Source organism: Pteronotus mesoamericanus, unplaced genomic scaffold, assembly GCF_021234165.1.
Source record: "Pteronotus mesoamericanus isolate MK-2021 breed Mesoamerican mustached bat unplaced genomic scaffold, CSHL_Meso_final contig_220, whole genome shotgun sequence".
NCBI lineage: Eukaryota > Metazoa > Chordata > Mammalia > Chiroptera > Mormoopidae > Pteronotus > Pteronotus mesoamericanus.
In genome coordinates this window covers 7967666-8231168 of record NW_026555091.1, presented here as the reverse complement: position 1 = coordinate 8231168, position 263503 = coordinate 7967666, and the positions used below count along the sequence as shown (strand labels likewise).

The window sequence follows — 263503 nt, the reverse complement described above, 5'->3', positions numbered from 1 at the left end:
GTAGATGATAGTTATAGGTAGATGTAGATAGAAGATAGATGATAGATAGATACAGATAGATGGATGGATAGACGGACACATAGATGGGCGGACAGATGGATCCTGGACAGACAGACGCATGGACACACAGGTAGATGGAAAGGCCTGTGTGGCCCGCAGGGCTGGGGGTCCCCAGGGGTTACTGCTTCCTCCGGGAGCCTCGGTCCTTAACTAGAGCCTACGCTGACTGGATGAGCCCCCCAGGTCACCAGGACAGCCTCCTTCGGATAAAGTCAACCGATTGCGTACGTTAATCCCACTCACGAAAGACCTTCTTCGCAAGGACACGCAGGGTAACGTTTGATTGCCTGGCGGGGAACCAGAACTCGGCAGGCCACCGCGTGGAGCTGGCCATCACCTCTGGGGCAGCAGGAAGTCCTCCGGGTCCTAGAACGGTGACGTCCGTGCCCCCGGCCGCCCGCTCGCCTCCGTCCGTCCAAATCCCTGTCTCTTGGGTTGTTTACTCTTCCTAGGTCCTCAACCGTGAAGGGCAAGCCGACAGCAAACCCTGCGGCATCCTCGGAGACTATCGCTCATGCCGTCCTTGCTCCAACCCCCCGCCCCCACACTGGCCAGCCTCACAGCCCCTCAAATGGCCACACCCCACGCCATCGATTTCTCCTACAGGGCGTCTCTGCCCTAGCCTAGTTAATTGTGCACCAAAGAGCAACACAATGACCCCTCTGGGTCAGAAAAGCCACTCCGCCGTGTTCCTCCCCTGGCGCCTTCCCCTCCGGCATTGCTCCCCTGATGCCCCACGGCCGGGTCTGGCCCCCACGCCGCTCACAAGCGCGCCCGCCAGGCTCGTCCTCAGCGCTCCGTCGGCCGCCCTGCGGGCTCTCGCAGCGGCTCCCTGTGAGGCCCCACCGGTGTGGCTGCAACGCTTATCTGTGTCCTGCACTGGGTGCCAAGGAGTGAGCGGTGGCACGGACACCTCACGGCGAAGTCCAGGCGCCGGTGTGGCTCAGGTGGACCGACAGCCCGCGGAGTGTCTGATGGGACGTGGGGAGGGACGATGGAGAGCGTTCTGTTAGAGAAGGACGGCCGGACCTCAGCGCCTTCACGCAGTGTTGATGAGTTTGGAGGAGCTCCGTGCGGGGGAGGGGAGGGTGTCCCCACTCGCCGGTCCCTTCCCTGAGGCTGGGCCCGGTGGCTCCCTGGGACAGTGGACATGGACCCAGCGACGCGTGTGGTGCAGTTGCCAGCCAGGTGGCAGGTGCAGGGCTCCAAGCAGAGGGCGTGGGTGCAGGGGCCAGGCGGACAAGTGCCCCCGGGGCCTGGCGCTGGGGGAGCGAAGCGGGCAACGTGGGAAATAGAAAAGCGCAATACACAAGGGGACTTGACCGTGTTCCCTTTTTCGGGGGGGGGTTGGTTAGATTATTTTACCTACTTGCTTACTTAGGCACTCACTGCTATCAATAACAATATGCAATGAATAGCCTATTAGCTACATTTTCGTTCATATTTATGGTTATTTCTCTAAGGTGAAAGCCTAGGAATGGAATGACTTGTTCCACCTGTATGAAACGTGGTGTGGACTTCGGTGGGCGCTGCCCAGGGCCCGGCGGAGTGGCCGGGGACATTGGATTCCCACTGGCCGCTCACGAGAGAATCTTGGTTCTCCACCTGTTGACAACAGCCGTAGAATTTTGTGATGAGCCAATCACAGTTGTTACTCTTCAAATGTTGCCTTAGTCACCAACGTTGCCATTTATTTAGAACCTCGGTATTTCCTTTGCAATTTTATTTTTGATGACAAAGGCAACTTATTGAAGAACATGTGATTTCATTGTTATACTTCTGGAGCTCCAGATCTGACCAGATTCAGAAAACCAGCTTGCCACTGCAGGTAAGCGGAGACTGGATTCCTACTTAACGTTGATGCCTGGCGACTTGCCAAGGTCTAGGTGTTTTCCCATCTCTTTACGTGTTTGATTTTATTGGGCAGAAAACTCGTCAGGAAGTTAGAGTTCACCAGGTAAGGTGCTTATACATTCCCCTGCTTTACACAGTCTTACCATGTCATTTAGCCGGTGTTAAAATTGCATCAACTCACACACGCAGAGGGCGGGGAAAGGAGGGAGGTGGAGCAGAGAGACCGCGCGGTCCCACGGTGTAGCGTTTCCTCTTGCACAGGACGTCAGGCTGGGCGAGGCCGTGGGGCAGGCTCGCGGAGCGGTGTCCGGCTGCCCAGGCTGCCGGCGCCGGGCCAGATGGATATTCCCGTTCCCGTGGATCCCACCCCTCGGCACTGGCTTTGAATGTACATCAAATAGGTCTGTCGCGGCCCGGATACGAAAGCTAAAGTACAAGAGAGATAATTGAGCACCATTTGCTCAAAGTGATTTTTTCCCTCTCTAGGGACGTGGGTATGTGAATTCTAACTCTCTAAAGGAATATTCTATCTGTTGATCCAAAGTTACAACCCTGAATATTGACCCGGCGACCTGGGGGAAGAGCAAATAGACTTGAAGGTATCTGGGTGAATCTTTTGCCAAATTATCAAAACATTTGCATAATAATCATCCAATTTCAAGGCTTTTCTCAAAAGAAATAATGGATTTATTCTGTGATGTTAGGCAAGAATAGACTACGAAAATCCTTACTGGGGGAATCAGTAAGAGCCAATGACATATATATCATATCATATCATATCATATCTAGCTAGCTATCATTTATATCTACTTTTCCTAGCTCTGTCCACTTAGGGACGAAAGCAGTGGCACTAAGCAGCAGTGAGCACACCTCACATCAAGATCTTGATTTCTAAATAAATTTTCTGCTAAAAAAAAGAAAAAAAAGAAAAAGAAGTCTCCTTGATAAATTAGTTAATTCCAGAACCGGGACTGGGAAAACACAAGGTGGGTCCAGAACATCTTAGTGTTGGGGGGAGTCAGGAACGGCTCGGAGAGCGAGGAAGACATTTCCGAGGGACCCACAGGCAGCTGCGAGGGCCCTGCCGGAAAGGCCTAGAACAGCTGGCGAATCAAGGTCCACGTGAGCGACAGGTTAGACTCCATCGGGGAGAACAAGAGCCATTCTTATTCCCATAAGAGTAAGAGAAGAGCCCGTCTCAGTAGGAACGAATGAATGCGTGGGAGGATGTAAAATATGTCTGACTCGCAGAAGAACACTGACTGTGAAATGTAGAAGGAATGACCCCGTCTGCAAGGAGCAGCTCGGTTAGTCCTTCGGAAACCACCCTGGGCCGCCATCGTCAAAATAACTCACAAAGGCAACACTCACGGTGGGTAAAGCCGTTTTGAGAACCCAAATGTTTGCACGGTCTCAAAGCACCTCCCCACAGAACAGGGATTAATTAGAAAGGGTAGCGAAATGTCCACACACTCCTTGGTTAGCGTGACCCGAGCCGGCCTCCGCCGGCCGGGGCGGCCTGCCCCCGTGTGCCCCCTGACATGACGCGGAGAGAAGCACAGGCCGCCGCCCCCGTGGGCGCTGCCCGGAGCGGGCGATGTGGGGCCGAGCGCACGGAGATGCCAGGTGAAGCCACTGAGGGGTGTCCTGCCAGGCGGGTTTTAATTTGTTTAAGAACCGAAAGCAAGATTAAGGGAAATTAACAACACTGATATTTCATACGAGAGATGATTGGGGATTGGAACTTGGACCAGAAACAGGTTTTTCTCTCGCTTGTAGGAACGAAAATATTGGTGAAACTTGAATACGATGGGCAGATAATAATGTGGATTCCATGGAAATTTTCTGATTTTTACGATTGTGCTGTAGTTGCATAAGACAATGTCTTTGTTTTAAAGAAATAGGTAGGGACAAACTAAGTGCTTATTCCCAAATGCTTCATAAAAGAAAGAGAAAATGATAGAAAACTGTTAAAATATCCACATTTGTGTAATCTAGGTAAAGAGCATATGAGGATTCTTTGGACCTTTCTATGAATCTGAAATGATTTCAAATTTTCGAATTTTTATAAATAACCAAAAAATGATGTTAAAACAACTCTGGGAAGAGATCATTATAATGCACAAAGCTGACAAAGGGCTTGTTTCCAGAAAGTGTAGAGAAGGCTCCCTTTCAAATCAACAAGACAAAGAGAAACAATGTAACAGAGAAGTAGACAAGAAACTGTGAGGCATTTCAAAGAAGAAGGTATGCAAATGAGCAACAAATACACATAGAAGGACTCAACCATGATAGGAAGGACAGAAATGCAAACAGAAACCTTCCCCCGCCCCCGCCCCTCCCGGCGCTGCTGGCCGGGCAGGCGGAGCACGGGGCCTCGGACATCGCTGGGGGGAACGGGCACTGGGAAGTCCACCGGTGAGAAACCGACACTGTCTCCGAAAGCCGAACAACGTCTGCGAACCTGAGGACCCAGAAATTCTATCTCTAGTCACACGCCCTGTAGAAATGCATGAACCTGTCCCACCCAAAATGTGTCCCGTTCACCGAAAGGAAACCGGCTACTTTATAAGGTAGTCACACAACGTAGTGCTACAGAGCAATACAAACGCACAGTGGACGCGGTGACTCCTACGCGTAGTGTTGAGTGAAGAGAGTCTTGGTAGAAGAGCCTGTAGCGCGGAATTGCACACATGCCCAAGCCCCAAAACAAGCGGAACCCCCGTGCGGGGAGAGCAGCGAGCTTCGCAACGCTCTGGGGGGTGCAGAGGCTGTGCAGCCGTTCCTCGGGTGCAGAAGATGTTCTATTTATTTCCAGGACTGGCAGGGGTCCTGCGGCTGCCCTTCCTGCGTGGAAACTAGTTGAGTTGAGCTTTTTATGTTGCACCCCCCTTGTCTGTGGGCGTGACATTCAGTAAGAAACAGGGAAACACCGATGAGACACAACGGCAGAAACAGCAAAAATAATTTTCAGAAAGTGATTCAGCCGCAGGGGTGGGAGAGCGAAGAATGTGCAGGTAAAAGGCCGAGAGACGTGCGTTTCTAATACAACATTCGTTCCTCCGTTCAAGCTGCAGACACGCTAACCATGAAGTCCACCAGCCGGTTTTCTGTCTGATGTCTAAAGGCTTCCGTTGGTTTAGGGGACAATTTAAGAATCAAAGAGAAACATCACATTGACGATGGCGTTTCCCTGGGGTGGGTACAGGGCAGCCCCAAGGGATTACACGGAGACCCCGCACCGAGGCGGACCCGCAGCCCAGGAACCGCCCGAATCCCGCGCTGTTTGCAAGGGGCTTGGTGCCAAAATGGCAGTTCTGCCTGTGATTTCCCTTGCATTCCGTGGCGTGGGTCAGCATCGATTTTTCCAGAGTCTAACAGTATTCGGAATGACGCTGGTGGCCTCCTCCGGAGCAGGCGAGGCACCCTCCACCCCATTGGTTACAGAAACGTCTATTTGAAAACATAGGACGGTTATTTTTCACAGTCGGGGGCTAATTAAATGGAGTGACCTATCTCTAGGCCCTGTCTTGTCTTTGGAGTTTCCTTTTCCTGCAGAACATTCTTAATTTGTTCTTTTAGTGACTGGTCATTGGGACACTCTCTTCGTCTTTGAAAACTCGGAAAATATCTTTTATTTTGCACTCTCCTTAGAAGAATGATCGTGTTCAGAGTTGGGAGGTGACTGTGGTTTCTCCTTGGCGCTTGGAAGATGACGCTTCGTTGCTGCCCATCAGGGGCCGGCGGCAGCGTTGCGGGGGCCGCCTTCTCGCGTGCCGCTTGACCTGCGTTCTGCGGCCGGGAGGGGCCGCCGCGCACCCATCCGCGTGGATGCGTTGAGTGCTCCTGCCCCGAGCGCTCAGAAATGGTCAAAAAGGTAAGTGAAAGGTCACATGTGTTTTACCGCAACAAAACTGAAAAACGCGTTGGATGTAATTGTGGCGTGACCACAGAATGCTGGACAGTGTTACACAGGAAAGTCACGGGGCTTGCGTGAGCACAGTGACATGGTCGCGTTAAAAATGCCTGTAAACCCGAAACCACGCCTACTGCGCGTGCCGGGGTGGGAATCATCACAACGATGTTCTCACACGTGTGACGGGCACACCGGGAGACGCGGCGGCGCGGACCTGGGGGCTTCCCCTCGTGTATACCTTGGCCAGCGTTCACCCCGCATGCACCTGTCTGCGGGGCTGCCCCCGCCGCCCCTCCCAGGCGTGTCTGTGGAGATGTGAGGACCTGCCCCAGCGTCTCCCGGAACCCGGGGGCACACGCCCGCCTCCCAGCTCGGGGGCTGCACCCGGCAGGCGGCCCTGTGGTCGGCCTGGTCCCGCTCGGGGAACCTCCGAGGGCTGATGCTGCCGCATTCACTGTGTCCAGGTGTGCGCAGCCAGCATTTACCACATGTCCCCGAGCGTGGGCAGGGGACAGCCCCAGCTTCGAGAATTTCTAGGGTTCTGAGTGCATACGCTGCCTTGGTGAGAGGAATTTTGTAATCTTGGAAGGATGCCCTTTAAAGACTCCAGCCAAGGTTTGGAGGCCCCTTTGACTTCCCTTGTGTGTGTATGTTTGAAAATTTGTCTTCCCAAACGGTCTGCACACAGCACGTCGCCTTATGTCCCCAGTTCCTAGACCGTACCCGTGGACTCAGGGGCCTTCTGTCCTGCCATCTGTCAGCACCCTGGGCCACGCGACGTGCCCGCTTTTCTTCTGTTATCTGCTGCCCTGATTCAGCTCCTCAAATGCATGCTGTTTCTGCCCACTTCAAAGATCTGAGGGCTTGACTGAGAAGCTGGGTGCAGAAGAGACAGAACAACTTTTTTCTGTCTTTTACTACCTCCTCAAGCTCAGACCATCAACCTGCCACCCCTTCCATTTTCCTCGTCTTCAGCGTGACTGAAAACAATCCCCCACCTGTGACTGCGCCAAGTATGTGCGTGAGCGTCAGTCAGTGCATGTTTGGCTTTAGATTCCAGGTGACACCTGCCCACCCGAACAGCCATGTGGCTCCTAGACTCAGCTCTGCCCCTCACTTGTCGTGCATCTGAAAATCCCTCGTTGCTGTTGGTCCCCCAGGCCCCTCCTCTGTGACATCACAGTCGTGCCGGCCATCGGGCGGGTCAACACCACAAATGTTAACGTGACCTTTGAAAGCCATGGAGCATTACAAGATTGTTCCACGTTACTTGCAGAAACGACTGATCGTTATTTAAGTTTTGTAACTGGGACATCGGCCCTCACGGCAGCCTGTCACATCGACAAATGCGTCTCACTCTCATTAGAAGCTGACGCTCCGCTGTGAGACCCGGGAGCCGGTTTCTCCATCCGCACTCCTGCCGCCGCCTGGAGAGCCGGGCTTCGTGGGGGACGATCGCAAGACACAACCGCGTGGGAATGGCACTGAGTCAGCGGAAAATGTGACGCGGGGAAAAAGAGGCAAAAACGTGTCCCGGTATCATTTCCTCCATTTTTGTCTCTCTGACAAAGTGAGTCAGAAATTAGTAAATATCAAGTTCATTTTCAGGCCACGGGATTTATTTTGAAACAGCATCTACTGAATAACCTCATAAGCCCCTTGGGCGTGGCACGTAAAAGCCTCTGTTGTTTCCCCTTCCAAGGCGGACGCCTTCACGCAGCCCGGTCAGGCGCGTGGCATTCCCGGGTAAGAGCAGGCCGCGCCCCCAGCCCCCTACCTGAACTGGGACGAGACAGCGAAGCCAGCGTTTCTCTGTTTTCCTTTCATCTCTCGGCGAGTGACGTGCCCAGCGGCTTCCGCCAGTTCTTTTGGTTTGTTGATCTGTGTGGCCCACAACAGCATCCTGGTCGAAGCACCTCCGCAGGCCGCCAACGGGTACAGTCCGTCCAGTAATCCCTGCGTGTGTGAGCGGCTCAGCCCCGGCCCCAGAGCTGTGGCTTCTGTTTGCTTCTGCGTGTGACAGTCTGTCATCGACGGTGAACACCTGGTGGGGACAGGACTTGCAGCCGACGTGCTTAAAAATCAGAGAACAAAGCGCGCGTCCGCGAGTAAGAGTTACATCCGCGATAGAGGCCGAACGTTGAAAGGATGGCAGAGGCTACGTCCCAGCTTAAACGAGGAACCGTTCCGTCGCTAACTCACCGCAATGCTAAACCCCGTCCCAGGCATTTCAGAGAAACGGGGGCCTCTGTGTTTCCTCAGACGCAGATACCATGCGCCGCAAGGGGCATTCTTACCGACGTGCGTGGTCGCCGCCAAACACCCGACGTCTCCCCGGCGCTGTGGTCCGAATCACCGCGCCCAGGGCTGGGCTGCCTGATGTGGGAGTGCCTGTGAGCGCGCTCTAACACTCTGAGCGCCGCGGCGAGGCAGGCCCGTCCCAAGGGCCATCTCCGAGAGGTGCCAGCGCGTTGTCCCAGCAGCCCCTCCTGCCACCTGCGCTCCCCTCGATGGGGGCTCACGGAGCCTTGGTGTCCTCACGGGGAAGGGGAGGGGGCAGCAGGCCCCGTCTGGGCCGCAGTGGGGGCTGACCAAACAGCGGGCGGGCAGGGGCGGCAGGGCCTGGCCGGCCTGCGGGGACCGCCAGTGTTCTCCCTGAGCAGAGGCGTCTCGCCTCGGTTCTCTTGGGGACAATTCAGTGGAAAAGCAGATGTTCCCAGCGTCTTGTGCAACCACCCAGCCGCCCTCCTGTGCTAGGAGAATGAAGGGCAACCCAAGAGTGGCACCTCCGCGCCCGTTTCCTGGGGCTCTTTCTAAAGCCTGCTGCCCAGCACCCTGTTCTTTCTCTAATCCCTCTTGTCACCGTGGCGCTGAAACTCTTGTGCTTCTGAAGTCACAGGGAAATAGGTGCCTGTGCACTGGCACTTCTTAGGTAGAGGATTTGATGTTAGTATTTATTTTTCCTGTCCGAGAAAACAGTAGGAGTCTCCCAGCTGTGTGTAACAGAAACCCGTAATTCAACTCATTTCAACGAGAGACGGTCTGACTAGAGATATGGGGGAAAGAGGGCCCCGCTCAGGGACCCAAGGACGTGGTCAAAGCTGCGCTTCCCGATGCGGTTCCTCTCCTCCCAGGAAGTGGCCTGCACTGCCTGCGCCGGCTCTGACTCCACCCCCGGGGGGCCTTCCTTTCCGCACGCCTGTCTCCGGCCCCCGAGTGCGCGTCTGTGCCTCAGCCGCGACATACCTGCAGGGTCCAACGGCTCTTGCTGTTGCTTCTGCGGCCGTCTTTCCAAGGCCCGGATTCCTGCTTCGTTCACGTGCAGAGTCACGAGAGCCTCACACGGCCCCACATGCAGACCGACCGAGGGCCCCCGAGGTCCTTGGTGTGGGAGGGAAGACCGCTAAGGCACGAGGACACCTTCGGGGAGGCCCCCCAGGCAGGTTTCAAGGACACGGCCACGGCGACTTTCACCCGAAGGCTCCCGACGTGGTGCTGGTACAGTCCGGCGCGGCCGTGGACGCGCAGCCGCGCCGCGGGAGGGGCGAGGATGAGTTACAGGGCGTCGGGGCACCATCTGACGTGCAGGGTTTTTTTTCTGTTATGAATAATGAAGGAAGCTAACGCTGGGTCAGCGTCCTCGGGTGGGTCCCATTAAATCCCGAAGGCTGTGGTTTTTAAAAGCTGCCGCTGCCTCCCGTCTGCTGGGATTTCGCGGTGACCGGAATGCGAGAGGGATGCGCTTCAGGCTGCTCGCCCCCTCCCGCCCCGGCCCGCCCTCCAGCCTCCTCGGGCCGCCCGCCACGCAGGCCGCGCCGCAGGCCTCCAGCGCTGCTGCCCAGCAGAGCGCGAGGCGCGGGGGTGGCTTTGGTCCGTAAGGAGCTTCGTCCCGGGGGTAGGGACAGAGGAGAGAGTTGGCCTCATACAATGGGGTCGGTGGCAGATTCGGCTCAGGAGGCCACAGTGCAGGCGGCACCTAACCCTGCAGGGAGGGTGCGCGAGGCCTCCTGGGACCCGCCCAAGGTGGCGGGGGGTCCAGGCTGCCTGTCCTGGGTTGTGCCCGCCCGGCCGGGAGGCACTGCCCCGCCCCGCCTCTGCCATCGCGGGAGGACGACAGGCCCGCGCTGGTCATCCGGGACCCCCGAGACTGAAATCGAAGCCCGCAGCCGGGGAGCCGAGTGCTGTGCGTCTCCTGTCTGTCTGTCTGTCCCCACGTCCACGGAGGGGAGGAGCTGGCTTCCCACGGAGAAAGGCAATGGCCCATGGAGTTTGCATTGCGTATTTGAGGATAAACCCACAAATCGTTGTCTTGGTAGATGAGGTTCTGAATAAAGAAGCCCTCCTTAGAGCCTCGCCGTGGATAAAAACGAGCCCCTTTGGGGGCCCTGGCCGCCCCAGCGGGACCTCCGCGTCTGTGGCGTCAGCCCAGGGCCCGGCGCGGCCGGCGGGTCCCGTCCAGGGACAGGTGCAGCTCGGACCCTGTCGCTTGGCAGGCTCGTCCGTTCAGGTTCTAAGAACGAGGCGTTTCAAGGCGTTAGTGGCTCGCGTGCATTTGCACAGGTGGACAGGGAGCGGCCGGGCCGCCGCCCTGGACACGGCTTCTCCTTCGGTCACTGGGCACGGCGATAGGACAGGTAAATGAGAGGATGCGCGCGTGCAGACTCCTGCCCAGCGCCGGGCCGGCGAAGGTGCTGGCTGTGGGCCCGTGGACGTTACTTGTTCAGCAAGTGCTGAGTGTTCGCTCCGTGTCGGGTACTGGGAGCACAGAGACAGACAGACAGGTTGTGGCTCTCGCGGAGGAAGGCAGGCAGCAGGCACATGGGCCGGTGCCAAACGTTTAGAGGATGGGCTGGGGGTGCGGCCCCCAGGCGGCGGGGCAGCTCCCTCTGCACCAGCGGCTGCCCCACAGGAGGAGGCAGCCCAAGTCCGGCGGACGTCACAGCCCCTTCCTGGGGCCCAGGGACCCCGGACGCCCCACTCGACTTCCTCTGGCGGCCCCTGGGTGTTGCTCTACATTTACGTCCGCTCACCTGACCGTCCCCACCCGAGAATTCGGTGCGTCCCTCAGGTTTGACTGAACACTGAGGGCAGCGTAAGAAGAAGGTCGGACAGGATTCAGGAGAGGTGCCTGCTATGAGTCCTTTGTGAAGGAAGTTACTGAAGACATGGGGGGGAAATGCCACCACCCGAGACTTCCGGGGGGGCGTGGTCATGTGACGGAAGGCCCGCAGTGCGGGGGCTCCCGTGGGGCCATGGAGGGCGGGGCACAGAGGCCTGGAGCAGTTAGGACCCTGTGTCTGGCAGAGCCCGGAGCCGAGCCTTGCTCTCCATCCTCGTAAACACCTGCTGGCATCGAAGTCTCGGCTCCGAGCGGCGGGAGCTGCGTTGGTTTTGACATTTTGGCTACGCACATTGTGGACGGATAAAAACTACCAAAACTTAATCTTAAGGAAAATAAGACATTTTCCAGGGGGAACGGAAGGGCGTGTTCAGGTTCTCATTTTGCTTGCGGGGCAGAGTTAAAAAGCAAATATTCTTGACTCTCGGTGTTGACCACAAAGTATAGTTTCAAGTAGGTTTTTAAAACATGTTACGCGGGGGCACAAAACAAGAGGAAGACTCACAGGTTTGGTTGGAAAACACTCCAATGACACCCTCTTAATAAAACAAATACCCAAATTAAATTACGCAGACGGGTTGAGACGGGGAGGAGCAAAGAAAGAAGAAAGGGCGGCCACAGGAATTAAGCCCAGATTGTTCTTGGTCTCTGTGGCTTGATACCTGACCCAGCCCTGCCAGGGGCTCCCCACCTGCGGGTAGCCCCGCCCCCTGAGAAGCCGCCAGCTGAACAAAGCCCCCCGCCCCCCGCTTCCTACTGTTTGTACTTTGATAGTCCCAAAAGCCCACGCAGACTTCCGCTCTTTACAAAGTGCCCTGTTGAGCAGGAAGAAGTCACGTGTGTGCAGAGAGGGCCGGCTGCGGGGGTTGGCGCGGGCCGTGCCGGCGGAGATGCCGAGGTACCTGCCGGGCCCTGGGACCGGGCCTGGCACCTGCGCCTGGTGGCGGAATTCGCACGGCTCTTTCCCAAGGGTTCCGGGCATTCCCTGCGATGGGCACCATCCCATTTTAATTACCGCTAAGCTTGTTTGGCAGCACATCCTCTCCTGGCAGCGCATGGGATAAAACACAATTGCAAACTGGAAGGCAGGTGGGTGGTTGGCTGCTTGTAAGAGCAGCTCTCCGGTGCCGGGGGAAGGGGTGCGGGGGTTCCCACAGAGCAAGCACGTGGTGCTGAGGGGGACAGGCACCCGCCAAGGGCCTGGGAGAGTCCAGGCGCCGGGGAACACAGCGTGCTCTTCCGGCAGGAGTGGGAGCTCACAGAGAGAGCAGCCTGAGGTCAGATCCTTGGCATGCCAGGGCCCCGAGAAGACCCCGCTCGGCGCGCTCGGCTGTCGGCTGGCCAGCTGGCAGCGGGCAGGTTGCTCTGGCCCGGCTGCGGCCTCCGCGCACTGCCTGGGGCTGTCTGGACGACCAGAGTGTGACAGCTTTGTCACGTGCCCTGTCCGGAAAACAGGAACCAGCGCTGTCCAAGGCAGACAGACACTGGGGCGAGACTTTGGAAAATTCGGTCCAAGGCGTCCCTGGGAGTCCCGTATCACTAGAGGCAGGCAATCAGGGTGCATGGGCGAAACGGGTTCAGGAGTGCGGGCGGGCAGGTGAGCAGAGGGCGGCCTGGCCTGGCCTGGCCCAGGGGAGGACGGCCACAGGCCACTGCCACCGCACAGAGAGTGGGTCCTGCGGGGGGGCACTCCGTGCTTCCCTGCTCTGTTCTCTGTGTTCCTGAGTGACGCGGGGACAGCAGAGTGGCCGCTGGGCACGTTTCCGTGATACCCGGGGCGTGCGAAGGCCACCCCACAGACGCGTGGGAGAGCCCGGCTTCTCCGAGGGCCGGGGCAGACGATGTGGCGAAAGTCACGAATGCACTCTGGCTCCTGCCCGCGTCCCAGGGGTCGGAGGCGGGGCTCAGCATAGGGGTTGTGAGGGTTCCAGTCACCACGTGCCACGAAGTTAGAATTGATGGCCAGAAAGTGGGAGGAGTGGCTCTTATGGCCAGGAGACCGGGTTCGGAGGGTCTTGTCCTGGGACTTGGGGGTGACGGAGGTGGCCACACACAGAGGGAGCTTGCCCAGCCCCTTGCCCAAGGCAGGGCTGCGCCCGGCAGTGAAACCCAGGCTGCCAGGCACGGCATCTCCTCGGCATTTCCTGTCCCCAAAACACAGACAGCAGCTCCCGATGGCAAAGGACACTCTTCCCTGACGCTTTGGGGGGGAACATTTATATTGGGGTTAAAGGAGAATATCTGAGTCATCTCTTGGAGGAGCCATTCCCCTGTGTTTTATTTTGACGTCAGGGAGGAAGCATCTCTTGCTCTTCTCATGGAAAGAAACGGGCAAATGAGGGAAGGACATTTAACTCTCTAAACCTCAGAAGCGCCCTTCAGAGTCCTGAGGGCCCGCGTGGGCCTGCTTTGGGGGCAACACAGGCCGCCTGCGGGGGTCCCTAGGGATGGACGCGGTGGAGCACACCAGGCCCCGGGGACAGCCCCGCCGCGGCTGGGTCCAGCTCCCCGCACCGGCCGAGCTGCCTGGGGCTGGCACGAGGAGCTGTGAGCGGCTGGAAGTGTGCCTGGTCTCAGGGCTGGCCGCCGCCCACGTCCCTCCGGAGTATCAGTCACATCAGCCGTACTGGGGTCTCCTGCTGCACTAACCCCCCAACTCTGAGCAGATGCTGGCCTGGGCCCTGCTGGGGGGTGTCTGTTCAGCAACAACAGGAGGCGCAGGTCTGGCCCAGGGCTGGGAAAGTTGTATCGGGGAAAGACTTCAGGTCCCAGACGTGTCCAGGTCGCCAGCTCTGGGGAAGCAGGGACTTGGGAGCCTGTCCCCCTGCGAGGCCTCCTGAGGAGGCCAGTGACCTGGGTACGCAGGGCTCTGTCTGGTGAGCCCGCTGGACTGAGGCCAGGGAGAGCGCAGGCCCGGCCACCCTGGCCTGCGGCGGCTACTCTAAATAGGAGGGCGGGGCCTGTGCCCGCTGCTCTGTGGTGTCCCCCAGGGCCTGCAGGGGCGGGGCCAGGGGGGATGAGGCCCATGGGCTGAGCCTGGGTGGGCGTCTTACCCGAGGGTGGAGGCGGGGCAAGAGGGAAGGAGGCAGGAGGCACGAGGGCGCCCCACGCCCCACTCCGCAGGGAGCAGGGACCTGCCTGAAGAGGGAGGCTGCAGAGGATCTGGGGCTGGAGAGAGAAAAACCAAGAGTCACTGCGCTCAGTTAACCCAGGACACGCAGAACAGGACCAGCCACAGGGGGTTCGGCTTCCCCACCCGCGCCCGGGGGACGGGTCAACGTTTCACATGTCAAGGGCGGGGCGGGGGGGGGAGGAAGGGCAGGAGGCCACGGCGCCTCCCACGGCGCTGTCACCACACCCGGCGCAGGCCTTGGGGGGCGGGCGGGCGTGTGCGCTGGAAGTGGTGTTAGGCTGTTTTGCAACAAGTGACATTACAATGAGTATTCCCGGCTCTGGGCGCTGCAAATAAAGAGGCAGAGACACTGCATGCGTCTGGGATCCCAGGGTAAGAACCTCTCCCTCCCTGTTCTCCCGATTCTGGGAAGTTTTTTTCTCTTGAAAGGAGCAAAAAAACTGGGAACACCGTATAATTGCACATTTCCAATCATGCTGAACACACCTGCAACATCTTTACCAGGTGATGGGCAACTTCTCATGTCTCTTCCCGGCTTCTGGGATATTTTCTCTCTGGCTCTTATCAGTGTCCCTGCGATCTGTCTACAGGTGGACGTCATCGGTTTCCTGCCGGAGGTCTTCTGGGCTCCTGAAGGGAGTGGATTAAAATCCAGGCTGAGCACCGTCGTGAGTCCCCAAATTCACACCCGCCTGGAGCTTCAGGCTGTGACCCTATTTGAAACCAGGGCCTAGGCAGATGTAACCAGTTCAGACGGGGTCCCACGGCTTCACGGGAAGAACTTGTCAGAGGTGAACGTGGGTCTTGAGCCGAGATTTCCAGCAAAGTGTCGAAGGCCTGGCCTCGTCCTCCTGGAGGCAAACACGAGAGGAGAATGGTAACTCAGCAACGGATCGGCCGAAAGGCACATCGGGGGACGCCAGGGTCCCCAGGAGGCGGGAGGTGGCAGGGGCAGGCAGGGCCCTCCTGGGGCCCTCAGAGCCGTGAGGCCTGCTGATTCCAGAAGTGGGAGAGGATGCGTTTCTGGGTTTGAATCCACCCAATTTGGGATCATTTGCACGGCCGTCCTGGCAAACTACCGCCGTGAATGTCTCTGCGATTCAGGGAAAGGCTCGGCGGCTGTCTCCTTAATTATTAACTCGGCCCCGTTGTCTCTCTCCTTCGCCACGGGGCCTCTGGTCGGATGTGCGCTGGCTCCTGAGGCTGCAGCGTCCCTTGCTCTCGCCTTGTGCGCCGTTGGTCCCCTTGAGCTGCTCCACGTGACTTCTCTCTCCGGATTAAATATTCTATCTTCAGCGGCGTCTAATCTGTGGTGAGAGCTGTCCACGGAGGTGTTAATTTTGGCTGTTGTGCTTTTTATTTTTAGGGTTCTGGGTTTTCCCCCACATCTGCCGTGACCCTTGACACGCCCCTTTCCTGCACACGTGGTCGAGGTTGCCTCACGGCTCTCAGTGAGCGGGAGCAGGAGGCTTGGCCACCTCCGTCCCGCCACTCCAGTACCGCACGTCCCTGCGGATGCAGGTCCGCTGACACTTGTTCTGACTTGTCCCCGCTCCTGCAGGCCGGCTTCCAGGTCTGCTGGGTTATCTCTGGGCTTGTCTGTGTATTTTCACGGTCACCTGCGGAAAGTGTGGGAGATGCAGAACGAAAGCAGCTCCCTCTGGGAGGGTTGGGTGCTGGGGACACTACGGACCTCAGGCCATGCTGCCCCAGGTTCAAATATTTAAATGAACGGCATCTGCCCAGTGACAAGGCCTGGGCTCGGCTGTCCCTGGGCCTGTCGCCTGTGGCCCATCGCCACTCTCAGGGGTGCTGTTAGGAGCACCACCTCATTGTGGGGATCCCTGGTGAACCCCCCAGCAGGTATGAGCCTGGACCCTGACTTCTGTCCTGGCCCCATGAGACCCAGAGCCACCCCGGGCGCCGGTGGCCCCATGCATCCGCTTTCTCGTCTCTGGAGACCGGCTGCTCCTGGCCGCCTGCCAGCTCTGCTGCATCTCGGTGGCCGATACAGCTCACCAGGCTTTTTATGGTTCTGAGCTGGAGCGGTGACCGAATCCACAGGAGACAGATTCTCGGGGGAAAGGGACCAACTTCATGACATGTGTACACACGGGGCTTGCGTGTGCGCACGGGACCCAAGGACGCGCTTCGGGCTGCTGAGGATCGCGCGCTTTCCCAAGCTAAGGCGGGAGGGGTGTGGTTTGTGACCGGGAAGCGCAGGCAGGCAGTTCACACGGAGAGAGGAAAGCACATGTTTGGGAAAGAAGTGTTTGCCGGGGCGTCTCCCACAGTGGGGCACAGAGCCGACTTGGTTCGCAGGGACCTTGCTGGGCACCCCCCGCAACCCCGTCTGTCCCCCCGGGTTCATGCTCGACCTCCGTTACCCACGAGGACAGCGTCCTCCCTGGAGCTGGTCTCCTGTCTGAATTCTTTTAGGCAGTGACGGATAAGAGGAAGCTTTGTCCTGAGCTGTTTCTTAAAAATAACCCACTTCAGAGAGTTAGCACCCCAAAGAGGCGCATTTTGGGGTGTCAAACACCTGCTCCCTTTCGTGTCCTGGCGCTTTCCCCCGGGCCTTCTGGCGCACGCGGCCACGGGGCTCGGCTGGGCTCCGGAAACGCACAGGTGCGCGCTGGCCACGCCCTCGCCACGCCCTCGCCACGCCCCTGCCACGCCCGCGCAGAGTTGAGAACCGGCCACAGGGCAGGCTGCACGGCCCTGTCCTTGTGGCCGGTTCTCAACTCAGCGCGGGCGCTGCCTGCCCTTGTGCCCCTCGTGTTCCTCCGTCCAACCCCTTTTATTCACCACATCTTTGGGGCCTGATGCTCGCTCCCTTGGCGGGGACCTCTCGGTGACCTGGTCCCTGCTTTGCGCTTCGTACACTTCCCCGAACTCCCTGCGTGAGCCAGGGCTGGGGGCGCCCGGGAAAGCCCTCTTCGCCTCCCCCAGGCAAACTGCCGGTCGCCGCCCCTCCCCCACCTCCCGGCTGGTGCTCACCTGCTACCGGGCTTCACCTCCCCGACGCGCGCCGTGGAGCCGGCTGCCATTCTGCAGTCAGCGTGACCTCCCTGCACGGATCTTGTTACTTTCTCCTTAAAGACTCTTCCCCTCCCCCCCCACCCCGCCCGCCGAGGCTCACCTGCTGCTTCCCGGATGCAGACCACGCCTGTGGCCGCCAACATCCCATTGACTTCCTCTGAGGCCTGGTCTCGGGACTTCTTCCACCTCGCACACACTCTCTCTCTGCTGGAACCCCTGGCTGCCTCCTCAGTCCTCGGCTGTCAACTCGGACGTCACCTCTTCCGGGGAGGTTTCCTGCCACCCTGGCCTGGAGTTGGCACATCTGTTCAAGATCCCACAGCACTCTGCACGCCCGGTGACTCGCCCTACCTGTCTCCACGGGGCTGAGCTCCTGCTGGGGCGGGGCCGTGGCTGCGGCCTCCCTGGCCTGGGAGCCTGTCGCCCAGCCCCCAGCTGTGGCCTCCGAGGGGTTGAATTGAAGGAGAAGAAGGCTACTGCTCCGGCCAGGCCCGCCCGTGTCTGATTTTGCTCAAGACCTGTTCTCCCTCCGCCCCCCAGAATCCCCTAGAGTCCCCGAGTCTGTGATGAGGCTGCGCAGTTACTAACTGGATGCTGTTGTTGCCTCAGTTGCCCTGCCCGCAGCTTCCAGCCTGTCCCCTCTGGGTGCCTGGAAACCCCACATGGCTACCGGGTCCTGGCCCTGTGCAACCGGTCGGTGGCTCATCAATATTGTCCAATTTCTTTAGCTTTCTTCCCTTGGAGTTAGTTGCCTCATTTCAGGTGCTTCTGAGCTGCGAATAAAGTAGCTTATTAAATCACAATGATTAAATTATGAGACTTCTTATCCTCGCAGCCAGACAGGCGTATTAACGGCGAGGCAAACCGGGAGCAACTGCGGGCTTCTTTCTTGGCCGGGGGCGTTGTTTGCGAAGGTGACGCAGGGGACTGTGCTGCCTCTTGGGGCGAGCGGCGTGGAGGCCACTGCGAGGGGTGTGGGTGCTGGGGGCGACTCCAGCCTGCCCTCGGCTCCGCGGGGGGCCCTGCGCTGCTGGGGGGGCTACGCGTTACCGCTGAACCCGGGCACTTGCTGGTGGTCGGTCACCGCCCGCTTCCGCACGGCGCGGCTGTGTGGATGTGTTCTGAGGAGCTCCGGTGTCCTTCGCCACGGTAGGCACGGGAGCGGACGTTTCATTTGCCTTTCCGGGGCTCCCTCTCTCCCCTCCTCGCCTGCTGCCCCGGGCGGCTGAAGCCTATGGGTTGCATCCATGTCCCTCGCCCTTTTCTGTTCCTTTACTTATAACGTCCTTGCTATGCTTTTGCCCAGGTTGTAGATGAGGAAACTACGGGGCGACGTCACTGGCCCCATCAAGTGGCCTGGGGGGACGTGTGGCAGAGGCAGGCTCCACCGGCTCTCTGACCCCAGGGGCTGTTCCCACGGCCCTGTCGCGGGCCCCTCCCTGGGACCTGCCCTGTGGGCCGAGACCAGAGCCGTGCCTGAGGGCAGGAGCACGGGTCCCACTGTTCTCAGTCAGCAGATCCCTGAAGCTGACACAGCCGTGCCTATGGGATGGATCACGCCGGAAAGGTCACCCCTCTCGGGGAGGCACCCACAGGAACCCCACGGTGCTCTGGGGAGTCACTGGAGACGCCGGAGTGTCAGGAACCCGGCTGGAGTCGAGAGCCGGCTCTGACCATGGGAACCGGGGACACGGGAGCTGGGAGCAGGCGGACACCGTCCGACCAAGAGCCATGTCCCCTCCCGGGCAGGCGCGGAGTCACACACAGGGACTGCCCGTGCCTACTTTCTAAATGATCAAATTAGCACTCGCTTGATAAAGCCTGGTCAACACGAGGAAATGGGAGAAAGTGAGCCCTACCCGCTGGGGAAGGGGGCGCGCCCGCCCCAGGCCTGTAGCCGCGAAAGCTCTGCGGGGGCGGCGCCCTAAGTAGCGGCTCCCGGTCCTGCCGCCCGCTGGCCCTGGGCACCCGGGCGGGGCAGGGGAGGGCCCGAGGGCACGCCATGTTTCTCAGTGAGGGGAGCGTCATCCCTGTTTCCCAGGCCGTCTTCCTGCAGCTGCGTTGCCTGGGGGTGGGTGGTGGCGGCAGGTGCACGCCCAGGCGCCTGCCTGCCTGCCTCCCTCCCCGGGCTCCCGGCCCTCCTCCATGCAGAGGGGGCGTGGCTCCGGGTCACCACACTCAGGGAAGCCGAGCCCCCGCCCCGGTGGGACTGCGGAGCCCAGGAGCCCCTGGTGGTCACCTCCCGTGTCAGGTCCCTGCTGTGTCCCCTAAGGAGTTCCACACAAGCCCTCCTGGGCTTGTCCTGGGCCAGGACGTGCTCTGAGTGGGGCGCTCGCCAGCAAAGGGCACTGGTGAGCTCCGGTCTCTAAGTCCCGCTCTCCTGGCAGCAGGGCCCGTGGCTCGCCGGGCCGCCCTGAGAAGCGGGACAGGTGAGCCCGCCCACGGCGCACGGGCAGCCCTTGCTGGATGCCGACCTGATACCGGGTCACAGGAGGGGGCTGCGGTATGTCCTGGAGCCAGGTCCCCGCTCTGGAGTCCCCAGAGGCGAGCCCCGCGTCCCGGTCCCCAGGCCTGCCGACCTCCCGCCCCTAGGCACCGCGTGTGGGGAGACTTGCGACGTGTTGTGTCCCGGAACAAGGGATGGGCCCCTCCTGTCTATGATGACACTGGAAATGCTTCGCGCTGCTACGTCCTGAAATGGGGACACGCCCTTCTTGGCTCTACCGTCCGCTGGGAGCGAGGAGGGGGGAGCCAGATTTGGGGTTCACCCACGGAAGAGTGCACCCAACTTTGCCCCCCATGCTGTCCATGTTTATAGGCTGAATAAATGAATTCCTGCCATTTTTGGGGACAGGGTGTCCGAACACACTGAAGTCATGACATTCACACCGCAGCTACCATGGTAGTGTTTTATTTGTGGCACGAAAGGACACGTTTTGGAGACACTGTGGATTAGGAGCCGTTGGCCAGCGCTCCCACCGCCCAGGGAGGATGAGGGACGTTCGCCAGATACGGCGGAGCCCGGCGCCCGTGCTTCCGGAACCGCTCCGGCCCGTCCAGCACGCCTGCCACACGGGTGGCGTCGCGGGACGGAGGCTGCGTTCCGCCAACTGCTCTCCACCTCCCCTCGTCTCTCCGAGAGCTCTGTCTGGGGGAGACGTGAAAAACCGCTGCGGCTACACCCCATCACCGAGACGTGAGGGAGGGCCCGGCCCGGCGAGAGGCCGCCGCACTGTACAGGAGAGCGCTGACCTGCTGGGCAAACGTGCCAAGGCTTTTTTTCCCCAATCATGAAAAGGTAGCCCATTTGAGGCCCACTTTGGCGACACCCAGCACCCCTGCTCCTGGCCCCCGGGAGGGTGGTGGTGCGCAGGAGGGCAGGGTCTGGGGGCTCCAGGCTCAATCCTCCGGGGCGGGGGAGGACCATGCCGCTTCACAGCCGCCCGTGGGGACAGCTGTCCGGTGGGGCGCCGCCCGCCGGCTCCAGTGCCAGCGGGTCTCAGTGCCGGTGCCTTTGCAGAGCTCAGGCCACCCCCTCCCGCAGCCCCCTCACCTCGTGCGTGGGGGAGTTTTTCGGGGTGGTCGCCGTTGGCTTTTAAAACCTCAGCGGGTCAGACCCCCTTCGCTGGCCTGCCACCCTCGCGAGGCTCCCACCCCGATCGATCGTTCAGGAAGAAGCCGCCTCCGGACCCTGCGGAGTTGCCTCGGGGAGCACGCGCCCGCCCGGCCTCCCTCCCCCGCCCGGCGTGCTGCCTTCCGCTTGTCTCCATTCGTTCCTGTCTTCCCCCGCAGAACGGAACGCTTTTAAGGGGCGGGGCGGCCGCAGCCGTGGGCACACGGCGCGAGTCTCAGCGGCCGCGGCGGGTCCGAGGCCGGGCGGGCGCCTCGGCGCCCTTCACTGTCGCAAAGTGTCGTGCTGGGCTCCAGCCTCTGTACTCCCAGCGACCTGCCAACAAGAGTCGTTTATTGGCAACTTTAAATATTCGGAGGCAGAATAACACATTTCCTTGGCACACGAGCCACGCACGGGGCAGCGGCCGCCTCCCTCGGAACCGTGAACAGGACCGGAAGCCAGCATCGCGGGTTTTGGCCTGCGGGCAGGAAGCGCGCCTCGGGGCGTCCTTGCCCGGGGACGGTGGGCGTCTGGCGCGTGCGTTTCTGCCACGGTCCGGGCTTCCTGGTGGCTCACACGAGCAAGGGCACCTGCGGGGGAGAGACAGCCCAGTTAGTCGCCCGGGCTCCGCCGGGAAGCCGGGGGCGCCGACGTCGGGCGCCGAGGGGCACGCAGCCCGACCTGCCTACAGCCAACAGGCTGAGTCTTTTTTAATCCTCACCGGACGATAGGTTGTCATTGATTTTAGAGAGAGACACATTGATTTGAAAGAGGAACATTGATCAGTTGTCCTCTGCAGGTGCCCTGACCAGGGATCGGACGTGCAACCCAGGTACGCGCCCTGAACAGGAATCGAACCTGCAGCCTTTTGGTGCATGGGATGATGCTCCAGCCACTGAGCCACCGGCCAGGGCCAACACTGGCTCTTTGTGCCGGTCCCATCCTCCTCCTCGTAGGGCCAAGGGGGAAACTCAGAAACAAACCCCCTGCATGCTCTCGCGGCCCGGCTGTGGCACCAGCAGAGGAAGCAGGGGGCCCGGCAGTGCCGGGCCGGCGGGGCTCACCGGGGTAGAGCAGTGATCGGGGCGGGAGGGCCTGGCGTCCCGTGTCACACTCTGCTGCTCACCGGGTGGGTGTCCCAGCCCCGGGCGCCTTGTGAAGGGCTCAGGCGCCAGGACCTCGGGCGGGCGGCACCAGCCTTCGCCGCCCAGGCCTCCGCGCGCAGGATCGGGGAGGCAGGTCGCACACCCTGACGAATCCGAGGAGCAGGGAATGCACGGGCCTCTGAACGCCACGCGGAGCAGCCAGACACAAGCTGAGGCCAGGGGACCGGCGGCCAGGCCCGGGCCCCCGGCCACAACTGTACGGCCACCAGGGCCTCCCCTCTTGCCCAGGTGTCCTGCGCCCGCCTGGTGTCCGGACCCCCGCACCCCCTTCTGCGTCATCTGGCCCTTCTCTGGCCGCTGCCCTTGCATCTCTCTCCACTCTCTTTCTCAAAGACGAACAACGCTCTCTGCTCTTGTCCACAATCCCCCGCCGCGTTCCCCTCTTTCTGGAAGGCCCCGAGCGCACTCTCAGACCGGAGGCAGCCTGCGGCGGCGAGTCCCTCTGGTCGCCGGTGCCGGCTGTGCGGCCCGAGGCCAACCTCTGGCCCCTGGGTCCCGGGGGCCTGATGACCCCTGCCGGGGAGAGAGCACCTGCTTTAGAAAGATCAAAAGTCCCTCAACGGGGTGGCGTGTGTAAGCAAGGGGCACAGGGAGTGGGCGGTCACAGCCTTTATGTGACCACGTTCAGCGTCCTTCAAAGGCTACCCGAGGCTCCAGTGACAAACCCGAATGGGAAGTCGTTGGGTAAAGACTCAAAAATTGCAGGTTTGTGTTTGTGGGCTCAACTGCCCCCAAATCGGACTCCCGATGTAGAGGACCCATGGATTTCCCTTGGGAAACGGCGTTGAAGACACAGGAAAAGGTCCCCGGGGATCTGTGGACCGTCAGGTGACCACCCCCACGTGGCTCTGGACTCCGCGCATTTTTGTGGGGTCGGCACTTTCTGTGCGACTGGGCGCCCTGCTGGGCGGAGAGGTGGTCTCAGGATTGACCACTCAGGCCTGCCTCCTTCAGAAGTCACGGGCTCGATGTTCTAGGACCCCTATTTCATCATTCACCCCGATTTCTTCACTTTCTTTCCTTCTATGCGATATAACTACCTAAGTTCATCAATAGAAATTTTTAAAAAAACCATCAAAAAGCCCAGAAGGGCTCAGTAATGTGCAACTGCGCCCCCGCAAAGGGAGAGTGTTGGGTCTGCCGCCCCGCGCCATCCCGTTCAGGGCTCTTTCTGCTCCCAGGATCCTGACCCGGGGGTGGGCCGAGCTTCCAGGGACAACGGCCAGCACCCCCTCTATGTGATGTCTCGGGTCCTACCGAGGGCCAACGCAGCTGTGGACGCTCAACTGCCAGAGCAGACAAGCTCGGGGGCCCCAGAACTGCAACAGCGGCGCTGGGGGAGCCCTGGGCGAGGGCATTTGGGCTGTCCCCGCGCAGGGAGAGCCAGGGCACCCCCGCTTCGGCGAGGTCTGCCTGCAGGGACGGGGGCCTCCTCCCTCCCCTCTGTGGCCTCTGGCTCCCGAGTGGGGAGCGGGGGACTTTCTGGTGGGGCCTGTGGGACAGCGGCCTCCGTCCGGCGGGCTGCCCGCCCCCACAGAGAACACGGCAGAGTGACGACCTGCTTCCAGGTACTTTCTGTGCCCCCGACCCCTCTCAAGTCCTCATTCCTCCGAGCCTGCTCACTTTTATGGGAAGTGAGGGTGACATTCTCTGCAGCTACCCCTTCAGGGGCGTGTGACAGCAGACGCCTAGCATCTGGCAACAAGCAGAAAGTGGCGCCGACCGGCAGCCCTGTTACTAGTAGCCTCTGTCCCCGCAGCTGCTAGAAATGGGTGGGGAGGAGGGTCCGCGCAGGTAGAGGCTCATTCTGAGCTGGGACAGGTCTCAGCAGGCCCGCGCCCAGTGCCCTTATGATTTGGGGACCCCTTTGCCAGGGCCACACATTCCACCGCTTTCCCTCTGGGACCCGGTGGGCGAGCAGCCAGCGCCGGACCCCGTGGTGTGAGCGCTCGGCCCCGGGACGGGAGGCCAGCCGTTGGCGAGTGTTACGCTAGGAGAGGAAGGAACGGGAGAGACCACGCGGCGGCCTCCCGGCGGGCTGAGGGGCGCATCTTCGGTTCCTGTGCAGCCTGTCCCCGCCCCCGGGTGGTGGGCAGTGGACGGGCTTGGGCTCGGGGCATGGCGCGCCCTCCCGTGCCCCCAGGAGCTGGTCAGGCTGACTGCCCGCCGGGCGAGGGCGTGCTCGCCCCTCTGGCCGCTGTGGCGCAGCACGCGGTGTGGCCGCCCCTCCCGCCCTGCCCCGCTGCCGTCCCCGGGCCTGCGGCTCCGCCTGCAGGGGGTGGCTCTTCTCCACGCCCCTCACGCCCCGTAATGCCCATGGCCCCCTCACCTTTCTCAGCCTGGCGGCCCCCGTGCCGGAGCGGATGGCGTCCATCAAGGCCTGCCTGGCGTCCACGGGGTCGCGGAGAGGGCCGGAGCTGGAGCTGGACCTGGCGGCCGTCCTGGGTGCGGCGGGAGCCGGGGCGGCTGGTGGGGACGGGGGCGGCAGCGCGGGCGGGGGCTGGCTGGCGAGGGTGTCCAGCCCTGGGGCTTCCGACCGGTGCGCGGAGCTGGCGGCCTCACGGAAGCTCCGGAGCTCCTCAGAGGCACAGGATGCCACCTGGCAAAGAGACGGCTAAGTGACCACGTCCCGAGGGGCCTCTCTGAGGGCAGCACGTGGCCCTGCCCCGAGCCGGGGCCAGGAGGCGTGTCTGCTCCCTGCCCCAGTTCCCCGCACAGCGAGTGACCAAGGGCAGGCAGCAGGGTGGCGGTCCTGCCCCCTGGGACCGCCTGATCTGCTGTCTTGGCATGTGACGGGCCCGAGGCTGCACCCCGACCTGACCGACGGTGGGGGAGGACCCTCCCCGCCCCTCGGTGCGTAGGGCGCCCGCCACGCTCTTCCTGGGGCCCGGGCTGCTCACACCCTGACGCCACTCTGGGGCCCCTCCAGGAATGTGGAGAATGCTCAGGGCCGGGCAGGCAGGCGGGAGAGGGAGCGGGGCTTTCTGGGTGCTCCTGCTTCCCTCTGCTGCGCCAGTGTGGGCGGTGGCGGGTGGGCCAGCCGGCGACGGCGCCCCCTTGGCTGGGAAGACGCCGCGCTGCCCTGCCCGTGCGGCCGGCAGGCCTCTCCCCTCACCTTGCGCAGGCTGCAGGCGCCGCGGTGCCCCCGGATGGCCGCCAGCAGGGCCGAGTGCTCGCTCTCTGCCTCCACGTAGGACAGCTTCTTGGGCCCTCCCTCCGAGCCGGGCTCTGCTGTCTAGAACGTTAGCATCAACACACGTCACTCGGAAGACGGAGACACGCTCGCGGAGAGGCAGCGTGGAAGAGAGCCAGGGCCTAGCACTTGTGGCGGATGGGATCGGCTCTGCTGGCCCTGCCCGTCCGAAGGCGGGGTCTCCTCCCTGGCACCTGCCCGACCACGATGCAGTATTGATCTTGTACTAAATGACAGCTGCCACGCATTTGCCGTGACACCGGAGCCTGGCCTGTGACGGTGGGTCACTCCCGTGACTGGTCCTGGCTTTCCGGGGCTGACGTGTGTTTTAAGGCCTGCAGGCCAGGGCGGGGGTCCGGGGCCCCCACTACCTGGCAGCGTGGCCTCGTGCCCGGTCACCAGGCCTCGCCGTGACACAGGGGCCTCATCTAAACATGGAGGCAGTGGCTCCCCCAGCTCGTCCACCTCCAAGGTGCCTGCTGAGAGCGGCGCTCCTGACGTGACGCCTCACCTCTGGTTTTGGAGGGACCGTTACACGGTGCGGCAGTGAAACGTGCTCGAGGCTGACGCGGTGGAGGGACGCGGGGCCGCAGGGGCCCGGCCCGACTGCCCGTCTGCCCCCACTGCCCCGCCTCCCGCCCCCGGGGCTGTCCGTGGCGCCCTCTCCCCCGGGCAGGGGAGCCCTGGGGCAGCGTGCGCGCGCCCACGCCACCGGCGTCCTGCCGGCCCTGGCTCCGTGCAGCCGCTCCGTGTGCCGTGCAACAGAAGCTCGGTTCCCCCGAATCCTGCGCGCCCCCTCCTTCGGGTCCTCCCCACCCTCCCCCAGCACCCCTGGGTTGGCAGGTGCGGGCAGGGGCGCCCGTGGGCTCACCTTCCGCAGCCTGTCCTTGCCTCCCGCCGCATGGATGGCCTCCATCAGGGCGCTGTGCAGGCACGTGTCCTTGGGCGCGGGCCGCTGGACGACAGGGCGGAACTTCTTCTTTGGCCCAAAGATGCTGGGTGGCAGTGTGCTGTCAGGGTCTTGAATATCCGTGCATGGCACACCAGGCTTGTCCTCCTGCCAGAGGGCGGTGGGGCGGCTCGTGCCGGGCGCCCTCGGGGCATGAGGGGGCTCGCCGGGGTCGGGGACCCACCGGGAGCCATTAGCCAGGGACCCGCCAGGGGTGCGAGCATCTCCCGAGCCTCCGGGCGGGGCTGTGGAGCCGTCCGGCGTGCGCTCGGGGTCCGGCGCAGAGCTGGTCCTGTGGACACCAGGGCCCTGCTTTCCGACCGCACCGCAGCTCAGCGCCACGGAATCCCAGGCCCTCTGCGCGGCCATGGCGCGCGGGACGCAGGTGCCTCTGTGGGCCCCTGTGGGCGGGCCCTGCGGAGGCCGCTTCCCAGGGGGGCTGCCGGCTGGCCCCTGAGGCTGGGCTCCTCCTGCCGATGCCTCCCCACCGGCGTTGGGAAGGCGGCTGCAGGGCGCCTTCACCTCCTCTTCCCGTTCCTGTGTCTCCAGGCGTGGGCTGCGGGCGGCGGCATCTTCCGTGGCACGGGGCCGCCAGCTCCGCTCCCGCCCACCACCCTCCCAGGCCTTCTCCGCCTCGTCACGCTTCCTCGCCCCCTCAGCGTGGGCTCGCGGGGGCCCTATCCGCTTGGCGATGGCCGAGGCCACGTACTGACTGGACGTCCTTCTCTGAGGCTTGAGAAAAGGGACTTGGGTGGCGTGAGCTGCTGGCACTTTCACGGAACAGGCGGCCGCCGAGGTGGGTCGGCTGCGCCCCTCTTGCAGCTGCCGGCCGTCCCCCTGGGGGCCAGGCGGCTGCAGCGGCGATGTCGCCGTGGGGTCCGGGGAGCTGAGCTCTGCTCCACCTCTGCCGTCCTGATGGGGAGCCTTCACGGGAGCCGCGGGGGCGGGGGGCTCCCTGGCCGAGCTCCCCAGGGACCGGCCAGAGCGCTTCTCCAGGGGGCCGGACCCATGCCTCCGGAGCTCTCTGATGCCCCCCAGGGGCTGGGCGTCTTTTTCAAGAGCAGGTGGGGGCAGCGCCATGGTCCTGCCCCCGTTCACGTGGGGACTCACCAGGTTCCCCAGCTCGTCGATCTTGATGGCGCCCGTGGAGAGCGACACTCCTCTGTCGTAGCACCTCCTGTCGGACTTTGGAGGGACAATTTTATAGGTTGTGAGGCCGTACTTAAGTCCAAAGCTCCCCCCTGGGCTTTGGCCTCGCTGACACCATGACAGAGGAGGGGAGACCTCCTTCTCGTCGTCACTGTCCTTGTCCTTCCATGGCAGGGAGCTCAGGGCCTTGAGGGACGGTGCCCCATCCCTGCGAGCAGAGCTGTGCTCCCTGCCTCTCTCCTGCAGGCTCTGCTCCTGCCGCCGCAGCTCAGAAGCCAGCCTGGGCTCAGCTTTCAGGAGCCTCACGCCTTTGCAGGTGTCGGCCGAGGCCCATCGGGCATCCTTCCCAGCGTCGCGGGGAGGAGGGGCTGCGTCTGGCTCGTCCACCCTCTTCCTTCCACGCTGCGGGGGCCCCGCCGGGGCCGGCGGCGGGTGGGCCGACCTGCTGGCCACTCGCCCTCTGTCAAAAGACCCGGCGTTGTTGTTGCTGTTGGAAAACAAGCCCGGCTCCACGGGATCGTCTACTTCCCCGATGAACGTCACTGGGATGGCTTCAGGGTCCATGTCGGGGCCGCTGGCACCCTGCGTGCCTCGACCTGGCCCGCCGTCGACGGAACTGGTCAGAGAGCTGGCGTCGGTCTCGTAGCTGTCCTCCATGTCTGCAAGAAAGCACGCACAGTCACAGACGGCCGCTCTACCGCCTGCGGCCACCGCGCCAACGCTCGGCTTCCCTAGCTCCCTGCTGTCTCTGTGACATGCGTACATTTCCAAGTGTCCTCTCAGTTCCTCATCTACCTTTGCAGGGGCGGGGCAGAGTCCCAGCCTCCCTGCTCAACGGAGGGGCGGCCGGCTGGATTCTCGATGCTTCAAGAGGAGGCGTTTAGGTCCATCTTGCTGACAGCCTTCACTTAAAAACTGAGCTCCGAACTCATGCCTCCGGAAACGTCTGAACGCCGGGCTGGCCTTTGCCTTGCGCCTGTTCGCCCCGGGCCCCACCAAACACGCGGGCGCCGGCCCTGGCTTCACATCTCGCGGGTGAATGGCAGACCCTTCCTGAGCCCCCCGGAACGTGCCCTGAAGGACACGGGGCAAAGCTCGGGCCCCGAATGGCGGAGTCAGACGCGTCTCTGCCAGCCGTGTCCGAGGACAGAAAGCGGCAAGCGTGTTGGACAGAAAGGGCCTGTTCCCCCGCGTTCTGTATTAAGGTGAGGCCAACGCCTGGTTTATTTCCACCTGGTGCCTTTGCTTCAGAGATTTCCGAGCTGCCTACTGAGACTGTTTGCGTCTGCTTTGGCCTGGTGGCACCACCCCAGACACCTCCCCAGGACAGCGGTGACAGGAGCCGTTCTATTATTACTGAATAGATTTCTCAACAATGGAAGCTGTGCGTCTGGTTCCCCAGCGTCTCCCTAAGTCACCTGGGCCCCGGGAAACGGTTTCCCTTACCACGTGTGGAACACCTTTCAATGTGCAAACCCAGGGTTACTTCGCGCAGGCGTTAGGCTGCCGCTGGGCTACCCCGGGGGCGGGGCCGACGGGGAGAGGTACCCTCCCCCACGGGCTCCGCCCAGGCTTTGCCGTGGAGCCATCACAGCAGTGTGGCCGGGGGAACAGCCTCCGAGTCCCTGCCGCACGGGTCCTGTCCCCGCACGGGGGCACCACTTACCTTCCGGGTCCTCGTCCAGCTCGGCCGGGGTCTGCTCGAACCGCCGGGCAATGAACAGGTCCCTGTCATCGTCGGACGCTGCAGCAGTTTTTTCAATTCTAGGGAAGATCAAAGAGAAAGCAAGCCCTGCTGGTGTGGGTCAGGGGACTGAGCGCCGGCCTGCGAACCACAGGGTTGCTGGTTCGATTCCCAGTCAGGGCACCTGCCTGGGTTGGGGGCCAGGTCCCCAGTAGGGGGCGCACAAGAGGCAATCGCACAGGGATGTTTCCCTCTCTTTTTCTCCTTCCCTTCCCTCCTCTCTAGAAATAGATCATTAAAATATTTAAAAAATAAAAATAAAGAGAAAGCAAGAGCATTCCTGTCCCTATGACTCAGCTAATTCACATTTTTCTAGAAATAACCCAAGGGAGGTACAGCTTGTGTTCAGATTCATCCTGCTCTGCGCTCCCTGGGGTCCCCGGGGCTGCAGAGACTTGGGCGGCGCGTGGTGCACAGGGTATGTGGCATGTGGGGCGCGCGCGCGCGCATGAGCAGTGTGCACGTGTGTAGTGTGTGTACACGGAGCGCGTGTGCGTGCCCCCCAGGGTAAGCAGCTCCCACACCGTCCCGGCTCTGACGTCCAAGCGCCCAGGTGTGCCACCCGCCGCCGCACGGATGGGCTGCTGTGCCGACGGGACTTGCCTGTTCGTGGGCGCCGCCGGCGGGGCACCCAGTCCCGCCTGGGTCGGTGGTAACAGGGAGAGAGGCCGCCCGGAGGCCGGGCTCGCAGAGGCACGCGGCGGCCAGGGAGGGCCTCCTCACCGCGCGCCCTACGGCCGGCCCGTTCCTGAGCCCGAGCGGTGGCTCCCTCAGGTCCCGGAGCCCCTGGGGTGGAGGCTGCAGGCCAGAGGGTCGCCGGGTGCATGGGCTCCGTGGCGCTCCCCCCGGCAGGGTGACATGCGGCCCGCTGTGTCCCTCTCCGCACTTTTACTTTGGCTTAATTTGCACCCTGGGCCGGGGACAGAGGGGACAAGGGCTCAGAGGGCCAGAGTATGCCACCCACAAAGCCATGCTTCCCGGGTTCTTTAGCAGGAAACAAACATGGCCACCACGACGACGATGACAGCAAAACATCACAGAGCAGTGACAGTAGTAACCACCCCCTCCTGCCCCGCCACGGCCTCCCCGAGACCCGCAGGAGGCGGCGCCGACTGCGCGTCCTGGCGCACCCCCCGCCCCCCGCCCCTTTGCCGGGCTCCCCGCTGAGCTCTGGTGAGCCAGTTCTCTTGTTTTCCTTCTCGCCAGTAACTTGTAAGGCAGGCAGTCCCGTGGCTGCCTCTTCACAGACGGGACAGTGCCGAGAGGCTAGCAGACCTACCCAACGCCACAGGGGCTCCTGAGTCCGGGGGAGGACCCGCCCGGTCTGGCGCCCAGGCACAACGTGGACCCGGCCACCAGGGCACCTGGGAGGGCGTCACCCGCCGGCTCAGGGGAGCTGGCCTCACCTTGATTGCTCACTGGGGCATCCACGAGACAGCCTCTGCGAGAGCAATTAGAGGGTGGCCTTTGCAGGGACATGTGTCTCCAGGTTCCTGCTGCACGAAGAACGGAGACACACAGCAAATGTCAGTGTCCGGGGAAGCCGACGGCCTTCCCCGCTGGTCGTCAGAACGGAGGCCCGGGGTCCCGCACTGCGCAGCGGACCCAGAGAACGACGCGTGAAGGGCCTCACGCAGCAAAGTGTGTGTTCTGATCCATGAGTCTTTCTTCCTTGGCCACCGTGTCCTTTGGGAGCCAGGAAGTGGTTCCAGATCCCTCTCGGTTAATGTTTTCTGACAGGCCAGACAAAGGGGCTGGTGGGAGATGTGTGTGCAGGCGGACCAATTAATAAGGACCGTAGGAAGCCCAGGCCGTCCGTCCTGCGGCTTCGGCCTTGGACTTTAATTATTTCAATGCATTTTACTAAAGCCGTGCTTTTCTCTTTCATGGAACGGGACGGCTTCGGTAAGTTTAACTCAAACACTTAATAATGTCCATGGCCTGGGAAGAGGGGCAGCGCCGCATACGATGGCACTCGCCTGGGAAAACGGCACTTTCCACGCCGGCTCTTGGTTTACGGCGCGGAAAGCCCAGCCGGGCAAAATCATGTCCGTATTTTTACTCCAGAGTGTTTGGCTTTCCTTGGAACTATGCAAAACCACATCGCTCGCTGAGAACAGACGGATAGGAATAGAAATAAAAACGCGCTCCAGATAAAAATTCCGCGGATGGTGCTATCGTTTCATAAACGTTAGGCTGCAGAGGACAAATCATGGTGGGCCGAGGAAAGGAGGTGACTCAGACACCCACCGGTTGCTACCGGTTTAACCGGAAAGCGATGTGGAAATGTCCCTCAGAAACACAAGCATCAATTGCACTCTGTAAGAACTTCGGTTCATCAGTCTGTCTCTGTTTTGGCAATTTCCCTTCAGAAAATAACCCCGGAGGAGGGAATGCATGAACACGGCACCGTTCATCGTATTCACGGGAAGAACTCCGCACGGGCCACAGCTGGGAGCGAGCTGAACCGCCGAGCGCCGGCCTCACAGGGCGCGAGCCTCGGTCAGCATGGCGGTCACGACGTCCGCGTCGGAATGCCGACCGATGCTCCGTGAAGACATCACGACAGGCCTAGTTGGCCCTGCCCGGCACGGGTGTGAAGTGCGCAGGTCCACGTTTGCGCCCGCTTCTATCAGTACATATACAGCCGGCCCATCATGTTCCGAGACCTCCTACCTGCGGACCCAGCCAACCAGGGATGAAAGAAATCGATACTTCTGATTTGCAGGCGGGAGCCCGCAGACGCGGGGGGCTGCCTGGATGAACTGCTCTCCACCATTTTATGTCGGAAACGCCAGTGTCTTTGGATGGTGGCATCTGTCGGGGGAGGGGTCCATTCTGGGGCAGGTCCCCCGCAGACGCTGAGGGCCAGCTAAGTGTTCGGAGAGCCGAAGCCGAAAGCGCACTTGGATTTTCCCCTGCATGGGGCCGGCACCCGAGGGTCACCTGCGTGTCCATCTGATGGCTGTGGCGGAGTGAGAACAACACGCCTGTGGGCAGGGCGAGGGCGCCAGCCAGACGCCCGCCGGCCAGTGGGGTTTGGTGAAGTAGCGAATTACTGTGAATGGTCTTTTTTTTTTTTTTTTAAGAATTGTGTTCCCTTTGGTACAATGCAGCTTAAGTGATAAAACAATTTTTTTTAAATGGGAAACATTTTAAATAACCCTTTGGTCCTCTAATGAAAGATAATTCTTTTCTTGCCAAGGGGCAAGGGCCCCCGGGCTCGGAGCGGCGGGCAGGAGGGCCGGCCAGGGCTGGCGGTCCTCGGCGGCTGCTGAGCCCGTCAGTCTCTGGGCAGGGAGGTGCTGGGCTACTGCAGCTGGCGCTTCCTGAGGTCACGCCAGGCCGCGTGCCCAGGCCCTGGACTTCGGCATGAATGGATTATCTGGCAAATCCAAAGCCAGTGGCAAAGTCTCTGTTTTGCTTTGTGATATAAAATCCCAGAAGGGAGAGATTTAGCGACATTGGTTTCTCCTCCTCCCCCCCCCCCCCGCCCCAGCGTCATCAACTTCTCCCAAGGGTTCCTAACAGACTACAACTCTCTTTCTCTCTCTCAAAACCAGAGTGATGCGCGCTGTCCCCGGGGCAGAGGGCTGCACGCCCTGGACAGGCAGCCGGGCTGAGTTCAAGTCCCCAAGGAGCGCGCGGCTGGTGAGCGCGCCGGCGTCTCCTCTGCTGGGCGCGCCCCCACGGAGCACCTCTCCCAGGTACCGCTCCCTGGCCCGGCCCACACCCCGGTCCGCAGATACGGTTCCCAGCGACAGTTTGCTTTGGCTTAGGACCAAGAAAATAAAGACCAAACAGAGCCCAGACGTTTGGATTCCGGCTGCCCATGTTGAATAAACATCGCCAGCGGCCTTTTCTCACACGGGGTGTGACCCTGCAGAGAGCAGGGCGATGTCCGGGCCACTGCCGCGGCGAACGCAGGGGCGGAGGGTGACACGGCGGCCTCCAGCCGGAGTCTGCCCAGGCGGGGGCGCCGCCCGGGGGCCTGCTCCCCGCGGGGCAGGCGGCAGCGGGGCGGGTGGGGGCCCCGGGGCACCGGTCTGGAATGAGAACTAGGGGCCGCCGGGCCACTCAGCGCCGGGAAAAATAGGTGCTTTGTGGTTCGGGTTGGTTTCATTTTATATGAGAAAGGAAAAAAACAAAAAAGGAAGAAAGAGCCTGGGCTCACGCTGGCCCATTCGGGCGTTCTCCACTCTGATGTGGCCGGAAGAGTTTCCGTACATGATTTATCCAGCGGCAAATTCACAGGGAAGAAAAAGAGCTGGAGAGGAAAAGATGTCCCTTCCAAGTGGCAACACAACTCGCAAATGACACCCAAACCAACCCAGAAGGTTTCAAAACAATTGCTTGATAAACTAAAGGCAAGAAGCCTGGGAGAAGGCACAGCTGATCCCAGCCCCTTCCGCTTCGCCTGCCGTTCCGTCCGCAAACGTCCCGTGTTTGCAAAGCCCCGGAGTCCCCGGGCCGCCTGCCCCGGGCAGATGTGACAGGAGCCGCCCACTCAGTCTTAGGTCTCTCAGCGTCCCTCTGACAGAGGTGAAAGGGGAAGGCGATGTTGGCTTCAGTTAAATACCTTATTTAACCTTAATTAGTGTACTTTGTTTTACTCAATTTTAACCCAAATTATTTTCATCATTTCTACGTGTAATTACTATAAAATCACTCTTTTTTCCCAGGCCGAATTTGGAGCATGCGTTACGCTCACGGCACATCTTACTTTGGGCCCGCCGCTTGCCAAGTGGTCGCCGCCAGATGTGGCTACTGGCTATTGTCCTGAACAGCGTAGTTCTCCTGGGTCTTAAATGTTTGGGGTTTTTTTCCTTTTCTTTTTGGTAAACGTAGTTACACGGTTTGAGGGTCTTCAAAGGTGTTAGAATGTTTGTAAATGTCCCCATGGGCCCAAATCCCTAGTTACACAGCCCCAGGGCTCTGGAGGGTGTATCACGTTTCTGAACGTCCCCAGGGCGGAGCTCCTACGGGCACAAATGGCCAGGGCTCGGACTACGCCTGGGGACCCTGGCCCTGAAGGTGACAACAGCTTCTCGCGCGCTGCCATCGCGCCCACCGCTCCCCGACGGGCGGGGCCGAGAGGGAACTTCAGGGGTTTCCAGGTGGAGGGGGGCAGGGGGCAATTCAGGGAGGTGCCGCCGCCGGGAGAGGCCCTACCTGTGTCTTCCGCGGTGGCTCTGCACGATCTCAGTGGGACCAGCTGCTCAAGACGGAGCCCGAAGCCCACATACCCCTTTCCCCGCACCGCCCGGTGGCACCCCTGCAGCCACCGGTGGGGCAGCAGCCCCGAAGGAGGGAGCGCCCTCTACAGCTTGTGAGCGGGACAGCAGCCGGGCGCTCGGCCTGAGGCGAGGAAGGGCGCTTTCCGCTGAGCAGGGAGGGGCTCTGGAGGAGAGCCTACTGGCCTTCAACTTGTCACCCTGCCACCCCCGGCCGTCCTAGCCAAAGAAGTCCACACGCCTTTGCACCTGCAGGGTGCGGAGAAAGGAGAAACACCCCCCCCCCACACAGGCACTTTGCCGTGTAGACCTTCCAAACGTGGGTCTTCTCAGGCCACAGAGGGTCTTACTCTGTCCCCAGCAGTACTCAGTGAGGTGCCGAGGGCCAGCAAGGTGGCAAGAGGATCGGGCCCTCAGGCCCAGCCCACCAGGGACACTCCCTAGTTTACGGGGCCTGGCCGCACAGTGGAGTCCGCAGCTGCGGGGACTGAGACTGCTGGGGACAGCTCCGCCGCCGCTCAGAATCCCCGGAGAGGCCCGGCCTTGCCAGTCACGGCAGAGGGGGACTTCCGCTTCGCCCAAGCCTCTAAGGCCCGGCATCGGCCGAGGATGGAGAGGCGTCACGGTCACCGCCAGGCCCGGCATTGTCACCGCAGGAAGGACATGTCTTCTGGGGCGTGAATGGCTGTGTGAGGATTAGCTGAGGAAACCAGGTGGGAGGACCATGCAGGGCAGGCCAGGCGGCGGCAGAAGGGACCAGCGCCCGGCACTGGTACCGTGGTCTGTCCCCCGCGCGTGGCCGCATAGACGTGGTTTTGGTGGACCCGTTTCAGGGGTGCATGCAGAGCATCTCTGGGTGACGATGCTGCCAGACCGTGGCTCTCCCAGCCTGCCCTGCCCCGGGAGGGCAGGGCGTCGGCAAGCGTGTCCTTCGTGCGTGTCTCTCGGCCACCGCTGCTGCTCCCTGCAGGCGGGGCTCCCGGGCAGGGTCCCGACAGGGTCTTCTGTCCACGGGTCAGGGCCAAGGCCTCCCTCCGCGGGCAGGGCGGAGCGCTGTCCTCATGCTACGGCAGCTTGATTCCGGGCTGCCGGCCCCCAGCAGGGGACTGGCCCGCTGAGCGGCCTGGGCCCCCGGGGACGGCCTGCGGTGCTGAGGCTCACCTGAGCCTGGCAGGCGCGCGCCGCGGCCCAGCGCTGGACAGCTCCCCGGCCCAGCGCTGGACAGCTCCCGAGGCCCGCGCCGGGGGCTCTGGCCGGTGCTGAGCGGCTCCAGCCTCTCGGCTGCAGCGTCTGTAAGAGGCTTTACTGTTTCCCGAGAGGAAGATGCAGTGGCCTCCCAGGTTCACTCGTGAAGCGGTGTTTTCCAGAGCCGTGTCCCAGGGAATGCCCGCGCCACGGCGACGACACTGTAGCTGGAAAATACGGGGCCTGGTACCCTCTCGCGCCCCACAGGGCGCACGTGTGGGGCAGGACGCGTCTGGCACACAGGTGTGCTTCATTTGGACCCAAATGGTCGCGTGGCGGCCACAGTTACAGTTTAGGGAACCCCAGTCAACACCGAGGTTTCTGGCTTCTCTGGGTCTGGGGTCCCTCGGGGCCCCTATAACTGAGGAGGGGGGAGGGCGCGTGCACTGCGCAGCCGTCTCTGTGCCTCCCTCTGAGCTTGCACCCCGACTTCCCACTGTCGGCTCTGTCTTAAGGCATTCTGAGTGTCACTGAAAATCAGGCACGGGACGCACGTGCGTGACACGCCTTGGCGAAGCCTCCGAGTACCTCTGATTTGTCAGTGGAGAAACTCCTGTGAAAATACGCCACGGCCATTCCACGGGAAATCAGGGCAGAGAGTCGGTCCCTGCTCTGGGCAGAGAACGGAACAGCACAGACCAGCTGGGGGCTCAGAGGCCGCGACCCCGCCCCGGACAGCGGGGCTGGCCCCGAGGAGGAAAGTGACCTGCCTTAGATGTTCACTGTGCTCCCTTTCCTAACAGTAGTAACAGTGACAACGGAGCCCCATGCACAGCGGAGGGGCTCACGGGCTCCGCGCCCCTCGGACAGGTGGGCGGCGTATCTGCGCGCGCACAAGCCCCGCGCAAGGCTCGGCCGGTTGGGTGGGCTCACGGGGGCCCGATGAGGAGCCGGTGGTGGCGGCGGGATGCCACTGCGGGCGGCAGGGGAGGGTCCAGGGCCCCTCCGTGCGCCCGTGCACCTCACATTCAGGGGCACCTGCGACGAGGGCAGGACACCCCGCCCTGCCCCCCCGTCTGGTAAAGCAGCAGCTTCCGGGACTCCACTCTCGTCCCGGCGGAGGCCGCAGGTGGCGCGGACTCTCACACTGCGACAGAAATCAGCTGGGCTTTCCGAAAACCGCCACCCCCCACCCCCGGCACAGTGACAAACGTCTGCCTGGTTTCAGACGTGGAGCTTGGTGGGGGCAGCTCCATGCAAATGCACAGAAGGGACCCGAGATGGTGGCGAAAGTGGTAAGTGGACTATTAGAAGGAAACACCGTAATTTCTCTGCTCTCACAGAGGCAGACAGCACGGGCCGACCTCAGCTACACGCATCTTGGGGGACGGACAAGAAACAGACCCACTCTCGCCTCCTCATTCCCTGCCTAAGGGAATACGTTGCCCTTGGAATTGTCTTTAAGGCTGAAGAGCTGGACGTTAAAGTTATTAGAGTATGAAAGACACACAGTCAAAAACTGGGGACTTGCCTGGGATAAACCGTTAGGCAAAAGTGCATCAAAATACAATATTATTGATGCTACCATTACATTAACCAGGTGAACATTTGTGTTCAGATGGACAAAACTGGAGCAAAATATTGAAAGTACAACAGCACTGATTCACGCTGGCGAGCGACTTACGAATTACTTTTTACTGTTCTCTTTTATTTGGGCCAATGCTTTTATGTGATTGGTTCTTAAAATTACCTAAAAGGTTAAAAACCTTCATGGGCTACAGAAAATTAACCTGCTTTTTCTAAAAGGTTAAAAACAACTGTGACAGAGACGGCTGAGTAAGCTGGGGCTATGGGAAAGGACACGCGGGACAGACAGATGCGTATATGGAAGCTTGACCTGCGACCCAAGGGGGACGAGGAGTCAGGGGGAGGAAACAGATTTCGTTTTCCCTTTGCACCCCGAGGGAAACCCAGGTAGACCAGATGCCCACGCGTGAGCCGGCAACACTAAACACTTACAAGGAGACCAGACAGCTTTTAGTCTTTTAGGGTATGAGAAGGGCCTCTTACACACACAAAGGTCATGCACCGTCAGGAGAAAAAGGATGAATGTAACACGACACTAAAATGAAAGAGCAATTTTTATACAACAACCGAAAAGTTAAATTCAAGCCAGAGTCCCGGAGACGCTCTGTAATAACTGACAAAAGAGAAAATTAATGATTGTTTCTCAAGGAACACCACAATTTTTAAAGAAGGCCAAAGCCTCTGAAAAGGCCACTCCCAGGAGAGGAGAACTGAGCTGCTGCTACCCGTGTGACGAGCTGCCCGTCCGCACGAGCCAGGGAACGGGAACTAAGGCCAGGGGGAAGGCCCCTGACTGTCACCCCCGTGCCAGCGCAGATGCGGCGCGACCCGGCCCGGCGCGCAAACCGCACGGTCCTTCTGGACAGCACTCTGTCCACGGGCCACGTCATCCTCAAAGGCGAGCGCGCGTTTTCCTGCGAGGCTAGTAATTCCTCCTCCAGGAAGCTCCCTGTGTGTAAACAGGGACATGTGCACCACTCGCTTCCAGTGGTGGGAGCCCGGACCACCTATGTGCCCCTTCATTAAAAAACATAAAATAGACACACGCGCCGCAGTGCCGGGTGCCACGTGGAGAAGGCGCACACACACACGGCATTGCTCCCCGCTATCGGTCAATGCCCGCACACCGAGGAAGAGCCCACCGAGGAAGAGCACGCCCACGTCCCCATGGAGGGCCAACCCCCGCCCCGGAGGCCGGCGGGGGCCTCCCTTTCCCAGCTGTCCCGCAACTCACCTCGAATGCCAGCACCTCGAGCCGTTTCTCTCCCACGCCGGGCTCTTCAGGGGGCCCAGGTCGGGGGGTCCGGCCAGGTCCTGGTCGCTGCAGGCCTCCTGGTCGGCGGCCCATTTCTCCCTGGACTTGGTGCTGTCGTGCTGGGAGTCCAGGGAGACGATGTCCGAGGGGGAGCTCACCACGCCCGAGTCCTCCGTCGTGTCCTCTGAGGCAAAGCAGCTGCCGACGGACACCGTCTCCTCGGCCTCCGAGGGCGCCAGCGGGGCCCCGTCCGCGCTGCCGGGCCCGCCGGGCCCCAGGGGCGGGCTCACTGCACGGAACACGGCAAGGAGGCGTCAGCTGGCACCTGCGCGCCCGCGGCCCTGGCCCGCCCGGCTCACGGAAACTTGGGGGTTGGGGTGCTAGGAATGAAGGAATTCAAATACACAGCTTCCTCCAGAACTACTTCAGCTTGGGGGAGCCCTGGGCCTCTGTATGGCTGGGAGCAAGTAGCCCCTCAAAGATCACCGTGTTTGGAATCGGCCTTTGGTCCCGTCCGGGTGGTGGACACACACCTGACAGTTCAGACCATGGCCTGGGGAAGGGCTGGTTTCCAGGCTGACCCTTGGCTTCGCTGAAGCTGTTTTAAAATGAGTTCTTTTCTTTCAACAGTAGGGTTTTTAAAAAAATCTTAACAAATTTAGACATTAATAGTACTGTTTGGGAACCGTGTGACAAATATTCCACAGGGGCGTTCGAACTTTGGCCTGAAATAATAATGACACGGCCTTCGTCAGCATCTGGTTGTCCCTTCATGTTTTGATGCAAACCAGTACCTTCTGGTCTAAATAAGAGACAATCTTGGGAGGGACCCTCCACGTCCAGTTAAAAAAAAATCAGGACCACAGCGCCCTGGGCTGAGGCGGTGAGGCCCCGGGGGCGGAGGGAGTCCCCGCTGCGGGAGGGGCGATGTGCAGGGGCTGCAGCTCCTTGTCAAAGTCCCCTTCCCCCCGCGGGGACGCGCACCGACCAGGCCATCTGAAAACGCGTCCGGGAGAGCGAGGCTACTGTTCCCTTTCTTACCAAGCTTCCAGGTTTTGCAAAATCTACGTGTGGAGAGGAAACGCGTGCTGAGGCCGACGCTGGAACGACAGGTGCGCACAACCCGGAGCCGGCTCTGCACCCGAGCTGTTTGTTTTTAATGGGATGTAGAGACAGGTTTTAAATGAGGACACCTCGAGGCGTGTGATGTGCGCACGCACTGTTCTGGGTGGTCCAGGAACCAGGGCCTTGCTACGCTGTGGTTTCAGTGTGCGTGGCTGAAAAATCTCTCCTCCCCTCAAAGGAAGGAAGGCCTGCGATGACGCCAGGCCACGGCACGCCCGGTGCGCACCCCACGCTGTCGGGCGCTGAGAGTCCGGGGACACCGCTCCAGGGGCATCGACATCGCACTCAGTGTGGCCATCATTTTACCTGGACAGCGGGCGGGCCACACAGAATTAACAAAAAACAACAAAAAAAGGCACCGGGGAGAGCGTTCCTGCTGGGGCTGGTGTATTTGAGATCCCGAACAATGAAATAAAGGAAAGAGCAGACATTTCAAAGACAGACATTTCACAGAAGCTCCCAGGAAAGCCCGGCACACAAAGGAGGGCTGTTCTGAGAGGCCCGCGCGCACAAGGCGATGTGTCCCGGCGCCGTGACCGCCTCCCGCCAACGGCCTCTCTCTCCCAGCTTCCTTCCTGGCTTTTGTTGCGGGACCTTAATTAGAGGGCAGAGAGGAGAAGAAACACTGCCAGCGAGTGAATGCAGCCGGACTGTCCTGACAATGGTTTGCTGATAAGCTGTCACGCCTCAGAGGGTGGCCTGCCGCTCCGCCACGCAGCCTGGGGCTCAGCCCCTGGACGTCACCCTGTGGTCTCCACTCGGAGCTGCTCCCTGCCCCGCCCGCTGTCACCCGCTGCCCAGACAGCCACGCAGACCCTTGTCCCCTGCCCTCTGCCGTCACTGTCCCTGAACAAGTAGGTCAACTAAAGGAACGCTTTCTCCCATGTAGTGTGGACGAGCCTCAGGTCGCGGGGACCTGAGTCAGGAGCAGTGGACGGCTGTCCGGGGTCCATCTCAGCCTTGCCCAGGAGAGGGGGTGGCGGGGCCGGAACATGACTCCAAAGCACCGCGCAGCGGCCCTGGCCGCCCCCACTCCGGGTGGGCGCCCCCAGGGGAGGGCCCCGCGGCTGAACCTGGGGACACAGAGCTCCAATCGAGAGCCTCAGCTGTGTGGCGACTCGCAGTGTGTGAGGGGCAGACAGACATGCAAGGACGGACAGTCCCAGGCCTGTAGCGATGCCCCGCAGGGGTGTCTGCACAGGGAGAGCGGTGGCTGCTCAGAGGGAGGCGTGGCCTGGCCCCGCTCTGTACGGCCCCTCCAGCAGTTGTCACTCAGGAGTGAGGTAGGACTCTCAGTGGCCCCTCGGGGACATTAGGAACCTGTAGCCAGCTTTTCCGGACACACCTCCGGCCAACACTCGGGATGCATCTGCAGCTGCCGTGGGGGTTCCAGGCCCGCCCCGCCCTGTTTCCGACCACTCACAGCAACGAGAGTGCTCGTCCTCAGGGCTTGCTTCCTACTCCTGAGAAGTTCTGAGGCCACGGGAACAAACAAACGCCGGGCGAGGGCCGCAGCTCCGAACCGAGCCCTCGGCAAACCCACAGCCAGGGAGGCGGGAGGAGCCGATGTGCCGCGTGCACGCGCTAAACCGCTTTACACGTGCAATGAAGAGAGCGGAGGCCAGAGTCCCCCCTCACCCCGGTGAGGCCCGTTTCTCACGGGTAACCTTCCCGAGGGCCGGGGGGCGCCGCCCTTGAGCCCACTGGACAGCTGCTCCGCCGGGCCCCCCGGGTGCCTGGGCTGGGCGGAGCGCGCCTGAGAGGAGTGAGGCAGCCCCCAGGCACGAAAGGACACGTGCGCACACACCCCAGGGGGCAGGGAGCCGGTGCGGGGACAGCGGCCAAGGGCACCGGGTACACCCGGGGGGAGGGCGCGGAAGCCTGCGAGGGGCGGGGCAGCGCGTTCAGGGCTCAGGACCTGTGCGAGCAACGAACGTCCGGACTCGCCCGTGGGGCGGCCGACAAGGACGGCGGGCCCGGAGGCAGGAGCGAGACCCGGGCGGCGCCCAGCAGCCCCTGCGGTGAGCCTTTCTTTCTGCCCTCAGCTCTGGTCAGGCCCCGCCCCGTCCCCCCACCGTCCCCTCATTACCGTTCCTCCTTTGGGCTGGTCCCTGTTGTTAACCCCACGCGCGAGGACGTGTGTCGACAACTGCTGAGTGAGACGACGCTGCAGGGGCCTGGCCCTGCCTCTAGGCCCTCCTGTGCCCCAGTTCCCACCCTCCGCCCCAGGGGCGCCCTTGAAGCCAGTGGGGCCGGGACCCCCGCCCGGCCCCGCAGGGGACAGGCAAGAGTCCAGACCCCACGTTCTGGTCCGTGCCCTCCTCGGAACTGCGAACAGGACTTCCTTTTTTAGCAAAGCAAGCAAGGCGGTTCTGAGAGGCTCCAAACTCCCTTGTGGAGCTGGACTTCCACCGTCCTTTGAAATTCCCAGTCAACACGCAGGGCGTCCCCATTCTTGGGACCGTCGACTGGTGACTTGCTGTGACTCTGAAATGGAGCACAGCGCCACTTCTACCCTTCCTGCGATTTCTGTCGACCTTAAAAGTGGAAGGCATCACTTTTGAGCTAATTAATGTGTGGCCACGGTGGCTTCTCTCAAGGCGTGAGCAACCTTTTTGGACTAAAAAGTTACCATTGCATGCTTTTATTTGCAACTGTGAAAAACCACACTGAATTTGCCCTTCGCAGCAGCCTCATAGGAGCTCCTGGTGAAATTCTCTTCCAAGTGAAGAGCCACGGAGCCTGAGTCAGGAGCGTCAGCCGCGCCCCGCCCCCCACCCCACCCCTCCGCCCGAAGTACATCGCCCGTGGGTCAAACGCCACTGCACCCGTTACAGACGAGAACGCGGGAGAACGCCCCAGGTCAAACATGAAGGAGAACGTGCTAACTTGAGGCTACTAATTCCTCAAGCTGAGCTCACTCATTTTCAGTCCAGGACTATTTCCACGGAGTTTTTCTTTTACAAAGTCACTGAAGAACATCTCAAGCACTAAGGATAAATTTCTTCCACGTACTTTGCAATGGCTTCATTTATTTTTCTTTCATTTTATTAAACACAAAGGATGGGTCTGCTATCCTATGGCATCGCTTACTCACTGGTCATTACAAAAGATGACTTCCCAAAAGTCAGCTTGGGCCTGTGCATATGGCCCAGACGTGTCAAAGACAGAATTCTTCCTCGTCCCGCACGGACGCCTAGGGCGGCCACAGGCCATTCACAGCCAACGAGAAATGCTCGCAGTTGCCCTCAGCCTGCCTGGATTTACCTCCCTGCGTTCTGGGCCCCGGGAAACAGGGAGTGCCGAGGCAGCCGCAGGCCGGGCGCTCCACGCCGGGGAAGCAAACCTGCCGGAGGTGCGCCAACAGCGCTTACCCTACGCACCCCCGATGGCTTTGCGCAGCCACGCAGCCTCGTGTTTTTAACTGACACCTGCAAAGCCCCATCGTGAGTCCCCACGGTGGCAACAGGTGTAATGTCTACTGCATCGTAAGTGTTAACTTTTGAAGTGGTTCGTTGCTTTTAAAACGTGTCATGAAAGGAGTCCCACCACGCTAGCGCATTGATGCCGGGAACCCTGCGAGGGCCGGCGGCGCTGGGGGTGTCAGTGAGCGCCCACGCCCGCAGTGTCGGGAGCTGGGGGCTGGGGCAGGGCGAGCCTCCAGGAGCCCCGTTCCCAGCCCCATGCCGGCTCCGCCCTGACGGGGCGCCAAGCTCGGCTCCGTCTTCCCCGCTGGTTCCCCAAAGTGAAGCTCACGCTGTCCTGCTGTCGGGCACGAGGCCCCTCCTCAGGGGGGCACAGTTTAACCTTTGACATTAGCCTCCTTGTCCCAGAGGCCCGCAGCCTGGCCCCTCACGACCCTGTGGGGCCCCAGGCAGCCTGTTCAACGAAGAGCATTATCCTGGGTGTGCCCATGTAGAAATGTAATTTTTTTTCAGTAAGGCAGGATGATAAAGACTTTTAAAGAGCTTATGGATCTAAAATAGACCTGGATTTTCCTAAGAGCCAAGTATTGTACTCTTGGTATCAATCAACCGGTATTTCTCAAGAGCCTGGGCCATAGCTCGAACCCTTGAATCCTAATGTGCCAATTAGACAGTCTGGGCTGGGAAGCTCCGGTTTTCCATTGTCAAACAGGGCTGTGTCCCCGCCGCCGTTCTTTGAGAGGCGTACAGGGAACGGCTGCCACGCCGTCCGCCCCGCTCCCTCTGCCTCCGCTTTTGTGCTGAACGAATCCTTCCTTTGTGCAGCCAGCCCGATACTCAGCCTCCCGTCTGTAACGGGAGGAGTAGGTTCTTCCGCCCACGCCCATCGCTGTTTCCTTAGGGCAGAACACGGAGCCTTGCGGCGGGTCCGGCTGAGGACACATCCATGGGGCGGGGAGGGAGGCTGCCAGCTGCGGGGAGCTGCCTTTGGCCGGGGCGGCCGACTTCCCTCCGCAGCCACAACGCTGAACGTGGGCAATGGTCCTTGGACTCGGGTCCTCCATCGTGAACTTGAAGTGTGGTTATGTTTTCCTGTCCCTGCTCCAGCATGCCTCTGAGTGGGATCCCTCCTCTACACTGATGCCGTAGCTGTAAGGCTGGCCTCGGACATTAGACTATTGGCTGATTATTGTCAAACAGCTCAGTGCAACACACTGAGATCTGAAAACCACCCAAGGGGAGTTGGATCTGACACTTTGTAACGTTCGAATAGATAGCATCTACCCTGCTCCTTATTTAACCCAATGCCCCTGCCGGGTAAATATCATTATTTCTCTTTTGCAAATTATAAAAGCGGCCCCGGCCAGCCCATGATTCCTGAAGTTGTGTTGCAGGAATACGCTCTGCCAGGCTCCCAAACGGGGCAAGTCCACTCACGGCCACAGAAAATCACGTGTTGGACGTGAGTCAGGTGACCGTTCCTTCTCCAGGAAATGTCGAATGAATTACTGATGATAGTGACGTTGAAATTTTTCCGCCACAAGACCTTTCTTTCATGTTCTACGGAACAAATCTCAATTCTGTTTGTGCAAGGATTTCAATATATTCTAAACGTGTTTTGAGGAAAACAAATCCAGTCCTTTCTGACATAAACGTTTGTGGGGACGGGGCACTGAAGGGAACGGGAAGCGCGGGGAGCAGGAGAGATGAAGGTGCTCACATCGAAATAGACACGCGGCTTCCGGGCCGTCTGGCATATAAAGAGCGTGCCTTGTATTTGATCAGCAGCTCTGAAAACTCGGCATTCCGGGACTTGCCAAGCCTCCTGGGAGCCCAGCCTCCCGCTGACTAAGATTCAGCTCCCGCATGAGGTGAGGTGAGGGTGCGACACACGATCTAAGGAAAACGCTGTCCCCGTCTCCCCAGTTCTACGCGCTCTTACTAGGCCACCCGCGAAAAGGCGTGCACGTTCGTAGCTTTGGACGGCGCAGGGCTCGGCCACTGCTACTGCCCGGACGTGGACCTAAAAGTGACCAAAAGGAGATCGTCTTTGCATCGCATGCAGAGCCGCTGCTGGGGAGACAGTCTGTCACAGCCTCTGATGCCTTCTATACAAGGGCATTTTAACTCGTCCTGAAATTACAGCACATCCTGCTTTTTCCCTCTTTTAACGAATACGTGCTATTTGCCTGAGTGTCCTCCTCGCCTTCTGTCCTCTAGTACCCCCACGCTTTGGCCCGTGCCCTTCCGTCCCCCGCCTTTGGCTGTTCCAGAAAGCGGAGGTCAGCAGGTTCAGACAGAATCATCCCTGTTCTTCCGCAAGAAAATGTTTCAGTTGGTATTTTTATGAAAAGATAAAAAGGAAAAAGAACACTTTTTGCCTCTTTTTTCCCCTGTACTCTGTTCAATTATGAAGTTGCTTCTTGGTTAGTCTGTCCCTCCCTTTTCTTATTGGTGGTTTCTGAAGTTGGACCATCTATAAAGTCTATTCAATGCATAAACGTTTCTAGTTGATTTCTGTAAGAGCAACTCTCTGTCCCTTTTCCCCGCCTGGGAATAGGAGCGCTGTGACACCCGGACCAGGAACTTGTGCTGCGTGACTGACCGTGGTCATCAGAACCCGAGAGTGGGCCGTTGAACTGAGGCATGACGACACTTCCCGTCTTCTGACCGACTGGCCTAAGAGCGCAACTGCCTGGGTTGCTCCTTCGGCCTCGCCCCGTGCTCCTTTCTCCCCACCCCCTTTCTGTGGGGGTCCTGTGCCCTCTGACCTCGGGGTGGCCCCGGGGAACTGACCGACACCCTGTCTCCAGATGCCGGGCCTCTCAGTTCTTCCTCCCCCGTCTGGCTCGTTCCTCCTTGTTTTTAGGCCAATGCAATTACACTGACTTTCCTGCATGCTCAGCTGTACGTTGCAAACGACGTCCATCAGGCAAAATCCAGCATTTCATGACGCTGTGCAGCGGAAGGGATGTGCAGGGCTCGGGACCCACATGTTGCTGGGAACGCGTGGAACCTTAATTTAGAGGAGTTCCCTCGTGGCCCTTCTTGTCCCGGCTGTGGGAGAAGGGGGCCCACTTATTCAGGGTCGAGACCATTTCTCCCTTCAGGGCAGAGGGCTCGGGATGGGTGGAGGCAGCCAGGAAAGGGTCACAGGAGGGACACGAATAGGGAGCCCCTTGAGGCCAGAGGAGGGGGTTTCACTGAGACAAGTGGCTGCTCATCGATCGCAGGGGTGCAATGTTCATTTTCAATTTGATGCATTGGCTCCCTCCAATTCTGAGAAAGTGACCTTCTTTCTTTTTGAAAAGTTTTCCTCTTCCTTCCAGATCAGTCAAGCGCCGCCTCCTCTAGGAAGTCCTCCTGCCTGCAGGCCGAGCTCTATGCCTTTCTAGCCTCATGGGGCCTCCCGTACTGTTGCTGTGGTTCACAGGTAAGGCCCTGGGAATGGCAGAGGTTCAGTCCCTCGGGTGGCCCTATGTGTGCACGATAAGGTGACTGGGGACCCAGGGGTTGAGCAGGGCGGTCTGGGCTCGGTGACTCCTGTAGGCGCTAGGCCTCACCGACAGCTTGGCCATTGGCACCTGAGTCTCGGGGAGCAGAGGTTCTTGCAAGTGCCACGGCTGAGGGCAGCTGAGCGCGAGCTTCTTAGACCTTGCAAACCTTCCTGTCACCTCCAAGGCAGCAACGTCTCTAGTGGATGGCACAGCTTGGCCTACCACACTCACCCGGTCCCTGCTCCCGAGGGGCGGGCTCTCCTTCCCACCTGGACACTTCTCCGGTGCCCCCATCTCATGAGAAGTCAGCTGAGCACATCCTCAACACACTCACACGTGACATTTTCCTAAAGACGGTACAGTGGTAGTAATTGGTTATAGAAATAATACAGGACGCTCTACTAGAGTAGTTTCAGAAAGACAGAATGAAGGAAAGACTTACAAACATAGAACACGTCCCCAGTGGCTGTAAAATATGCCCCAAATGAGAAGAAAAGAAACAATGTTGCGAGGTGAGGTGGCACAGAACCTGGGGGAGGCAGATGTGCGGGGAAGAACAGGTGTGCGGGGAAGGACAGGTGTGCGGGGAAGGCAGGTGTGCGGGGAAGGACAGGTGTGCGGGGAGGGGCAGGTGTGCGGGGAGGGACAGGTGTGCGGGGAGGGGCAGGTGTGCGGGGAAGGCAGGTGTGCGGGGAAGGACAGGTGTGCGGGGAGGGGCAGGTGTGCGGGGAAGGGCAGGTGTGCGGGGAGGGGCAGGTGTGTGGGGAAGGCAGGTGTGCGGGGAAGGACAGGTGTGCGGGGAGGGGCAGGTGTGCGGGGAAGGGCAGGTGTGCGGGGAGGGGCAGGTGTGCGGGGAAGGGCAGGTGTGCGGGGAGGGGCAGGTGTGCGGGGAAGGACAGGTGTGCGGGGAGGGGCAGGTGTGCGGGGAAGGCAGGTGTGCGTGGCAGGTGCATCTGGAGTCCTCTTTTGAGACAGAAGCTTCCCATCAGCACACTGGGGAGAACATGGATCCAGAGACATGGGAGAACGTGGACACGAGGCCGCAGTGAGACCCAAGGTCACCTGTGTCAAAAAGGCTGTCACAGAGCAAGTGAGAGTCACCTTGAAAAACTGCACGGGAACAGAAAGCCCCCTTCCTCACAGAGTGAGAGCAGGAGCCTCGGGGCGGGCACCGCCGACGTCCGCGTCGCTCCGCCACCCCTGCGCTCACCGCAGCCTCCCGGCTTCGCTGGCCCATGGGGCCGTCCCTGCCGCCCTAACTCTGCGCCAGGCCTGGGTGTTCGGGACTCACGGACCAGCACGGACAGCGAAGGTGCCTTCTTCGAACAGTTATCTGGGACTGGATAAAAGCATAAAACGTATTTTTCATATTTTTGAAAAGATACTATACTAGATCTTTGTTCCAAAAAATTTTAGAAGTCACAGAATGTCACAAAATGCCATCACGAGTAGAAGGAAGCTAAGCGACTTACCATGAGGTTTGCATATTGTGTTCTGGTGAAACACACACACACACACACACACACACACACGGCAGAACCACCACCTAAGAGCCGCTCCCTCGGGTTCCAGAATGACCGGCACCAGCACAGTGCTGAGGCCCCGAGCGCCCCCGGCCTCCGTCCCGCCTGCCCGGGGACACGCGTCCGCTGGGGCCCGCAGCCAGATCCGCGACAGCGCCTGTCATTTCAGGGAACTTGCGCAGAATCGCCTCCAGCCTTGTCCAAAGCCCACAGGCTGCGCAGCCAGTAAATGCAGCGTTTCACACGAAAACCCCCGAACTCGCAGTTACGGTGATTTCTCGGCCAGAAAGCACTCACCTCAGCAAAACCCACCAGGACCCAAAGTGACCTTGCAGGCCGTGCTCGGGCGCTGGCCTGAGCCTCCAGCACGTCCTCAGGGCCTCAGTGCCATGCCACCCCCTTGGGGGTCAGCGCCCGCCTTGTCTTCCATCCCTAAAGGGCAGCCAGCCCCACCCCGCATCCGGCCTGGGTTCAGAGGAAACCGCGACCACGGCCCCATCCCACAGCCCTTCCGTGAAGAGTCCTGGAGATTTAAAATAAATGCTGTCCCCGCCCCCTGCTACGAAAGTCAGGAAACACAAGTGCAGAGCAAGAATCACGCATCCCACGGCGAGTCTCCCCTTGGCTGCTTTGCCTTCTAGTCTTTGTTTTTCAGTAGTTTTCAGGATAAATGTAAAATTCCTTAACTAAGTGAGGGAACCGGATGCCTCACCCTGCCACGTGCATGGGCTTCCTTCACGCTCATCTGGCCGGGCCCCGATTCTCTCCTACGCCTTTTGTATCAATGTCGACCACAGCGGTGCTGGTTCGCCCACGGCTGTGAGCAAATCTGTCCCTGCAGCCTTTCTCACTTGTGAAGAGAAAAGAATCAGAATCTGTCACTCAGGGAGCCGGGACGAGCCTGAGGCTGGCACGGGGCACCCACCGAGGGCGTGGCCTGGTCCGGCCGCTGCCGCTGCGAGGGGTGCGTTGTGACTCTGATCTGTCATCAGCCCACGGGCGGGTGCTGCTGCTGCCAGGCAGGGTCTCTCTCCAAACTGGGCCTCCTAGGAACAGACGCTAGGACGTGGGGTTTCACGACCCGCACCTAGAGGGCTTTGAAGCTGCGAATCTTATATTTTGTTTGCTGTTCTCTGCGGCCTTAGCCCCAAGCGCAGCCCAAACACCAGAAAGCTGCCCTACAGGGGAGCCACAGCGAGGCCAGGCTGCGCGTGCAGGGACCTTCCCGGCCCTGAGGTCGGGAACCCAAGCACAGGCACCCAGAGGCCCGAGGGGCACTGCGGTCAGCTTGTGCCACTTCTCACGGGAACGTGCGGCCCGGGGCCCAGGTGGCTGGGGGAAGGTGGTCTGCTCCTCGGTCGTGCTGGGTGAGGTGTCCGGATGGCCCGTGATGCCTCCTTTCGCGTCTGACCTTCGGACCAGCCGGCCTTAGGCATGGCCGGCCTTACGATGAGGGTGTCTCATTTTACAGACACCTCCGGCTGCTTCATTCTGGCGCGGTGGTGGCAGCGTGTGACGAAGCTGCAGGTCGTTTCAGTCCCAGGGAGCCATGAGGACAGAAAAGAGACTCGCTCCCAGGAGGCCTCCTCGAGGGCAATCCTACAGACGCTCCCCGCCTTCTTCAGCAGGCCCCGTTTTCTCCCCGGCTGCTGGGCAGGACCAGCGCTGTGCGTGTGCGGGGGGCTGTCCCCGTCACAGGCGCATGGAGCCTGCTCGCCCGCCAGGCCCAGGGGCAGGCGGGAGCCCACTATACACACCCCCCCACCCCGACTTCTCCTACTGAGGGTGACCCGACGGTCCGTCTGGGTACAAGGGTTTCCTTCTCCTGCAGGTAAGGCTCTGCAAAGACAAGCCACGGCCAAACGCTGGACGCCGAGCACCAAACTTGGTCAAGTGGTATTTTCTCCGCCTGTCTTCCCTTGTCTGCCTGATAAAGCAGGGCTGTGACTCGGTCACATCCCGAGTGAGGACGTGCCACTGTTTGCTCACGGGCCCCTCCGCTCTGCCCTTTCCCACGTATCCCGGGAGAGGGCGAGGTTCAAGAACAATGTGTAAATCTCCAGGTAGAACACGCCTGCGCACAACCAGAGTGCTTGTCTGCCATAATGCCTCCCCAGAATGCCCAACACAGGGAAGGCCGCGCTGGTGACCCGGGCAGCTCTGGTGGCTCAAGTTCACAAGGACACGAAGCTACGGTGACTCGCGGGCTGGCGTTCTAGCAGAACTGGGCTGTGACCCTACAGTAGGATATACCTTTGGGCCTGTCCCTGCCCTCATCTGTCCCCAGGCTCTCTGAGGACAGCATGACCGCAGACATCAGGCAGACCACGTTCGGGGCATTTTGGGGCGGACCCTCTCCGGGCGCGAGGACAGACTGGAGAGCTCCGCTCCTGTCCCTGTCCGGCTCGGGTTCTTCTGCCTGTCTTAGTGCTCTGTGCCGGTGGCCCTGTCCTGCCGGTGCCCAGCACCCACGGGTGATCAGTCCAAGTGTGTTCTGTTTTGAGCTGTTGTCTATACTCTGCTCAGAGAGATGCATTTGTCAGACCGACAAACAAGACAGACATTCTCACCGCCCCCACGTGTGCCGGCTGCCAGGGACCCAGAAGCCACGTAGAGCCAGGCTGGGAAGACCCGCGGAGTCGGAGTGCGCAGAAAGCATGAGGCACTGCAGGGCAGGGACTGCACCGTCCCAAGCGTTGAAGGGACTCATGTTAAGAAACCGCTTCAAAGGCCATTGAATACCCGAAGAAAAAGCAGGAGCTAGAAATGGCCCTGCATCCTTTGTGGGAGCACAAAAGCAGTAAATCAAATGCTTAAAGCTTATTTGACATCAGAACCTCATTTTCCTTATTTTTTAAAAACAAGGGCTTGAGTTCCTTGATCTCTCCAGTTTGATCAGAGCAGGGAACCCCAGCTGACAGGTCTGCGGGGGCTGGGGACTTTCGGGGGACACCTGTGACAGGCGGAGCGGGGCCACGTGCGGGGACAGGGCGCAGAGAAATGTCTGTGTCCGTCTGCATCAAACGCCGGCTGCCGCCGCATCCCCTGCTGTTTCATGAGACTGGTGTTGCCACATCTAACTGCACTGAAAAAGCAGAAGTCAAGATTTTGACGCGCAACTGCCCTGTATTTTAAACGTCGGTCTGTTTTGTATAGTTAGGATTTGCTGAGAGCTGGCCATTGCTCTAAATATTTCACAGGTACCTGAACAGGTAGGTCTCAATACCATCTTTACTGGCAACTCCAGCAGAGAGGTGGTGGCATCTGGGCGCTATGTACCCATGCGCACGCACACACGTCGGACATCAGCAGGCGTGGCTGGATTCCCTTGGCATCGGGGGTCCCCCGGAAATGGGCACCAACGGTCCAATCAAACGTGGCAACCTCGCTCTCCTCACTGGCATTGGTCTGTGCATTCGAGCTGCAGCCAATGGGTGCGTGGCGCTCCCCGGGCCACGGCGATGGTCTGGGAACCTCACGTGGTTTTGGGTTCGGAGCCTGTGCAACCTGCCAACTTGCAAGAACCCACAGGAATTTCCTTGTGGATCGAGCCTGCTATTGTTGCAGGCAGGGGCATCGCAACTGATTCCTCAGCAAGCGTCTTCGGGGTATTTATGAAAAATTGAAAGCCGGGCCTCAGAGAGGTGGCTGCAGTCAGGTTCGCAACAACGCCACACGCCACAGCAGCCCAGAGATGAAAGCAGCCTGCCTGCCGATCCGCAGAAGAGGGGATGCACAAAACTTGGTATGCCCGCGTCATGGAATGCTATTTGGCCTTAAAAAAAAAAAAGGGAATCTGGCCCCATGCTACAAAAAGGAATGAACCTGGAGGATATTATCATTGAAATCAGCCACTAGAAGACAAATACGATAGGGTTCTGCTTGCATGATGGTCCTAGAGGGGTGACGTTTGTAGCAGCAGAACCTAGAGTGGTGGGGGCTGGGGGCCGGGATGGGCAAGGGCAGTTCGCGTTCAGTGGGCATAACGTTTTGGATGGGTCCATCGACAAAGCTCTGGAGGCGGAGGCAATGGAGGGTGAGCGGCAGCGAGGCGGGCCCTGGGCTGAGAAATATCTCCTGGGAGCCCAGGAGTGTGTGTGGGCTGAACCGGAGGCGAGGCCGCCATCACGGGGTGCTGGCCTCCCTGCCTATGTCCAGTAGATTTAGAGGGAGAGGGAAGGCGAGAGGGAGGGGGACAGAGAGCGAGGTACAGGTAGAGGCAGGGAGATGCTCACACGCCAGTATAGTCACACACACTCACACGCACACATGGCAGGTCTCCCTTCCTGTCTAGGCCCCGGCCAGCATCACACCAGCCAGAGTGGACACAGAGTCGGCCCTCTGCGCCCAGGCTGTCCCGCTCCTCTCTGTCCCCTCTGTCCCCTCTTTGGAAAGAGCGGGGCTCACCCCTGAAACGCAGGCACAGAGCTGCGCTGTCACCAGCTGGACCTTTGTTGCCTTGCTCCAGTGGCCGCCCATGGGAGGGTCAGGGTTCCCCCCGGTGGACGACCGGAGCGGGGACGCCAGCAGCATCCGCCGGGCTCCGTCCCCTTCAGCCGCTGGCCGGGCCGGCCGGGCTGGGAGGCTAGTGGGAGCCAGGCGGGGCTGCCCGCGTGCTGGGCCGCGCCTCCCCGCCACGGGACAGTATTTCAAGGCAGGCCTTTCTTAACATGGGCAACTGGACTCCTCAAAGGAGACATGTTGTGGGGCGGCTACACCGGCCGTCCACTCTCACCTTTGGGTTAGAATTTGGGCTACGTAGGCAGTCTGCGTTGCCAGCCCTCTCACACGAAACAGAGTAGGAGACGTTTCCTCTGTCCCCCGAGTCCCTCGCGTGCCAGAGAATGTCTGAGCTGTGCTGGCCACTGCAGCCTGACGCAGAGCCCTTGCTCTCCGTCCCAAAACCAGCGGCGGACTCGTCACCCCAGAGGCGGTGTGGCCAGCCTCGGTGACCTCAAAAGCTCTCCTCTCTTTCTCGTTCCTTTTTTTCTTTCTTTACTGAAGGATTGGGGTAGATATAACCCTCTGGCTTTTACGTGGCTTCATCCATAGTTATAAAACTTTATTATTTTCTCAAGAAGAGAAAAGAAGGGTTATAGAGAGCAATTAAAGGCAGAATAAACAGAGCAGAAAGTGATAATCTCGTGGCTTCCAGGGAAGAAAGGGCTGGGTGGGACGGTGACCGGTGCTGTGTGGCTCCTGGTGATAGACCGAGCTGGGGAACTTGGGCACAGACAATGCCGAGCCGCATGCAGGTAAGACTTGGACCTTCACCCTCACTGAGGCCTTTGAAGTTTGCCTGTCGTCATCTCCATGGCGACGAATGGGGAGCAAACTCTTCTGAGCTCCCTCCTGCTCTGTGTGTGTTGGGCGTGAGCCACGAAGTAGCCGACACACACGCACACTGATAAACACAGGTGCAGCCCCACCTGCGGATGCACAGGTGTGCATGCCTGCAAACACACAGGAGCACACGTGCACACTGATACGCACAGGTGCAGCCCCATCTGCAGATGCATCGGTGTGTGCGCATGCAAACACAGGGGCACACATGCACACAACGCAGGTACATACACACAAACTCAGGTGTGCACACAGGTGCACACTCACAAACACATGCACACCGATGTGTGCACAAAATGCAAACCAGCGCGTGCATGTGCAAACACAGGAGCACACATGCACACACGTGTACAAACGCACACAGATGCAGGTGTTTGCACACAATCCTTCACACAGGTGGCAGGGGTACACAGGTGTGCACACCTGTGAACACACAGGAGCACAGGTGTGCGCACATGTGCACACATGTGCACACTCACAAACACATGCACACCAGCGTGTGCACAAAGTGAAAACAGGTGTGCATGCACATTTGTGAACACAGGGGCACACATGCACAGATGCGCACCAGCATGTGGGCACACATGCAGACACGGGAAATATGCGTACATGCACACAGGTGTGCGGACATGTTTAAGAACACAGGAGCACACATGCACACACCAGAACACATGTGCACACAGGTCTGCAAACGCATGTGTGCAGGCATACGCAGGAGCACGCACACCCACACCACTCCGAACGGAGAGAGGGAGAGAGGGCTCCGGGAGCGGTGGGTTCCTGGACAATGGCCACCGGCTGCGCCGCTCGAGCCACCGCCCCAGCACGTGTGTGGAGGGCCCTCCCCTCCTCACAGGATGCTCGGGGGATGCGCGCCCCACCCCCACCGCAGAGAACCTTGTTTGGCTATGAAAAGCGCTAGTCTGCAAATGGGCACATTTTGCATCAGATTACACGCGTTGCGAACATTGTGAGCAAGCGGTGTCCTAGCTTGGACCCAAATTACCATGGAAACGGAGCACGAGCAGTGGAGCAGTGCCGCAAACCCAGGCGCCACGTGCGATTGCTCCCGCGGATGCTCCCGCCACCCCAGCGAGCAGGCTGCCCTAAGGCTTCTCCCCATTGCGTCATCTCTAGAGCTGGGGGCCCCTATTCACAGCTCAATTGACTTCAGAGCCTTCACATGAGGTCAAGGGCATCTGATGCCAAACGGCAAACCTACTCCTCCAAACAGTATCACGGGGCAGATGCCACCCCTTGTCCCACAGTCCACCACCCGCAACCCTATGGTGAAAGGGGAGTCTTTTAAGCCAACTATGGGTGAAAAAAGATTCAGAGTTAATGTTTCTTTGACCCTGGCACTTGCTGTGAGCTCGCATGGGTACCGGCCGCCTTCGGTCGGCTCGGTTTGGGCCCCTGTTCAGAACCGTGAGCTCCTGTCAACCCGTGTTCCTTAAGCATAACTCCCGATGCGACGTTACAGAGAAAAAGGAACGGCAGTTCTCGTGGGGGCCCGCAAGGAGAATGGATGACTGGCACGGAGGGTTGGGTTCTGAGGTTGAGCCAGAAACGAAAACGTCTCTGAAATGCAAGGGCTGGGCTTGGAGGAAAAAAGCATCCCTGAATGAATCTGTCGGATTCCTCGGAGACGCTCATGCGTGGATCTCCAACACCTGCCCATAGGATTGCCCTGAATTTCACGCAGCTGCCTGTCAAGCCATCCCGGGGGCGGAGCGCCCTGAGGTTCTCTCCTGCATCCGCGATGGCGGCTGGTTCCACGACCCAGGAGGCTGGCCGCCGTGGCTGAACCCCTGTCCTCCTGGGAACTGGTTCAGCTCTGCTGGGCCGGCCCCCACCCTCCACGTCTGTGCCCTCTAGTTTCACCAGATTTGGAGGCGTCTTTCGCTTTACATTTTGTGTCTCCTTAACCAACAATTCTAAGAGCAATTTGGCTTTTCCCTGCCCTTCTCCGAACCGTTCACCCGCAGACTCCGTCCTGCCTGCCTTCCCCTCCCTCAGCCGAACAGCGGCTTCTGGCGCACACGCTTATTGCTGTAATTACATACAATCTCGTGCCGTCTTTAAAGTCTGGGTCATAAACCCCGGTGCTTTCCCCAACATTTAGGCAAACAGTACCTTTTCTTGTTTAGACTTTCCCCACTTAATGATTTGAGGGCAAATGACGGCTACTTATCAGACAAAAGTTCTTTATTTTAATGCAAAAGAAAAAAAGGCACTTTCTAACTTGTTTCTTTGTGAGTAATTTCTATAACTTTCCAGGTTTTTTCTTTTCACCAACACATGGCACTAGATTGGTTATATGTAGTTCTAGCTATGCATTTCTATACATTCTAGCTTATATTTCTTTTTTATTAATATCAACATTGGCTGAGACAACTCCTACATTAAGTCGTTACTACCATTTTCAATGTAACCCACCAGACAACAGTCATACAAGTAAAAAACACTGATTCCTTTTCTTACTTTGAGCAATAACATTAAAAAAAATCTTTTGGAGAAAAACATGACAAGCTTCTCCCGTTAAATGTCTCTTTGCACAATAACCAAAGTTAAGCTAAACAAGCGGGTCCGTTTTCCTGAAACCCCGACCCCCGCCAAGGCCATCTTCCCTGCCGGCCGGCTCAGAACGGCTGAGGCGCCGAGTTCTCGGGAATGGGAGGGGCTTTCCCAGGAAGGGAAGGGGATCCTGCACTTCGGAAAGAGCCGGCCACTCCCCTCCGGGGACACGGCGGTCACACCCTGGGGCATCGCTACTCCACGGACGACCCTCCAGACTAGCATTTGGCAAACGGAGCTGCCGTGACTTCCTTGGGTTTGGGGCCCGGTAAGCAAACTCCGTGTGGCGACCGGCTGCTTGCTCTCACGGCCCCGAGGCGGGCGCGAAGCCAGCACCACACGCTTCTCGGTGCTGGGTAGGAAGTGGGTGAAGGGCTGAATGTGTTGTGGATGGAAGTGGGGGAGGCGCTCCTCGCTCGCTGTTCTGTTTGCAAACTGTCTAAACGTTGGAGATCACAGCAATAGGAAACCCTGAAAAACACAGAAACGTTGGGTCCTGCACGTCCCTGAGCACAGATACAGGCCATGGGCTGGGAGTTCCTACAGGTACTTCCGGTGCATGCGTTTGGGCACCTGGTTTTCCCAGGTAGATAGTGTTCCTACCCAAACTGACTGCACTGCTGAATTTACAGACGCAATCCCGTGAGAAGGCAAAGAGGGACGAAATTCTGCAACTGACTATCAATGGAGAAATTCGAGAATTAAGAATGGATTGAAATAAAGCAAGGTTCTTAACAGAAGCATATCCATGTATCAGTGCAAGTGGAATTTCAGACAGGTCAGTATCACCAGCGTAGAATTGATGTAGAAAAGTCTTTGCCGCCTACAAGGACATAGGCGTCCCGGTCAAGCAGATCTCTGCTGGTGATGCAGTATCGGTAAATTCTAAAGAGAGTCAACCGCGGCGTACGAGCGACCCTGCGGTGCGAGGGCAGGAGAGCCAGGGCCGGGGCCGCGGAGGACGGGAGGTCCAAGGCACGGAGCTCCGCGCGCCGTCGTCAGAAGCGCTGGGCGTGACTAGGGAATGACGCGCAGCAGTAAACTGTGGGGGAATAAATGGCAGAGTGTGAACGCACCCCGGGAAAGCAACCGCCACCTCAGCGTGCACCTTCCAGGCCCTGGGGACTTAACGGCGCACCGGGAGGGCCTACCAGCTGGGCCACCACTGTCGGCCGTTGCGTGTCCTTTCCCCCTTTGTCTACGGCAGCTGGGAAAAGGGTCTTGCGATTCAACACGCATGATTCCGTCTCCTGGAAGGACTTCGTTATAAGCGTCTTTGCTCTCGCTGTTTCGTTTAGGTTGTCAGATAAAACAATTTGGAGTTGACATGGAACTTTAAAGTCCCTGCTGGCTGAGACAGCGGCCAGCTGGTTTGCAACCTTTGCCAATTGCCGTGGTGTAAACACCTGCTCCTTTGGATTTCCAGCCATCAACATCAGTTGCTGAATGTGGCGTGAGGGAGAGGTACAGAGCATCAGCCTGCTGTACAGGATTTCTACTGTTACATGCTATTGAATCAAACTGGTTCGATACACGTAAATAACCTCAAGAATACAGAAAGAGTCAACAGTAGGAAAGTAGTAAGGAAGTGATGAGGTTTCAGAATTTGTTACTTTTGTTTGTCATATTACTTTTTTAATGGCGAACTTCTGTAATTTACTGTTTAATAATGGTTGTGTTCAGCAATTGGCTTGCAACATTCTCAAAATTGCAACAGTCTGTCTAGGTTGGGTGCCCCCGTCCCACTGACCTGCCACTGAGTCCTTCCATCTCTCTCTAGTTAGGGACTCGGTAGCTTGCAAGTAAAGCACTAAAACATTAGCGAACAACAGCAAATGAGTTCATCGGCCTCTTTTTCGAAGGCTGTAACACAGCTCTATCATCCTTCTTGTTGCTTGGCGTCTAAGGAACATTTGATCTTTAGTTCAGGTTGGGCAAGTTGAATGGTTTTCAAGGCATGATACTCCTAGCAGGCTAGAAACTCAGCTCCATTTCCTCAAAGGTACTCCCGGGCTGGGGCAGACTCTGCTCCCGCCGGGGCCGATTTCCTTCCATTGCACTCACGCTGCGAGCACGGCCCCTGGCCCTCCCCGCTCCTGCCTGCAGGCTGCAGCGGCCTCTCCCAGGGCTGCGGGAGCAGCCGTGTGGCTGGCTCTCTGGCAGGGGGTGGAAAGCGGCAGATAAACAGAAGATGAGGGCCAGAGAGCGCCTCTGGGCTGGCACCTGATGCCCACACACCGGCAGGGTGTCGAGGAGCTTCCACGACAAACGGGACTCCCAGAATGACACCGTGTCACAGATTGGGGCTTGACTACTTTTTTAAAAAAAGATTATATTTACTTATTTTTAGAGAGGGGGGAGGAAGGGAGAAAGGGAGGGAGAGAATTATCAATGTGTGGTTGCCTCTCTCTCTCTCTCTCTCTCTCTCTCGTGCGCCCCCTGCTGGGGACCTGGCCCGCCACCCAGGCATGGTGCCCTGACTGGGAATCGAACCGGTGACCCTTTGGTTTGCAGGCCAGTGCTCAAGCCACTGAGCCACACCAGCCGGGGCTGACTACTTTGTTTTGAAACAGGCGAAGTGCTTAATTGTGGTTTCAATTTTAGAGCACAACTTCAGGTGACTTGAAAGAAGACTGTCCCGATATAAGGGACATCCGCAAAAGCCCCGCCCCGCCTCCCCAGCCTCGTGCCGTCTGCTCGGGCAGGTTCCCGCTGCTCCGTGAGCAGAGCCCTCGCCCAGCCCCGGCAGTGGCCTTCCTGCGTCCTCGGTTCCCCTGCGGAGCCGCGCCGCCTGGTGTGGGAATTATTGTCGCTGCCAGTTTTACACTGAGTGCACTCAAATGACTTCCTCACTGAAAATGGATTGTCTGAGTCTCTCATTTCCTTTTCTTAGTTTAGACCTGCTTTAAAGTTCTTGAGAATGAGGGGCCTGTTCATACCCTGAAAATCAGTCAGCTAGAAACAGCACGGTGGCACTTGAACCCTACGTGCCATTCGGAGCAGGAGACGGTGACCCCCTTTTCCCTTTAAAATCCCCTGCCAACTCCCCTAGACACGTGTATCCATGGAGAGGTGGATCGGCTCCAGGCTGGTCGGGAAAACGTGTAAGAAAACGGCAGTTCTGGGACTGTTCGGTTTGGAAATAAAAGGTAAATTGGGGAACTGTGGTTTGAACTCTCTGTGCGCTGGTTTTTAAATCCCCAGGGTCTTCGCACTGGAACAAGCCATGGGTGCAAGGTTAGTAGCCTAGTCATTACCAGTCCTGCAAAGCTCAGAAACCGGTAACTCGAGGCGATGGGCGGGGCCGGCGTGTCAGCCTCGTTTCACAGCAAAGGTTCCACCGGCACCACAGGCGAGCGGAAAGCAAGCTCGTTAGAAAGTTATGAGAAAAAAAATCCGCATGCAATTACACTAGTGTAAGCGCGTGTGTGAAGCACCTGTGTGACACTACGAAGCTGAAGGTTAATAGGGAAGCTTATTAATAAGAAACAAAAAGGGTTACAGAACGTAGAGCATAAAACTGCTCTTCCCCTGTTACAATTATGCTCAAACACATCACCAAAGACCCATTCGCCGTGATCGCTGAGGCACAACTGGAGAGAACCCACAGCTTAACCACTCCCCTCGCACACATGGCACAGGCGGCACGTATTTCCCAACCCAGACTCCACCGGCTGAGCTGGCGGCCACCAGGAAGATGCTGGCCCCACGGGGCAGCCAGGAGGAGCCTCCGTTACGCACCGGGGGAGGGCTGACGTGGCTTTCCACCTGCCCCAAGCTGACCCTGAACGGCCACAGTTTGTCTATTTCAAGTTCACTTTGCAAGAGATACAATTATGCTTCTTATGGCCGGAAGTACTCATCAATGGGATACAAGCTTCCAAGGGCTTATAACTCAGACACACAACTTTGCCAGCCCGATCCTGGTGTCCTTATAGCTGCTACGATTATCAAGAAACCAGACCCTGCAGCCGCTGGGCCCTGAGCGGGCACCGCCCAGGGCAGGGCCCCTTCCGGCAGTGCCTCTGGTCTGCGGAGCAGGAAATGGCAGACGCGGCTGGAGGCCGGGCCTGCATTGAAACCGTCCTTTGAGGGCGATAGTTGCTTGGCCCTCCCGACTCTCGGAGGCACGGCCGCACTGCCTTCGAGTGACGCTCCCACTCGTCACCACTGACATCTCCCTGAGCTCCTCCTCACACGTCTCACGTGCTCCAGGCGGCCCCGAGCCGGGGGCTGCAGGCTGGACACAGGTGTCACTGCCGGCTGCCTACCAGCTGCGCCTTCCCACATCCCGGACCCGAGCTCCGGTGTCGGCGAGCGGCACCATCCGCGCACTGGTGGGGACGCTGGCCCGACTCCGGGCAGCCGGGCTGGGCCTGACTTACCTACGGTGAGCCCGTGCTTACCAGCGACTGGGTCCATGCGGTGCCCAGCCGCAGCCGGTGAGGCATGGCAGACGTGCAGTTGGGGGCTCCTGGGGAAGGTTTGCTTTTCCTACAAAACTATCGCTCTTCGTTCGCAAAAATTCAGCCACAACCCCCTCAACCGCAGTCTGAGGAGGTCGGCCACGACGACGACACAGAGAAAAGACAGGGAGAAGCTCGACCCTCAGTCACAGCTTCAGGCTCCAGGAGAAAGTGACGCTCCGAGAACCCACTCTGTGGGTGCCAGGAGCAGCCCCAGGCGAGGCCACCGGAGGCTGTCGGCCGTGGCGTGGGGCCGAGACCCACCATCTCGACGTGAAGTGTAGGGCTGCCGAGCCTCGGCTGTTGCCTCCCTGAATTTTTGACACCCTGTGAAGACTCATTTGCATTCAGAAGCGCATCCTATGTCAAGATGATCAAACGCATGTTAACGAGGGAGTGAAGTGTTTGTAAAGAAAGATGAAAGGAATCAGGGTTATTGTGCCTGGAGGAGGTAACCCAGCCAGGACCTTCTGAACCCAAAGTGGGCGGCGTGCCAGCCTGCATCTCCGAAGAGGACAGGAAATGCCGAAGGGGCCCAGAGGTGGAGCAGAATGGACTTTCTAGCACGCGTGCGGGCGGCTGCTGCTCCGCGGGCGGCGCGCAGGGCGATGTGGCGCATTCGGAAAACGCAGCCCAGGGCGTGCCTGCTTTGGGACGGGCCACGCTGCCACAGACGTGCTCAGGCGTGGCGTTTGGGTGACGCCAGCTGAATACACAGATACAGTTAAATATGTCCAACGTCCCCCATTGGGAGGCGGGGATGCTGCACACAGTGCTTACAAGTGTCTAAGAGGAAGCGCGGGCAACGGTGTGAGCCGGAGCTCACGCCATGCCGGACGGACGGAAACCAGAGGGGCCTCTCATGCTGGCTATGGCTGCACTCCCATCCAGCAGCGCCCCCGGTGCCCCGGTCTCCCTCTCCGCAGAGTGACGGGGCTGACGCTGGCCCCTGACCCCACGGCCCAGGTCCTGGCTCCCCGGCCCTCCGAGCTCTGGGGCACAGCCCATGTTGTATTCGCGTCTCCCCGGGTGAGCTCGCGGCCCAGGCTCCTCGCTGCGACTCTGGCTGCACTGTTGCTGTCTGCAGATGCTCTGGGATGAGTGCTCCCTGAGGGACATTAGCTTCTAGCCGGCTGTCCCCGCCCACAGGGTGCAACTTTGCCTGCAGTCTAACCACAATCGGCCCGATGAACGGGTTAAAGCGTTTTTTTGCAGGTCCCCGCGGGGCATTCACTGGTGACCAGGACACATTGCTTTGAGTGTTTGGAAAGAAAAGCAGGAGAAGAAAGGTACCGACACCCCAGGGCAAGGACGGGAAGCCTGGAAACACAGCCCCAACACCAAGGACCAGAGAGGAGCGGTCAACACCCGTGGACGAGAAAACAAGAGGCACATACGTGTTGGGCTCAGGTCGGCGGCCTCGGAAGCGCCTTCCCCGGGAAAGCCGAGAGGCTCCGCCGCGTCTGTGTCAGGAGGAGGGTAGGGCGGGGGCGGGGGAAGCACCAGCTGAGGGGGCCCCCGGGCAGTGCCTCTGGGAGGCTTTTGTGGCACCTGCCGTCCGACACCTAATGGAATCAATGAGGGTCACTTCAGCAGGTTAAGGCCAGGGCTCCCTGCCCTCCACAGACGGCACCTCGCCGTCACCCCCTCACCGAAGCCACCCTTACCCGGCACCAAATCCGGCCTCATTCAACACCAGATCCAGCCACACCCGGCACCAAATCCAACCATGCTCAACATTCATTCAACACCAGATCCAGCCACACCCGCTACCAAATCCAAACACACGTGGCTCCAAATTCAACCCCGTCTGGCGCCACGTCCAACCACACCGTGCACTAAATCTCTCACCCAGCACCAAACCCAGCCATGCTTGGCAGCAAATCAAAGTCACTCAAAGTCTAACATTTCACAAACAGAGCGCACGATCCCCTGGCCACTTGGGAAATACGGGCTCCGTCGCAATTTGTCTCGGGCAGGCACCGCTGTGTGTAGAGGCTGGGCGTGCAACTGTCCTTAAAAGCTCCCTAGCGCCTCCGTCAGGTGGAGAGGAACCGCGTCATTCACGCGGCCCAGTCCAGGCTCAGGGGCGCGCCTCTTAGCGTCCTCTCCTGCAGGGTGGCGTGGCCGCCGCCCTCGCCTGCCGCCGTAAGCCTCTCCCAGGGCCGCCCCGCTCCACGGCCTGGCGCCGGCGGGTGCGGACTCTGTCCAGAAGAGGGTCCTGAGTGGGATTTACACACTGGGGGTCCCTTCACAGTTTCACGTGAAAACAAGGCTTTCTTCTGTGAATGACATTTTTTGAAAGTCAGTGACTGAATAAATGATATGCAGAACTAGTGCCGTAAGTCACGCTTACTATCATTTCTTTTACAAATGCTTCCTTCACGCTTCAAAGCTTAGAATCTTCTAGAAACTAAGAGATTTCATGCGTCCTGCTCTTGATCAGATCTCTAATAAAAGTCTTAAGGAGCATCATTTCTTCATCAAGAGACACACCTATCTATTCCTGCTCCTCGTTAGAGTTCCTCAGCCACGAGACACAGTGATTTCACCACATGGACACATCGCTTCCTGCCTCGACGTGCCCGTGAGCTGTGAGCGGCGTGGCCGGGCACCGCCAGGCCCGGGCACGACCCACAGGGGGAAGAGGCCGCTCCTGGACGCTTATGTCTGTTTGCTATGGAATGGGGGTCGAGACCCCAATCTGGCCAGCTGTTCTATCTCAGTAGAAAAAGATGCTCAACATTTTTTTTTTTTTTTTGTGGACAGGGGCTACTTTTATTACTTTTCTACTTTAACTAAAGCGTAGACTTTGGCTGTCAGTTCTCCTCTTGGCCGTGTTGGTGTGTTTTTGTTCACGGGGATTTGTGGTGGGGAGGGAAGTCTGCCTCGAAATGCCCCGTGACCTCAGAAAGCATTCGAGCTACTCGAGGTGGGAAGGCGCGTCCGCCCTCACCTAGGGGAGTTTACAGACCAGAGGGACGCTCGGCGGCGAGCTACGACCAGCCGCACCTCTTCTGCGTGGCACGCTCCGTAGCGAGGGGGTTTTCCCTCCAGTTTCTGACGTTCCAACGCCCACGCCCCCTCGTGCTGCGGCGGCCCGGCTCTCCGAGCACGTCGGGCATGCGGCTCGGCCCTCCGGGTGTGAGCCAGGGCGTCCTGCATGTGCGGGCGAGGGCTGCGCGGCCTGGGGCCCGGCACGGTGCAGCCACAGCCCCACTGCCACTACAAGAGGACGCTCCTCGGAATTTCCTCGGGGGACGCTCAAGCTGAGGGCTGCCGTCCCGTCAGGGAATGGTGGGGGAGGCGAGCCTGGGAGGGAGGTCGCGGTCTCCTCATGAGAAAAAGGAGAAACCGGCTTCATTTTGATGCGCTCCTGAGCATGTTTTCTTTAAACCTGAGCATATTTGCCTTGGGAAGGAGGGTGAACTGACATGAAATGCAGGCTCTTGCTCCTCAGGGTCATCGACTCCCAGGCCGTGGAAGGCTCAGATATTAATAGTGAGGTGCCGGCGAGGGGAACACGCTGACAAACCGCCAAGTAGCTCTTCTGCAGCGTCACGCCCCGACAAAGGCCACTTGTCCCAGGCGCCCCTGAGCTGTGGGGGCCGCAGCCATTCAGTCAAAGGCAAAATGTGGGTGACAAGTGGACAAAACGGCATCAAAGGGGCCACCTGACCGCTTCCATAAGGGCCCTGGCGCACTGCAGTCCGGGGGCTGACTCAGGCACCCCTCTTTCCAGCACCGCTTCCCTGCGCCATCCGCGATTTTAGAATAAATTAACCGTCCCTGGCGGGTGGAACCTTCCGTCCCGCCGCTCCACTTCCCGGTCCCGCGGGGGTGGGATCAACAATCTAACAGGTCTCTGCTCACAGACGTTACGATTCTACCCTCTTTCCTCTGGATCCCCCTTCTTATTTCCTGAGGTATCAGGGCCTTGGCGACAGATGTGAAAGGCATGCAAGCGGAGGCCAGTTTCACACAAGGCGCTCAGAAGTGACCCATCCGCCTGCCGTCCGCCGAAATCTGCTCTCTCAGCACCATGCACACACGTCACCGAGGGCGCATCCTCCTCCCGCGGAGACCAGGCCACACGCCACAGTCACGCTGCCCACGGCCGCCCCGCCCGCTCCTCCCGCGTCCCCCGCCTTCTCCCCGCCCGCCCCCTGCACGCCGGGGGGCTCCGCGTGCGCTCCCACGGCCAGACCGCTTCCCTCCAGACGTCCCCTCGTTAGTGTTAATACTTTCGGTGTTAATGCCAGGCCAGCAGCGGCCGCGAGGTTAGTGGCAGGGCCAGGGTCGCAGGCAGAGCCGCCCGGGGCGGGCAGGCCGCAGGCCACTCACTCACCCGTCGCGCCCTTCCTGCTCTCCTCGCGGTCCTCGGTGCGCGGCGGCACCCGGGGGCTGGGCGGCGGGGGCGCAGGAGCCCGCCTCTTCTTCTTCTGTAGGTCCATCTGCGACCCCAGCGACGCCTGCGGAGCACAAAGGGCCGTCCGGGTCAGGGCCTCTGCTGGCGGAGGGGTGCCCGTGGGAGCCCCCCGCCCGGACACGCTAGCTCGGGGGACACGGTGCTCTCCGGCCCCATGGCGACCAGCGATGCGCGGACTCCCCCAGGACCCAGATGACGTGGGAAACGCGGGGACGTCTTGGTGTGAAGGTGAGAAAGGGGATCCTCAGCTCCCAATTCAATGGAAAGGAAAACTGTTTTTCCTGGAAGCTGCATGGAGAGCTGCCACGAGCGCGCCCACGCAGAGGAAGAACAAAAGCAACACACATCGACTTCAAAGGTTTTGAAAATTATACAAGCAAGAGGAAGGGAAAAAAACCGCGTTAGTAACTAACACGCAGCTGAACTCCTAACGCTTGGCACCCTTTTGTCGCGTCTCTAGTTTCTCTTTTAAAAATCTTATTTTTTTCCTTCCTTCTACATGATGTTCTAATCCATGCAAAATAAAAAGGTAAGAATATGTCATTGTATAAGTGACACTGAAAAAACCCTCTATAATGTATTTTATGTAAAAAACAGACATAACACAAAGCTCAGAGTCTGAGCAGCAGTTTCTTGTCCGCCGCCCCCACAGCAGCCCCGACCACTTCAAACTCCTTTCTCTGTTAAAGTTGACTCCATTTTTATAAATAATAAGCTTATTTCTTGATCTTCCCACGTTAGATACTGGCTTCCGCGGACCCGCGAGGCACTACCCATGAGCACAGACACATTCACTCATGCTTTCCTCCCCCAAGTCCCCAATCTTTTCAAAAATCACAGCAAGAGACTGAAACTCACCATTGAGTTAGAGAGTTATAATAGATAGTATAATTACATAAAACAAATGTTCTGCAGGAGGGGCTTTCTCCAGCTGAGACGTGTAACATGTCCGTTGCCCACATTTTCTTTCTACGCCATGTTTTGTTTTCTCTGAACGTGATGACCGATTTGCTTCCTCACTGAGTTTCCTAGAAATTCCTTTCCCTGGACTCAGTTGTGTTTTTTTTTTCCTACCACTGGCTTCTTGGATCCCCTGCCACTTCAAAAAGTCACGTCTCCCTTTTCACGGAGCACCATCTCCCCCGGCTTTCTGAGACCAGACGCACGTGAAATCAAGTTCTGAGACTTTGAAAATCTAAACACGCTTCCGTTCGACCGCCCCGAACGGTCAGCATGAATGTTTCCGGGACCTCGGCTGCTAATTCCTGTCTCTCAAATGCGGACCCATCAGCCACTGGCTCCGAGCTGGAAACCGCTGGGCCGCGCGGCGGGTCTGCTTTCCCTCCGTAGGCGCCGTCCCTTCCGGGGCCCTGCCGGCCCTTAGGACGGCGGGTCCTGGCTGGAGTCCTCTCCCCTGCCTGCGCACCTGCGACCCCTGCGACCTGCGCGTCCCTTCGCTCTGCAGAACCTTCTGCTCTTGTGGTTTTCGACGTTTTCCTTCCCTCTGTTCTCTCTCTCTGGGTTCCGATCAGTTGAACAACCGAGGGCTCTAAATCCATGTTCTAATTTTTCTGGGATATTCTCGCCCAGTTTAAAAATACTTTGCTTCCTTTCTTGGAAATTTCCTTTACCGCATTTGCCACCTTTGGTGAATTTATTAAATTCTGCGACTGTACTTTGTACTTTGCGAGACCCCTTTTTTTGTTTTGTGGTTTTACTTATCAATAGCCTCCCGTCTCCTGGGTACAACACCTTCCCTCTCTCTGAGGCTGTCAGCCACGTCTTTTGAAATGCTTTCAGTTCACCTGCTCCCGTCTCCTGCCCTGTCTGTTCCTCCAGGTTCCCTTTCCCCTCTTTGGCTTGGCCTCCCCGGGTCCCATTCTGGCCCGTCCTGCGTGCCCCTCGGCCGGCCGCTCACATCGTGTGTCTGTGGACAGGCCTGCCGACAAGCCGGAGCCCCGCAGGCCCCTGGGCCGGCGCCTGGCTAGCTCGCTGGGGACCCTGGGTGGCCAAGCACGGTCTCTTCCCTGCGAGGGACTTCCCAGCCTCCTGCCTGAGGCAGCAGCTGATTTGGGGGGGCGGTCCAGTGGGGAACCCGGGGTCTTGGTCAGCATGTGAGTGCACTTTCCTGTCTCTGGTGCACTTGGCACATCTGGGGCCTTGGAGTCAGAATCCCCAGGTTGGTTCACATCCACATGGCAGGGCCGGCCTCTGGCTGCACGTGGTAGGCGGTGTCTGGAGGTCTCCCTGCCACAGGTGCACGTCCGGTGCTTTGTCAGCAGCTCCCCACGCTGGGAGCTGGGGCTTGGGCACCTCCTCCTGCGCCGTCTGGAGGCCGGGTCTCTGCTGACGGCCCCGCCTGGTCTCATTCCAAAGCCTGTGCTGAGCAGGGTTAGGGCTCCTCCTCCCTTCTCCCTGGCGTGGTGGACTGTCCTTTCCACCCGTCTCTGTGGGGGGTCGAAAAGGGAGAGACAGGCGAGCCCACGGGATCCCCCCATCTTAGCAGCGCCAAATCCGCCCTGTGCTCCACGAGCCCTCATTCAGTCGGCCCCTCGCACGTTGTCGGCGGAACATCGAGAGGGTTTGGTTTTGGCTAAATGTTCCGAACGCCCTTGTAATCGTGGCTGTCCCATGTTTTCTTTTCCTTTCCTTTCTCTTTCTTTCCTTCTCTCTCTCTTCCTTCTGCTCTCCCTCTCTCCATCCCTCCCTGCCTCCCTTCCTTCCTCTCTCTCTGTGAGATCTCAATAAACCCTTTTACTGCAACTTTGGAGGTAAAGAGCAGGTCAGACTGAGACGTCGGAGTCGGAAGCTGCTTCCCCGTCTCGAAGGATCCCTGCGGGCGGCTGGCCGCGTGAGTCCGCAGGGAAGTCCCCGGGGCTCAGCGGGGAGCGGACCTCCGGCCGCCCCGCCCCCTGCTGGCCTGCCTGCAGTCCTTCGGTCCACGCTGCTCTGGCTCCGGCCTGGGCTCTCGGGTGCGACGCTGGCTTACTGCCTGTCCTGCCGTGACCCTCTCTGTGTCCAGCCACGTGGGGACAATGTTGAAAGGCACATGGCCTTCGCTCTGGTACCTGGATTTCTTCCTTCAGGGTTGGGGTCAAGCCATTCATCAATCACCACTGTTCAAATGCTGTGGGTTTGCCCACCTGCGCTACGTTTGGGTCTATGTTTCTTAGTCTCTTCTTAAAAGACGGCGAGAGACTAGTCGAATGTTGTTTGCTCCCTTGATTCTTCGGTTCATCGACAAGCGGCTGCCTCCTTGTTCTGTGCCAGCAACCGCACTGGGTTCAAAGACACCTCTGTTTCCTGACCTCACGTGTTCACAGTCTAATGAAGGAGAAAGACTCTACAATGTATATGTGACCTTCCAGGCTGGCAACATGGCCAGAGCTGTCCTACGGGGCTCAGGTGGAGACAGGGTTCTTCTGTGAATTCACATTGGCCAGCTGGAGCCCTGGACGCTCCCCGTGATGTCTGGGTAACGAGGACACGTTCCGGAGCTCTGCTCGCGGGCGACATCCCGTGGGAGATAATAGAAAGGATCGCAGGAAAGCAGTTCTGGGAAAGCAGTTCCCCGCTTTGGAAAAGCAATTTTACCCGCTGAGAAACAGTTCTGGCTCCCTCCTCGTGCCCGGATCTGGAGGGGCATCACACGCCGGCAGCCTTTGCGGAGACGGCCCGGCTCGGTCACCGGCACGCCTGCCAGGGATGATCACAGCCACTTGGCAGACTTCTGTTGAGCACCGCGCATTTTCCAGGCCCCGAGCTCCCAAGCTACCGCTGACACATTAATTAAGACGCGAGCTGGAAGAGCGTTTGGCAGGATCTGAGACCGCCAATCAACGCAAGATCTCACGGGCAAACCTTGTTTTCTGGAGCCTTTGTTAGTCTAAGGTGGTTAGAGAGAAGTGTTCTAGTAGACGTATTTGCAGACTTTTAGAAAATAGTAACACTGGCAGCAACAAAGGTTTATTTAACATTCATAAGGGGTGCCAACGATGTCACACATGGCTACCTTAACAGCTCCCGGAGGAAGGCGCTTTCGCTCCCTCGGAGCCGGGAGAAGAGGCCTTGCCCATGGACACACAGCCAGGACGCGGGCAGAGCTGGGACCTGAGCACGCTGGGACCTGAGCCCACACTCCCACGCCCCTTCCTCGCGCGCGGCGGGCCTGGAGCTGTGGACAGAAACGCCCATGTCTGTGAGCCCATGCGCAGCGAAAGCCCGCGGCCTTCTCGCGGCCCCATGCACGCGGTAGCGCGCCCACCTGCCAGGAGATCGGCGCCAGCCTGTGCCTGAAGGCGCTGCTCTGGACCGTTCCAACGCCGATGCCTGCCCGCCGCGTTCTCCGAGGAACACGGGAGAGCCAGCGCCAGTCGCCTTCTGGGGCTGTGCTTGTCGTCTCTGTCGTTCTTAGGGCCAGGGCACAGAGCGGCGGCTTTGGCTGGCGGGGGCCGACTTTCGCCTCCCTCCCACCCGGGGGCCGGCGGGTCTCCCCCGGGTCAGAAACGTCCTGGGTCAGCTCGGTCCTGCCACGGGGGCTTCTTTGGTCTCTGAGCCTCGCTGGCCTGTGACAGGTAAGGCGACGGGAGCCGGCAAAGCGTGCAACAGGGACGCTCCGACGGAGAGAGAGGGGCAGGACACGCCGCCGGCTCCCGGCCGCTGGCCGCTGTGTCTTGCCGTGGATGTGGGGCGCGGGGCCGCTTCCTCTCAGCGTTTCCAATTTCTCTGGGTCAATACCCAGCAGTGGAATCGCTGGGTCATAAGGCAGCCCCATTTTTAACTATCTGAGGGACTCCCAGGCTGTCTGTCCCCACCAGCAGTGCCCGAGGGCCGCTTCTCCCTGTGCCCTCGCCCGCTCGTCACCTCTGGTCTCCTTGGCCAGAGCCGCTCGGACGGGTGCGAGGTGAGAGCCCTGTGGTTTTGACTTGCATTTCCCTGATGACTAGTGGTTTCCTGGCCTGCTGACCATGTGCATGCCGTTGGTGACAACATCTTGAGGACGGACCTCGAGAGCGTTGGGCTAAGGGAGCGACTCCATGAGCAACCACTGCCATTACTTACAAAGTTACATGAAGGCGCCCTGTTTGTACTTTGGTCTGGTCTCTCCCTCCCCATCGTCTCTCATCCCGTGCAAAGCATTCTGTGGAGAAGCCCTGGGGCGATTGGAGGATTTTCCTGTCACCCCGTGCGATGGATTAAAATGGCGACAGGGGCTCCGTGGCACCCCGCTCCTTGGCGAGCAGAGGGGCTGAACAGACGCGCGCAAAGGAGAGTGTGTCTCCTCTGCTGTCATCACCTCTGCCGAAACAGTGCCTTTTGGACCAAAAGAAAAAAGAAAAAAAAAAGAAAAAAAAAGAGAGAGACATTTTCGATGGTTGAAAGAGGACTTTACAAAGAAATTAGTCCTTTCCAGTATGATTTGAAGTAATTTCTCCTCCACGCCGGCCAGACTGGTGTGTTCCATGGTCTGAGCACCTAATGGCTTAGTTTTAATGGATTTTCCTACTTGGAGGGGTAAACGCAGCCCAGGGCGTGACCGGCCATGCCGCCGTCTGTCCTGCTCCCTGAAAAGCATCCCCAGCACCGCGTCTGCGTGGGGACATGCACGACGTTAACTAGCGCCGGATAGGAGACTCGATGTGGTTCTCCTGCCGCAGGAACACGTTGGCGGCGTTCATTTTCCTTAGAGATGAAGGGAGGAAAGTGTATCAATAAAGACAAACAGAATCACTTTGCTTGTCTTTCATCTAGCACGTGACAAAAAACTGGGCTGATAAGACTAACCGGGCAGTTTTCCTACAAATGATACAACCACCTTCTCAGAGCCTGCGCACAGTGCGTCCTGACTCGGAGCCTGCCCTGCAGGCGTCCTTCTCGGCCTGGCCATTGCTTCTCCTGGACGGTCTGCCACGTGCTGGCTCCTTCTCAGCAGGTAGTTCCCGGCCCGGAGGCGAGCTCCCCAGCTTCGGAATCTAAACCAGCACCCCCACACCCCTCCTAACGGGGCCGCCCATGCCTGGAGAATGTACCGCCGTCCCCTTTATCCGTGGTTTTGCTGTCGGTGACTGCACCCCAAAAATGTGAGACAGAACAATTCCAGGCACAAACGCCATGTGCGCTTTCCGTTGCTTGCCATTCTGGGTAGCGAGCTGAGGTCTCGCGCTGCCCCATGCTGTCCAGCCCGGGACGTGAATCGCCGCTGGTCCAGCGTGTCCGCACTGTACATGTTCCCCCACCGCGGTCACCCGGCAGCCGGCTCAGGGACCAGGTCAGGTGTCGAGGGGTCACAGGGCTTGAGTTCAAGTCACCCTGATTCTACTTCATAATGGCCCCAAGCCACAAGGGCAGCGATGCCGGCAAATACGAACACGCCAAAGAGAAGCCAGAAAGCCAGTCCTTCAGTGAAGCGGTGGGTACAGTACCACACGGTATTCTGAGAAACAGAGACCGCATTCACCTCACTTCAATTACAGTGTCCTGTTATCATTGTCCTATATTATTTTTCTTTATTGTTGTTAATTTCTTACTGTGCCTAATTTATGAATTACACTTCATCATAGGCACGCATGGGGAAAATATAGTATATACAGGGTTTGTGACCGTCCTCTGGGTCTTGAGATAAATGTATCCCCCCTCGGTGAAGAGGGGCTTCCTTCTGTCTGGAAAGATGTCCTGTATCTGTTAACGGGTGTGCTTTCTGCATCCTGACACCAGCTCCCTGCGGTGCGTGGCAGGCACAGGGAACAGGCGCGTGGACTCACGGTGACTCCGCAGCCAGGGCCACCACCACGGGGCTCCGTGGACTCGTCCGATTCCTTGTTTCAGCTGGTGGTTGTCTCGGGCACTTGCATTTTTTTTTAAATGAATTTGTCCACTTTACCTAAGTTTTCAAAAGTGTTGGCAAAAAGATCACACTATTTCCTTGTTATCTTCTTAATGTTTATAGAATCGTCTTCCTCCATTGTCTTTTGTTCCTGATGCTGGGCATTGACATTCTCTCTCCTTTTTTCTGAGATCACTCTAGACACGAGTTGATCACCTGGTGGATTATTTCACTAAAACAGCATTGTGTTCCTTGATTTTCTCTACTGTCTTTCTGCTTTTGGTTTCATTCAATTCTATACTTCATTCTCTCTCTATTTTTTTTCCTAGCATCTTAAGATGTAATCTGAACTTTTTGATTTTTAGCTTTTCTTCTTTTCTAATAAACGTCAGTTATAAATTTCCTGTAAGCAGTGCTGTAGATAGACCCCACAAATTTTAATACGTTGCATTTTTATTTCTAGTCAATGAAAAATAGTTTCTAATGTTCTTGGTTACTTCTTCATTGAGATATAATTGACACATAACATTGTGTACGTTTAAGACGTATGATGTGATAACTTGATTTCTGTACCTATTGTAAAATGATCCCCGCCAAGACACATCCATCAATTCACATGTTCTTGTGTGGGGACATTTACCTTCTACTCTCTTAGAAACTTCCAGGTCTATAATGCTGCACACTGCACCCCAGAAATTATTTGTTCGACAGCCGAATGTGTGCACCTTTTGACCCACCTCGCCCTCCCCCCAACCCCGATCCTGGGCAACACCCTTCATTCTACTGCATCTACAGCCTGTTTTTTCAGCGTCCACATGCAAGCGAGATCATACAGTGCGGGCCCTTCTCTATCTGACCCGGTTTACTTACCATAACGCTCTCTGGGTTCGTCCAAGCTGCCCCAAAGGGTGGGCTCCCCTTCTTTTAATGGCTGAGTCACACACACACACACACACACACACACACACACACACACACCTGCTTTGCCTAACCCTTCACCTATTCACAGACGCTCAGGTTGTGTCCTGTCCCGGCTACTGTGAGTAATCCCGCAGTGTCTGGTCACGGCCCCGGCTTTATTTCCTTTAAATATACACCTAGAAGTGGGGTTGCTGTGTCCTATCGCGGTTCCCATTTTAATTTTTGGAGGAACCCCCATACTGTTTTCCGTAGCGGCTGCATCAGTTTGCATTCCCACCATCAGCACGTGTGGGTTCCAATTTCTCCGGATTCTTGCCCACGTTACGATTATTGTTTGGACGGCTGCCCTCCTAGTGGGTGTGAGGCGGTATCTCACTGCGGTTTGATTTGCATTTCCTTAATGACTAGTGCTGTTGAGCACATCTTCGTGTGCTAATTGGCTCTTTGTGTATTTTCTTTTAGAGAAACGTCTATTCCGTTTCTCTAAACGGAATGTTGCCCATTTTCATTCAGGGTGTTTATTTTTTGTTGTTGGCTTGCGGGAAGTTCTTTCTATGTTCCAGATATTAACCCCAATTCGGACAGGTTGTTACCGTAGACAGTTAGCTAGTTATTAATAAAGGAAGGAAGCAAAGGGTATTGGACATTGGGGAGCACAACCAACCAGGGAGCCTAAGCCTGTTTCCTAATCTTTTCTCCCGTTGTCTGGGTCGCCTTGTTCATTCTGCTGAGCACATTCCTCAGGTCACAGAAGTAAAAGCCTCGCAGAAACTAAAGCTGTGCGAGTTTTAGTTGAAGAGTAAATCGACTATTTCTAAAAAGGAAAGTCACAAAATCACCATGAACCCAGAGCAGACAAGGCTGAGCTGAGAAGGGACATCCTGGCCAAGACGGCACGTGGGGAGGGCGCCGCACCTGCCGCGGCTTCCAGAGGCTGAGCGGTGCCTTGGAGGAACGGGGGCCTTTCCCAGGGTGAACTTCAAGTATTGATTGCCATTCTAAAACCCGGTTTTCTGGTTGTGGATTATCAAGGTGCTTGGAAAGAATCATGAAAATACTTGGATGTAAAAAAGGTAAACATGAAATCACATTGACACCGGTTTTCCTTTATAACGAGAGAGCACACTACTGACGTGATGGACGGGCAAAACCAACGTGCCCAAGAATCGGCAGCGTCTGAGGTTACGGACGTGTTTGAACAGCGGCTATTTAAACAGTGGGACAGTGATACGGAGCCCGGCCTTTCCTTTCCTCGGGGTCCCTGGAAAGCCAACGAGCAGCAAAGCGTCGAGGCTGGTTTTCATTTTGATTTTATCAGGAGGCCTCCGTCAAATGTCACACACGCGAAGGACGGCTAAAAATACCTAGGGCTCTAATCTCCAAACAAACACTGGCCTCCCCAGCTGCAAGTGTCCAGAGGGAAAGCATCCACAACAAAAGGTGGATGGGAAACAAGGAAAATAGCTGCCATTTCCTTTCCCCAGGAATGCAGACGCCTGGCCACGCAGTTATCAGCACCTGAGGAAGCCGCTCTGCTGCCGAGGGCCAGGGCCGCTCTCACAGGCTCCGCAGGGGGGCCTGCCGTTCCCAGGGCTGTTTGTTTTGGCGAAGGAAATCCACTTCCCGAACACAATGCAGCCCTGCTCTGCCCCCAATCCAGGGAGTGGGGGACTGTCCCCAGTCCCACAGCGGAACTCCTTGGCGCCTCCACTTCCTCCAGCCTTTTAAAAAGGATTGTTCTGGGCCGCAATAAATTTCGTATTTGCTTTTCCATGTCCTTGGACAGAAGGGAAACCTATGCTTGGCTGTGGATGGCAAAAGGAATTCGTGCAAATCTATGGCTTCATTTTTCCCTCGTTTTGTTTGTTGACTAAGTGGGTAGATCTACTTTCTATCTGGAACATCTGAAGATGAAATGACACCTTTATTTTTTAAAACACAGATGCACAAGTGGTTTGACCAGGTCCAAAATAAATGCACACGGTTCTTCACTTGATTTATCCTTCATTTCTGTCAAGACTTCAGAAGTCCTAGAATGTACTGTTTGGGCAGATGAGTAGATTTCTGGAAATTGGATAGCACCAAAAAATACAGGAGGCATCTCAAAAAATCAGCCGATGTCCACATCTGAGCTGCACCAGTGGCTACATTTACAGGGCGTGTGGCCACACCCGCAGTATAGGCCGGGCACCTCATTTCTTTGTTTTTGTCTTTTTTTAATCCTCACCCTAGAATATATTTATTGATTTTAGAAATAGAGGAACAGAGAGAGAGGGAGAGAGAAACATTGACCGATGGCCTCCCGTGCGCGCCCCTTCCCGGGGTCAAACCCGCAACGATGTGGTGTGCGAGGCGATGCTCCAACCCACGGGGCCACCGGCCAGGGCTCTGAGGTCTTTGGAGCTGGCCGGCCACATGTAACGGGCTCTGAGCACTTAGTAGCGGCACCTGGAGAACACGGCACAACAGGTGCCTGTTCCTCTTCACTGGCCCCCAGGCTGGACTGCGTCCTGGACAAAGGTCGGGCGTGGTGGTAGTCCGATTCCATCCTGATTCTGCCAGACGCGCCCACGGCAGAGTCCCTTCCCTGACGGGCCGGGTGGGTGGCTGGGGGGCTGCCTTCAACATGCAGTGCAAGAACTGCTCTCCAGGGTATAACGGATTGCGAGCCAGTCCATTCCCCGAGGTTTCTACCATCGTTTTCACTCTCTGAGTTTCGATTCTCCACTAGCCAACTCGTGGCTTCCCTGCCAGTGACGTACGAACGCGTGAGGCCTCCCACTTGAAACGCTCGCTGCATTTGAGGGGCGCCGCCTCGCAGCTCAGGGCGGCCGAAGTGCCCTGTGAGCCTGTACAAGCCCTGGCCTCCTCGCCCCGCCTCCGCGCAAGCGGCAGAGGGGAGATTCGAGCCTCTCTACGCCCCACCCCACACGTCGGCCCCTGCTGGCCCCAGGGGGTCCTCGGGTGCCGGCCGGCCTCAGGCACCAGCCCGGCAGGCAAGGCATCCGGCTGCTGCGGCTGCCCTTCCCGGCCCCTCTCAGTGCCGGCCTCGGCTGGTGACGCTGAGGACAGGCCCCCGCGCGAGGACACCGGGAAGGTTACCCTCCGTGAAATGACGTGGGGAAGGTCCCGGCACGGAGCCTAAGGCACAGCAAGATCTGCCCCAGGGCGGGGCCGTTGTCCCTGTTTGTTTCCTGGCCTGGGGCCCAGCTGGCTGCGCCTTCCCGGCCCGGCAGCCACGGAAGGGCCTTTCTCTGGTGAGTGGGCTTCCACGTGACTGGCCTGGCAGGGTGGCCTCGGCCCCTAACTGATCTCGCAGTTAACACACCAGAGTGGATCCCCTCCTCCCACAACAGGTATGCCACCGACCGGGAAAGAATTCGCAAGGGACACCTTCCCCCAGTCTAGCCTCTGGTCCAGGCTGGGCTGCAGGGACGTGGGCGGGGGGCGGGGACCCGGAGGGCGCGAGGGCGACCGGCACCCACTCAGCTCCTCTGGACGAGGGGCGTGCCTTTGAGGTTCTAGCCGGCGGCCGAACTGAAATGCCGCCTGCCCTGCTCCTGCCCTTCCCGGGAGGGGCTGGCCCGCAAAGTGGAAGGAAGGGCGGCCCTCCCTCGGGATCCACAGCAGTGGCGCGTGTTGTTCGAGGTGACAGAGGAAGCAGGAAGACTGCGGCCGCACCGGGGGCTCCGGGCGGCCGACCTGAAGGAAGCACAGTCCGTGGGGACACGGGAGCTCCAGGGGGGTGCCGGCAGCCTCTTCCCCACCAAGGGTCGCGTTTGTCTGGGACAAAGCCACAGAGGGAACGTGTCCCCTCCCCAGGCCCGGCTGGGTCTCAGCGGTTCTCCTTCTGCAGGTGAGGGGGGGACCGTCATGGTCCCCCTGGCTGAGGGGCGTGCCCACGGGACTGGAGGACGGGGCCCAGCCGGTCTGCTGCTGGCTGCGTGGCCCCGGGCGTGCCCCTCCGCCTGCTGCCAGACTCAGCTTCCCCAGCCCAGCGGGGGAAGGGACGGCATCCTCCGCACATTGCTCGGATGGCTGTGGGGTTACTTCAGACCATTTCATTTTACAAACGGTGAAATGGTGAGGCACGTGTGTGAGTGACTTTGAAGAAGCGAGGCTAAGAGGCATGGGAGACCCAGCTGACGGAAGGGTTTAACAGGACAGCCAGCGAGTGAGGGGACAGGCCCCTGGGACTCAGGACGGCACTGCCCATGGAGGGGGGAGGTGGAACGGGGCGGGGGGCAGCGCTTTGCTGGCCCTTCCACTCGCGTCTGCCCCGTCTACCCTCGCTCAGGCCCGGCACCTGCAGCGCAGGTGTGACTCACGCTCGGGGACCCGCCCGGCCTCCGCGCGCCCGCTGCCCCCGCCCCGGCCTTCCGGACCCGGCCTTGCTCACGGTGCCTGTGCCTCATGCCCCCTCCCACGCTCCCTCGCCACGGACAGCAGAGGCCGCGACACGGCGGCCCCAGTTCTGCAGGCGGCCGCCCCAGGGTCCCTGCGCTGCCTGGGCAGCAGCTCTGGTCAGCACAAGGTCACGGCGACGGCCACTTCCAGCTCTGGCATCCAGAGGGGGCGCGCACGTCTCGGGCTCAGCGGTGGCTCCTTTCCCTCGGTGACGAGCTGACATCGCAGGCCTTGCCCACACTCGCCCTCCTTCCTGTCTATGTTGGCTCCCTGAGCAGAGCAATTCATTAAATGCCATTTGCCTATAAATTCTGAAATCGGTGTTTTTCACTTAGAGAGGAACCACCGATGGTCTTGGGGGCAGATCGCTGAGACCCGGTGGGCAAAGGGGGCTCTGGTCCAAACGCAGGTGTAGCAAGGAGTCCAGCCGCTACTCAGAGCCACGGACAGGCAGCAGGTCATCGCTGCACGGGGGCGGGGGGGGGGCAGCCGGGACTCCTCGTCCTCTCCCATGAGCCTTCTGGGGTCCCGTGAGAAGGCGGAGCCGTTTATGCAACTTAATGGGGCTTGAGGCCTCAGCTCATTGTACATAATTATTATTGCATAGCTCAGATGCCTTCATTTTAGGTCACTTTTCTGCTGAAGAAACTCTCTCGATCTGTGAAAAGTATTTATTCTGAGTAGACCACCTCTCACCGGTGATGGGTCCAAATTCAGATCAGGGAGGTAGCAGTCTATGGAGCCGTGGTTCTCAAGGTGGGGCCCCCTGAGGACCCGTGGAAATGCACATCCTCAGGCTCCACCCCTGGCCTACTGACCCCAGAACTCAGCCTGGAGCCAAGGACGACAAGGGGTGATTCTGACACCTCTCGGGCTGACTTCGCATACGGCGTCCTAATGTATATACTGTATCCCTCCCAGCTGCGCGTCCCATGCAGTTAAAACTATGCTTGCGGCCCTAGGGAGACAGAGGATGCGCCCACGCAGGAGGCCTGTGTGGCTGCCCGAGGGACAGCGCGCCCCGTTCCCGTTTGAGCCATGTCTCTGCCCGAGGGACAGCGCGCCCCGTTCCCGTTTGAGCCATGTCTCCGCTAACAGGCTCGCTTGCACGAGGACCGCACTCGTCCCTCTCGCTGGAAAAGATCTTTGCAACGTGCTTTTAGAAATAACACCCCCACACCCTGGCCCGGCGGCTCGGTTGGCCGGAGCATCGGCCTGGACACCACAAGGTTTTGGGTTCGGGCCCCGGTGGGGACGGAACGGGAGGCATCTGATCCAGGTTCCCTCTCACACGGATGTTTCTCTCTCTCTCTCTTCCTTCCTCTCTCTCTCAAAACAATAAACATTTCTTTGGATGAGAATTTAAAAAAAAAATAACAAAAATTAATGACCAAATAGGAGTATAGAATCAGGTAACGGATACTGATACCAGGATGCCATTTCTTAAAGAGTTTCCGATGAAGCAGGAGACGGCTGAAATCATCCCCCCTACATGGCCTGAATAAGCAAACACTGAATTTTTAGTACTGGATAATAAGGCAAAAGTCTTTTAGCCCAGGCGCCCTCATTTTCATATAAAGTAGCCATGTCCTTGAAAATAGCCCTTGTCTTCTCTTTCAGGACATGGGTGTTGGTAACAGTTGCATAGAAATAAGGCTCCAAACAAACGTCTTATCTTTATATGGAAGGAAGTTCATGAAGAAGGAATTGACGTTCTTCCCCAACAGTGACGACAATACATTTTGGGTTCCTTTCCCAGAAATTAGTAAATAACAAAATAGCGTTCATTTAAAAAAGAAAAAACAAACAAACACGTTCATAGCAAATGCTTAAATCTAATCCATATGCCATTCATACGCTTGAAGAAGAAGGTGGTTCCATGAGCCAGTTTCTCTGCTCCTTCTGTGCCAAACAAAACAGATTTCAGCGAAGGGCTCTCGCTGCCTGAGACGGCGCTCGGCTCTGCCCCCTGCCCCGGGCGGGGGCGCGATTTGTTTGTCACCCAGGATTCTCGGTCCTCCACCTACTGTGCTTTTCCCGCTCGGGCAGGGCTCGCCTGCTGACTAAGCACCTTAGAATCCGGAAAAGATGGCGCCTTCTCTGGCCGCAGGAGGTGTTTCATGGGCCGCTGTGGTGTGACGTCTCCAGCCCACGAAAACGTGCTTCGTGGGCATGCGTGGCATCTCCCCAGGAAGTGGGGGCGCAGGGCCCTTCAAGAAGGCGCTGCAGCCTTATCTCCACCCTACAGGTCAGCCCGACGCCTCAGGAGGCCCGCCGAGCGGGCCCTGCTGCCCGGCCGCGCCGATCCTTGTGCCCGGGAGAACTCGGCTTCTCCACCAGCAGGAAGCCCGGTCCTATCCTGGCCACGCCTGCCCGACGGAGGATGAGTTGCAAAATAAAAAGCGTGCGCATCTTTTAGGGTGTCACATTCCGAGCCACGAAAGGAGTCGTCACTCACTGTCAGAAGGTGTCCTCCCCCAGAAAGGGGAGGGATTGACTTCAAGTCAGGTTTCCTTCAGGCCTTGGCAGGAGGCGGAGGGCGGCCAGCACACACGGTTCTTCCCGTCCTCAGGCAAAGGCCGCCCCGGGCGCGGCAGGCGGGTGTGAGAAAGGGGGCTCCCCAAACAAACGTGGTATCATGTGTTGCCACTTAATGCGCGCGCACTTCCGCCTGGCTGTGAATCGGAACGATGGGCCATCCCCATGACAGGGTGCGGCCTCCCTGTCCTCTCCAAGTCCAGGTTCCTCACGGTGCCCTGCCCGGGCCATTTTCCCAGGAAGCAATCCTGAGGGGGCTCCGGATTTCAAAGCCGAAGACGAAACGATGTTAACCAGCACGCCCAGGGCTGCAAGGACTAGAGGCACAAGGCTGCTTTCCCACCTCCCACAGCCGAAGCGGCGTGGCATCGTGCCTTCACTCCCAGAGAACGCTCAGGTGTTCATCCTAAACCCTCTCCTTGCCAAAGCCAAAGACTGGCAGGGTTAGCGTGCACACGGTGAAGTTCCGAGAGCTTGCTGGTTCATTTAAAGAGCGATATTTTTTCTGCTATGTCTCCTCAGGCAAGGGAAGCAGAAGAAAAATAAACAAATGCAATTACATCTAACTAAAAAGGTTTTGCACAGCGAAGGAAACCATCAACAAAACGAAGAGACAAGCTACTAAGTGGGAGAACATATTCGCCAATGATACCTCTGAGAAGGGGTTAATATCCAAAATTTATAAAGAATTCATATAACTCAACACCAAAGAAACAACAATCCAATTAAAAAATGGGCAAAGGACCTGAACAGACACTTCTCCAAAGAGGACATGCAGAGGGCCAACAGGCTTATGCAAAGATGCTCCATGTCACTGATATGAAGGAACTGCACATTGAAATCGCAGCGAGGTGTCACCTCACACCTGTTGGGATGGCCAGGATCAATCAATCAACAAACAGCCAGTGTGGGCGAGGAGGCAGAGAGAGGGAGCCCTCGTGCCCCGTGGGTGGGAGGGCACCTGGCGCAGCCGCAGCGGAGAGCAGTGCGGAGACCCCTCAAAGAATTAAAAAGGGAACTGCCTTATGGCCCAGTGATTCTGCCTCCGGGAATATATCCCAAGAAATCTGAACTACTGATGCAAAAGAACATATGCACCCGTGGTCCCTGCAGCATTATTTACAATGGCCAGGAGGCGGCAGCCACCGAGTGCCCACCAGCACATGCGGATAACATGCTGCGGCACATTGTCCAGCGGAACACCACTCGGCCATGAAAAGGCAGGGAAGTTTCACCCTTTGCGACAGCGTGGATGAACCCAGAGTGTATTACAATACAGGGGCTTAAGTTGGTTAGAGAAGAACACATGCTCTATGACTTCACTTATACGTGGAATCTACAGAACAAATAAATGAACGAACAGAACAGAAACAGCCTCCTAGACACAGAGAACAGACTGACGGTTGCTAGTGGGGAGCGGGGGGGAGGGGCCGAGAAGGACAGGCCAGGAGTCTCAAAACAGCCTCGGGGCCGCACAGCTCCGCAAGGGGCGCAACGTCAGCCCTGCTGTGGCACCTGGGCACGGGGCCAGGCGGGCGCTGGAAGTCTCGAGGCGACGCTATCGACAGGAAACGGTTGTCTAACCATGAGGCTGTGCATCCGAAACCAACACATGATAAAAAATGCATCATGAAAAGATCAGATATCCCTTGATGTTACAGGACAATTATGAAAGCCTCGATGTGCTTGTTAAAAAAAAAAAAAGCGCGCCCAGCCCCAGAGCTGCCCTTGGCTTACCTTCTCCGAGGCCTTGTCCTGCGCAGGCGGCCCCGACGCGGGCAGGGACGGAGGCGGCGGGGCCCGGCGCTTCTTCATGTCCGACCTGACAGACACCCCTGAGATGTTGCTCAGCGAGAGGGATGGGCCCAGCGTGACAGAGCGGGAGTTCACGGACGGGGAGCTGGGCGTCGTCAAGCAGCCCTGTTGGGGGAGAGGCAGACACAGCTCGTCACTGGGACACGCCTTCTCTCTGCGGAGGCTTGGCCCCCTCGTAGGGCAAGCCGTCCACCCCGCCCCTCCACGGGCAGGCCTGGCCAGCCTGGGCAAAACCCGCACTGTCCCCTCTCTGGGACAACCATCGTGGGCGCCGTCACCGGGAGGACGCCTGCTGTGTGACGCGGAAGCAGCCCACGTGCTCACCAGCAGACGAGCGGGGTAAAGAGGCTGTGGTGCATGCACACGGAGGACCGCTGCTGGGCCGCGAGAAAGGCCGGAATCGTAGCATCGGCAACCGCGCCGACGGCCCTAGAGGGCGTCCGGCTCGGCGACGTAAGTCAGAGAATGACGAGCACCGGGAACGGAACAGCAGATCTGCTGTTTTATTTTCTTCACCCTCAGCCAAGGGTCTGCTTACAGAGGGGAAGGGTGTGTGCCCAAGGGGCATTTGAAGAACCCACACCCACATTTCAAATGAAAAACAAGCCGGAGCCCAGCCCCGCCCGGCGCCCCTTGCCGCGGCTGTGCCCCGCCGGCCCCCGCAGCATGGTCCGCGAAGGTGGCCGTGTGCGCCGGCTCGGGCTTCCTTGTGACATGCTGGGCGGCCAAGGTGTCCGTTACCTTGTTCGTCAACTGCGAGGTCCCGAAGGACACTGGTGAGGATCTACAGGAAGCAGCCCGACACCCAGAAAATTCATCGGTGCCCGCTGAGGCTCCCGGGGAAGAGAGTAGAGAAAAAACCCCAAAGATTTCACAGCCCTCATGTTCGGCAGACGGCAGGCCCGCGACTGAGTGAACCACTCGTCGCCAAGTGAACTCTGTTAAATCCTTTGCCTTCTGCCCACCTCCATAGCAACCATGAGGGCCCAAGGAGGCAGATCTCGGGGTTCCTGAACACACCAGGGACCAGGGGAGGGGCAACCTGGGTGTGGAGCTGGGCAGGGGTTCCCCTGGATGGCTGGCTCCCTAGCCTCCCCACCCCCAAACACGAAGGGGTGTAGACACAAGCTGCAGAGGTTTGTGGAACGTGAGGGAGAAGCCCGTGGCACGCCAGCTGGCATCACGGGCTCGGAAGTCCGCGGGCCATTCGGGATCCCGTGAGCGCGCCGCTGACACGGAGCGCTCCCCTTCGCCAAACCCTGCCTGGACTCCGAACTCCCGGTTCTGCTGGCCCGCGACTCTGCGTGCCTGGCGGCCACTCTGCACCACCCAGGATTCCCCTCTGTCCTCTGAGTGCCCGAGCGGTTTCGGAAGGTCCGCGCGGGACGGCCTGTCGAAAGCATTTCGCAGGCTGCGTCTGGAGGCCAGGCTTTGACCCGGTAGAGCTCCCGCCTCCGCGGCTTCTGCCATCTTGGGCTGCCACGTCCTGGAGGGGAGCAGGTGGCCCGGTCCTCCTGGGCAGTCCCGCCAGGCACGCACGGCAGGGCCTGGCCGCAGGGACGTCTTATCTTGTCCCCGAGGAGGGAGGAGTCCAGCTCCATCCGCCAAAGCTGCCATCAGCACCTGACAGATTTCTGTCACGTTGGAGGTGTCCCATACAGGGAGCTTCCTTCTTTTCTGGTGAGAACGACCTCGCTAGGGCCACAGCGACGTGGCCTGAGGCCCAGAGCGCGCCCTGTCCCAGGCCCTTGTGACGTCCGGTACCCCCCACAGTGGGCTTCTCACTGCCCGTCAGCCACCCGTGTCCCTGGAACATGACTGAATGCCGCTCCAACGGGGGTTTTCAGCCCAAATCTGCTCTGAGCGGCCCATGGACGTCTCTGTCTGTCACCTCAAAGACGCAAGGATGCAGCATGATCCTGCCCCTACGGCTCCCACTGCCCATCCCGGTGACGCAGACGCTGTCCCGGGCCAGCCACGTGAGCCGGGCCACCAGGTCCACGCGATCTCCAGACGTGGCCGCTGAGGGACTCGGACGCGGGCGCGCTGCTGAAAGACTAAGGGGAATATCTGGGTTGCCCTAAAACAGCCACCAAGAATCCAGTCCGCACAGGTTCTCCAAAACTCAGTCCGATGCTTCTAGGATGGCGTGGGTTTAGAGGTTTCTTTTTTTACTCATAACACAGGTTTATTTCGTGAAAAGTTATTTTTGGCTTCCACCTCAATGAAGTCACTAAAATAATCATTTTCAAAGAGTTGTGTTCCACGGAAATGAACGGCGTGACAGGCTTTCGAATGGCTGCTGTCCCCAAGTGTGCGAAATGTAAATATATTATTATTAACAATGTAAATGACAGTAACTATAAAAAATAAAGCTGAAACGTTTTCACATGGGCTTTCTAAAAAGTTATTTTTCTCAATCCACATTATCGAAAACTAGAAGCATCTTCTAATTTTAGCGGATATGAAAGTTGTAACTCAGATTTCTCTTCCGCAGTGGGAGAGCTGGGGCCCCCAGTGGGGGCTGGGCGGCTCCTGGCGGCGGAATTAAACCCCGGTGGGCCCCAGTCCCAGGGCCGGGCCCTTCCCCTCCTTACGCCACGCTGCCCTCTGCTGAAAGAATTCAACACTTTTTTTTTTAATGGTTCGTCAAAGAACCAAGGGGGCAAAAGCCGAACACAAACTCAAAAGCCCTCAGCCCGGCAAACAGTAGTGGGGACAGGCCGCGGCGCCCTTGTTAACGGGACTGATGTCACTTCCGCAGCCACAGGAAGGGACTGGCAGGCTCAGCTTTTGCTCAGCCTGGGAGCCACAGCCACGTGCGGGGGCGGCCTTTCCGCCTGCGGCCGTCGCTTCCCACGGGTGTGCCTGTGCTGCGGTGACCTGCCGCGGGGGGCAGCCACCGCATCGTAGGATCTCAGGACAAAATATACTCCCCTTCCGAAGCCCTGAGTTTTCACGCACACGCTCTGCCACCACGTCACGGAGGCGTAAGCAGCATTGCAGGAAATGCTGGAGTGGACTACAGTATAAACGACCTGACCTCCAACACAACACGCAGAGGCGGGGAGAAGCACATCCCGGGGGGGCTGTCGGGGCAGCGCCAGGGGTCCCCGTAATCGCTGAGACAGAACTGAAGGCGATGGGACCGTGTGACGTCCGAGCGGAATAAAGTCCAGTTACTCTGCAGTGGCAGGCAGGGCTGCGGCTTGTGGAAGAGCGGCGGCCTCCCAGCCTGTCCACCCGGCGTTCGGACGGCACGTGGGCACCTCGGCAGCCCCCCGCCCCACCCCGCCCCGCCCCCAGTCTCAGGAGCCCCTCACGCCAGTTACATTTATGTTTATGGGGCACCTCTCCCCAGCGCACTTGCCAAACCAAAAGCAAGAGGAGACCACGGGCGATGACCCAGCCGTCAACCCTCCCGAGGTTCCCCGCTGGCCTCTTGCCGGGTGAAACCCATCGGCGGGGGGCGGGGGGGCACCTGTGCTTCCCACGGCCCGGCCTGGGTCTCCAGCGCCAGGGGGAGCAGGTTGAGGCGGGCGCGGTCCCCAAACCCAAGGCGGCTCTGCACACAGGCGCTGCAGGCCAGGTGTGCCGGTGCAGGTGTCTCCTGTCACCTTTGCCCTGACACCTGCCTGCGGCAGGTGGGGCGGCGGGCCGCTGGCGCTGGGCTCTGGGCGCCTGCCTGCAGTGGGACCTCTCGGGTGTCCCGGCGCGGCTGATCTGGGAGGGCCACCCCAGGAATCCTCAGGAACAGCCACCCTGGGACCGAACCCACCCCACCTCACCCCGCCCCACCCAGGGGCAGGCTGTGGAGAACTTCCTGTTTACCTGGGGTTAAAGACCACCTACCTCCCCCGCCTGCTGGGGCGTGACGCCTTCACAGGGGGCTTTTCTGCTGTCCTTTGTGGGGTGGGGCGTCCAGGCTGCCACAGGGGACTGCGGCCTTATCATCTAACCAGAGCTGTCTCCAGGGAGAAGCCGGCCGCCTTCCCTTAGCCCAGCACTGGCGTGAGACCGGAGTTCACCTAAGTCTTTAAGGGCTGGCGGTCTTCTTTCTTAATAACACATCGCTGCTGCCTCTGTTTCATTGCCGCCCATTAAACACTACGACTGATAATTACATATAGAGTGACAAGGTACGTAGCATATAAATTTTAAATTGCTAGAATAAGCGCAAGCATCCCCTCATATGCTTATGCCAAGACGTAAATGTAAAATTTTAAATTTAACTTGAATATTTACATTGAACCAAAACTAATTTATTCACATTAAGGAGCGTTTTATGAGTGAAGTGTTCCCTTCAGTGGTTTTATCACCACCCCTCCTCTTCGAGAGAGAAGCGCCCCGGTCCCAGCCCGGGGCTGGCCCAGCGCTGCCATCCGTCCCCGGCCCCGGCCATCCCTGTCCCTGACCTACGCGTAGGGCCAGCAGCTCAGGGAGGGGCGGCACTCACAGCCCCAAGCGTCTCCTGAATCGTGGAACCTCACCTCCTATTCTGAAACTCTCACTTCGCCCTCTACCAATGAGAGGTCATTCACAGCCTCCGCACAAACAGCTGGTGCTGGGCTCCTGGGCTGCGGGCGTCAACGTCGGTCACTTCCTTTTCCCTGCGCGGGGTCCGCCTTTGCTCTAACGCAATGTGTGTCTTCAGCGTGGGACACAGAGTATCATGAACACACTGAGCCGGACGCCACCTCTCACGGGCCCGCTGCTTTCCGCAGGCTCCCAGATGTCCTCCTCGGGTTCTGTGCGCTCGGGGCTGGGGATCCAGGCAGCAGGCGTGAAACCAATAATAATGACAAGGGAATAAAACGGCTCTTGCCCTGGACGTGGTTGGGGGCGGGAGATGGGCACAGCTGAATCCCCTCAGAGGGTGGGAAAGAGCAGGCGAGAAAAACTCACTCTGGAGTCGCCAAACGCACGGTATTTGGAAAACGAAGGGTCGCCGGCTTTAGTTGGTAATAAAAGGACTGCGCGGTGCACGTCGAGTTTTGGGTCAGTTGCTGCAGATCTTGACCCCGTGCCCCACACACCGAGGATGCTCAGAAGCGGCACCCGGTGAGGCGCGTGCCGGAGCGGCTCCACCGGCGGGTGTCTGACCCGAGGGAACGCTACGTCTGCTCAGCGGTATCACCGTCACCGGGCGTGAGCTGCTGCAACTGTGCTCTGGGTCCCACGGGAAAGACATACGGACGAGGGCCTGGGTCATCGGTGAGGAAAAGGCCAACGCTCCCCCATCTGCCTGTCCCCGTGCATCCGCGTGGGACTCGCATCCCACGGAGCGAGGGACGTCAGTGGTCTTCTTCTGCAAATCATTGCATTTCCAAAGGAATAAGCTTCCCAGCCCCCTGCATTGATGGTTCGCTTATATTTTTGCCTTTAGCCTAGAAAATCATGCAGCGACGGAAGGTAGAAATCCATTCTGCTAAAAGACACAACTATCAAAGACCAGCCACAAAGGAAATGCCACTGAATATGTGTTCTTCTGGTTCAACCAAAATACTGACATATATACATTATGTCATAGACATATGTTTGTAAGCCAAGGAGGCAAAACCATTCCTTTCCCTTTTTACTGACCGTGGTTTTCCTTCCTTTCTTATCTCCTGGGAACGTCCTCACAGTAGTTAGAGCCCAAATTGGTCAAATTCTCTCAGCCTGCAGCGCAGCGCCAAGCTCTCTGGTGTCCCGTCCCCAACCTGATCTCAGCGTCTCCTCCAGAAGGAGTCACCCGGCAGGAAGTGTCTCCGGGGGAGGCTTTATTAAAGGCCATCATTTGGGAGAGTGACTCTTGTGGGGTAATCACAGACCCACAACCGTCATCTGGGGCAGCAAACCCTCCTCTGCCTGCCCTCCTACCTGCCCACCTACCTACCTGCCCACCTTCCCTCTCTCCCTACGGACGCGCTGAGAGGAATGCGGGAGGACACGGGGGGACGGGGACTCCGGGGCGGGTCTAAGCAGCGAGACGAGCTACCCTTTCTGAGACGGGAAGGTGCCCAGGGTCCAAGGCCCTGCTTCCCGCTGCTCCCGTTTCAGACGCAACTTAAATGCCATCGCGCGACCGACCTGCAAGGGCAGGTGACAGAGAGCCCCGTCCTGCACACGTCATGTCTGCTGATGAGCGGGGGGAGGTCACAGGGCAGGCGGACACTGGGGAAAGGCGGGTGCTTGTGTGTGAAGGGGAGAGGAGGAGAATCGGCATTTTGAAAGGGACATTTTCTACCCCTCGTCCCCACACACATTAAACACCCAGCCAAGAGGCTGAAGGAGTGTGTTCCTCCTTTGCACACTGAGAGGTCATCCCTGACGTTTGGCACCGTCCACCAACTGTTTGGGGTCTAGCGAAATTCTCACTCTGAGAATCGAGTGCTTTGTGAAAAAAACAATCTTGCTGAGCTTTAACAACAAAACCTTCCTTGACCGTTTCCAGCGTTGCATTACAGAGCGCGTAACATGAAAACTGTAAAAACTGTTTTTCACAGGGGAACAGGGATGCAAAGCACCTGAGAGTCATGTTTCTAAATTGCCTTTTAGTCCCCATTTCCTTTCCACGGTTTGATTTTGATTCCAGTACCTTTGACGTCTCTTTCCTAAGGAACCCCAGGAACACCCTCCCATGAAAATAGGCTTTGGGGACCAAGGACCCATCCTATTATTCAGGATGCCAGAGAAAAGGAGCAAGGCGTAGCGGGGCAGGGGGCACGCGACTCCATACGGCGCTGGCCGCAAACAAAAACAGACCCATGCTGTCCCCAGTTCATGGGACAGACTCAAACTTTAAAAACATTGCCCAGGCTGTGCTGAGGCCAATTATAGATGACATGATGCTGCTGAATTAAAAAAAAAAAAAAAAAAAAAAAAAAGGCACAGCTCTGTGCAGACCAGGGTTGGCCAGAAATTATGTGGGACTGTAGGAATCTGCTTTCAAAATTTTCCACCTTCCATTTATTTTATAAGTTTGAATATAAAACACTTTGGCAAGGTCCAAGCTACGCTTTTAAAATCTCTCATCCACACTGATTTACAATTAAAATCAGCTCCACATTGCAAACCTGGGGTTCGGTCCCCAGGACATATTTTTGGGTGTTCAATTTGTGAACATTTTTAAAACGGTGGATTTTAGGTTTCGCAGGCCAGGAAGGTGGAGTGGCCAGGACTCCCGGTGTCTGTGAAAATATTGCCCCCTGGTGGCAGAACTGACTCACCACACTTTCTGGTTCTTCAGCGTCGGTTTGGGACTGGGGCGGAAAAAATTATGGAATTTGCTTTACAGCTTCGTTTTTAACGACTTTTTGCAGAAGGGTCACTGGTGGATGTCCCCACAGACGTCTGGACTGCCAAGCGCAGGACCCCAGTGCTCTGGAGCCTGCGTGGAGCTGGGCCCCATCCGCTTGGACACAGACCTGTGCCCGTGACCTGAGTGCAGAAATCAGCCAGAAGAACACGCGCCTCCCTCCTCCCGCGAGACGCAAACACATTTGCGTCTGGTGATGCCAGAACATGTCTGTAACTGCCTCCCGGGGCCAATGGAAACATGTCCCCAGGAGAATTTTGTTTGTTTTTCAAATCGAGGCACTGATTTTCTAAAAATCATTTGTCAAAAGACTCGTTAACTGTACAGTGACGAAGTAATACAATGGTATCTGATGAAGCTCACAGTGATAAACTTCACATCGGTCAAATCTGTAGAATTTGGCTTTTTTTAAAACCAAGCCGAGGGGCCCACACATGGTCAGTGACCTCCGACAGTTCACGGGACGTTTGCCCACTGTCTGATGGTTAAGGACAGAGCGAGGCTTAGGTCCAGCCGCTCCACGCCGGCGCCGTGGCCACTTCCGCTTTATCAGGCTGCGGGCCGTTCTGCGTGCCCTGGCGTGGGCCGTGCGCTCACTTACAAACTCACTCGGGCACCTGCTCGTGCCGAGCGAGGGTCATCCCTGCTGTTGGCCTGACTTAGGAAAAGTCAGCGGGTGGGAGAGACCCCAGAGTTGTCACCACGTCCCCACTAATCCCACTCGGTGGTGCCTGGCCACGAGGTCCCTGCTCCGGGTGTCCCAGGGCCGAGGTGTGGCAGGAAGTGTACACGGTGCCTGCGTATAGAAGGGAGAGTTTCCTGAAACATGAAGAATTCCAGGAAAATGACTAGAAATTACGGGGGCGGCGACTTCATCTACTACTATCTACCATCAGGGACCCGCTGATGGAGAAAACGAATCCGTCTCGTGGGATAAACTTCGGTTTGCGTGAAACCAACTAACCTTTCCAGGGAAGAGCCGATGGCCTTCACCACATGTGTGAGGATAAACTTTTCAAATGCATGTGCGTTCTCTTCCTGCTCTTCAGGGTACAGAGAGGAGAAACCGCTTACATTTATAATGACGTCTGCAAACCAGATGCGCTGGTCGTTCCAGAGCGCCCCCTAGGGGTCGGGCGAGCTCTGTGGCTGCTGGCCCAGGGTGCAGGGGGGAGGTGCAGCCAGAGCGGCCCCTCTGTGGCCGGGCGGGAGGGCGGAGAGCGCAGCGCCCACACCTCTGACGCCCAAAGGGCGGGGGCCGGCCCTCAACCTCCACAGGCCAAGGCTGACCCCCGGGCTCCTCAGCCAGGTGGCACTAGGGCTTAGGAGCAAGTCACCTGCTTGCACAACGGCTCAGAAGGGGAGGAGCTCCTGTGAGGCCAATGCCTCTCACCGCGACTCTGTTCTCTGGGGAGCAACACCCAGGCTTTGGGGACCTGGTGGAGGGCAGGGGGAGACGCACGAGGAGACAGGCGGGTCCCACTCCCTCACAGATGCCCAGGAAGGGGGCGCGTGTTGCTGGCCACACAGGGCGCCTGACCGCAGAGCGGCCGAGCCCCTGCAGCAAGGCCACGCCAGGCCGCAGAAGGCGCTGGACCATCGCCACTGGCGTTTCCAACCACCTTCTCTGCAGACTAGAGGTCAACAGCTCGCGGGGGCGGGGAGATTCATCAAAAGCAGAGCAATGGGGGCTCCTAAGGGAAGCTGCCTCGCCACCATGCCCGGAAGAAGAGACCGGGAGAGCAGACGCACGGAAACACAGCACAGCCGTGACCTCGTGAAGGAGCAGGGGCAGACTCGACGGCTGTGATAACCGCCCGGCCTCCGCGAGCCGGGGGGGTCGCACGGGCGTCGCGGCGCCGTGGGAGGGCGAAGGGAGGCCTGTGCCCACGCACGTGGCCAGCACGCGCGGCGGCAGCTGCGGCCATTGTCATCGCCGCCCCCGCTATTTTGGGGGGCGCCATCCTGCCCCACGGCTTCACACCAGCAAACTCTGTGTCCAGGCCGACAATCTGTCTGCGACCTACAGCTCCATTTACTGCCTTTGATTTTCAATAAAAGCAACCCTTTCTTTTGTCACAAAATGAAAAAAGAAAATACCATGCTCCACATCCATCTACAACACTCCACGTATCACCCGACTTACAGCCGCGTGGCGCTCAGTCGAGGGGGGCCACACGCCGCAGGCGGCCCCTAGGAAGACCTGGCCTGGGTCCCCCTTACCTGTCTGTCTATCCACCTTCCATCCGCCTACGTCATGGCTGTATTGTTACGTGGCCTTCGTTAAAAAACCCTCCCAGAGTAACGTGCACTACAAAACGTGCGCTGCCATTCCTTGTGGTGGAAACACGTGCAATACCTGGTACACTGGAACAAGCGAAGCGGTGGCCGCTGCAAAGCCCTCTCTCTGCAATTTAAGAGGTTCCCTGCGCAAGCGCCCAGGCAGCCCGCGACGGCGCGGACCACTAGAAGACGCCTCCCGCACCCCGTGGCCAACACTGGGGCTGAGGAAGGACAGCCCACCGGAGGAGCGAGCCATGGACTTTCCCAAGCACCCTCCGCCGGCTCATCTGTTTTACAGGGAAGAAAGGCACCGCGGACGCGGTCACGACCGGTGACGATCTGCTCAGGTTGCTCTCCTGAAGGAGAGGTTTCCTCGGCCTTCGCGGGGGTCAGCCCGGGCTCTCCTGGGCTCCGAGGGGCGGGGCCGCGCGCTTCTCTGCGGCGGCTGCTGCAGCGTCGGGACCCAAGAACAGACATTTCCCATAAACCAAAAGGGCGGAGCCTACACACCTAACACCTTGAAAACAGATTTAAAGCTTGGGGTAGTAATAAACATTTTATTTAAGATCATGGTATCAGCAAAAGCGAATGAAAATGGGAGCGATACGCCCTGGCGGGTGCGGCTCAGTGGACTGAGCGCCGGCCTGTGAAGCAAGGGGTGTCACCGGTTTGATTCCCAGTCAGGGCACCGGCCTGGGCTGCGGGCCAGGTCCCCAGTAGGGGGCGCCCAGGAGGCAATCACGCAGGGATGTTTCTCTCCCTCTCTTCCTCTCTAAAAATAAATAAAGCTTTTCTAAGAAAATAGAAAATGGGGGGGCGGTACTCACATTCGAGCCCAGGCCCGGCACCGACCGTGAGGCGTCCTCATCGCTGTCCGCTCCCACCAGCCTGGGCAGCTCCACCTGGAACAAGGGCACAGCGCACGTCACCTCCAGGGGAAAGTGGGTACTAGCAGCCACATCTCCCTCGGCAAACACGCAGGCTAAGGGCCCACGCGGCCGCAGGTCCGGGCTGCAGAGTCTGCGCCAAGCAGCTTCAGTCCGCGGCCACGTCCCTCCGCGTGTGACCATGAAGGCTGCCCTCCACGCCTCACCGGTCGGACCTGCGGCTCTGAACCTGGCCACTCGGGGCGCAGAGGGTCCCTCGTCCTCCTTCCCTACTGTGTCTCCTTAGCTTAGAAAACAGGTAGCGGTGGAACAGCGGCACACCTGCGCTGAGAGAGTCAGCCCAGACAACCGACTCGTGAGCCGGGTCTTCAGGGCTTGGGAGTTTCAAATTCGGTTCAGCGCGGTTCCGGGCATCGGTTGGTGTTCACGGGGTAACCGACCAGGTGTGCGGGGCAGGAGCCCAGACCCACTTGGTTCGGTGGGAAAACCCGGCCCAGGGCCCCACCTGACCTCCCAAATGAGCGTCTCGGGGACACGACCCAGGCATCCAACCGTCTTAAGGTGCCCAAGGTGCTTTGGGAACACCTGGGTTAGCAGAATAAATAATGTCAAAATGACACTCATTTGCCATGTTTTAAAACTATTATGGCACCAAAGGTTTAAAACAAGAAAGGATATTTGCTGTTATCTATTTCAACCAACATGGAGTCCCTTTAAGTATACCCTCTACTGAGGTTTTATACACACATTCAGACACAGACACGCTTTTTTTCCCTTTATGGAGAGATATTAAAGAGTTGCTTCAGCTTTATATGCCTTGAAGTTCTTCATGTTATATTATCTGACTTATTTGTAGACTATCAGGCATTGTAGGGTTTCAGAAATCATTGAAAATAATTATTTACTCCAAACCCTCCAAATGGAGACCCGGCTTGTCCCGGGACATGCAGTGCGGGGGAGGGGTAAGTGAGGGCTCTGGACAGAGGCGGGCCAGCTCTGGTGGTCACTCACATTGCGGTTAGCCCAGGGCAGGACATCCAGGTCCCTTTACCTGTAGCTTGGGGTGGCCAGCCTCTCGCCAGGTGTCCGTAAAGACTACCTGAGAGACCGCACTGGGCACAGCATTGCAAACAATAAAAAGGGAGAGAAACAAGGAGTGAGGACCTGCATCCTCCAAACAGCCGTAAACAATCCAATAAGGATGTGACCGAATAAATAATACCCAGAGAGAAATAGAACAAGATTAACATGAGGGAAAGATGCAAGGGAAAGATAGGGCGTGGGAGACAGGAAAGCACTTCTGGCCAGTCCGAGACAGAGAGGAACGAGGATGGGACAGAAGGAGAAGCCCCCGTAACCGCAGGCCTGCTCGGCCGCGGCGGCCTTTGCGCAGCGACCCCGCCTGCCCTGGCGTCCTGGCCAGGGGCTGAGCCAGCCCTCTGCCCCAGCACCTGCTCTGACATTTTGCTTAAGCAAAAGCGAACCGGCTCTGCGGGCAGTTTCTGACACTCGGTCTGGTCTGCAGGGATCTGGGCTCTGAGTGCTCCCCACGCACCCCTCCCCTGGGGCAGCCTCCCGGCCCGGCCCCAGGCACCAGAATCCCGGCTCCTAAATACGCGGGGAGACCTCCTGGAGGGCTTGCCGCAAACACCTCGGGAAACACTGTTACGTGGAGCGGAGCCCTTTCTGTGTGTGTGTAGCCCATTACCTTGCTGCTGTTGCTCCTTTTGCTAACTTTGAAGAATCCGAGGAATTTTTTCTTCTCTTTATCTGTCTCATCATTGCTGAGGGATGCTTTTCTAAAGGTCTCTGAGGGGAGAAAGCGCTAAGTTATTTTTCAGCGTAAGAAATTAAACACCTCCCATTAAAAATCTCAGCAAACACATCCCCCCTTCTCAAACTTTTAGTTCTTATAAGAGGGTAAAACCATCAGCTATTTCTTTGAAAGCGTCGGGATCCCCCTCGAAGCCCCCAGGTCCCGTTTATGAAATCGCCACAGGGCCCCACGTCCGCTAGCGGGCACGGCGCGTTCCTCCCCGGGTGTGGCCGCTTCCCAGCCTCTCGCCTCTGCCTGACCCACTGGTTTTCCCTTCTAATGGCAGCCTCTGGGGGGCCCATTTCTTCTTCCATCCTTTTTTTTTTTTTTTTTTTAATTCCTGAACTCTAAATTCTCAACCTTTTCTTCTTTCATCGGGATTCCATTTTTTAACACTGTCTTACTATTTTTTTATTTGGAGGGTTGTTCACTATTAATTTTTAAATTTCTCTATTGCAGTTAACATTCAGCACTATTCTGTATGGGTCTCAGGCACACGGCACAGCGGTTAGACAGTCACAGACGTCCCAGAGCGGTCCTCCCGCGCGTCATGGAGCGGCCGCCGACGTTCCCAGCCCCTGCCTGGCCCCACGCAAAGCCATTGCAATGTCCCCATGCTGGACACCGGCAGGATTTGAGACCTGGTGCCCCTGTGCCAGACGGGACCCGCGGCCCCGGCTGTCAGGCAGGTGGCAGCATAGCCGAGGGCTGCTGCTCCCAGGGCGAGGGGGGCCCAGCAGCGTCAGCAGCCCTGGAGCTGGGCCCAGACACGACCCCTGGATCAGAACCTCTGGGGCTGGGCCCAGCGCCCGGCCTTCAATGAGCCCCACCCCGGGGACGCGTCGGGCGGGGGGCAGGGAGTGCTGAGGACCAGGGACGCGGAGGGGGCGAGCTCCGGGGTGAGGGCCCACTCGCGCAGCCCCCTCCGGCACTCTGGCCTCGGCGTCCTTGTCTGCAGATGGGGGGCCGCACCCCAGGGCCACGCGACGGCTGACCACCACCACGCGCTGGTTTGTGGACATGCCGGGGCCACCCCGAGCCTTTGCCATCAACTCATCTGGTTTCGTCTCCTGAGCCACACGGCTATGGCGAGAGAGGGAAAATTTAGGCGCCCCCGAAGGACAGAGCCAGGACCCCCCACGGCATTGCCCGCTGCTGGACGCCGGGCTGCAGGCCGAGACGTCTGGGCTGGGATGCGCAAAGCCCGCCACCGACACGTCAGGCTTTGCTACGTCCTGGGTGCTGGCCAGGACTGCGGCGTCCCACTCAGAGACCGACGCGAGGCCACTGCGTCCGCAACACAGGCGTGGACGCTGGCGCGCCCCCCGCCCCCAAGCAGCCCCGAACACACACATTCACGGAGTCATTCGCACGCAGCCGAGGTTCGGGCTCGGTCACGGCCGCCAGGGGTCTGCGTCGGTGCAGGCCCGTGCGCAGGCCCACGTCACACGCGTCCACACCAGCGGGCGGGCGTCCGTGCGCACCCACGGGTGCACGCGGGTTCCCTGCGATTGCACCCCTGCCCCTGCAGGCGCAGGGCTGGGAGGGGGAACACAAACGCGCTGCGGAGCAGAGCTGTGCATCCGCCATGGCACGCGTGGGGTGTGCGTCGGTGCCCGGCCGGGGTCTGGACTGAGCGCGTGCCCACGGATGTGGTCAATGCATGGCCCTGCGGCCCCCGATGGGTGAGGATGGGAGAGCATGTTCCTGGCACCCAGGCTGGGACTCCCCCCATAAAAATGACCCGGGGTCAGAAAACTGCCACGGCACCGAGGCCCTGGCTTCCCACCCGACACAGCGACATGGTCGGCCACCACCCCACAGGACGGCACCGCTGTCGGACGCGACACCCCGCGCGGGGGCCAGGCCAGCGCCGAGTGTTCTCGCATGAATCTGTTTTTCTAGAAACAGAATCTAGTGTTAAACGCTTTAACGGGAACACAAGTTTCTGTAAAATACAAAGCCTCATGGGGATTTTAATGAGCTTCTTGTGTGCGTGTGCCAAACATTTCACTAAAACCCCAATACGCGTGTGCGCGTGTGAATGTATATGCGTGTGTGTATATGTAAACATCGATGTATCTGTGGGTACGCATATGCAATTTATAAGAAATGGGTATCAGAATAAATGCAACAGCTGGACTAATCATTCTCATACTTGTCTAGGACAACAAAAGTGAAATGCCGCAAAGCACACTGGCCTAAATTCTGCAGCAGGTGGGATGGATCTCGAAGACAGGCAAGCACAGGCGAGGACAGGCAAGCGCAGGCGAGGACAGGGAAGCTCAGGGAAGCCCAGGGAAGAGACAGCGGCACCGCTTCTGCACGGCTGGCCCCCTCTCTGCCCTGGAAGGCCTCCCACAGGCCCATTTTCCACAGCAGCCTCCTTTGCTTCTCACCAGTCAGCCCCACACAGCAAATCCTCCCTTAGCCAACCAGAAAGTGCAGAAACCAAACCGCAGCCTCATTCGAGCCAGCAAGCCTCCCCCAGAGCCGCGGCCGAGCCATGCACAGCGCGGCGGCAGGCACAGCCCCCGCGCACGGTACCTCGACAGCTCAGGGAAGGCTCCGACTGGGTTTTGCTCAGCAGAACTGGAAAAGGCAGGCAGGCAGAGAGTGAGGGCCGGCCGAGACCTGCCGCCGCCCCCGCAGCCAGCAGCCTCGGTGGGGCTGTCGGCCCGACGCGGGGTGGGGGGCGGGGGGCCATGGGCAGAGCAGGCCCGCCTTCCTGACCTCGTGCTCCGGAGCCTGCAGCTGCAGGCTGCGAAGCGCCACCGCAGAGACAGGTGGCAGCAAAGTCCTCCTGGTCTGCGAGCTGCCAGGGCCAGGGATTCCCGAAGAGGCAGCCTGGGCCCAGGGACACATCTCCTGCCTTGGCCGCACCTGTTTGCAGCGGCTGGCCGGGAGCGGGCGGGGCCCGAGAGGGCCCTGGTGGGCGGCCTCCAGAACCTGGTGTTTTCTGCTTGGACACGTGACTGTCCTCAGGGCGCTGGAGGCCTTTGTCAGGGATGGTCACCGAACGTTTCATGGGCAGCACACAGGCGGTGTGGCCGGGGGCAGGTGAAGGGGGCGTGGGCCCCCTGGGCTGGGGCGGCCCCCTGCCAGGTGCAACCCTCATTCTCTGGGGAGGGTGCTGGGATCCCAGGAGTGAGGGTCCCTCAGAGGTGCCCAAGGCAGCAGAGAGGGGGACACGGGGCGTGGACAGAGCCGCTGCCCTGACTCGGAAGGGATGACACATGTGAGCAGCCAGGGAGTTTGCTCCTGTGTGTTCTCCCCGCGTGGGGGTCAAAGTGGGGTGCTGGCCGCGGGGAGGGTCCCCCGGCGGACGCCCAGCCCCCTGACCCGGACGCCACGGGCTCGCTGGGCGGCGCCCCGAGTGGAGAGACCGGTTTTATACGGTTCCCAGGGAATAGGCTCTGCGTCTACCTTTTAAGGCAGACGTGCGGCAGCCGCGGCCCCGAAACGCATGTTTGCGTGAGGCCGTGCCCCTCACCCTCTGCGATGGGGGGCAGTCTGCCATCCCTCCATCATGCCAAATAAGAGCTCCGTCCCGAAAGACTCCCAGAAACCAGATTTAAATTGGGCGGAGAGCACCAGACAGACCCGCTATTTCCAGGCCCGAGCGGCAGACGCTGAGAATAATCTTGTCTGAGTTTAAAGATACACGGCTCTCAAGTGTCAGACACTTTTTATGAAGGAATAAATAGTCTATGTATCTTCCATGCAACGGACCTGAGATCCTTTCTGGGGTGTCAAATGACGTCCCGCATCCCGAACCTCTGGGGCAGTTTGCGGGGGAGGGGTGGTCCCGCTGATCACTGATCTCACAACACATCTCACAATTACAAAGCAACTTTCTTACTGCAAACATTTAAGGAAAGATGTAGGGGGAAAAAAGCTCAAAAACTTGCATACGTATATATTTTAAAAGCTCAACCTGTCCAATATTTGTGGAATAAATAGGCAACAAATGTCACGTGAGGCTTGTTAACGCAGACCCTGCGATGAAGCTCATTGTAACCACGCGAAGGTCCAACGGTGTTGAATTGCGGGGGGCAGTCTGACTGCCGTTCACCCGGTTGCCCCGTGACTCTGTCAGGGGGTCTGCGCACGCAGCGCGTCCCTCTCCGTGCCAACCCGGGCCCTCCAGCGGCCACGCTCCCCGGTGGCTCGAACTGCCACCTCAGGCCACGTGGCGATTTCACGCGAGGACTACGCTGTCTCCAGCACCATGAGTTGTCTTGGGGGAGCAAGCGGTCACGGGAAGTCTCAGGGCTCAGCCGGATGTATTTTTGTCACCGGCTGTGGTCAGGAGCCATGCCCGAGGCCCAGGAGCCATCAAAGGCCGCTGGCGAGGAAGCGCAGGAGAGCATGGGTCACGGGTGGGCTGCGGGGAGGTCCTCTCGAGGGGGGACTCCACCGATTCGCCTCGCTTTCCCTCCCTGCTCCCGCAGGAGCTCCCGGGGATGGGGAACGGGTGTGCCCGGGACTGCGGGCCAAGGGGCGGAGTCACAGCCAAGGACCAGAGCGCGTTTGGTCTGTGGACCAAACTCCAGCCCATTCAACCCTGGTTTGGACAGAATTCGAGATGCCCGGAAATTCATGTACCGGCCTCGCGGGTGGGCAGGGCGCTGGGCTGAGCGCTTGAGGGGTGGCCCGCCTTGCTCAGGGGCAGGGGGCTCACCTCTCTCTCTTTAAAAAAAAAATATTTGTTGACTTGAGAGAGAGAGGGAAAGAAGCATCATGTGGCTGTTCCACTTCGTGAAGCGTTCCCTGGCTGACCCTGGCAGGGGCCCTGACCGGGGACGGGGATGATGCTCCCAGCAGCCCGGCGGCCGGCCCGGGCGGCACCCACCTCTCTTGTTGTCCCACGCGTAGAGCTCCTTTATGCCCAGCTCGTTCAGCGACTTGGAGAGCTCCAGCTCCTCCCCCGCAACGTTGTCCCTGAGGAGCACCACATGCTCGGGGCTCACGTCGCACTTGGCGCAGATGACGGGCAGGATGTTCTGCAGGGGCACCTCGGGGCTCACCCGCACCACGGCCTTCTGCGTCCGCAGGTAGTTCACGACCAGCCGCACGGACTTCTGGAAGACACACCGGAAGACGCGGAGCCGTGAGCGCCTCCCCCACCCACACGCCGACGGCTCCGCCCTCCGCCTTTATACCAGGGCTGAGCCGGGCCGGGGCGTGAGCGGGCTGGCCCTGTCTTCCACAGGCTCCGGGGCCCTGGGGGAACGGCACACAGCAGAGTGAACAATACGCGCCCGGAGTAATCATTTACCTGAGAATCTCCTACTGACGCACACAGGGGAGCGAACGTCGGAGAAAGCTCCCACTTCACATCCATCACACCCAAGGGCTTCCAGGGATTCGGGCTACACTTGAACGCAAGGAACTAATAGGCATTTTGTGAAGCGAAATAGTTTGGGAGGATTATGACTAATTCAATGTAAAGAAAAACCCTCAGCAAACAAGACATCAAAGTCTTGTGGAAGAAGTCAAAATATCCCCTTAGGTTTATGAATATTTATCTAAATGTACAGTGTGTGTCTCTAAGTCTGTGTACACACCTGTTCACACATACACACTACACACACATATATTTGAAGCTACAAAACCATTTTAGTTTTCTTTCAAGCATCAGGTATATGATAATCAGAAAGGGAAGCCATCGGTTTGATTAGAGCTGATTCTGAATGTGGACAAGGCGGCCTGTCAGGAGCATTGGCCCCGGCAAAGCCTCGGGCCGTCGGCCTTTGGCTGCCACCCCGGCCGCCCCTCGGCACCGAGGGCCCCGAGAGCAGACGCGGCACCCGGCGCTGGTGGAGGCACCGAGGCTGAGCTCAGACCCCGGCCCAGCCTCGGGGCCGGGTCCGATGTACGTGTGGCGGGAACATGGCGCACGGCCTGGGCCATGTTTCTGGAACTGGGATCAGGCACAGCCCTGGGCTCACCTGCCTGCGGAGTGGACACCCACGGCCGGGACGGCGGGAGAAGCCGCCAGGCACAACCGAGGTTTCTCGGCCGTCAACACGGATTTTACTGGAAGAACTAGAGGAAACTCTTCCACACAGAGTGCAGACGACATCAGTTAAAATTTAGGAACCGCCCAGACCTAGAAATTCACAGGAGATGGGCCGTTGGCTACATTGCCATTTTTAAAAGCAGGAAACTTTTGTTCCTATTCGAAGAATCCAAGTGAATAAAATAGCATTACTTATAATTAGACCTAAAGAACCATAGCAAATCCTTATTAAAAAGTACAGTAAGCAGCTGGAATTAATTTTGATCGATAACCAAAAGCCTAAAATAAATCTGTGTACATGATAAGATATTCTCCAACTGCAATGAGTAAATATTTCTCACATCAATTTTTCAAAAGAAGACTTCTGCCCCCCTCCCAATCTCTAAGAAAACGTTCAAATCTGCACCCGGCCTGCCTCCTGGGGCAGGAAGACCTGCAGAACCGGACCGGAACCCCTAGAACCAGCCCAGGAGGGTAGCCACCGTGGTTACTTGCATGTAAATAGATTACAAGTCCGGTTTTTTGGACACAGTAGCTGCGCTGCAGAGGCTCAGCAGCTGCAGGTGACAAATGGCTGTCACCCCGCAAAGCGCAGAACTGGAGACCGTGCCCAGCTGTGCTGGGAGTCGGAGTGGCTTTCTGAGCTCCAGACTACGTCTTCTTCTAACAAGCCCAAAGGCCCAACAGCGTCACAAAAACGAACATTCTTACATTCTGGAAACTTCCGTCTTCTGAAATAAACTCAGTTTGGTGGCCGGCTTTGCCTGGCCCGGAGGTAGACCCCTCACCCCAGCCGCCCGCAGGTGCCGCTGACAGAGCAGGGCCCCCGCCCGCCCCCACGCCCGCGGCACAGCGGCCGCAGGGGCCTGCATGGACCCCGGGCCCCCAAGGGCCCCGACCCACTGACCTCAGGCATCTTTGGTGGGACAGGCTTCGCCTTCTCCTCGGGGACTTTTTCCTTCAGAAACACAGTGTGCACGTTCAGAGTCCCCACCGAAGTGTTTGGCTTAAAACTCAAAGGCTGCTGGGAGTCGGAAGACCAGATCTCAAGGGCGTGGTGGGACGGGTTCAGGCGGTTCTGGAGGCAGAGCTCGACGAGGAGGTCCATCACGGCGTGGCTGGAAGGGAGACCGAGCGTCAGCGGGGCCTGCGCCCTTCCCGCAGGCGGGGGCTCTGGCGGGGGGACGGCCAGCGCGTGAGCGAGCGAACTGCGAGGAACGGCAGCGGCCGGGCACGCGTCTGTTGGGCGCAACGGCACCGCCACGGCCTGATGTTCCCCGTGCTGACGACCGACGCTGCCACAGCGGTGACCGGGCCACGGCCGCTGAGCGGGGGAAGCAGCCCCCTTTCCAGCTGCCTCCGTTGGGCCCTGTCAGCTCAGGCAACGCGAGTGACAGGGCAGGAAGTCCCCCTTAATCCCATCAGGGGGTGCGGCGACTTCCCGGTCACAGGCCGTGGAAGGGAACCAGTTTTGCCAAAGGCCAAAGCAAGAGTTAAGTCCTGCCTACAAGCAGCTCACGACCTTATAACAGAACAACGTGGACAACATGGCCGGGGAGGGCCTGCAGGGCTTAGGGGCGCAAGGCGCTCACTTTCCAGTGACTCGTGTGTCCTCAAAACAGACTATTTTAACTTGAAGAAGAGGACGGCTTTCTTTCTTTCCTTTTTTTCTTTGCTAAACGGAGCACGCCGTGCTCGGGATGGGGCCGGCTGTGCTGCTGGCCCCCGGCGAGGGTTTGCTCCGTCTGCGAACTGCTGTGCCCCTGCCTTTCTCCCCCCCCTTCTCTCTGCTCCCCCAACGTCTCCTAAGGGCCCAGAATGGAGAATTGAATTGAATTTTTCATCCTGTGCGTGGTGTCTATTTTTAAATTTAAAAAGCGAGTACAATTTTTCTACCTCTTTCTTTAAAAAAACACGTCCCTTTCCCAACGTGTGGAGCGTGTTGGCGTGACTCAGTGGTTTCAGAAAGAAGCGCGAGCTGGGCTCCTTTCTCTCGGGGCTCTTTCCAGAACCCTGGTGGGGAGCCGGACAGAGCAGAGTATGTGTACGCCCCGCGCCCCAGACGCAGGGGGCCCTCGGGGACCACGCGGAAGGGACAGGGGTGCCAGAGGGGCCGAGGCCCAGTTCCCCGGCAGCGGAGGGCACCGCCCTTCTCCAGAGGTCGGCACTTCTACTGAAGTCACGACACCTGCTGACACTAAGTCACCGCCACAGCCCTCAGGCCGGCAGAGCCCAGGCTTCGGGCAGCGGGGTTCTCAGACTCTACCAGGTGCCCGAAATTCCGGCCATGTTCCAGCGCAGGCTGCGGACGGGCCCCACCCGGGCCTCTGATTCACTCGCCGGGCTGGGAGCTAGTATCCCTAACAAGCCCTCAGGCGGCGCAGCCGTCTGGGACCCCCGGGAAAATCTCTGCCCAAGTCCTCGGGAAACGGGCGCGTAGTGCGTGTGCCCTGGGTGGGTAAAGGGGCCACCTGGCCATCCTCACACGTCACACGCAGGCAGCTACTTCTGGAGGGGATGTTAAAACAAACCCGCAGTGTGTACACGCTGTCCAATCTTGAGCTGGTTGGACGTGGCCTCGTTTTCAGGACGGGCCCGGGGCCAGCAGGTGGCCCCACGCCCTGCGTAAGGCACACTGGTGTAACGGAGGCACGGCAAGGCCGGGGAGAAAGTCCCGTGGCGGCGTCCTGTGTCATCGGAGAGACTGTGAGGCAGGGCGAGAGCCCTCCCCGAGGCGGTCAGAACCCACGGGCCCCGCCCGGCAGCCCATGCGGGGAGAAGGTAAGCAAGGACCAAGGGCAGACAGGTGGCTGAAGAAGCCCCGTGGCGGGGAGTCTGTGGCCAGAGGCAGGCGCCAGGCCCGAGGCTGGGTTGCCGTGAGAAGCCGGGGCACAGCCCCAGCCTGCCGGCCTCTGCACACGCGGGTCACGGTGCCAATCACCCCCCCCCCCCCGCCTGCTTGCTGCCCTGTCCTGCTCCCCACGCGTGACAGAAGTCAGGTGTTCACTATGCATTTCGCTCAATGAGTAAATAGCCTCCCTTGTTAGTGTAACAAGGTCCCACAGAGAGAGACGGCCCCTCTGTACGACTGTAAGACAGCGAGGTCGCCTTCGGGGAGCCATCAGACGTGGGCCTAGCAAAGAGCAGGCCGACCTGGGCACAGGCGAGCGCGCGGTTACGGCCTGGGGAGAGCCTCCCAGGAAGGTCCTTGGGGCGCGGGGGCTGCAGGGACCCTCGCGTTCTGCGTGTCACAGTGACGTTTTTCTTTTCAGCTTCTCCCCCGCGTGTAGGCCCATCAAAGACTCTGCAAGGCAGAGGCATTTTAGGGGGGCCGCCCCTGGAAGTTGCGAGTGAGCCCCTGTATGGCCAAGCACACGGCGCTGGCTGCCGAGAGAGGGGCGCGGTGAGCCCCACCCCCGGGGGCCATGACCGGCGTGGGCTCACATGCCGGGGCTTTTCTCCGGGGACACCGCGCTGCTGGGTACTTCGGCGGGGGTGCAAGTCATCACCCACGCGTGCGGACGCACGGAACGCACCACGCCACGGGAACTCGGATGCGCGTCGCCTGCGCGCATCCTGCCCGGATGGGGATGCAGACTCTGGGGGCGCTGGGCGTGCACAGAAAATCTCTGCACGTTCCTCTCAATGTTTCCATAAACCCAAGACTGTGGCAAAAACAAAAAAGTCTCAAAAAGGTATTCTTCAAGAGGAAATGGAAGTCAGACCACACTGCGCTTAACCATCAGCCTGTTAGGCAGCGAGCAGCCTTCTCCTCTCTGGGAGGCGCCCGATGTCGACGCTGCCCTTCCCCACCCGCCGGGCGCTGGGCCGGGGTGCCTGCTTTGGCCCCGGGAGCAGCTCCGTCCGCACCAGCTCCACCAGCCCCTCGGGGGCAGGGCAGGGGACGGACAGCCAGGGCAGAGGGTCTCTGTCCGCGCCCTGTGCCCCCATCTTGGGGAGGCGGGCTCTCCGCAGGAGGAACGCGGGGCCCGGGCGCCTACGCCGGCTCACGCGGGCCAGCACCGCAGCGCCCGGCCGGGCTGTGAACGCGTCTGCTGCGAAGGGGCTCCGCCCGGGCAGGCAGACGTGGGACTGAAGACAGAGGGGGCCTCACGGGGCCTGGGGCTCCCTCGCCTGGCCCTGCCCCAGGCTCCTGGGGCACGCGTGCCCACTCGGACGTGACCGGGGCACCACGTCCAAACGACACAGCCCCGACCCGCCAATGCCTGACAGTCTGCGAAGCCCCCTTTCGGCTCAGAGTGTTGTCTCCTCGAAGATCTTCTCTTTACTTGGCCCCAGTTACAGTGATGGGGTCTGTGGCTGCCTCCCGGCGGCCGTGGCTGGGCTGAAGCCCCGCCCCGCACGCAGGCCACGGCACGACCCCTGAGAATGGCCCCAAACACCGGCTCTTAATCTCCATGAGAATGCACTGGACTTTATGTTCATGTTTCTAAATCCAAAGGGAGCTTTAAAAAAAAAAATCACTGTGATATGCAGAATGAGACTCCAACCACTGCTGTGTTTCCTTTCTGAGGGTCTTCATGTCAGGGAACAGCACGCTGGGGGCTGGCCACAGATTAGAGTCCACTCGCCCGTCCTATGAGAAGGCTCTCCCGCAAGGCGGGAGCGAGGGCCCACGCTGGTAAACACAGCAGGTCTATTTTAAGCCAGGGTCTGGACTGGGACGTTGGCCCACTCCTGTGTTACTAAAGCGTGTGACACCCTCCCAAGACTCGGAGCTGCTGAATGAGCGGGGCCGCGCCCCAGTTTGGGGGCCCATAGGCCGCCCTGTCTCACCCTGGCGTCCAGGAACCGTGGGCAGGGGGTAGATCTCACTCCTTGGAAAACACAATGATTTAAAGCGCAATCTCTACAGCGGCACCTCTTCTGGTAGCTACGCTGCAAAACCACACGGTGGGAGCTTCCGCTTCGTAAGGGGAAAAAAAGGAAAGGGATCATGAGCGTTTAAGGACAAGAGGTGGAAGGATTGGGACTGGTAGGAATTAGGATAATTGGATTTCTAAAAATTGCCTACTGAGTCCTGGCTGGTGTGGCTCAGTGGACTGAACATCGGCCTGCAAACCAAAGGGTCACCGGTTCAATGGCCAGCCAGGGCACCTGCCTGGGTTGCGGGCCAGGCCCCCAGCAGGGGGTGCATGAGAGGCAGCCACACAGGGATGTTTCTCTCCTTCTCTTCCTGCCTTCTCCTCTCTCTAAAAATAAATAAATACAAGAAATCTTTAAAAACAAACAGTTTCCAATGTCAAAGTGTTGGTTTCCAGGCAGGTGGGACGTCTCTCTCTCTCTCCTTGTGCATTTGTGAACTGGCCCTAGGTGACAGCATGAAGACAAGCCCCCACGGCCGTTTTTTAAAAAAGTGTGTAACTAAACTGGCGCTTTCCTGGGTGGGGACTTAGCCACGAGCTCGCCACGTTGTGTGAATTAGGTAGGCGCAGTGTTCTGTCTGTTAATCGTACCTCAGTCGAGTGTTTCTTTTTTTTTTTCCTTTCACGGTATTGTTTTTATTTTTGTTGGCTAGATCCGTTTTTCTCTTTCTTTTAAATTATTTTTTTATGAAATGTGTTGGGGTGACATTTGTTAATAGGGTCTTAGAAGTCTCAGGGGTACAATTCTATGATACGTGATCCGCGTAGTGCGCTGTTGCCCGCCCCCCAATCAACTTTTTTTTAATGTAACTAGAAATTGGCCCCGAAACAGAAGAACCATGACTAAAACACAATATATTCGCTGATAAAATTTCATGCATCTATTACAGTAGTTGAAGCCTATAAGGCGATTGCATGTTTTCAAGTCAAAAAGATGTGGGAAAAGAGTAGTCAGGACAAGGACCGCCCCGCAAAACAAAGAAACACAGAGACTCTGGTCACCTGAGTGTCTCTGGCGCCTCCTGTGGGTCCGATGCAGCCCTCGCTTCGGCCCGCGGGCCCTTCCCCCGCGACAATGGCAGCAGGAGGGAGCCCTGAGGAGCAGCCCCGGACGCACCTGCAACGCTGTTTGGAAGGTGGGGGGACTGCCTACGGGGGACACGCTGGGCCCGCAGCCCGCAGCCCACCCGGCGGACGCCTGCCCCTCTGGCGTCTGTTCACGGGCCTGCGACGTAATTCTAAAAACGATAGACCCCATTGCCAATTAAATGATCACCTGGAATTCTCATTATAAAGCTTAACCCTTTAATTCAAATATGAATTTTCATGAGTAAAGTTTAGGTGGCATGTAAAAACTGACATTTAAAAACCAAGGTGCGTCACCGTGTTTAGTGTGTTCGCGAGACCACAACGCCCGGGTTCTGGGGTGAGGGGGCCGTGGTCCGTTTCTAAAATATCCACATGAGCTGCTTTTTAAGACTGAAGTTCTCTGTATCATTTCTTGCGCTTCTTGTCTCCCCAAAAGTGCTATACCTGCCTCAGAAGCATGGAAACATATTTTCATATGTGAGATTTTTTAGATTTTTTATAATTGCTCACTCTATCATAACCACTACAATAAAAACGCCATAAACATTTACATTTTTGTTCCCTGCGACTGTGTTACAATTTTTTATTATAAAGTTATCAGTAACGACAGTAGCAGTAACAGAAAATAGTTCACACAACATAATTGTCATATAGTTTGATCAATACCAAACGTAGAATGAGAAATCCCCCTGGGACTATAACGTCTGGTGCTCTGAGGGAGGGAGGCTGGGCCTTTGCGGGGAGAGGACGTGCCCGCGCCCGTGACCCCAGGCTCCCGACCCAGGAGGACCGGGTCCAAGAATGGGAGTGGGCCCCGCAGCCTGGAGATCGAGTCCCTTACACTGAAAGTGTGTGGGTTGGACTTCCCTTCTTGGTCTAAACCTGGACCTAGAGTGGCCGGCCGGTGTACGGGCCCCTGTGGGCCAGCCCGGGAGTGGACACGTGGACCCCGGACGGTCCACGTGGGAGGCTGCCCCTGGCTGAGCACCTCCGCGCCAAGCTCGCGAGCGCAGGCTGGTGGCAGGGCGCCCGCCGGGGGCGGGGTCCGGGGCGCCCCGGTGCGCGGTGCCGCCGCTCCCCACTCAGGACCGAGGCGAGCCTGCGGGGCCGGCCAGCGGGGTCCCTGCCCGGCCCTTACCTCCCGTTGACCACGCTCCTCTTCTCCAGCCCGCTGGGCAGCACGACGGTCAGGTCCACCGCCCTGTCCCGCAGGCTCTCCTTCAGGGGCAGCCGGTTCTGCTGGCGGGCGGGGGACGTGCTGCGGGGAGGGCTCTGGCCCCTCTGCGCCGTCGGGGTGGCGGGCTTCCCGGGGGGCGGGGGCGCGCGGGCCTTCATCTTCCTCCTTGAACGACAAGAGGGGGACGGGGTGAAGCGGCGCGTTGGTACACGGCGGGAGTGCCCGGCGGCGCTGAGGGCCGGCCCCGCCTCTCGCTCCAGGGGACGCCGCCCTTCTTGGGAAAGGCCTTTTAAAATCGGCCGCTGGGCCCCTTTTTGAAATTATAAAGTTCTCAGTAACAGCAGCAGCGGTGGTACCAGTCTGATCGAACAACATAATTGCAGTGCATCTGGACAAATATCAAACATAGGACTGGAAATTCTATTGGGGATAGAACTGTTATCTTAACACCACGGCTGGGCCTGGCCGGGTGGCTCCGTTGGTTGGAGTGTCCGGTGATGCTCTGACGTCCCTATTCCCCTGGCCGGAGAGTCGTAACACCTGACAGGAAGTCACCTGCTCTGATGAACAGTTTGAGAAAACCCTGTCTCCTCCAGATACTCAGGGAAGGCACCGACCTTACTTTGTACGGGGAGTTTACCCTGCCAGTCTGCCTGTGTGTGTGTGTGAGCGGGTGTGTGTGTGTTATATGTGCATATACACACACTTACTTATAGCTAAGAACCTATTTTATACAGGCCATGGCATTTCATAATGCCAGCTCGCCCTCCCTGGCCCTCAGCACCCGCGGGAATCCAATCTCAGCAAGTTCACCTCGCTCCGTCCTCAACCGAGGGTACAGCGGCGCAAACCGAGCGTGGGAGCGACTTGTGATTCTCTGAAGGCAGGAGGCCTGGCGCCGGGGCACAGCGCGCGCCCGGCCCCGCCCCGCCCCCGCCCCGCCCACTCTGCTTGCATGGCCCTCAGAGGGGGAGCGCGGGCCCGCGGGCCCCACTTCTGCCGCGGAGCTACCCCGTGGGGGTGTCCCCAGGCCACGGCGCCTGACCCAGGAATTCCACTTCTAGAAGTTCGTCCCAAAGAAATAGCCCCGCAGGTGTCTGTGTGAGTTTCAAAGATGCTCAGAATGTCGTTTGTAAGAGCCAGTAATCTAACCACAGGTCCATAAATTGAGACACTTGCAATCAATAGCGGTGCTTTAAAACACTGTTACACCGGTGCTGGTTAAAGAGACTTTAAAAGGACACACTTGGATGTGCCAAAACGCTCCAAACAGGTCTGGTAGACAACAAGCTTCAACACATCGTTTGTTTAGGGAAATTCTGTTTTTAAGCAGGGTGTAGAGTATAGCAGTAGACCCTAAAACCGTCCGGAAAAATACAGCAAAGGATTAGCAACAATGAGCCCTGGGAGACAGGACACAAGACCCGCGTTTACTACTGTCACTTCCACGCATTTCCCAATCTTTCTGTCATCTCACTTGTGTACGCGGTACTTGCCAGATGGAAGAGATCATTTACAAGGTCATTAGCTGAAAAGAACAGCCCCTGGGATTCTGAGGAAGCCACCAGTTACCATGGCTCCTGTCACTGGGTGAACGCAAGTCTGAGGAGTGACTTTGGGGACACAGCCTCCGCTGTAACCAACAGACATACATCCGTTCTCTCGCTCCCCTTGTTAAAAGCCTCTACCTGCAGCATCGCTGGTATAATTTTTATGCCTCATTCTTACCCCGTACGCACTTTTCCTTTCAATCCGTGGAAATAAACACGAAGCAGCCCACCTATGCTGCTCTCGTCCGAGGGCGGAAGGTCACGCATGCATCTACCGTCACAACCGCCCCGAGCAGATGCCAGCCTCGTCCCTGTCTCAGGGACAAGGGGTCTGGGCGCACCTTTCCAGGATCGCCGAGCGCCAGAGCGACGTCGAACCCAGGCGATTCGGTGCCAGAGCAGAGCTCTTAGTCACTGTGTCCTTCGGCGTCTGTGCGGAGGAGGAGCTGTCCCCACGGTCCGCGCCCGGGACGGTCAGGACAGAGAGGGAGAGGCGGCGGAGCCCTGGGTTAGCCCGCCGAAGGTCTTGGCCACGGGCTGCCAGCACTACCTCCCCGACGTGCTTCAGAAAGGGTGGGCTCGTTGGTCCTGTCTAGGAAATGAGTCTTTTCCCTGGGAGGACTGTTTATTTCTGGGCAGTTACGCAACTGGCTTGAACTCCCTCAAACACAGAGCCAAGATGGAAGCCACGTAACGACACGATTCCTCGCTCAGCTGGCACAGGGTCGGGGTCGGGGGGCGCAGCACGAGGAGTCCGCTCCCCCAGCCTTTCCCCAGTACGCAGTGTCCCCAGCCCCCGGAGTCCCCTGAGACGGGGTCTCATCTCCCTCCCCGCATGCCCCCCGTCCGCGCGGCGGAGCCCTGCCTGCCAGTCCTAGGCCTGCGTGACCGTCCAGACCACGAGTGCGCCGACGGCACCCTGCAGCGCTGCTCCCGAGGGGCCGGCACGGGGGGCTCTCCGGCTCCCTGCACAGCGTGCTGAGTGGGTGCGTGTACGTCACCTGCGAAAACACGCCTCAGACGTTTCACACTGACACAACGAGATTCTGGCCTTTTTGGGAAAAAACAACAACAACAACAACATTAAAAGTTCTGATGAAGGCTGCGAACGGCTACCCAGCACCGCCAGGCAGGCACCGCTTTCCGGAAGGTACCGGAGGCCTTCGGCGGAGGGGCGTGTGGGCGGAGAGCCGGGCGCAAGTCCCTGTGCAGGCAGCTCCCCTCCTCGGCTCTGTCCAGGTTGAGAAGCTGGGTGTGTCCTGCAGAAACTACTTACAAAACAAAAAAAATCTATAAAACCATCTCTGGCATGTCGAAGGGCATCTGGGAGAGGTCCAAGCGGTTTGAGCTTGAAGCACCGTGTGTTTACTGGTGCCGAGTGCCGCCCGCCAGGTCTGAGAGCTCAGCTCGTTTGGGAACCCGGGGCTGCCGGGCACCTGCTCCTTGGGGGTGACCCCACGCCTGCCCCCAGGCGGGGTGGCTGCAGAGAGCCGGACCGCACCGGGGACAGCCGTGGGCTGGGGGTGCTGCATGGCCGCTCTGCAGACTGACAGGGGAAGCCCGCACGGCTGTCCTCCTCCTGCTCGGTCCGAAGGGCCCGCTGTCCGTGGCTTCCTGCTGTCCCGCACGCTGCTTCTCAGGACCCGCGCCGCGGGCGCGGGAGTCGGCGGCTGGGCCGCGACAGCCACCCCCCTCTAGGGGCACGCCGACGTGGCACCTGCCCATCGACGCGCGCTCCTGGCAGGCGGCGGGCACAGGGCTGCGCTCGGAGGGCTCTTCCAGGAAACCAGGCCCGCCCACTGCTGCGGGCGGCCGGCCTGTCCTCTCCCAGAGGCTCTGCAGCTGAGCAGCCCAGCGGGCGTGGCTTCCTCCGGGGCGGGGTGGGACACTGTAAACAAGCCGCCCGCCCCCCTGGGTCCTCATTCCCCCAGGTCTGGGCGAGGCCCGGGCCCCTTCCATGGGCTGTGGGGCTCCCTCTGGAGCCTGCGCCCCCCCCAGGTCAGCCCTGCTCCTCGGCCGCGGCCCCTTCCCCGGGGCGACCGTCCGTCAGCCTTGCCCCGCACAGAAACCACTCCTGGAGGCCTGGGCCCCGCGGGGCCTCTACTTCCAGGCCATGCCCAGCCCAGGGCCTTCCGCAGGGCCGGCCTCACCGGAGACCTCTCCGTTCCCTGGTGTGAACGTGTTCTCATCCAGAGGGTGGGGCTGCCTTTTGCAGGACGCACCCACGCTGTTCTAAGGAAGCTGAATGCCAAGTTCAGCCCCACTAAGTGCTGGGGGGCGTGAATGCTGGGCGCCCCTGAGCACCAAGGCCTTCTGCTGACAGGACGGTGACCTTCGCGGACCCTTTCAGGGGCAATAAAATTCCAGGCGAGAGCGGCACGGAGACATCAGGCCCCGAAAATCAATGCTTGGGGTAGACTGGTTTGGTTGGTAGCGACGAAGAAAAAGTAAAACCCGGTGGAGACGCCTGGGGTGGGGAGGGTGGCTTTGACATCCACCCTGAACGCGGGTGGCAGCATCGTAGAGGCAGGGGTGTGTCCCTCCCTTCTGCTGGGCCAGGGGTGGGAGGAGACGGACAGAGGGAGGGACAGGGCCGCCACTGCCTTTCGATCGGGGTGGTGGAGATGAAGCCCGATTAAAGGCAGGGTGAAGACGTCGACACTCGTCCTACGAGGTCCGGCACCACCCCCACCCCCGGCCCCGGCCCCCCGGTGATTCCCACGGACTCCACACCTGCACCTGTCTCCTCTCATAGGTCCCACATTCACGCTGCCGCTCAGAAGGGACGTCACGGCATTACCGAGTCCCCGCTGACCCGCGCAGCGCTTGGCCAGGTGCCGGCGCTGAGACGGGGCCGCACCTCCGCGTGGGGCCGGAGCCCTGAGCATCGCCGCCTCCCGACCCCTGCCTCGCCCCACCCCCGCCCGCTGTTTGCCCCCGGAATGGCAGGGTCCCCCCTCGGGCAGTGTTGGCCCTGCTGGAGCCGGCGCGAGGCCGCCTCCACCGGGAGTCGATGGCCCGGTCGCCACCCTCTTTAGCGGGCAATGGGGGAAGGAACACGTGCAGAAACCCAGGCCCACCCCGGGGGGCAGCACGGCACCGCTGGGGGGACAGGACCGACTCCCCCCCGGCCACCGGCTCCCCGTCTCCAGGCCCTGCCGCTGGGCTCTTAGCTCTTGGCTTCTGGACACTTCTGAGCCAGCGTGCCCGGCCCTCGGCGCACAGCGGTCCCCATGGAGGGCCACGCGGCTGGAAAGGCCAGAGCAGCAGCCGCGGTCTCCCTGAGCGCCAGGTGACCGCAGCCACGGGCGCCCTGGCCCTGGGGAGTTGGTGGCACAAGTTGCAGACCCGAGCGCTCTGCGGGGACGTGTCCTCAACGAGCCGGCCTGTTTCTAAGCAGAGTCGGAGCCCCTGAGACCCCCCTGGTCCCCACCGAAGCTTCCTCGCGGCTCCCAGGAGACACAGGCCAGGGAAGAGGCGGAGGCCGGGGGCGGGACGGGGCCTGCCCGGGCTGATGTCAGCGTCCTCAGTGCGCTGAGGGTCCGGCAGGGTCCGCGACGCCCCGGGGGGGGTCCTGCGTAATCCCTCCCTCCAGGCAGGAGGCGCCGAAGACCTGGGCCGGCTCGCGACTTCTGCAAACTGCCGGGCGCGCGTGGGGACCCTGAGGAGAGTCGCTGTCGCCTTCCCGGGGAGTTCAGCAGCTCCCGCCGGCAGGGCCAGGCTCCTTCTCCGACAAGAACTCCTCCTAATCCACGAGAAATAACCAAGGCCCCTGATGCTTTCCTACCTTCTCTGCCTTGAAAAACAAAACTTGGTCGAAGGGAAACACTCAACACAAGATCCACACACGGAAGGGCTAAACAACAGGGACCTGTGAAACTGTCTCGTTAGAAGTCACCTTTGAGCTTGAAGAAGAGACCTGCCGTGAGCACAGCACCAGGCTGTTCCAACCAACCAGAGGAGATGGCTTTCCCCGTGAAAATGCCACATTTAAGGACAACACAGACACTCCACCTTCGGACATGGTTTTACAGCTGCAAAAGCATCCACCCGCCCCGGGTACACACCCCGGGCCAGGAAGATGGAAGCTCAGGCCCAGCAGATGACTTTATTTGGTCAGCACATGGGGACTTGCAGGCCCCAGTTTCCTTAGGAGCTGAACAGAGAGGTGGAGGGTTGACCTGGTGGGTTTAGTGCAAGGATTCAGTGGGATGCGCGAGAGAAGTCTCGGGGGCAGCGCTGGTTCCTCATCGGTGCTCCGTGACTGGCAGCTGCTCCGCCTACTTCCCGTGTAACCAGGAGGTTTGCCCTCTCGGATTCATAAGGAAAGAACACAAGAAGCCTCCTGTCTCCGCGAGGTCAGGGTAGGCGCTGGCTCACCAAGACGCCCCAGAAGAGCTCAAATGTGCAGCAGAGGCATTCAAAACCGACCCCGAAATCATACTCGCGACAGAAATTTCAGTTTTGACCTGGGGCTGGGGGTGCTTTTAGAAATTCGACATAAAAAGATTCACTTTCCAGATAGGATTCTCAAAGACATAATAACAAAAGCTATCCATAACACTCGCTGAACTCTAGACTCGGCCCGGCGCATGGGAACGCCGGTATCTCAGCGCACATCGGGCTCATGTTCGGAGGGGAGCAGTGAGCGCTGGCTCCCACAGCTATTACCCTGCGCCCGGCTCTGGGATCCGCCGGTGGGGGTCCCTTCCCTCCCCGCACACCCTCCGCGGTGAAGCCAAGCAGAGCGGCCCCTGTATCAGAGAGGCGAGGACGCAGGCCTCGTGCAGGGCTACAGGGAGGCTCCTCCTTCCAAAAAGGACGCGGTGCTGCCTGAGCTTTGAATATTCTTATCGAACGAGAGGAAAACAGGCCAGAGGAGAAAACTTACTGATTCCCAAACCACCTGGCGGGGTTTGCGCACATCCCGGCGGCCGCCCTCGCTGCAGCGGGCCCTGGGCCCCTCTCCGCAGAGAGCCCGGGGCTCTCCACGCGGGGCCCTGCTGTCCCCCGAGGAAATGAAAGTCACCGTCCGGACGCGTTAGGGCCGGAGCGGGGAGGCCCTGCCGTGCTGTGAGAACAAGCAGAGCCTTGGATCCGGCCAGCCTAGTGACTTATTAATAAAGGTGCCACCCGATGCAGGCTGCGCTTGCCCGCTGAGACGTCCCTGCTGCCGACACATCCAGCAAATGCAGCACATGTTGCCCTGGTTCCTTCATTCAAAGCCACAGGCTTTCCAAACCACGACAGGGCAAAAAGGCAGGGCGGGGGTCGAAGGGGGTGCCGGCAGCCAGCCACTCCTCAGGGCGTGCCCGCCAGCATCTGGGATGGGCAGGGCAGGGCAGGGCAGGGCAGAGCAGGGGCACCCTTATTCCTGGAAAGGCGGCCGGGCCTTGCGGGGAGCTGGCCCACCTCACACACCCAGGCACCTGCCACACAGCAGCCTGGTCCTCTCCCAGGAGAGACTTCACTTTTCTTTTCTCCCCTAGAAGGGCTGCGAGCAGCTCGTTGCTTTCTCCCTGCCTCTCTGTGCGGCAGCGCGGCCTTGCAGGCTCCAAGGCCACGTTTGGTTCATTCCAAATTCCATGGTCCCAGGGTTACAGGTGGTGCCGCAGACAGACATGCCTACCCGCTTGACTGCTGCCAGGGCCCATCTCCCCGGGACCTGAGGGTCCCAGCGAAGCCCCCCTCCCACGCCCCCGGGAGGGATCCGGCCGCAGGACAACACCCTCATCCTCAGGCCCCTGCTGTTTGCTTTGTGTGAGCTGCAGCGTCACCTGAGTTAACCGTCCCCGGAGCTCTCGTCGACCTCCGTGTCCCATCGGGGAGGCCGGGCTGGTCCAGCTCAGCCCCGCGGAGGCAAGGGTTGTACTGCCCCCCAGGAGCCTCCCAGTACGGCGCCAGCCTCCTCTGAGCTCCCACATTGCCACACTCGCCCCTGCCGCCCCCTCGGGAGACGGCAAATCCGCCGCCGCCTTCTGGGCCATGACAAACCCACTCAGGGGCTCCTCACTCAGCTCCGGCCGCCTCTCCGTTTCGGTCGGCGGCGCCACCGTTTGCTGAGGCTGCTGCCGCCCTGTCCGCGCCGCCTGCTCCTCCCCCGCCTCCCCCCTCCTCTTCCCTCCCAGAGCAAACCGAGCAGCAGACAGGCCGGGCGGGAAGGGGCAGCTTCAGCTGGGCGTGGAGTTGAACTTCATGGCCGAGAAAGGACGCCACTCCGCCGGGCAACAGAAGTGAAGCTGCGGGGTCCGCCCGGGGCTCCAGGACGGCAGCGATGTGCCTGCGCACCAGGGTCCGACCCGAGCTGCAGAGGGCCGCCCACTGCCCGCTGTCTCCACCATGATGTTCTTGGCCAGAACGGACATGCCCCCCAGGAAGAGAGCAAAGGAAGACAGAACAGTGACAGAAGCACAGAACGGTCACACAGGACCTCACTCCTCCTTTCCCTGCCCGGGAAGAGCGCACGGCGGGGGCCGGGGGTGGGCGCGGGAGGGCGGGGTGCAGGTAGGGTTCCCCGGGGCACCCTGGCTGTGGTTCCAGAAGGACTGGCGACGGGGCCACCAGAGGGCCTGGCACTTCCCAGTGCGTCCCTGAGCTGAGGTTTGGTAGCACAAACTGTTCTTATTCCCCTCTCATCCCCGCAAAAACAGGACAAAACAAGACAAAAAAAACCCAGCTAGAGTTTGTATGACTTTCTCCTAATGTTTATCAAATTTCTTGCTGGGCTGTGTGGCCATTAGTAGCCATGTTCCACGAAACCAGGAGGGCAGTTCACTGATTACGGTGTTAAATAATGAACAGTTACAGAACGGACCCGGAGTAAGTCACACCGCGCATCGCTATGGAAACGGCGAACCGCCGCCTGCGGCGCGAGGTGTAAGGGAAAGCGAATACAGACGCCAAGTCGTTCTTGAACACTCCAGAACGAAAGTTCACAACTGTGAATTCAAATGAAACTCCTCCTGGCCTAGTCACCTTTGGGGGGACGACAGGCATCTCATTGCCCGTACTGCCAGGACCCCTTCAGGTTTTGCTGGAGTGTCCAACGCGCCACGCGGGCTAATTAGCACTGATTTCGGCCCTCAAACCCACGGGAAACCTCCCGCTTTCCCCTGTCTCACTGACGGAACGGGTCGGGGGCGAGGGACAGCAGTAAGTGCCCCGACTGCGGGCGGACAGGGCGCCAAACCCGGGGCCGGAGATTCGCTTTCGCCGGGCCGCGCGCTGGGGCTCCTTTCCTGCGGCCGGGGAAACGGAGCAGGGCTGGATTGAGTTCCGTCCAGCAACGTGTGAAAAAGAGGAACAAAACCGAGTGGGAACCTGGGATGAAAATCTCAGCGCGGGAGGTCTGATAGGACGCCCCACGCTCTGAAATGCGCCCCGCTGCCAGCTGATAAGCCCGGCCTGGCTCTGTCCTTTTGTGAGGAGCTGAAAAGCAGGAAATCTGACGAGCCAGCGCTCGGCGCGGCCAGTAACTGGATCAGAACAGAGTCCTGAGAACGTCCCGGGAAAATGCTCCCACTGCTTTCCCTGCAGGCCCAGCCTCACGGAGGCCCAGCTGCCAGCAAGGGCTGTCCCCCCGAGCCCCTCGCCGGAGGGCCCCTGGCGGATGTCTGATTTCGGAGCCTGGGTTCTCCCCGTGTCCCCGCGATCCGTGGGGGACGCTCCTGCGCACAAACTCCTGCACGTTGGCTCTAGAAGCAGTGAAAGCGTGTATTTACTGCCTCGGGTAATAGAGTTCACATGGCCCTCCTAAAAGACACGGAAATGGCTCTTTATTTAGGGCGATGTTATTCTGCCATCAAAGGCTGCCTCGGCAGAAAGAGCGGAGGGAGCGAAAACAGAAACGCAGGTGGAGGCAGAGGCCCAGGGCCTGGGGCGTTCGGTGGGGACGTTTGCTGGGCTGCGCGCAGGGCCTCGGGAACCTTCAACTCTCCTCCGAAAATATGACACTTGATAACCTCCCCCGGGAACACTGGCTCAAAATAGCGCCTGGGCCTCACCGCCGGCCGGCCTGGCGAAACCTGAGCCGTGGCTTCGGGGCGCGGCTGGAGCCGACCAGCTCTGCTCGCCCTGCAGACCTGCCGCCGGCCCCCAGGGGCACAGGGCTGTCCGGCACGGCCAGGCCGATGTCCCAGTCACCACCAACACCGAGAGCTCAAACCAAAGGGTGCACGCTGTGGAACGTGGGAAACGCCACGCTGGGTAAACCGGGGCGCGCTGGGCCCCGTGTCGCCGGCCCACGGTCAGGCCCCCCAGCTCTGGACGGGGCCTGCCACCGCCTGCGGGGCCTTCCTTTCCTTGTGGAAAAGCAGAGAAGAGGGGGACTGAGGGGGGCCCTCCCTGTCGCTGAACAGCTCCGTTCTCCACCTGCCTCCCAGGCCCTGCCTGGAGCCCCTGCCCACCTCACACAGCCCGACGTGAGAGCCAGAAATTTCACTGCAAGTCCGTGGCTTCTGGGGGCGGCTGCCTCCCGTGAAACCCTGGGAAGGGAGCCTGATGGCCTGACCTCTCCAAGCGGCCCCTCTGCCTCTCTCAGGCCGCAACAGCGGCCCCAGGCCTGCGCCTCGCCGGCGGGGCCCAAGGCTGGCGAAGGAGTGTCTTCCAGGGGAAGACCCTAGAACATTACACGTAAGCAGGAGGGGCTGTGGTCAACAGCTGCGTCCAAACAGGGCGCTTGACAGTCCCGCTGTGGCGGCCGGAAGGGTGAGGGAGGCCGCCTTCCCAGCCCAGCCCCCCAGCTTGCCCTGCCCTGCCCTGCCAGAGGCCCCTCACTCCTCGAGCATCTCAAGACAAACTTAGCAGAAACTTGGATCCATGTTCCTCAACAGGAGCTATGCGCCCCAGCAGGCAATGAGAGCTCCCAGGGCGCCCCGTCTCGTGCGGGCAGGGGCAAGCCTGGCTCCATGGGCCTCCCAGGGCAGGGATCTCGGCTCCACGGGGCCCGAACGTGCCCGCGCCCCGGCTTCTCGCAGCAGCAGTGCCGGTCGGAAGCGCCGCCTGCACAGACGGGGCAGCGGACAACCTAACAGGAAGAGCACCGGGTCCCGCTCTCACGGGGCCCGGCCTGGGACGGGGTCCGGATGTGGACAAACGGCAGGACAGCAGGTGCTGGGCCGAGAAGGGAGGGGCTTCGGAGATGTGCGAAGGACAGCTAACTTCTGCAGGGGCGAGGGGAGCCCGGAAGGGCTGGGTGCCCCGGCAGCCGGCAGGGAGCGCCCAGCCGGAGGGCGGCGTCTGGGGTGAGGAGGGAGCGGCAGGCTGGGGCCCGCGGCTGGTGCCACAGAGCGCTCCCCTCCTCCAGGTGAGCACGTTCTTGTTCTTTTCCAGGGATTGGTCCCCTGCCGGATAGAACAGCTCCCGGCAGGTAACAGACACTCTCAGTGCTTGGTGTGCATCCCACCAGGGACAAGCTCGGGGCCCTCAGGGGAGGCTGAGTCCCAGGCAGTGCCATCAAAAGGGCGGGGGCCTCATGGGACCAGGGTGGGCTCCTTCCCAGCGGTCCCCTTGCAGCGCGGGTCCCCTCGCCCCATCACCCCGGTAACGTGGAAGGGGATCACCTCTCCCCAGGGAGGGGCGGAGTGGACAGGACGCACCGAGCAGGCCACGGGGGCTGCATCCCTGAGGAACGGGGCGTGTCTGCACGGGAGGGCCGGCAGCTCACGGCCTCTGCCCAGCGCGCCTGCCTCCGTCCATCCCCCAGCCCCGGGGACAGCCGCGCCCCCCGGCCCCCTCCCTGCCCGTGTCGCTTCCTGACACCGGGGGTGGGGGGCGGTCTCCCTCTTGGAGTCTGTGCCTGCCAGACCCCCCGATGAGCTGGGCACCACGCCACCCTGTGTCCTGCGCCCCCCGGCTGGTCCCAGTCTGCACCGGCTACTCACTGGCTGCTCACTTAACGCCTTGCCTTGGCCCGCAGGTGCTGCCTCCCAGTGGGGCCCAGGGAACACCCCGCCCTCCCTGTTTTCTGCTGGCCACCCCCATGCCTTGCTATTTGCTTCTTTCAAATCAAAACCAAAGCGATAAAGCTCGGCCGGGGCCTGGAAGTCCTTGAGTCCCCGGAAGCTCCGGGGAGCGCCCCGGCGCAGACCCCAGGCTCCGCCCCCAGTCCCTGTGGTCTAGTTTGCTTTACTTGGCACTTCGCAAAGGGACGGGGCTCTTTAATGGCTCTTAAAATGTAACATTTTCCCAGCTTAATTCTAATCTATTAAACAAAAGGCAAAGCTTTTAAGCAAATAGAACAGTATACTTCTCTACATCCTCCTGAAGACTTGCCTGAGGTGTTTGTACCAGTGTTGGGCAGAAGGTTACACTGAGGCATTACAAAGTAAACATGCAAAACAGCAACAATGTTTAAAAGTAAATTGAGCGAAAGTGTAGGGGCTGAATTTGCTTTCCCGCTTTGCTGACCGCACTTCACAAACTGTACCAACGGAATTCCTTCTCCGATTAGAAGAGGCCGTGGTAGCCAATGACAAATGCCTGCAGTTTTGTCACTAGCTTAGAAATCTTACTGTGGTAATACTAAGCATCCTAGAATTGTTGTCATATTTCTCCTTGGGCCCTACCTTTGAATACCTGAAGGGGCGTATTTTGAAAGCCACCTCTATTTAGGAAACAGTAACATGTTAGTAATGATAACAAAAGATGTATGAGAATGGGGCACAGAGCATTATTCCAAGCGGGGGCGAGGGCGGCATCACTGGGCAATAGTTACATGGCGTCCTGGATCCCGACCAGGTTCCCGAGCGGGAGTCCCGCCCTCGGAGCTTCGAGGTTCCTCTGCTGTGTGACGGCTGTGGGGGAGGGGCCGGGACCTGGCGATGCAGGTTGGGTCGTGGTGGCTGATGTCACAGGGGGCTTTGTTGACACTGGGGGCCCCCCAGGGCTATGTCCCCTCAAACACCACAAGGGACAGAGTAGGAAATTCCACCCAAACTGGACCTCACTGGGGAGCCAGCCACCACACCGACCGGGGACAGTGCAGGGCTGGCTCCTGGCCCTTTGCCGGGCCTTTCCCCCCAGGCTCAGACCCCCTCAGGGGGTGGTGTGCACCCAGCCGGGCCCAGCAGACGGATTCGGCCTCACTCAGGTAGGCTTGCTCGCCTCCCGTTGCCACGCCGTGGAGCGTGGCAGCTGGGTGACCAGCTTCCCTAGTGCGCAGGTCGGGGGCTGGGGAGGGGCCCCCTAGGGGCAGGGACGGCCGCACGTCCCGGTCCCTTCTCTTTGCCCGTCCCGAGCCGGGTTTCCTCTACGACCCCCGCAGCGAACGTTAGCACATCCGCCGGGGCCAGAGGGGGCAGCTTTCTCGCTCTCCCGGCTCGAGGTCTCCGGGCAGCACGGGGGCAGGCGCTGTAACCAGCAGGGCTGGGGCCCAGCCTGCGGCTCTGACCGGACTCACCCGCCCAACGGGCCCCCGGGGGCCTCGCTGGTCCTCGGGAAACAGTCAGGGCCTCCCTTCCCGGCCATGTTGAGGACAGGCCGCTACCCACGCCCTGGCCCCGGCAGCGCCCCTGGGGCTGAGAGAAGACACAGGACGACTCAGGGGCTCACACCCACCCGCACCGTGTTGCTTTACGAGCCGGAAGGCTGTGTCTCCTTCAGTTCCAGCAAAGGGAGGAAATAGTCCCGTTTCAGATATGCAGCCGCCCCTCTCTCCAGCGTCTATCTGAGGCGCGGCTCAGGGAACGTCCAGCCGTGTCCCCCCGCCCCCCCGCCCTGCTTCTGACCATCCCCCTGAGCTGCGTGCGGCAGGCGGGTCCCTCACCTCCTGGCATCCGCCCCTCCCCCGTGGGGCGTGCCCCCGGCTCCCAGCATCGCGCCTCGTCCGGAGAGTCCCGCTCAGGAAGCCCTTCTTCCCAGCCGCCCCCTCCTGCCCTCCCGGGCGGAGCCCCTGCCCAGCGCTGCCCCGGAACTGCCTCCAGCTGCTCATGTTTTAGGAATGTCAGAAATACGCCCGCTGTTAAACGCGAAATTCCATCCACTTAAGATTAAATAAACCGTGTGGGAAACAAAGGTGATAAACACTCAGCAGCCACCGCCTTCCGATGACTGGCCCCGGATACCTGTGCCCTTGAGGTTGTTTACAGCGGTGGCGTCTTTGGGGCTGAGAGGCCCCGTGAGGGGCGAGGCTGGCGGGGCTCTCGCACAGCCCTGCGCTCAGGCCGCGCGGCGGCTGGACACGGGCCGCGTTGCTTTCCCCCGGAAACGGGCGAACGCTCCGAATCAGGGCGCCCGGGTGTCCGCTGGTAGTCTAGACAGGGGACCAGCAAGCACTTTCCACAAACAGCTGGACAGCCCATGTTTCAGGCTGCGAGGACCCCGGGGCTTCCGTCGCAGCTCCTCCATGTTGCCACCGCAGCGCGAGGACAATGCGTCAGTGAAGGGAGGAATGGCTGTCCCGGTGAAGTTTTATCTATGGGGCTGAACTTGGGGTTTCTAGGATGCCCGTGCCCTACACAATAAGAGTCTCCTTTTGGTTTTTCTCTAAAAAGACACTTAAACATGGGAAAGCCACTCGTAGGTGGCAGGCGGGAGGCAAACACAGTCTGGGCCGCGGGCTGTGCCCGGCCAGTCCCTGGTCTGAACTTCGGACAGGGAGGCCGAGAACCTTCTGGAAGCTCGGCAGACTCGGAAGGCGCAGAGTCTGTCACCACCACGCCTCTAGCAGCACTGAAAGTCAAGGGCACCCTCTCGGGTCCCCACACTCAGCTGCTCCGCGAAGGAGTCTGGCGTCACTGAGGAAAGGGGGACGTCCTCACGCGCATGGCTGCGCCCGCGTCTTCGGTGGCGTCCTTGAAAATGCCCTGCAGCGTCCACTCAGAACCACACTGCACGTCCACACAGCCCTCGCCGGTCCCCGGACCCTGGGCTCCGCACACGCTGACCAACCCACGCGCGATCACTTGGCTCCATGCGACGTCACCGAGGGCAACGGGCCGCCCTAGCGTTGTGAGCCGTGCCCGACACAGGCTTCTTAGAGCAACAGCGCCACCCTTCAGAGCTGCCTGGCGGACATCGCCGGCACCCCCGGAGCCCGACGCCAGAGCGCCGCGACCTCGGCCCGGCGGGAGGGCGCCTGCAGCTCACCCACGCCCGGGCGGTGCGCTCCGGGCAGGAGGGCGAGCCCGGCCCAGGCCTCTGCCCGCGGAACAGCCCCTGGGAGACGTCTGCCGCGTTCAGGCTGAGCCAGGGCAGGAGCAGGCGGGCGAGCGAGTGGACGCCCGCGTCCTCGCCGCCGCACGCCGTGCCCGGCTCACGCCTGTTAGGCTGGTCGCTCGGACGTGACCGTGCACGTCAAACGTTTCGGGGGGCTCTCAGCGAGTCTCGTCAACAGCGAAAGCAAGGGGACTCCACGCACAACTTTTAAAAATCACCCTACGACCTGGCACTTAGTACGTTTTCATGGGCGGCTGCACAGCATCTCGCACACGTTATTCAGGACAATGTCACATCTCGGTGCGTTAGCCGTAAAAACCCAGTGCTGGTGAGAAGGTCCACACACACACATCTCTCAGTCCACAGGCCCCGGGGCCCCGCCCGGACGGGCCCGGTGAGGAAAGCCGTGTTCCCACAACTTTTGATTTGCATTTTCAGGAACGGCCTCCGGCTCAAGGCGGCAGGGGAAAGAAGCCAATGTCCTATTTAGAAAACAGTAACGTTGCATGAAAATGCCTATGAAGTTAGGACAGAAGTTTCAGGCAAGGGACGAAGAGGCGTGACAGGGACAGAAGGAGACAGGTCACACACGCAGGCTCCCGCCCGGCCGCCCTGCACCATCCCGGGCATCTTCCGGGACCCCGGTCCTCTTGCGGGACTTGGCAGGCTCCCCGGCTGAGTTCACCTCCCTGCTGAATGACATAAAAAGGGGGCCAGAAAGTTCTAGAGTGGAGGCGAACTGGGCAGCTGCATCCACCAGCCGACCCCTCCATACCTCCAGTCCCTTGACCCTGAAAAGACTGAGCGATGTCTCAGGATGGCTATTTGTTTTTTTTTAATTTTATAATCTTAAGGGTCCTCAAGAGGCACAGACACACAAACACTAACTTGGGGTCTGAATGCAGGCAGGTCTCCTCCCACCCTGCCCCGGACCTAGGCCGGCGCTTTTTTTAAATACTCGTGATTGGATTTCGCGCCACATGTGCAGAGTAGACGGCCCCGCAGCCTGCTCTGAAGTTGGAGACCCCCAGGCATGACCTGGGAAAGGGCTGCGCCCGACCCCGCGCCCCACCCCCGCGTCCTCTTCAGGGGAGTCCTTGGGAAGCACCTCCTTTCTCGGAAGATGAGCTGAACACCGTGTGGACCGGCACAGAGGAGGCCCCGGGGACCGCTCGGGACCAAAGTCCAGCCCACGATAACAGGCGGGACACGCCTGGGAGGCAGCCCAAGTTCACCAGGGGCCAGGGAGGGAGGGCGGGACGAAGGGGCAGGTGCACCCGGACAGGTCTGCCGGGTGGGGGCGCGCCGCCTGAAGGGGTGGACGGTTCCCTCCCCTCCACTGGGGACAGGTGGGCAAACACAGCGGAAGTCACGCGAAGACAAAGGGAAGAGGGTGGGGCAGGAAGCTGCCTGGTGAGGTTGAAGCGGCTCTGACGCTTTACTGGGCCGGCTTCGTGGGCCAGCGTGGGCACAGCGGCACCCCGCCGCTCCGGTCTCAAGGCCGACCCCCGATGTCTCAGGGGCCCGTGTGGGTGGCTTCGCTCCTCTGTGGCTGGGGTTCCCTACGGTCGCAGCTTGCAGCCCGAAGGCGGCAAGCCCTCCGCGCTCCTGTCGGCTGCGGTCACGGGGTCCGTTGGACATTTAAACTTACATGCTCATCATCCAGACTGAAACACCAGGAGAGCGACTAGAGTAAAATAATAGCAACAAAGCCCCTGTCTCGGGGTCCCCAGTCCATGCGTCAGAGCCTCCCCAGCGCTGCCCGAGGACTGCGTGTGCACGTGTGCGTTTGCCGCTGGTGACGTGCCGATGCCATAGCACACGAGCGGCCGCTGAGGTCGCCTGCCCTGCAGGGACGCCACAGGGCGGCCGGAAGGAGGGGAAGGGGGTCTGGGAGCAGTGGCCAGGCCCTGGGCATTATGCACCTGTGGGTGTGACTGCGACCTGGCGGCTCTGGGCCGGAGCCCCGGGCGGGGGGCCGGCAGCCCTCCGTCACTCCCCATCTGCCAGCAGGAGGCCGTCTCCTGGGAGCCACCGTGTCACTGCACAGCAGCTGGGGCTCGCTTCCCTTATCCACCCAGCGTGCGCGGGCCCGGGATCCTCAGGTCCCCGTTCCCACAGCCGCCCCTTCTGTCTGCCCGGAGCCTGACAAGGACACAAGGCTGTAACAGGACATCAGGCACGATCCTTGTTTCCTGCTCCCCGGCGCCAGCAGCCCCAAGGCAGGGCCTCTGCGGAGCTTGGGCCCGTGGACAGGCACCATGCGCGGGAATGGCTGGGTTCCCTCCTGCCAGCCAGTCGGCCCCAGCGGACGCTGCCCTCGCCAGGCAACGGGTGACGTCTCTAATGGACGACACCGAGCACGGTGCGTGGAGCACAGCAAAGCGCAACTCACCCCCAGGGCTCCCGAGCCTGGAGAAGGGGCTGGGGCTGCGTTGGCTGGGGAGGTGGCACGGAAGGCAGGCAGCGGCATCGCTGTGGAAGGCGCCCTCCTGTGTCCCAAATCTCCGGGGTGCTCCCGGTCCTCGGGGCAGCTGCAGGGCAGGCAGAGGTGACGCGCCCCCCCCGACGATGCACACTGCCCCCGCCCCCCAGCGGGACCCCGGGGCTCCGGCCCCACGGGCCCTGCCGCTCCCCAGCACCTCCACCTCCCAGACAGGTTCCTGTGGGTCGGGGTCGCCTGTGTCACGTCTGGGGCGCGCGCTTCCCCTGCTCTCTGTCCAGTGTCCCCGGGAGGCCCTGAGGGACAACGGGGCCCCGCTCTGGAAAGGCGGGGCTCCCCCCTGCGTGGGCACTTGCTGCAGGTCCGTCCTGCCCGGGCCACTGGAAGGACCACCTTCCTCCCATCACTCCTGCCACACTCAGGCCTAATCCCTACATCCTCTAAGTCACGGTTCTGGTTTGGGGTGCTCAACACCTTCCCCCGGGCTCCCCACCCGCTCCCCGGAGTGTAAGCTGTGTCCTCTTGCTAAGCTGTCACTCCCAGGAGCTGCCGGCGGCCTGCCGAGAACGTCAGCTCGGCAAGCCCCCATCCAGAGCGTGTGTGGCTTCCGCAGAGAACACAGACCTCTGAACGCGAACGCCCCGCAACCGGGGGCGGGAACGCACGGGTGCTCCCCGTGGAGCCTGTGACATACGTCGCCCTGCAACTGGATGGCCCCGGGTCTCAGGAAGCTCACAGGTGATACTTTACCTGTGTCTATCTTGTCACCCGGAGTCGACAAAGTCTACGACTACGAAGTTATGGGTCAAGATAGACACGTAACGAACCCGCAGCAGAAGGAAGCGTGGGATTGAGCAGCGGGCCATACGCGCAAAGCACCGTGTGAACCGTAACACACTCTTCAGGCATTCGTGGTTTTAAACTATCATTGTTGACAGGATTAAATTAGGAAAAATTAATAGGTAGACAGGAGACAAAACCTGCCTGCAGGAGAACTCACCATTCTGTAAGGGTGCTATTGCAGAGTGAGCAGCACCCTGTGAAACACTTGGCTTTCAGTACGACAAAGGTCTCTGTGCACGCGAAATGAGACACCTGCGAACGATGCCGTGTGCTCTGTGCGTGCCGCTGCCGCGTGAGCAGAAAGGATTCAAAATAGCCTGTAGCATGTGGAAAGTATCTCACTCCGTTTTACCACTCCATGAATTTAAATCTTAAAAAAAAAAAATTAAACACCCTAGTTTTAATGCAAAAAAAAAAAAAAAGAAAAGAAAAAAAAAGGTCAAGTTAAGCCCCTACTGGAAATGAAAGGAACGAAGCAGCGGGATGGCCTGTCGCTGTCCCCTGGGCCAGGGCACGGAGGCCACAGCGCGTCTCTGCAGGGGGCTCGGGCACCTGCCCGGTGTCCCTGGCGCCGTGAGTCCAGCAGCCCTGCCCGACACTGGCTGGGCCGGCTCCCACCGTAAACAAACGCCACTCCTCCTGCCGGCCTTTCTGCCTGTCCCAGCCCCCGTATGGGTCCCTCCCTAAACTCCCGGGAGTGACCCTCGCCCCCGACACGCAGGCCCGGCCCGGCGGCCCCGCCACCGGCCCCAGCGGAAGCAGGAGCGAGCCAGGGCTTGCATGACCTGGCACAGGTGTGGCGCTGTGTCCCAGTCACAGAACTCTGACGTCACCCTCATAAATGCATTGAACGCTGACTGGCAAAGCGCGCCAGTGTTTGGGAAGGAGGAGTCCGTTCTGGGGCCGCTTTCCTACGACGCCCTGGCTTGAAGGTGGCTCCTGTCACTTACAAGCAGGCGGCCTGGCCTGTCGGCTTCTTCCACACTTTGCTAAGAACACAGGTGCTTGTTTAGGCAGAAGACTCAGGTACCTTTTCAGTTACTGTTTTAAAGCAGGAGAACTAAGTGGCTACACGGGGGAGTTGTTGAAAGAACATGTCAGACAGCCTCCCGACACAGCAGCCGGGCAGAGAGGTGGCGTCTGATTGTCAAGGCTGTCACCTCGTGAAATCTGAACCGCAGGACACCAGGGCCCGCGTGCCCGTGGCTGCGGGGCGGGGCCTCAGGCCCCCGCCCAGCCCTGGTGCCCAGCCACGGAGGGCTGCTGTGAGTCACCGGGTTAATCCTCCCGGAGGGCTGAGGCCGGATGGCACACGGTGGCGAGGAGGAGCCGAAACGTGTGTTTTGAAAGCATGTAGTGCACACGTGATACACTCTTCTCCGTGTTACAAGCTCGGGGCAGGCGTTTCCCCGACGATTTTGTGTCCTAAAGACACAAAAGAGTGTCCCCGGAGTTTTTGTTTCTCTTTGTGCCCCTTGGCTCAGCCAGTCTCTATAAATATCTAAATAGGAGTTTACGTCGAAAAGGATTTGAAAACTATTTCTAATTGCAATTTTTAAAAATCAAAATAAGAAAAGCCCCCTACAGAATACTACAGAAGCCAGAGACACAAACATGCTGCCTGGTGATCAGGCGAGATTTTAAGGGGAAAATGAGTCCATTCATCCCAGAAGCTACAGAAATATGTCAAAGGAGAGCAAGATCAATTTCATGACCGTCATCTCCTTGAAAATAAGTAGCTTGTCCAAGCTGACTGCAGTAATGCCTCAACCCACTAAGATGTTTCAGGTAGACCGGAACAGCCTGGGTGGGTGAAGACTCCCGGGACACATTCTTTCCTAAAGTAGATCGTTTGCATCCATGTGTGCTTTTACGCCTATCCAATACATGTAAACGAAGGCCCTTGCAGGCCGATCTGTTCACCTCTTACGCCTGACACACCACGTACAGGGCCAGGCACCACCGACAGGCGCTGCGGGCGGGCGGGCTCTCAACGGCCCCGTGGGGGCTCCTGCCGCAGACACAGGCCTCCGCCAGGGACGTGGGGCAGGCAGCCACAGCGCAGGGCTTAGCCCTGTCTCGGAAACGGAAACCTTGATCGGAAAGAAATGCTGTGGCACAAGGCCTTCCCCAAAGCGCCCTCCCACGGACACGGGGCGGGGGTGGGGGGAGGTGGAGCAGGAACCGTCTGTATCCGAGAAGTCCCCTCCACGTGGGGGCGGATCGCGGGCGCTGAAGTGGGTTCCTAACTCCCTCAGCAACCGATCGGCGGAGTCCCATCCTAGAAGGGTCCACGGCAAATCGGCACAGCAGCTCTGCCCGTGCTCGGGGACGGGGGCGCAGCGCCACGTCCAAGGCTCGGCCGATACACCTGCTTAGGTGACCTTTAAAAGTAACTGCAGTTAAAGACAATTTTTACAGGGCTACTAAATCAACTTAGTCTGGAGGAGACTTCCCTGCAGCTGTTTGAAGAATGTTTTCAATTTGTTCAATTGTTTCTTTATCACGGGACTCACATGAAACACTTTTTTTTTTTTTTTTTTTTGTGTGTGACAAGAAAACTACAGCGGCGTGTCCGTCATTTCTTTGGCATTGCACGCGAAGCCCATAACGTCAGGCTGTCCCCGTACTGGAGGTTCAGAGCTGGCGCACGAGGACAAGGCCCCGCGAGGCGGCTCTGCTGCGAGGCCACGCTTCCCCTCTTTTAAGTCGCAGCTAACCTGTGGGGTGGCACCTGAGGATGTGTAAACACCCAAGGCTCTGACAACTTCTGACCCCGTGACTGGAGCATCCACACCACGGTCCTCGCCTGGGCCAAGGCTGCGGAACGGAGACGCTTCAATGGCATTGTTTCTTCTGAATCTAGTTAGCCGACATTTCCCCTTTCTCTCTTCTTTATCTGTTGGAGTAACACCGTGGACTCGCAATCAACTAGGGACTCATGAATTTTTAAAATGTAATTCAATGTACTCTATTACCTCTTCTTCTTTTTTTTTTTTTCCTCTTGTCAGTTGGGGGCCCTTCCAGCCAACTCCTGGGCCTTTTTGACATGGCTCTGCGGGTCTTCAGACACTTCCTTGCTTTCAGGCATGAGGTGGCCCAGACTCACTCAGGTAAATACCTGGAATAAGCCACTTCTCCGAAGATCTGTGTGGGGAGTTATGTTTAGTGGCACAAGACAGGTGCCACTGCTATTTTATACTGTGTGTGCATGTGTGTGTGTGAGGAGCGGATCCAGTGTCGCACAGGTACAACCTCAGTGCCCCGTGACACTCCCATATTCGTCCCCTCTCCCCCACCCCACGACACCCACAAAGCCGTTTCAGAGCCCTGGCACCAGCACCCCGCCCGCGGTCACTGAACTGCAGTGGGCGCGAACGCTCTTTGTCTTTTCTTTTGTTCGTGAACTACGCTCCACTGAAGACACGCCGTCAGAAAACTGTCCTAGGACGATCGGAATGGAGTCTACATTCTGGGCAGTTGTGCGTTCATACCTACACAACGACGCCCGTTGGTTCACATTTGTTTTCAAATTTGTTTCATTCCCGCATCTCGCCTTCGGTCCGAGCCTGTTTTCGGGAAGGACAGAACAGTCTGGGCCGCACACGCAGGGCCGCCCACCGAGGCGCGCCCAGGGAGCCTCCCTCCTCCCGTGCGCTGCCCGCCCCGTCCCCACGCCGCCATCCTCCCTGCATCTTATTTCTTTATTTGTAAAAGAAAGCGAGTGCATGCAGCCCTGTTTCCCTTATTTCTCGCACAAAAGGCAGCAGCACACCACGGACGGTTCCCACGCACCACGGACGGTTCCCACGCACCCTTTGTATTTGCTGACAATCACCGGCCGCTGGTGCCCGTCAGCTCGCAAGATGTTTCCCCTCTCCTTCCTAGAGTGACGCAAAATGATTTCAGCAGATGGGGCAAGACTGCCAGTCACTTCTTTCTTTTTGTAAACAAAAGGACAGAGTGGGAGGAATATGACTTCTAATAATTAAATTGTAGCGCCTCATTTGGAGAACTAAGTACAACTTCTGTTAAATTGGGAACTAAATGCAAAGTTGTATATTGAGGGGGAAATACACTAATTTATTAAAAATGGTGACAAACAAAACCTATCAGCACCTGACCTGGACCTCGAACGAAGCCAAACCTTCGGAGGTGGCCCTGACGCCACCCAGCGACCCCGGATCCTCCACGCCCGCCCCGCCCCCACCCCCACCCGTCTTCTTGGCGATAACCAAATGGAAGACAGCCTCCTCAGCCTCTCCACCACCCTTCAAGATTAGATTCTAGGACTGCTGACTGCCTGGAATTTTCTAGAAGGTGGCCTGCTGAGTTCACACGAGGCTGTCGGCCACGATGGAGCGATCTCTGTGACCTTTGCCCCCTTGGTTTGTTTACATCACAGCCGCCCCTGAGGTCGTGGGGGGGATTCTTTAGGGAAACGGCACTGTTGGAGGGCGAACTCGTTGGCCCACCTCCGTGTGATGCCCCTCAGCCCCCAGCACAGAGCTCCGTGGATGTGGCCGGTATCCTGGCTGGTCTCCGTCCGCGGGGGACATTTGAAAGCTGTGCTGATACTGAGAAGGCTACGTCCTGTCCTGCACTTCAGCCGCGGCCCAGCCCTCCCTCCGCTGATTGCGAAGTGCGTGGCAGGCAGTGGGAGCGGTGAGCCAAACGTGTGTTTCTTAAAACTGCTAATAAGACACTGAACCAGCATCCGTGTGCAGCTGGAACCAACCTGAACGCTTTATTCTATTTCTGGCCCTGCCATTTAGAATACGCTAGATTCCTCTGCCTAAAAATAAAAGTTTAAAATGCACAGTGTAATTAGCAGAGGGCTGATGGGGAGGCAACGTGTGGGAAAGACCACCCGGGAGATTGCCGGGGGCACCGACGGCACCCAGTCGCTTCCAGCGCGTCCTCTGCTCACAGGAGCCCGTGCGGGGGCAGGGCCGGCATCAGCAGCCAGGGCGTGAGAGCTCAGATGCCATGGCGCGCGATGGCGGTCACCGTCGGGTACCTGGCAGGCGCTCTAATGAAAAGCTTTATCGTTTTGCTATATTGTTCAAAAGTGTTTCCTCTCCTACGTTCTGTTTCCCTAAGCGATGGTTCAAACGGAATGAGCGGCGTTCTCCATAGACACGGATCTTAGACACAGGCTGGCGCGGAGTGTAGGCCTCTTTGCTGATTGGGCTCCCGGGTTCCTTCTCTCTTATGTAACAGAGACAAGGTTTTAGCAGGGTGGGGAAGCCCAGAACCGAACCCAAGCAAGGAAATCGGGACAGAGCTGACGGGGCCTGAACTAGAACCCAGGTCACACAGAGGGACGGGGAGGCCGGGGCCTCACAGGGCTGAGGGTCCCTACAGCCTCCAGGGAGCTGTCGGGGAGGAGGCCAGGGCAGCCGGGGGCAGCAGGGGCACAGGGGCGCTCGGCGTGCCGGCCCCCTCGCCCCGCCCGCACTGCCCTGCAGCGGCGCCTGGGCCCCACGGCCACGCTCCGGACGTCCTGTCCGCTGCGCCAGGCGAGGGGCAGGGCGGCGCTCACCTCCACCCCTCCCGCCCCCCCGGGGCCGGCCTGGAGGCTCGTCCGCAGTCGGTGCACCCAGCCCGGCGGATCCCGCCTCCCTAGGAAGGGGCCTCCTCGTCCTTGTCGGCCACCTCGGGATCCCCAATCAGTCACATGGCCCAGACGCTTGCACGTTTGCCCGCTCGTTGGAGGTTCAAGGGTGAAGACCGACAGGGCCAAGCTGGGGAAACAGCGTTTGTAACGGTGCTGCAGGTTCTCCGCCGGCGAGGAGGAGGACCTTCGTTGGTGTACTATCTGGGTGGGTGAACGGCGCACAGGTCTGTCCCCACAGCAGCCGGAGGTCTCCCCTGCGGTGGCGCATGGGGCCGTGTACCTGTGAGGGCAGGGGTCCAGGTGTGGCTGGGGGGTGGGCAGACAGGTTTCAGTTCCAGCCAGTAACTGGAAAGGCCAGGACGGAGCCTGCCGAGCCGGTCGGACTGGATTGCACCGCCGCGGGCGACACGGTCCTCCAGTCACCGAACACCTTTTTGGCAGCCAGCAAACATTTCATCAGGACGCCCGAGACAGAGAGCAGTTTGACAGCAGGCGCACTGGTCCTGTGGCCGACCGGGAAGGGAGACGGGCCACGCCGGCGCACTGCCAGCCACGAATGCGCACGCGGGCCCGCGCCTCCTTCAGCGCCCCGGCAGCCCGCGAGGGGGGTGCCGTTGCCCCATTTTTATAAAAGACGGAATGGAGACGAGGGAGCAGCGCCTAAGGAGCGAGGGAAGGGGCGGACCAGGCCCTGTCTGAGCCCCCACCTCGGGATGCAGCTTCCGGGGGTCTGGGAGCCACGGGGGCCCCAGCGGTGGAAGCCTCCCCCAACACGGGGCGGCGCCCAGGCCCACCCTCCAGGGGCGGGGGTCTGAATCAAGTACGGTGCGGCTCCGGCCGCCAGACGGAGGAGGGCAGGCGCCCTGCATCAAGGGAGCCGTTGGACGTTAACTGCTACAAAATGTGATGGGAAAGCAACCCCTAGTGTTTGAAGCAAATGCACCGAGTGCTCTCAGCTGCACGGGAGGGTGGGAAGGAGAACAGCAAGCTCTGGGGGGCGGGGGTTCGAGGGCAGGGCAGAATTAGTGGGGCGTGTGGGCGGTCCCTGGCCTTGCTCTCTCAGGTAGATAACTTCACCACCTCTCCCCCCGCCGACACACGCACGCACACTTACAAATGCATGAAACATTCCGTAAGTACGTGTTATTCCCTAATCGGGGGAAGAAAGGGGCCCCAGGACGCACAAGCGGCCTCTCTGTGGTGGCCGGTTGGTCCCAGCTTCTGGTTCTACAAGGTCCGGCAGAAGTCACGCTTGCCGGAGTGTGGTTGGTAGGGCAGTAATGTGGGTGTAATAGTTTAGAGTTCTAATTTGAACCTTTCACCTAAAATGCCGTAGGGTGTTGCTTGAACGTGATGTTGTTATGTTCCTGGATTACATGCTTATGATTTTGTAACAAAAGATTTTGTAATAAAACAGGGCGTTTGTTGTGCTGGACCCCGTGTGGCGGTCCCCCGGAAGGCGGGGACAGGGGCCCGGCGCTGAGCCAGCACGGCCGCACTCCGGACGCCTCACTGGAGACCCAGGCGTGGCCCGTCTGGGAGGCGGTGCTCCAGACAAACCCCCCACCTGCCTTTCCCTCCCCAGGCCCTGGACAGTCCCGCGCCCCCAGGTGTGGGCTCGCAGCACCTCCCCGAGGCCAGGAGTGTGTGCATCGCTGCCCTGGCTGCAAAGGCTCTGCAGGCCCGTGGCGGGGACCAGCGCGGGGCTGCGCCCTCACCGCCCACCCTGGGGAGGGCAAGAGTGTGGCGGGGCTGCGTTCGAAACCGGCTTTCCTCCAACCCGTCCTTCCGTGCCTCCCAAGGCCGCCCCCTGCGCGCGACCAGACGCCTCCAAGGCTCCCCACACGGTAGCGGTGGCAGGCCCGGGAGAGCAAAACCTGTGAGGGATACACCTCGGTCTCCTGAACGGCCGACTCTGTACTTCTCATGAACCGTAGTATCGCACTATGCATTGTGATGCGGCAGAAATTACGCGAAGGCGAAAGTTTGGAAAGGGCAACGCAAAAGCAAACGGTCCCTCCCCCAGGCCGAGGCGCAGGCCAGGGGGGCAGGCACAGGGGGGCACATGCCGCTGCTCTGGGGCCCGCCCCCGCCGAGCACGCGGCAGCGGCTGGGGCCCGGCGTGTGCCCTCCTTCCCAGGGGGTGTCCAGGGCTGTGTGCTGGGTCCCTTGTGCCCTCCCTCCCAGGCCGCTCCTGCCTTCTCTTCCTCGACAAGGAAACCTGCACCATCCCCTGGGGGGACAGACAGCCTGGGGCCGGGGACAGGGCTCCGGACAGGCGTCCCAGAGCTGGGCGGGAGGAAGTGGTGCCCGGTGCGCCTGTCTGCTGGGAGAGGGCAGCTGGTCCCTCACCCACTGCCCGGGGGCAGTCCTCTGTCGGACGACACGCCCTTCACGCGTGCCAACGGCGTGTGTACAACAGCACCGCCACTCCCCCCGGAGGGTCTTCCCTTCCACCCTTTCACCTGACGCTCAGACACGGTAACAGGAGTCCCGAGCTGCTAAGTGTCCGCCCCGTGTGAGGAGCTACCTGCGTGGGGGCGACGGGACCCCCAGAGCCGCGCCCGCAGGCGCACACCGGCCCGCTCTGCAGGGGAGGGACGGGGAACACGAGCCACCTCACTCAGGTTCCCGGGGAAACGGGGCCTGAGGTCACGTGCCAGCCCTTCCGCTGCCCTGCCATCCTGGGGCGGCCGGGGTGGCAGTGGGGTAAGGGGAGCGATGGGAGACAGCAGGCCCCCAGCGCCTGCAGCTGTGTGACCAGCTCGTCGTTCGGTGGCCTTCCGACAGGGCCTAGAAAGCCATGCCTCCAAGGAGCGTCTCGGGCAGAAGGGACACTTTATCCTCACAGCCGGGCCCTGCCTTGTGTCTGACGTCAGCGGCCTCAAGATCGGGGAGAGAGGTGTGTCCCTCAGGGAAGCCAGGGTGTCACGGTCGGCTCCTGTGGGACAGGAGGGACAAGACACAGCCACCACACAGAGCCCTTATCTGACCAAAGGAGAAGGCGTAGCACACGCCCGACGTGGAGGGTGCGTCGGAACCTGTGGCCGCCGAGCCCGGCCGCAGCGGCGCGGGGTCCGCCCAGGGCGCCCTGGTCTCTTCCACGGCAACAGACAAACCGTGACTCGAGCTCACTCACCCCCGTCATCCCTGACTTTGTGAAAACCAGGGTCAGGAAAGGGAATGAGGGGTTTTTTCATAGTTTCTTTGTAGACGCTCTCCATTCGTTGGCTCAGAGTTTCAATTAGAAAACTAATGCTCACAGTTATGCCAACTCCCCCATCAAAGGACCTCTGGTGGAGAAACAAAGTGCACCCTGTTGCCGCAACGAGATGGTGGCGGGAGTGGGCACCGAAGGAGCCCTCGGCGAGGGCACAGCTGGGGCGCCGGGACACTGGGGCTTGTCAGAAGCCCCCATTGTGTGGCTTCTCCTCCGCCGTCTGGACTTAATCAAGTCAACGCGCTGGGAAAACAGAGAGGCCAAAAAGCCTCCAGTGTGCGCGCTTCCCCCCGAAGCCGCCCGGGCACCTCCGCAGCCGGCTGCCGAGCACCTGTGTTGTCTTAGGCGCGCTCCTTGCCAAGCACAACCTGCGGCGGCAGCAGGCTCCGGGCGCCCGTCTGAGCGCACACAGCTCGCTGGGAGCAAAATAAAATGCACCCTTTTCACAAGAGGGGGAAGAGAAAACATTGACCCTAGAAAGGCTTCTTTATACAACGCAAACACGGCACAACGCAGGGCCGGCAGTGAACAGCAGTGGTTCCGTTTAAGGAAGACTTCAAAACGAGGTTTCCTCCAAAGACGCACATTCTTGGTTAGAGGCCTGAATTTCCTCAATGTGCTCATTCAGTCACACGTTTATTACGTGCCTACTGTGCGCCAGGCACTGTTCTCGGGGCCTCGTGGGGAAGAGCGGGCCAGGGGACAGGGACAGCTGGCTGGCTGGTCCTTGACTCGTTTTGAGGAGAGAAAATGCTTTGGGTTGGGGGAAGCAGAGAAAACGCAGACACGCATGTTCCTGGGAGAAAATGACATGCTGGTGTAAATGTAGTCGCCACTGTCAGAGCCCATCACGAGACGAAAGCTGGGAGGAGCACGTTTCTAAAGAAAACAGGGCACTGAAAGGGGAAAGAATAAATACAGCAACGGAAGTCACACCGACGGAGGTCTGAGAGCCCAAGAACTTTCTCACCAAGACGGATCTCACAGCGATTCCCTCAGTGTGTACTAGGTGCCTAAAACGCATTGTATTGTTCAACTTAAAGCAAAAAAAGAGCCCTAAGAATATCAGATTTGAAAAATATGCAAGTACGTACGGTGACAAAATCTCACTCTTTTTTTGTTATATTTAATTATTTTTATAGAAGTGCTGTGGCAGCTCATTAGCTAAGGAATGTGGACATGCCTCTGCTGAATGCTGCTTGTCCTTGGCCCCACGGAGCCCCGGCTCCCGGGGACTCTGTGGGACGGCCCGTCAGATCCGGCTCAGGCCGGCGCTGGAGGTCCGTGCGTGGGTTCACGAGCACTGGTGCACAGAGTGCCCAGTGGGAGAGCTTCTGGAAAACGCAGATTCCCTAGTAGATTCTGACTTCTGGACATGCAAAGCGCATGGTGATTTGGGCAGCAGGGGCGTGAGCCCTTGATGGCGGGGGGACAGGGGGTGGTCTTTACTCCAGGTCCCGCCTGTGCGAGAACCTCAGCCCACCCCCGCCACACGCACGTGCTGCCTCACCTTGCGTCCGGGGACTGCGATGTCCAGCAGCCGTTGCGCTAAGACGAAGCGTAAACAGTGGGCGTGCCTGGCCCCCTCCGGTCCACCAGCCGCTGCGCAGCTGAGAACGGCGTCTACAGTTTTAAAAGGGTCGGGAGAAGGAAGCCTCCGACGGCGATTTCTGGCATGACATCACGTGGAATTCCAATGGCAGCGTTCGGAGAAAAAGTGTTATTGGAACCAGGCCACACCGTTCAGGTACAAATCTCCTACGGCTGCTTCTGCCATTCCGGGCAGAGGGGCGTGGTCCCCAGTACCCTCTGTCAGCCAGAGGCCCCCAGATTCCTCAGGCCTCGCCACCTGGCCCGGATGGAGTGAAGAACAGTCACCCAGCAGCGAGGACGTCCCTGCTGCCACCTCCCAGGGGAAGGAAAATGCATTTCTCGCATTTTCCGAGGACAGTGGTTTTGACGCTGACTACATTTTGTGGCTTCATGTTGTCCCCAATCCTGTCTCCTTTTATCAGCCCCCAGTGGGGTTTGTGGGTGTCTCTGCTTCAATAAAGAAGCCCTCCCGGCCTCCTTATTTCCTCTTCAAGGGCAGGGAGCCTGTCTGTTTTCCCAGGAAACACCCTTTGGTTTCCACGCATGAAAGTGGAGCGACAGCAATAAATGCGGGAAGCGTGTTGTTTGAGGAGGCTGCCATCCAGCGACGTCAGGGGGCTCGTAAGGGAGGACGGGCCCTGGGTTCCAAAGACAGGCGCCTCCTTTCCTGCCAGCAAAGCAGGGAGTCTAGGGAGTCTGTTCCGATCAGCACTCACAGGTCCGGGTGGGCATGTCCCAAACTTGTGACAAGATGCTCCTTTACTCATTCAAAGTCATCGCCGTGCGGGGACCAGGGTCCCCAGGCAGCGAGAGGCGGCGGCACCCTATGTCCTGCTGTGATTCTCCTGGGGTCGCGGGACAGGGGGTGGGCGGAGGTGCCCAAGTGCGGTGACTCACGTGGGTGGCCAGGGCGCGGGACCTGCCTTTGCCTCTCAGACCCCACTTTGTCCAGCACCTTCTGCGAAGGGGACCGTGGTGTGGACTGGTTCCTGAGGTACCTGGGACAAGTCTGTGCTTCAGCACATCAGGGCGAGGGGACCGGGGGACAAGCAAAGAGGAAGACGGGACTGTCAGGGAGTCAGGCAGGGCAGTGGGCCCCGGGGGGCGGGGCTGGGGTGGCCGCAGCACGTCCCGGGTGCCCAGGCAACCAGGCCGAGCCGGGAGGGCCTCTGTCCTGGACGCAGCCCAGCAGCCCCCCGCAGAGGCAAGCGGGGCACATGGCTCCACCTGACGCAGCGGCCACGTTCCCTCCCAGCGGATGGCTGGCCCTCAGGCACAGCTGCTCTCGCCTGTCCCAGGAGAACGCCACACGGAACCCCGCAGCAGGTGGCTATTTTACCTTCACCCCCTCAGAACAGTGACGAGGCGAGCGACCCCGTAACTGAGACGGTCACCACCCACGGGTGGCCGGCAATTCCTCAGGGACGTCCTGTATCTTCCAAGTTCCCACGTGAGAGAGGACGCACTGGTCTACGGCACAGAGCAGACCAGTTGGTGTTACTTGCTGATCTCCGCTCTGTACCCACCCGCGAGGCAACAGGGAGACACGCGCGAGAAGCGTGGTCCGTGGGGATGCCTGAAGGACAATCTCATCTCTGGACTCAAACACGGTGGCCGACCTTGCGTGCCAGCGCCGCAAATACTAGCGCGGCAATGCCCTATCGCATGATACATAAATTTAGAAGCTCCACATTCACAGAAACTCCCACACGCTTGCTCACAAACAGGGTGAATCTGATCCGGAGATTAACTGAATGAGACCTGGACCCGAGGGCGGCGCAGCCAGAGCTCGGGGACCAGCGCCACTCCCATGTATGGCCACTCGCGTCCCCTCCCTCCAGCCACACCGAGACAAGGCGCTATATTTAGAACAGGTCCGTGATCACAGGCTCCGGCGCCAGCCGAGCTGCCACCGGCCCCTTCCCTGAGCTGTGCCTCTGCAGGCAACGGCAACGCGTCTAATAAAACGAACGACAGCTGTGATCTAGACGCAGGGAAAATCCTACGCGTGCAGAGGTCTGTTTGTCGACAGGATTTCAACGTGCAGGTAACGGGCCATTATAGAAATAGCCAAGCAGCGGCTCAGGCTGAGTGTGCTGACTCTTCCTACGCCCGCTCTGACCAACCCCTGCGCCCACGCACCATGCGGCCGGCGGGCGCTGGCCTCCGGGACACTTGCGGCCCTGTGGGGGCCGGCACAGCTGTTGCCACTCTCAGGTTACTAGCAGGCCCCACCCGCGTGCCAGCCCAGCGCCGAGAGGCTAATCACCGTTGGGCGTAGCTGGTTAAAAACCCACGGGCTGACTGGGAGTCCACACAATTCAGGTACGTGAAAGGCACCACGCGCATTCCAGATGTGAAATTCAACTGGGATGTTTTAATGCCTTTCAAAGCAGCTACGAAACCCAGATAATGCTAATAAGAAATACAGCCCAAGAAACGTATGGAAGAAACTAATTCAACCAAAGAGAGAGAAGAAGTAACTAAGAGGCGTAGGAGGAGAAGACGAACTTTGATCTACGTCTCACAGCTTGTATGACAGTTAACTTAAGCTTAGTTGTAGCGGTAGGTGGAAAAGTGGGACCCGGAGAGAACCTTCAGAGCCTGGGGTCAGGGAGGAGTTCTCAAGCCCGCCCCCAAAGCACGTCTGCAGCCTGAAGTGCAAACAATAGGGGGCTCCCCGACAATTAAAAGCTTCTACTTTTCTAAGACAGTTAAAAGAGCAAAGAGACAACCTACAGGCGGGGAGAAAAGTATGTGCCAATCACATATGCGACCAAGGCGTTGTAGCCGCAGTATCCAAAGAACTGTAAAACCCCAGGCTGAGACCCAGGCTGTGCCAAGGGCGCGCCGGGCCTTCCTTCCGCAGGCGCGGGCGAGCGGCCCTTCGTTCCCCCAGACGCAGGAGCGCGGCCCCGGCCCCGCCTCTCCAGCGCGGCCTGGGCCGCGGGCCCGTCGCGACCCGGCCCCTCCCACCCTCCCAGCCACTCGTGCCATGCTCCACACTGAGTAGGTGTGCGAGCGTTTGTCCGTTCGAAGGGTCAACTGATGGCAGTTGCCACCGAATCGGCACCACCGGGAATCTCTGATTTGGGATGTAGTGACAGAAGGGATCTTTATTCAGTGCGAACAGCTCTCTGGCTAGACGGCCCTGCTCCAACCAGGCGTCCTCCTCCTCAATGTCTCAGTCCACTCCCCCGCCCCCACCCCCCGGCAATGCAAGCTCCAGGCTTCCCTGCAGAGGGGAAAGGCGCTCCCCGGCCCAGACAGGAGCAGACAGAGAAACGGCAGTCTCCGCCTCTGGCCTTTAATTGGCCAGTCCTCATGCAAATGAGGACTCCAAATCCTCACAGTGTGATTGGCCCAACAAGCACTGTCCTGATTGGTTGGAACGGAGCTGCTCTGATTGGCCTGTCAAGATGCTAATGAGGATATAGCAGCACAGCTCTGATTGGAGGGGGACAGTCTCAGTCTGGTGGGGTGAAAGAGGATGCCAGGAGCTCCTTTCCAAGGCCTGGCTCAGTGGCCGCAGTGCCGAGCCACGCAGAGGCCGGCGGCTTTGCCCCGAGGCTTTTCCGGGAGTGTGGTTTGCCGAGAGGTCCCCGTTTAGGCACAGCTGCTGGGCTCTGCTTTCAAATGAGAGCCCCATCAGCCACGGGTGGCCCCTTCCTGGCCTTCTTTCTGGGGGTGGACAGACGTGAACATTCCCAGCAAGCCACAGGCTGCATGTGGGCAGCAGCGACCGGAACAAACGCACGCGAGTAATTCGTCCCTCTCAGTGCCAGGAAAACGAGGTCTCCTCCGAGGACCCGGCACTCGTCCCACGTGACGACGGGAGCCGTGGAAAGCAGCGTCGCCCTGCTGCGCAGCCCCGCAGAAGCGCATATGCGGAGGCGGCGCCGTGGCCGCAGGCAGGCCGCCTTCCTGGCCGGAGCTCTGCTCGCTCGGCCCAGCTTTCTGTTCTGGTTCCATGAGCCGCCCTGGACTCAGGCCCCATGCCCAGGCCTTGGGGACACAGGAGGGGCAGGGGAATTAGGCCGTGGGGGACAACAGACGGAGCTGCCCCGAGAAAGTGCTGCAAGATGACGCGTGCACAGGAACCGTGGCAACGTGGGCTGGTTGCTCGGTCCGGTTGAACTGGAGAGGCAGTACGTGGGTGAGGGGGGTGTGTTCACAGAAAGAGTGTGTGCTACGCACAGTGCCACTTAGAGACGACTCTAGAAAAGTGGAGTCACCTACAGGGACAGGCACAGGTGATGGAGAGAGAGGTTACAGAGAGGCGCCAGGAAGCCTCTGGGCCAGACCAGAGTGAATCTTCACGGGTGACAGTTTCAAAAGTGTAAACTTCAGTCAACTCTCATCTGCCTGCATGTCTCGGCTTTGGTACAGAACGCGCCTCCACTGGCAGGTGCAAACTTCAGCGCGCCCCCTCCGTCAGGCAGAGAAAAAAGAATACGCTAAGAGGGTCCTCTCCAAGTCCCCGAGGAGACGGGCGTGACTGCGTGCATTCGAGAGCAAGAGCCGGCAGGGTGCTGGCTACGGGACCAGCCATGCCGGCACCTTATGGGCGCCCGGCCGCGCGGTGTCCTCAGCATGCGGCCATGGTCCCTGTGTAGACAGCAATGGCCAAAGCCTCCGCCGGTCATTTAGTCCTCGCTTTGTCTAAGTGATGGGTGAACGTGTCTCTCCCCCGGATCTCACGAGCCCAGGGGCACCCACAGATGTCGGCGTCCACCCGAGACCGAACGCTGTGCTCGCCCGTGGCCTCTGCTCCGTTGATACAGAATTAAAAGTTTTCGCCATTATCACTTGTTCCAGCTGTTGGATTTATTTCTTTTTTAAAAATGCTGCCCCATTAGCTACAGAGGGAGACAGACCCCCGTGAGTGCAGGTGGTATGTGCAGTCACTGCCGTCCCGCCCCGTCAGCGTGGACAGGGACTTCCAGGCAAGGTCAGGGCCCGCCGACAAAGCACATGTGACACCCTGGTGACCAGGCGGTGACAACACACACCGGGGCCGTCCGACCCCATCCTTCCTTAACCGCAAGCGCTGCCGGCTTTGTGCAGGTCTGCACGGACCCTGTGTCCCAGACCCGTCCCCGCGGCCACGGATGGGTCCCCCATCTGTCTCCTCAATTGTCAGCTCTTCTGAAACGCGTCCCATGCTGACAGCCTCGTGGAAACTTAGCTTCTGCACTTGTCTGCACCTCTTTACGCCCCTTTCTGGTTATTAGGGAAAAGGGAATACCCGTCGAGTGAAGCCCTGGGTGCCTATTCCCGAGAGCTGATCTCGGCGCCGCCTTCCCAGCCCCTCTGCCGGGCGGCCCCGGGCTCCTGGAGGGCTGTCATATTTGAGAACTGCTTCAGCAGAGCTTCTTTCTGAGAAGGTCTTCCATAAAAATAACCCGGGCGGACCTCGGCCCCTCCCTGCCAGCAGGCCTGGCCGCCCTCCCTCCCTGGGCGTTCCTGGGGCGCCCTGCGCACGCCTCACCGGCGGCTCCGCTCAGGGTACTTGTTTGCAGACCTGTCCTTGCTTGTCCACGGGGGCTCTGCCAGGTCAGGCACAAGGTGCCCACACCCAGGACGCCAGCACACAGGTGCATTTTAATGAACTTTTGTGTTTTGAAAAAAATGATAGCTAATTAAATGAATGCAACTTAAAAGGGTTCTATACCGGTAAAAATGGACCATTTTACTCTTAAACACCCATAACATGGAAGAAAATGTGATAAAAAAGGAACATAGAAATGGTCATACACAGATGACTTTAATTCAGAGCTTATCTTCAAAGGCTAGACGATGATTAAATGAGGGCAAATAAAGGATTAAGCTTGGCTTTACTTTCTTTCTTTGATGTCATTTTTTCACCAAAGCACCCTTTTACAGAGGTTGAATTTTTCCTGTCTTTTTCAATCAGTTGATTTTCTAGACAAACGGCTGTGCAAGTGTTTCCAGAGCAGCTGTGTCTGGCTGGCCCAGGCGCAGCCCCTCACGGTCAGTGCCGGGGACAGAGGCGCGCCTGATGCCCACCGGGGCCTGCCCGCCTTTCCCCAGAGCCACGTGCTGAAGCCAGGGAAGCGCGCTAAAGCGCACACACACAGAGGCCTCTGAGGAGGGAGTTTTGGTAACAGAGAACAACGTGCCCCACGCCTGAAGTTCCTTCAGACCAAGCCCAATGCCCAGACTGGCCTCCCAGAAGCCAGGACAATGTCTGTCTCCACATAGTTCACTCAAGGCCCTGCTGGGTGGACACACCTTGATGGGACAGATGAGTGACCAGGTCATCTTTAGCCGGGACGGGACAGCAGGTCACCCAGGGCACCTGTAAGCCACGCTGGCTGAGTCCCAGCCCAGCCGAATCAGGACCCTGGGGGGGGGCTGAGACGTGTCTTTATCGAGAGCCCCCGGGGAAGAGGACACAAGGAAATGAAGACCCACCCACGGTCACAGGTTGAAAGAACTGATGTTGTTCAAGTCTCCACCTTCTCAGAACCACCTGTGAATTTCCCGCGAGCCTTGTCAAAATCTCAAAAGCAGGAGCCTGGCCCGGCCAGCTCCACCGCGACCTGGGGAGCGGTGCGGCACCCCCGGCGCCCCTGCTCCGCCCGCGCTGGCCGAGCGCTCTGCGGCCCCTCAGAGCGCCCCCATCTGGCATGCTGGTCCCGCTCCCGCCCGCCCCTCCCCTGCTGGAGGGAGGGCGGGAGGGCCGAGTCCTGGGAGAGCCTCTTGCCAGCCTCTGTCCACGTTCGCCCCGTTCGGTGCTGACACGCAAGCGAGCAAGTGGAAGGCCCCTCCCCGGCCCTGCCGTGGGGTCCACGTGTTCCCCGAAGCGCCTCCGTCCTGGTGCTAAGAGTGACCTTCACTTGCGCTCGCCGTGACCCCCAGAGCGACAGGCCATGGCTGTTTTTAAGGAAGATGTGGCATCAGCCGGGCGGAAAGCTCGGGGATCTGAGTGCCACGGGCATCGCCGCCTGCCGCCCCCGGGCCGGCGGGTGACTCACTCTCTGGCGTGCGCCCCGGGGTTGGCTCCGCTTCCCTGACGCGATGCGGCAGCCACACAGCACTTGGGGCCGCGCCCTCAGGAACGAGCTAGCATTCCCGGCACGGCCGCGGGCCCTGCACCCACACGCTGGAGCGTTCTAAGGGGCGAAGATAAACTCACGTGCCCCTGGGCCTCGTTAAAAGGTTTGGAACAGGACAAACTTTTAGGCTACACTTTTAGAAACGTTTTAGACCCTTTTATACAACCTGGAGGCGTGAGACATAGTCAAACGGGGACTGGAGAGTCCACAGTCCAAATTCACTTCCGAGGCCAACGTGGGGAAATGCTTCCATGTGTATGGCAGGTGGGTAGGAGGCTGGGGTGGTAGGTGGGGGTGGCAGGTGGGTGGGGGGGGGCAGGTGGGCGTGGAACCCCATCCCAGGCTGCAGGAGCCATGGGCAGAGACAAACTCAATCTCTGCATCGTAATGACCTCCCTTTAGTAAAAATCAGGGTCAAGAAGAAGCCTGTCCAAGCCACAAATACCGAACACGATTTCGATCCAGCTGATGTGCTCGGGGCGGGGGACTGACCGAGATCCTGTGTGTCCCCCGTGACAGCGCAGACAAACCGACCAGAACGGGGTCGCCCGCCCGCCCCGCTGGAGGGGGAGTGCGGACGGCCTCTGAGCCACCCCGCGGGGCCAGCGCCCTTTCCTGACACCCTTCCCAGCATTTCATCTCACTGCCCAGCGCGGGTTTTCAGGGAACCATCCCATGATGTTCTTTTGCTGCAAACGGTCTGCAGAGCGGCGGGCACAACGCTGGGCGACCGACCGCTGCGCGCGGCGCTGAGCTCAGACACCCCTCTTCCCCCGTCTTTCACGGGAACAGGGCGCCGGGCAAGGACGCGGGGCAGGCCGGTTCGGAGCAGGGTCCTCCCCTCAGACGCCGTCGCCGGCTGTTGCCAGCTCGTCCGCCTTGCCCGAGGGGCCTGAGGACGAAGACGTCACTCGGTGTTAAGGGGAGAGGCTGGACGTGAAGGCCTGTCTTTCCGCCCACTGTTCCTTCTGTCAACACCGTCACCCACAGGTGGCGGGACAGCTGCAACCCCTCCCGTCCCTGGCGGACCCCCCAGCCCATCACTGCCGGGACCCTCATGCGGAGCAAGGGGTGGCCCCTGCCTCCCTTTGTTGGAAGAAAAGGGTCACCAGTAACACTCGGGGGAAATCTCTTTTTCCTCGCCCTACGTCACCTTTGCATGTCCAAAATTAACAGACACATGTGTTGATGCCTGTGACTACTTAGCATTGTAAGAACACCCCCCTCTCGAAGCCAAAATGCTGGGAAGGTGAGCACACCCCGCCCCCTCCCCCCCAACTATGTATCCAAACCTGCCCGGGTTAAAAACAAGTCGCCCATCACTTCCCATTAACCCCAGTTAAAGTCTAAACCCTGACCTGAGAACACTGTCTAATTTTAAACTCAGAAAATGAGACATGAACATCAAGAAAACATTCCAAACATAGGACTTTCCTTGGGGGTTGCCACTGAGATTCTTCATCTCAAGAGACATGTTTTCCTCAGACCGACAGTTAAAATAAAGAGACAAAAGGTGTAGTCTCCCGACTCCTCGGGCACGTGTGTGACAATCCGGTACCTGTGTTGGGAGAGGGTGCCACACGGGGTAAGGAAGACATCATAAGATAAGGAAACCATTCTTCAAACAAGTTGTAAAAAAGAAAAAAATGTGGGAAATAGATGGCGAGATGTTTCGCTTGCCTCGGCCCCGGGGGAGAAAGGGCACACGAACACCAGGCCTTCGGGACATGGACAGCCCCCGCGGGGTGCCCAGCGGGCTGTCCTTGCCGACACGGTGAGCGGTTCCCCTCCGTGGCCCCCGGCGCCGAGCAGAGAACAAACGCAAGCCCGGACCCCAGGGCGCAAGCCCGGACCCCAGGGCGTGGGCGGCTCTGCCGGGCCACGCCCGGGCCCTCCCCCCTGCAGCTCCTCCCCGCCGGGGGCCGGCGACGAGGACACCAGCCCTCCAAAGCCCCCTGTCCAGGAGCCCACCCACCCGCAGGGTGACGTCATCGCAGGGTCACCGGGGAGTCTCTCCCAGCGCAGCCCGGGCCTGGCTCCGTGGCCCATGGCGAACACCATCGGCAGTGTGTGAGCCGGGTCTGGGGGTCCCCAGGCCGAGGCAGCGCCCCTTGGAGGCCCACCAGGGCTCCGGGCTGTCATTACCTCTCTGGGCCCCAGGGCCAGCGAGCAGAGTCACCACCCAGGCCAACAGAGAGGCTCCGGGGGGCTCCCGACCCACCGCTCGGCCGCGGCCGTGAGCTGGCTGGGAAGGGAGAGACGGCGGGATGTGCTGGGCCACAGCGACTCGCCCACGCATTCCGGGCCTGTCCCCCACCTGTCCCCCCGCGCCTGGCGTGCACCCTTCAAACGAGACATTCCACCTACGGCCGCAGGAGCGAACGCATCTGGAGACCCGCCCACGTGGGGGTGGCCCAGCGGGGGGCATCGGGGCCCCTGCACAGGAAGCAGCCCTGCCGATGCTCCCTAAGTGACTCTGGCTTCAGAACAATGTGGCTGGGAAAGGTCCTGGGTGATTGAAAAACAGCTGCGTGACACCCTGGCTCCCTGCACGAGGCAGACAGTAGCTCTAGGAAAAGGGACTTGGGAAACCGCGCCCCGGGCGTCAGGCTTGTGTGCTGGGATGACCACCACGGCCGCGCGGTGAGCCCTGCACGGCTTCTGTGAGCTCCGCCCAGAGCCCCCCCAGGACAAGCATTCCAGCAGGGCCTGCCGGGGGCCCCCACTCCCAGGAAACCTGGGCTCTCCCAGGCCCTGGTGCTAGGAATTGGAGCCAGGTCACCTGCCAGGCTGCCCCCCGCTTCCATCCCCACAGAGGGTTAGAAACAGGACCCTCTCAGCAAAGAGGGCGGAAGCTCCCCCTCTTTTCGGTGCCTGCTTCCCCAAGACTTCCAGTGGCGGGCGTAAGACGGGGACAGGGAGGAACCGAGCCTTTGCCCACGGTGGGTGGGCGGCAAAGCGGTGCGGGCACCATGGAGCACAGGATGGAGCTGAGAAATGAAACAGAGAACCACACTCAGGAGGGAGAGGGAGTCCACGCGGCTCAGGCAGGGCCCGGGGTTTCCTGTTCCTGAGCCTGCGTTCCTTCCGCTAGGCCTGCCCAGGTCTGGCTGGATTGCAGAAAGTCAAACAGGATTAGTGATCCAGCAGAAGGCATCTGGGGTTGGGGACAGCTGCCCCACCCAGCCCAGGACGCCGCTGCCCTCCCTCGCACGCAGTAGGAGGCAGTAACACCTGCTACATAGACAGAGGACAGGGGGAAATGCCCCTAACCAAAAGAACGGCTCCTCTACGGGTTCTCCGGCCACGAGCTGAGGGGAAAGGAGGAGGTCATGAACCGGGACCATGCGGGGCCTGGCTCATCCTTGGGGATTGTGTCAGACAAGCCTGTGGGGAGAGAGGACGGGGACGGCAAGGATTGAGCTAAGGCTGTCAGGGCCTCAGGCGCCAGGGGGCGGTGCAGGAGGGCGGGGCTGCAGACTGGCCTGCGGTCGGGGAACCCGCCTGGTCCCCGGCAACTGAATAAACTCTCTTCACGGCCGGCTGCTTGAGAAGCTTTCCCTTTTTCTTTTCTTTTTCTTTGTAAATGGAAATGGATTTAGCTGTGGGATGCATTCTACTGGGGCTGGCCCTGTAGGAGGCAGATGGAAACCTGTGGACCCTGGGGCTGCAGACGGCCACCCCACTGGGAGGGCGGCTCGCTCCAGGGGCGGGCGGAGGGGAGCCAGGAGGGAGGAGCGCAGACTCCGCTGGGGACGCGGCGCGCACAGCACAGCGAGGCAGGGCGGCGTCAGCCCCCCCGGGTCTAGGGAAGAGTCACCCTCACTAGCTTTTTCAAAAGCAAGTGAAACCCCATAAATCACACCTGAGGAGGAAGTGTAACAGGACAGCAGGGAGAGGCAGGCGACACCTAAATACCTGGAGACACATGAAGGGAAAGAGGCGGCACAGCGCTGCCACCCCCCCGCCCCCCACCCCCGTGCAGGCGCTGGAGGCCAGCACGTGGCCCTGAGCGGGGCACACTCGGGGCGCGGGGACAGCGCGGAGGCGAAGGTGGGAAGTGGGAGGGCGTGGGGCTGAACTTTAAGATCGGTCAAAAAGGCGCATTATCGCTGTAGCAATACAATCAATACGAGGCTGTGCTAAATAGTTCAAGGAGAGAAAAGGCACAAAGATGAAGATACATAAAAGCATCTCTCTCTCTCTCTCTCAAATCTATGTTCTGTGACAGAATAAAGTAACTGAAAACGTGTAACTACAATTAACCAACACACCAACTCCGCAGACCCCGTAATTAACCGTGGTGGGGAGAGAACGGAGCCGCGTGTAATAAAACACTCGCTCGCTACCACACATGTCAGTCCGTTTCGGTCTCAATCAGAACCAAGCGTCCCTGTACGTTAAGTCTGCACATCTTCAACCCAAACACCTTTATTATCAAACCTTCCCGCTCCCTTTTTAAGGTTTCTGATCAATCTTAAAATTAGGTTTAATGATCGAGGTAATAACAAAGCACAAAAAGGCCTAGAAACCTAAACTACTTATTATGGTCTGTAGACACAGGCTGTAACCTGGTTTTCTTCATAATTATGGCAGCGGTCTCGAGTGCACGCCGCTTTTATGACTTCACTTCCCAGAGCCCAAATTAAAGAGGCCACCGCGCCGGGCTCTGCGTGGGGGGCTGTCCCTTGGCCGGGGTGCTGGGAGGGCAGAGGGCGCGGCGGCTGCAGGGCCCGGCGCTGCACAAACGCCATCGTGCTTGCGTCGCTGCGTGCTCACACCGCCACGGCCACCGGGGTGCATGCCCAGTGCTCTGAGAGTATTTGATATTGTGACGGGGACATGCCTGACTCCTCTGCTTTATTAAGAAAAATTATAATTATACAGTCATAAAATTCCTAGGCCTACTTTCTACTTTACACTGAACAAGATGCAACTTCTGCACTCTTAGGTGAACTGTCAACATAAAGAATGCCTCATTTACATAATGTTACTAACCGGCGTTATCCCAATAAATTTAATAGAAAAAAAGAATAGCTCCAAAGTAACATCTTTTAAAAATATAGTTCCAATTAAATGGGAAAAACTTAATGGAACAAGTCATTATATGTGCGGTCATTTTAAAGAATGTCAACACCTTCTCTAATATGTTAGCCAAAATCCCAGAAAACTTTTTTAAAAAGCTACCTACTTAAGTGTTTTATTATGGTGTACACTGGTTGATATTCCATTAGCACTTGAACGCTTGTGAGAGCCAACAGAAAATGTCATTGTGTTCGGCTCCAAGGGTAGCAGGCCTGCTGTGCTTAATATTCAGTGGGTGCGCTCAAGTTACCCACTTCAATTAATTTTTTAAAAATTGCTCCTTCTTCCAATAACTGGATTAAATTATTAGAGAAGCGCATGCCCGCTACATCTTCAGGAAGCTCAGGCTCTGATGGCATCGGTGAGCAAACCTCCGCTGAGTTCCACAGGCGCACAGCGCTGGGGTCCGTCTGCCGACCAACTGCGCCCGCTGCTCTGACACCCCACTCCCCCGGGGAGTGCTCCTCCGCTTCAGGGACACACGCGTTTCCTCCATAAAAAACAGCTCAGCCAGGGTCCTGCCAGGCCCCGGGCACCCTGCCGCCTCCTCACGCGGTGCAGGGGGCACGGAGCCAGCGTTCCATCGGCGGCTCTCGGGGGCTCTCACAGCTCAGTGTTAGAACTTCAAGAGGCGACCTGCCTGCCCCTGGGGTCTAGAGCACCCTGCCAATCACCACCCTTCGGCTGAGCTCGAAAACTCCTGAAAGTCTCATCCAGTCTGACTCGTGAGTTTTTCTGCATGTGTCCTCCTTCCTAGAAGCATAATTTCCCCAGGCAGTTAAATTAGTCACACGTCACCGTTTTAATAAGATTACCAAGGAAAACATATCATTGCGATCCCACTAAAAATGCATACTCGTGTTCTCAGCAAAGATAACGAATCAGCCACCTATTAATAATTCAGTCAGACATTCGATCCGCGGATTTGCATCCACTCGTCTCCCCATCCCTCCTGCAGCCCTCGGGAAGGGCCCCCTCCGGTAGAGCTGATTTTATGACGTGGCATCGCCTTCCGTCACCGTCCCCGACTAGCCATTTCCTACACAAAGACGCGTCAAGGCCACGACGTCAGTCGGGAAGTGGATCGCCGGCCACGCGCCTGCTTGGCGGAGCGTCGCGGGCGCAGCCGAGAGAAACCACGGTCACAGCCCTGGAGGGCAGGGCCGCCTCAGCCCCCTTCCCGGGCAGCGGGAGAGCGTGCCAGACAGGAGGGACCCTCGTTGCCCTGAGGAGCCACCAGCAGCCCCACTGCCACCAAGCAGGCGCCTGAGCCAGAAACCTCACTCCCTGTCTCTCCTGGTAGCAAGCAATACACCCACGTGACAGAAAAGATTTCAAGAGCCCAGGGCCAGCTCTCTTGCCAGATTTTAACTCACAAGTCCCTATTATCAAGCACGCAATTCTTGTCGAGAAAACAGAAGCCCATGGATTTTTCTTGATGGCTCTTCCTGAAGGTACTGACACAAATAACCATCGATGAACTTATTAGGAATAATAGAAATTAAAAGCCATGGGGCTCTGTTTCCTGGGCAAAGACGTTCAGCGAAGCAGATCAGATGCTCGGGACGTGCACGTGGGGCAAGAACCAGAGGCGCCCACAGTGACAATTTCACGTTTTATCCTCTTCACAGTGAACGCCCTCTGCCTGGAAGGCCCCGAGGACCACACCCTGGGGGGAGCCCCGGGCTGGCAAGGGCCCTTCTTGGGGTTCACCATCTCACTTCCATACTCAGGACGTACCAACTGACTTCACAAACACTCTCATCTCAGTGCTGCTGGCCTCTTAAAAGTTCCCTCCACCTTTACGGCTGAGGTGAGAGTGACAAAGTGATTCGGTTTCCCGAGGGAGCACAGCGCCGGAGGTTATTCTGCCTCTCACGGGCTCCCCTGCACGTTGGGATGCCCACACCTAGTTTCCTCTGGGCGGGGGGTGTTTGTTCGCAGGGAGTTACATAACCACCACTAAGTACAATGCGAAAAAAAAAGTTCTTGCCAACATTCCTCAGCCTCAGCCTTATTTGATTTGCTAACCTGGCTCACTGTTTCCTGGCATTAAAGGGAGAGGTTTGGTTTGGTTTTGTTTTTGAAGCCAATTTGAAAACCCCCTGCCGACTTGGGTGACCGAGGCCCACGGGCCAGGCCAGGGTGAGTCAGTGAAGCACAACTGCAGAGAAAAGAGATTAGTTGTCCCCAAAGCGGCCTGGTTCAAGAGCAGTTGCTGGAGCGGAAAGGGGGCCCCCGGGGAGCAGGTGTCGCCGCCCCACTCATTCCATTTGCCGGACTCATGGACATTTGCTCCTGCCCTCAGGGACTGCGCGCTCCCCTGCACCCGGGCCGCGCGGCCTGCTCCGGCTGCGCGCGGTTGTAAGGCCAGCTCCGTCCCCGGCAAAGGGCAGGGTGCTTCTCCGGTAGGAGCAGCGTGACACTTCCTGCGAGTCAAGTGTGCGTGTGGCATGCGATCTGCACACGCGAGGCGTGAGATGGAAACATGCCACCATTAAGGTACGGGCAGCGGCGGGGCCCCACAGCCCTGACTCTAGGTCCAAGGCCAGGGTCCCCGCGTCAGCCCAGTCACAGCCCGCCCTCTGTCCACTGCCCCGGGGCCCCGGGGTCCCGGGAAACAAAGTCGGGGAGCTGGGCGATTGCCCTGAAAAACTCCAGGCGGTGCCCTCTACACGACCCTCCCGGACAGCGTCCCCGAGTCTTCCAAGTCCCCTAACCTCCCCCTCTGGCTGCCGGAGCCACGGCCCAGGGAGGGCGAGCGACACCAGGACGCCACACAAGGCACGTCAGGGTCCGGGCGGGAGTCGGAGCTCCGGGCCTCCACCGCCTTCCCACCCCCGGGGTGACGCTCGAAGGGTGGCCGGGGGCTCGGTGGGCGCTCTGCCCGCGGGGACCCCGATAGGGCGCGCGCGCGCGCGCACACACACACTCGCGCGCGCGCGGAAAGGGCTCGGGCCTCCGCCTGACACTGTCACCTGGGCAACGACCGGAGCACAGAAAGTACACAACCTCTCCCCCGCTTAGAGTGGGGGCGCCCTGCCTGCGGCGGGCGCTGCCCCCTGCGCCCCTACCCGTAGTCCGGCGCTCTCCCCGGCGCCCCGCGCCCTCCCCGGCGCCCCCGTCCCCGGCGTCCGGCCGCTTACCCGGTGGGGGGCTTGGCCGCCGTGGCGCACGGCGCGTCCATGGAGCCGGCGGGCCCGGCCGAGTCAGGCGCTCGCTGCGGCCGGCGTCCTCATTCACTTTTTCCGCGCTGACCCATCGTCCGCCCACGCGCGCCGGCGGAGGACAGCGGCAGCCTCCAGGCTGGGGCTGGAGGCGTCCGCGGAAGGCGGGGGCCGGGCCGCGCGGGGAGGGGCTGGGGAGCCAGGTGCGCTGCACCCCCACCCGCTGGCTCCGCCGCGCCCACCGAGCGCCGCCCCCGCCGCAGCGCCCCGCCCGGCTTGCTCCCGGGACCTCCGCCCCGGGGAGGGAGCGCGCGCCTTCGGGGCCGGCGGGGCCCGAGGCGCGGCTGCGAGGAGGCGGGGTGGAGCTGCGGGAGGGGAACCACCCGGCAGCGGCGCGGCCGGAGGAGGGCGAGGTGGGCGGACCCGCGGGGGAGGACCGAGGTTGCAGGAGGAGCGGTGAGTGGCCGGTGTCGCTGGACTCCCGGGACGACCCTGGGTCCCCACCGAACCTTCATGCACGCGACAGATACCTAGGGCAGAGGGCCTCGCAGTGGGTTGCTGCCCGGCAGCACCTGGGGGCCGTTTGGAAATGCAGAATCCCCCTCCCCGCCCCCCTCCAGGGAATCGGAAACAATGGGTCTGGAGCAGGAGCTCCTGTCGGCAGCGCACGAAAGTTTGCCAAGCCGGTCTGCCCGGCGCTGAGGTCGCACGGCCCCGCGGGGGCACCCGCTGCGGGCCCCCAGCCAGGGACCAGAGGGCCCGATCTGCCCCAACTTCGTCCTCACACTCCTCCTAACCCACCCAAAGCAACAAAGGAGACTTGGGTTAGTGAGCAAGTCTGACCCACAAAGGACAAGGAATCAAAGGCCGAGACGACGCAGGTTCGACTGAGCCTGCAGCGTGATCCGCGTGGGAAGAGGCGCCCCTCCTGGGACCCGTACTAGGAGAGGGCGCCGAGGCCTGCCGGAGCCCCGCCCGCCGGGCCGCGTTCCCGTCCACAGGGCGGCAGCGAGGCCAGGCTGCAGGCGGAGTGCAAAGTCCCTGCCGCCGCGCCAAAGGCCTTGGGCGCTAGGCGGGGCGCCCACCCAAACCGGATTCCTACCTGGGCGCCGGCCTTGAGGCGGGCCACCCTGCAGCTCAGCCTGCCTGCTGTTCTCCCGAGGGCGGCCACCTGGGCTGCGCTGGGGCTCTGCCTGCCGCCGCGCTGGCACCTGCGCTCTGTGCTCAGCCCTCAGCCTCCCGGGGCCTGGGGAGGAAGCCCAAGCTCCCCTGGGCCTGCTGTTTCTCTTCAAAGCACTTATCTCTCTGCGTGTGTATTTAAATAAAAACTGTTTATGTTTATAACCAACAGTTTATATGTATGTTTGTGTACACTTATGCACAAATAAATGCGTGTATACGTCGTGTATGGACTGATTACAAGTGTGTTAATAGCTGTCGTGTTCAGTGTACGTTTTGTCCCAGCGCGTCTTCAGGGTCTCATTCCGTTCACCTCGGCCCGGCACCTGGGCCGGCGAGGCCGTGGCTGCTCCGGAGAAGGGAGGCGTGGAGTGGATGAGTCTCCAGCCCTGCTTCGCCCACCTCTAGGACTGACACCAGGGGTCCTTGCAAGCTGCTCTGGAAGCTTCCTTGCTCTGGACACCGGGCACAGGTGCCGAAGGGCGCCTGGGAGGGGCCAGAGCCCAGCGCGGCGGGTCGGCCCACCCTGGCGGAGCCCGGAGAAAGTCAGGCCCAAGGGTCACAGGTAACCAGAGGGCGTTTCAGTGGTGCGACCACCCCCCCCCGCCCCCCGGCTGGCCCCAGCAGCCCACTGCCTGAGCGCCAGCCTCTGCCCCTCCTCCCCAGGGCCCGGCTTCGGTCCTCGTGCCAGCTGTCGGTGCTGGCCCTGCCCAGGACTCTGAACTGCGGTGCTGTCAGCTCTTGACCCGAGGAGCAACAGCTGTCACTGCTGCTGAGCACCAGAGTTGCTGGGCCCCTTTAGGGGCATTTTTTCCCTGCCCTCACCCCGTGCCCCTCCCTGGCCTCGTCTGTCCCGCTGCAGGCCGACCTGGGGCCGCGGCAGCCGGAGGCCTCCCTGCAGTCCGCGGGGAGCCTGGCCCGCCCAGGGTCCCTCTACCCGCCCGGGGACTGGAGGAACACGGAAGGGACACTGCACCCCAGGGACACCTTTGTCACAGCCGTGCTTCCAAGATCGTAATATGTCAAGACACTCCCGAGATCTCGTTGCAACGCAGCGTCGCCCCCGTGCATTCAGGGCCGGACCTGGGAGGCTGGGCTCCTAAAGGGCCACAGCCAGGCGAGCGGCTGACCGGGGGCCCGCCTGTGAGCCGCGGCGTTCGGGGCTGCTCGCGCACGACAGCTGCGGGCCTGGCCCTCGCCCGTGGGCAGAGTCACGGAGAGGCGTGCGCCTCTCTCCACGCTTCAGTTTCCCCTCCGAAGTGAGAATAACCAGGCACAGACCCTGGTTTTGCAGGGCAGCTTACATGACTTTAAGTGTGTAAAAAAATATTTTTAAGCATATCTGAAGATCCCTATATACATGCCAAAGTGGATAGTCACTTTGAATGTACTATGGACTGAATTGTGTCCCTGCCAAAACTCATAGGTTGAAGTCTCACCATCCCAATGGGACTGTATGTGGCGATAGGACCTTTGGAAGGTGATGAGGGTTCGGTGGGGTCCTAGGGCGGGGCCCTGATTCTTTAGGACTGGGGTCCTTGTAAGAGGAGGGAGAGGCAGTCTCAAGTTCGCTTCAGACAAGGCTTTCATAGTTTGTTTTTTTAAATATAGTAAGCTCTTTAAACAGGATGTATTTTATGTCACATCGTTAGCTGACAACGGTAACTCCAACGTTTAGGAAGAGCCCTTTATGTTTATTGAGATACAATTCACAAACCATCCATTCTCTGCTGTGAGTATGCACCCCAGGGGTGCGGAGATCCCCGGCTATACAGAGTTGCGCAGCCGCCCCCGCTCTCCGACTTCAGAACATTCTTACCCCTCCCCCAAAATGAACTTGACATCCATCAGCATTTCCTCCCTCCTCCCTCTTCCTCCTTCCAGGGACCCTGTGTGCTTGGCCGTTATGCAAACACAGTTGATTTCACCTGGGCCCAGCCCTCCCACGAGCCAAGCGACACAGAAGCAGAGAGACGCCAGTTGGCCAGCAAGCGTGTGCAGGGCTCGCTGCCGAGCCGCTGATGCAGAGAATGTGTAGGTCCAGCTCCCTGGGCTCTTTGTCACGAAGCTTTTATTTTAGTCACCAGCTGTCCCAGCTTCTCTCCTGGGAGGTCACAGGGAGAGCTGAGCTCTCCCGTGAGCACCTCCAGGGAAGCGCCCGGACCCTGCGCGGAGATGCCCCGCCTTGAACTCATGTGACGTGGACCTTCACCCTCCGCCCACGCACGGGTTGTGCAATGGCGTTTAGGGTTTCTTGCAGTGTTTTCTGGAAAGATGAGCCTCTCCTGAACAGACACCCACGGAGCTGTGACTGCAGAGGATCTCGGACCTGGGCCGATGTGTCTTCTGTCTCTGTCCACGAGTTTGCCTTTGGGAACGTGCTGGAGTTCTTTGAATCAGCCGGAGGTTCAGAACCTACCTGTCTACAAATGTGACTGTACCCTTCACACGGGTTCGATTTTCTTCAGTTCTGACGTCATTCCCCAAACCAGAGCTGGAGGGAGCAACGTCTCCCAGTCTCTCGTCCGGCCCCGCCTGTTCAAACTGCTGTCTCCTGTCCTGCAAGAGCGGCGGGGTCCAGCCAATGGAATGCGGTGACATTTCTAAATGGTTGACTTATGGTTTTGAAAATTGGTGGTTTGTTGTGACCATCCATGGCCTTCTACCCAGTGTGACAATTTCACCTTTTCACAGAGTTTGTGGGCTGCATTTTCCATGGAGGAGGGAAAGCGTGGCTCTCTATTCTTGTGGCCAGGCGCAGAGGGCTCTGCTCCATCCCGCAAGGGCGGCCCACAGGGTCCCGGAGCCCCTGACGTTCCTCGGGGGCCGAGACTCGAGGCAGGGACTCCCCCCTTGCTGCTGTAGCTGGGCGTTACTGCACTCCCAGCCTTATTAATATACACTTGACATGTGGTAAGTGTGCGGCGTACAACGTAATACCCCGACATGTATATTGCAAAATGATTACTGCATTTTGCCATATGCAATGCACACGTTTTTGCCCAAATTTTTGAGGGAAAGATAAGGGTGCACATTGTACATGGGCAGTACTAATTCCATATCTATATATGGAAATGTTTTCAATTCTTTTATTTATGCTCATGCGTTCAAAGTGTAACTTGAGAAAGCAATTGCAATACCCGCATGCAAAATAATTCCCTGAAATATGATCATTGGTTTTGTTTCTAAATATCAATAAAAAAAATTGAATTAAAAAATTAAAGTGAAAACAATTTTTTTCCCTGAAAGTTTGGGCCAAAACGTGGGTGTGCATTATACATGGCAAAATACGCTACCGTAGTAAGTGCACTCATGTGTCCAGTATCGCACATGGTCACCCTGTTTCTGTGTGTGGTGACAGCTTTTAAGACACGCTCTCTCGGTAATTTTCAAATATATAATACAGCATGGTCACCAGCCAGCATGCTATACATGCCACCGCCCAAACTTCTGTGTCTTGTACCTGGAAGCTCAGACCCTGGGACCACCCTCTTTCCATGGCTCCCACCCCCAGCTCCCTGGCGACCGCCAGTTGCTCTGTTTCCGTGCGTTTGTCTTCGTTCTTGATGCAACATAGAGAAGCGAGATCCTGCGGTGTTCCGCTGATGAAGTCACAGCTCCACGCCCTCCAGTTCCATCCCTGCTGCCACCAATGGCAAGATTTCTTCTTCCTTTGCTGTGGTGTCTCACGAGTTGACAGGGTGCTTGTTTACTTGTTATTTCCCATCATTCTAAGTCAAGAATATCTCCCCGTTTCCCATCCGCAGCATGGATTTTGCCACTCGCCTTTCTGGTGCGCCGTGCCAGCTTAAAATGGAATTATGTCAGGATGTGGCTCACAGGTGGCTCATCCAAAGGCCGCAGTCCGTGTTCCGTGGCTCGTGCGTGCACGCGGATTTCCTTCCTACTGGAGCAGCGGGGACACTGCGCAAGGCCGCTCCCTTGATCTCTCGTCTCTCCCTGACACACACGCGTTCTCCCGACGGAGGGACTGAGCGGGAGCGGAACCGTGGGCTGCCCTGCTTTTCTCTTTCCTTCGGCGTTACCGCTGTCCGCACACGTGGCTGCCCGAGACACGCCTGACCTGTCAGGTGTCCATTAGCGGGTGCTTCAGAAAGGAGGAAGAATCACAGCTTCCCAGCCGTCCATGGAGTCGCGGGTCTTATGGGCCCGCTTGGTTCCTGGCACGGAATTTTTGTGTCTGTGTGCATCTGTGTGTGTGTGTGTGTGTGTATGTGTGTGTGTGTGTGTTGCACAAGCCTGTATACAGTTGACTTAAGAGAAAAATGAGAGATACGGTGCCCTTCTCCACACGGCATCTCGCCGTGGTTCCACGAGCTCGTGAGGAAAGCTCGCTGGGCAGCGTCGTGGGTGGCAGAACCAGGAGGGACACAGGAACACTGGCCGGGTGCAGAAGGGGCTTCTCTGTGCTGCTCTGGGAGCACTGAGAACAGAGCAACTGACTGGGTCGGCCAAAAAGTCTGTTTGGATTGTTTTCCATAAACGAAGGCACGTGTTTCATTTTCCCCAACAACTTTGTTGATTTGGATATTTTGAGTAGGTCGGCTCTCTCCCGCGTGACATAGCACCGACTGTCCTCAGTTAACGTCTCCGTCGGGTTGCTATCCACTGCAACTGGTCAAACGACCCTGGAGCATCGACCAGCAAGGACACCCCAGCACGAAAGCCCGCAAGGACCTGTTGCCGCGTTCCTTCAGTCCCAGCCCCTTCTGCCCATAGTGCGCCGTTGCGTTTTTACCTTTCTGGAGATAACAGGGCAAACTAGGCTGGGAACAGTGCTCATATTCTTCCATCTTCAATATTAAAATGGCTACACAAAAATTCAGCAATTCTGATTTTTTTTAAATGCACACTGATATGACAACTGTCATAATACTATCTAACAAAATAGTTTCAAATGAAGTTGGAGGCCACTGAGCGCTACCAGAGCCCTCCGACGTGAAAAACCGAACGGACTCTCCGGCCAGCCAGGACTGTGGGCGCCGCTGGCTGCAGGGCCAGGAGGCCGTTGGCCTCGGAACCACGGCCAAAGCACGGCCAGAAACCGGTTCTCGCTGTTGGCCCAGATGATCTGCTTGGGAAGTATACACTGGCTTATTTCCTTGCTGTTTTCTCAAACATTTTTATTTATGGATTGTATATATCCGTAGATGAAAACCATGAACATTTAAAAAATTGTCGATTGCTTCGGGGACTCCACGGTGGCGCCAGACCCCGGCGGCCTCCCCACCGTCTGTCCGACGGCCCCACGGCCTTGGACTGATCTGCCTAGAGAAGTCCCAGCTCACGTTACCAGCTGGCATCTCACTCTCCCTCACTAGTCTCCAGCGGCTCCTACAAAAAGTCGAGTCTAAGCCTTGCGTGCAACCCTCGGCCCGTTATAGACCTGGCCTCCGCTCCCCTCCTGCTCTCAGTGCGGGGGGGGGCGTGCTGGTCAAGGGTCCCTGGTCACTCGGAGTTGGGGGCTGGGGCCCCGGGGGGCGGGGAGGTTGACAGGGAGTCCGGCCCCAGTCCCAAACGCGGGGAGGACGTAGGCACCTGAAAGCCTGCGTGAGCCGCGGCCCGCGTGGCGCAGGTGCACCGCCGGGCTTCAGCCCAGGAGCGGAGGCTGCCGAGGCCAGAACACCCTGCTGTGGACTTTCCTGTTCTTCTAGGTCGCAAGCAGCAGCAGGAAGTATGTCCTTCCAGGCAGACGCGCGGCGTCCTCAACACCCACAATCCTCTGGGTCAGAAAACGGGGGAACTTTCATGTCGTGCAAAGTACTTCCTCTGAGCCCGAGGGAAGTAAATCAAAAATGGATGACAATCAGGCAGAGAAAGAGAAATGCTCTAAGGTTTCACTTGTAGATGGAATCTAAAAACAAACGAACAAAATGAAACAAAGCAAACTCATACATACGCAGAGCAAGCTGACAGATGTGGGGGGGGCCAGGTGGGGGGATGGGTGGAATGTCCCGGGGTGTCTGCAGCTTGGGGAATAGCATCAATGACGTGGCAATAAACCTGGGCAGTCACAGGCCATCGTTTGTAAGGTGCGTAAATGTGGAATCACTCCATGGCACACCAGGAACTCATATAATATTGTCTGTCAGCTGTGAAATGAATTTAAGAAAAGGACAAATACACGTTCCACACTAAAATCAGTAAAGTCACAAACAACTGGTCGCACACTTGGCCCTACTGACACCTGACCACCGCAGAGTGTACGCTCTTTTCACGCCCCTGTGGAATATTAATCAGAATCGATCATAGGCTGGGTCAAAGAGCTCTGTCAGCAGGTGAGATAATTTGAACTCAGCCACAGCGTGTTCTCTGAGCACAGCGAGCGTGAGCTGGGAGCCATGTTGAGAAGAGACGGCCAGAGAGCCCCTACTCCCGTGCAATAGGATGAGGGGCGCATCGGCTCTCTTTCAGGGGTTCCTGGCTCCGGCCCAGAGCTCCAAAAACGCTCGGAATCTCCCGATCGACCTGTCTTTTCTTCTGCCTGAGCCGCTCTTGCCTGCACCCGAGTCTAGGCCAGCGGAGGGACTGCTGGGCCGCCCTTAGCTCAGACCTGGCCCCAGCGGCCGGGTCAGGGCAGGGAGCCTGGGTTAGAGGGTCAGATGCTCGGCCGCGCCCCCCGCCCTCCGGGGCCAGGATTGGGGAGCCCCCTGGACTGGGGAGCCCTCACCTGCGGCTGCCTGGCAGGCCCCTGCCCTCCGAGGTCATCTCTTCCAGGCTGCGTGGCAACTGTCCTGGCCGGGCTGAAGCTGCCAGGAGCCCCGCGGTCGCCGCCCGCACAACTGTAACGTGGGCGTAGGCCCTGCGTTTTAGAAAGAATCTAAAGTCCCTTTTGTATTTCACTGCAGAGGGGAGAAGAAAGTAAGCTGGTGTCTGGTGTCCCTAAGAACTGGAGGACGGCCAGTTCTTAGGCCACAGGAGCCCCCACAGGCTAAGAGGGCAGGTGGGGGGCGGAGGAGGCCTGGGGGGGCCACAGGGCAGGGCTGCCCCCCGACTGCTGCGAGGGGAGCCTGCAGCAGGCTCTGCAGGCGGGCTTCTCAGGGAAACAAGTCCCCGGCAAGCAGACCATTTGAAAATGCAAGAGGTCAGCTGAGAAGTCGGATCCAGGTGCAGGCGAGGAATGGGCTGAAAACCCAGGCGTCCGGAGCCAGAGGAGAGATGGGAGAGTGAAGCGGGGTCAAGGCCATGAGCAGAGAAGGCGAACAGAGCGAGCGGAAAGGGCTGCTCCAGCTGTCCTGGAACCTCGCGCAGCAGCGGGTGCCTCGCCCGCCTTTCCTGGGGAGCCTCACGCCCCATGCCTCTGCTGGCTGCTTCCTCCGCACCCTCCAGGGCTGCCCCCAGCCACCCACCTCGCTCGCAGGGACCTGGGAGCCGTTTTCACCCCGCGCGCCCTCCCTCGGCCTGCCCTCTGCGCCTCTCCGCAGCCGGAGGACCGGGCTCAGGGCCTGGTCCCTGCACAGTGACCAGAGAGGACACCCTGTCGGGGACAGTGAGTCCCTGTGCATTTAGGACCACGCACCTCAAGGGGGCCCAGGGCCCTGCCTGGTAACCCCATGGTTCTGCGGGGGATTGGTGGTCTCACCCTCCACGAGACCATTTTACATGCTTTTGACTCTCCTGAGACTCCCAAACGCCCTCCCCTTTCCTCTCTCTCCATGGATGGCCTCACTCCTCATTCGGGAGGAAACAAGGAATGAGAAAAGCGGGGTCTCCCGGCCCCTCTCTCAGTGCACCTGCTGGGCAGCCTTCTCTCCTGGCCCAGGCCCGCTGTGCTCCTGAGCCCCAGCCCCTCCCGCCCGGGGCTCTGGGCCACCTGGCTCCTCTCCCCTCTCAGCTCAGGGTGTCCTGGGCCTCCTGCTGGAGCCCGGGGCACTTCGATCTGCCCCGGGGTCCCCGTGCCCCTCCTGCGCTCCCTGGCAGCCGGCCTGGGGGTGGGGGCTCGCTGCCTCCTGCACGGCGCTCCCAACAGGCCTGTGTTTCTGTGATAAAAACAGGAACAATGGCACCGAGCCCAATGGGGGCGCACAGACGGCGTTTGAATAACTAAACAGAAGCAGCTTTTTTTTTTTTTTAAGTTAAACAATAACATTTTGAAATGTTTTCCAATGGCTTCGGCGCGCAGGTCCGCTGTATGGATGGCACGGGCGCGCGCGCGCGGCCCTCCTCGCCTTCCTCCCATCCCGGTCGCCATTCAGACGGAGCTCGGTGGGGGCGCAGCGCCGCCGAAGCTGCGCGCCGCCCTCCGCGTGGGGATCCGACCCGCGCCCCGCACACGCCCTCCAACGTGACAGCTCCTCCGCACGGTTATTAAGATTATTTGGCAGAAAGTCCCTCCATTCAGGTTTGTCTGAGGTTTCCTCATAATTAAATGGAAGGCATATAGGGCACAGATGCCACGGACTTTTAAAATTTTTAAGGTGGCTGATCATCATGTGACAGGTAATATTCTAAGTAGTTTTTTGAAACATACACACTTACTTAAAACCCTGAAAGCTCCCCCGCCCCCCGCCCGCCGAAGTCCTGATTTACCCCCACTTTGCAGCAGAAGTGATGGGGCAAGGAGTCACCGTGGGAGGCCCCTCAACAGGACACAGCTGGGACTCGAACCTGCTCTCCCACCGAGCAAACCACGGTTCAGGGCTGTGTGCAGAGCCCAGGCCGGGCGGCGCCGGAAGCTGCCTGCCTACTGCCCAAGCGCAGCTGGGGGTGCAGCGAGGGGACCTCGCGCAGAGCTCCCCCCACCCCGTGACTAGGACAGTCTGACCACAAAGTAACAAGAAAATCCTGGGTGACATTGTTCAGGCCACAGTCTTACTTAGGACCTAGCTCTCTTCAGTGTCACCCTGAGTCCCATTTGCCTCTAGCGATACATTGTAAAGTGGGCAGGTGCCCGGAGTCGGGCATGTGTGAATCACCAGCCGGCTGGATGGAGGGAGGGCGAGATCAAATACAAAACCCGAGCAGAGAGAAAGCTGTGGGTGAAAGCTGCCCTTCCTGGGAAGCCCTGGAAGGCGAATCGTAAGGCCCGGGTTACAAATAACCTGCTAATAAGCCTGGGGACAAGCTAACAACTGGAGAGTGCAGGCTGTGTGTACAAATCTACTCCCTTACGCAACAATTAATTGCCTTGTTTCTTGTTACGCAAGACACGTTCATTGAAGCTCGGGTTGTGCTCTCACGAAGAGCAAGGGATTCAGCGTCGCATGAGGTGCGGCCTGCCCCGCGGCTGTGCTTGGGCCTCACTTTCGGGACCCCTGGGACCAGCGAGTCCTTCCAGGTGGACGGGTGAGTTTGCGAGAGGAAAGGGCATCGCGGGCACTGCAGCGCCCCTGGCGGGACGTGGGCACCTGGAGGCTGGCTAGCGATGCATCAGGGATAGCGAGAGCGGCAGAACAGGTGTTCTGCGGGGGCTGGGCGGGGGCCAGGGTCGTTTGACCTCTTTTCTCCCCGGCCTGGCTGAGATGGGATGGAAAGCACACTCTGACCACGCGCAGCTGACACACAGCTCCGCGGGGACCATGGGGGCCCCAGAAGACAGGTTCTAATGTGGACGGACCGCTGTGGCTTCCACGGTTCAGCAACACGCGAGGCCTAGATTCCGTGGGCAGAGAGCCGCTGAGGGAGAAAAAGAGCTCTGAAGAAAAGTAGGAAATATTGCCTGTTCTTCAGCAGTTTGCCAAGTACTGGGAGGAAAGTCAAGAGCAGAGAAGGTGGCCCAGGAGAGCAGGAGGTGTCTTTGTGCACAGCCAACACGCGGGCCTTCACGGCCGCGCGTGCCGCAACGCCGGGGAGGCGGGGAGGGAGCCAGGCAGGTGGGCCAGGTGTGGGCGGCGTCCCGAGGACGTGCTCTCCCTCTCGAGGTCGTGCGGGAGGAGCCGAGACTGGGCTGTCCCTCCTGTATGTGGTGTGTCCCATGGTGCTGAACAAGAGGGCCCGATTTTGTCATCTCATGGAAGGTAAATAACAAAAGCAAACAAAAATCAATAAACTGTTCCATAAGGTTGTGTAACGTGAATGCCAGTGTAGATAAAAAGGGAATTTCAAACGCAGAGGCTGCAGAACTAAGTGTAAGTAAAGAAGAAAGAGCTATAGTTTGACGTTCCGACATGGAAGAACCGAAGTCTTGCTTTTGAAGATGGGAGAGGGGCCAAACTGTCCTGTGGGACAGTCTTCCTATCGTACTTATTGTGTTTCCTTTGACATTGAAACTAACAAGGAAGCAAAGAAATAAATATGCACGCACCTATTTACATAACAGAAGGGCGGGTTCCCCTTCTGTTATTTTTTTTTTTTATGGAGCTACAATTCACATACCACAAAATTTACTCTTGTGAAGTCCTTGCTGGCCTGCGGTTAGACTGAAGTCCTTCTTGGCTTATGAACACGGTGGAAGGAAACACTGCATTTTATGATCAAACTGGGTTGGGTTGGCTTGAAGAGCAGAAAAGCTTTAACGCGAGACCCGGGGCAGAATTTTGAGTGGAGCACCTTGCTTCCTACCTGTAGTGGTGGCTAATATGAGTAATGAAGTTTCCCCATAAAAACTTCTGACATCAGGATGAATTCTGATTTTTTTCTGGTAAGGCATGACCTGGCCTTCTGCCTTGGAAAGTGAAATGGTGAAGAACCACGCGCCCCGCGCCCCCGCCCCCCCGCAGCTGCCCCCGTTGGCAGGTGAATTATTTTGAGCTGAAGCCAAGGGAGACCTTGCAGGCTCAAGAGAAACTTTAATTCTTTCCCTTAAAGAACTTACATTAGGGACTTCGCTTATAAAAAGAGTTATCACTAGAAATAACTTTTTATGACCCATCTGCAGGGCAGAGCAAACTTAATTGCTGAACCTCTGTCCTTCTTGTCATCCTGCAAATGACCCTTGTCTCCTCAAAGCCTCAGGGGCCTTCTTACCTGATCCTCAGCTCAGACGGTCACATGGACCTCCGTTGAACGTTCTGTCTCGGAGCCTGTCATGTATGTGAGGTCTCTGACTCTCATGCATGTGGGCTTTCCTACAAATGTAACTAAATTTGGTCATTTTCTCTCGTTCACCTGTCTCGGGTCTAACAGGAAGAACCTCGAAGGGCTAAAGGAAAGTTTCTGCCTCCCCCATGGAGGAAAGACCCTCCGTAGCTGCTGCGCGCCCCCTTTGCTCCCACTCCGTGGAGAGGGAGGCAGGATGCGGACGCTGCTGTGTGAGCATTTCCCAGATGGTGCCTGGCCGCCCACAAAAGCCTTCTGTCTCCAGGTGCGCTGCCGCCTGACAGGTGTTGATGGCCCAAGGGGCGCAGCCATGTGCAAGCTGGTTACTGTTCTCTGCGCAGCACACGGGGATCAGGGGTCCTCACTCTCTCTAGGGAGCCCAGCTCAGCTGAGGGGCCTGGATGCAACCCAATCCCAGAGGGTTCGGCAGGATCCCGGGAGGTTCACCTGGGTTGCTCAAGCCCAGTTCCCTTTTGTCTGGTTCACTTGCAAATGCCATCCCCATGGAAATACAAGAAGGTGTCAGCTCTCATTAGGTTGACAAATGAGCCTTCCATAATTTGCATTTCCTTTGCAGCCACCCGCCCACCGGCCCCTCTTTCCTTCACCGCAGGCACCTCCAGAGTGGAAGGAAGGCAGCGTCTGCCTACCAAAGGCGCCCCGAACGCCCTCTCCACGACAGAGCCCCGGACAACAGCAAAAGTAAAAATAATAAAAATGAAAACAATGTCCTCCTCCTCCCAGTAAAAGGGAAGAGAAGCTTTTAGAAAAGGGATCAGGAAGCGATGCTCCGGGGCTCTGGCTGCTCCCACTTTGAAAAGAAAGCTTTCTGGCTACCGCTCTCCGCCGTGATGGAACACGCGAGCTCTGGAGCCTGGCAGAGACCTGTCATCCTCAGCTAACGGGCGGGTGTTTGCAACACGTGACCGCTGGTCTGCTGTGCCCTTTGGACATTTTTAAAGGCCTTAGGTTAGTGCTTTTTGCTGTACTGTCTGCACTTTGATACATCTCTCATATGGAAGGTAACTTCCAGCCAACGCCTGACAAGCGGCAGCAGATCGGAAGGTTGTGATATTATGTTATTATGGCCTTAGCAATAAATTCTTGCTAGGGGATTTGCCCAAGCCGGCGAATGCCAGGCTGAAGTATATGTTCGCCTTGGGCCAGGATCGCTGTCCAAGGGGCGTGGCTGTCCAGCAAGGCCTTTTGCACATACAGTGCTTTCAGTGAGTTATTGCAATGGCATTATGCCTCTTTCCTAATTGGCTAGGCATGATCCTATTTCTGCAACTTTATATACATACATATATGGGTGTGTATGTACATACACACAGTTGACCCGTGAACAACATGGGTTTGAATTGTACAGGTCCACTTGCTTTTTTAATTGGAGTGTGAATAAGACAAGTTTTGTAAACAAAATTTTATTCAGGTCGAGGAAGAGAAAGAGGCCAGGGCCCCGGGCGCCGCTGCGGAAGAGGCGGGAAGTGTGCGTCCTGCCGGCCGCTGCTCCACGCGTGGGCGCGCTTTTTCAGTAACCGTCTTAGAAAACTTTTTGGACATTTTCTTATTGTCACGGAGTGACATGTTGATTATACTGTGCAACCACGATGTGTCTTCATTAGCACCTGTAAATAAGCGGGAGTTTCTTTTCACATCGCTTTTTCATTTTTGTTGTCTAGTGTTTGTAATACATATAATGTCTACAGTGTTTTGTATTATATAAGGTGATATGAATGTAGGTAACGACAGGTAATTCATCTTGTAAACAGATAATGTAAAATTATGGATCAGTAAATACAGTCGGGTATTTGTAGTTTGTAAGTGTAAATACATTGTAAATGTATTTTGTCTTGTAATTTTTGAATAACATTTTCTCTTCTCTAGCTTACTTTTTTGTAAGAATACAGTATATAATACATATAATATATGAAATATGTGTTAATCAATGGTTTATGTTATCAGTAAGGCTTCCAGGCAATAGTAAGCTATTAGTGGTTCACTTTTGGGGAGAGAAAAAGTTACATACACATTTTTGACTGCATGGGGGTCGCGCCCCCAACCCCCACATTGTTCAAGGGTCAATTGTACATATAAACACACACACACATATGCAAAGTGATTCAAAGCAGTTCAACGCAATGTTGGACTGTTTACTTCTAATGGTGGCTTTTGTGGTGATTTTAAACTTTTAAAAATTATTGTATTATTTGAGATATATATATATATATATATATATATAGACATGTACCTGCATCACTTTTTATAAAATGTAACTTATTTAAAAATTACTTGAAAATAGCCACTAAGATTCAGCCTTCATCGCTTCTCAGTGATGACGCTAAGATGATCACCACATCGTGGAGACGGCTTCCCGTGATCAAATTGAGGAGACAAATGTTACTCTCTCGTTCATCTATCCTGCAATTATCTGGAAGTTCCCATTCATTAGATCATCATGTACTGTGCCTCCTACATGTCAGAAAATATGGTTGTAGTTGGGGCTACTCGGTCAATAATACGGAATCCCCAAATTAATAATTTTCTCTTAAAATCCTAACCTTAAACCAATTGCACAGGCGCATGTGACTTGCAGGGCAAAGCCGTGCTCAGCGGGTGGCTCCACAGTGCGGGCGGTGGGCGTGGGTCGCAGGCTCCGCTGGCTGGGCCCCTCAGCAAGGCATCCACGTGACTCCGGTTCCAGCTACAAAAAGGGTTTGTCAAAATGTCAGTCTCATGAACCCTCCCTAGGAATTAGATGAAATGCTCATACTGATGATTATGTTTGTAAATGAGGCAGCAAAAAAATACCAAAAACCATCCTTGTATTATGCTTAACACGTTAGAGGCCAACACTTGGGCTTCCTCCATGGAGCCGTCCATCCCCACAAACACTCTGGGTGGCCGATGCTGTTGGAAAGGGAGTCACCTTAAGACCCTGGTTAGAACACATGGCTTCTTTGTACTCCACTCCATGAGTTGTTTACTACGGAAACTCCATATTTTCCTGGGGTCTTACGACTGCAGGTTCTTTTCAAATGCAGGGTCTTAAGGAAATGTGTGTTTTTGCAGGTCTTATTACTATCAAATAATGCTTCCTTATGAATTTTTAGATTCCATTTTTATGTGGGTTTGTATTTGTGAATGGGCACAAACGAGTTCCCCGTCGTCCTTTCGCTGCAGGGCAATGGGAGGAGATAACAGGACATCAGGTCTTTGACTCCTCTGGTCCGAGAGAGAGTAATTAGACTCCATTCCTCTTCCTCGTGTGCAAGTTGGCGTATTTCCAATGAAAAGAGGGATAGGTTTGATTGGATGGGGGTAGGTATTCGCTTTGTCAATTCACGTCGCTGTCAAGGGGAAAACGCTCCCTGCTGTGCTCTCCCGCCGGGCGGCGCTTCTCGGTGGGCCTCCTAGGACCGGAGCATGTACACTACACGTCCCGCGGGTCAGAGCTCCGTGCTGAGCCTGACAGACGCCCGCGCGCACAGCATTCCAAGTGTCTCTTTCTGGATCCGATGTCCCCTTGACACACAATCCTGGCTGTCCAGGGGCAGGGCCGCTCACGTTTCAGGCCCGAGCTGATAGCGCCTTCCAAGTAAGGAGCAGGACAGCAGGCTGCGTGTGGGGAAGGCAGGTGTTGAGTTTCCGTCCATGAGGAAGGACGTATGGGACGCCTGGTGCCGAGTGTGCCCGGGGGTGCCCTTTCCCTCCAGGACGCTGCAGGCACCCAGGGACCCGCGCCATTTCTCGTTTGGGAGCGCTTCCTTGCCTCCGGCGGACCGGCCCACTGCGGGGCCTGGGGAACGCGCACGAGGCGCATTTCCCACCTTCCTGTGCTCCCAGCCTGCTTGCGGAAGCCTTGGTGGGAGCGAGTTAGCGCAGCCACGCGAGGGCGCTGGGCTGCGGGGCCTGCTGGCTGTGAAAAGGCAAACAGGACCGGAGGGCGTCGCTTTGCCCTTACAGTTTGCTGCGCAGCTTCTAACCATCAGAGAGAGAGACTGGAGCTCAGCACGGAAGACTTCTGAGGCCCCCACCGCCCGGCTATAAAATGGGGGCAGATAAGAGCCAGTGCCCTCTACGTTTGTTATGAGGCAGCGAGTTTCGTCAGGTGTCACTTGCCAAACAGATGTAAGGGCACATCGTACGGCAAGGAGTGTATTTCCCCCCGGCGATCTGACTGGCTGCTGCAGAAAGCGCGCCAGGGAGAGGCTCGGCCACGGGCCCAGCGGCCTCTCTGCAAATCTCAGCTCCTGTGTGCGGTGCAAACGCTCAGGCGTGAGGCTCGGTTCTTCTTCACAACATTGACCTCGGTTGGGAAGTAACCTCAAGAAACCATTGCCTCTCAGTCCTGACCTGCAGGCTCAAATTTATAGATTTCCTAGCCCTGGTCCCCAAAAGGCAACATGAGTTGCCCAAGGCTATGTAGCTGGTTAGCATCAGGCTAAGCCGGGAACTGCGGGCAGTGGGGGCGGGGGGGGCGCCACTCATTCTGTGCTTTGTCCGTCAGACCCTCATAGTTCGCAAATGGATGGGCCCCAGGGTCTACAGAAACTACCCCGAGGAACAGCCCGTCTGAATGTGCAGGAACCCGGGGCCTGCTCACATCTGTTAGAAAGGGTGTCTGGAAGCAGCAGGCACGCACCTCACAGCGCCGAGAAGGAGGGCGCCAGCCGAGGGCTCAGGCTGCCCAGGAGACATGGTGGCCTTTGACCGCGGGGACTCCATGGACTTGGCCTTCAGACCGACAGATGCCTCTTTCTCCTTTTGTTCTGGTTACCGTTTGTCTCCCACGTCCAACAGGAGTGCGGAAAGACGCCCCTCGCTGGCTGTGATACCATCTCTTCTCCTTAGGAGGCGATATTGCTACATTGCCTCCTAAATTAAGAAGTTCACTATCTGGTTTCTACACTGCGCTCTTGTGGGTCTGGTCCACGGGAATCGGGGCTGAGCTCACACGTGCACAGAAGCCTTGCGGTGAAGCCTGGTGACAAAACCCCGAGCTGAGACGACTCGCCTGCGATTGTGCTGGGGGAGGCTCCGCCTTCCCTCTAAACCACACGACCTGCGGCCTCAACCTTGCCCATAGGTTCTGCGCCTGCAGGCCAAATGCGCACTGCGAATCCAGTTTTACTGCAGGCTAATGGACACGAACAAGAGCTAAGTTCCTACGGTGTCTCATCAACGCAATGACAAAACGACGCTGAACGAAACATCGTTCTAGCACCGGCTGGACCGGTTTCCTTCAATCCTACTTGCACTACCAGGAAGGACCAGAGGTGGCGCTCTAATGCCGTGTGTGCCCACCAGGCAGCGCCACCGCGCGGTGCAGGCGCCCAGCCCGCAGCCCCCTGCCACCGCGGGGTGCTCAGGCTTGTCCTCCTCTGCACCCTTTAGAGGAGAGGCAGCGAGAGCGCTGGCTGCCGCCCTTCCCTGCTGCCCAGGTGGCGCCCCAGCGCTCCAGAGCAGGTTGCATAGTGGGGCTCCCTGGGTGTTACCACCGGAATGCGGACCCTCGGAGAGCGAAGAAATGAGGGGAACGTGTAGAAGCGGGCAGTTGCAGAATGGCGGTGGTGCAGAGTGGTGAAGTGCAGCTGAGGGAATGCGGTCGATACTGTCGCAGTAACTGCGGGCCGGCGGGGACTCGACTTGCCGAGTGATCCCTTAGCAAACCCCGTGTCTAACCGCGGGCCTGTGCACCTGAAACTATATAGCAATGAATGTCAACTGTAACTGAATTTTTTTTTTAAATTAAAAAAGTACAAAAGTGAATAGGGAACGAAAGAAATCCAGGAGGGGCTGTTGCCCAGGAGGGTGAGGCAGCTCGGTTCCCTAAGCTGCTCTTCTCAGCCCACGGGTGGCGCTATGTCCGTGGCAAGAGGTGGTTTCTCCAACGAGCAGCTTGCGGGAAAGGTCTCCTTGGAGTTTTTCCCACCTTTTTTGTGTTAAATGGCCATTTTTTTTGCAGTGGCCTGAAACTGGCAGCTTGGAGGACTTTGCTCTCCAAGTTTCCACACTTCACCTGCTGGGCAGGTTTCTCTGCGACGAGGTTCGACAAAGAGTCTTTATCCATCACCAGCGGAAGTTTCACTTCGCCATTGTTCCTTTTGGTATCACCAGCTTTGGGCAAAAGTCCAGGGTTTCCACGTTGAATTAAAACTTAGTTTACAAGGTTTCCCAAATGTATCAGGTTTATGAAAATGAAAACACATTGTTTTCGAGCCGCAAATAATGAGCCTCAATGCCACCGCAAAGGATGCCGTTATTAAAAATTAAAAAAAAAAATGTTTACAGAGAAGGAGACAGCCAGAGAGCTTTCAAAGTATTGTTCAGTGGCTGCTGTTTCTACTCTTGGTTTACACTAACGTTTTACCCACTAAGTGCTATTTCTTTGAGTTATTCCTTTCGATCAGCTTCAGTTTATCAGTTACCAAAATACTTACTGAGTGCCCACCGTAGCCCACCGGCTGCTTTATCAGACAGGGACTTCCTGTGCAGCGTGTGTGTGTGTGTGTGTGTGTGTGTGTGTGTGTATGCATCTCCTTGGGGTTCCGACATTCTGTTGTCAAAGAGAACAGGCCTCGTTCATTTAGTAAAATCTTAGCTTCACTCTACAATGGCTACTTACCATTTAATTAAGCTCTTTCCTATTATAATTTTTGCTCCAGGTCACCCTGTTTCTAAGTGCACGGCTCCTAGACATCCCAATCAGCTTCAGGAGTTTCTATAAGTGTGCGTACCCGTGTCACGCCCTGGAGGTCAACAGACAGAGCGGGGGCCTCTCCAGAGCTCGGAGAGGCTCCTGCGTCCCTTCTTGGCCGGCACAGCGGAGGTGGCGTGACTTGCTCCTGGTGTCCGGCTCCCGGTAGCTGCGAGATTCGCTCGTGGGGTGGTAGCCTCCCGCCATGGTGTTGTGTGTATCCCCCGTGGAGTTGCGTGTATTGCCTATGGCACTGCATGCACAGCCCGTTGCCCCTGGTAACACTTCCCATCATTCTGCTGCAGGAGCACAGCACGATTTATTGATCTAGGCTACTTTATCTATCCTCACCAAAGGATGTGTTTTTATGTATTTTAGAGAGAGATAAAGGGGGGAAGAGAGAGATGTCGATCGGCTGCCTCCTACAGATGCCCTGACCCGAGATTGAATCCGCTGCTGTTACTGGCGTTCGGGGCGACGCTCCAAGCAGCCGAGCCGCCGGGCCAGGGCGCGGGCCTGCTCTCTGGTCATGGTTGGGTCGACCGCGGTTTGGGGCTGTTCGGCGCGAAGCTGCTGTGCCGGCGCTTTGAGCCTGTGTTAGGTGGACGCGAGTGCTGTGTGCTCTCAGGGAACCGACCTGCCGGGCCTGCGAGAAGGAGAAGGTGCTGCCCCAGGAGCAGTGGCCGGCGGGGCTGGGCAGCGAGCAGGGGCGCACTCTCTCCCGGGCCTGGCGGGGCCAGCCTTTTCCACTCCGCCTGCCCGTTCCGGTGAGGTTTGAGGGGACGCTCACGTGGTTCTCACTGCACTTCCCGGAGGCCTCACGCCTGTCGTAACGGGACAAGCGGATGTTCTGGCTTCCGCAGCTGCCTCATGGGAACGTAGTTCATGGGAGTCCTTGACCAGACCAGTGCTGAGGACCAGACCCTGTGCTGAGAAGACGCTCACGCGCCTTGTGACCGCCCCCAAACACCCTGCTCCCCATCCCCCCCAGAGGCTGCTCAGCCAGTGGGGGATCTGCCCCCCCGTGCTCCCTCCTTTTGCTGCCCAACTGCTCAGTGTGGTCCCTAGACACAGCCTGACCGCGTCTGTGACCTCCCTGCCTGCCCTGTCCTGCAGGCCCCTCCGTTCTGCTGAGACTTCACAGGAGGACCAGAGGCTGGAATGCAGTGCGGCCCAGGGGCCTCTGCCTCCAGTCTCAGTGCCCCTCCCCTCGCTGGTCACTGGGCAAGGACGACGCTTCATGCATTGCCGGGTGCACCTCCCCTGCCGCCCCGAAACTGGGTTTCCCCGTCCCCCTGCCCTGACCTCTCCTTCCTCCATGTCCTCGGCTGGCCTCCGAGGCAGCACAGGACCCCAGGTCTCAGGCTTTGTCCCCGTTCACCCCACAGACAGAGTGGGGGCGTCGGAGCGTGGTAGGTGGGGCTACAGAAGGACGGGGCGGGGCCGATGCCAGAGGGAAGGGAACCGGCACCAGTCGGGGGTGGAGGAGGGAGGGAGAGCCGCCCACGTACAGCCTCTGTGACTGGTCCTGAGGACAGAAGTGAGGAATCGGAGAGGAGCACAGAGTTGGGCTATGAATATTTGCTAACTTGCAAATTCATCGTCTGAGCCACGGCAGCAAAGTCGCAACTTGGACTCACAGAAATGGAGACACTTCCCTCGCGCCCCGCCCCCGGGTCCTGGTGGTTTGGGTTGTGAAACGCTAGGTGTGCTTTCCAAGGTTAAACCCGAATTTAAGAAAGTGCCCTGTGCATGCAGTGAATTCATTTTTCAGTCAAAATAGGCACATTGTTCCAGGCAAGATTTCATATGAAATTACATTTTTGTGTTTCTGAAGAAAAGTTTGAGGCCATTAGGCTAGTCTGCAGGCTCTAGTGCAAAGGTCCCTGTGCTTTTCTGCCTCTTTCATTCCACGGCCACGCGCTTCCCTCCCCTCCAGCCACTCGAACCTTCTCTGTGGGGAAAAACTGCCGCGCACGGCCTCCAGCTGTTTCTCCTGGCGCCCCGGGGAAGTTTCTCCCTGATTCTTCCGGGAAGAACCAGACAGGTAAAAATTGTGTTCGCTTATAGTATCGCTGGACACTTCCAAGTGTTTGGGAAAAACAAAGACACACCCATGTATATTATAGTTTTATATATTTTATATGGTCGTTTCGATGTTAGCATCTTCTATGAGGACTCTAACCATACTGGGTGTGCGTACAGGCGTCGGGGTCTGAGCAGACACCGGGCCGGAGGGAACGCGGCTTTCTGTGGTTTCCCTCCTTGTTTGCGGAGATAGCGTTCCTCCGCAGAAGGAGTCGCAGGCAATCGCGCCTTCTCTCTCTGCATCGCTTCCTCCCTCACGCCTGTTTGACTCCCTTTCAACGTGCCGCACCTGGCGGCTCATTGCCTCAAAGTGGCCTCTGAGCCCACGGTTCTCATGGGAACCGCCCCCGCCTAGAAAACTGTAACCAGGTGGATGAGCTCCCAAGGCAAAGAAGTCAGGGCCCCTGAAACGCCATGACCTTCCCTGTCATTTGTCAAGGACGGAAGGTCTGCGCTCGGCCTCTCTCTTCCCAGCCTCACCAAAACGCAAGCAAAGGCAGGAAGGAGCGATAGGGAACCCAGGGAAACATTTGGGCAAACACAGGAAGTGAATGGCGTGTCTAACTCAAGTGAAGAACCACCTTTTCACTCATTTTGACCGTGCTGGTTTGTAAAGCCCCCGACTCCTGGGGACCTGCCGCACCGGAGAACAGCTGCCGCCACTCGGCCCCCTCGGGGGAAGCCTGGGGTGGGAACACCTGACTTTGCAGCCTGAGGTTCTTCCTCCTGTTACCAGACTCACCTGCAGTCCCTGCTTGCCGCTCGCGGACCGGGAGAAAAGTTAAATTATATTGCCCCCTAGTGACGAGTGTTGCAAATGCTTAACCAGCCAAAGCTCTTACTGACGCTTAAGTTGTATTCAAGTCCATTGTTTGATTCTGCAGTAAAAGCTCATGGAAAAAGTAAAGGGATTAAGCAAGCAAACAAATGAATGAAAAACCCTCACAGACACAGAGGGAAAGGGGTGGGAAGGTGGAAGGGGGGTAATGGGAGGGGACTGGACTTGGGGTGCTGAACGCGCAGCTGTGCCAGCCTGAGCGAGGGGTACGTGTGCTGGGCTGTCCCCTCGGGAGCTCAGGGCATTTATCCGGACACCGGCCCCTCCTCAGATAGCTCCCTCCTCTTCTGCAGCGCGAAGCTCCGGCCCAAACGCAATGCCACCCCTGACTACCCGCGCCCCACGCCCTCCGCAGCCCGCGCGCAGGGCCGCGATCCCTAAAACGGCCTGCTGGGGTGTGGGCCCTCTTCCACACGGCCAGGTCCAGCCTGTGGACGCCCCGCCGTCCTTGCGCCGGGTTTTGGCAGCGGCCCCGTTGCTGGCCCGCCCGCCTCCAGCCTTGTGGCCGAGAGCCTGGGTCCCCGGCCGCAGAGTGACGCTGTTATAGTGGCAGTCCAGCAGCGTCCCCGGCCCCCTCGAAGCCTTTCAGGACCCTTGACCTCCCTCAGGACCGAAGCCGACGCCCTTGTTAGGGCTTTTCAGCCCTCGGGACCAGCCTCTGGCTGTGTCGCCCCCCCAATGCCCCGAGGTGCTGTCAATGTTTAATGACGGACGGGGAGCCGGGGACCCCAATGTGCAGTGTTCCCCGATTTCTACCATGCGAACCCTCCCGTCACAGCCAGTTCTAAGCTATCAGTGTGACGTCCCCGTGCACACAAGTCCTGAAATGCTTCGCCATTGGCTCCCGCTGGCTGGGATGATGGAGGCCAGGCCAGGCCCTTCGCTGCCGCCCGGGTGCAGCTCCGCCCTGAGCGCGCGGGTCTACCCTGGCCCCGTGCCCTCGCACCTGCTGCTCGCTGGCTCCCAGGGCTCTGCCTTCCGCAGTGATGCCGGGGCGTATTCCTGCGCTTTCCTCCGGCCGCCGGATGGGAGGGGGGCATCTCTCACCAGCATATAGAAAATTGCCCTCCTCCCTCGCCAGCTTGGCTCTGCGCTTGGTGGTCACCGGCGCCGGACATCATCGATGCATTTACTCATTGTTATGGGCTGGCTGTGCTTGTCCCCCCCGCCTCCGAAATTTATATGCTAAGATCAGAATGTGACCATGTTTGGATGTGGGGTCTTTAAAAAGGTCATGAAGTTAAAATAAGGTCACAATAGTGGGCCCGAATGCACTACGGGTGGTGTCCTTATGAGAAGAGGGCATTCGGATACAGGCATACCCAGAGGGTCTACCAGGTAAGGACACAGGGCGCAATTGGTCATCGATAAGCCGAGGGGAGAGGCCTCAGAGGACTCCTCGATAAATACAATCTAAGAAAAAAAAAAAAAAAAAAGGAACAAAACCCTGGCTGGTGTGGCTCAGCCGACTGAGCACCGGCCTGTGACCCAAAGGGTCGCAAGTTCGATTCCCAGTCAGGACAGAGGCCTGGGTTGTGGCCAGGCCCCCAGTAGGGGGCACATGAGAGGCAACCACACATGGATGTTTCTCTCCCTGTCTTTCTCCCTCCCTTCTCCTCTCTGTAAAAGTAAGTAAACAAAATCTTAAAAAAAAAAAAAAAATGACACCTCGCGTTTGGACTTTTGGCCTCCAGAACTCTGGGACAATAAACCTCTGTGCTTATGCCCGCGGTGTTTCCGTATAGTAGCCCCAATGAACTCACATGCTTCTTAGATGGTTTTCTTGGCCTCGTGGAACGCAGACTTCATGGGGGCAGGTACTTAGTGGATTCAGATCAGCCCTGTGTCCCTCCACCTGGAACGCACTGATATGCAATAAGCACTACGTTGGTATTTGCTGAACAATGATTCGACCACCGTGTACAAACAAGAAATTGCTTATGGCCGTTCCATCAACCATGAATGGCTTTACTATATAAAAAAGGTACTTTTAAACTTATAATTGCAAGTTTGAAAAACTCCTGTCACTTGGGTTTGTCCCTGGGCGACGCAGCCACCATCGCTGTGCCGGGTTCGAAGCACCGCTCTCCCCGCGCTTGACAGCGGGCTGGCTGCTGCTGTCCAAGGCGGCTCCCTTCCGATCCTCGCAGGAGGACTCAGATTTCCAGCGCTTAGGAGCCTCAGCTTTCGTGACCAAAGCAGACTGTGAGGGTGCTTTAGGCTGGCAAATTTGTGAATACATCGTAGAGCCTCTAGAAGGTCTTTTTGACAGGTGAATACATTTCATGACTTTAGAAGCATGTGCTACCCCCACAGAGGACGATACCTTCATGAGCAGATTCCCATTTATGTTTTAGTTTTTTTCTGTATTAGGTTTTTTTTTTTTTTAAGCTATGAATGTGCCCGCGCTTCATCTAATTTAGAAAGGTAACCAGCCCTCCGACCTAAACTCACTCCCTAAATACAGGGGCTCTTCGTCATTGCCAGCATCTTGTCTCCCACAAGAAGGGCGCTTTGTGACGTGGTTTGGGAGACTGATAATCCCAAAGCTGATGGACGAGTCGGAGGCGCGGACTGCAGGGTGGACCTCTGCTGCCATCTTGTGGCGGAGCCTGTCATTGCTGGTCCCGCGAAATAACGAGGGCAGGTGATGGTAACGCTCCGCACCTGGACAGGTGGCGGCGTCCTATCTGCAGGTGCGCCTGTCATCTCACTGAGGCAACTCTTCTTACAAACCAAGATGCAAAACCAAGGAGGCAGCCGTATGTTTGGGGCTAGAACTGTTTGCTAGGATATCACTGGAGACTAGATCTCCCATCTGCACAAGACTTGTATTTTATACACATCAAAAAATACTAGTAAGATGGACTGAGGAAGGGGCAGGCAGGGAGGAAAGTGACCAGGAAATACAGGAAAATGTTCAGCGTAGAACCCGGATGGGGGATAAATGGGACTGGGACGCTTTCGGCTCTTCTGTGTCGGGGACAAGCTTTGTGATAAATGTCAGAATAGAAACAATTTTGTTTCAGGGGCTGCCGCCTTAAACTGGCTTCCATCGTTCCTTTTAACAGTCACTCTGTGAGGTGTCATTGCTATTTTAAAGCATATTAGGGAACTGGGTTCCAGAATGTTTGAGGAAGTTTACCAAACGTAGACATTTCCCAGAACCCACCTCCACGCCCACGGTCTGGATCTACACGTCACGGTTCCCCACAGCAATGCCTTGTGCTGATGGAGGAGCGAGCTGTCGTTTGCGAGGTACGGGCAGGTGTCGTGGGGCAAACGCGTCGGCCGGCTTCCTGTGGCTGGAAGCACCCCTGCGTTCCTGACACCGAGGTGCCGGGGACCCCTCTCACCAGTGCGTGGCAGCGGGGTTGACGAGCCCGCCTCCGCCCCCGGCCGCCCACTGCGGCAGAGGGGCCAGGCCACCGCTGGCCCTCAGGTTCTCTCTGACTTGTCGTGAGGTACAGAACGGCACCGACTCTCCACGCTGAGCATTTCAACCCCCGTGTAACGCCCTCCGACAAAGGGCAGGAGCGATTCCTGCTTTTCCCCACAGGCTTCTTTCTCCCCCCTCACCCTTATTGCGTGTGTTTCAATGTTGTGGGGAACAGGCCAGCCTAGGAGGCCCGCGTTTCTGTCCAAACCACTGTCATTGGCTGGAGGGTGTGGGCGTCACGTGACCCCTCCTTGCTTCTAACGTTTGGCCCAGCACTAACACCTGCCGTCGCCGGCTGACGCCCGGTTCACAACATCGTCCTTGTGGGTCCCTGTTCTGTGCCTCTCGCTGGGGTCATCGGCGCTGGGAGGGGCCTGAACCTGTCTCCTCTCTTCCTAACCAGGTGCTGGTGTCATCACACTGGAGCGCCCCTCTGCCCCCTGCCCACCCCCGATATTGCTGCCAGTCCTGCGCTTGTCCCTGTCCCTCCCCTGGAGTGTTTCTCAACACCTCACCCTCCAGGACCTTCCCTCCTACCCGGTGAGGGAGGGAGTTCTGCCTCTAGCCACTGGGTGTCGCTGCTAGACCTTGGAATCCCTGCAAAACTGCCCCCTGAACGGAAAACAGCAGGATTGGTTTCCAAAAACTGTTTCACGTGCACGTACTCAATCACTCGTTCAATAAAAATATCTTTCCCGAAACCGCAAGGATCGAAGGTCTGGCTGGCTGCAGGGTTTGGTGGAACCTGTGTTTGCCGGTGGTGGCGGCTGTCACCAGACCTGCCTCCGAAGCCACCTGAAAAGAGATTCGCACTCCCTCCCGTTTCTTTTTCTTTTTTTCGGGAATGGGTCAACAGGTGGAGAATTAATGTGATGTCCGCCTCCCTCACCCCACATCCCTCTGGGGGCTGCAGACGAAGGGCTTGAAGGTGTGAAAACTAAAAGAAGTGACTCCAAGTGACACCCACTAATAACCATCAACCAACGAAGGAATCCCTTCCGTTATTTGTTACGTTTTCTGTACCGCTGCTGTGAGCGACCCCACCCCCCTTCCAGGTGGGAGAGGGCAGGTGCTGTGCGCCGTTTGGGCTGAGGGAGCCCAGAGGGAGAGCGGCGGGGGCTTGGGGGGGGGTCAGTGTGGCGCTCTGGAAACGCCACGTGCTGCAAGAATCCACTCAGCGGAGCTCAGAGTGCGCACAGGTCCCAATTTCGTGTTCTGGTTCCCGGTGAGCGTATTTTCCCTCTTCGGCTGTGTTGTTTGCACTGAGATAAGGCAGGAGAAAAAACGCCCATGTGCACTGAAGAGCGGAGAATGCCCGACTTGGCCAGCGCGCGGCTTGAAAGCTTCGCCTCAAACCCGGGGCCTTGGGAGGCTGGACTGTGAACGTGGACCCAGCCTGAGAAGAGGGGGCTCAGGAAAGACAGTTTGAAAAATATACTTTCAGGTTAAAACCTTTAATTGTATAACGAGAGCTATGGAGAGCAGCGCAGAGACCGGAGAGAAGGAAATCACTTGCTTTATTATGCTCATTTTGTTATTTTCAGAGGTGACCGTGAGGACGGGTTCTCGGTACCCGCATCTGATGCTTAGAACAAAACCAGTTGCAACTGTGAGAATCCAGAAGCCGGAGAGCAGGACATTGATCTCCTGCAGAGTTTGCAACCTGGCGACCCCACGAGGCATGGCTTCAGGCGTGTTGGGCTCGGCTTGCGCGGGGAGCAGAGCGCGAGTGGAGAGGGCCGGCAGCATTTGCAAATGTGGAGAATGCGTGTAGGCGTGCGCCCCTTCCTTGCTCCCGGAAAATCGGCAGACCCGACGCCACTGGATCTGAAGGCCCAGGTCACGCGGGCTGTCCCTGTGTGGCCAGCGCTCAGGCGAGCTCCCGGGGCTCCATTAATGCAGCCCGGGATACCGTCCCCCGGCTCCCTGCCAAATGTGGTGTCAATGAGAATAATTGCTTTTTAAATTGGGGACTTAATTCTTTCCAACATATCACAATCAATTTTTCTCTCTGGCATTGGAGATTCACGTCAAGGAAATGGCTGAGATCTGTGTGAGAGCCATGATTGATAAGGAAATAAAATTACCTTATAAATATAAATAAATACTTATCTAGGGACGAAGAGCTGGGAAGCGTGCCTTTGAAGGGCGGCTGAAATATTGGTTTGCATCTAAAGCGCCGTGTCGTTGTGTGTTTGTTCTTCCTGCAAAACCTCCTGGTCGCAGGCGCTGTGCCCGCCTGGGGCTGTGCTGTGTGAAGGCCCCCGAATAACACCGGCCCTTCCTCACCTGCAGGACGGCCCTGAGCTACGCGCCTGCCCTGTGCCCCTGGCAAGCGGGGTCGCAGGCCAAGGCGCCCGGCCCCCCCGGGAGGAGAGCGGCGAAGAGAGGAGGGTCGCGTGGTGGCGAAGACAGGAATGGAAATGTTCCTTGTTCCGAAAACCCAAGGTTTTTGTTTCCTTGGTGAGTGAATGGCCCTTTTAATCCCGTGCGTCTTTTCCTGAGCGGCTGGGGCCCAACACGCCGCCTTCCTCTCATCCGGGAAGAACGCGTCCTTCCCCGGCTGGTGATGCGTGGCTCCCCCGGGGCCATGGTCCCCTCACGTGGGTGTCGCTGGAATGTCACAGGGCCTGGCTCTCTGTCTCAGAGTGTCTGGGAAAGGGGAAGGAATGCAGAATGAGCGACTGGTCCCCAACAGAGGGAAGGCCGGCCGCCTTGGAGGCATCAGACCCCTGCGGCCCGCGTTTCCCCTTTTTCTCTGTTGGCCTCGTTGGAAGCGTGCCCAGGACGGTCACATCCATGGCTGTGGACACAGGCGCCTGGCTCTCGCCATCTGTCCTGGCTGCTTTCTGCGTCTTTGGGGTAAAAACGCTGGCGAGGTCACAGGGAGACACGTGGCTTGGCCGACTCTTCCAAACGTGTCAGGAGGCCCAGCCCTGCCCCCCCGCCCCGTGTCGCCCCCCCATGCCCCCCTCCGTCAGGCTTCGCGTCCACACCAGGCACGGTCACCTCTTACTAACCCCCGTCCAATGGCGTCTCCTTGTTGCTCAGCACCCTGGCTCCCTCGCGCTCCGACTGAGAGGCGGGCCTGGCTGCCCGTCTCAGCTCCTCCCGAGGGCCTGCCTGTCCCTCCAGACACCGGGCCTCACTGCTCGTCACCTGCTGTCCCCGCCGGCTCCGGGCCTGCAGCTGGTGCCTGCCCGGCGCTCTCGTCCCCAGACGCCTCCCTCCATCCAGGCCTCTGCTCCCACGTCCTGTCCTCAAGGCCGCCGTCCCCGCTGCTGCTGCCCACACACCTCTGACGCCTCACGCGACAGACATTAGACTCAAGCCGAATGCCGGTGACCCTTGTTTTCCCAAGAATATGACAATGAAATCTGGTGAAAACATTGCTTTCCTCTGTTATTTGTAGAGACTCGTTGGTGTGTAAGCAGAACCCTAGTGGCAGGAGACCAGGCCAGCAGGGACCTCGTGGGGGTGTCCCCTCCTCTCTGCCATTGCGACTCGCAGCTCACAGCTCGCAGCTCGCACGCGCGGGGCAGGACACCGAGGAGGGAGCTCACGCGCCCTGACCTGGGGGCATGCAGGACTGAGCGCCTTCCGCGTACACCCTTCGACGGCCTTAGGGTGCGGGGTGGGGCCGTTCCGGGTGCGGCCGACGCCTCGGAGAGCCAGGCAGGGGTTCGACCCCAGGGCGCGCAGTCTGCGGCGGGAGTGTCAGGGGAACTGTCTCCACAGAGGCCTAGGATCTGGGCGGGCGCCCTTCCGGAAGCCTCCAGGACAGGGACTTCCTGCGCTGATTTCAAGCCCTGACGGGTGAGCGGCGCTGGCTGAAGAGCTTTCTTCCCCAGGCTCCAGAATCGACATTCGCACGGCTGTCCGGGTCCATGAGCTGTTAGGCGCTGGACACCGCCCCCCCGCCCCACCCCGCACCGAGGTGGAAATCAGATCGGAAGCTAGTGACTTCTGCACAGATGGTTTTACGCCAAGTGCCTTTGGTTACCCAGGTTTTGCTTAAAAGTCAGTGAGTAAAACCTTTCAGTTTTGTGCTTCAGCTGTGCAGCACGTCCTTTCAGCGCATTCTCAGTCACAGCCCAGCCGACGGGGCGGACCCTCATTCCCGGGGGGAGACCCTCACCCTGACGGGGGTCCCTGGAAGCAGAGAAGGGGTCCCTCTGTGTCGGCACCTCCAGAATCACCGCCAGGTTTATTCAAGGATTTCCCTGAAGAGCTCTTAGCGTATCAAGGGAACGTTTTAAAAGGAGGATGCGCTTCTAACAGATCACGAGTATTTATACTGTACCTACTTGAGCAAAAGACTGGAGGCAAATTATAGTGAAGACATCGTTACCTCGAAGGAAGAGCGACGAGAGCCTGGGCGAGCGGCCTGCGCCTCGACTCCCCCACCCCGAGGGGCGCGCTGCTTGGACATGGTGGGCCCTTGACTCACAGCCGCCCGCGTCCTGGCCCTTCAGGTAAAGGTGGGGACAATGACGTGGTGGCCCCTCTCGGGTTTTATTAAAAGCAGCTGCAAAGGGTTATGGGAAGAGTCCGTTTTCTCAGCTCAAGCTCAGAACAGTTTTTCTTTCTGAAGATTTAAAGTCAAACGGAACCACAGGGTGATTGATAGTTCACTGAAATTTTAGCGTTCTTTGCCTTAAGAAGAGTTGAGGAGGGGACTTCTGCTTTCTGGTCATTTCAGGCACGTGAGGAGCTTAGAAGCCACCCCTCCATTCTAACAACAAGGAAAAAGCTGGGCAGACTGAAAAATCAACAGCTCTTCTTCGATCGGGCAGAGAAGTGAGTCACAGGCCACACGGCCGCCCTCAAGCTGGAGAGGCAGGCGGACAGAGAGTCATGGCCCAGTGGAGGCGGGGCCTCGTGAGAGCCGCTGTCCTGGCAGGACAAGCTGGGCTGTCTTTGATGGATTCCCGGAGGCTCCGTCATAGGGGAGGCTCCCACAGTTTTGTGAGTTCTCCTGCCAGGAGCTCCATCAGGTCCTCATAGTGAAAATCAGAAAGAAATCCCCCTGTGCTTCCAACCGTGGGCAGGGAAAAGAAATTGTTTTGAAATATGTCAGACACTCTGTTCTTTCTAACAAAGTGTGCCCTCAGGGGAGACTTTACCAGAGCCTAACCTGCTGGGGAAGAGAAATGGCCCCCTTTAGCCTCCTGAAGGTGCCCTGTTCCGCCTGTGGGGTGGGGGGGGGGAGAGGAAAAACCGAGAGGCACTGGCGAAGGGCACAGGCTGGGGACTGAGGCTCACCGACAAATGGAGACCTGTCATAGGACTGTATGACACTTCCCTTCCTCCAGCACTTGGACGCTAGGTCACTATGGCCTATTTACTGCAGTTGCTTTTACCTAGTATGTCATGTTCATGTTGCAACAAAAATTAGAAGGCAGGCTAAAAGACAGCGTGCAGGGTTTGAGGAAGAAAGGCAAAGCATCAGAGCCAAAGGCAGATACTGAAGCAATGTTGGAATGATCAGATCAGAAATTTTAAAACACTATGTTTCGTATGTGAAGGGGTTTAGTGGAAAAATTAAACAATATACGAGCGCAGATGGGGAAGGTATGCAGAGAGGTGCAAATTCTAAGAATCAAAGAGAAATGTGAGAGGTCAAGACTCCTGCAATAGAAATGAATGTCTCTGATGGACTCATTGATAGACTGGACAGGTCTGAAGAAAGAATGTCTGAGCTTGAAGATATGACAACAGAAACTTCCAACAGTAAAAAGCAGGGAGAAGAGATGGGAAAAATTAGAATAGAATATTCAGAAAACTGAGAGACAATTAAAGAATGTATTCACAAGTGTAATAAGACTATCAGAAGGAGAAGACAGGAAGCAACAGAAACAATCATGACCGAGAATTTTCCCCAAATTGATGTCAGACAATAAAGCACAGATCCAGGAAAGTTAGAGAACACCAAGCAGGAAAAATGCCAAAAGCCTGCACCTTGGCACATCAGATTGATGCTTCAGGAACTCAATGATAAAAATCCTGAAAGAAGCCAGAGGGGAAAAACACCTTATCTAGAAAGAAGCAATGATAAGAATTACATCTGACATGTCCTCAGAAACTATGTAAGCAAAAGGAAAGTGGAGTGAAACATTCGAACTGTTTAGATTAAAAAACAAAACAAAACAAAAAACCCCACCAATCTAGAATTCTGTATCCTGTGAAATTATTTTTCAAAAGTTAAGAACAACTCTATGCTCATAAATTTGAAAACCTCGGTGAAAGGGACCAGTTTCCTGAAAGATACAATTTACCAGATCCACACAGGAAGAAATGAACAATCTGAAGTTTGTATTTATTAAAGAAATTGTATCAATTATTGAAAACCTTCCCAAACTGAAAACACCAGACTGTTGGGTTCACTAATGGATTCTGCCAAAAATTTAAGGAAAAAACAAGACCAGTTCTCTATAACCTCTTCCAGAAGATAGAAACAGAAGGAGTACTTCCTAATTATACAAGGCCAGCATTACCCTAATACCTGCACCAGACAAAGACATGACAAGAAAGGAAAACTACAGACCAATACCCATCACGAACAAAGGTGCAAAAATCCCTGACAACATCGTAGCAAATCAGGGGAACAATGTATAAATAGACTTAAACACGAAGCCTGAGTGGAATTCATCCCAGGTATGTAGTACTGTTTGAACATTCAAAAGCAAATTAGTGTAATCCATCACACTGACAGGCTAAAGAAGAAAAAAAAATCACATTATCATATCAATAGAGGCAGAGAACACATTTGATAAAATCCAAAACCTACTCATGATAAAAACTCAGCAAACTAAGGATAAAAGAATAGAATGTCTTCAACTTGATTAAAGAATGAAACAAAAATAAGTTACAACTGCACCCCTCATAGAAAGGCTACAATCTGAAACCCAGAAAACACCAACGGCTGATAGGAACATGGAGCCACAGAAATGCGTACTTGTCTCTGGAGAAAGTGTAAAATGGTGCAGTTGCTTTAAAAGACAGATTGACAGATTATCACAGACTCCTACCATACAATCTAGCAATCACGCTCCTTGGTATTTACCGATAGACTGAAAACGGAGGTCCAACCAGAAACCTGTGCGTGGGTTTCCATAGTCGCTTTATCCACCACCCTGCTTTTGTCCCCTGTGACCCCACTCTGGAAGCACACCCCAGCGCCCCTTTGGGTTTCAAACCCACAGTTTCTCACGGCTCCGTCCCTCTCCCTCCCCGACCTGCAGCCTCTCCTGATACTTGTGCGACACGCGCTTCGTGTCCGCAAGTCCGGTCTCGCTGCCTGACGCTGGGCTGGGCGTTGTGGGCTGGCAGGAGTTTCCTGGCATTGCCTGGCATTTTCTCTCGGCGTTGTGCTAGGACTCACCTTTTGTTATCCCTGACCGACACGGCAGGACATGAACACCAAGGCGTCCTTGTGCAACAGACTCGGCGCTCTCCCTGCACAGCCTGCGCTCTGCTCTCATTTCGAAACAGTTGCGAAGAATTTCAGAGGGTTCAGGGTCCACGTTTCTTTTGCAAAAACTCATAAGCGCTCTTGATTTGAAATTTTGAAACCACCCGTGCCTTCTCCATATAGGGAAATTGAGACGAATTGTCTTCTCTCAGAGTTACAAGAAGTGGATTTTTTCCCATACGTAGTCTTGAAATGACTTTTCTGTTTTACTGACTAAAAGTTTGTGCAAATTTCCTGCTGTTAAATATACAAAGTGGCGAAGGGCAGCCGTGGCTGGAACATAGATGGCGTCTACTGTTAATATTGTCTGTTCCCGCTGCGAGTTGTACAGGCAAGAATAGGCAGATGCAGCGATCATGGCTTGTACTTATTTTATGCGAAAATGTGAAATTGTCTCTTCAACAGATGACCAGCTGTTTCAGATTATTCTGTGAATTACAGTGATTTTGGTAATTAGGAAAAACGCATCCTGATTTTTTTCTTGGCAAAACTTCTGCATGTCTGATGGCCTCCGACCCGGGAGGGAAGCGCTTCTCCCATCTGCAGCTAACCCAGAGGGGATTCATTAAACCCAATTAATACAGTCATTTCTGAAATGGCTACTTGCATAGCTCAGGACGGAGACTGTTGGAAAAAACAGCACAATTCTCCTTCCTGTGTCTCCAGGAAATGGTGTCAAGTGCGGTGAGGACACGTTCTCCCTGGAGCAACAGGGTGTGATGCTCTGAAAAGAGTGGGGTCCACGCCCAGTCCCAGACCTGCCCTCCCTGTGGGGGGGGGCCTAGACCCGCCCTCCCTGTGTGGCGGGTCCTGTGTGCAGCCAGACCCATCTCTGGGGCCAGGCGGTGAATTCAAACCGCGATTGCAAAGCACGCTCTTACTCTCTTAAATCTTTCATTTTTATCTCCACATTAATTTGCAACCAGCTCTTCTCTCAAAGAGCAGGACTCATCTGGCTACTTGTCTTTATGCCTTTGTTCACCTCTTTTTGTGACACAGGCTGTGTAACATCCTAGGAACACAGTGTGGCCACGTATGCAAGAGGAACAAGAGCTATACGGACTGCGCAGGCGAAGCCACGCGTGCGCTTTGTAAATTTTGAAACTATGTGCCCCCGTGGCGTCGGGAGGTCCGACCTCCTGTCCAGAGCCTGGGTCAGGAGCCGCCGCCCCCAGCAGCAGCTCTGCCTTCTTCTCGGGGACAGACTGAGACCGCACGCAGCCGCAGCGGTGGGAAGTGGCTGCCACACGAATGACCTGCGAGCCGGAGGCGGCTTCGGGTCCGAGCTTCTCGTTTCCGGGTTCTCCAGGGGGATGAGGCTGAGGGGCGGGGCCTCGGAGCCGCGTCTCAAGTTATTTTTTAAGCACATTGAAGTCAATGACATTGTTTTCGAGAGCCTCGCATGGAGAGTTACAAGGGGAGTTTTAAAAAATTACTTTAGAAAGCAGAAAGACAGTCTTCATGAATTGGTTTCTCTAAATTGTTCTGCTAATGCCTCTGATCCAGAATCAATATAACGAATAGTAACTCTTACTGCTTTTGAGGTACTCGACATGCATTGTGACTGTCATAAGGCTCCGAAAGACATTGTTCCCACTTTGTGGGGGGCTAAACTGAGACGGGCGTGCATTAAGGAAAATGCCCACGGTGCGCATTAGTCCATCTTTCAGGAGTCATTCAATGCGCGTCTGAACTCAAAGGCACGTTCCAGTCCCAGGACCCCTCAGGTCCACGGCCCACCTCCCCTCCCCCAGCAGCATCGGCCCCAGGTCTCAGGACAGCCGCGGGACTCTGCGATGCCCAGACGCAGAAAGCAGAAAGCCATGACGTTAGGAAGGCGCCTCTCAAAGCCGGCCTAGACGGGCTGACATTGCGCGATAGTTCCTCTGGTCGGATCCCCTGTCCCAATAGTGTGTCCCTCAGTCACAGCTCAGCAGTTCTCCCAACAACACGGCCCAGCCCGAGCAACGGGCGTCTTTGCGAGAGAAGGCAGTGGCCTAAGACAGACAAAGGGACTTTGCTTTCACCGGGCCTTTGCCTGTTCTCAGGGGTCTCAGCGAGTTACTACCTTCGTGCAGGTCCTTGACCGACCGATAGCGACCGCCCACTGGCCTTGAGAATTTCTAATGGATCTAGGCCGCCTGCAAGACTCCCTGTGCAGACTATTGGTCAGGCCGAATAGCTGAAGAACTACACCTCAGGCGCGGCTGGGGGAGGCGTGGAGAGACACGGTCGCAGTATGTCTTTGTGAACATCCAGCAAGCTGTGAAGATGGCATCGGTCTCACGTGTACCGTCGGGGACTCATGAGAAGCCCGTCACGGATGGGGAACGGGACAAGCGCGTGGTATCTTCAGAAGCCAAAGGAAAGGAAGCAGGAGGCCCAAAGGCCAGACAGAGAGCCCCAGGGGAGGACGGAGCGCTCCCTCTGCCGGCTGCCCGCCCGGCCGCCCCCGACCACGCGCGGGCCCCCCACTTCCAGCTCTCGCAGGGCTCCCCATGGCCTGCGTCCTGGGCCAGGAGCGTGAGCAGCCTCGTGCCGACTGACGGGGCCGGGCTCGAACCTGGGGTTCGGGGGGCCTGGCCATTCCCAGAGCAAAACCTCTCTGACTGTAAATGGTGCCCAGCTCTGAACAGAAACAAACAAAACAATGCTCAGCACCAAGCTGAGGGCCCAGTTTTGACACCTCCTTCTCCAAGGTCAGGCTGACCTTGGTGGAGGTTTGGTGAGCGAGTCTGTGAGAACGACCCACCGTCCCCTGGTTCACTGAGGACGAAAGCGTGATGCGAAGCAAAGTGTTCGATTGTTAGTTTCCTCGTTTGCGTTGCTGAGGGGTGTTTTTAAAGCCTCCATGTGTCCCCTTCCTTTGAGTCAGACAGTGACACTTTCCCTTACTTTTCATGGGGTGCCAGCAACGTGCGGCTGCACAACTGAGGCTGGGGCCCTGCCGTGCCCCCTTGGGCCTCGTCCCCGTCCCTGGGCCGTCCAGCCTTCCGTGGGGGCCGTCTGGGTGCTTCGGTCAACAGGCAGTTCCGCTGCCTCCCGGCTCCCTCCCTCTCCCACCAAAGTGGCAGACTTAGCCGATAAAACCCAGCTCCGCTCTGGCTGTGAAGCTCTTCCCGAGCCCCGACCTGCTTAAGGAGTAAGTTCCTTCCGAAGGCCTGCAAGTCCCTCGGGGCGCGGCCCGGGCCCCGCACCCCCGGCCTTGCCCGCACCCCCGGCCTTGCCCGCACCCCCAGCCTTGCCTGCGTCCCCTCGCCCGTGGACCGTGGCGATTCTGAGGTCACGTGAAGGTGCTTTGCGCGAAGTGGCCCCCCTCCCATCTTCACCTGGTGAAGCCCATGCCCCTCCGTGACCCTGCTTGCCTGTCGCCTGAGACGCCTCAGGCTGCTGTTACCACCTGCCCTCGGCTGGGTGGCTTCCACCACAGACGCGCATTTCTTATCGCCCTGGAGGCTGGGACGTCCAGGTCTGGGCGCCGGCGGGTTTGGTGGCTTCTGCGCAGTGGCATCCTTGCTGTGGATTCTCTTTGCCTCTTCTCGGCATGTGGGGGTCAGGTGCCAGGAGGGAGAGGGCGTTGTCCCTTCTTATATGCCCCTAGTGCCACCAGGATGGCCCGCCCCGTGCTGATGACGTCATCATGACCTCATTGCACCCGAATCCCCTCCCAGGGGCCCCCTGACCAAACGCCGTCACAGCGAGGGGTAGGGCTTCAACCCAGGAACTGTGAAGGGACACAGGCAGGCAGCTCATCACGAGGGCCGTCTTCTCTGTGCGATTTTGCCCACCCCCCGCGCTCCATCACACGGGGACACTCACGTACCTTCTGCTGCCTCCTCTGCGGCCCAGGCTGGTAAGACGCCTCTTCACGCTTAGCTCAGGGCTCGGCATCCAGTGGGCGTGTCATCAAAATGTGAAGGAAATGAGTGGAGGTTGGTTAAAGGCCTCGCTGGTCATGCCTCTTCAGGACTGAACTTGACTGGCCCGAGTCTGACCTCCGGGGGCGAATGCCCGTTCGCGGGCAGCTCAGCCCTCAGCAGCGGTGTCCTGTACCTTGCAGGCCTCAGCGGCAACCGCTGGAGGCGGCAGAACCTGCACGGGGCTCTCTGGCACCCAGAAACTTTCCTTGGCCATCGGATATTCAAGGCAGACGCCACGGTCAGAGGAAACCCCTCCTCCTCAGATGGCCCAGCAGCCAGATTGGGTCCCTGCACGTGTGTGCCTGCGTGTCTGTGTGTACATGCATCTGCCTGCTGTGCATGCGTGTCTCTGCCACATGCACATGTGTTTCTGTGTGTGCGTGTGCCTGCCTGCATGCCTGTGTGCGTGCGTGCAGCCTATTGAACACCATTTCAATTTCTTTAATAAGTTTTGTCAGTCTGCTTTTTTTTGGGTCAATCGTATTAAATTCTGTTATAAAAATGGTCTGTTACGCATGAGTTTTTGAATGCATCAATATTAGCAGTAGGCTTTTTCATGTATTCCTGGAGAAATTTAATCCTCGTGACATCTGGTCCTCGGCACGCCGTCTGACCTCCGAGGAGGGTGAAGCATCCACTTCCTCCGCGTCTCTCGGCCTTCTGGCCTCTCCCAGGGTCCGGCCTTCGCTTCCTGTTTTGCGGGAGGGGAGCAGAGGCAAACGCGCGCTGGCGGACTCTACCCAGGCTTCCCAAACGGCGGAGCTGAGCTCGGGGTTCAAGTCCACACCTGCTCTCTCCAACCTTGTTGTGTCGGGCTCTCTTGTAGACCAACAGGGGCACCTTATGGGTCCCCTACTTGGGACAGTCTCTCTCTTCGTCACCTGTCTTCTCTTTCATGGCTCTCCTTCCTTTTGGCTTGAGTGCCAATGGCTTTTGCACGTTAACCGCTCTCCACCCGGTGCTCCGTCCTCCGTGCCCCGCCTCCTCTCGTGGAGAACATCCCTCTGGTCAGGCCTGAGGTTGAGGAAAGCCTGGGGGGGGGTGGGGCGCTGCATCCAGGCACCCGGAGAAACTGAAATGCGTTGATGCACTTTGCCCGGAGCGGGCGAGCTCGCCTCCGAGGGAAGCAAACCTTGTAAACAAGGCACATATCCCAGGAGCGGCTGCTGCTTTATGCATTCAGATGGAGACATTCAATCTCGGCTCTCCCAGGGATCTTTAGACCTTGATGAGATCCTATTTGCATTAATGGAAGCTATGAAATTCAAATGTTTGGGCCAGTACGGGGGTGTTGGAAGCGTAATGAGATGGATTAAGGAAAGAAACATTTAGTCTGATCAGGTAAATCTCTTAATGGGCTCTCCTAGACAGTGAAATTAGGAGGGAAGAATTAGTGTAGGCTGGACAAAGAGGAGTCCTCGAGATGGGGGACAAAGACCTTGCACTTGACTCAAGGTGATCCGATCCATCCAGGCTTCTGGGGTAACCTTCCTCGCTCTTGGAACCATTACAGCTTATGGTGTTTTTAAGTCCTCTCTGCACACAGGTGAAGCTGTTTCGCTGGGTAAAAACAACACGCATTTTTGGAGCACCTGCCCTGAGCGAGGGTGCTTGTTCTTGTCACTTAATTATCACGACCATGACTTCTGATGTCCAAATGACGCTTAAGTTGCAACTAGTACCTTGTTTTAGTTGCTTGTTTAACTGCCTGTCCTCCCAACTGGCACCTCAGCCCCCTGCGGCCCATGCAGGGCCTTTCTTTCCGCCGCTGTGCCCACGGCACTTGGCCGAGCGGCGGCAGCGCGAGGCTGGCAGGTGAATGGACGCTGACCCTCTGCCGCCAGCTGGCAGGCTCCTTGTGGGACCGTTCTTTGTTCTCCGTAACCTTTGCCGCGTATTGTGAGCTTTGCAAGGCCTTTATTTTGTACCCTCTAGTATTCTAGGGTATTATTTGGCTCAATCATACTTATTAAATTTATGGTTGAATACTATGTTTCCCTCTCTGATCTCTAATTTCCTTGAAGGTAGGTTTTTAGCTCTTGGGACACACCTGTCACACAGAAAGGGCCGTGTCTGCGTAACAGAGGCAGCTGGGGCTCAGGGATGCTGGGACAGGTTCTAGCCCCCGCCCCCAGCGGGTGCCGGAGCTAGAAGGCGCTTACCGATCCTGCTTCCTTCCCAACTTCTAATCCGGTTTTTGGAAACCCTACTAGGATAAGCTGCGTTTTCAATACCTCACTCGCCTCGCTGTTTTCCGACTCGTACCCACGTTTTACTAAAACATTATGCAAATCCTGTGCTATGCCAAGGCTCTGCGGATTTCCTGAGTTTATGTTAATTAGCATATTCTCTTACGAAGAAACAGTTTGCCCACTCCTTACAGGTGCCTGAGACTCGTATGTCCTTGTTCCCCAACCCCGGCACCACACGGACAGTCACATCCATGGGAAGGTGGCAGCAACGTCCCCGGGGGCGGCCCCTTTCTTACGCCACCCCCAGCTCGGCATGTGACTCTCAGGGGTTGAGGGGGCGGTCACTCAGCGTCGGCAGTGACACACCCACGCCGAGGTGCGCTGGCCACGAGGTGCGCGGAGCAACGGGACCAAGGCAGACTCGGTAGCTTGCTTCCCTTAGACATCGGGGACACCCTGGTGTCCTTCACAGCCATTCGGGTGTGAATTTTGAACACTGGAAAAATAAAAAGGTCTCCTTCACAACTTACTCTTCCAGCCAAGTGCGCCTGGCTCAGCCACTCGCCTGTCCGCGACCGTCCCCGAGGCGGTTGGCTCAGGGGGGCGGAGGGGGCAGCCCACGGAGCCCAGCCTCAGGGCGCACGGCCGGCAGAGCAGCCGAGCCGTGAGGAAGGGGATTTCGGATTTCGGTCTCACCAGCCCCAGGAAAAGGGCGTCGCAGCACGCAGGTCCCCCGCCGGCCCCGCTCCGGGGTGAAGGTCACCCCTGCGAGCCAGACAGCGGCATTCGGGTCACCAGCAGGCAGGCGCCGGGAGGCTGTCTGTGTCCTTGCCCTTTCTCCCTCTTGTGGGTGACGTCACCATGGCCAATGCACAGCCCTCTCCTGGACATGACTTGGAGCTGGGCTGTTTGCACCCCGGATGGGGGTCCCTGGTCCTCTTCCTGAGAGGTGCCGCCAGCTCCGTGGGCTGCCCACTCCTTACTGAGCAACGAATAGGGGTGGAATCGGTCAGTGCAATGGGCAAATTGGGCCCCTCCGAGTCCTGTGTCCAAGTCCTTCCCCTCCGTGGCTCAGACGGACTGTCTGCAGAGGCGGATCTTCACAGAGTGAAACCAGGTCCGTGGGGGGGCCCTCACCCAGCCGGACTTAGGAGAAGGGGAAGTCTGGGCGCAGGTGCCACGGGGGGTTGGAGCTGCAGACACAGGCAGAAGTGGCCGCCCGCTGTCCCTTTCACGTGGCGCCTCCCCAGATCTCTGGGTTCCCATGGAAACGTCGGCTCTGGAGTTCAGAGGGGACAGAAGGGCTTCCCTTCTTGGGTACAGGTCCCCCGGGGAGGCGCAGGTGCCTCCCCTCAGCTCAGCCCAGCCCAGCAGGTGCCGGGCGCTTCCTTCTCAGGGCAGCTGTGTGTTTCTGTGCCCAGGGCGCGGCGAGGGGGGCCCAGAGGAAGGGCCTGAACGGGCAGCAGAAGCTGGGCTCGCCAGCTGCTCAGGGGGCCCCGGGCAGCCTAGAACGCCTGTTGACCTGGCCTCCTTTCCTCCACCCAGTGGGACCTACTCCTGTTTAACAGACCTTCCTGACCCCGGGCTCCTTTGCACTTTATGTTGGGGGCAGGGCCCCTGGCTGTGGGGTTTGGGGGCTGCCCTTGGAAATCGGGGTCACCTAACCACTTCAGAAAGCTTGTCCCGCTGCCCTGAGAAGACTGTGGGAAGGTCTGGAACCGCCCTCGAGGTGGTGGCCGCAGGGGGAGATTTTATTTTTATTTTTGGAGAGCGCCCACGGAGCCCCCCGCGGGCCGTGTCTGTGGACGCCTGGCTCGGCCCCGGTGTCGCAGCTAAGCCGCCCTGTGTCCTGATACCACTTTGACAGCAACATGGGTATTTCAGAGCGGAGCCCCTCCTCTCGGCTGAACCTGAGACACACGTTAAAATCAGCCCCTTGAGCGGGGCCGCGCTTCCCGCTGGCAGCTCATTAGCAGAGCTGCCTGCCCCCCGAGCCCATCGCTGGCTGCTACTTTATTATGAAAAGGGTCACTTTTATCAGTTAAAAAAACTTGGAGGCCACAGGAGATTTAAATGAATAGCAGGGCAGGGGAAATCAGGATTTCCATGCGAGGCTGTCACGAGATGAAGGGGCACAAGTTCTCAGACAGAGCTTGGTGCCCTCCCTCAGCAGGGGCGGCGCCGGCAGATCTTACCGCGATGGGCCGCACAGCCGCGGCGGGTTGGACTTAGTGTGAAGGCGACGTGGAGGACCCGTGGCGCTGGACTCATGCTGGCATTTGACTTGGTTAAAGCGGCTTTCAAGAGCTCCAGGGACTCAGGAAGAGGGGAGGAGAGAAGACTCAGAAAACTGGCCGTGGCCGGCTGAGGGGCTGCGAGCAGAGCCTGCTTCCTGTTTTCTCATAAAGGGAAGTCACTTGTTCCTGCTGGGAATAACAAGAGCCGGTAACCCATCCGGCTCCTGGAAATCTGCAAAACACGCATGGATGGTGTCTTCCAAGAAGACAGGTGTGCAGTGACCGTGTTTTCGAAGATTTTTTGCAACCCTAAAAATGGATAAATATTGCACATTTAAAAAAAAGTGAAGAAACATTCAAAGGGATAGTTGCAGTGAGATAGCTTCCCGCTCTCCGTCTGTTGTCCCCTGTTGTTCCCTGTGGGAGCTCTGCCCTCCCCCGAGACACAGTGTCATCCAGACGAGTGACACGCCTTCAGCGGCTCAGTGTCGGGCTCTAAAATCCGGTCTGTCTTCTGATCATGGGGTCCAGAGCCATCCTCAGTTTGGTTTTTGTTTTGCTTTTCCTCAACTCTCATAGGGTTTCTCAGAACCATGTACTTGGGGGACTTCGGTGTGACATCATCCTTAGTGCCCCCCTTGGTCGTTCTGTGCTGGAAGAGGTCAATGACTGAAAGGCCAAACCCCTCAGTTTTTGGAGGTGAACCAGGTCAGCCAGGGTGGACGAGCCTGTGCTAACCACGCACGCGGCCCAACTCCACTGACATCTTGTTATCGCGGCCCTGGGTCCTCGCTGCCGGGAGAACGCGGGGGACGCAGCTGGGGGCGAGGAAGCAACAGAGATGGGCCACACCCATCCTTCTCCCTCACCCCGGCTTCTCCTCTGGAGCAGAGCCACCGCCGTGGTAAGTCTTGCTGGAGAAGAAGGGGGACAGCATGACCCCCAGGGTCAAACAGCCGCCCAGTCGATGGCCGCACCCCCACCTGTGCGTCGGGCGATGAAAACCGCCCCAGGATTTGGGAGGTGCCCACTCAAGTGAACGAGGTGTCGTGAGCAAATCTGCGACTCTGGGAGCGTAGCATCCTCATCTAGAAAATGAAAATAATGACGTGCACCTCGCAAGGTGAGTGCGCCACGTGTTGCCCCGGCACCGGACCCTCAGTATGTGGCAGTTACCCCAGAGCCCTGGGTTCGAGCACCGGGAAGACCATTTCACCTCCGTTTGTTCTCTCTGCCTGTGCAGGCTCCAGCATTTGTTGAACTCTATCCCGTTCCCGTTTGAAAAATATATTTAGTTTTCCACTTAATTGTCGAAAATCTCTCAGGCAGAAATCATAATCAGACACGAGGACCCACTTCTTGCGAGGACCCTGGGACTGCGCCGCCGCTGTGACTCCCGTTCAGCTGCTATTAAGTGTCAAAGCGGCACAATTCACCTTTTCTTTTTCAGCATTCTAATTTAGAGGGCTGCTCCCACGGTGAACATTTTTTAAATTTGACATGAGGCACAAAAACACGCTTGTACGTAGAGTAAAACTGAGCAAAGCCAGGCCACTCCTGGCCAGACCGTGTGCCGTTTGGTCCCGTAGCAGAGGGAAACCGAGCGGGCGCAGGGTCGCGTCCCGGCCCGGTCTGGAGGCGCAAGCCTTCCTGGTGGACAAAGGGTCAGCTGCCCGCATCCGCCGGTTTCCTCTCCTCTCTGTTGTGGCGACAATTGCTCAACAGTTCAGCGCCAGCTGGCGTAGGCCAAGGGCTTGTGGGCACAGGGGAGGCCCCGCCACGGCTGGTTTCACGTTGTCGCTGACGCTCCTCGCCTGTCCCTGAGGGGCTCATCGTTTTCCCCACTGGGCTTACGAAGTCACTGAGCCTCAGAGGGGACAAAAAGATACCCAATTTTGTAAGAACCATTTCGGTGAGGTTTGAACAGATAATCTTCCATTCTTTTTGTTCTTCATTTTTCCCTTTATTTTTATGTTTTTAATGATTTTGTATTGCATTTTTTCCGTTACCATTCAGTACCCTTCCTTCGCGTTTAGAAATCAATTCCCTGGTAGACAAGCTGCAAGAGCAGAATAAAGACCCCGCACCAGGTCCTGCGCCTGCAGATTCCCGGCGGCTGCTGTTTTGCTGTCTTGTTTCAGAGCCGCCTGCCCGCACCCTCCTCAGTGCCATCATGCCCGCAGTGACGCGCTGGGTATGTGTCCCCTGGGGAGCGGAGGTTGATTTAAGAAACCACAGCATAAAAGAAGAAAAAGAGTTTCTTCACATGGCTGCTCCCCAAGACCACAGAAAAGCAATGAAAAGCCGAGCCCTGCACAGCCCCTTCACCAAAGCCTGGACTGGGACACTTGCTCTCCTCCGCCGAGGCCCCGGTCTCCCCGGAGAACCCCCCCACTTCAGAGTCCAGTGTGGAAAACCTTCCTCCTCCTCTTGTCCGGGACACTGTGACCCCAGGACCCGGTCCTCTCACTTCCGGGCCACTTGGGTGGACCCAGGAATCCCAGGTTGTGTTTTCACCAGATGATTTTGTCTAGAATTTCACTGTCCAACAAAGAGTGTAGTCCCTAGCTACACGTTGCTATTGACATTTAAGTTAGTTAAAATTAAAATTTAGAATTCACTTTTTCAGTTGATCAATAGTCAAGATGAATACTGACTGCTCCATTGGATGAGCATATATAAAATATCTCTGTGATTGCAGAAAGTTCTATCGGACAGCTCTGGTCTTGAGCAGGGACAGGTGAACCCCGGCCAGACCTGGCCCTCCTGTTGTTGTAAATAAAGTTTTATTGGAGCACAGCCATGCTCATTCATTTATACATTGCCTTCTTTAATTCTACACCATCAAGTTAAGTAGCTGCAGCAGAAACTGTATGGCCTGAAAAACCTGAATATGCATGACTGGGCCCTTTATACTAAACACTTTGCTGACCCTCTGTTGGCAATTATACACTTTCTTGAGTGTTTATACTTCAAGACTGGGCATTAATTGAGTTTCTGTGACTTTCTAAGGTACGAAATATGACTCCTCAACCTTCCACGTCATCTGACAGCTGACTTTTGAATCAAATGTTCACACACACCCCCCCGGGGACAACTGCATACGCACTTGAGTGGAACCATGGTACTGTCCTTCCAACCACAACCGCAGCGGAAGCGACCCCCGTCACAGCCGTCCGACCTCAGACTGCGTCCTGGGTCCGGGGTGCAGACCCAGCGGGCTCACTAGACAGGCTTCAGCGTCTCCGTAAAACTCCAAAGGCCCAGCGGACGTTTTGATGCCCTCAGAGCCCGGCGCTGCCCCGTCGCGGCGCGACCTTGAGACGCTCTCCTGGGCAGAAGGGCCAGTGAAGACACGTCACCCTCAGAGGCTGGGTGCAGCCCGTCAGCGGCTGCTTCCCTAGTTGTGAGCGTTAGGCCCCCCAGAGGGGTAGGGGGGCGAAACGGATCCAGGGACAAACGAGGGAAACGGGTTTCCTTGCAGGTTTTTCAGAGCCTTGACCGTGCGGACGTGAGAGCGCAACCCCCCAGGCTCCGAGAGACGGGGCGCCGGGTCACCAGCGGAGCCCCTCCTTCCCCCCTCCGTCACTTGTCTTTCTTTCTCAAGTATCTGCTGAAGCGAGCGTCGCCGGCGACCCAGCCTCCTGGCTGGTGCAGCCCGACCTTTTTCAAAGCTGTGAGTTAGGCAGCCGTGTTATTACTGCTTTCTCCCCAGTTAATACACATTCCGTGGTCTCGGGGTTTCCTCTACGGCCCCACCTAAATGTGCCCTGTGCCCCTTCCCCGTGGCTCTTCCTCTTGGCCAAGGAAGATTTTTATATTTGTTTTTAGGAGTTATTTCTCAAGGCAAACTTTGCTGTTGCACTTGGCGACCTCATGCCAGCGTTCCTGGCGTAGATTCTGGTCCTGTTGTGGAGACCAAAGCTACCGCCGCTGGACAGGTCCCCGAGGGGGCTGGGGCCGGAGCAGAAGGGGGCTCTGTCCTGGACGCTCGGAAGGGGCCTCAGCTGGGAGTCCTTACACTGGGCTCATAGTCACTCTTCTGCTCTCAACTCGCCCAGGGCCCCCCGGGGCCCCCTCTCTGGTGTATGTGGCAGGAAGAGAGTCACGGCTGTCCCTCCAGAGTGGACGTTCCGCGTGTCCGCGCTTTTGGTGGGAGTGGCTCTGGGGCAGAGCGTGCTTTCCGTGGACGGTGGCGTGGCCTCTCAGGCCGTCTGTCTGTCCGGGGCCGCGGGCTCGGCCGCCTGTCGGCTCCAGTCCTCCTGCAGGCCCTCCTGCCGGCGTGTTCTCAACCTGCCGTCTGGCAGCCACACTTTGCGTAATGCTCACCTGCTGGAAAACCCCTTTTCCTTCAGACACTACTTGGAAATACCCTGATAGGAGGACTATGTCTCTTGCCATCTTCCCTGGGTTATCTACATTTTCAGAAGGGAGCTCGCTGGAGATTTCAGATTTAATCCCCGTCACCCTGAATGAACAAGAAGTGCATCTTTTGGGTCTGAGACAAGCACATGAGGCTCCATGGCTGAGACTCCTCAGGGCGCACTGTGACGAGCTCCTCGTTCCTCGGGGGCCGGACCCCTCCACGCAGCAAGCTGGAGCCGGCGAGGGAGGGGCGACGTCCACTCACCTTCGCGTGGTCCGCAGCCTTGGCTCCGATCCTTGTGCGTGGTAGGCGTTTTTTATGGAGGGCATCTTAAGTTAAATCCGTACATTCAACTTGGAAATTCTCTGAATTTCAACTAACCCAGGGATTAAAGACCAATTAGAAAATATCTAGGTAAAAGGCAGTGGGTGTTTGAGTAAGAAGGGGAGAGGTGAAGACGTATGAAGGGCTGAATTAATTGATGTCGAGATAATGAGCTGAGAGGTCTTTCCTTAGTTACTTTGGGTTTTCTCCTCTTTTTTCCCCGCAAGTGCTTCTCAATCATGTTCCAGTGGGTGGGTGGGTGTAGGCTGCTCAAAAGTTCTTTTTCCCTGTTTCTATTATTAGTACTTCACTACTTGCCAGTTAGAACCATTGCCACGTTTTTCTTCTCTCAGCGTGTCTGGTTCCTGAGGCAGATTTACCTGTCGTTGGTCTTGGCGCCTCCTGGGTCCCCCGAAACCACCGACTCTAAAGCCACAGGCTCAGCACGTAGGCGTCACGGTGCGTGAACTCTGTTGTGGCCGCAGCGACGTTGTGCCTCTGTGGGGGGTCAGAGGCCGAAGTCTGGCCCACGCCTGACTCATCCCTGCCCTGAACGTGGCCCCTCCAGGCTTCCAATGCGGACACAAACAGCGCAGAGCAATTCGATCCAGCGCCAGCTCAGGGAGAGGCACCTCCCTTCAGTCCAAGGGTTTCTTTGGAGATGGTTCACCATGTGCCACCCACGGTGCGCTCCGTCCACCCAGCAGAGGACCAGCAGGTGGGCATGTCACATGGGGGCCCATGCGAGGGTGGGCACCGAGATCGAGGGACGCCCAGCTGGGTGAGCCAGCCGGGGGTCAGCTCCCAGAACGCCGAGCAAGGAAGAGGGTGCGCGTGTCAGAGAAGGGGGTGTCCCTGAGCCACTGATGGGACTCAAGGTGACTGTCCCTGGGATTCCGCTGATGAGACAGGGGCCCAGGGATCCTAAGGCCCAGACTGGCCTCTTCTCCAGCTCCTAGAACCTCACCGTGTGTTTCTTACAGCACAAATACTCACAAGTCTTGGGGAAAGGCTTTACACATTAAAGTAATTGGGATTATTTTTATTAAGAGCCAGACGGATGACTGGGACTTTGCTTAAAGATCTTTTACGTCTCTAAAAAGCCGGCCGTAGAGAATGCACAGCCTGCCTACCTGCTAGATGTGTCCGTGGCGCGGTGGCAGCGGGGTATGACAGCAGACGTCACTGGGCGATGAGTGAGCTCTCCTGAGGCGAGGAGAGAGGGCCACAGAGAGACAGGACATTTGCCACAACGGGCTGCACGGGGCGACCGGCCTGGCCGGGAAGCGTCCAGGGGCTGGGGCTCAGGCTGCGGGGAGGTGGTCCCGGCCAGGCTGCTCCTTGCTGGCGTTGCTTTGGGAAGCCTGAGGCAGGCAGCCCGCGGTTGAAGGAGAGGCAGAAGGTCTCCCGCTCATTAACTGCGAACGTTGTGTTCATTTGCTCCTTCCTCATCTTTAATTCGTATTTAATGAGCGTCCACCATGGGCTGCGCAGCAGCTGCACTAGGAAGCACGGAGCTGAATCCCCGAATCAAATGACCCATCGCAGGTTGTCTCGTGCAGCAAAGCGCGTTCCCCGGCTCCCACGGCCGGTTCCCCCTGCTCCTTCTGCTCCTTTCGTTCAGGGCGTCAGCGGGGGCCGCCCCGTTCCAGGCCGGGGCGGCGCTGAGAGGTGCAGCAGGCAGGACTGCAGCTCAGGTATCCAAGGGGTTCCTCAGGCCAGCGCGGCTCTACGCAACCACACGGCCTGCGGAATCGGACAGAATCTTAGAGAAACAAGGACTGAGCCAGGTGAGGCGGGTTCTGCAGAATTTCTCCGCTGGACCAGACCCCAGCCAGAGTCCTCCAGCCGGACAGGAGGCAGGGGCTCAAGAGGGCCCTGCTGTCCCGCGGTGATTCTGCCTCCCTGATGGTCCCTGCTGCCCCGCCCCCAAAGGATGTCAGATGTTCTAGACCTGAGCCCCTGGGGATCGGGGTGTCTCTGTTTCTCTTGGACGTGAAATGCCTTCCTCAAGTTCGTCCTCTGGCTCCCGGCCGGGCTCTGAAGTCCCTGACGGTTTGAGAGACACTGGTGGTAAATAAGCAGATCCGCAGGCCACGTGACCGCTCGCGGGCGACTGTGGAGTCCCCCGTGGGGGGGTGGGGCCCCGTCTCTCAGGGCCTTGCCCTGCGCGCACCCGCAGGAAGGAGGGGCCCGCTCGGGGCGCGCTCGCGCCTGGAGGGCGACTTGGCGGACGGGCGGTGGCAGCGTCCGTTCCCAGGGTTGGTGTCTTCCTGACCCACTCAAGGGCTCCGACTGCATTCAAAGGAAAAAGGACCCCCCACCCCGCGCATCGCGTTTCAAATGACAGCGGGAGGGGTCCCTCGGGCGATGCATTTCAGAAACGTAGAGAAGCAATCGCAGGCGTAAGAGGGTTGCCAGTCAGGAGACGCCTGGCAACTCTGTGATTTCGGACATGGGTTTTCTTCCCTGTGAAGTGGGGAGATGCGTGCCCCCCTCCCCCTGCCGTGTGGGGTGATTGCACGGTTACCTGAACGGGGCGCGTTGGGACACAATGGCGGGGTTCAGTGCGTGGGGGTGTTGTCGTGGGGCCGTTGACAGAAAGGCACGGTTAACTTTGGAACAGGAAGTTTGGAAAGGAAGACTGTGATCGGAAGAAAGCACACAAAGATTTGCGGTTCAGAAGTTGGGTAGCGGTACTTGTATCTTCATCTCGACGATAAGGGCGCGGGAAAGTCGTGGTTGTTCCGGTTTCCTCCCATATTACGTTTGAATGTGGCCGGTCAGCTCCTGAGGACGTTTCCCTCCTCGTGTGAACCTTCACTCACGATTGGCTGGACTCTCAGAGGCGTAAAGCCGACATCGCCTCGCTGGAAGCTTCCCATCCAAGCCCTCGCAGAGTGAGCCCGTCAAGGCCGAGGCCCCAGCCTCGGGGACACGGTGAAACCCCGCTGTCCCCGGGCAGGTGGGAGGGCCACCCTGCACGTGCCCCCGCTGACCCCGGAGGCAGCCTCGGCCGTGGCTGATGAGACCTGGGTCCCGAGTCGCCAGGACTAGCGGGAGCTCTGCCGATGCAGCTGGAAGTGGAAGAGGAGATGGCAAGAGATGGAGGAGGGTGAAGTGGGTAATCACACGTAGAGTATAAATAGCAAGCAGAGGGGGAAGGCAATGAGATGCCGTTGGCACAGGGCGGACTCTTAATGAGCGTGAAGCTGCCTGTGACAGGGCCAGGAGAGAGGCCCGCTCTGGCTCCGCCCTGCGCCCCTGTCCCCAGCAGCTTCTCTAAGGCGTTGCCCGTGGCGTTGGCGCTCGGGACATCAGTCCGGAGTGGGGATATTTATTTGGGTTGAGTTTTCACCTAAGTTACAGCTCCATGAAGCCATAGCAGAAGACAGACACCCCAGGGGTTGCTTCTGCATTGAGAAGAGGCTCTCTGGGCGGTAGCTGGGTGGGGAATGCGGCGTTTGAAGCGGGGCAGAGGGAAGGGCCCGAGAGCGGGGGGCCTGTAGAGGCAGCGGTGCCTCCCCTGTGGCTGCGCCTGCACAGAACAGGACACAGGCAGCAGGACACCGTCCTCGGGGCCCGGGACAGTCCCCGGGTGCTTGTTGAATCCCGGGCAGTGCTGCGGTGTTTGGGCAGCCCCGCTTATGGGCACCTGATGTGCTGAGTTCGGGCTGACAGGCCTTCGGAGGGCACGGCGTGGCTGTTATCTGCATGCGTGCCTGGTGGGAGGGCATTGGTTTGGACTTGGTGCCACACCCCTCAGCCCTCGGGAACTGGGGGCCATCCACCGCCCCAGCTTAGCTCTGGGGTCAGCTGCTTCACCCGCTCTAGGAGCCTTTCTCAGGGCCTGGAGACTGAAGGTCCCCCCTATCCCGCACCCCATGGCTGTGGCCGAGGGCTCCCCTTCTGTTCAGGAAACTTCATCCAGCTCTGCCTGGACTTCTAATGGAATAGCAAATGCTTTTCCATTATTTAAGATGCAAATAAATATATGAAAATATCCAGAACAGTAAGTATGCGAAAGCAGGCAGTTAATCAACATGAACCCTGTGATTGTTATGTTTACTGTTGTTTAACGGGGCCCGCGGAGCCGTGAGAAGCAGGGGCCGCGCAGCCCGGTGTCTGGGGTCGCCGCCCACGCTGCCTGTGCCCCTGAGGGGCCCGCGGCTGGTGGCGCCCAGTGCAGCACTCGCTGGGCCCGAGCGGACAGCGCACAGCGCGCAGAGATGTTCAGCTCACTAACCCTGGGCCCGCCTCCTTCCTTCTCTCGGGAAGCTCTTGCCCACAGACCCCTCCGCCCGCCAGGCCCGCCCTCTCCCCTGGGGGTCGGTAAGAAACAGCCTTTCAATGGAGCTTGTCTTCTGATGGGTTCTTTTTGCCTTTTGGGCCACCTCGCCATCTGTGAGAGGAGGGCACGTGTGCCTGGGCGTGAACGAGCGGGAGGCCCGCCTGGTGCCTCCGACTCGGGGCTGGTCAGGGCCGCCCCCGCCACCGGCACTCGGCCGTGGCGCCGCGCAGGGCCTCCCCGGGCCGGCCGCGGCCCGCCTGACAGTGATGTACAGCCACCCTGCTCGGCCCTTAAGTACAATCCTCTAAATCTATATTTCTTTCTGAGCCCGATTATTTGTCTTTCTGACAATATTAGGCCCCAGCAATGTAATTTTTTAAATTAAAGAACTTTCTAACGCGGTTCCCCAGAAAAGCTCCATCCTGCGCCGATGAGGCCATTTATCTCCCGTTCTGTCCCCTCGCTGATATTTTAATCTTGTGTAATTCACTTAACGAGGTGCCTATTAATTACAGTGGGATTTCGCTGCTGTTGCCTGTGCTGCGGTGAGCGGGACGGTTTGAGGGAAGCTGTCCTCTGCCTGAGCCCCTGCCAGCTTGCCCGCAGGACTGGCTCGGCGTTGTCACCAGGCTGAAGTGTTTCGGGAAGGCGATCACCGTCGGAGCCCTGCGCTTCGAAGAGCTGCGCGGCCCGTAGGCCGGGGGCTCCAGGAGATGCTGTCCACGTCGTGAGCCTCAGGCTGGAATGGTAGAGAGCCCGCCAGCAGGGCCGGCTGGGCGCATGGGCGTGAGAGGCGTCCCCAGCCGGTCAGTGCGCCGCGCGCGCCTTACGTCCCTCTCCTCTCCGCGGGTTCAACTCTCATCCACTGTTACTGTCGTGGGCACAGTGCCTGAGAGCCGATCTGGTCCAAGTCCTTCCTGGGCCAAGGGGACGTTGGTGCCTGCGTGGGTTCTGCTCATTGGCCAGCCCTGTGCCCCGGGGAAGGGGGTCTCCGATTGGCTTCCTAGAGGAGAGGAGGCATGAGCCCGAGGAGAGAATGCAGGGGTCACTCCTGGAGGAAGGGAACAGAGACAGATGACAAGCCCCAAGTTCCCACTGTTTATTCTGAGACAAAGCCCATGGGCTGTGTCAAAATAACTTCCAACAGAAACCAGGGCTCTGAGACTCCGTATTTTAAGAAAGAAAGTGTTGGACGGCACATTAAGCGATTTCTGCACATAGCCTAGGTTGCTGAGGTGCGCTACACTTTGCCCCAAATAGAGCCCCCCAAATAGAGGGATGGGAAGGGAATCTTTCAAAGGAAGGAAACAAAGCAGGCAAAGCGTTAGTGATCATAGAGAAATAACTATCAGCTTATTTTTTGTTCTTTATGAATTGACCTTTCTCAAGGAAGAGGAGTCAATAGAGAAAAAGTCTCTATAATGAGAAGGCTGTAGAGGCAAACAAAGCCAACCTTTAGAGAAAAAAGAGGCCGAAATGGCTGCCTTTAATAAATCCACAAGCAACAAGCGCAGGCGAGGCTGTGGAGAGAAGGGAGCCCGGGTGCACTGCCGGTGGGAATGCGGACTGGGGCGGCCGCTGTGGGACACAGGATGGAATTTTCTCAGAAAACTAAAAATGGAACTGCCCTTTGACCCAGCGATTCCCCTGCTGGGAATACACCTGAAGAGTCCCAAAACGCCGATTCAAAAGAACCTATGCACCCCAATAGTCAGAGCGGCGCTATTTATAATCACCAGAGTTTGGAAACAGCCTCAGCGCCCACCGTAGGTGAGTGGATGGAAAAGCTGTGTGCACTTACACGTGGTGGTACTGCTCATCAGAAAGGAGGAGCTCTTTCCTTCTGCGACAGCAGGGGTGGAGCCCGAGACTATTATGCTAAGTCTAATAATCGAGTCAGGGAAAGACAAATACCGTATGACTCTCACTTATAAAAGGAATCTAATGCGCAAAATGAACGAATGAGCGAACTAGAACCAGAGGCGTGGAATCGTGGAGCAGACTCACAGCTGTAAGGCGGCGGTGGGAGGGGGTGGGGGGCGGGAGGCGGGGCCGACTGAGAGAAGGGGGAGGGACTGGTCAGGGCCCGTGCACGGAGGACCCGGGGACAGGGACGAGGGAGTGGGGACCGGCTACGGAAGTCGCGGGCGGCCTGGATGGAGGGAAAATTGGGACAGCCGGGGAAATATTGGGGCAACTTTAATAGCATCAACCAAAAAGTATTACAAGAAAAAAGAAACCGAGGTAGGAAAATACAAGAGCGCGCCAGGAGGGCAGCGGCTGCGAATTCTCCCCTGAGCTCGCGTCCCCACACCCCTTACACACGGCCCGTGCACCTGTAAAGGGCCGGAGAGTCAGTAAACTCAGCGCTGTCCTTACGAAACAATGAAGAGGGTGCACGTTGTTCCCCAGGCCCTTCTCCCCGAACACATCTGACTCTGACCTAAGGTTGCCCAGTTTTAGTTGATTTTAGAGCATTTTTGGTGAGAGCCCTTGGTGTTCTTCCAAAGACAAATGATGGAAACTGCTCAGCGATACCGTGAGATAAGCCACATGTCCCTCACCCCCTGGGGACCTGCAGTAGAATCCTTACAGGGCTGGTGACCTGCAGAGAGTGTCTCAGTGTGAGTTGTGTCTTTGCGGCGTTGGGGATGGTCGGCCTGGACCAATGCTGCCCACAGAAGCCACTGTGGTGACTGGAAGGGTCTCAACTGGCACCGTCCCACGTGGCAGCCGCCAATCCCCACATGGCACTGCTCCGCATGGACCCACAAGTCACACACGTGGCACCAATTGGCAGCCACCAGTGCACACGTGGCTGTTGGGACGTGAAATGAGGTTAGGACAACGGACAGACTGCATTCTGAACTCCATTGAATACTAATTACATTTAAATAGGCACATGTGGCCAGTGACTATCAAATGGGGCAGTTTTGAGGGTACCAAGTAGAGACATGCGTGGCTGGGAAGTGGTGGTAGCTTTTATATCATGTCAGGGAAAAAAAACAGCTGACCCTCGGAGGGGAAATTCTGCGCCCGCATTTTAACCATGGTGCCAAAATGCTTTACATCAAGTCTCTCTCTATGCAACAATTTTGAAGCACCGCGTGGGAGCCAGACACTGAAGGAGGACAGCACAGCGTCCCCCCGCAGCGTCCGACACGCTCAGCAAACGTGCACCTGGTCCTGGGCCGCCGCGGGGCACGGGGGTGGCTGTGCTCTCACCCCTAGACCCTGACTGTTGGCTGCCCAGGCAGAGCACTGGCAGCTTGCACGGCGCCCAGGGCCTGGGGCGTGCTGAATGCTGTGGCTGGGGACAGAGGGACCCGCCAAAGCAATCACGCTGTTAAAGAAAAACACTTCCCAACACAGGGCAACTGTGCACATCAATTCATCTGAAAATATTACATGCCGTGAGTGTGCCCTAGAGGGCTGCAGAGTTGACCCAATCAAGTGTCAGTGGAACAGGACAGTTTTGGAGCTGGAAGCATCCGCGGAGTTCAACCGCTTGGCCGCGGCCTCACTTCGCAGGTGCAGGAGTGGGGCGGGGAGAAACCGTCTTGCCTCCAGCCACGTGGTCCGGCAGTGGCCGTGACGAGACGGGGTTCAGGTCTTCTGGTCCTCGGTCTCTTTTGGCTAAAACTGTGGCTCACCGGTGTTTTGTCTGGAACATATGTCACACTTTGGACAGCATTTCAGTGTTAGAGACTCGCTACTTTATTAACTGTTTTCTCCCAAGTCTTCATTCCCTTCAAAGATCTCCTGAGCAGAGAAAGCCCAGTTCTGATGGAAGACTTTAACTTACAGAATGCACTTCACGGCCTTCCAATAAGCCCTTTAAACAGTCTGCCCGGTAAGCTTTTATTTTAGATCCATTGTGAGGTGATAATGAGGTGCTGAAAACTAATTAGCTCATCAGACAAAACTGTCTCGTCTGCCATCTGCTGAGTCTGGGGACTGATAGTCCCTGGTTGGACCGAGGAATGGGACCAGAAATACCCCTTCTCTCTGGTTCCTTGCCCTGTGCTTGTCCCGGCGCACGATGGGGAAGGGATGGCGTAAGGTTCTGGGCTGGCTTGTCCAGCCAGCTGGATGTGTGGTCATGTCTCATGTTAGATCTTCCACGTCTACGTACTGTCACAAAAGCAGTCACTGAGTGTTGACATCGATTTGGGTCCCCGCTCCAATATGTGTCCCTCGTTATGTAACATAGTTGAGGAGCGTGGACATGGTGTGAAAGACCCAGTATGGTATTTCCATTAACCACGTAGCCAGGACCCCAACAGTCTCCGTCGGCAGAACGTCCCTCACCTGCATTTTGGAATGAATTCCCCGGCCCTTTCTGCAGGCGGCCTCTTCTATTACAAATCCAAATGACTCGTATCCCCGGAGCGAGGCACCCTTTGTGCACGCCCTTATTTTACGTAGGACGAAGAGCAGAGCTCGAGCCCCAGGCTGGCTTTCCCTGCCCCCGGGAGCGCCGAGGACTCACTCTCACACGCCTGGTGCTCGTCCACGGGCGCTGCGGCCCAGGGCAGTGGGGGCCGCGTGGGTTTGGCCTTGGCGTTCACCCTCTGGGTCCTCTCAGCCTCTGGAAGCTGACGTTGTCAGACAGGGTGCGGAGTCTCTGCGAGGGCCCATTTTGTCCAATCATCCTGCCGGTCACTTCCGTTTCAGGCTTCGCACTGAAAAGTCGGACTCCTTTTGAAAACCCCATGCTCGTGTACAAACCCAAACAATGAGGAGAGTAAATTCAAAATCCCAAATTCCCGGCAGGAAGCCCAGCAGCTATGAGTTATATTTGCATAAGTGCTGCGTAAATAATGGGATTTGGGGCGTTGGGCTGAGATTGTACTTTAGAGGGTGATTTTTTTCTTACAAGTGGGGGGACACCCTGAACTGTTCAAATTCTGTCCTGAAACATCCAAGGGACTTGTTTCACGCCGCTCTTTGGCACCGACGTTCTCACACAGAATAGATTCCGTGAGCTCTGACACAACCTCGGCTTCAATGTGCTGGAGACCGCGCCGCGGCTCCTCTGTGACTGAAAATACACCGATGCTCCCTGAACCCAGGCACCCTCCCCACGCCGGTCCCCACGTCACCCCTCTTTTGTGTATCCTGCCCCTTGGCCTTTCGGCTTTTCTTGCTGTGGACTTCCCGTTTTGACCCTCGCTGCTTCCACTGGGGCGCCTGAACTCACAGCCGCAGTGTCACGGAGGACGATGGTGGCAATGAAGGGACTCAGGCCCCGCCCTCAGCCGGAGGTGGTCACCGGCCCCTTTACTAGCTCTCAGAAGGTCCAATGCATGTCGCCGTCGTGAACGCCCGTCGGGGCCACAGGGCCGTTTCTCTCTCTCCGGCTCCAGGTCCCGATCCCCTCAGGCCCCGCCTCGCCGCCACCCCACCCCCACCCCCGACAGGCTCCCAAGGGGGTTCTCTGCCGGTGCCTTCACGCCTGACAGCAAGCAGAGAATGTCTCCGTGCGGGACCGGTCTTCATGACTGCGTGTGCGTTTTCCTCCCTCTAAGAGCTTGTAAATTCCCTTCGGGGAGCAGGGTGCCTTTCTAATTTCTCTCTTTCTGGTTCGTCTTCTGGATGGGCCTCAGCTCACAACACGCTTCATTGATCAAATCCGTACGAAGGTGCCTGTGATGGGGACTGGCCGAGACTCGGGGTTTGCGTCCGAGAGGTCCCTGGAGTGGAGCTGGGGGTCCTTGACAAGCGCGCAGTGAAGTCTGGGGGAGGAGGCAGCGCCCACCGGTGCTGCGGGGGTCCCAGCGCAGTCCCCTGGGCCCCTGACGGTGCTGTCCTCTGGCTGGGGTCCCTGCCTGCCACACGAATCTCCTCCGTGCGTCTGCGAAATGAGGGGCTCGTACCCAGACCGTGCCGCTCCTGGGGGAACGCAAGTCAGGTAATGCAGGTGAGGCACAGAACAGATGGCTTGGCGCGTGTTGGGTGCTCAGCAAACGCGAGTTTCCGCCCTCGTTCTACTCGGCTGAACCGGGAAGTGCAAGCCTCAGATGTGTGGTTATGAAGGGATTATACAGCAATGACCTTTGTATTTTAGTATTTTCTCTCCATCTCTTCTAAAAAAGAGGATCTGAGGTAATTTTAAAAATAACAGTATCGATCCAAAAGGAAAAAAAAAAAAGGAGAAGCTACGCTCCCGTAGCTCACCCATCATTGTAAGCGCAGCCTTTAGCAATGAATAGAAACCTGTCTGCGGAATGTCTGCAGGTGGAGGCGAGCCAGGGGCTGTCTGGAGAGACGTCTGAAGGAATCGCAGGTAGAGGGAAAAAGAAAGCGCGGCTTGGGCTCTGCAGAGCGGAGAGGAAACCCTGAAAGCAGCGGCTGAGGAGAGCCCTTCGGCAGGGCCCTGAGGCGTTCCACAAACAGACCCGGCATCTGTGTCCTCCCGGCCATGACCTTGAGTAGACACTGAAGGCATCGCGACGCAGTTTGGTTCGGGGAAGGTCACGTCCCCCCGTCCTCTCCCTCCTTTGAAAATGTCTCTTCCTCTCAACAAGCTTCCTGCCTCCCGGCGCACGTGCGGTCCCGCTCGCAGGGCTGCGCCTGGGGACAGGCCTGCGGCGGCCTTACCGGTTCCCTGGCTCACAGCTCTCGGTGCTCCGTGAGGGCCGGCATCACCTTGCTAACGTCTGTGCCTCTGCAGCAGCGGTGGTACCCGGCACACAGTAGGGCCACAGCTGAGCAAGCAGCGGGGAGGAAGACGGGAGCCGTGCTTCCCAGCTCTGGTGGCACATTCAGTGCCCCTGGGACAGTCCCCCAGAGGCCGGGGTGTAATTGGCTTGGGGGATGAGCTCACAGGGGCGTCCATGCCCTTCCCGAGTGGTTCCAAAGTACAGCAGTTCTGAGAATCAATGGGGCGGATTATAAAAATATACTCTTCGATTCAGTTATATTAGAGCATCATGCGAACCAGTTTGTACGTTCAGCGAGGTAGTGTGATGGATGTCAAAGGGAAGGCACAGGTGTCCTTGCAAAGTTAAGAATTTGAGGGCGAGAGATGGACGCGCCGTTCCGTAACCACCCTGCTCCGTGGCAGCGGCAGAGCCACAGCCTGGGACAGAACCTTCGTCACGGCCACCGCCTCACGGACCCTCCGTGAGCACCAGCGAGAAAGACGTTGTGACCATTTAATCCCGTTTACCGATGAGGAAACGGAGGCCGGGCGAAGGCAAGAGTCTGCCCTTGAGGTCACGGCACCCCGACAGCTGCGCTTTCACCTTTCGGGGCTGTCCCCTTTGAGATCCTGAAGCAGCGCGACAGGGAAAGATACGCTCCCGCGAGTGTCGGAGCCGTTCCCGTGGGAGCCCGGGGCGCCAGGGCCGTTTGGCCTCCGTCGGCGGGGGCGGCGGGGGCCTGGCTGGCCTGGGTGGCGCAGCCGGGAGCCAGGGACGTGTCCTGAGGAGGAGCCCTGAGCTGGAGCTCGCCTCCGCTGAGGGAGGTGGGGGCGGGGCAGAGCTCAAGAACTTTGCTCCAGGACACACCGCTGGCTGAGTCCTGAGGCTACCGAGTGCCCTTTATGAACTGTGCGCCCGTTTCAAACGCTTTAAGGGTATGGACTTAATCCTCGTAAAACGCTGCGAGGCATGGACCATTATCTCCATTCACTGTGGACGAAAACGAGCCGCATCGTTAAGTACCTCTACCACGTCCGAAGTCACTAAGCTCCGGCAGGTGCAGCCTGGAGGGCTCTCCCTGGATCTTGCTCACCTGCCGCGCGGGCCTTACCGGCAGGCGGGTAGCTCAGGGGTCAAGGACCGTCTGGCAGGCGCTGCATGCGATACTGCGTTACCTGCTACTGTGGGTGACGTGAGGCGACTACAGCCGGGAGGACCCTCTGAAGCCCAGGCCTGGCCCAGGGGCCAGGCGCCGCCGTTGAAGCGGCGGGAGGCAGGGGCTCCGGGCCCTCGGCCCCTGAGCGCCTCCTCCCCCTCTGCGGCCTCCTCCTCAGAAATGGGTGGTAGAGTCACGAAGTGCTTGAAACAGGAAATTTCATAAACTGCCCAGATAGCAGAACTGCTCGTTCTACTTTATTTCCCTCCTACTTACAACGCCTCCGGCCCCACACTCCTCCGTTGCCGCCCCCGCACGTGAGCCGAAAGCATGGGGCCTCCAAGTGTCGGGCTCCGGTCCCCCCTGCCCGGGCAGGTGCCCCTCTTCAGACGCACACCACACATCACACCCCCACACAAACCACACACATGCACATACACTCCATACACCACACCCATGCGCGCATGGCGCCCCAGACACTGTACAGCTACCCGCACTGCACACAGACACGCCACACGCATGCAGGTGCTATTCTCATTTTTCTTTTCGCTTCTCCTGATTTTTCATCCACGTTTTGGTGAGAATCCTGTTTCTGTTCCAGCACTCACCTGGGTTGGTAGAAAACGGATCTGGAGAACGTTAGTCTCCGGATCAGTGTTGGAAGGATGCTGGGGACGGTTCGTCACGCCCGGCCAGTCGCTGCCGGTGGGTGTCGGCCAGGCCCACCGGGCGGCGCTGTTGGCTGGGACTGGGGCTGGGTCTACCTTCCCCCCTCCAGGTGCCGCCACGGCCCAGGCGCTCGCCTGGAGGCTTTGGTAAAAACAAAATCCTGCCTTCTACGGCTTATCGCCTCACCAGGACGTTCTTCAAAGCCAGAGCCGTGTGTGTGAAATTTCCCGAACGCTTTCTGCTCTAAGATTCTGGGAACCACACTGGGAGCAGACCATCACATGAAGTCTGAACGGACCCAGCGGCAGGCGGGGGTCACTCTCCTGTCCCCCGAGAAGTCCCAGGTGGAGCCAGGGTTCTGGGGACGCTGCCCGGCCCTGCCCCTGCGCGGTGCGGGCCGCCTAGCAGCCGCGGGGTCTGCACCGTGGCACCGCCGTGTGCCGCGGCCAGTTGTCCGTTCCGCGGCGGGCGCAGCCCCAGCCACGTCACCTTCTTCCGACAACGCGTGTCAGCCCTGGAAGTAGAGGCGACGCGTCCTGGTCACGGACGAGACGCCAGGGGGGGGTGACGGGGAATTCGGGAGCAGGTGTCCCCTGGCTCGTCCTTCAGGGCCAGATGCGTGTCCCCGGCCGGGTCACACTCTGCTGCCGCTTCCGGGCCCTCCCGGGAGCCATCACGAGGGGTCTTGTCAGTGTTCCTCCCTGGTCCATAGCCCCCTGCTGCAGGGCTCTGCTCTTCCCACGTGTGGTGGATGCTGCGGCTCAGTGACTTGTTCCTGACTCGCTCTTCCGCAACCTTCCAGGTGCCCGGTCAACGGTGGCGGCCAGCGCAGTCCGCAAAGCCCCCTAGCTTCTCTCAGGAGCCGCGGGGGCACCTCGTGGTTTCATTTTGTCATTTATTTGTGCTTCCTCCCAGTTTATTCTGGAACTTCTCTCGTGGTGCGCGCTTGACTGCCCCAGGGGGCGTGTGCCAGTGGCAGGGAAACCAAGGACGGACCTCAGTAATGAAGGCCCCACAGGCCCGGTGGTTTGGCTAGGGGAGGGGCTTCCTAATTCGGACACGATGGTCATGCGAGGAAGGGTGGACCGGGGTTCGGATTCATCAGCTGTTGTCCGGCTGCCTCTGAGCCAGGGCCGCACAGCGGGGCGGGCAGCCGAAGCACAGCTCAGAGCATCTTCATGTGCGGAACAGCAACTTAGCTTGTGTTTACTTAATTTTTAGTCTTAAAACATGACCCCGGTTTGGGACGGCCACGCCCGTGGATTCACATACAAGCCTCACGTGTTTGCGCGAGCGAGTTAAGGTGACAGAATGTAGAAACACCTGTTTTTCCTTGTCTCCACAATTCACACAAACCGTTGTCTCTGGTGAGGACCGATCTCTGGGGTTTCCGCAGGGTGCAGTGCTGTTTGTCCTTTCCTGGAGGGGCTCCCGGGCTCTGACCGCACCGCCTGGCCTTCCCGCTGAGCAGCGGGGGGCGGACCACTCCCTCGGCAATGCTCCTCACACAGAAAGACTAAGCTCTGCATTTTCCTGCCGAAGGTCCAGAGGCACAACTAAAAACAGCCACCAGTCTATTCCCCTCTGCATATCAGGCACGATGGTAGAAAAAGAAACCTCTTAGCAACCATGAACAGCATCAGAAAGAAAAGAGTCGCAGGTGGGTAGACTTTCCCAAAAAGCACACAACCTTTTTTAATAGCTACAGAAATTGATCCTAAGCGCCAGGCTTGGAAGGGCTCGCTTCGCGTCGGGAGCCTTTATTGAACCCAAACACACAAACAGCAGAGAAGTGACTCATTTACTGTGCTCAGTGCTCTGCCAATCTTTCAGAAGGCTGTGAGGTGCAGGACAAACTTGGGGGAGAAATGTCAGAAGGCCCTGCAAAGTCTTGAATTAAATGCCAGTAATAAAGAGAAAAGAAAAGAAAGAAAAAGGAGAGGAAGCAGCAGCTACCTGAGGATAGGGACCTGTAACCGAAGGGGGCAAACGTTAGGCTGCCTGCCCTCGGCCAGCGGGCGGGGGAGGGGCCGGTGGGGCTGTGGGACTGTGGCAGGGAGCCCAGCCGTCCCTGGGAAGGCAGCCGGGGCGGGCGCATGGGTGGCGGTGCTGGCTCTCTCGCGCGAAGGGGCTCTGATGGGCAAACCCAGGCAGGGACGAGCCTGTCAACGTCCTTTGTGGCAGCCATTCACTTGCAGCAACGTGCTTGTTCTCAGAGGCCCGAGGGGCGCGCGCCGTGAAGTGGGGCGCCGCAGAAGGACACAGGCCTCAGCCCCGGCACACGCCCCCCTCTGATTCTTGGGCCCCTGCTCCCCCAGGGTGTCCACAGCCTGGCAGCTGCTCCCCCAATGCCAAAGGAGGATGCGAGACAGGGAACCAGAGGGGACGGAGGGGGCGTCTCAGGACGACACTTGGGTTAGACTCTGGGGGCTTCCTCTGTGAAACAGTAGAATAAAACGAAAATGCTCCATGATCAGAGAAATTGGGGGAATTCTCTGCTTACCTCTTAATACCTGCTTTTCCTGGCACCTCTGGATGTGCTCTTCGGTGAGGTTTTCCGGCCTTTGGAGTTGGGCTCCGTGATGCCGGTGCCTGGAGGTCCCCGCGTGGACACGAACCAGTGAGCAGACCTGTGCCAGTCCAGGGCGGTTTGTTCTGGGAGAAGAGGAACCTCGTGGCCCCCAGCGAGGCCCGGCGAGGCAGCCTTTGAGGAATGCCACCCCCCCGACCTTGCGCCACCTGGGTGTGCTCACTGGGCCATGTCTTCGCCTTGTCCTCCTGTGACCCTGTCACCGAGACCCTGACCTCAGCTGAGCCCCGCTGGCGGCACCGGGAGCTGCAGCCGGGCGGGGGGAGGGAGACAGCGAAGGCTGCAGCGGCGGGCGTGGGGGCCGAGGCTGGGGGCCGCGGGCAGGGGTCGGGACCCGCTTGCCCCCGAGCCGGCCGCGCACCCGTGGGACTTCGGGTGGGGTCCCTGAGCGGAATTCCTGGGCTCCACAAATAAGGAGCAGAAACTTGGGGGGAGGGAAGGGTAGGAGCTGTACTAAGGCCAGACAGAGAATGGCGGGATCCCCCTCTTGGGAGGCTCCGGAGGGGCTCCTTGACCTGGCCGAACGATGCGGCCCTCCCCCTCCCCCACCGCCTACCAGGGCCGATCATGTCTCCTAAATTCACCTCACCCTGCGTCTCTCCTGAGTGACCTGCAGGGCCAGGTTCGAGGCAGTGAGTCACCTGCTCCTGGGTGACGCTGTCGTTGGCCTGGGCAGGCTTGGGCAGTGAGTGGGAGGGGCCGGGGAGGCCAACTGGCTCCTTGAAGATGCAGAAAATGAGGACCCAGACCTGCGCCCGTGGACCACTCTCTTCAGCTTGGGATGCCACAGAAGACATCACAGCCCGGGCGGCTGAGACAGCAGACATTTATTTCTCTCAGTTCCGGAGGAGGGGACTTCCAAGGTCAAGGTGCTGAGACCTTTGGCTCCTTGTAAGGACTTTCTTCCTAGGGGCTTGTAGACAGAAAGAGAGAGGGTGCGGTGGGTGGGGGAGAGACCTTTCTTCTCTTTCTTCTAATAAGGGCACTAATTCCATCCACAAGGGCCCCACCCTCACAAGTGGCTCCATGACCCATTGAGAAGGCAAAAGGTATTTTGGGAGAGGGGTTTCTTCTAGCTCACCCCGAGACCACTACAAATTGTTGGGAGCCTAGCCTACCAAAGGAGAGCTACATTTCTCCGAACTTCTCTCGGGACCGCTGTCAATCCTGACAGATGTAATTACTGAATTCTTTTGTGGCCCCTCTGGTTTGGAAGAAATTGTATGAGCAGCGTTTATGTAACGGATTTCAGAATGATGGCACATTTTGGAAGGAGGCCCCTTTATGGGGAAGTTCTGGCCCCACGCAGCGTTTCGTCTCTCTCTCGAGCTGCGTAATTACTCACTGAGAACTGCGCTTCACAAAGGGTCTGCTGTCAGCCTTGCCAATTAATGTGTCCATCTGCTTTTGTTTTTGAGTTAAATGTTGCCCATGGTAATGCACACTGGACAGTAAATGTCCCTTGCAGAGCTACTCTGTTTTCTTTGATTGACAGGCTCTCTGGGTCGCGCCTGAGCCTGGCGAGTGTGGGGCCGTGAGGAGGTGTCTGATGAGCAGCCTTAATGAGGGAGCCTGCAAGGCGGGAGCGATGGGTCCCCGATCCCAGTGGGGATTGCCAGCAAAGCCGGAAACAGAAAACGGTATTAGAAAAATGAGCTGCCGGAATGTCCGAGGTGACAGGGACACTGGGTTGGGGATTCGCTTGCGTTACCTCAGTCTCCTGGGACGTGCACCTTCATCTTTGTCTGGCAGGAAAAAAAAAAATGAATTGAACTCAAGCAACCACAGAGCATCGTGTACTCAAGGGTGTCAGCCTGCGGAGGGTAGATGGGGGGCGTGCGTTTGTACGCAGAGGTGAGTGCACCTGTGGGTGCTGGCGTGTATGTGCGTGTGTGCACACGTGTGGTGCTCATGGGCACGTGCGGTAGTGAGCATGCGTGTGTGGCTGTCCGGCATTGAATTTGCATGGGCTCAGACAGTGGGCGCCAGTGAAGCAGTGTGAGCCGGTGCTTCCTGGGACAGCCCTTCTGGCAAATGGACGCCCTGAAGATCAGAGCGAACGCACAGGAAGGTAGGAGAAGGGACCGGAGACCAGAGCCACGCCGAGCCTGCGCGATGAGCGAGGCGGGGACGTCAGGCCTGGCGCCAGCAGCCTCACTCCCCGCGTCCCACTCAGGGAGGACCACGCCCGGGATGGCGGCCTCGGGAGGCCGGGTGGCAGCTGGGCAACATGGCGGGAGGAATGCCTCGTCTTGTCGCAGCAGCATGCAGCTGAAAGTACGATGGCGGAATCTTGCAATTAAAGGACTAACACACCCAGAGAACGGACCGTGCGTGGGAAGGAGCCGGGCCCAGCGGGCGGGGGCAGGGGGATTAGCAACTTCCTGTGCGGAGCCCGGGGCGCCTACGGCGGGGCCCGGGGCGACGGTGAGTCTGGGGCTCTAGACCTCGTGTACGCAGGGCGGCATCACCCAGAGCTGCACCGCCCCAACCCCGGGCAGCAGGCGCCAGCTCCGCGGCGCGCGTGGCCCTCGCGTCCAGAGCTGAGGCTCGCCCCCGGGGCTGCGGGTCCGCCTGCAGGACCCCCGCTCTTACAACGTGCTGGGCGCTCGCCCTCTGACAGCGTTCTCTGGGTGCGTGGGGCAGCTCAGAGGCCCTGCCGCCCGGCAGCCCGAGGGCAAACCCCCAGGTGAGAGGTGATGGGCACGGGTCTTTGAAGTCGGGGACAAGTGACATTTTATTAAGGGCTGCGCGCCAGACACATGGCCTGCGCTACATCTTGTTTTCATACCAAGGTCCTGCCGTGCACGTGAACAGACGTTCTCATACAGGCCTGTTGCCTTCCAGGTGTGGAACCTGGGGCTCAGGGTACTTAAATAAATGGCTCCTGTAGGTGACACAGTTGGGACGGAGCAGGGACAAGACCCCAGTCTGGCGGCTCTGCCTCCACGCCTTCATCTTGTGCCCCTGCTCTGAGCCCTGTGCGTGTCTGTCTGTCCTGCCTTTTCTTTCGAGGCACCCAGAATTCTTAGAGGCTCTCACTTACGTTCACTAAAATGATTTGCGTTGCTAGAAAATAAAGAACACTGCATGATGGAACCATCAATGGCAATATTACTGGAATGTGTTTTCCAAACCTTGGCGGGAACCTATTGAACTTGTAAAAGGCATTCCCAGCCATCAAACAAGGCTTGCGGCGAGAAATGTGGATGAGAAGCTTCACGAGGAACCTATGGCCTCAGCAGGGGCTGGCGTCCACCTGAAACAAACTGGGGGGCTGGACACCGAAGAAGTGGCCACATGCACGTCACAGAGCCCCTCTGTCCCCCACCCCCCACCCCCCATGCCTGCTACCCGCTCCCAGGTGCCGCGCCCAGTCCTGCCGATAGTCCTGCCCGGCTTTCTGTCTCGCCTTGGCCCGCTGTCCAAGCCCCGTCCAGCCTCCGGCTGGTACTTCTGGGGCATTCCCAACACCCAGCCCGCCTTGCACCTGTTCTCAGGTTCCTCACCCGAAACGCTGCAAAAAGTCACACACGTTTCATCCTGGGAGGGGCTTAAAGGGCCCACAGAGCCTGCTGGCTTAAAAACTAGAATTTGCTTCGGGACTTTCTTCTCCAAACGCCTTTGCAAAAGCACAGGGGGCGCTTTGGAACAGACGGCGCTCCAAGGACCTCGACTTGGAGACTGGGGTCCCTTTCAGCCCTTTCTCTTAAAAAGTGAGGAGGCCAATGGACTGGGAAGGGAGGCGTCTACTCAACATTGGCCAGGCAAGGGAGGAGAACAGGCAAAGGTTTGTGTTCCCACCATTATTTCCCTTTCTATTCCTTTAAACATAATCTCTTGGTCTATAAAGATTTTCCACCTAGGTGCTTTTACATCCCAGTCCAGTTTTAAATCCAAAATGTAACTCTGCGTAGCTAAAGTAAGTTAATTGGCTTTTTCAGGAGAGGGGAGTCAGGCTGGCACTTTTCCTGGTCTTTCTTGAGATGAAGGCTGTCGAAAGTAAGGAAGAGAGAAAGGACGCTGTCCGACACAGGCGGCGCGGCGCGTCCCATGTGGTATGCGCAGCTGTGGGGAGGTGGGGTGGCACATGTAGGGGTTTCTGGACATGTCGGGACAGCAAAGGACAGGGAGCTTGAGTTGTGGGATTGAGGGGCAGGTGTCAGAGACGCCTTCGGTGCCGCCCGGTGTGCCGATGTGCTGTTGCACGTGACTCTCAGCTTCTCCCTCATCCTGGGGCTCCTGGGCCCAGGAATGTGCATTTCCAACTAGGCCTTGGGTTCTCTTCCCTGGAATCGGTGCTGCCCTCATGCCTGATGGACAGAGGGCTCCTCTGGGGCACTGGGGGAGCCGCGCCGTGGCCGGGAGCCCGGTGTGTCGCCTTTACAGAGTCCTCTTTATGAATGTCCGCGTCTTTGCCACCGAAGGCATTTGTGCCTCCCAGTGAGGTGGTGCTTAAACTCCAGTGGGCGCGGCATCGTCCGAAGGGCTTGTGACCAGGGCTGCTGGGCTCTGTTGCAGATTTCCAGACTCGGCCACTCTCGAGCTGGGGCCAGAGAATTCGCACTTTTCCCAAGTTCCCACATTGGTCCCCAGAGGCTGCCTCTGGAGGCGTAAACCATGGCCCTGGTATGTCTCCCTGTGCCACGTGGCAATCCTGTCGTGCCAGGCGGTCCCAGGCTGATGGAGCCTCCGGACAGGCATTGAGGGAGAGCCCCTTGTCGGCTGTCTTGCAGGTTGGCCACGGGCTTATTCTGAGGAACGTCCTCAGAGGTGTGAGTTGCAAGAGGGAAACTGTCTCAGGAGGGCAGAACGCCTTCAGAGCTCGCGAAGCAGGGGCTGGAGGAAGAGGAGGGCCCCTCTTCAGGGGGCGGGGCGGGAGGCACAGCTCCCGGCTCTAACCTGGTGCCCCCCACCCCTCGGACCTTCCATTCCAGCTCCCTTCCTCAGCAGACCCCGCCTGCTGTCCCAGCCCATCCCCCACGGAGCCTCCCTGCTCCTCTAGGCCCCCTGCCCCTCCCGTGGAGCCGAGGACCCCGTGGCCCCCAGGGACACGGCCACGCCCCTGACGGAGCCAGCCGAGCAGGGTGGCACTCCAATGACCCCGATTTCTATGCATCAGGGTCAGGAGAAGGAGTTAAAATAGAGCAAGTAAAAGTTAACCTTTGTCCTTATGAAGTCCATGGGAAACCTTGATGCATGTCACTGCCCCTTGACAAGAAGTAGGTCTGTCTGTGAACGGAGGAGAGTGGCGGTGTGGACCACCCACCTCTCGCGGGTGTCGGACCTCTGAGGGGCCTGATTCAGTTACTGCTCAGCATCTCCCCACCCTGCGGAGCTGGTCTGCCGTCCCAGCTGCCTACGAGGGCACCTGCGCCTCTTAGAACAAAGGGAAAGGCGGGGGAGGGCCTTCGCATCTGCGAGAAGGGTACAGAGGCCGAGGCGCCTTCCCACGTAAACGCAGGCGCTCCTGGAAGGCTGCACAGGGGAAATGCAACGTCTTGTTTACTTCTTGCAACAATCACAGGAGACAGAGGCTGTTGCTAACCTTTCACAGGGGAGGTCATGCGAGGCTTAGCGAGGTTACACAAGAGGTTTAAGGCCATGTTCCTAAGCAGTCACAGAGCTGTGGTTCCAATCCAGGCTCTCGGGGTGCACAGGCGCGCAACCTTCGCCTCCGCCGCACCCCTGCCGTCGGCCACCCCCGTGAGAGCGCAGCTCCTGGGGACGGGGCCCTGGTCTTGTTCCCCGGGCTCCTTCCGCTCCCGGGCGCAGTGACTTCCGGAGCTGCTCTGTCCGGTCGGCTGTCCCAGGGCACCAGAGGCTCCCGCGCCCTGGAAATGTGGCCCGCAGAAATGCCGAGGCGCGTGCAGGCGTGAAGTACACACTGGGCTTTGGCTTAGTACCAAGAAAAGATCACTCATAGTTTTTTGTATTTATTCCATGGTGAAATTATACCATTTGGAACATACATGGCTCCAATATGCTATCGCAGTTAATGTGACCTGTTCCTTTTTGCATTTTACATGTGGAAACCGGAACATTCCATACGTGAGCCACACGCGATTTCTGCTGGAGGGAGCTGCTCTGGGCAGCACCTGCTCATGATGCGACCCTTGGAGAGTCGCTCACACACACACCCAGCCCACCTGCCCCGATGCCCCCTGTGCTCCCGTTGCAAGACCGGAGCTTGTGGCAGCTGAGGGGACACACGTCAGGGGACAGGAAGGGAGGCCAGCAGGGGATGGGTGTGTGATGTGCGTGCGGGAGGAGGGGGTGGCTGAGGCGCGGCCGTCCTCTGCTCCTGACCCAGGGAGGCCCCGGAGACCGGGCGCTGCGTGAGGGCGTTGGAGCTGGTGGGGGCTCGCTGCGCACCTGCCTCTCACCCCGACAGGCGGCCGTCCCTGGAGGGCCGCGGGCAGATGAGGTGTCATCCCCAGCCTCCCCACCCTCAGCTTCTGGTGAACACGGCCCCTGCGGCTCCCGCGCGGCACAGCGGTGGCTCTTGGCTCTGGCTCACCCTGCGGAAAACGGGGAGGGAGAAGACCTAATGCAGGGAGAAGGCTCCCTGGCAGGAGGAGGAAATTGGGCGCAGCACGCACAGCTGGAGGCGATCAGCGCCCCCGCCGGGCCCCTGCACCAGGGACCTCGCCAACCCCTGCCTCGCTGCTTTTCCGGGAAATTGGCAGTGGCTTGTCTCCCTGCGAGCAGCATCCGGACAGCAGCTCGTGGAAATTTCAAAGACAGCTCCGAGTTCTCCCTAAAATCCCCAGAAGCCTCCGTGCTTCCTCGCAAATGAAAAAAAAAAAAAAAAAGAACAGTTCTGCCCGGGTGGGCAGCCTGGAAAATGTTTACCAGCCCTTCAAAATGTCAGCAGCTGCTCGGCTGCTTCCTGCCGTGGAAGCAACAACGTGTCAGAGGCTTTCTGCCTCCGAGCTGGAGATGAGAGCCCCCCGGGGCTGGATTCTTGGCTTTTGTGTGTTTCTTTACTTCCATCTTATTTTTTTTTATGGCAACAAAAGCGGACTTCTATCGAGCTGCCTGACCAAGAACAGTCCTTGTCAGAGGCGGGAGGAGACAGGGAGCCCCGTGGGGCCTCGGAGCAGAGACTCCGGTGTGTCCCGCCGGGAGCGTCTGGCCAGCGCTTGGGTGAGCAGCACTGAGGTGACTGTGAGCCCCGTAGCTGGGTCACCTTCCTGAGTCTCACGATAGCCCCGTGGGGCAAGCGCTGTCGTCTCACCAGAGGAACCAGGAGACCGGGGCTCCTGACCTTACGGAGCACACTTGGGCGAGTGTCAGCTCGAGGCCACCCCCGGCCCCGTGTGGGGTCTGCGCTGGGCCCCGGAAACAGGACCCGAACACGGCGCTGTCTGAGGTGCCGACGCAGGCCTGGGGGCGGCCGGCCCAGGGCAGGCAGTGGCCGCAGATCGCGGGCGGGGCACCGGCTGGGGGACCGGCTGGGGGCCCGGCGCAGCGACAGGGCACGTGCGCACGTTCATGGCGGCGCTCCACAGCCAGCACACCCAGGGGCCGTCGCGTGCGGCTCAGGAACGGCCAGGGGTCACGCGGGAGCTGCGGGCAGTGGTGGGGCTGGGTGGCGGTCAGGCGGAGCCGCGAGGCAGGCTGCTGCCCTGTGCATGCTGGGCCTGGCGCCTGCCTCCCCCACCGGTGCTCTGGTGGCTGCGTGTCCAGGGACGGCCCCCGCCGCTGCCGCCTCCAGACCCCGCCCAGCCTGCCCGCGTCCCCCGGACGTCCTTGAGTGGCCGCTACCGAGTGCTCCTGTCTCTTGTCTGACCAGGGCTCCTGCTGCCACGGTCTGAGAGTGGGACCTCGCCTCCTCGCTCCTTCTCCCCCTTCCTCCTCCTCGTCCAAGGCTGCTCAGGCCCCGTGCTGCCTGTTACCTTCTGGGTCCGCTTTACCCGATCGCAGTTTGTTTACTTTCCTCTGTGACAGGCTCCTGAGCTGCTGGACCTTCTGAGACCTGCGAGTTTGCCCCGGGGGCCCCCTCCCAGCCCGCCGGCTGTGGTTGCCAGGCGGCTGTGCCGCTTGCCACGGGGAGCCTGGCCGAGGCCTCGGGAAACACGATTAGTCCTGAACGAACGATGAGAGTACCATCGGCTCTAAGCTGCAGGCTAATGGGATGATGTTTTCATCACGCTGGAGAAGAACAGGGAGGAAGCTGGACACCTGCCACGTTGCCTGCCTGCGTGGGCTCCTGCAAACACAACCCGCGGTAACTGATGGCTGCTCGTGTCCCAGGGGCTGCGGGAGCAGGCAGGGCTCCCTTCGGCGGGGCAGCGGTCCCCTGGGAGCTCGCACGCATTGTAGGACCGCGGTCTGGAGCGCTCCTTCCAACTGCACCCCCCGCCGGCCTCCGGTGTTTGGAGACTCACAAAGCTTGTGCAGAGAGGTGGCTGCTTTCAGAAGCGGGCCTCCCAGAGCCGGCACCCTGCCAGGGATTTCTGAGTGCCAGGGAGCCTCTCAGCCCCCTGAGGGTCTTGAACCTGCTCCCCCTCGCTCAGCGTGGAGGCACGGGCTGGGGAGATTAAAAAAAAAAGGTCATGTATCAGTCTGGCACGAAAGGGAATGTTGGCCTTGTTTCCCCTCCATGAGCCGAGTGGGCGTTTTAGGAAGTGCTGGGAACACAGTGCGGTCTTCCGGAGCCAGGCTGCAGCGACGTGGACACACTGTTGCTGCTTGAAACCTCCGGGGGCATGAACTCTCTTCCCACTCAGGGAACTTGGTCTGCCGTCTGTCTCCCTCCCGGTCCTGGCTCAAGCTCTCTAAACAATGGGAATCAAGTGGCGGTTACTTGGTCTCCCACTTCAGAGATATTTCTCTGCTCAGTCCCCAGCCCTTGGGAGGCCGCATAAAAATGAGGCAGAATTTGGGTCAAAATCAAGCCAAGACAAAAGCAGCTCATAGACACGGCATGGCGATGACCGGCGTGGCCGGGGCCAGGGCGGGTGGCGATGGGAGGGGACTGCGCTTGGGGCGGTGAGCCCACAGCCCAACATGCAGAGGACGCATCCGGGGCGGTGCATCTGAAGCCTATATACATCCATTCCCCAAAGTTAGTAACCAGCTCCTTCCGTAAGAAGTAGACAAAATACAATTTTGAGGTGTAAAAAAAAAAAATCAACACGAGATTTACTTCGCATCATTGTCCTTTCGGTCACGACATCTCCCTGATGTGAGCAGGTGGTGGCGCCGCGTCCTTGGCGTTTCGGGTTGCAGTGAGGTCCGCCCCGTGGGTTTCTGGGCGTCCAAGGTGAGCCATCCTTCAGCCTCCTCTCTCTCCGGTCCCCAGTGCCCCTGGACTTCGGGTGGCAAGGAGACAGCGGCTGCCCTTCCCGGGAGTGAGTCCTCCTGCCCTCCTGCAGGACGCAGACGCTCCGTCCTCATGGGCGATCACGGAATGTCCGCCCGTGAAAAATCGATCCCGGCCGTGGCCGCTGAAGAGACGGTCGCTTCGTCTCCTGAGTCTCCTCCCCGCTTCGCCTCTCAGCACAGTCCCTGCGGAGGCGTCACACGCAGTGCAGCTGAGCGCTGCCTCTTCCTGCTTTAGCTCCCCTGCGCTCCTTCCAGCGTGTCTAGAGGGCCCAAAGCGTGGCATTCGGGAGGGAACAGAATGACCGCCCCAGTGGGGGCTGGTGAGGCCTGGCCTTCTGCTGGCCCCTCTCGCGCTGGCACATTCCTGCCGATCAACCGGCCATGCTGGTACCGCCGCCTTGCCAGACACCGAGCGCCTGACCCCAGGGCGGTGAGACAGCCCCGAAACGTTCCCACCGGGGAACTCCACCGTGGGCAGCGGCAATGTTGAGACCGCTGCCGAGAGCCTGGGAGTACGAGCTGAGCCCAGCGTGGGTGCAGGTGAAGGGGGGCGCGAGAGGAGAGGGCGGGGAGTTTCCAAGCAGGTGCCGGCGTGGTGTGAGCCCCCCGCGTGCCCAGCATTTGTGGGCGCGCCTAGCGACCGCGTGAGTATGCTCTGCCAGCCGTTACTCAACGGAGGGCGTCAGGTTCGGGGGGACAGGACCTCCCCTGAGGTGGCAGCCCAGATTCAGCGCTCATGGGCGGGACTTTGAAAGACTGTAGGGACCGTTGAAAGAGCTTACAGTTATTTTTGGTGGCTGGGCTGTGCATTAGGAGACAGGGTGCCACCCTCAGCACCTCGAGGCCAGGTGCGATTTCTCAGCCACTCCCGTGTCCCCAGGTCCTGGGTCATGCTGAAGACACCCTGCCCCCGCCTCAGTGCTTTCGGGAACCTGTCTTGAGGTGCGGCTGTCGTGGTGCCACGGGCCCAGGCTCTCCCCCCACACCGGAGAGGCCTCGCCGAGGGCCCGCAGACTTAATTTGCGGACGGAATTTTCCATCTCCGCTCTGCAACCGGGCTCCTCTGAGTATTAAATTCTCTCCACTTCAATTCAACTAAAAAGTTGATTACAGTGCCTCTTCCCTTTTCTTCGGAGCCAAATGACCGCTAAGAGAACCATTGTACGGAGGAGGTTGAGCTGAAGGTGGGGGATGGAGGCGGTTGGGGAGGTTGGGCCGCCAGGCAGCCAGGGCCCCCGCAGCGTCGTACTGCTGGCCGCGCGGCTCGCAGGCCCGGCAGCCCCTCCTGCCGCCAAGAGCTCCGCCGGCGGCGTTTCCCCGCGTGCCCTCTCACCAGAGCGGAGCCTGCCCCTCCTTATCTTTCCTTTGAACACACACATGCACACACACACGTGCTTCAGAAATAAAGATCCACAAAGAAAAGAGTGAAGTACCACTGTTCCGTACGAGCAGGGCACACGTGGGTTTCTGTCATTCTTTCAGATCCTCTGTGCTTTGTCGTTCTTCTCTAATGAATATTTATTTCTTTCTTTGCAGGGAAAGGAGGAAAAAAAGGGAGCCTTATTTTTAGTTGAAAAGGAAATAATGTAAAAGGTTCTCCTCCCGAGGGACAGGAGCTGGGAACACTCTCACCTCTCCGTGCACAGCGGCTCTCCCGACCTCAAAGCGGCCGCGTTTTAATCTCCTGTCGTTTAATGTTGGAGCAGAGTCCTCTGGTGGGGGGCCCGCTAAAAGAATGCGAAAATGGATTTTTATACCTGGCGCCTCGCCTAGTCCGAGAGCAGAGTCACGATCAGCTAGTAATTGCGGCCGACTTCAGAGAAGACGGGACTTCCTCGCACTGGGAGATGAAGGACCCGCTAGCTGCCAAGCTCGTTTAGGTGCTGATTAGTGCGGAGCAGTCCCAGCTCTTGCCCCCTCCGCTCTGACCCAGCGCCTCTGAGGGTTCCTCCCCCCGCATCCCCCAGGGGAGACGCTCAGTAGAAAATGACTGCACCAGTCGGTCCGTGTTGGGCTTTTAAGAGCCGATGCTTGAGTCACAGGCCCTGGTCACTCCACGTGGAGGCCCACAGATCCCTGGACCCAGACGGAAAGTTCAGGGTGACGTGGAGCAGGCATCTCAGCCTCCTTTGCAGCAAAGCACCTAGGCATTTCTTGCGTGTTTCCTAGAGGTTCGCTTCTGGCACGTACCCAATGCTTGGCTCTGCCGCTCTTTGACACCTGTCTTTCCTCTTCCTGCCCCGGGTTTGGCTTCTTACGCAGGACGGGGGGAGGTGACATCGGCCCCTGGGTGGATATCCAGGGAGCCAGGGACTGTGGTTCACTGTTAGCTCAATTGCCACGTCACTGAGGGACCCCGCCCCTGCCCCGAGGGCCTTGTAAGCCTCGTGTGTAAAATAATGTATGATCATTGTGAAAACTGTGATGACGCATATAATAAAAAGTCGATGGTACTCAGCGTCGTTTGATGAAGTTTCGCTCAAGGACTTCGATATGAAGTTAAGCGATCAGTTTTTCCTACTTTGTACTAACTTTGATGTGCCGCTCGCCTCGGGTGTGACTACACATACCCTTGGGTCCTGTCTGCTGGCTTCTGCCACCTCCAGGTGCGCAGGTCCCCATGGGGGACTGATGCTCAGCCATGGTTATTCTTTCCACGTGGACTGTGGGGTGCTGAGAACACCAAGGGAAATTTGAAGCATATTGCACGAGGGTCTAGGAATAAAAGGGTTTTTCTCTCTCTTTTCTTTGCAAGATTAAATTTAATAAGAAATGCCATTGATTCTTTGTGTAAAGTAAAAAATGATTTTAATTATTATAAAATGAAAATATAACCTCCTACATCTTCCAGCCATTGAATTATCTCCTCATAGGCAAAGCCACATAGAAAGTCTTCTCCTAGTCAGCAAGTACCATGGTGAGAATATTATTATTTCTTAATGCACTGGTCTGGGCATTCGTTAATTTTGTCAGAAAATCATTATGAGGAAAATATCTTCTTTATAAAATCGGGCTGGTTATTATACGATGTGCTTTATTGTCTGCCTCTTAACTGTGCTAGGAAGGTCTCCAAACATTTTTGTTTTCAAGTATAAATTGTGATATGTGAACTATATATACCATGGTGACCTGCTGTGTACATATTTTAATTTTACTACTTTTCTCTGGTAGCAGCGGTATTTTCAATGTTTGTTCAACAAAAGTGGCTTCAAACCTCCGCTAGGAAAACGTGCTCAGACTAGAGTGGGGTTTGGGGTGCCTCGAGGGTTCTCCGGTGGCCGGCAGGCAGCACGTATCCTCTCAGAGGCTGTAACAATATTCTAGTTTAAGGCACCTGCACGCGCACACTGGGGAGACTTTCGCTGTGCCTGTCATTGTGTGGCTTCGCACATTTTGGGTTGGGGCATTCCTTTTCTGGTGCACGGAATAAAATAACAGGGAAGTTCACTCACAAGGACTCAGCTTGATCCTGTTTATAGGAAGAGAAACAGAGGACTGAATATCAGACTGAGGAAAGACTCGCGGGCCTCCTTCCGAATTCGCGCCCCCCGGCGCGTCCTAAGGCCTCTCCCCCGGTCGCCGGCACCGAGGACGGCAGGAGCGCCGGAAGCGGGAACTTCCGACGGGGCAGGCCTCAAGTGCGGTTCCTGCGGATGCCGTGCTGGGACACCCCGTGACTTTTCAAGGCAGTAGGGAATGTCACATCAGTATTTTTCAAAGTTACATGTAGAAACCAGACTCCGCGTCGCATTTGTCTTGGGCATCGTATGAATTTTCTCCCATTTGCAGCCACCCTCCCTGAGTCCTGGAATGGTCACAGCCAAGGCCTCGTGGGCTGGCTTGGCTGGTATACACAGAGGGAACTGCATGTATAAATGTCCCTGGTGTGTACGGACTGTGTGGTCGATGAAAAGCGTATTTTATATGATATGTTAAAAATTTTTATACATTTCACGTCTCATGCCATGGAGTCCAGCGCTTAGTCCGCTGAGAGCTTAAACGCGCATTGAAGTGCCGTTGCCTGGGCTGTATGGCTTTGGGGCTGAGCCCCGGCTAGGGTCCCACGTGAACACCCCCCAGGCTCTGCTGATGTCGGTGTACCCACGAGACAGCTCCCACTCAGCGCACAGCACAAGCTCTGCCCAGGCTGGCCCATGATAGGGCCTTCTCACCTTACGGTCCCCTGCCAGGGTTTGCCAGTGAAAATGCATCTTTTAGGAAGTGTTGCATACGAATTTTGCAGCAGCTGAACTGTAGGATGAGAACAGGCTAGAACACTTTGAACAAGGACAAGCACCAGGAAGCACAGGGCAGGCCGAGGACTGAGACAAGTGGGGAGAGGGGAGAACGGGAGGCTTTGTACCAGTGAATCGCGGCAAGGCGTGCTCTGCCCCCGCTGAAGGACGGCAAGGCATCGGCATCGAAGGGAAAGAGAGGCCTCCCGTGAAGAGACTGGGGCCTTGAGGGTGGAGGCAGGAACATAGACGCGCTCTCTGGCAGGGAACGCTTTCTGGGCAGGAGTAAGACATCACGGGGCAGAGCGGAGGGCCTGGGACTTGGGGCCACGCAACCCCCGCTGTGTGGCGGGGCCCTGAGCGTGGCACAGGGAACAGGCTTCTACCCATGTGGAGACCGACTGCCTGTTCGGACCGATCTTTCCGAGAAGACACGCCCGATCCCCGGGGCCGCCGTTCTTGCGCGCAGGCAGCCTGGAGCTGAGCCGGAGCTCCTGTCTGCGGGGAGAAACCAGTAGCACCTGGTGCGACCACAATGCGTCTGCTGACAAGTTTAAGTGTCTCCTGTGAAGAAAAACGTCTTTGGAGAGCGTGATGGAAGGCCGCGGGCATCGAAGGCGGCTGCGATTCATCATCTCCTTTGCCGTTTTACTTAAGAAGACTCTTCACGCCTCCATAGTTTATGTTTCTGTGCTCAGGAAACAAGTTTCACCAAAAAAAAAATGTATCTGCAAAGCATAAATAAAAAAGATCCTACCCTGACATGGAAATCCTCTTTTGGAGAGGAGGGTTTAGAAACACGTCGGGTGGTGCCACGAGAAGGCAATGCTGCACCCACTTCTGGGCAGGATGGTCCCTGGACCACCAGAGACTTAGGGACATGAGAGAAAACATCGTTCCCTTCCCACAGGGACCCAGGAACGCACCTCTGTTTTTGTTTGGATTTACATCTGTTCCCAAGAACAAGGGTAGAAATCACGCCGATTTTTCTAAGGAACAACTTGCCCATTGACCCGCTGACCATCGAGCCTTCAGGCTCACGTCGCCCTCTGTGTGCCCAACGCCAGGCTCCCGCGGGGGCCCCGGGCCTGCAAACCGACAGAGAGAGGGCAGTGGGCTCGATATCAAGCAAATACGGCGGCAGAGAACGCTCGCAGGAAATTGAACTCCAGCGTGCGGTCGTTTAGGTAATCACTGTGCTGCAAAGTCATTTCCTCTCTGCATTTCGATGTGGCACTAATCATGAGGTCCTTTCAAGTAGCAGACAGAATGCCGCCCGCAAAGTGCAGGCCAGGTGGGCAGGAGCGGGGACCGCGAGGCTGGGGCCGGGCGGGCTCTCTTCCCTGCCTTCTCTGCAGAAATGGGCACCCATCCATGTGAGCCCCGCGGAGGGTGAGTTTCTAATTAAGGAAAGTTTTACATTCTTTTTCCAAAGGGAGGCGCTCACGTGGGGTCGGGCCGTCCGACGCAGGGGGTGCGCTGTGTTCAGGGCACAGAGACAGAGGGGTGTGGAGGCGTCACCGCTCAGGAGCTCGTGGAACCGTGCGGAATTGGGACCACGGGGGAGTTGGAACTCTGGGGGATTGGAACCGTGGGGAATGGTAATTGTGGGGGATTGGAACCGTGGGGAATGGTAATTGTGGGGGATTGGAATCAAGGGGAATTGAAAGTGTGGGGGATTGGAACTGTGGGGGATTGGACCATGGGATTGGAAGCCGCCCCGCCATTCTTTTGACGTTGCTTCTCTGTGTGCTGACTCTACCTAATATGCAGCTGGGGGCCGAATAGCATGTTTGTGTAAGAACCCTAGGAATTAGTGTCAAAAGATACAGACTCTGACCTCTAGACATCCAGACCTCCCAGCTCTGGGAGATTTTCTGACCTTCAACCATGGAGCCAGGATGACAGGAAGCCGGGATGGCGTGAAATCTGGGGACTAAACCAGGATGACACTCACCAGCTCGCCACGCGCCTGGTTGGAATGGCCTGTGCTCGTCGGCACAGAGGACTTTCAGCCGCCTCCCTTCATCTCTTTGTTCCATTCCCCTCCCTCCGTAGAAACTCCTCTGCCTGCGCGGAGAGGGGCAGACGGGCTCGGGGACAAGAGCCCCCCTCTTCCCAGGAGATGAGCTCTGAGATGTGAGGCCTCCATCGCCCAGGCGGCTGGCACCTGAAAATGACCCACTTCCCCTCAGCACCTGCCCCTTGAGCACTGACCCTGGAAGTGGCGGGCAGCCGGCCCTGCGGTTGGCTCCTCTAGGACCCCACAAGGGCCCCCCAGTGGGAGGCAGGCCTGGGGTGGGGGCTCAGAGGCACGAGGACCTCTAGCGCCTGCAGGCGTGGTGCCAGGCTCCAGGCGGGGGCAGAGTTCGATCCCCATGACACCTGTGGGGAGCGGGTACCACGGTCACCGCAGCCTGTGTGCAACTGGCTGCTTCCCCACGGACGCCAGCTGTGCGTGAGCAAGGTTAGGCGATAAGCCAACTTTGTTTTCTAAAAACTTGGGGTGGGTCTTATTTCCCCCCAGATGGATCAGAATTTCAAAACAGCTCCTTTGACCAAGGGCCAGATGAAAGTAGCAGTTTGCCAGAATCTGAAATTTCCCCGCCGCCACCAGCAGCAAGCACGTACCGCAGCCTTTCGTGAATGCGGAGCTATCTTTAAGGAGGCACGGGGGTGTTCTCTAGATAGTCTTAGAAGAAAAAAAACTGGAGCTAAAAGTGACCTACATATCCTGAGACTGATGCGTCCCGCTTTGTGCTCGGTGTTAGCAGCTTCCACAGTTTACGTTCTTGAGAAATAATGACCCTGCTGAAAAAAACAAACCTCCTGTAAGTGCCATAAGTCTCACCCTGGAGACCTGCTACCAGTGTCTTTGAAATCAGGTGTTTTGTTTGTTTTGTTTTGTTTTGTCTCCCGGGGGCTGAGAGAGAGGAAGACAGAGAGGAGGGAGAGCCATCAGCCTCCCTCGCTGTCTGACTGTAGATGGGGGCCAAATAAGTTCAGATCCGGAAGCTGTGGACTAGTTCTTCGTTCGCCTTCTGATCAGAAGACTCCGTTAATGGCCTGCTAATCTGAACTTATTCAGTTACATTCCCAGGCCCATCTCGGAAAACTTAAGTAGCTTTAATTAGTTTTTATTGAAAAGCATAAATAATATAAGTATTGGCTCTCTTGGATTTCAGTGTGGATGACTGCCGAGAGGAAGGCGCTTGCTTGGGTGCTGCCGTTGCCGCCGGTGTGCGCCGGTGAAGCGGCGCGGGCGGCTGTTGAAGGCCCTACCGTGCCCACCCCTGGTCTGCGTCCCAGGCCCCACTGAAAGCCACGCCACCCTCACGACTGTGAGCTGAGCGGGTTTAACCTATGTCGGCCTCACGAGGGGAAGACAAACAAACGTGGCGTCTCTTCTCTTTTTTCTTTGACCTTGAAGCACCCCCCCACCCCTATATGAAAGCCCCCGCTTCCTGTGGCTGCATCAGCACCGGCCGAGGGCGCCGGGCTGTGGAGGCGCGGTCCACGGTCCCGTGGAAGGGGCGGCCAGCTGTCTAGGCACTCCCCCGAGTGCTTCCCCTGCCCGCTCTGCACCAAACGTGGGTCGGAGCGTCAGAATGAAGCTTCGGAACCCCGATTCGGAGTGGCTTCCCGAAGGCGCGAGCTGCGGCATTCTACCCGGTTAGCAGCCGTCCGAGGGCACCCTGGCCGGCCGAGCCCGCCGCCCGCCCACCGCAGCTGCCGTGGCCTTCTTCCCTCTAAAACACCCAACTCCGGGGGCTTGCCCAGCGCCCAGCCATATGCCTTGACGCACGATTCCTTGGGTGTATTATATTCTCAACTTGCAAGAGTAAGTTCAGGAAGCCATAGTGAGGCAATCAGCCGGTCCCTCGCTGTCGCAGCCGCCCAGGAACTTGGTGGACGTTGGGCGGGGGGCGGGGCGCTGACTTGCTGTGGTCACCTCGTCTGGGCTTGCGCCGATCGGTGTGTCTCTCCGAGCCGCACACACATGGCTTCTCTGAAGATGGAGCCAGAGATATTTCACACAGACAGCAGAGCTCATGGCAAAGGGAGGGAGATGACTTTCTCTCTTTTCTTGAACAGAACGCACACCCCACGTTTTTCTCGCTTGCCTTTGGCCGTTGGGCATCCGTAGCTCATGGGTCGTCCGCAGCTGTCTCTCAAGTCAGTTAACTGAGAGAACTAAACCACGTCTTATGGAGAAAAATACATTTTTTCTCCCTTGTTTTTTAAACTGGCATCATACCAAGCTGCTTTCAAACTACAAAGTTACATCATATTGTTAAAATCTTTCCCTTGATCGTATCACCCTAACCTTCATTTCCTTAGAATCTCTATCTAGTGTTTTTTGAGGCTGGGAAAAAGGCAGCCGGAAGCCTCTCTCCCCCTCCTGTCTCTCTGTGCCCCCTCTGTTCTTCCCAGGCTGCCTCCCTGACTCTCTGGTCCTTACCTCCTGATACAGTCACTGTTGCTGCCTTCAGTCCCAGTCGGAGACTACGGCAGGGAGCAATCCAAATATTCTTCTGGTGACGAACACAATCAGCCCTGAATAGGAGGACCCTCCCTTGTGTGGTCCCCCAGAGGCAGACGCACCCCCAGCCCACCTGCCTTGCCTCCCACTCCTCCGGGGCTCCGCTCTCTGTTGGAAGCTCATCGAACTTCTGGCGCTTCCGCAGTATGATTCCTCAGTGCTTTCACTGGAAACTAAATATTGGACTTGTTCACTTTATTGCATAGACCAAAATCAAGAGGGCCTTCGTCTGGGAAAGCATTAAATCACGGTGCTGTCAAATCAGATTTTCCTTTTTCCAGTGTCTTTTAAAAATAGCGTCTATTAGACCTCCTGATAATTTCAAAAGGACTGGTTAGTCTTGGAAATGGAAATAAACGTGGAATTGTAAGAATGTAAATCATGGACCCTGTTTTTAAAAACTATGTCCTATATAAGTGAATATGCACACATGTATGTGTGTGGGCACACGCATACAGTATACATTCTATATTGCACTATCTTATAGATGTACATTTCATATATGCTTATCCCCATGGGCAAAAACAAATGCATTCCCTCCTACCCAGACCGGTGTGCGGACACACCTCCTCCCCGGCTCAGCTCTCTGGGCCCTGAGTGACTGTTTAGCCTGAAGGCAAATCCGGAGACACTGACCCTGAGTGCCCAGTACAGCCATGCCCGCTCCGGGGCCGGAGCAGGCGCCAGAGGCCCGGACCCCAGCTTACAGGTGGTTTGAGACTTCTCCCATGGGCTCAGGGGGACAAGGGTGACTTTTGCAGAAGGAAGATGCAGGGTTGACCCCTGTGTCCCAGCAGCGGAGGCCAGTGGGGACCCCTACGAGCTCCATGCCCCAGCTGCCACTACCTGCGGGACCCTGCGGCGTCCTACGTGGTCCCCAGCAGCTTACAGGCTGGGCTCACACTGACCTGGGGTGGCCAGCTTTGCTTCTTCGATGTGCCAATGTGCATTGTCCTGAGATGGTACGGCAGGGACAGTTCCCACAGCATCTGTCCCCAGCAGTCTATACCGTTGAGTGCCTCATAAGGCTAGTATTCACCCATTCCCTCAGCCTCCCATCCATTTACTCGCCGATTCAGGCCAGGGCTGTTTACCGAGCGCAGCTGTGCACTGGGCACTCTGATAAGGCACGGGAGACAGAGGGGAACCCGTTTGGTAAGCAGGGACAGAAGCACATCCAAGTTGAAACGAAGCCCGCCGGCGGCTACTGACCTTCTCGAAAATGATTCCTATCGGAAGGTCTTTGGGAGGGAAACAAATTGCTAAGAAATATTAGAAGAATTTAGACTGAAGTTGGCAGGAAGGAGTGGAGAAGCCGATGGGGCCTCGCCGCGAGATCAAGACCTGAGGGGAGCGCTGGCCTTCGGAAGCAGTGGGGACCCATAGCCGGGACTGTCACCGCGTGCGTGGAAGTGCCGGGGTGCTGTTGGGAGGGGCACGGAAGGCGACCGAGCACTTTTCTCGCGAGGGAAAAGGCGGGGCTGCTCCATCCTCCGAGAGCACAGGGCTCTGGGTGCGGGGAAGGACACCCGACGCCCGGCCAGGCCGACGCAGCCCACGAGCCTCTGTATTTCAACTCCATGTATCGATGTCTACAAAACTCCTTCAAGGAAACTGCTGTGCCTTTGGGACTTACTCATTTTTTGTTTTTCTACCAAAATCTAGTTGTCTTATAGCCATAGATGAAATAACAACATTTAAAACTAGAAATGATTATGCCATTTATTTAAACAAACCACAAATGAACCCTCATTTTGAGAGTTTTCTAAATTAATGTATTTAGAGGCCATGGTAGGTTAATGGATATTTTCCACTGAAACGTAAGGGAACAGAGGGACATATTTTTTTTTAGAAGAAATTCTCTCCGGATGTACCTGTAATTGGCCTCGTGTCAGCTCAAGCAAACTGAGATGGGAGTGTAGTAAGTATCAGCAGAAATAGAGAGGACTTGGTGTGAATAATAACTTACCAAATGTTTATTGAACACCTTTGACTTGCAAGGCACTGTGCTCTTTCTTGGGAAGGGTCCTTTTCCTCCAGAGGAAAGGACCCCTGCTGTGAGCCCGGAGACTGGGGAATGACCATTGGGTGTGGTATAAAAAGATGACCTCCGAGAGTGTTCCAGTAGAACGGGAGAAAAACGAGCCACATGACCCAGACATTAAGGATACTAAGAGCTTCGAGATGTGCCAGTGTCAAGGTGAGATCGCCAACTCGCCGAGCAGCTCTGCGAGCTCTCCAGGACTTGGCCGGTGCAAGTGTACAGGGGTGAGGCTCCTCCTCCCATTCCTCTCCCCCGACCCTGCCTCCCCCTTCCTTCTCTGCCTTCTCTGCATCAAGAGCTCAGAGGTTGGAGGAGGCGACGAACACATTGTCATACGCACCAATCTGTGTTTGGACGGAGAATGTTCGGGAGGGCTGTTGCTCCTTAGATGCGCCAGCCACGGCACTGGGGGCGGGGGGCGGGCCTGTCCTTTCGGAATTAGACGTGGGGTGACAGGAAAGAGCGTGCCCTTTGCCGTGAGAGAGAGCTAAGTTCACAGTCCAGCTCTTTGGTGCACAAATGGCGCCACGTTGGGCGGGTCTCGCACCGCGAAGCAGAGAGGACAGCGTCTCTGCGAGGCGGTGAGGACAGGGCCTCCCACCCAGTGAGAGAGTGCAGCAGGGCTGGGCCTTCCCGGCCCCTGCGGCAGCCGCCCTCCCGCTCTTGCTGTTCGGCGCTTGGCACGCGGCTGGTATCCCATGTTAAAATAATGATGTTATTTTTTAATAATGATGGAGCATATTTGGTTCAATTATATATATTTTTGATACCAGTTTCTCCTCATTCCCTTCTCCATGGGGACACTAGAGACCTACACCCATTACCTGTGTGGCTCCCCTCGCGTGCTGATCAAGTCACGCTACTCTAGACACTCCCCTTGTTCGGAAGGGGCCGGTGACGCGGGTGAGCTGCGAAGGCGAGGATGCACGGGGGGATAAGCTGAGAGAATGTTCTGGAGGAGCCAACACAGAAAGGGGCTTGCAGGCAAGGAATGGGCCGGGACGGAGAAGCGCCAGGCGTGCGAGCAAGGAGCGGGAAAATGCTGGCAATGTCACTGACCTTGGGGGATGGGCGGGCAGCGCTCTGCGTTGCGAGCATTTTCAATGTGTGGGCTCAGAAGTGTGTTTGTGAACAAACACACAAATAATGTTGTAATGTAGCAAATTTGCGATGAGTAGCAAACAAGTCCTAGAGTTCTAATAACGTACACATAGTGAATATAGACAACAGCATTGTAGGATAGTCCTCACACCTGTTAAGGGACTGGATCATGTTTCTTCCAGCCGTCAGAACTAAAGGTGCTCAGTATCACTGCAAAGGCGATGATATCCCAATATGTAAATGTCTCAAATTACATTGCGCACCTTAACTGTATGCTATGGTATATGTCAAATATATTCCAATAAAAAATAAGATTCCTGAATTGGCTGGATCTGGTTTACCTGGAGAAAGGGCAAGTTAGCCGAAGGTAGGACCCTGTACCAGAGAGGGCAGAGGGGGCGGCAGCAACCCGGGACCCACATTCATTCCAGGGGCCCCGGGGTTCCCCCCGGCCCCGTGAAATGCCAGTGCCTTGTCCCCATGGGGCTTCTCTCTGCCGCTGCTGCCGACGTCCGAGCGGCAGCTTGTCCACCGCCTTGTAGGGCCTTCCTCAGCTCCGGGAAGAGGCTGTGTGCACCTCCCTCTCCAAACGGCCCCGTAAAGCATTTTTGGGAGACTCTAAAGAACTGCGAAAATTAGATGACAGAAAAATGTAGTGAACATATCCAATTATGGTTAAATTTAAAAAGTCCACCCTGGCGTCCAGAGGGAGAGTGAAATTGGGAAGAGAGAAAGAGACGCACTTTAGATGTAATGCAGTTTGGTTAATAAGCTCAATTGACGTATTTACCTCCACGTTTTGTAACATTTTATTGCCATGTTTTCCTTCTTAGGCTTGCAGCCGCTCCGCTCTTGCCAGAGCAGGTGCAAGCAGGCCTGGCGGCGCTCGCCTCGCGGCCCACGCAGAACCCACTCAGGCCCCTGCCCAGAGGCCGCCCCGCCTCCGCCTCCGCCTCCGCCACTCGCCCTGCTGGCCCCGCGAGCGCGGTGACTGTGCGCCCCTCCTCATCTCCCTGGTGCAGCTCCGATGCAGCCACCTCTGCGTTTGCATTTTTCTGAGCTTGACTTTTGGTTTTAAGCTTGCGTCTGTGACAACACCCTGTAATCTAAAAGCAGCCCCTGGCCTAGAATTCAAGGACGCCCTTAAAGGCAGCCCCAAAGGCCCAGAAGTCATCCAAGAGCAGTGACAGAGCAAGTGCCGGGCGCCAGCAGAGCAGAGAGGACACTGGAGTGGTAGAGGCAGGCTGGCTGTTTCCAGGGGGATTAAGCTGCATTTGCCGCGGAAGCTGGCTGGCTCCGGTTTGCTTGCTCTTCCACGGTCCGCGGACCGTTCCTAGGACCCCCTGGGTTAGGCATCGCGACCCTGTGCTGACTTCTCTCTGCACAGAAGATGGCGAGTTAGGATCGAAGCTTCGGCTTCTTGGGGATGAGCCAGCTGTGCCACCTACTGTGCGCGGCATGAACTTTCTGTGACTGTGGACGGACGCGAACACTAACCATCCCTGGGCTCGGAAGTGTGGGCTTTGGAAGCAGAAAGCACCAGGTGGGAGCCGTGCTGGGGCCATTGGCTGGTGCTGTGACCCCGAGCAGCTTCTTAGTGTCTCTGAACAGGGTGTTCTCACTATGGAAGGGACTTAATCGAGCCTACATTCCCGGGACATCCCGAGCAAGGAATGAACACGTCTTTGTGAGGCACAGCGCTCAGGGCTCCATGGATAAGCCTCGCGGTGAATCCCGGTTGCTTCTCCTTCACTCGTTGCTTATCATCGGTCATGTTCCAGACGCAGTCGGATGAAGATAGGGATTGGTCTGCACCATTCCCAAGTGTCATGTGTGAAATCGGACTTCTTAGCGGAGCATAAATGTGTTACTTTGGATTCATTCATACATTATGCTAACCAAGAGAGCTACTTGGATTAAATAATAACGTGCGTATCAGCCTTGGTGTAACCTCACAGGATAGGCATGAGCATCAGGTAGGCCTTTAGGGCCTGTTTAAGGACCTGCTACCAAGGCTCCAGGTCCCAGGCCTCCTCAGTCCTTTGAGCCTTGAGCATAGCAGTGGAATGGAAAAGGCGGTTGGAGCCGATCCCTTGGCTCATATCATTGAAAGAAACCGAGTCACTGTGGGTGACAACAATGTCTCTCTCTCTTGAGAGATTCCGTGTCACTTACAAGCAGCTGAATTGTTGGCAAGGAACTTCCTGTGTTTCAGTTTGTCATTTCAAAATGGGATAACAGGTACTGTCTCATAGAGTCTTTGTGAGGATTACTGACAATACATGTAGAGTGTATTGTCACAGTGCTTGCAGCACAGTGCTTGTCACGGAGCATCCTTTCAGGGGACATGAGCTACTATTAATATATTGTGCTCGTTGCTGTTAGTTTTGTTATTATTACATTTTTAATTCCTGACTCTATGCTTGTATTTGTGATCCTGGTTTTCTATCCCTCTCCTCAATTCCAAAGATTCCCTTGTCCACTTACAGTAGCCAGAACCATTCTTCCCCAGACCCTCTAACCGGATGCAGGGGTTTAATCAGGGGAGCAGACCCCAGTGTCACGACACTTGCCTCCCAAGCCTCGACGTCCTCTACCACCCTGTCCAATGGCTGTCTGTCCCGATTTGAGAAACATCTTTAAAATGTTCTCGAAGGCAATTTTACTGCAATTCTTCCATGTGTTTTTATGTAGCCTTCCTCTCTGAGACACTTACAGGGAGAGAAAAGGAGGGCTGGGCTGGAACGCAGACTCGAGGCATCCTACGGAAATGTACCGGGGTGGCTACTTTCCAACCTGGAAAAATCGATTCGCAAACCTACTTCCAGGACATCCACGTGCTGCCTGCCTTCTCCTGCTTCTTAGCTGAACCCTCGTTTAATAAAATAACTCTTCATCCGCTAAGCCAGAGCTTACTTTCAAATCAGCTGTGGGTTTAATAAGAATTATTGAGTTGTTTCGCCACAGAGAGATTTCAAGTCGTATGTGGACTCTATTGTATTTTTGCTTGAATTTATCTCAGGCATTTTAGGTTGCCATTTCCTGTTATAGAACAAGTACCGTCAATTGAGGCCTCGGTGAGAGGTTGGCAATGGTTTCGAGAACACTGGGGGGGACAGCGGCTGCCTGTACCCTTGATTTTCTTGTGCCACCCTTTTCTCTCCTCCGTAGAAATATTACACTTTGAGTTACCTGCGTAGGTAAATCAGGACTTCTTCCTTTTACTTAGCTGAAGACGTTGTGAGTTAGCATGTTCAGTCCATAGGCTTTCTCACTGGGAACGTAAACTGTGGCGGTCTAGCTGAGGCTGTCCAGGGGGCCCGGATGTAACAGCAGATGGTGGCGTCCGCAGGAAGACAGCCTCGTACGGGCCGGCTGCTGTGCCTGAACGTGACTTCTCGGGAGGCGTTACCCGGTATATGCTGTTACGTTCTCTGGGACTTCAGTGCTGAGGCTGTGTTTATCGGAGTGACATTGGGTAATAAGATTGCCCAGGCTTCAGGTGCGCTGCTCTGTGACACGTCACCTGTTACTGCTCTAGCACAGAAATGAGGCAGACGCCACACGCAGACCCGGGAACCTCTGGGAGGGGCCAGTGTCTGGATTGTGAAGACAGTATCCGGTGTTCGTGTGTTTCCCAACTCACCCAACTGTACACAAGAAATACATGCAGTTCCTTGTATTAATTAGCTTGTTAAATATAAAGAGAACTCCTTTCTATGTCAGAAAAATTTTCTCCTACAATATTTCCCCTTAACCTTATGCTGTTACTTTTGTATTTAAGTCTTTAATGTAGCTCAAGTCCACTTTTATACAGGTCATTAGGTAGAAACTCATTTTTATTTTTCTTTACTCAATAAAGCAGTTTTCTGAACATTCTCTCAAGCCACCCATACCTTTCCCTTTTACTTATGGTGACATTTTTAATCAAATGATAAATTTGTGTATGCGAATCCCTCTACATTTGGCATCTCCACCCCGACTCACTGGCCTATAGGCTCTTCTTAAGGGCCAGTAAATACCTGTATTTTCCAAGGCTCAGGAACGTATCGGAACATGTGGCACTGGAAGTCCTTCCACTTTGTCCTTCGTTTGTAAACTTGAACGAGGGCGTCTCCAGTAACATGATGTTCCACTTAATGGCAGTCTTTTCCCTTGCATATATTTTATACACATAGATAGTAGCATTATATTGGCACATATTTTAACCAAATTTAGGTCGTACTGTGCATTATTTTGAGCCTGTTTCTCTCACTGATCATTTCTCTCTTGCATTTGGTATTCTTGCACATGACTGCTAATCATTCTCTTGAATTTCATCATGGTTTATATGTACCATATTTTAAAAACCAATTTCTTATTGGCAGCCATTTAGATTGTTTCCAATTTTTCACTATTGTAAATTATGCTGCAAAGAACAGCATTGCACATGCATCTTTTTAAACATCTGTGATTGATTCCTTAGGACAAACTGCTAGAAATAAAACTCCTTCATCAAAATGTGTGCTGTTTCTTTTCAAGGCTTTCTCTTCCTGCTGCCTCGTTTGCCCTCCAGGCGGTTCCTCCTAAGAGCACTTTCACGGGGAGGCCGCGGGGTGCCCGCATGCGTGTGCCCCACCGTGCGGAGAGTCAGCGCGAGGCCGATGGCAGTTTTCATGTATGTAAATGAAGTAGTGCAGCTGCTACTAGTAGGCGTTCAACATGTTCAGTGTATTTATTGGTCATTTGAATCTATGTGTGCACCTATTTCCTCTCTTCACCTTTCCTCTGAAATGCCCATTTTTTTCTTATTTTTTAAAGAGCTTTTATTTGCGACGTTTAAGGGTATCACAGATACACACAGAACCATACGTTACTAATGTGCTTTCTCGTGTGCGTCTGGGGCAGCTGTGTTCCCTGGGCATTCGCTTCTGGTCACTCCCACCCCTGCCCTTCCCCTCGGAGCCACTCACCTCGTTCCCACGCAGCCTGGGGGCCCATCACGGGGCGCCTCGGTGATACTGACCCTACAGTTAGTGCCGGAAGACATGGGTCCTAATTTGCAACATTCCAACCTTGGGGGCGCTCAGAGCACCTCGCCTCGGAGCCCTCCGCTCCCATCACACCCAGCACCTCCCATGCTCCTCACCAGGCTGCAAGCCCAAAGCCCCCCCAGAGCCCCCACGTCCTTATCTGTGCGGGGCCTGGAGTACGTTATCATCAGCCTCTGTGAGCTCGTCCAGGAGACCGTGAGCCATGTTCCTCTGGATCACGGCAAAACTCAGGAAAGGCACGGGGCTTAAAAGCCGGGGTGAAATCCAGGTGCGGCAGGTCAGCAGCTTGCCAGGAAGTCCGGAGTCAGCAAGAGCAGGTGCCGATGGCAGCAGCTGCGTCTCCTCTCTTACTAGTCCGGTTGCAAGGCCTTCCTCACCGCAAACTGCTCACCTTCTCGCTGCTTCTCCCTTCTCACTGCTCGCTTCCCTTTATTTGGGCTCTGTTTCAACTCTGACTCCTCCCACAATGACCTACGGCAGGAGGCAAAGTCACACCCGTCTCCCTGGCCTGGGTGCAAACCCAGCTTTGCGGCATCCCTCTGAAGTTAGGCAAGTTGTAACGCAATGCAAAGGACCTCTCAGTGGCCAGCCTCCGCTTTTTCCCCACCTCTCAAGCCGGGGTAGTGGTGTGCCTTCCTAGATTCTTGGGCCCCCGCGTTCTGAACCCCTTTTCAGCCTCTGGGACTCCCACTTCCCGGTCGCTCACTGACAGGCCTCTCACGTCCAGCCGCTCCCTCCTGGTTCTGGTGTCCCTGCGGCAGGGATTTTCGGGGTTCCCCTGCGGGAGAGCTGTTCTCTCCTTTCGTCCCTCCCAGCGCCGGCGTCTCAGGCTGCAGCGCGCTCCTCCGCTCCTTCGCGGGCCTGCTCAGGGCGCTCGCTCCCAGCACCCTGGGGTCCTCCTCTCTTTAGGCTGTTAGTCCTGCCTTGTCTGAGGGCGGGACTCCCACCTGTGCCTGCTCGGCCTCTCACCTGGGGGGTCTTTTTCCTAACCCATTGCATCTTCCAGGGGTGTGACGGGGTGGGAACGGGGCAGCCGTGCCCAGGGTCCCGGTGAGAGTCACCACGTGCTGCTGGCATGCGGGGGACACGCCAAGCCTCAGAGAGCGGCTGAGCGGCAACATGGAGCACCTTCTGACACCCTCGTGGTCAGAGACCGGCCGGCTGTCAGTGCCGAGTGTGGAGCGAGCGCCCCGTGAAACCCGCTGGCCAGGGCTGGGGGCCTGGGACGGCAGGTGCCACCCTGGGGAGATCTGCCCTCTTCTGCCGCCTGCTCCCGTCCCTGGTTTTGCTACTTTGAGCTCTGTATGTACTTCTTATATGTGAGGCTTTCCTCTCTCAAATGAAAACAGATTTATTGTGTTACTTATGATTGTAAATAAAACTTAAACACATTAAATAGTAGAAGTTAAAACAATCTCCATCTCAATATTGACGTTTTAATAAGGTTCCCAGATATTTCCCCTCTCAACATGTGCAGCACTATATTATTATATATGATGTTTTTAATCATTTCTTTTCCCTCTCAACTAAATCTTCCGGGTGTCTCCACGTGGATAAATAAGTCTGCATCATCATCACGGATGGATGGTGGTTTCTCCTGTGGGTGGATGGGCCAACATTTATTACCATAATTTATTGCCATCGACGGAGAGCACTTTCCAGTTATTCACGATTATAACACAGCCTCAGTGAACTTTTTTCCATATCTATTTATGCATATTTGTTCAATCACCGCTATAGGAAAAATTCCCTAGAGTGGCTTTACTAGGTCAAAAGCTCACACACTCACACATACACACGAGACTGTGTGTACTGTCTATGTGCATATACTATTGTATATATTTGTGTATAATATATAATATTGATACTTGCTGTGTATTGGCTCCCAGGAAGACATGCCCATTTATGCTTATTAGAATACTTCTAAGAGAGCACAACCTGCAATTCCTTGCATAATTGCCTCTTATAAAACAAATATACTGTCACAAAGCTACCTTATAGCACGCCTGCCCAGCAACTCAACCCCAAATCACTAAGGTAAAGACCTCAAACCCATGAGTTCGGTGCCATTTCCTATGCCTGAGATGCGTTCAGCAGCATCAGCAGCACATGGAGAAAGCAATTAGGTCTGGATTTTTTTTTTTTTAGATAAGTTTCTGGATGCTTAATGAGCTCTTAGTTCCTCTAAGTGTTTCGGTACAGGAACCTGTCTCCACATTAATTTCCTCTGTAACATCTCCTCCAATTCTGCTCTCTCAGGCCATTCCCCCTGCGCTTCACCTGGCGCCGGCTCGTCGGCACGTGTGCAGGAGCCGTGCCAACGAGGGACTGAGTTCAGGCAGCCAGGGCGGCGGGCGGATGTCCGTGAGCGCCAGCTTTCCTCGCTAAAATCACGCGCTGTTTCCTCGCATTCATTCAGGGCTTTCTTTACTACCTGGCAAATGAACAGGGCTCTCCTCACCTGTGGGGAGGAAGGGCTTCCTGGACATGGCGCCGTGGAAAAACCGCATCTTGTGGAATCAACACTAATTAACAGGACCTTTTCATTTTTAAGCCACTTGATCAGTGGAAGGGCTTCAAGGTCCGAGAACTGCGGGTGAGCTGCGCGTTCACAGTCCAGGGAGGTAAATGGTCCAATTAGTGAGCCGGCACTTGGCTGCTGCGGTTAAGGATGCCGCTGGCCTTCGCTGGGGCGTCACGCCCCACCCCTGCCTGACTGCAGAACAAACACCTTCCCTCCCGGTGCCTGGAGCTGCACGCTGAGCACCTGCTACACTGGCTTCTCTTGGTGGCTCTTTGTGGCCTTACCCTTTTTCAAGGGAAGCCAGTCAAGAGACTTTGGCCTTTTCCTGTGCCCTGACTGGTAAAGGTGAGGGAAGAGGGAATGTGATAAATAGCGCAGGAACGAGGAGGCAGGGCAGGATCAGCCTCCATGAAACGTTGCCGGAAATGCTGCAGAGTTGGGATCTGCAGAAGAGCCCTTCAATCAGCCACAATGGGAACGAAAATATTATAGATTCTGGGTTTTTTTAAAAATTGTTTTCCTGTGACGCAGCTGTTGAAAGACAATGATTACTCATTAGTTGATGACAATTTAATATGCTAAATAGATACTTGGTGTCAAAATAAAAATGGGAGGATTGATCAACTGTTATATAAATGGAAATGAGTAATAGATCTCAGACAGACTTCAACCTCAAAAATGTCCCCTGCTCGTTGTTGGGTCTGTTCTCCGTCCTCCGTGAGAGCCAGGCTGGGCAGAGCCAGGGACCGGGCTCCTCGGTGCTCAGACACTGCGCAGGCCGCTGTGTCTGCCTCCCCTTCCTCAGAGGACGCCCTCCCTGACACCGGCCATCTTCTCCTCGCAGGCAGGGGGCGCACGCGTGCAGGTGGTGGAGGGGCTCTGGGGGCGTGTCCCTGCTGCTCAGGCCATTCTGCTCTTTTACATTTTGCATAATCACTTGAGCAGCTGATGACAGTCACAGCTCTTCTTGCATAAGTGTACAAATATGCAAAACGTTTGTGCAACATTGCTGGGGATTCGAAGGCCCCCCCAGCTCATTCGTGCGCCCCCGCGGAAGACTTCCGGCTGCAGAGCGCGTGACGCTTCTGAGGGTAAATGGCAGACGCTGGGTATACCTGTTTCGGCTCGCTTTGGCTGATAGGCAAGTGTCAGCTTCAGTATTAATGCAATTTATTTTTCTTCAACTCTCCACACTGATAGCGCTAACGGTGATCTTTTCTACTCCGGTAAAATATACTCAGGGATCTCTGAGGTATACAGTGGGTGTGAATAATGACAGTTTATTGAGTCAGTCCGCCCGCCCTCCCTAATTTTCTCCTTCAAAACGAAGTCGCTGCTGCAACTCGGGTGCTGAGATCCTGCTTCAATTTCTGCAATTCTAAGGGTCTGCTATCAGGCTAATCTCCATACAGTTCTGATTGGACGCACACGTTTTGCAATTTATTTTTTCATTTATTTCAGTCAACAAATCGTCGTGAGCAGCTGTTCCATTCCATTCCAATACGAAGGGGGTAGAAGAGTACCCAGGAGAGAAATGGTTCTCATCATCTTGGCATCTGCAACGACCGCTGGTTCGAGATGTGCAGGATCAGAAAATGACTTCTTTTTATTGGCTTATTGACCAGCGGTCTATTCTAACTTTAAGAATACAACTCTTAAGGAGGAATTCTTTACTTTATCGTGACAGGTAGCAAGCGTCCTTCTAATCTAGACATTCCAGCGGATGCTACATAAATCGATGCCTTGCAGTAGTAGCGCCCTGACCGTATGTGCTGATTGACTAGAAATGAACCATTGGCTCCCTTGGCACTTTCCTTTGACCCCACAACTCAGCATAATGGCCAGTTTCTGCGATTTAACTCTGTGTTGTCATCAGCAGAACTGGTCTGAGGCTGGTGCAATGCTTTTACCTTATACCAGGGTCAACTGAATGACAAAGTAATCAGAAATGCTAACTCAGGAAAGCATCCCTGGGTGTTCCTAGCCACGGCTCTAGGCACTTACCTGAAATCAGGGAACTTCTGGGTTCCGGTCTGACACGGCAGGTGCCTGGAAGCCGTCACTCCAGTCTTCACGAGAAAAACGCTGAACGACCTGAAAGTTAACATCCCCTTTTAGACCCGTGACAGAATTGTGGTCACAGAGAAAACTGCTGCCCCGAAGACTGAGAGAGAGGTTGGAAGATGCAGGAAATCACTGTGCACAGGGAGGACGTCCCTGAAGCAGGTCCAGCCAGAGCCAGAATGCGCGGGAACACGGACGTGCTGCGGTCGGCGTGGACCAGGTGGAGAGCCGAGACCCCCAGCATTGCCCGGTCTTAGGGGCTTGCTCTCCCCGTCCACGAGTTCACGAGCGTCATAGCAAGCCTTCCCAGTGCTGACCAGGGGGAGACACCCTGGAGACCAGGCGGATGGAGGGGGCAGCAATCATTTTTAAATTTGCCCAGACTCTCTGTTCTGCTTAACAAGGGCTGCTCGCGTGAGAAACTGTTTTCCCAGGACCTAACCTACTGGGATTTGCCAAATGAGAGGTCGTGTAAAGTGTGCTTTTCCATCTCAGGGGCATTAAACTGGAGATGAATCACAGTTTATAGGTGGCAAATCCCCATATTTTGGGAGATTAAAAAAAGCACACATCTAAGTAACGCGTGGTTCAAAGAAGAAGTCTCAAGGAAAATTAAAAATATTTTGAGCTAGATGAAAACAAAAATACAGCCCATCAAAATGTGCGAGAGGTATGTATATGTAGTGAAAGCAGTGATTAAAGGGAAATTTACAGTCTTGAACGCATATGTTAGGACCGAAAATAATCTAAAATCAATATTCTAAGCTTCCACCTAAGGAAACTAAAAAAAAGAAAATCAAATTAAATCCTGCATAGATAGAAGACAAAAAAAATATTGGAGCAGAAATCCATGAATTTGAAAACAGGAACACAGTAGAGAAAATTAACCTAATGAAAGCTGCTTCTTTGAAAAGATCAATGCATCTGTTAAAATTCTCTTCACAGTAACAAACAGAAGAAACAGAGAAAAACAACTTGTTAAAGAAATTCAATAAAAAATTAATAAACTCGTCCAACAGGCAGAACCAGGCCCAAGTATTTTAAATGATGAAGTCTACCAAACTTTTAAGGAACACACAGTACTCATTCCCCACAATCCATAGAGAAAGTAGAAGGAGAGGGAATGTTTCCTAACTTATTCTGAAGCCAGCCTTAGATTAATGCCAAAATCAGACGAAGACATTGCAAGAAGTGAAAACTGAAGACCAGCATCTCTCATAAATGTGGATGTAAAATCCCCCATTAAAATAATAGTAAATTGAACCCAGAAATGTTTGTAGAGAAATATATACCATGACCATGTAGAGCTTATTCCAGGAATGCAAGGCTGGTTTAACATTAGAAGAATCAATTATTATAATTTATTACATTCATAGATCAAAGAAGGAAAAATCATATAAAAAGGTGGAGAAGATATTTGACAAAATCAAACACCCATTCATGAAAAAAAAAAAAAAGTTCTCTGCAAACTAGGGATACAAAGAAACTTCCTGAACTTCATAAAGAACATCTACAAACATGTTTCGCTAACATCTGAGCTAATGGTGAGAAACCACTTGCTTTTCCCCTAAGATCAGAAACAAGTGAGGGACGTCCCCTCCGACCAGCCCTGTTCTGGAAACTATTATACTGGAAACTATAGCTAGTGCAATAAGACAAGAAGAGGAAATAAAAATCATACAGATTGGGGAGGAAGAAAGAAAATTGTCTTTTTTTAGCACATAATTGAATATAAAATAAAAAATAACTAAAAATATTTAATTTGCAAAACTACTTTATTACATGATACAATGACCAATTACATATGAAAATGAACAAAATACTCTAAACCAAGAATCTAAAATATTTTCAACCTATTTATTTTTAAAATCTATTTCTGTTTGGACCAAATTTTATTTTCCTAAAATTCTGCAAAGGAGACATGGTACGATATTTCTTTACAATAATTGGAATGCTACTGAGGAATATGCATGTGTGTGTTCATACATGTATGTTTAATATTTTTTTCAATAAAGGGAGCCTACTGTTAAATTAGAATAGGGAAAATATTCAGGGAAAGACCCTTTCTGCAACTCCCCAACATGTAGAAACTAAAAGAGGTACTCATCATATGTTAAAAATGCAACAGGCATTATTTAGAGTTGCTTTTGATTGAATGTACTGGAACCGAATTTGAGTTCCTTTATGCAAGAAAAGAAGGCCTTAGCGTGGAATGGAACATACATCGGATAACTAGCTTGCGGGAGGGCAGAGGGGGGTGGGGGTCTGCTATTCTCTCCCTGGTGGCGTGTGTGCACACGCAAGTGGGCGTGTGTGTGTACATACATGCACATTTATGTATGCGCATTGTGTGTGTTGGCTGTAGATAAGAATGAACTTCTAACCCCTGTCCAAGGTGCCATATGCTTACTGCGTGAAGAAGGCATCGGACTGGCCTTTCTATGGGGAAATGGGAACGAGCGGTTGAGTTTCAACACAGACTGAACAATTTACCTGAGTTAACTGCTTTTTTGCTTTATTGCACTTGGCTCAGCGAATTTGTGGCATTATTCTAAGCACCTAGATCTGGTTGCTCCATGTGAAAATGGATTTCGTTCTGAAAATTATGAAACGCACTTCTGCTTAGAGTATGGTTTTCTCCTGGCTGAGATTTATGATAATGCTGTAAATCCCAAATCCATTTATTTTCAGTTTTCAGCAAATTCTTCTCAGATTGCCAGGGAATCCCACGTTTGAATGCTCGTGTGGAAATATTGAGATGAGGCTGTTGAGATGCACTGGATTATCGGGGACCTGAAAATAGTAAACAGTTAATTCAGTGGAAAATCGGCTTGGCAATGTTTTATTTCCTGGAGATAAAAGATGAGAGCCTGCGCTCTGGAATCGTGCATATGAGAATTTATGGTGCTCAAACGCAAATCTCTGGCCTGTGACCACCGTAGGCCAACGACAGACCAGGCCTCGGCCTCAGAAGATGTGCCGGGCACATGCTCCGCAATGACCACCATGGACATTGCGCTGGCAGACCCGCTCTTACGTGTGACCACCACCCAATCTCTGGAGTGAATGAACACTGAGGCTGGCTTAGCTTTGCATCAGTGTGTCAATTTTGTGGCCCTACCGGGGTGTCTGCCAATTGTGAAGGTCTTAGTCTGGACAACACAATAGAGACTTCTATCCTGGGAAGTAGTGGAATCTCTCATTGCGTCAAGTAAATTTGGTTTACAAAATCTGCTGGAGTTTCCCTATGGAAAATAGAACAGGAAAACAAAAGGTAAATCATCAAAAGGTAAAAGAAAGGAAACAGAAAAAAGTTTTCAATACAACACATCAATAATAACAATGATGATAACACTAGGCAATAATTATACAGTGATTACAATGTGCCAGGGAAGGTTCTGAGCATTTTAGATACAGATATCACTTAATGACAGAATCCTGGGATATTGGTGCTGAGAGCATGTTCACTGCACGGATGGTAAACCCGAGCCAGGGGCGGCCCTGTCGCTTGCCTGAGGCAGCACAAGCAGGAAGAGGTGAACCCGAGCCGTTGGGCCGTGTGTCCTGCCCTCCTAACAGTTATCGTATAGCATTTCTGTGAACTTTGGAATCTGGAGGATGAATGATATTCATACAGTAACACACAAAGGAAAATGCATATCCATGTGTGTATGCACATACAGGCAAACACACATGTGCACACATGTATCCATATTGCTTCATGAGACGCCGTTCCTAAGAGAAGGAGCGTGAGCTGGGAGTCGGACCCCGGACGACGTCGTCACTCCGGGGTGGCCGGCTGGGTGGCCTGGGCCCGTGACTTAAACCCTGCCCCTCTGTGTTTCTCTCAGGGGATGGAATATAGGCTCCACAGAGATTTCTTTGAAGGATTAAGGAATAGTAGCTGGAACTTAAAAGGCATTAAAAAAACTTGACACCTTTTGTTATGTTGTTATGAACGACAATTTCTTTTGGTAACTGGGGAGTGCTTGTTCTTGGTTTCTCAGAGTTGGGGCCTCCAATCTGCTTTTCTACCCAAATTGCCCCCTATATGTCTCTGGTCTTTTCTCTGCTGGACCACGAGTCGTCCCTGCAGCTGCCTGTCAGGCCTCGGGGTCTGCCATCCCTCTTCGGTTTCCTGTGGTGACCTGCCTGGACTTCGTTTATGACGGAGGAGGCCAGCAGGGTGCTCTGTTCACTGCCACGTTCTCCTGGGGTGGGGACAGATTTTCCTTAAAGCTCGCCATTGCGGACTCGGCCGTCCCCTGTGCTGCTCATGCGCAGGTGGGGGACCGTGGGAGGGGGCGGGGTGATGTGACAAGAACCAGCCAACCTCAAGACCAGCCTTTCACAGGCAGCTTTGCTTCAGGGTCCGGCGTTTCGAGTTCTAATACTGATGCCACAGTTTGTTGGTTCTGTTGTGAGAATGAGGCCTGTTTTCTTTCTGGATGTTTTCAGTTGTGACCCTATCATTGGAGAACAGAGCAGAATGGACTAGAGCGAAAACGGGCTTCTTCCTCATTCGTGGCTTCTGATCACTGCTTTTTATTTTCCTATCAGAGAATGACATTGGATTCCCCGTTAACTGTTTCTAGCCAGCGGCTCCGCGGTTCCGTGGCCGGAGCAGGCCTGCGGGCTGCGGGGAGGCTTGGCCTGTTGCACCCCTCAAGCACCCCGCTTCTCCGTAGCGCTGCAGAACGAAGCTTCCTGACCGCCTCGATTGCCTTTAGGGTGATGCTCTGTCCACAGCTGGTTCTTATTCCATTCACCATGGGGAGGAACAGAAGAACATCTCACGGGCCTTGCGCAGCGTCCCTTTGCTGAGGTGCTGCCCGCTCCGCTCTGTCTCGGCCCCTTGTGTGTGACCCTGTGTTAGAGGCCTGCCTGCGGTCCGCCTCCGCGCGCCGCCCGTCCCTCCGCCCACTGTCACCTCCCTGCCCGTGTGCGCCTGTCGCCCGGCTGCCCTCCCCTCGCCTTCCCAGCAAGGGGGCGGCGTTGCCGGAGACAGGGCAGGGCTTGCTCCTTGCTCTTTTTCCAGACATGCTACCAGCACCGTGTTTTATAAAGAGTGGGGCGTTAAGATGCCTTTTGAAAAGTTGTTTGGAAGGCAAGCAAACACAGAAAACTGTCACTCAGCCTGTGTTGTGTAGCTTTGTCCCTGTCCTCTCCTGTGGCTTCGTGCCTGATCTCCTGCAGCAAAAATCCTTCTCACCCTGCCGCACAGAGGCAGCGCCCAGAGAAATCCGAGGCACGTGATGAGGCGGGACGCCGCCGGCTGGCTGAGGGGGCGGGAGGGTAGGAGGGGGATTCCGAGATGTCCTGTAGGAATCATCGAAATAGGGACGCCCAAGACGGCGAAGCCAAGAAGGGATCGTAGTGGAAAAGCCAGGCCCAAGAGTGTTACCTTTAGGCACGTTCGATGCCAGTGGTGGGTGTTAAATCATAAAGCTCCTGTCTTTGCTGCCTGTGTTCTTGAAGGGAGGGTCTTCGTGTCCAAGTTGGGGGTGTGGCCTGGTGCATTGTGGGAGAGAGTGGCCACGGGCTCGGGGCTGGAACCTGGGAACTGGCTTCTGTTTCCGGTCCGGGCCTGGGCTTTGCTCTGGGGGCGATAAGGACCCACTTTCGGAGGCTCCTCCCGGGGCGGCGAGGACGTCGCTGGGGACGTGCCACGTCTCCCCGTGCACGGTAACCTCCGCGCTGGGGGGAGGGGCCTGAGGGCGACCTGTGTGACGTGACTGTCACGCGGACAGAGTGGCATTTGTGACGGCGTTTCTGAAGGGAGCTTATGTTACATTTTAACAGTCATTAATTTTTCCCATAACTCAACTGATTAAAAAAAAAAAAAAACAAACCCTTGCCTTAGAAACAATTGCACTTTCTATTAATTTAATATACACATTCTAATGAAATTGATTTAAAAAGCATTTTTTTGAGAACTCATTTTATGTCTGACATTGCACTCATGACAAGAAGTATAGAAAAGTCTAAAATAGGTTCTTGGTTCTTGTGGAATTTACAACCTGGCGCAGGAGCCTTTAAAATAAGAAAAATGAACTGCGTGCGGCCCAGGGTGTGAAGGACTCAGAAGGGACGACGTTAGTCCCCGGGAGCTGCTCACGGCCCAGCCTGCAGGAAGGGGTCCTGCTCCTCCCACCCTTGGGGGAGACGCTAGCACGGGGAAGAGGGGCGTTGGGTGGGAGAGAGGTTGGCGTGGGCTGGGGGGGCCGAGGTGGGGGCCCTACGGGCAGAGGTCTCAGGCGCGGCACCGTGGACCCGGGCGGGGGCAAGAGCTTCGCCGTCTCACTGCATGCTCTGCGGGGGGCACAGATGGCAGGATGGGGGTCCAGGGGTCTCTCCTTAGACCTTAACCTTGCGTGGTTTCAAGGGAGAGAGTGATACGGTTGGTGTGCATTTCAGAAGTGGCGCCCTGGCCGTCGTATGAGGACTGGCAACAAGGACAAATAAGGAGGTGCCTCCGTCTGTGAACACAAACTCTAGTGCGGGCCAGCATCACAGATACCCGCCCACAACAAAGATGAAAGAGGTGTCATTTTTTTAAATCTCACTTTATGTTTCAGGATGGCCCTACCGGGGCATTTTTTATTATCGCAGATACACATCTTAAGCCACAGGCTTAGTTAGGTATGTGAGAAATGTTACTCTGCGGGTTTATCGCTGGTATCGGCGGTGGAATCCCAGCCAGGAGGGCGCGTTCAGGTAACGCTCCTTCCCCGCCGCCGCCGCCGCGGGCAGCGCCCGCGCGTTTGACGTCGGCAGAGGCGATGCTGGGTTGCCGGGGTCTGGGGCTTTGTCATCCCTTTTCTCAGCCCCAAACCCCTGAGACATCCTGCTCCCTGTCCGTCTCTGCGTCCCCGTGAGGTGCTTTCCACCGGCCACATCGAATCCTTTGGACCTCATCCCTGGACCTCAGCCTTAAAAACTTCACAGCCAAGTATTTGACGATTTTATTGTTTGCTTTCCTGCTCATGCTATGAACACATTTTCGGGAAGCCGGGGGTGCCTCTGGGTGCAGCCGTCGAACAGAGAAAGGTCGGAGTGTAGCAAGCCGTGCTTCAGGAAAACATTGTAGTGGACGTTCCAGAATTTTACGCTCATACGTTTTTGTCCCCACCTTTGCGCAGGAAGAGACGGAGGAAGCAGCGTTATCTGTCAGGCGGTCACAGGGTCATGGGAAAGTGGGACAGGGCGGATTTGGGAGAGAAATGTAAATGTATTTTTACATTTCACTTTAGGAAAATGTGGCTGGGGGAAAGTTATCTCACCTGAGTAAGAAGCTAATATCAATACAAAACCAGATTGAAAAAACACGCAAAGGAGGACTCCAACCACATTAATTGCCTTTTCAAAACCAAAATTGAGGGGTGAGGAACTGTTTAAGTTAATTTTTATGTGGCTGTGGTTACTTTGCCTGATTGGAACAATGCTGCTGGCTATTTTAACTTGACTTCAGGTAACATTTAATTTTGGGGGAAAAGCTTGAGTGGCATTCAGATATTTTTTAAATCATTACTTTATGGCAATTTGGTGTAGATATACAAATCAACATGAGAAATTAGTTGTATACTGTTTCTAGGCATCTTAAAACGTATATTTACATTTCGGGAAAGCACCGTTGGATGTTTGTTGATGTCACACATTTAGGGAGAGCCTTAGGCAGGCAATAACGGGGATCCCCTGAGTTGGGGGTCTGACCTGTGGTCATGTCGTATGACCATTGCTCATTAAACATGCCATTGAGATAAAGTTAATGCACCCCCTCAGGCTTTAGTTTGACAATTCCTATTGCACAGGTAGCCAAGTAGCACGTAAGAAGGGGTGAAGTAAGCTGCTGAGACTCTGTTTTCATTCCCCTGGACTGCCGATTCTGTAATTATAGTTATTAAATTACATTCATAAAAAACGGGAGAATATACCTGGCCTCCGTTCATTTGCAAACCTGGTATCAGTGGTTAAAAATAACACCCAGAGGGAATATTTAAGTGGATTCTGGGCTGTTTGCCGGTAAATTTATATGGCTGATGTCACGATGAAGAACCTGTCTTTCCCAAACAAGTTAATTTGCATCACCACGTGTGAAATATACACTTACGGAACCCTCCCTTCTCACGTGGCGCGTTGCAAACCCTGGGGAGCAGAGCTGGCGCCGCGCGGGTCTTGCTTCGAGGAGGCATTGGGTCACGTAGGAGATACTCAAAGACCATGGCAAGTCGGGCGTTAGCCTGCGGCAAAAGATGATTCGGTGACACTGATCCCGTCTTTGTGTTATACCGTGATTACCAACTGTATGTGTCCACGTGACCGGGCCACCAGATGTCCTGATGCGTGGTCATAGACTATTCCAGCTCGCCGTGTGCAGCGTCACCACCACGCCGACCAAGCCCTCCCCAGCCTTTACCTGACTCTGCCTCGTTGCTCTGCGAGACCTCGCGTTGCGCCCTCTGCCTCCAGCCAGTACCCGGGCTCCGCCCGTGTCTGGGGTGATGTCCAAACGGGACGCCCAGCTATCTCTCGGAATCTGAGCACGCGGCCTCCTTGGTGGCCCTCCGTGACTTTATTCCACCCACAGAGCCCGCAGGAGTACGCCGCTCCCTATGGCGCGAAATTCCAGTCAAGACGGATGTGACGCCGCCGGTCTGCGACACTTTGCCTCTGGTTCCAAATTTAATCTTCTGCGTACACCCTGGACAACCACTGAATAATGAACTCACAGATGTTGCTGAAACCCCGCTGCGTATTTCCAGGCTGGGCTCCATTTCCTTAAATGACCCAATTATTCTTAAGGAGACCAATATACGGTCTTTAATTTTTCCACTCAAATTTTGTGTACCACACCTCTCATTCTTTGAAGAAAGCAAACGCTGGCCCGGATTCCTCGAGAGAGACTGTGACGCGTGCACGCGTGTGAACGGGCCGCTTTCCCGGCCGTCCTGGGCTCCGAGCTCTGCGGGGGCCCAGCCTCCCAGGGCGGCGAGGCCGACGTCCCCTTCCAGCGTGCGCGCGGCCTAATGTGCTTTATTACTTTTTGATGCACTTCGAATGTAATTTTTCAGTGCTGTGCACACTGGAGGGGGAAAAGTAGGTCACTCCACACCTATCGTTTCAGCCTCTGAAACAATACTTTTTATTTGTTTTTAAACTACAAGGCGAGCCATGAGTAATTACCCCCAAATTACAAATGAGAATGAGGGACCCACACCAGGTCACCCAGGAGACAAGAGTCAGGACTGTGATTGAAACTGTGACTCCCTTGCCTTGTCGCTCATAAAACACTCTTGGATGATCAGCTCTCCGAGGGAGACAGAAGATCTGATTGAGAAACAATACAATTCTTGACTTTAGATGTTTGTTGATGGAAACCACTAAATATTCTTCCACCACAAATGTCTTTTTAAAAAAGCAAATTGGAGGTTTAAAGATCCCTTTGAAACACTCCCAGCACAGAGTATTTTATTTCCCTGACACGGTCTTCTTGCCAAAGATGTTGCTTGGGGGAGAGCTGGCGTCTCCGGGGGGCGCTGTGCAGAACGATGAAGGTGACCCTTGGCCCCCCGCTGGCGGATCTGCGGACATGTGGGTGCTCCGGACCCAGGGACACCCCGTCCCTTCCCGGGGAAGGTGGCTGCTCGCTGGCAGGACTCTCAGCGCCCAGACCCTGCGTCAGGGTGAATAAAGACGTGCCTCTTCCTGTACGTCCGCGTCACAGCCCTTTACCCTGTGGAGGCCGCTCCCGGGTCCCGTCAGCCTTTCCCCGGGACCCCCAGCGCGCGCTCTCCTCGCCGGGAAGCTGTGCCCGACGTCCCCAACGTGGCGACTCTCCGTGGATGAACCCTGACTAACGGTAGGGGAGGTGGCCCCAGTAGAGGCCCCGCAGAGTCTGCTGACGGGACCTGCGAGGCCGCGCCCCAGGGCAGGCTCGATCCCTCCCCACGGTCTTCTTTGAAGTGGGGGAGCCCGACCTGACCTTGGTGCTGCGGATGGCCCTTCTTTCCTACTTTCCTTGTACAGATTTGACTCAAAAAATGTGTATCAGCTGCTCAGTGGTAACACAGGAAAGCCACCCCTTTGCCCGCGTGCTCAGCGGCTCAGCGGCTCACCGTCCCGTCTGTGAGCCTCTGCCGACTGTGGGTGGTGCGCGAGCTGCCGCTGAGGGTGCCACGCTGCTCCTGAAATCCAGGAATCAAGGATTCTGTGCGGAAGGAAGATGCATCCCACAGGAACTCCACCTCTGGGCAGCCTGGACTCCTCAGAGACACAGCTAAGATTCTGCCGATTCCCGCCCTTTTTAATAGAATAAGATGTTTCCAATAAGAGAATGTTACAGCCCTGAAATTCTGGACTCCGGCAGAAAAATCGCCCAGGTCTACGCTTCCCGATGGTGTGAGCCATGCGCTTGTTGCTCTGTCCCCAAACATCGGGCACCCAGAGAGGTTAATAGAATATTTTCTTTTAAAAATTGAGGCTGTAACTCCTGACCCCTCAGAAGATTTGTTTTCTTAACCCAAACCACTGTGACTTACAGATTTGTTGTACTAGAAATAATAATTTCCAAAAAGGTATTCGCTGTTCTTCTACGTCAACTATTCGCTCTGAGTGGACATGAGGACACGCTGCCGGCCGGGGCGCGCGGTCTCCGGTGGGCAGCCTCGGCCTTTCGGCTTCGGTGTGGGGGGCGGGGGGCAGGCCGTGGCCTCGGGGCTGTCCTCTCACACTCAGGCTTTAGGGCCCGCAGGGCTGTGGTCCCGAACACCCACTTCGAGCCAAGCCTGCTCGGAGCGTGAGACTAATGCGCCCGCCTGCGGGGTTCTGCCTGGTCGTCTCGTTGGGGAAACATCTCCCCTGGCTCCTGTAAAACCCTCGGCTCCCCATCCTCTCTGTCAGCTCCTTTTCCTGTTTCTCCAGCGTGGCGAGGTGCCAGGCCAGATCCCACGTGGTCCGTCTGCTTCTCTGCTCTGACAACGTAGACGCACAAGTGTCTCTTGCGTGTGCGGTCTCTCCTCTCTTTCTTGTCACACACACAAAGAGCGGTGCTGGTTCTGGCCTTTATTTACACTGTCTCTCAGAATTTCTCTTCCCCTTCCTTTCAATCTCTTCTCCAGGATGCTAACAAAATGACTTTCCTAAAATGCAGAAAAAAAATTATCTTATTCTTTGCTTAAAAACTTTGCATATCTCCCCCCTTGCTTTCTTCTTTGACTAACACTTTATTTTTAGTGTGGCAAAACACACATAGCATAAAACTTAACCATCTCAACGCTTCTTCAGCACCCAGGTCAGTGGTCAAAGGGACATCATGCGGTGCCCCCTCCCCGATCTGCCTGCAGCATGCGTTCTGGCTGGGAGCCGCGCCGGGAGCCGGGTCTGCGGCTGCGCAGGTGCCCTGCTGTGTGATGCACGTTTACAATGCCCGTGCCGTCTAGACTCTTTCCTGAAACAGGTCTAGCGCCAGTGCTAAGCTGGTCACATAATTAGAAAATATCTGTTCTCTTAATTAAATTATAGGACGTGACATACTTTTGCATTGTTAGCTGCTTAAGTCCCCCATGGGTGAGCTTCCACGTAATAGAATTCTACCGCCTGTCTCCTTCACACGCACGTGCACACACTCAGCACAGTGAGACACTAAACAGCAGTTTAATGACTCAGAGACGGGATCCCAGTGCTGCCGTCTTCCCCTGCCGAGGGGTCTCTGGCACCGTGCGGGCGTCTCCCGGTCTTTTCTTGTTCCCTGGGGGAAGGGCCACTGGTGTTCTCCTGGCCACCAGCTCGGAGGCGCCCAGGTTTCACTGCCAGTCGGGGGCTCTTTTGCTGAGTTCCTCTGCTTGTTGCTCAGTGGTTAAGAAGGACCGTTCTGACACAGGACAGCTGAGAGTTCCAGATTCCTGGGGCTGCAGACGCCTCGTTTTCCCATTTAAAACGGCTCTGAAATGGAACATTGAGCTTGATGGAGATCCCGTGGCAATGTCGTCCCTCGCTCTCCGAAACCCGTGTTCATAGCCACTGCGAAGTTTGGCCTCCTCTGTGTTCAGTGAGCTGCCAAAGGACACCACTGAGGAGGAAACAGCACCGAGGCCACGGCGTATATTCCATGCTGGGGACAAATGACAGGGGACATAAGAAAGCACAGAAGCATGCGTGACAATCTCGCCTCCCTGCTCGGCGTGACAAGCCCAGCACGCTCTCCGGCCCCGCCCCCTTGACGGGTTGAAGGGGGTGAGGCGGGGGGAGGGGCCGTGGGACTGTATTTTCCATGTACTTAATGTTGATGCACACATTGGTGACTGTTCTCGCTCCCGGGGGCCCACACTCCAAAAGATACACGTGACAGATTGGGGCCCCATGCTAGGGACTGCGCTGGTTGGACACCCGAGGCGTCACGAGGCTGGATGCCACCCCGCATGCATCTGCGCTGGCTCGGCCTGGCTTTTCTCTTCTGTTCTCCACATTTGCCCCTACTGGGGGCTTCCCCTGTCTTTGTGACGTGGTGGGGCAGATGTTTTAGTTTCTGGGAGATAACCATTTGTCCCCGGTCTGAGGGCCCTTGGCCGTTGTTTTTCATGGGGGCATGACAATTCTGAACTGAAAGCCCCAAAGTTAAAATCGCCCGTACGTTACGTTATGACACTTGGTAGCTCTATTTTCAGTTGTCTCTCTGGCATAACCATGTCAAACCAAGTGGATTAAAACAACGGCAATGTATTACTTGTCGCAATTCTGTGAGCTGGCTAAAGCCAGCCGAGCCGTTGGCCAGGGTTGCTCGTCCTCTGTCATACACTGGAGGACTCCATGACTCTGGAACTTTCCAAAAGGCTTCACTCAAATGCCTAGGAGTTGGTGCTGCCTGAGATCTCTTCTTCCAGCAGCCTCGACCGGCTTCCCTGAGGGTGGAGGCAGACGGGGACCCCGGAGAGACAAGGCGAAAGCTCCCAGGCCTATTAAGAACAAGACCTAAAAGGGGCACGGTGTCCAGTCGGAAGTCCCTCCGGATTTCAAGGGAAGGGAGAGCAGCGCACACGCCGGTGGCGGGGCGGGGGGCGGGGGCACTGTCGGAGGCCATCTCTGGGGACTGTCCGTCACACTCCTGCTCAGATCGGAGACTCCTCCAGAGCCGCTTTCCTGCGGCCCTGGGCCCCCAACCCCGGGGCAAGGGTCGGAAGCGGGGTGTCAGGGCTGGGTGTGCGGGGGGCGCCGCCTAAAGCTCACAGGTAAGGCAACCGGGGCGGGAAGGGCGCCCCCCGCCCTGCGGCGCGTCCCATGCAGGGAGCCCCACGCTGGGCGCTCCTCTGGGAACACAGGAAACGCCAGCTGCAAATAATTTCCTGTGATATTTTCTGAAAGAGAATTTAGTTTCCCTTTAAAGACACTTTCTATGCCCCGAACCGGTGGTTTTACTTTCACAAAGAAGACCGGAAGCAAACAGAGGGCGGGAATGTCTTCTGGTAAAGAGGAGGCCCCTGTTCACGCCTGCCCTGGCTGCTCCAGCCACCAGAGAGGCGGGCAGCGTGGTCCCTTGGTTTCTCCTGGCCTCTGTCCCACGTGGGACACCCAGGGGTTTGACTTACATTCTATAAAACAGTCAAAACTCGGGCCTGTTTCTAGGTTTCATTGCAACATCGCAGTCCATCAACTGGGCGCTCTGGTCCCCAGTCTCCCTCCAGGTGCGCTTGACCTTGGACAGGGAAACATGGGCGGGACTGGCCTACTATTTCCCTTTCCCCACGAATGCGTTAGTGGTACATGGACGTGAACCTGGTGTGCGCTCAGGCATCATAAGGAGCTGTCAGTTCCAGTTTTTGAAAAATGAGCAAAACCTGCAAGGAATTCGAGTCCAGATAATGTGGTTTGGCACTGCGCCTCGATGAATAATTCTGCTAATTTGCACCGCAGTTATTTGTACATTATGAGTGCACATGCTTTGAAAGTATTTCTGTAACTTGGCCATATTGCCCATTAAATGTGTTCTGGAAACGGAATGCCGTGTGTGAATGTAAGTCCGTGTTTAAAGAGCATGCCAGGTGCAGCGGTGTGACCCGCGATCGTTGCCTCTCCGCAGGCTATTTTTATACGGCGGTGGCTAGAAAACAGCCTCTCCCTTTTAGAGGCTCTGAGAACAAAAAAATTCTCGTTTTCAATGTATGGGTTTCGAAAAGAGTAAGTTTTTTGATGGTATAGGAAGGTTGCATTTTTTGGTTTATTCCTTAGTTGTCTGTGCACCCATACTTGAAACGTTGAGAATCAGTGAAATGCACCTCATGTAACCATTTACACTGGTTAAGGGATTCTGCCACTCAGGAGTGAGCAAGTGTGAATGAGGGAAGGAGGTAGGAGAGAGAGAAGGTAACGTCTTAGTTCCATCCCTGAGGACAGGGGTTCAATTTCTGTTTATTGGCGTCTGGGTCCTGGCATTACACATAGTTCTACAGAGAAACAGAACTCACAGGAGACCCTGTATTATGTACAATGTGTACAGTATAATTTACTTAGCGTAGGGGTTGGCTCGTGCCGTTTTGGTGGCTGAGAGGCCCCAGCACCGGCCATCTCCGTGTGACATGGCCGATGGCAGCTGCCACCTGTGTGGGAAGTGCTCCTGTGCCTATTTCTCTGCGCAGAGTCCCTGTGCTTCCGCGTGGTCCTTCGCCCTGCCTGCACGTGTCCCTTTGTCCACGCCTGTGGCTGTCAGGGCAAGCACGCGGCGGATGTGCTTCGTGAGGGCGCCAAGGCTCCGGCAGTCAGCCGTGTTCCCAAGGGAGGGGGGGCGCCCCGCACAGGGTGCCGTCGGCCCTCTGTCCCTCGCCTGCCCCTCCTCTGCGGAAGAGCCAACTGGGTGTCGGAGATCTCCGAAGCATGAACTGCCTTTCCATGTAAATGTGAATTACAGGTGTAAATAAAGATGATTTCTACCGTTGCCCTCCCTCTGGATGATCCACGCCGTAGCGCCATTCACTTAACAAAGGTAATTTAGCACTGACAGTGGAGAATGTAATGACAGGTAATTTTGATTTTGGTTATTTTCCTAAAATGTTAAAGACTTCGGAGACTTTTAATGGTCGTAAAAAAAAATGCCCAACCAAAAATTATTGTAATTTTTTTTTTTTTTTTTTTGAGAAATGATGCCATTAGCTCACCTGAATGCTCTATTTAAAAATACGGGCCGAGAACTGAGAAAAATCTGGGAAGGTAACCTTGAATTTGAAATTGGATGCAGGGTGACGATGCTCTTGCTGTAAAAATCTGACGGTGTATTAATGTCCCCGCATATAGCATCTCAAATTGCACGTTTCAGTTATAATGGCTGTTCCAATAACATAAGAGCCACTCACCTACAATTATAAGTTTTCAAAGCCTGAAATAATTCCAATTTTTTTTCCCCTGCACTTTCCGTGTACAATGCTTTTGTGCAGCTACAGGTTCCAAAAGGCTTATTTCAACTTTGTCTGCTTCCACATGTTGTCTTGTGTAGCAGCTGAAATTAGTCTTGGGCACACGCAGAGCCTGGGGACAGAGCCGAGGTTTTTCTTTGATAAAACCTCAGCCTTGAGAACCTGGGTGACCGGTATCCGCCACCCCATGCCCACTTACACACACCGGAGCCCCCTTTGTCTTTTTTAATGGGTTTAACCTGACTCCTGATTGTTTCCGAGTGTTCTCCTATCTCTCATCATGAGTTATATTGAGGCCAATGCTTCCCTCTGCCCCACGGCCGGCCCCGCTAAAGCAGCTGCCCTGCGCCTACGCGCTGAGCTCCCGCACGGAGCTCGGGGCTCGCCTCTCCACCAGGCTCGGAATCCCCGTGTGCCCAGAAGACCCACCTGAGAGAGGCTGCGAAGCAGTTTCGGTCGATGCCACCCCCTTCTCCCTCCCATAATCCTGTTCCCACCCACATCCCTGCAGCAGGAAGGGGCAGCAGATCCCACGAAATCCTGGAGAGAAGAGTGGGAAGGGAGTTCTGCACAGGCCCCAGAAACGGTCCTCAGGGGGTCTCTTGGGGCTCGGACAGCTTGCCACATCTCCAGGTGCTGTCACGGGGCCTGTGTCGTAAGCCCTGGGTCCGGTCGGGGGCTGGTAGAAAGTGGGCAGGATTTTTCAGGCGCTTAAAGAAGATGCAGGCGGGCGAGACAGGGAGCGCTAGCTTGTGGCAAGAGCTTCAGACAATGAGCGCTGCTTTCTTATCCTCTGTGGCTTTGTGCAACATGCACACATGTGCTCACACACGTGACACACACCTGTGTGCACATGGATGCTAAATATTCCATAGAGCCACGTGCAAACAGGACCAAACTCCAAGACTCATTCTGTCTGATTATCATGAAGTTGCACAGGGCAGAAGGGTTCCCCAGGTGCGCAGGGCGGAGCTCAGAAGTGAGGTTTTGTCACACAAGCGTGTCCGAGCTGCGGGAGGGGATCAGAGAGGCAGCCCAGGGGTGAGTCGTGACCGTGGCTTTTAGGCTGAGGGGCGGCAGCGCTTCTCCGGGGCTGGTGGTGATGGAGACCGCTGGGCTCACCCCCGGAGTTCTGACTCTCTGGGTCTGGGTGGGCGCCGAACTGCAAGCCCCCAAGCATCTGAACAACGGCCTGGTAGCGCTATGCTGAGGAACGTTGATTTTTGTAGCCGCTGCCCATCCCTCGGTGACTTTTGCCGCACAGTTGGAGGCAGGCAGGACACAAAGAGTGGCAGGCAGGACACAAAGCCACAATGGCTTTGGCAAGTCTCAGCAGAAGGGTAATATATTATACCCTTCCTCTCTGGCATTATTGCTCGCTTTCCTCCCCGAGAGTGAGCCATGGTTCTGAACAAAGCAGCCTGGAGCCTGTGTCTCCCGAGCAGCATGGGGAGCCCCAGGGTGGCCTGGGCGTGACAACTGGGTGGTGGTGGAGTTCCACCGATGAGAGGTCCACCGACGAGAGGTCCACCGACGAGAGGTCCCCCACCGAGAGGTCCACCGACGAGAGGTCCGCCACCGAGAGGTCCACCAACAAGAGGTCCACCGACGAGAGGTCCACCACCGAGAGGTCCGCCACCGAGAGGTCCGCCACCGAGAGGTCCCCCACCGAGAGGTCCGCCACCGAGAGGTCCACCACCGACAGTTCCCCCGACAAGAGAGAAGGAACAAAACTGCCACCTGCTTCCTTGGGAAGGGAAATGGGCGCCCAAGATGGGCACAGTCCATGGGGACGACAGGGTTCCGTGAGAGGGGTGGCTCCCAGGGGCCCTGTCTTCTCCTGCCCCCTCCCGTCCCCTGAGCAGCACGTGCTGGTGGCAAGACGGCGTCCCCGGCAGAGGCTGCGGAGATTTGGCCAAATGGCCTTAGGACGGCGCACACCAGGGCAATGTTTTCTGTTTCTACCAGGCTGTGCCCACTCAGCTTGGCAGAGTCCCTCTGTCCCCCTGCTGCCGCCTCACGATGACGTATCGAACCCTCTGGCCTTCAGGGTCGCGACGAGAAAAGAGAGGAGTGAAGGGAAGTGTGTAGCATAGTATTTTGCGAATTGAACTAATTTTTTTGTCGGAAACAGTATTACTAGGAGCTTAAAGATTAGGTTTTGCTGACTGGGGAGGAACACACAAAGGGAATAAATATAGTTTTATGTTCGTGTGCAATTGATTTGACATTGTCAAGGGGAAGAAACACTAAGAAGAACTCACCAATTGACCATTGATTCACATTTATCATTCACTCAATACATCTCCAGCCAGCAGCTAATCTGGGTGCTAAGCTACAGCAATGGGCTCTGGCAAATCTCAGCAGAAGGGTAATATATTATAAGGCACCGAGTGGCTTAGACAGCTTCCAGGAGAGCTTCAGGCTCCTGCTGGAAGACCGTGCCAGGACCCAAAGTCTGAAATCACACTGCAATCAGGAACCACGAGCATTTCTCTCCCCGCTCTGCGCAGCCTCAGATCGACTGCTTGCCCCGCCGGCGGCACCGCAAGCGCGGGGCCCTTCCCGGTAGATGTTCTAGAGCCACCTCAGCCGCAGCCCCTGGGAAGGGGAGGCGTCACGGCCATGGGGTAGGGTAGCCTGTGGGATTTCTGTGACTTTGGAGGCCTGGACTTCCAGTCCCAGCCGGGGTGGGCACAGGACTGAGGAACCCAGGCCACCCGTCTGCGCCCTGCGGGGGGCTGTCTTGCAGCTGGGAAGTTCCCCCATTCCAGCGCCCTGGGACGGTGGCCAGAGAGGAGGCACACGTCCTCCAGACCGTGGAGGGGACAGAAGGGTCCACAGGCCGGGTCACTGCTGGACCGCGAGAGTGGAGGCCGCGGCTGCGGGAGGGCGGCTTCCTCCTGAGACCGGGGCGGGTTGCCAAGTCCGGCCGCCCGCGTTCTGTGCTGCCGGAAGCGAGACCGTGGCTAAGGCCTTCCTCTCCACCGACGCCCTTCCCGTGAGCACTCATCTCCACGGCGGCGTCTGCGTGGGGACCCCGTGTCGGTCCGGCTCAGGAGCTGCCGCGGAGCGGCAGGAACACAGCCGGCGCAGTCAGCGAGGACTTCGTCGTCCCGACGCCCCTCGGCGGGGGCCTCAGGGTCCCCACGGGAAAGCGAGATGCCACTGCCCACTCTGTGGAGCGAGGGCAGGTCTCCGTTCACACTCAGCGTCACCCCTCCCTCAGGGGACCTGCGGCGTGCAGACCTCTGCGGTCCCAGCAGCGTTTGCCCTGAAGAGCCATCGTGTGCCCTGTGAAGCCGAGCGCCCAGGGACGCCTCCAGGACGGGGCGGGGCGGTGGTGGCGGCACAAAGAGACAATGTTGTTTTATTTATTGGAAATGATTATCATGTTACTCGATAAACACACTGGGAGGAACTATGAGGCCCCAACTCTGATCTTATTGGCTGGTTACGTCAGAGCCCAAAAATGGTTGGTGCCATTTCTCTGTCGCTTGAAAAAGTAAACAGCGCTCGCTGCTCCTCTGTCCCCAGCACCCCTCCCCCCGCCCCCAAGCAGCCCTGCCTTGCCCTCCAGAGGGAACCCCACATCCGCTCAGGTATTTTGTGAGCCTCCTGTAAGACCTCCTTGCAAAAATACTTAAAATGTAGAAACATTTTTCCAAACTGCCATGAAATCATACCCTTCCCCTCTGGCATTATTGCTTGCTTTCCCCCCAAAGAGCGCAGATAGAGTTGCTTCCGTGTCGGGGCTGATTCTAATGCACGCCCCCAAACGCCGGCACCCTTCTCCCGGCGCGTTCCTAACGGGGTTCTGTCCGCCCCCCCGCCCCGCCACGGATGCACACGGCGCCTTTCCAGCTCCACCCGAAGCCTTGGGAGCGCCTGGTGGGCTGCAGTTGCTCTAAGTAGGTATCAGAGGCTGGGCGCCCCTTCTGGCCCCCACCTCCCAGAGGCCGGGCCTTGCAGCAGCTCAGGGGGGCTGCCCCAGACTCCATCCCCCGCCTCTGTGGACAGAAGCCAAAAGGTCACAAATATGTGGGAGGCTTCACGTACAATAACGTTCAGCCAGGAACTTTGAAAAATAAAACGCACGGTATTATTACATCTCTGCTGATCACAGAGACTGTATTCAATAATAATTTCATTTTTCTTTCCGAACTTGTCACTTGACTGCAGGTGAGAGTGTGCCGAGAATGAATTGAACAGCTTCCGGAGGCTGGAAGGCCCCGCTGGTGGGCTGGTTGCGCAGGGCCCGTGGCGGTTGAGCGGTGCTCAGGGTCCGCCCGCCGCTCCTGGGCGCCACAGCCGGGGCGCTGCAGCGGCTGGCGGCTTCCTTCGCAGGGTGAATCGATACCGAGAGAGTGATTTTTCAAAGGGCTTCTCTCATTTGCAGTCTATTTGCGTTCTGAGTGTTATTTCAGCTTCTCTCCCGCAGAGCAAAGATCACCAGAGGGAAGCCCCTGTCTTCCCCTATCTACACAGAAGAAAAGGACAGTTTAGCGCCCTCCGTAAGAAATATAGAGATTCGAGGTTTGGAGGAGTTTTTATGTTTTCTTCCCCCAAGAATTGAAGAAAAATAAAGCCAAAGGGCAGAGATGCTGGGATGGCAGGGAAAAGTCTTTCTCAATTTAGCACAAACTTGACGCGCTAGACCCTCAAGATGGAAAACCCTGTCACCATGATGGACGTCCTGGCCCGTTCCCCACGGTCTCAACAGGTTCAGAAACAGGGATTTTAACTCTGGGTCCGCACGACACATTTCAGCTGCCAAAGCCCCAGTCCGCCTCCCCACATCGGGGAGGAGGAAAACCAATCAAACACACAACAGTTTGGTCTGTAGGGCACCACCTGCACCTGAGACTTTTTACGTCACAGGCCTGATGACCAAGGTTTGTGTTTTTATGGGGACGGAAGACAGCAAAGGCTGAGGGACGTATCCCGCGGAGCTGGGGTATTTGCTCGGTACTCCTTTTGTGTTCTACCCCGATTCCATGGGACAGGCATCCTTACGAGTATTTTGCAAGCAAGCCGGTGGCTTCCGCGTGACCCGGCCACATGCCTGACAGGGAAGGGCCAGGAAGTGGACAGCGGGCATGACAGTGGCCGTCTCTGGGCATGGAGCGCAGTGTCCTCCACCCTGGGCCACACGGAGGCCACGCGATGGGAGGAAGGGCTGCTGCCACCCCCGAGGCCTGCCGCCTTGATTTATCTTTAGACCGCGGAGGAGATGTGACAAGCGTTCCTTTGCAGGATGGTCACGAGTGTTGGTGGGCACTGAAGGCTAAACCTCACACGCATTCATCAAACGGCGCACGGCCAGGGCACTGGCCCGGCTCTGGCGGAAGGACGCGCGGCCCGGCGGGTAACGCGCTAGCTTCTTGGCGCACCGTTGGCAGCACGAGCCGGGCTCTGAGGAAGGGCACTGCGTTTTTAAACAGCAATATAGTCGACTCTCTCCTAGTTTACAATTTTAATAACAAGAAACAAAACTGGTATTTTTTGGGTGCCAGGTGTTGTCAACATTGTCACCAAAACCTTGTGCCTTGATTCCGTTTTTCACCTTCACCCCGGCCGGTTTTCAGTGATTCTGAAGCTGAGGCCCCGTGGGGTTATGTGATTTTTCAGCATTTCCAGCTGGACCGAAGCGCATCTCAGGTGAGGGTTTGGTCTTCTCAGTTTCAAGCTCATACTGTAGTGTACTCCTTACCTTTCTCAGGTGGCTGGAAGGAATGTCGTCTTTTATCTATTTGAACCCCTTAATTATTTTTAACAGCTTTGCTGAGCTATAATTCATTTCCCATACAA

At 57.5% G+C, this 263503-nt stretch overlaps 1 protein-coding gene across 3 annotated transcripts; it reads right to left on the bottom strand.

Moving 5' to 3' along the window:
• Window positions 1-20891: 20891 nt before the first annotated feature.
• Window positions 20892-150651, bottom strand: COBL (cordon-bleu WH2 repeat protein). Of its 3 annotated transcripts, XM_054571376.1 has the most exons (16): window positions 150289-150651; window positions 106513-106716; window positions 100307-100517; window positions 98230-98458; window positions 95922-95966; window positions 93267-93367; window positions 91499-91573; window positions 81011-81193; window positions 64504-64627; window positions 61553-61720; window positions 38179-38488; window positions 28861-28958; window positions 25968-27853; window positions 25019-25138; window positions 24233-24502; window positions 20892-21327 (listed from the first exon to the last, which is right to left on the bottom strand). In XM_054571376.1, exons 1-16 carry the CDS (start codon window positions 150327-150329, stop codon window positions 21310-21312), a joined length of 4083 nt encoding a protein of 1360 aa, XP_054427351.1. In that variant the 5' UTR covers window positions 150330-150651; the 3' UTR covers window positions 20892-21309. The 3 variants fall into 3 exon arrangements, with proteins under 3 accessions (XP_054427351.1, XP_054427352.1, XP_054427353.1); XM_054571377.1 differs by lacking the exon at window positions 95922-95966; XM_054571378.1 differs by lacking the exons at window positions 20892-21327; window positions 24233-24502; window positions 25019-25138; ... (3 more) ...; window positions 61553-61720; window positions 95922-95966 and adding an exon at window positions 55337-56731.
• Window positions 150652-263503: the final 112852 nt, after the last annotated feature.

Coding starts and splice junctions, on each gene's coding strand:
- COBL (XM_054571376.1), bottom strand. CDS start 150,329: ATGGACGCGCCGTGCGCCACGGCGGCCAAGCCCCCCACCGG. Junction 100,518..106,512: donor AGGAGCGTGGTCAACGGGAG/GTAAGGGCCGGG, acceptor TCTCCCTTCCAG/CCACGCCGTGATGGACCTCC. Junction 28,959..38,178: donor TCGAGGTGCTGGCATTCGAG/GTGAGTTGCGGG, acceptor GATCTTCCCTAG/AATTGAAAAAACTGCTGCAG.